Source organism: Macrosteles quadrilineatus, unplaced genomic scaffold (genome assembly GCF_028750875.1).
Source record: "Macrosteles quadrilineatus isolate MER2022 unplaced genomic scaffold, UCM_ALF_1.0 Scaffold_4__1_contigs__length_99947679, whole genome shotgun sequence".
Taxonomy (NCBI): Eukaryota; Metazoa; Arthropoda; class Insecta; order Hemiptera; family Cicadellidae; genus Macrosteles; species Macrosteles quadrilineatus.
In genome coordinates, this window is record NW_026542597.1 from 61506895 (window position 1) to 61765695 (window position 258801).

The following is a 258801-nucleotide window of genomic DNA, read 5'->3' on the forward strand; positions in this document are numbered from 1 at the left end:
ATCAAAACTATTAGCATTTGAAGTGCTGCATTTAACATGTTTCAAGAATCTTTCTCTTCCATAATTCAACCGTGTTTGAGGTGTTCGAGTTCCGTTCCTTTTTCCCTGCAATAAGAGTTGACATGAATTTATATATAGACGTAGTGAAATGGATAAAAATGTGATTTACAAAAACGAGCTCAATAGCGTCCTTTGAGTACTGTTGTATGAACATTAGGTTATCTATTGAAGCTATATCTCTATTGTTGTTGACATTTTGAATCAAGCGTGAATTTACTACTTAATCCTTAAAACTGAGACAATCTTTGACAAAAACTTCAATTCACTTTTATGTAACCAGCTCTAATGATGTTTGCGAAGCTCCGAGGATAAAAGAAATACGAGCTTTAGCCACAAATGCCACCGGCGGGAGTTGACTTCTTACCTTTTATATTATTGTTTATGGCTCGTAAACCTTTTACAGCTGCATTAGCTTTTATAACATTGAAGCAAGCTTAGTTTATTGTCTGAGAACCCCACAAACGCTGCCCCGAGAATTGTCCTTTTATGACGATGATTTCGAATATCACATAGCAAATGTTGATTCGGGGTCTTTATTCCACCAATTGTAATTCTCTTAGTCGGTTGATCTTGGTAGTCACTTGGGGGAAATCAGTTGCAAAAATTGGCTTGGAATTTTGGAATAGTTTTTATATTTTGTTTGTACGGATACAACCGTGTGCTGAGTACAATTTTAAACCTCTCTCTGCAGACGTAAAATATTATGCCTAGACCTCATCTTGCAGGTCCTTCCATTTTTTAAGCTATCGGTTTCCACCTTCGAAGACTGTTCGCCAAAGATTGAAACCCGGTAGTTACACCTAAGACTTGCGCAAATTTTTGGAAAACGTTTATTGACATAAATAGGCCAATAACATCCGTAGGCTGCATTCAGCTCCTCGGTTAGGCTTTATTAATCATGTTTTCCCCATATCTAAATTAACTTACAATGTATAAATTAGATATATCTGATGATATTTACTTCCCTAATCATCCAGTTACATGATTAGCTTAGAATCTCTTGACACCGATACGTCAGAGAATGTATTTCAACGAAAAGAAGAGTGGAGAGTCCAAATCAATTATATAAATGCTTTTACTTTCTTACTGAGTATAGACCTTATAATCAGCTGGTTCTATTGCCAAGATCAATGAACAAGGACAGCTGGGTCTATAAAAATCATTTTACATCTTCAGAATTGTTTAGGATCGCCAACCGTAGGCGTAGTAGGCTAGCACTATTTCAGCTTGATGGAACATTTAAAATAGAAAAGACTCTCCTACTTTTACTCTACATCCCTTTATCTACATTGCCATCCAGGATCCAGGATCTACTGTATTACTCCCTTCTCTTGTACATCTGTGGGTATATAAACAAGCCGACCAGTTCGCTATGTGGTCTGCTCTGCAGTATAAACGTCAGGCCCAGACAGCAGGGCGCCCCTTCAGCCTCTTTAGCGGGTTACAGATGAGTTCTGCCCGCGGCTCTCACGCCCAAAATGCCAGTTTTACTCCCTCAGAAACGCCCTCTTGTCCGATAATGCTCTCCAGGTGTAAATTTGGACTCCGTTTAGAACACTTGTACGGATAATTGGAGTGCGTAGGATTCCTGTTGGTTCTGCAAAGATTCGAATATGTTCTACAAATTTCCAGTCGGCAGTTTTTCGGGGCTTCTTCGAAATAAATGTTTTAATTTTACACCTAGGATTTAGTGGTCGGTGTTACAATATTGGTTTTGACAACAGCTAGGTTGTTAGGTCAAATATATTGCTATTTGTTTTACACTAGCTATGAATTTGTATGCTAGAAACGTGGTTGACGCCGAAGAATCGACGAACGTACTAGGTCCAGGTGTGGATGACTGTGGCGACTAGAAATCTTGATTGCAAACAAGTTGTAAAACTATTTACTTGCAACGATAGTGTAATAGAAATAACAGATGTAAAACAGAAACCAGCTATCACAAACGACCTGTATTAAAACTATTTACTGTTCAGTATTTAGATTCTGGATACCGTTACCCCAGTAACGTATAAGTATTTGGACTCTGGTTGAAGTAGGGCTGGACACTTCAAGACCGGGCGTTTGTTCGGTTTTATGATTCCTTGGATACTTATTCATACTTTGTATACTATGATAGATGTTCATTCATGCATCCATATAAATATATAGTTTAGACATTTTCACCCTTTTTCGAATTAAAATTGATCTAAAACCATAAATAATGTATATTTTAGTAGCATAAAATTACTCACTATCAAAAACATTTTGGATCACACTTTGTATCATTTTTTCAAACCCAAACCAAATCTGAGGGACAGATAATCACAACCAGGTCCAAGTCCCAGGTGTCTCGGGGTAATCATATGTTACTCTTCTGGCGGGAGAAAAGTGGAATCAATCCCATAATGCTCTGCAATCATTCTTCCCGCCGTTTTCATCTTGTAACTGCACGCACCTGTATTCCCGGAGGCGGGCAGAGTGCGTCTTTCGTCATATTCTGTTAGAGAACTCGTGCATACTCCAAATGGCATTTTATACTGAATATTTACCGGTTGTATGTTATTTATTTTTCTTGGTATTGAAAAAAACTATGACCTGTAGTAAAATCTAAAGAACTTTTATTAGTGGTTTGATGTATTGAATTGTATTTGGCAACATTCAACAATGAAAAACATTAAAAAAGAATAGGACAGTAGGCCTACATAAGATTGTAAGTAAGTTTGTTCCGCTCATCATTGTGTATAAGATCAATTAAAGTGTTAGAGTTGCATGAATATTAATATTGCATGCTTTCTCCTAAAGCCTGGGTGTCAAAATGAGCTCAAGCGACCAATATCTGCTTTCACGTCTCCAGTATTTTAACCCAAACCCGTTTATAATTAGCAATATCCACTTCAGGCTTGCAAAAGTAAAGCATGAAAAATGTAGAATCAACAACAGAAGTAGCTTACACAAGAGAAGAGAGATAGGCCTACAAAACCCCGCAGAGCCAAGACATGTGCATACAAATTAAAGAGCAGTTAAATAAAAATAAAAAAATAAACTTATAGTTATAGTATTGTTGTGTCTAAATTTACTAAGCTTTAAACTTTAAAAAAATATATAAGTGAACATTATAAAAGTATATAAACACAAAAACAAAACATTAAATTCTACATTTGATTAAACAACAGAAAACAATAAACCAATAGTTATTTTAATTGTCACTAAGTTAAACTAAATGTATATCAACTCTCCCCTCTTAATTTTTAGGCAAGATCTGGTCCATATTGGTGCATTGTCCATTTTAATTTTGTACATAACGTTGCTCACTGTATGGATTACTTCTCCTAATCTTCACTTTTCCTTGGATGCCTTGGATCACTTGATTCCGCCCATACAGTAGAGAATTTCCAGCAAAGACTTTGTCCTGTGGTTTCTCCGATCATTTGCTGTCTATGTCCTAAAATGTTGTGTTTCTTTGCGCTGTCCGGTTTGTGTAATAATAATCTTTGGGCTTGGTTCAGTTGCACCTGAGTCAGGGAACAGATCAGATCCTGAAACGCCTTCTCTTATGTTTTTTATCACCAATTGAAATGTCAACAAAAATCCACTTAACCAAGCCAATACCAACAGTGAACCATACACTAATAAAAAGATTTCTTTCATCGACGGATTACTCCTAACTCATTGACGAAACTACTTAATCAGTAATAAAATTCTTATAAATCCCACTAAGAGAATCATCAATGATTTGATGCAAATACTATACGAGCGCCACTTTCAATGAAAACTAAATCAATAGTTACCCTCATCTTACAATTTTCAAAATAAGCCATCTCTCTCATTTACTAATTGAAAACCCCCCAAAATCACCAAATAAGTCTCCCAAAACCGAGCTTTCACCAATTTCATAGCGGCTCGACCTGATTAACCTAGTAAGCACCCACTGTTATTACCTCAGAAATTTATTGGCCATAAATAAAACAGCAAACGTGACGAGTTGGTGGGCGTCTCCGCAACATACGTGGCAATCATACCGCAAGGTGGTCCAGGGACATCTTCACGAAACAGCATCAGCGGGAACACAGTAACGCGGTGATCTCCTTTGAGATAGTCGACCTTTGAGCGCGGCGCGAACTCGCGGTGACACAAAACTCCGTGTAAATCACCACACACTAATTACACTGGATCACCGCGCGCCTAAACCAACATGAGCCATAGCGCACTGAGCAACGGCTTGCATATAATTACCGGTGATTTGTAGTAGCAAGGTGAGCGCCGGGGGGTAGTGATGAATGCCTCGCAGTCCGCCTCACTGGAATTTTCATGCATAATAATTTTCATGGAGTCGAAAATGCTTAATTTATGTCGGCGGGGGACCGTTTAATAGTATGACTTGGACAGATAGGGCTTTTGTCGTGGACGTTTTTGGTATGCCACTTTGTCAACTGGCCAGGAGGTGGTACTCCTGTGTTCATGGTACTTGTGCGCAAGGCTGGGTAAAATAGAATATGTGTGTTCTTTCTTTGGAATAAGCTTTCGACAACTGTCAAATGTATACGTCAGACCGAAGATTATTAAGCTCAAACAATAGATTGCGCTCATTCTTCCCTATAGCAGAATCCCTTTAGATTCGTTCTTCCTTTCTGTTTCTCCTAACGTCTCGTGATCTCGAACGTTTTTATTACTATATTGTATACTCCAGTAAGAACTGCGTTTGTACTGTACTCCTATGTGTAAATAACACTTTAAAGAAATTTAATGTACAAACATTTCATTTTACTTATACATAAATAAAATGTTCTTACACTTTTCAGTCTAGTGAGTACTTTCTCTTGCCCATTTATTTACTGTATGTGGTCCTACACCGTATATTTCAACTATCTGTTTATTAAACGTTGCCATACTAATTCATTTAAATATTTCAAATGTGGGAACCCTCTCTCTGTCAAAGTTGGAATTCCGACGCATTTAGCAAGCGTTCGCTTAAACGCTCACCGTTTGCATAGTATTAATAAACATGGCATAACTTTTACACTATTTGAAAGTGGAAATCGTAAGCTTTCTTAATAAGTTACCACTTTGTATGTTTGTATGTATTTGGCAACGATTATTTTTACTATTTAGGTAGCATTGTATATGCGATGTTTTCAGCTCAGCTGTCAGAACGGCAATAATGTAGGTTAGTTGTATTTGGTGCCTGTGATAACGTAAGTTTTTTTGTACATAGTGTAAATATTTTTAGGGTTAGACCATAAAAATTGTGTGTTTTTGAAAATTATATTAATTTTATTTTCTACAGTTTGGCTATATTGAAAATTTTTCTTGGTGAAGTGGGTTGAAGTGACGATAAAAGAAACTTCAATAAATGGAAATTAAAACAACTTTGGATTTCGAAGCTGAAAATTCTTTCAGTACCAGGTTAGTGCCATTATTATTATATTTTATTTTTCTACTGAATTTTATGAACAAAATGAAATGCAATAGTTTATATTTATTCTTAAAGTCGAAAAACTTGTAAGTAAAATGAACCCTGCAAAATTGCTGAAATCGGTGTTACATTTAGGGGATTTTTTTGCGACAGAGAAAGGAAATGTATTATTTTGTGAAGCAAGAATACAATCGTTTCTCAAATTTGAAATATCAGACTCTACCGATTTCAACTTTACGCCCTATCGTGAATCTCATTTGCCTCCCATCAATTTGGCATTAGCTTTACCCGTTTTTTGTAAAGGAGTCAGGACCTGTAATAATTATAAAGCTTGCTTTAATGCTGCAAGAAACAGTCAAACCTACCAATGGTTTTATAAAAAAAGGTCAAGTTGAAAATACTGTCTAATGTGGTATAACCAACCAAAACCATTCTGCATTGTTATTTTTGTCGTTGTGCTTGTTTCATTAATTGCTTGAATACAGTTTTAACAGAATACTTGATATCGTATTTTTTGTTCTGCGTTCACGTATGTACCAAAAAATTTATGTAATCGCATACTTGCTACTCTTTAATTCAAGTAATAGTTCCTCTTATGCTCTTGAAGTTAGTCACTCTCAAATCTAAATCCTTTATTTATCCTATCCCAACTTGTTTTCAATGTCTGCTCTCTTTGAAAAGAATAAATTCTTACTGAACAAACTTTATAAGGCCTCCAGTTTCTGCGTCCAGCACCATTAGCCCGGTTCCCAATGTAACTCATATAAAACATCTCAAATCTTAACTCCGCTAGAGTAACCCGTTAAAACCGTAACACGATATATATTAATTACACGGTCTCTCACTAGGGTATCACGTTACGTTTATTATTTATTATTTAAACATTTCCACCGTGAGGACAGCCGTCCGTCATACCACGTAGTACGGAATACCAAGAGGCGGCGGGTCGCTCAAAGCCCGGGAAAAAAACCACCGGAAATGCGTAAATCTGGCGGTAACGAGACAATGGCACTATCTTGATCCGGCGACAGTCACGTGACAAAATGGCGGGTAATTGGACAATGTAATGCGGTTGAACATTTATTGTTCGGTTTCTCATCGTTGAGCCTAACGAGAGTGATTGAAACAGCGATGTTTCCTGGAAGGTGGCAGCTGAAGACTATTGAGGAGATACTGTGAAACATGTTGATACTGTTCCCACGGTGATGTGGTTTGAGAATTGTTGAATAGTAGTTTGTACGAAGCAGTCAAAGAGTGATCGATTTGTATTGAAATAAATTATTAAATAACTGATAAATACTGTAGTATATTTAATTACCAAGTACTAAGTGACATTTCGGTACGCGCTCAAGTTTCAACCGAACACACGAACATAAATTTCACACGTTTTACGTTGATTAGGTCTGATATAGTCAGATGACTTTATGGAGTCCTTTGTAGATTAGGGATGATGGTGGGGTCCTCAGGGAGAAGTGGGTACATGATGGTGGAGGTTCTTCATTGGAAGAACTCTGTGTAGGAAGGATTGTGGTGGTTCTAAAAGAGAAGATTGCAGTTCTTTGGTATGAAAATTCCACAGGAGAAGAAACTACATATAAGGTGATGGCGAAGGTTATAAAGGAGAATTCACAGGGATACAAGAATGATGATGGTCGACTGAATTTTGAAAATTTTGCAAACACTTATTAGTCTATAGGTTTTGTTTGTACTGTATTTGCAATTGTTCTCCTATCTAAATGAACGCCCTTGAATGCAATGGCTCAAAGTTCAACATTCGTTGAAGTTTATTAAGCTTGAAGTTACAAAAGAAATATTTGAACAACATTGTTCCTAAAATGTTTCTCCTAATTAGACTGTAATTGACGAAATAAATATAGTATAAAAAAGCATAGCATTTATTTAAATTTTATTTTTTAATATGGATACGGTATTTTAGATTATGTGAGCCAAGCATTTATTTCATAGTATGAACAGGGGTTTTTTAAATACTGTCAAAATATACAATTCTATCGGTAGGCCTACCGTAGAGCTAATGATAAATTAGTTAGGCTGATTGTACATTTATAATGCACATGTACCAGTATTTTATATTTAATATGTAGTGGTCTATTTCAATTATTTTTCGAAAAAAGGTCGGTTGGGACTGGTAAACAAATAAAAATTGTTCCAAAAGGTACGTGATTTTTTGGTATCTTAATGCTCGGCTGTCAGTGTGGGCAACATAAGCAGACCACACACCAACCAGGGTTGCCACACACCATTGTGTAGCCAATAATTACCTTGTCTAATAACAGGTCATAGTAATTATTTCAGTTTAATATGCGCATTGCACTGTGATATTGTCAGTTTAGTTTGATTTATTGATTAGTTGACTTGCGATTTGCTGTTGAAAGATTTGCAACCAGGGTTAAGCAAATCGATAACATTAAAACGTAATAGGGTTTTTTATTTCACGATTCTGAATCAACAACTCGACGGATTTTCATGATTTTTGTATTGAAAGAAAGATAATTTTGAGAACTAGGGAATGTCGAAGCCATAATTTTAGTCTAGGGTCCCAGTTATTTAGAAATTAAGTTTTAATTTTTGAAGTCTAGCAGCCGACGCTAAGATTCTAAACTAGCTTTTGTTATAATATAATTTGCTTAACATAGCTGTCAACATCCAGCGTTTGTAACACAAATTCAGCATTTGGATAAGACTAAAAGACATACTAAGGGTTGACTTATTTATACTATGTGTAATGCTAATCATTTATACGTTCAATCCTTCGATAAGAGGGTGACAGATTATTTAAATATACATAGTAAAATACTAGGATGTTCAAATTATTATTTTAAGTAATCTTTGTAATCTTTGGTTTGTTTAAGCGCAATATAATTTGTTTTAACTAACAGCTGGATGGATATAAAAATGCTCTTTGGAACTATGAGGTTATTTTATTTACTCAGATTTTGTCATTGATTATAGGAGATAAATAAGATTAGTAGACCACCGAGATAATAACACCATTGAAGTATACAAGTCGAGGCTCTGTACACGAGCCTTAAAAAATGATATGCAAATTATTTTACTGCTCAACTTTTTTAGGAAAGAGTAGAAAAATAACAATTTTTACATGTTTTAATTCATCTTGGTGGCTTTTTGTTTACAATCAATGTTTTTGAATGCTTAAACTTTGTTTGGATTAGGCTCGGGAATATTGATGTCATAAAGAAGGAGATCAAGAATCATCAGGAATACGATTTTAAATTACCACCACAACCTCAGACGGGTTTTATTCAAAGATATACAGATGAATGACATAGATTGAACACAACGTCATCATTGACCTAGGATACTGTAATTATTAGACTTGCCATCCTTTTATGAAATCTAAAAAGTTGTTTGGCGTGTGTTTAGTTGTGGTTACGTTTGGAGGCGCTGAATATTTTATGGTTTAAATAAATAAATATGGGGAATTACGATGTACATTGATTCAATGAGGGTGTTTTAATTATCAGGATATTAGAACTGACAACGGAATGGATAATAAACATAGACAATTAATTACGTCACTAGCTTTACTAGCGTGTCTACGTTTTAAATTCCTTCAACATGTGACCAGTTCTTTTTTTACAAATGAATATAATTTTATTTTTGACTCAGCTGTTTACGAAACAAACTATATGTTGTTGTTTTTACTTTTCTTTGTTTACACTTATTTATTTAGCAATTGATGCAGTGCAATTGATATAAAGGATATGTGTGGACGATTCGTTTAATGATGTCAGGACACCAACTTTGTAATTATGTGTACAGTGAATTTTATTGGATGTTTTCGTTTTATTTTAGGGAGTTTCTATTCAGACCTACTGGAAATTGTGTATAGTATGAGTAATTGTATTGTGGTGATATTGATTATGGAAGAGGCAGGTATGCGATGGAATTGGAAGGTGATATCGTTGACTAGGCCTATACACTTCTCAATTGATAAATACTCTTTCTACTGTAGGCTGCAATAAAATTTGTCTTTATACGTGTAAGCTAGCTGTTCTGAATTATACACAGTTTTAACTGACTATTCCCGTACGTAGGATGGGCTAACACCTCGTATGGTGAATAAGTTGGTTTAGTTTTGTAGGTTCAGTTGACAAATTTTCAATTTGGTGTAGTAAAATAAACAAAACGACTTTGAAATATATCCATCTATATTGTTTTAATAATAAATGGGGCTTCCTGTCTTGCTAGGACAAATAGGAAAGTTAAATAGTTTTCATAGTGATTTTACAAAAGGGTTACGCACTAGAAAATCTTAAAAGTTTCAATGTTATTCTTATGGACATTCTATTTCAATTCATGATTATCATAAACATCTTATTGAAATGTTTTATATGTATTTTCTTCATATACCAGGTGATTGACATTTAGTTTGTGTTTGCTTAGATTGTGTTTGTTTATTTCAATTGTGAGGTTAACCTGTGTTTTAAAACAACTAACTTCTCAAATGTTGTGTGCTTCTCCTATCACTTAATAACTAATAATTTGGTGTTCAAGATAGAAGATCATAAGTATTTGATAAGTACAATACCGTCCATTCCTAGCTAGGCCTAGGCATAGGATAATGACAATGCCACAATCATGCAACTATTGCAAAATGATGAGTAAGTTTACAGTACACAGTAAGTTTAGGTTGGTTTGGTGTAAAGGTTAGTATGCATTTTAGGGTTTAATAAGGCCTTTTACTCAACATTTTAGAAAAGCCAAATTTAAATATGTATCGGTGTATATTTAAATGCATAAAAATGTGATTGATGAAAACATTGTATACTGTAGACATGCAACTGTTTAGGGCCTTTAAAAACCACAATAAAAGATCGTGAAAGGTTTTATATTACTTAAACTGAGATACATAATACTTTAAGATAAAGCTATGGGAGAACTGACTCTACTATACTATTGAAAATCTGTTTTAAGCATGTAAACCTAACTGAAAAGAGATACAGCGGGAATAGTATCCTGGCAAAAAACAGATTTGGTGGTTTCAGAGTGAGTAGTCTGAAGCTCTTGGTGGAAGGGCAGTTAATGCTGTCAATGAATAAGTTTTCCTTAAATAGTTTTAACTTAGTTAATCACAGTAATCACACATGCTTAAATCAATTAAGTGATTATATGTATATTTAAACAGATTCAGGCCTAATAAGTTTTTTTATAATTAATCTGTTGCCCTGACAGAGTAAACATTTTCGTGAGCGAAACCACGACGAGTTTGCTAGTCTATGCATATGTTCAGCTTAAATTACGTAAAGTGTGCTACGCTGTTTTAAGGATTGGGTGATTGATTCGATGGAAACCTGTTTCTTGCAGATATTCAATAAACTCCCTCCTTTATTAGAGTCAATAATTACTCATCTATGTTCAACCAAAGTGAATCCAATCGACAAACTCCCTAATTGCAAACAAACATTATAACCACGTTCCGAAAATAAAAACTCCCCGAGGCCATAACAGACGTCGGCTTTGAATAAGGTGTCAACTTGACGGCACTAAAAATGTTTACGACTCAAACAAACTCCGGGAGCAAAACGAGTTACTAAAAAGTCATAATTTGGCCGAAATTACACGACGGTTTGATTTACCGTGGCTTAAAGTAATGCGGTGAGAGGGGGGAGAGGGGCCGCGCGACCGCAAAAAGCATTTTACGTGTTCTTCAGGGAGAAGAATGGAGACTAGTGAAGTGTGAAATGCTATTCTATGATTGAGGGTTGTGGACCGTGCCCGCGGCGTAGGGAAGCTGAGAACATGGTCCGGGTGACGATAATGATGTGATAGTGGGGTAGTGACGAGCTAGGAAGTAGTATTTCAGTTAAGGTTTGGAGAAAGGTTAGGGCCTTAGTTACACAACATCAAAGGATAGCACTTGTAAGGCTATAAAATACGATTTTCCAATACCGGCAGTGAAATAATACTGATTATGATCATTGGTTATGTTGGAATTTTGCTCATAAAATTCTATAAACTAATGGAGTGATAGGGGGGCATTTTTTTATATTAGCTTGCTTAGCTGATTACCTACACAACAACCGTGAGCAGTGGGAGGATTCATAATGTTGGTTAATAGAACTTTAGTCGAATACATTTGGATTATAAATTAAAGTAAAAAGTAATCACGATATTCTATTAAGTTGGAGTACTGCTCATTACATTGTAAAAGCTGTTTATAAATTCTGGATAGATGGGTGGAAAACTTTAAATTCACACCCTCCTTAAAATATGCTTCCAGACTATAAATAAAAAAATTTAACCAGAACTTCATCAAGGTTAAAGTTTTTCTCGAAAGTTAAGTTGTAAGTGTGTTTTAAGCTGTTAACCTGTAATTCAATCTGGAAATTTTAAATCCAAATTAGACATAATACAAATATTCTTATACTAATGTTTATTTTCAGTTTATGTCAAGCCTGAAACAAAACTATGCCACAAATTCTGAAGGTAGGATACAATTTAAATAATGGAAAGGTAAATTAAGTCATTCGATTTAACATTGAAGTTAATTTTGTCTCTAGCGCCTACTGTCAACCCCCAAACAATAAAATAGTTGTTTGTAAGTGATAAACTATTTAACCAGTTCGTCACTTTTATCTCCGTTAGTGTGTACCACTTTTAAGAAATTGTGATGATTTTATCCCATTCTGTATAGTCTGTATATCTTTATAAAATTGTGATGATAAACTTTTCAATGCAGTTCAAATAAGGATTTTATTTTGTCATCATCATTTTCCCCCAAAAAGGAAATTAGTTGGAGATCGTCTTGTAGTAAAATGTACATTAGCAACATAATGTAACAACGGAAGCTAAACATAAACAACAAAAACCCTCTACGACTTTCCTTTTTCCTTTTATTTCAACGTAATACTTCTATTTTCCTCGGTTTGTGACAGGAGGAGAGTTGAGGCTTGTCACTAGAAATAGAGAAGCCCATCTCAATAAAGACGCGGTCCGGCCACTTGAGATTGAGACTGTTCTAAGTAGTTTACACTTATTAGGAGAGTAGTTCTTTCTAGGAAGGCGACACCAAGGCAAAAACCCCGTCGTCGTCCGCTTAGCGTTCATTCACTGTGCTAAACTGCTCTGGATACTCTAGATACTAGTCTGTATTTGTCAATACGATCTCGATACTTTGGATACAAGTCTCTATTTGTCAATATGATCTGGATACTTTAGATACTAGTCTGTATTTGTCAATACGATCTGGATACTATAGATACAAGTTTCTATTTGTCGATACAACCTGGATACTTAAAGATACTAGTCTCTATTTGTCAATATGATCTGGATAATCTACATACTAGTCTCTATTTGTCAATATGATCTGAATACTTTACATACTAGTCTTTATTTGTACATATGATCTGGATACTCTACATAATAGTCTCTATTTGTAAATATGATCTGGATACTCTACATACTAGTCTCTATTTGTCAATATGATCTGAATACTTTACATACTAGTCTTTATTTGTCAATATGATCTGGATACTTTAGATACTAGTCTCTATTTGTCAATACGATCTGGATACTTTGGATACTAGTCTCTATTTGTCAATATGATCTGGATACTTTAGATACTAGTCTTTATTTGTCAATACGATCTGGATACTTTAGATACTAAGTTAGTTTCTATTTGTCGATACAACCTGGATATTTAAGATACTAGTCTCTATTTGTCAATATGATCTGCATACTTTAGATACTAGTTTCCATTTGTCAATACGATCTGTATACTTTAGATACTAGTCTTTATTTATCAATATGGACTGGACACCCTTGATACTAGTCTCTATTTGTCCATATGGTCTGGATACTCTAGATACTAGTCCCTATTCGTCAATATGGGCCGGATACTCTAGAAACTAGTCTTTTTTATCAATATCGTCTGGATACTCTAGATACCAGTCTCTATTTGTCAGTATACTTTGAAAGCTCTGGTACTGGTGTTTGATAAATATTCTCCTTACTTATATAATTGAGTATTTGGTGGAAAGAACCACTTTTAAATTGGAGAATACTTGAAATTAAGTCTAGAGATTTCCACTAAATATCATTGTTTTCCAGCCAAAGTGGTTCATTTTTATTTGCACCAAACAATTAATTGTTATTTAGTTTTAAAAATATGTTAAAACAATGATATTTAGTGGAAATTTCTAGACTTTATTTCAAGTATTCTCCTATTTAAAAGTGGTTCTTTCCACTAAAATTCATTGTTTTAATTTAACATATTTTTAAAATTAAATAACAATTAATTGTTTAGTGCAAATAAAAATTAACCCCTTTGGTTGGAAAAGCCTAAAAGAATGTCTCTTTGTTTATTTTTCTCTTCTTAGCAACCAAAATTCAGTAAAACTATTTAAAACATCTGTCAGCTGATATATCTGTCAGCTCACTACAAGTATGCTTATATTCAGTAACTAACTCAATGCTGTTGTTACTCTATGAAAAAAAACATTTTTCGTCACTACGGTTACCAGTCTTAATCTTTCAATTTCCTGGATAATATTAGGGGTTTTGAAATTAAAAAAAAAATTCTAGATTTTTTACCCTTAAAACACGAAAATGCTCAATTTTCATTGCAGCTATCTCGTAGAGCTTAAAAACAATAATAATTTTGTACATTGAATCGTTGATGTAACATTAATCGTCACGGAGTAAATTCCCAAAAACTATACAATTAAGATATCCATGTTATTCTTACGGACAAAAATAAAAATTTTGTAGTTTGCTTGTTTATAGATGTATATAAAATATGGAAAATTTATTTCAATCCTATGGACTACTTACTAATAACATTATTTTGCTAAACAAAAATTTTACCTTACCCCTTTCAGCAAACCGAGGTAGGCAAAACTCGTTAAATATATTATTTAACGGTTAATAAATAAATCATTTTTATACAAAACTTTTTCCCATATTACAAAAAATGAATTATATCTTATTTATGTAAATGCTGTAAATTTTAGTAGGCCTAAAGATCCAAATCAAATTGAAATTTGCTTAGCCTGCAGATTTGCTGCGGCGGGGGTATTTTGTATTGCATTCCCACAGTTGTCACAAATATTTATTACTATTTCTAAGCAACATTTTGTTTGTCATTAAGTACGGTCTCTTTTTTACAAGGTTCACTGGATTAACTGCGTCAGTTTGGAAAATTTAAAATACTGTATAACTTAAAATAAATAGTTCAAACAATATTGCAAGAAAATATGATAAGATAAAACGAAAGAAATGAAATGAAAAAACTGAACTAAAGTTAAAATTACATTCTAGATTGTGTACATTGGCACAAGTGAGTAGTGACAGATATATAAATATTCCTGTATCATTAAATACTTACACCTTTCATAATTATAATGGTAGTAAAGTGTTATAAAATAGGTAATTGCACTAATTAATTATTGTAGATTACTTTATTTTTTACAAAACTATCAAGATAATTTATTACAACCTATTACACGTTTGTGGTATTGTGATACGTCTATCAGTATACAATACACAAGCTCTGGTGTAGCTTAGCTATTAAATATTCACATTGATGTATTGTTATGGCTTCATCCGCTGCCGTTAGATCCTACCTTCTTGCTCATTTGTTTTTATTGTTACTTTAAATTATCATTAACAGTTTGTATGGAGATTTAAGAAGACAACTCTAGACTCTAGGTTAACCGGGCTTATTAAGCATATTAGTTTGTGCAATTGAAGTTGAAAATTATAGACCCCCACCTTTTCCAGTTTGAGCTTAATTTTAAGGAACTAAGATCCCTCCCCTTAAAGGAAATGTATAAAATTAGGAATACATCATATGACGTTCTGTGTATGTTGTTCTCACTTGTTCCATTTTAGTTCTCATAAAAAAAATTATAAATATATTGTATACATTTGTGCTTCTGTTTTAGCGAATTTCCCTATAGGGAAGTAGCTATTACCGTAGGTGGCACGGTAAGACCTAGACCCGGGACCGATTTACTTTTTCATTTTGATGTCCCCAGAGGCCAAAAACACCATTCGTTCAAATTTTTATATATGTATATATATATATAGACATATATATATATATATATATATATATATATATATATACGTCCGTGAACGCGATAACTTGAGTAATTTTTGTCCGATTTTGATGAAACTTGGTTTAAAGGTGTAAAGCGGAATAAACTTGAATGAGTTCGCGAACCAGCACGATCGGACCATGGGAACGGGGCTTTACGGGGGGTTTTATGGGGTAAAAATTGGTTTTTCTCACTTTTGACCCTCAAAACACAAAATTTCCCGATTTCTCTTTAGACCTTTTTAAAGAGCTTAAAAAAACAAATAATTTAGTATATAAAAGTATTTTTGTTCGATTATTAGTAACGGAGAAAATTAAAAAAATTGTAAATTTAAAATTCCCATGTTATTCTTATGGAGAATATTGTCAAATGTTGTAGTTTGCTTGTTTATGGATATATTTTGATCAAACTTGGCAAATTTATTTATTTTGTACTAAGCTATCAATATTTTACTCAAAAACACACTTTATTAGTTTCCTTGTAGCAGCAAACCTAGGTACTCGTTAAACCTAATGTTATTAAAATATATTTAACTGAAAATCAATTCAGACAAATGGAAATTTGCTTAGTCGGCAGGTTTGCTGCGGCGGGGGTATTTTGAAGTTGCTAAGGATTTTCTTATAGGTGTATTTTTGTTGTTGAAATGAAATTAAAAAAAAAAAATAACATCTTGTTTAGCCTACTTTTATATTTCAGTTTAGGCTACAATTTAAATATTTAAAATTCCTACGACTTTATTATTATCAAATTCCTCTCATTATATCATAACTGTCCAATACCAAAAGCCGGAGAGCCCTACAAAAGAACCAGCGTATACTACAAGTTATATATTAGTTCAAAGTTAAAAGACCTTGGTTGTAAGAAGAGATTTTAATATTGAAATATTTTTTCATAAACTGATACAGACTGGATTACACAATTACCATTGTTATGTGCATAAAACCATAAAAACTTAACCAACATTGGGAAGAAGTATCAAAACTTAAAAAACTATTTGAATTTAACTCACCCACTACTCAAGATATAAAATCTGACAGATCTATCTAGGTACCAATCAGATTTCTCTAAATAATTTGTTTCAAACATAAATATGTTAGAGTAACCAGAACCGGTTGAATTTAGATACGTTCGTCTTCTTCAAAATGCATTCTAACCAGCTTGCAATTATTATAAGTAAAATTACAATTCCTCATAAGTTATAAAATATACGATATTTTAATAATAAAACCTAACCTGTAATAAAACTTCTTCTCTTGTAAAACTGGTTCTTTCAAACAATAATTACCTATTGTTACAGTAATTTAAAACTGCTTAAATTTGCGGGATAACAGTTGATAATTTTTCACCTTTAAAAAAAAACTATGATTGTTCAATTCATTATGCTAGCAGTTATTTGAATTTTGAAAACCTTTTTATGAAGGTATTTCTTAAAACAGATTCTATTTCTTCAGATTCCATGAATTTAGTCCATGCTATTCACTGCTCCATCGTCACTTCACCTTTATTTGTACTGTACTGCCCATACCATATCATGCTCTAAACATGGTGATGGTGGTTTATTGTATGCGAAATTGCGTATGTCGTGGACATAATAAAATATAATAACAATTCCAGCTTTCGAAATAAAGTTAACATATCCTTCCGAAATAAATTTAATAAAGTTTTCCTAAAGTATTTTTCATTCGATCTTATTACGCCGAGAAATACATTTATGAGGCGGAGAAACTCGATAACACTTGCAAATCTCATATCACAACAAATCAGCATCCACAGTGTATCAAGTTAGTGATAAGAGGCAAAGACAATATATCACAAGCGATGAATAACGATTGTTGTGATGTGAGCAACAGGCGGTGGTGGGGGAAGTAGGCGTGTAGTAGGCGTGAGCGCGGGGGAGGGGAGGCAGTCTGCGCATGCGCCACCAAGCTCCTCCCCTCCACCTCCCACCGTAGCAGACGACAGTCTGCGCCCTGCCTCGTACAGCTGATCACCTACTGTCTGTCACGGCGACACGCGAGCGGACCACGTGATCTCATATTTCCGCATTCCACTTTATTTATACTATTTATTTTCAAATAGTCACCTCTCAAATATTTATATTTACCAAAGAATAAACGTTTTTCAACATTTTCGAGTAATCATGAAGAAGTGCGATAGGCCGGTAGTTAAAACACTTGTAATACCCGTTTTCTGAACTGTGTATAATGGTTGTGTAGTGCAGTGAAGTGCATGATAGGGATGGATCACTCCGCTGGGTTCACCGGGTCACCTTGGGCGGCTGTGCTGGGTCATCACCCGAGCGAGGCACACGGGTACCCGCCCGCCCATGCGCACCCGTCCGCACCCATGCCCATGGACCTCCATGTGCCTCAGGGCTTCCCTTACTACAGGTATTGCTCGACTCTATTACATAAAGACTCCTTTTTATGGGATCCAAGATTTGCAATCCATTGCAATGTATTCTGTAACGGAGACCGTATTGAAAAAAAAAAAAACTGTATCAAACATGTTTTCAACTACTAAATATAAACAATAAAGTAAACAACGGTCCGGCTCTTGGGAACTAATACTATCCCTCCACATCTCATGTTGAGGACTAATAATAAACCTGATTAATGAGTAAGGAAAGATTAAACAGGATAAAGCATATAATGTATAATCTTGAATAGGATATTGTGCAAACCTGTTTATATGTCACCGCAGTCCACAACTGAATAGTTCTGTTCAGGTTCTAGATTTGACATTCCCCTAGCTGGAGCTGGCTCAATTAACAAATACGTCAAAATTCTCTAGCTTTTAGCTTAATTTTCTTGAAATAACTTTTCCCTAGACCATCATTTAGAGCACTGCCATATTTAATACGTTGAAAGTTGTATTAATGAACCTCCTCCACAATATTAATGACTAATACACACAGTCTAAATTACAACAAGAATAATTTAATTATCTCTTTTAAATTTAATTTAATCCATATTGTAATTATCCTTATTAAGACTTAATATTATTATTTATTCCAACAGAGCATATATATTGTTTTTAATTAAATCTTTTCCAGGCTTGAATTAAACTTAAGCCGTTACGAAATGGGATTGCAGTACTGTATGTCTAAGAATACTGGGGAACATACACTGCACTTGAAATTTAAAAAGTAGTGATGCTTTCGTGTAATAATGTTTCTACTAAATAGTTATCCATAACACTCGGGTTTTACAAAACTGTTACAAACAAATTGGATTGATAATAAAATATCTAGTTTGGATTTACTATTATTAAATGAAATCATTTACTCAAACAAGTGGCTTAAAGCTTCTTTTTACTTATTATCTCAATCACTTAATTTATAGGGTTAACTTTGCATTTTTGACTGTACATTTTCGAAAAGACATAGGATTATACATAACCCTAATTATAACTTATAATTTAAATCCACCATAAGAGTTCACTAATTTGGCTTTAACGTATTAAGTGTTAACCTCCTTAGAAGATTTTTTTGTTATAATTTTGAAAGAATGTTTGAACTTTTGCAACCCCCGGATCCACCCTTAGTCCCTGGAGTACGGTTGAGGCTGACTTAGTTATGCACCATCGCCAGGGGCCGCTTCTTAAATCATGCTGAGAATAAATCACAAATATTGTTGTAAATGTACTATCAAAACAGTTGATTCTTTTTTTTAACCCATAGTATTTTCTGGTTTCCCTCTGTTTTTAAGACTGCATTTTTAGAACAAATGTTCGAAGAGAAAAGAAAAAAAATATTTCTCGGAATGTATATTTGCGACACAGTTTTTACCCTTGTTTCTTATATCTGTGATTGTGACGTATTTTAACCATTGTCTTTAAATATATACGTCAACGATAGATCTGTAAGGTCCAATTACTCATAGAGTGTTTTACTTATGGCATTATTTTTTTAATAGTAGGATTACGGGTATAAGCTACAGGGACATAAAAAGCTAGCAATGGCTTGCATAAATTACATTTTAATTTGGTATGGCTGAAAATGGGGTTAAAAGAGAGAAAATTGAATTTTACTCTGTTCCTATTTGAAAGCTCTTTTTATTCTGCGAACATTTTAACATGAGACATTATGTAGAAACAGAAATGCTTGGACGATTTACATGGATATCTTCGTATGCACGAGTCTTAATTTGATCCAACTAGTTTTCATCATTTGATCATATTAAAATTTCAACATTTTAGTTCTGCCTCGAAAATGGACCCTTACTATATATATTTTTGTTTACTTTGTTTTATGGTAGCCCAATTTATTCCACCTTACTCATTTGAACTACTCGAGAGGGTATTCGTATTAAATAACACATACAGAGTGTTACCAAATTGTCTGGACATATTTTGTGGACGTGTTCCTTTTTGTGCTAAGACAAACATAAAATGCCTTATAAGAATGGGTCTAAAATACCTAGATTTCTGTCTGTCGGTATGGTTGTGATTTTTTTTAAAATTATTCTATATCTTGGGCATTTTTCAAGATAGAAATAATTGGTATAAATGTGAAGGAAGGTAAAAAAAACCTAATATTTCGTTCCAATAACTCAAGCTGTTTGTATATGGCAGCCATTTAAATTCTTTATTGCCAAATTTCATGCAGACCTTAATATAAAAAAAAAATGTTTTATGATCAAAAAGAGATAGTTTAGATCCAGCAGGCAAATATTCGATTACATTCCAATATATTTGGGTTTAATAATTTTAATGTTGTAGAATTAACTTACATACCGTATGATTATAATGCCTTAACCATATACATAAGGTAATACTGTATATAAAAAAGAAGTATGCTTAATCTATGGTCCTTTCCACAATTATTTATTGTTGTCCCCATGCACTTTATTATCACTAACAAAACCACAAGAACTACAGGTTTTGGATGAAATAAATATTTTGATTCGTGAGTTCTGGAACTTATAGGAATCAATCGTAATGGACAATGTTAAAACGTAGTTAAGCTTTATGTCAATTTTTTAAACGTCGACAACTTGTTTAAGGGGGGACCAAAGTCCAAAGAATTTCCTGACCACAACATTTTAGCGTAATCAGTTCAGTATTTTTGCATACTATGATTAAAGAAAACTAAGGAATAAGTCGATAAAAGGAAGTTTACACCAGTTGAATAAGAAACAAGTATAAAACATGTAAATGATAACATTGAATTTGAATAGAATGAAAAACTTATACCTTTTTAAATCAAAACGCCCTATTTTATATGCGTGCTTCTGCTTCATGTTACTAATGTCTGCTAAATTGCTCTAAGATTTGTTAATGTTTTATGTAGATTAAATTTTTCACTTTTATAATACAGATTTAAAAATTTGTGCATTTTAATTTAGCTATTGTAATTAACAGAGGAAAAGTAATAGGCTAAACCAACAATTAAACCGTCGAATTCAATTAAAATGCTTTCAAATTTGGTTAAATAAAAAGATTAATTATTATTTACGAATTGTAATCGATAGAAAACAACGAATAGCCTCTACCTGATACCATTAACTCAGCCTGTCCAGCTTGTCTCCAGCAGATCCGAGGATGAGAAATATATAAATAACTATGTTGAATTTTTATAATGTTTATTATATTTTTAGCGATTTACATATGAAGCTGTATCTTTGACTATTGACGGAACTATATTTTAATCCCCACGTTAAAGTCAACGCCAGATTTGGAATAAAAATTGACTTTTTTTAAATTTAACCATCAACAGAGATTGCTTGTGAAAATAAAATTACTGATTTATGTCAAACACACCATATTTTAAACAACTCTAGCCATTTATATTGTGCGCTTCAGAATTTCTTTGATCACATAGCTATCTCAGTAACAAATTAAGCAGAATATAGAATTTTAGACACTAGTACATTCAGTGAGCACCGTATTCAATTGTGTTCTCTTTGAATAAAAAAAAGTTGGCTGTGGCTAGTCCATAGAGATTAAATATTAGCCATCGGTGCTACTTAACCGACTTGTACATATAAAACGCTTCCACTTTCAACCAGTGACTACCGCAAGCCATATACTCACCCACACGTGCATTTCACGGCGAATGCAAATTGAATCCAGCTAAGCTTCGCATAACCAGCAGTGTTGATGACACTTGTTTTGGCTCCATTAGTAACGGACATGTCCGTAAACGGCGTTAGACCGTACTGGACTGAATTAGCGTCAGTAATGTAATGAAGTAGGGAATGGATGCGCTGGGGTCGGCCGTGTTCCCACAGAGTCCAGTGTCGTCATAGTTGTTGTTGTCATCGTAATGGGAAGTACTGTAGACCATGGTGGAAGTAAATACTTCCACCATGCTGTAGACTACTCGTAGTGTTGTAATTGTCTGAGATTATTCGTGTGGTCAACGGGATATGTGACTTATTTTTGTTAGAGATTGAGTGATTTTAGTGGGGTTTTAATTTTAATTGGACTAATGAAATGCAAATATTCATAAATACTAGCAGAGTACCCATCCTTCGTACGGGGTTGGCGTATAAGTATAAAATTATTGTTCCAATTATATTCGTACTTTGCGTTTGCAATGGGAGAGGACACGGAAAGAAAATTTGGTTCTTGTAATTCATGGTATGCTATAGTATAGCACATCTACCATAGCTATAATGCTCTACCGCTGCACCTAAACAATAGTAAAGTTCTCAGACTATGATTGAGATTCTTAGACTAACTAAAATACTACCTTCTCTCTTGGGCGCCTAAATAATTCAATCAAGATCTTCCTAATTCATTTGCAGTATTTAAGATTATTTATATCCTTCAATATTGTTACCAACCTAAGTTTTTGCATGTCGAAAAAATTGGCTGATTACTTTCGCTTTCTTTTATGGGCGCTTAAGACTGTGATAATAGTAGTTCCTAATTTTGGCCCCATCCAACAGTAAGTTGGATGTTACTGTTCAGTAATGAGAGAATACAAACATAATCACCACAGAGTTACCAACTACGACAATAAAGAAAAAATCAGAATTACTGAAGTTTTGTAGAACACATACAGCACCTAAAAAAATCTATCCGTCATCAAAACTAAAAGGAGAACAATGAAGATGATCTAGATTGTACTAGAAACCAAAAAGGCATCAGCAATTCACCTAGCTAACACAAAAAATAATGAAAACGGCACTTAAAAATAAATAGACTGAAGCTTAAAAAAATGAAAGAAATATCACCTGTCGGGTAAAGAGAGAGCCCAGTCGTCAACCTTGGACGTTACGAAATGTATAAAGCGGATTGTAGGTATTGTTGTATATGATTTGTGATAATAGAGGCGGCAAACCTGTACCACGGCCACCTCAATAATTCATGGACAGCGGACATTGTGGCGTGGTCCGGGGGGTCGTCTTCTGGATCCATACCTAACGTGCCCATTCCTATACTAGTACCACTCTTATACTCTAAGTACTGCTAGATACACCACGGCCACCCTAATAATTCATGGACAGCGGATATAGTGGCGTGGTCCGGGGGGTCGTCTTCTGGATCCATACCTATCGTGCTCATACCTATATCAGTACCAGTCTTATACTCTGCGTACTGCTAGATACACCACGGCCACCCTAATAATTCATGGACATCGGACATAGTGGCGTGGTCCGGTGGGGTCGTCTTCTGGACCATACCCTTACACATACCCGTCTGTATTAGGCAACTAGCAGGCTCGGTCTGAGTATGGATTGTGTATTTGGGTCAACTGGTACACCAAGAACATTGTTGGAAACACCTAGGTTGCATAACGGAGCAGTTGTTCGCCCTTTAAATGGACGTCATAAAACAGGACTTGTATCACAGTATAAAGGTATACACTCTATACTTTTAATTCTGTAACCTGTCTTGCTTTATTCTGAACTCTGCGCTCTTTCCGTATTCTCTACTCCATACTGTCAACTCTTTATTCTGTGCTTGTAGCATCACTGGTTTACTTGATGATATCGAGAACAAATACAGAGTTTTGACAAAAGTGTATTCATCAGAAAGTTTTACCTTTTCACTGTAGATTTTCCTAATCCACGCAATAGTATCATCTGACTTCCTCAAAGAGCAGATATTAATAATTCCAAATGGAAAAAATAAATAAACAAATGGTGAAATTCAATCCCGAGTAAACATCCGTCTGAATGTAAAACATTAAAGTTTCGAATTTAACCAGTTTGATAAATTTAAATACAGCGTACCTACAAATTTCAAACTACGTGTAGAACATAGCGTTTGATAGGTTGCTACCAGAGTGGCGCTGCCCTCTGCAGGCTGTCTTATTAAACACGAGAAAATAATCGATTACCACCGAGCTAAACGTTCCCATGGCCGCGCGCCGGACAAAAACCAGATAATCAATTTTCATTATCGTCCAGCGTGGACGAATATTATAGAAACAGCGGAGTCACGGCTGGACTTGACTTTCGCCTCCGTTGATCTTCACGGTGTTGCTACTCCATGTTCTGTGTTTGGCTGTGTGATAACTTTAGTGGTATAGAAACAGCGGAGTCACGGCTGGACTTGACTTTCGCCTCCGTTGATCTTCACGGTGTTGCTACTCTATGTTCTGTGTTTGGTTGTGTGATAACTTTAGTGTTATAGAAACAGCGGAGTCACGGCTGGACTTGACTTTCGCCTCCGTTGATCTTCACGGTGTTGCTACTTCATGTTCTGTGTTTGGTTGTGTGATGACTTTAGTGTTATAGAAACAGCGAAGTCACGGCTGGACTTGACTTTCGCCTCCGTTGATATTCACGGTGTTGCTACTCCATGTTCTGTGTTTGGTTGTGTGATAACCTTAGTGTTATAGAAACAGCGGAGTCACGGCTGGACTTGACTTTCGCCTCAGTTGATCTTCACGGTTTTGCTACTCTATGTTCTGTGTTTGGTTGTGTGATAACTTTAGTGTTATAGAAACAGCGGAGTCACGGCTGGACTTGACTTTCACCTCCGTTGATCTTCACGCTGCTGCTACTCTATGTTCTGTGTTTGGTTGTGTGATTACTTTAATGCCATTGAAACAGCGGATGGGTGTTGCTTTTTGAGCAGAATAGTCCGATCATTATTGGAATCATAATGATTCTATTCCACCACCCTTGATAGACAATCACTGACATTGATAACTCTGAAGGTTTTCGAGGAGTCGCCTTGAGTTTCAGTAGAACCACATTCTTCTGCTCCTTTCTGTTCGTCACAGGGGAAAATATAGTCTGTACATTTTAGCTTGATGTAGCTAGACATGCTTGAATTATTAATGCAAGTTGTTTAGAGCTCAATCTGATAAAGGAAAATATTTTGCATTTGACCAACTAAAAAAGTAATGTTACTTCTAGTGTGCTTTGTTTAACCCTACCTACAAATCAAGAATTGTTTTTTTTTTATCACAATCAAGTACTGTATTTGGTTTTTGCTCGAACTGTACTTCTATTGTAGAAAATCACTACCTACTAAGTGGGAACTAACTGTAACACAACTGCAATAGATTGTGCTTTGATAAATAACGATAATTTAGCGTAACTAATAAAAAAAATTGAGGCTACAAATTAGTATTAATACCTTATATTACTACACAAATTTAGTGTTCTCTTTACATAGTTCCTAATATTGTTTCTAACATCCGCTTGAAAATATTAAACTGTATGAGGTTAAAGTGAAATTATATTTTCTAGAGTTACTACTACAGTACCCATAAAATTATCGAAAAATCAACCAACTTTATACCGTCCTGCTCCACCAATACTCCAGCAGCTCCCAATGGCCAGACAGCGCTGACCGCTGGTCAAGCGATGGCGGCGAGTCAGCTATTCAATTATCGTCCTCTCATCATCTGGTTAAAAATAAACGCTAACATATTCACCTACCGGTCCATGGAGTAGGAAAACGATGGCAAAAAGTGGCCATGGACCAATGGGCCGATGGAGCTCAGTTAATTGTCCCGGAGTTCGGTTCGGTCCAATTTTCTAATCCACTATTACACGCAGTAATAAGAGAGGCCAACAATGTTACTCTGTGCCGTTATTAAGAAAATAACACTGTGGATGTTCTGTGATGCGAGATTAGCTCGGACGTTGGACAGTGTTTGTACAGGTAATGTGGAAGCGACACGGTCGAGCAGCCAGCGACGGAATTGCCGGGAAAATGTTGGTACTTTTGGCGGTTATAGGGCTTTGTTGCTGGCGAGATTGTTATTTTGGTGAAACTTACCTGAATTAGCTTGGAACTTCAAATTTTTATGGGCTAGTTGATTGGATAAATGTTTATTCCTTAGTAATGATGCGCTTATAAGTTTGTTATAACCAACGCTGATATTCACTTCAAATTACGTTTTCGTGTCGGTGGTTTTTTGAACAGTAAAATTATTTTTAACGCCAGCAAATTAATTGATTTGACCTTTCAAGCCACCATCCACCAATCCCTTGTTATTTATCAAACAAAATCAGGAGTATAGCGTAATGGCTTCATTCCGGTCAATAAACTTAAACTAATATGTACAAAATAAACATAAACTTAAGAAAATAACGAAGTTTTGAATGACACATAAATAAATAAAGTACGTCATAATGCTAGAATAATTTCTGACACGAATTTGTCTTTCGCATATATTTGCAAATCCCTAAGCGGGTACTGGACAACATCTCCGACGCAGGTCTGAAGGGTATGACACGCCAGTATCCCTTCCAAAATTATAATTATTATTATGCTTAATTAATAAACAGACTCGATTCCACCCGAATCTGAAATCTTTTTTAAGCAGCCCTCTCTACTAGACTGAAAAGGGCGTTCACTTGGGGATTAATAATAACCATTTTCTGATGCTTACAAGAAAGATTGTTCATGACGAGCCCAGCCAGATTTTCATACTCAGCTAATCAAATTAATAGCTAAGGTAAAGATGTGTGTTGATAGCTTACAGGTTAGATTCTGGGACTTCTTAAAAGATGCTGGGTTGATCACCGAAATACTGAATTCACAAACACATAAGTTGGGATTGGACAACTTTTCAAAAGCTTATGATTTTTTCGTTGAAAACGCCTCTTGTGGACACTAAACCTAGATTCTTTAAGCTATTTTTCCTCCTACTCTGTTGGTAGTCTAGATTGTTCGGATGCTGCATAAACATCCACACACTTAATCTTCTATACGAAAAAAATTATAGTCTGTATGATGAAACCTGTCTGCTTACCCCCGTCAACATAGGGACTACCCAGTGGTTACACCCAGTCCTAGGTAGACGAAGGGTCAATAGACAAGTTTAATCGTACATACTATATGTGTTCGAACATATACAACACTCCAACAGCGAGGAACAATCATACACCTAGTGATGTAAAATACCCGGGTATTTAAAACTAGGGGTAAATACCCTGGGTATTTACCCGGGTAAGTACCCAAAATCCATAAATACCCGGGTATTTTGGGTATTTATGAAATCGACTGAAATTCATTTATATTTACCCCTTAATATGTTATTGTTATCATTAGATGATTAATTAGGATAGTCTATAACACTTTTTACAGTAACTTGAAGCTTTGCTAGTAGGCTTCCTTTTATTTAATGATTTAGCACCTTTTTTTTAATAATAGATAAAGTTTCTCAATAAGCATGGGGTTTGTGACTTAAATCGAGTAACATCAGTTATATTTAACTTACTAAAAAATAGTATATTAAAAAAGGCTGTGGCTATTTCAATTTTTATCATTTTATAAATTTATAACCAATTAAATAACATAAACAAAATTATTTTGATTTATAAATATCCAGGAATTGTTACAAGATTTATTGTGCTTTAGATTCAAATGTTTTGTATCACAAGTTTATGAAATTAGTTTTTTTTATATTTTGATACCATTGATAGGCCTACCAACAAAATGTCTAGAACAAAAATATTATTAAATCCTGATATCCTACAGATTGAATTTTAATTATTTTCTTAAGTTGACACATAGGCCACTACTAGGTTAGATTTTCCTTGTCTTTCTAAATAATAATTATTACTTTACAAATTATTTTTCTTCACTTTCAATAAAATAAATTCATCTATCTAGCATAGAAATTAAAATATCATAAGTAGTCAGGACCAGTGTAACCATGCGACCAGGGTATTTATGCCAATTATGCTTTATGCTCAGACCTGGGTATTTATGGCGATTGTACCCAGAAGTAAAATGCTAGTAGTGACCATATGAAATTTTGTTCAACACATTTTATCATCATTTTACTATCCTTACAGGGTAATAATTGCAAAAAAACATCTCAATCTTCTCTAACTTTAATAAAAATTATAAATACCCAGTTTTTGGGTATTTACCCAGGCCTGGGGTAAATACCCAGGTAAATACCCAATTTATATTTACCTACCCACTGGGTATTTACCCGGCCCACATCACTACATACACCTCATACTTTATCCATTCATCACCTTCCCGCACTACTCTGTGGTCTCCCCACTCTCCACTCCACTGACCACCTCAGTAGGAAGTGGCAACCATTGTCCCACAAAGTTATTTACACCACAACAACTGTAATACCGCTATCGCGCTATCTGATTGCTTTCCATTCGATTGCCTATCGCACCGATATCTAACGATCGATATATCTCCACTAATCGAATTAGAGTTTGAAAGTGACCGATATTTATACAGCTCTAATTCCCGATTTCGTACGTGCTCGCCCCTCCCCCTGACCCGACTGTTTGGTCGCAATCAAAGATTGTTACAATGTTACACTAGCTGATTGTTTCTGTAAAATATACAAGGTGTAACTCAATATGGATACTTTTTAAGACTGTAAGGAATTTTATTTTTTTCGCTGGAATAACTAGAATTACATAAGTAAAATCCTTATCTACTGTTTTAATTCCGACCATTTGTGTGCTGTCTGCCTCAGTTTATCGGATTAAGTTGAAAAGCTTTAGAAAACATTGTTTTTAATGGAGTAAGATCTTGTATTCAAAGAAATGTTTCCTCACTTGACTAAATTCGACTAAACAATAATCTGAGTTAATGTACGTTACTTTACTTGATAAAGCAATGCACACCTTTGAACGATTATAATATTAATTTTATTTAAAGTTCCACCCCAACACCACCTTGAGTACTTTCACAACACCGTTCTCACTTTTTTCACATTATTCACCCTCAAATTCTTAAGTAAGGAATAATAGACCGCAGCTAATAACATATTCATGTGCTACGACCCCATCCCCGCAATCTGGCTTTCTTTTGATTTTCTTGTTCATCCCCTTTGAAAAACACACATCCCACAGTCATCAAATTTGAATACGAATTGGATGTAAATAATAACGCATAACAGAAGGAGGATGCTGCGACGGTAACGATGAAATATTATGCATTGGAAGATAAGGAGCTTAGATGTGCCAGAGGCTGGGGTGGAAGAAACCACCCTATGAACTGGGCCAGTGCAATGTGATTTTGTAATAAATACTCATAGTACGCCTGTTGCAAAAACCAAACACAATATAAGTTTCGATTTTGTGGATGCTCACGATCATGTACATAAAATTAGACTTGTCTAAGGGGTTTCGCAAGGTTAGGAGGTAGAAATTGAAGTTGAGAAATGTCGTGGTACATATTCATTTGACTGGCTAGGTAGCTAAAGCTGAGCGGTTATAGTGCTTGGCTGATAACACGTTCGATATCGCAATAGTACCAAATTTTTCATTCATATAGACCAGTGACGCAAATATGCGACGGCCGGTTTCCACCCACAGACTGAATAATAAAAATATAGGCATATGGCACATCAAAATGAAGCTTAGAGTGTTGATTTGCCAAAAATTATTGATGTGGAAAATTTCTTAAAACTCAGTTTTTATTATTTGTTTTATACATTGTTAACATAATTCTACCCACTTTTTCATTATATAATTTCATTGTAATACTTTAAGTATAATAAATAATAGATTTCCACTTAATATCAACCACACCCTACATCTCTGTTTTCCTCTCCCGCCGACGCCGTGGTGAACTCAACCGTTTATTACTTCTACTACACATGTTTTACCGGCTGCAAATGAGATATCACTGGTGTAATGACTGTATCACTCTGATGATAGTTACACCTGATGACTGATGATAGCTCACACTCTGATGACGCCGGCCACATCCACTCAATCTCCACCGTCAGTCAGTTGTAACGCCAAGCCACACCGAGCCACACCGCCACACCGGGCATTCTGTTCCGTCTTGCCACTTAGTGGTTTTGTTTTTGCCGTCACCGAAACAGTCTGGCTTCCGAACTCTTTTATTTCTACCCTTTTTGCCCCTAAACACGGTGGAAGTCGTTTAAAGTTTTATATCTCTGAGTCGATAATGTTTTTCAGAAACTATTATCTTAATGTGTACCTGCGGTTTGTATTAAATCTGTCTAGATACACATTTCCCACCATAGAAGCGTAGACTATAGTGGGTGCAAAACGTCATAGCTTAAGTAATTGATAAATAACCAGCCAGAGCAAGCTCATAACTCTTCCAAAATCATCATTGGAATAATTTTCAAATTAACTTACATTACAAGACAATATTTATCCGAAAGGCCGTATAATTAGTAACACGTCCTCGACATCAAATTGTAATTGAGATAAAAAAAAACTCTAAACAGGTTTTGGTACGCAAGATTTTGATCAACAGGCGTCTAGAATATGTTAGCTGAAAACGCTCGAAGCAACATAGCGAAAAACAAAAGCACTTTCCTCTCGAGAAAAATGGGAAAAGCTGATCGGAAACGATATAAATGGAGGGGAGCATGCAAAGTGGCAGGATTGAGTTAGAGGGGCACTCAATAAGAACTCATTGTACAACCAAGCGCCCGTAAAAGAATTACGTCATTTTCCCGCGTCCCGGATAATTTGGCGGGAACACTTCCCCAGAAGATCGGAGGGAAATATGTCTCCTGTGTACATATGTGCTACCTGCTCTATATACATGGGATACGTCTAATAGCCTATAAAGGTGACGTATGGGAATACAGTGAAGCAAGCTGGTTAATGGTGCGAGTCAGTGCATCAATTTGTGTCTTGGAATTGTTTTGTGGAGGTGATTTCGCTCTAATATTTTCAAGACGATTTTATAATACAATGATGAAAGTTAAATGCAAAATCAAAGTTGTTTTGTTCGTATTGTATTTGCAATTTACAATTGTATCTGAAAACGTAAAAGTCATGAGAAAAGCTATTTAATAGTTAGGCATAATAATTATCTTAAGGGTGATTGTGAGAAGCATAGTTTCTTCCAAATTGCACATGCAGGATTTAGGCCTTCAATTCTGTAATATTTATTGATTTATAATTCATAGATAGATTTGATAATTTACCAAAGTTATAGTGATAGGGTACTTCACAAAATTAAACTCATAGCTTATTTCAGCCATTCCCAATTTCTTTCTGGCAAAAAAATTAAAATCGTTTCAGAAATAAAGTAATTGTTATTTAATGATTCAAAACCTGTCAAAATCTTCTTTAACCTGCAGTGCAGTGTAGATAATTCTTTGGATCAAACAAAAATATATACATACACAAAGTTCTTTCTAAACAAACCGACGTTTCGCGGAATACAAAAACACCCCTCTTCCTCATGTCCGACAATTTCATATTCAACATAACCTAACAATATAAAATTGAGTTTCAGACTTATTTACTCTACCACTATAATTTCTTACGCTGCGCTGAAGCCTATAAAATCCAGGATTTAATAGAGCACATTACCCAGTTCGATTATCAGGGCTGGGTGGTTACAGAGGGCGATTACACGTGATTGGTCCTTACTCGCTTACTCCCTCACTCCTCGCCTACTCGCCTACTCGCCGGACCCGTCATTATGATATGGGTCGGACAATCTACAGGCCTATTAGTGCGGTTGATTACAGAACAGAATAAAACAAATCGCGACCTTGGGTGACCAAAATATGCTATTGGGATTGAATTGAATTGCTACGTAGACATTTTATGGGACGAGATTGAGGGACTTGCGTTTTGGAAGCTTTGAGTCCGGTTGTGTCGGTCATTGTGGTACTAATGTGAAACGCCGCCGAGGATGTTGGTAAAGGTCTGCAGACTGTGCGTTTCTGTTGTGAGGTTATTTGATTAATTTGGTAATATTATTAAACTGTATTGAGTTTTTCGCATAAATGCATTTTGGTTCTTGACTTGGGAACGCAGTTAAAGTTTAGATCTAACTGTGGTCACAGGGTTGTATTTTATGATTTTAACCTCAAAATGTACAACGTGCCACACATAAGAGAAGGGATAGTTTTAATTTGTGTAAAATCAATGGCCTAAATTTGATTGATCAATGTGTATCCAGTAACAAAGTCGTTTCAAGAACAGCACATGGTGAAAAATATTGTTTTGTTGATTTATGAATGTTTAAAAATATGTCGTATAGGATCTAAGCTTGTTAGTTTTTTCAACATTCTTAGTTTAAATTTGTATGAAAACCTGTAGGTATATCTATATAAATAAAATTAGAGTTTTTGTCTGTACATTGCTTAGAATAATGAACTTTTTGGTTATTTTTACATTTCATAGGTCAGAGAAACCGAATCAAACCTTATCTCAATTTCTGTCTGTCTGTCTGTCTGTCTGTCTGTCTGTCTATCTGTCATTCTCTTGGTAACGCTAAAATACGCACTTTATTACAACTACTCCTCAATAACTATAGCACTGTCCCGCCTGAAACTTATTTTCCAAATACTATACATATATGAGATGGTTTTAGACGTATTTCATCGAATATGAGACAGTTAGATATTTAACAGTAAACCCTTGAAAATCAAGTTTTTGTCGATTTTTGACGTGGAATTTCTGGAAGCCCATGTTAACCTTATGAGAAATGAAATTATTGAATCTTAACAGCTGTTTCAATTAAACAAGTTGGTTCTGTTCTGTGATGTTCAATAGCATTAAAGTTACAAGGATTACCAACAGGGTGCAGCACTAGCACTATTATTTCTTTTACATTTATGACAACAGCTAATTTGCAACCTGGAGGCGAGTGAGCGTAGCGAACGAGCTAACCTGAAGGCAAGTGAGCGTAGCGAACGAGCTAACCTGAAGGAAAGTGAGCGCAGCGAACGAGCTCCAACATACAGGTGAGTGAGCGTAGCGAACGAACTTCAACCAGGACGTGATTGAGCCATGCAAACGAGATCAGATAGTAAAAATAAAAGTAAGCCTACCGTTATAGGATCGACCGGCAGACACAGAGGTAATTTAACCTTTTATTGATTGTCATACCGATCCGGAACAACAAAAAACAACATAAAATGAAGCTATGTATAATAGTTTGGCCAGCATATCTTAAAATATGCAAACCAACTGCTGTTCGTTATATAAGAAGGTTTCAACTGAATATTATAAGATCCCCGTGCGTAGAACGGGTACACAGCTAGTTATAATAATAATTTCAAAGAGATCCAAATACTACTTTAACCGTTTGTCAATACAGTACTATCTACGAATACTAGAGCTAAAATTGTTTGAAGTTATGAGTATGAAGTTGAATATGTTTCGAGTCGTGATCGGGGATCGGATTTAAAACGCCACAAAGCCAGTATTTAATTGGTCGGTGGCGACTGGCGGAGACTAGCAGTCTAGAAGGAATAATGACAGCCACGGCCACTTCGGGATTATCATTCTCGTGTAATGATACGGGCCGAACACAACAACTGGTGCGGGGAAATGATGGGTGCGACATGGGCGGCGACAGCAGCAACAACAACGACAACAACCAGCACAACAAAAGGCGCTCAACAATAACAATAACCACCAAACCTGCAAAACAGCGGACTTTAAATAAAACATCTGAAACTGTGAAGCAATGAAATTATGAGTTTGTCATGGGTGGCGGCGGCAAAAACAACAACTAAAACAACGACAACAACCAGCACAACAAAAGGTGCAAATGACAGCAACAATAATAATAACCCCCAGAACACAACAGACCTGTAAAACATCTGAAACTGAAACTGTGAAGGAATGAAATTATGAGTGCGACATGGGCAACAACGACACGAAATCAACAATAAGATAAAATGCTTGCAAGCACGATCACAATAACAAAATCTTTTCTTATCTTATCTTATGGTTATTTGGTGTATAAGCAATAACAAAATCAAAATAGGTGCTAGAAAAAGATTGGTACAAATTTGGTAACAGTGGCACAGCACCAATAATATAAAATGATACAAGAACTAACTGAAACAATAACGAGGGAAGGCATCGGCGGAGATGGCAACAAGAGCAGCAGAACCAACCGAACCGAAGCAATAAAGCAGCTGTAACTCTGTATAGGTGGAATTGTGAGTACCAAATGAGTGGGAAAACATCAAGAACAACAACTATTAAACTGAAACTATAGCAAAAATCCAACAGAGTTACTAAGGTGGTTTCAGGAGTACTATTGAACTGAAATTTTACCATTATCTACCAACATCAACAACACAAACACCAACAATTACAGTAATGAACAAAACAACAATTCCACTATTTAAAATAAAATGTTGTTTGAAAGGTCAAACGTTAGCAGGTGAAATTAAACAGTAAATATTGTCGGAAACAATACGTATAACTACAATCGGGGCTTTAATGATGCGCCCCTTTGGTTATTAGTATACTTCTTGACATGATATGAAACAGTTTGCTGCTTTCAACATTTGATTCGTAACTAACAGTTTTTGTACTTTCTCTGTTCCAGGTGAGCTTCACAAACATATACAAAGGTTTGATCCCATCAAGTCCAAAGTGAGTAAGGCTTTTAAATGAGTTTCTAAACATAAAAACATGTATATTTTAGTAAACGCTTTTAGAACATTCTCATTATTTTGATGCTGTTGGTACAATCTATGTTTTGGAGTGACATACAGCGCTATCGGTACACCCTGTGTCGCAGTGCTTTTGGTACACTGTGTCGCAGCGGCATATAGCGCTATCGGTAAACCCTGTGTCACAGCGGCATATAGCGCTATCGGTACACTCTGTCGCAGCGGCATATAGCGCTATCGGTAAACCCTGTGTCACAGCGGCATATAGCGCTATCGGTAAACCCTGTGTCACAGCGGCATATAGCGCTATCGGTACACTCTGTCGCAGCGGCATATAGCGCTATCGGTAAACCCTGTGTCACAGCGGCATATAGCGCTATCGGTACACTGTGTCGCTGCGGCATATAGCGCTATCGGTACACCCTGTGTCGCAGCGGCATAAAGCGCTATCGGTACACTCTGTGTCGCAGCCGCGTATAGCGCTATCGGTACACCCTGGGTCGCAGCGGCATATAGCGCTATCGGTACACACTGTGTCTTAGCGGCATATAGCGCTATCGGTACACCCTGTGTCGCAGCGGCATAAAGCGCTATCGGTACACTCTGTGTCGCAGCCGCGTATAGCGCTATCGGTACACCCTGGGTCGCAGCGGCATATAGCGCTATAGGTATACCCTGTGTCGCAGCGGCATATAGCGCTATCGGTACACCCTGTGTCGCAGCGGCGCTGGTAAAAAAATCACACTTGATCCGGTAAAAAGCCCGTTGGTCGGAGACAATGGTGTATTAATCAAAACGAGAGCTGAGGCGGACATCAAGATGCGGGAATGCTGACGGACAGTCTTTGTCCGGTCCTACCGGCTTGCTGCTGAAGACCTACTGTCACTGCACTGGCGCAGGTGGACTTTGAAAACCAACCTGATGCTTTCGCAATGTGGTACTGCGCTAGTTATATTGGAAAATCGCATTTGCAGTGTAAGATTAATGTGTTAAAGCCATAGTTTAATTTTTGGGATGGATTACCGTACAATATGTGACTGCATGTGTTGCAAGTTCATCACCTCTGCAGGTATTTGGTTTTGGTTTAGACAAAATCATGAGGAATACACATAATATCTGTTTGTAAGAGAAAATCGGTTGCATCCAAACTTAAACCTTGCACCTATGTTTAAATATCGATTGAGGGCGCAAACATTTACTTTATGAATACGTTGACGTATCTTATAAAGGAATCTAAGGGAATTGTGATCTAACAACTTTTTTTACTACTATGCGCATAAAATATAAACAATGAAAATGATTGTTTCCGTTTCTAAAGAGTTTTGAGATAGCGTTGGACAGTTTTCAAGGTTGAATTTATTTTTTCACAAGGGAACATTTACTCTCGCCAGTTTTACAAGAAAACTGAAAAAAGAATCTCCTTTGAAAGTAGTGTTCGTCGTGTAGCACATCGGTATTCCAGTCTTGTTCCTCCAAATCGCCACCCCCCCCTCCCCCCTACTATGTAACTCCCTCACTGGTCACATTAATCTCCGTCCGTGTATCTATCATCCCCCTACACAAGTAGTCTTATTTAAATCACACACTCGACGATTAGTGAACATTTCTAATGAAGGATCTGGTATAAAGTCGGTCAGATTTTATATTTACCAGCAGTGTTTCAATTTGAGTTTTAATAAGTAGGATATTTCCCATGAGGCTAGAGTTCTATTGCGGTGATGAGTTCTTGTACGCATGTAGTTATAATTATAGTTAATGATTTTTCACACTTCGACTTTAATTTATCATAAATCACGAAATAGCCAAATTGGCATTAATTAACTAACGCAATTAAAAATTTAATAACAACCCCTATCTTATTGTTAGGTTTAAACAAAAAATTAAATGCAATTACAAGTGGGGATGTAATGAAATATGTCATACAACACTCTACTCGGAACCGATTATGTAAGTAAAAGACAATCAAGTCAATATATAAAAAGATGTATACTAAATTGGGATGCAGCTCAGTGTACTTGGTTGTTAGATACAACCACTTTAACTAAGCTTCGATTCGGCCTGACGATGACCGGTACACATAGATTATACACATTGTCTTGTATATCATTTTAAGACTACCAACTCGTGCAATGCCAATCAAGCTATTTAACTTGAGAGCTGACCAGAACAACCAGTAGTGTTCCAAGTAAGCCTAGACCGAGTTAATTTGTCCCGGCCGAAGGTATTAAAATATCATTAAAATGTCAACGAGACGTGCACTAGACCGATTAGACTTGCATGACAGTTGACTCGATCCATTCCAAACGGGGAATAGACCGAGAAAAACCCGGCAAACCCCTTATATAGCCGGGATATACAATAGGTGACTATGTTCATCAGCTGTAATTAATGGCGGGTAATTAAAAGTGCATTGGCGGGAGAACGACCGGGCGGTACCGAGAACGATAAACATCGACTGGCTCACACACACACACACACACACACACACCAACACTGGGCTGTACTGGATAATTGCTAGCTTTATAATTAGGATTTTAGGCAGATTCGCCGATAGTGTCGGGAAATAATCGAATATTAGGGACAAATGACATGCATAAACATGAGTGCGGAATTGATTTTCGTGAGGAATTACGATCGGATATTAATGCACATAATTTATGATTATAAATTATATTACCTCCAGACCTCATTTTGTATTTTGCAGCTAATTAGTTGGCAATAACTGCACAACTTAAGAGGGATGACAATTTTTTATGTTGGTGGAAACGAAGTAAATTTGTTTTGTAAAACACCAATCTATAGATAAAACACGCTCGAAGCAAACAAGAAAAGAAGATGTTGAGTGTTCAAATAAACGCAGAATCGGTTTGATTCGGAAAATTGAATTTGAATAAATGAATATCGCACTGTAGTCAATGAAAAAGATGAGCCCCAAGAGCGTTCGGAGAATATTCACTAGCAAGTTTTCCAAAACGCATTGGTCTTATTTGTGCAACAATATGAATCCATTGCGAGAAGTGTGATTAAAATAAGTAAGTTTGTAAAACTAAATACATTGAAATAACGAAAACAATTCAGTTTTTAATTATTGGTCACAATTGGATAGTATTATTTTAAGTTTTTTCAGATAAGTTATATTTTTAGAACATCTTGTTTAGTAATTTTTAGTTGAAAAAATTAGTAATTTTATAGGGTTTTCAAGTAGTTTTTCTTGTAACTGTATGTAATTGTTTATATTGTTATCTAAACGGTCATGTCAAGTGTTTGGCTACCTCGAATGATATGCTAATCTAAGACACTTTTCTTGTGTTTTGACAATCGAGTGAGGTTTAGAGCGTATTGTTGACAATTGTGTTTGGCCAGACAACAGTTTTGGTCCCTAGGGTCACTGACCCTTGCTTGACAATCATTCAACAAGCCAGAGCATGGTCATGTCAATGGAGGAGGGTATCATAGATAAATTGTAAAATACGTTGAAAAACTAACGAGACCATTGCCGAGTAAAACATCACAAACAACCATTCCAGGGAAGTAATGCTATTTCATTGAGGAATGAAAATTGGAATTTCCAGAAGGAAAATACATTTTACTCAGCAAAGCTCGACCACCATTTATGGATTGAACGATTTACAAAAATATCAATTTTCATGAAAATTTATAGTATTTCAACCAAACAAAATTCAGCAATCTAACCATCGAATGCTGATGCACCACAGTAATCGCTTCAATCTCAAAGATTTACAAAAAGGTCTGTTTACAAATAATAATATTGTAACTGAAAAAAGCTCAATCACAGCTTTCGTTATCTACCAGTAAGCTCATTGGGTTGAAAGATACATAAAAAGGTCCATTTTAGGTAAAGAGACAAATTCAACTGATCAAAGCTCGGCTCCCTTCGCCTGTCGTCGCCACTGGTTGCCGAGCCTCACAATCAATTAGACCTATGCTAATGCTAATGCCTCTAAATGGTTCTTCATGTCAACCGCTCACCTCATGTCTAAATAATGCCTTTATTATGCGTCCAGACAAACCCCGCCGTTTATTAATTGGTGTAATCCTTCTAATTTTGATTTCATTTTGGTGTTATTGATGCTGGTTTTTGTTTGTGTAGTATAAGCTACTTTGTGGGTTTTCTAGTGGTTAGAACGCATGTATATCATGGAGGAACCGGGTTCAAATCCAGTAGAACACGTATGGCCTTTAGCTATGTGGTAAGTGAGCTGGATATTCGGGGTACATTTTAAGATACCCTATCTGTACAAAAGGAGAGGTATAAAAGAAGAACTTTCTTTGGATGGGAGAATCCACTCTGAAAAGATTTAGATGACTTTTTTGTAGATTTTGTATAAGTGAATCATCATTTAAATACAATTTTAGTAAGACTAAGCCTCATTTATTGTTTAATAGAGTATTTTCTCATCGAGTAACTATAGGTAAAATGGTGAAGAGAAAATAGCGTAGGCCTAAGGACCTCAATCACAACGAGATGAGGTTAACAAAATCAAGGTTTTCTGGAAATGTAGTCATGGTATGTTTGCACCTGAACTATGGTCAATTCCCACGATTTCGTTTAGTATGATTTGATCAAAATGCTTCTTTACCTTTTTGGTGATTTTAAGTAGGCCTACAAAAGATTAAAAGTTTTACTACAAAAACTTTCGACCACTGTTCTATAAAACATAATTTACACGACGTTTCGGTGTCGAGATTCTAACACCGTCTTCAAGGTAGGAAATAACATAGAACATACAATTTAGATATCTGAAAACAACAAAAGTTTACGGGGAATTCAAGAAATGGGAACGGGAAGTAAAAAAATTAATTGAATTAATTCAATTTCGTGTATATAATCTAAACGCACTCAGACCTAGGCTGACCCTGCTCCGAGGGTCACCAAAGTTAGTTTCAATTACACGAACGCGCCGCTAGGAGCGCTGGGGTGCCATTAACCGGCCAACTGTACCCATCCATCATCACATTCCAATATGTCCCCATAAATTTAGCCAGTAAATCACGCTGATGCTGCGAACTTGTCAAAACAATGGTTGTCAGCGTGTCACGTCGGGCTGTGGCAATATGCGCGGCAAGCTATGTCATTTTGGAGGGAATTTAATAAAACTGCAAGGTAAAGATTATACATTTTACTAAATTTTGATGTGTTGATATTTTGAGAATAGTATGGAGTTTAAATGTTTTCAGATTTATTATACAGTTTGCGTTTTTCTACGCCAATTTTACCTTTATGTTTTTAACGATCTGAATCTTGCTCTATTTAACGTTAACATAAAATATCAAAAAATAATAACATCATGACAAATGAGAGAACCCAATGAATGGCATCTGTGTCCAGAAAGTTGGTCCCACCCAGAATGAAATAAGCAATCATAAGGATTTGAAGGCGTATACTTAAACACACATACGTCTTATGGACATTATAAGACTCATGTTTTTTAATAATTGTGGTTTTTTATCACGGGAGTTGGTAGATTTACAATTTCTTATGCAGGATATTTACTGCTGATAAATCCTGAATAAGTTAACTAGGTGTTTCTAAAAACGAAATTTCCTATTTAATAACACGAACATCGCGTTTCCATAGTTTAATCTCCTATAATAGTTTAATTAAATATTTCCTCAATTAGCATTATTTTTATACTTCAAGAACGTTTACACACTTAATGTAGTCTATCCATGTACAAATAAACTGGTTAGTAAAACTGCATCACTGTATAATTATATTAGGACTTAAAAAAGCAATAGTATCAAGGTTTTTAAAATGGATTAAAAATATTTTCTACCATTCAAAAGTTAGGTCTTTATATGCACTTTGCGTATTGTTTAGTATAAGAGTTAGAATTAAACGTTAAAAAAATAATAGTTTTTAAAATTATAGAATGAAAGAAACATTTTGTATAACATAAGTTGCAGAACACGGAACGTCTTGCCAGAGAGGATAGGCAATATAGCAGCAGTATTCATTTTGCATACTTACCCCTGGCCACTTGTTAAACATAACTGGAACTATATTGTAATAAATAAGCAACCGTTGTACAATAACCGTTAGTATCGTTGTAAATTTAATAAAATTTAAATAATTAGGGTAAAAATAGCTGAATAGTTAATACATTTAAATAATAGGCCTACCGAAACTTTTTTAGTAAAATGAAAGTTATATTAAAATATAATTAGTGTTCTTAACCATTATTTATTGCATTCATAATTGGTTTAAATAATACATGATGTTACGGTTTTATGAAGTAAAATATTTATAGAAATATAATTTTTTATGATTAGTCTTTTCAGACTTGATGTTTTATAATGAACATACCATATTCTGTCGACTTTTGCACTCCGGAGATAGTCATAGTTCAATAACCTTTCATAGTGAAATTGCATTTAAAAATAACTCTGAATATACAAAATATATTAAAACAATTTACAGCTATGTAGACAGTTAATTTTTCTGTTATTTCGTTTGAAGCCCTTTACAGACCATCAAAGACCACTTTAATCTCTGGTAGTGTGATCGGAGCCATGAGTGTTTTATTCTGTCAAGGAATCAAAAACATAATATGAATAATTAATTGTAAGCCCAGTTGTAATTAATCTCAGTTCGGTAATAGCTTCCAACAGTCGAGAAACATAGTTGGTGGTAGCTATGTGATCGATGTATTGTTTGTGTATAAGAAAAACGCAGCCTAATTTCGAAAAACCAGTCCTTTGAAACTTTTGCCGTACGTTATCCCATAAAATTAAAACATATTATTTTGTACACTTTAAACAATAAAATATAATCTCAGTCAGGAATCCTTGTGTTCAAGATGTATCAACGTTTAAGTTTTAGCCATTTTTAGCGTTCAGTACGGATCTACGCAAAGCTTTACATAACGTATACAAAAAAGTCTCTTCAAACTAATTTTTGTATATAGAATGAAGTTTATGTGTTTATTGAGCCAGTATTGAGTTTTTTCTACATCATGTAAGCCTACTTTTCCAAAACAGTCATTACCACCTGAGTATTTGTGTCCTATGTTACCTTGACCTTAGACATAAACAGTTCGTTTTTAGACTTTAACCACCATAAAATAAAACCATAAATAGTAAAAATCCTTTTAAGGTGGTCAAAAATGTAAGATTTTTCATCGTTCAGTACAATATTGTCTAGACAAAGCACGCAGACACAACGCAACACTTAGACAAACAGACAGCAGTCTGAGTCAGACGGCAGAGGCTGCAACAGGTTCTGCTGATTAAGATTTCCAGATTAGCTGCTATCGCGGCATCGCGCAATTATATTCATACTTGCGCATGTGTAACACAACGCATGCGCCTTCGTCACTGTCAGCTTGTCGTCAATTAGGCTCCATCCCGACAACGTTTCCATTTTTGGCCCGGTGTTTTTTCTAGTTGGCTTTTCGGTTGGGTTCTTGCGTGGGACTTTTCTGAGACGAGGATAGGGCTTTGTCGATGTTCACTTGATAAAGTTGTGTCGTGTGAATCTTGGATATTTTAAATAAGAGGGTTGCCACGTTGTACGGTGCAAAACTGACCTGACATAACCTAACCTAACCTGACCTAATTTAACCTAACATCTAACCTAACCTGACCTAACCTAGCCTGACCTAACCTAACCTGACATAATCTGACCTAACCTAACCTAACCTGACCTAATCTAACCTAGCCTAACCTGACCTAAGCTATCCTGGCCTAACCTAACTTGCATGTGGCAACTTTTAACACTGACGGTCCTCTTCTTGAATTTTTTTGCTACTTTTCGAAGTTTTCCATCGGAAAGGTTACCACAGCCGCTTCGTGTAGACGCCGTGACGGGGTTGTTTGTGTGTGTGTGTGTTTGTTAGTATGTGTAAGTAGCTAGGCGGGGCCGTGTGTGAGTGAGTAATATGTACCGACAGTTAGCAAGCGCCGGCAAGGTTTCACACAAACACTCTTTGTTTTACAAACTCCAAACTTTAGGAGTGGCCCGACAACGCAGCGCCACCTAACCTCTTTCTTCTTGGTGATTGTTTTTGGTTAGCACACACAGGAATTAAGAATGTTAACGGTATCCTGGCTACAACAGTAAGAATTTGAGATACAGACATAGACCTCTTAACTGTGTGGATCGGCTGTAGGTACTCTTTATCAAATGTACAATACATGTGTGAGCCTTTCACAAAGTGTGCTCCATATGACAAGGCTATCAAGTATAAGTAGAATAAAATTAGTTGTGCAAAAGGTCCAATGTATTCCGAAAGATTGACGTTATCAAAGTATTCTTGTATGACAATAAAACTAATTAATAATAATAATTAATTAATTTGCATCATAGATAATTTATCAATCTCAGGGTGCGTATTTTAAAGTGAATATGAGTGAATGATCAATTTTGAATGGATAGTATGACCGCTTACAGACTCAGCTGGATCTTTAAGGCAGAATATTTTAACAACCCAATGTTCAAGGGCAGCTCGTTCCTTTTCTTATTAAACCGTCAAACCCCTGATTTTTCTCTGGATTTAACGCGTCGATAATAAGTTGGGACTACCTCAGCCTTTTAAAAACTTGAGGACTGACTCCAGTGCCTAGTGTATTTTCTGGAACACTCAATTATTTTCCTACTATTGCTTATCGCTTGTATCCAAGACTTCCTTCAACTTTAAAACTTCACGACTCAAAACAAAACATAACCTCATTGACCTATTGGCGGGAAGGTGGACAAAAAGCGCGCCAAGTCGTGGCGGCGGCGGCGACAATGGTCGTCACGATTTGACGAAGACACCGCCGCGGCACACACACACACAGCTGACGTATTTATTCTCTACGTAGCTAATTACTGATACACACTTTACTGGCGATTGTCCAGATAAACAATTGAGTCTGTTTCGCGGAACTCCGTATGCTAATATTAGGTTTGATGATGGGTGATTAATCCCATTGTGCGGGTCGCAACCGACAAAGCGCTATTAGGCCTCGCCCGTTGCCGTTGTCGGTTGATTCTATTCAAATCGCAATGGAGAGTTGAGTTCGTCAATCTGACTGTGATATCTACTTATTCCCCCCTCTTCACCCTCTTACAGGTGTCGGCACCTGCCAGTGATCATGGATGACAAGGCTGGAATATTAACAAGAAAATCGGCATACACAAATTCACACGGACTTTTTAGCCTTCTTTCTACGTCTTCGGTTTCCAATTTGTATTCAAGGATGTCTAAATCGTACAATAGTTACCTACCTTTTCATCTGTTCCTCCATATAATATATAATCAATTTACCAACAAAAAATACAACAGACTGTGTGAATTGATTGAATGGCTATGTACTATGATGACTGACTGCTCACAACGTTTTAAGACCTAGAACTTATTATCGTTTGGTTAAGGTTAAACATTTTTTTGTAGCATATAAAAAATACACTTACACACTTAAACCTTGTTATAACGAGCTACTTGTAGATTCCATGCTCATTTTGTAGGTCCTCTCATTCCTCAAGGGGGAAATAGGGTCACGCCTTGAAAACACTAACCCATTTGTCCAATCTATTAAGACTGTGACAGAAATTTGCGGGAACGAGACCTTTAAGGAGTCAAGTAAGTGAGATTCTTTAGTGACACTTTGATTGAGGTCTAGTTGTTCATGTTTTCGCCCTCTATTCTTTTATTACACGTTGCACTTTTGATTGGTTTCAAGCAATGTTTTTTCTAGAAACACATGATTAGGGGTCAAATAAGTTCTAAGAGATTTGAAAAAAACCTTTTTAACAAGCGAGACTTGTTATCGAGGTTTCAACTGTACTTTTTATAGTAAAATGATTTACAAAAAACATTTGGTCTTATTAATACAGTCCTAAACAAAACCTCTATTTAAATTATTGACTATGATTGAGAGTAAAATATAAACATGTCGTAGAAAATACATAATACAGACGTCACTTGTATTATCCTAATGGACCTGTTAGCACAACATGCACTTGCACTTACAATCGATCGCTTGGAATGAGAAACACTTTGAATGAGAATACGAACCCTCCAGATGTTTGGGTTGCTCCACCGTCGCGATTATATTTAAATATTCCCTTGATATCAAACTATTATGTTAACACGGGCCCAGCGGGAGGGACGCTCCGAGGCAAAAACCTGTTTTGAACACTTGGATTACGTTTTAACTCGTGTTTACTGGCTTTTGAGTATCCAAAACAACTGTTTGGCGTTGGAATCTTCTGTAGAGAATAGTTAAATATGGAAAAGCTCTTAGTTTATTTTGAGTAGTTTTTGGATGTGGTGTTTATAGGATTTATGATAAATAAATAAGTTATGTAGATCTTTGGACTGAGTCAGAGAAATACCCTGTATAATTGCCTATATCTAGTATGTATGGTAAATTTAAATACTGGAACCCCCAAAAAATGTTATCTAAATCAATTTGACTCACTATCATACATTGCTACTTCTAATAACAATTCATCTACAATATGTATATGCAATAAATTGATCATGTGACATTATTATACAATATTTTTACAGATATTTATACGATTCAGTAAAATAATCAAATCAGTCTTGGATGTATATCTGGGTTATTCCTCTTGTTATCCACATTTTGAGCAGAATTTGATGTTTTTTTTCTTACTGCGCATACAATAAACTAAGAAATAAGAGGACGAAAATGATAAATAAGGGGAAACATACATATAATCACAAAAAAATAGAAAAAGAAACTATCTAGTTTTCTTTTAGGAAGATACTTTTGTCCACCAGGCGAGTTGTTATAGTTCTAACTTTTAATTCTGAATTTCACTAGTTCGATTTGGAGCACGATCGATTTTGGAACCCTCACATAAAACCTGAAAAAACCCCATTCGCGTAGAAAATATGCTATAAAATAAAATCAAATGTATGTACAATAAAAGTTACTTATTCTGTTGTATTTCCATACTTATCAACAAACCAGATGGTCTCTGGTAGGCCTAGGACGTATAGCCGAGGCGGGTATACACGAAGGATCTACCGGGGCCTCTGCCTACAATGACGTCACTATACAAAACGATTGTAATTTATTTAATGCCGAGCGTTTTGAGAAGACACGGCGGTATTAGGAATAGCTTTTACCGGGCTGGGCGAGACTGTTAATGATAGGGTCCGTAGCCGCTCCTCTGCAGCCTAAACCGACCCAAAATAATTCATTATCAGCGTTATTAAAATCAAACTATTAGTTCTAACGAAGGTAAATACCTCGGGGCTTCAAGTCAGTAGAGCTGTTGGTTTGTCAGTTCATAGTTAAGGGTTTGTAAAAAAGTTGTTTAATGTTTAGGAATTTTTTGGTACTCTACCCATTTGATATACTAAGAAAAAATGATTGTACTTTCACTTTAACATAAGATTTTACCGTCAGATGTGATGTATGTAGGTTCAGTTCGTCAGGGTATGTAGGTTCAAGCGATTGGATTGTGATTCATTAAACAAATTTTGGTTTTATGTGAAACTTAAATCTGAGTTTGTGTAAATCCCATTTATAGGATCCAAATTAATTATTTTCCATACTTTTTCTCATACTAAACTCACAATCCTTTAATCGCCAATCTTGATGTCCTGCAATAGGAGCATTTAACCTTAAACGAATCTAGCTATGAAATAACTTTACAGTTCTACTCGTTACAAGACCTCACTTAATAAACATAATGTCACATTTAATAATACTATTTTAGATTGTTTAAGGTTTTTTGTTTTAAAGGTGTTGTGTTTTAAATATATTTCTCTTAGTCTACTGTTAGGAATAAATTGCTCATGAAATAAATGGTCCTTTATGTCTCTTCCCAAATTGTAAAATTACTTCACACCATCACGACATACAAAATGTATAGAACTTCTTATTAATCAAAAGCTAATCAACAGCATACAAATTGAACGTTGGTGCTTAACAATTCAGTAAAAAATACACCAACAAGTCTCGATCCCTACAACGCAAAGTCAGAAGCCAAAGCAAGCTACCTCCATCCACCTGTCCACGGCAAGAAGAGCAGACCGAGGACCGTGTATGGTAAAAAGCTGTGATTAATTTGCCCTAATGGACAAGAAGATTGCCACGCAAGAACGCCAGAATGCCGCCAGATATTCGAGCTGGATCAATGAATGTATCTGAAATTCAATTAGGATATCCAGTAGTAATTGACCAAGACTTCCAGGAAGTCAGGAGTGCCTTGACCAGAGTTGTCTCTTGGAAGTAGAGATTGTCTAGGTTTTGTGACCTGGAACTTGAGGAAACGTTTACTTGTAACACTTCGATACAACTGTGTAACTTTATAGTATCGATAATGTTACTGTAGGAATTGTCTTGATGTGAAACTTCCCCGAAAAATATTTGTTTTTCGATAAACCCGAAGGGTATGAACCTCAAGTAAAGGACTCTATTAAAACACAAAAAAATATAAAAAATACATCAGCTGTTAGATTTGTTATTTTTTTAAGTTTGTTTACTTTTCCTTGAAATAACCTTTTGATTCCGCCATAGATTTCTATATTGCATCAAGAGAAGTGGCAGTACGTTTTTCTTATAATGTGAGATTGTGTTAAAACATATGAAATATGTTTCAATTGTTTACTTATTAGTTCCGTATTATATATTTGAAAAACACACCAATTTATGTTGCAAACAAATAATGTGTACAAGTGACACAAGAACCATAGAGTTTCGACGGAGCCCAATGTGTTGAGCCAAAAAAAAACGTATCTGTAGAGAATTTTTCCTTGTGACATTGGCATTGATAAAATTAATGTACACCAAGAACAAGTGTTTAATAAACTAGCAGTTTGCATTGGACAAGGCGGTGAAGAATTACCATCTCTTCTCTGCGTTCTATTCCCATGGCGAGGCACGGTCAGAACAACTAGCTTGTTTAAAGTAAGTTAATGATGTAATAGTATTTACAACAAAGACTTCCACCTGGAATCTAAATTTTTGCTCACAGTTGTTTCATCCAAGATTCATAGCGATATGATAAAAATACATGGTACCTATATGAGAAGAATTTTCCAAAATACTGACACAATATATACGCATGAAGAGCAGAGAGAGTTCTTTAAGGCAGATAAAGTACTCATGAACTTAGAAACATAACCCATAGTTCCTTGTACATTATTGTCGTCCATTTTTCATTGCTATTATTATTGCCAGAGATAGTATGGGTGCTTAGCTTACCTTACCTCAACCTAAGGTAGGTCTAAAGCCATCGACGAGCTCTTGATATAATTATCGTTCTCTAACCATAAGATAATCCGTACTAAATACGAAATGCATTTCAGCTTCACTTCATAAGATTATTCCTTAAAATGTTCCTCTGTCACTTCTCTGCACTTACACTGAAACTCCTCACAAACCGTCTTCCCCTCTAATGCCTCTATCCCCTGTTTCCCTCAGGACCTCTATCCCGGTGACCAGAGCGTGGGCCTGGTTCTTATCACCTTATCAGCGCCACCCAGCGTCTACGCCGCGCGACAAAAACCCAAAACCGCTCGTGTATCGACACTACACGAGATTTCAATTAAAAGAACACGTCGCTTGTAATGAGCTGCACGATTTATATACGCTGTCTTCAGTCTTGGAGTTTATTTATGTTTGCATTTTGTTCAATCAACGCGGTTGTTATCCTGGATCGTTATCCTGCTGATAACAGGTCCTGCGTCCTGCGGATCCTGCGGGTTAATTGATAGAAGGTTACCGCAGCACGGAACATCACGTGGAGTTGAGTTTGTGTAAGTCAAGTTTTTGAAGGACATTTTTAGATAATTCCACTATTTGGGTTGTTAAAACATTTACCTAAAGGGGAGAAGCTGTTAACATAGTCTTATAGCAAGCTATAGGTCCGGAAGTATTTTTTGAATTATGATCCGTGTTGGTGAATTTAACTAAGTAGGGTAGCTGATACCCTAGTTGTTGTCTTCATGATAAGATATAAAACCTAGACCACTGTATATGTGTATATTATGGGTCCCAGATGAAAATTTATTCAGTTGTGAAAACCAACCTAAATTTAATGCGTCTGGGTACAAATTTATTCAACCAACGAGAAAAAACTCAAAATAATAATTTCAACTATACTGCTGAATACAAATCATAAATAAATTGTTCATTATTCGAATAAGATTACTGTCTTTGAGTTTTGCAAGATTTGTTACTTAAAATGATCCGAGAGGTCGTCCCGTGGTCGAAAACTCGACAAAAAATATGTATTGTTCAGGCTTATCCATTCTTACCTCACTCTGTAAATAAAACATGTAATTGGAATTTCTTTCTTTTTTTAATTTTCTGTTTACATTTTGTTGTTATCTCGTCACCAGCATGACAACCCATAAGGCCCATGTAAATTTGTTAAAAATTTTAAATTAATTTTTTGCGCTTATTTTTTAGCCTATTTTAATTTATAAAGGGATAAAGGGACAGTATGCGTATATTTTCCCCACGATGCACACGAGCTGAGAAAAAAGGTTTTAAAGAAACATGCTTGCCTATAATATATGGATATATGGATAATAATTGCAGCATAATTACGATAAACGCATCAATGTACTACTACTAAAAAAAGTTAAAAAAAAACTCTAATCAAAAACCCAAAACCATTTTTATAATTTTATTAATGAATTTGCAAACATATTACATAGTGGCATTTACTAGCGTTAGAAACAAAATTTGTCTAGAATTAGCGTTAGAAACAGAAATTCATTTAAAAGTCTGATATCATTTTATGAAATATTTATTAAGACACATTTGAAAATCGGTATGTAATTCTCTAAATCCACTGTTATAAATTTTATGATTATAAATTAACAAATTATTTTTTGTGCGTTTTTACTACTCTTCTGTGTTTCCAAACCGAAACATTGTTTTACAACTCATGAGGTGTTACCCACCCCGCTAGGGTTGGCTCATTCCCATGCACTACACTCGCGCCATTCCACGCACATGTGGTCGCTCCCCGACAACTTTTATTATTCGCAAATTTTATTTTCAATGCAGCATCATGTTCTGATTTATCCGCCACACTCTTTATGGGCTCCGCTCGCGAGCTGCATATTGGAAATGAGTTTAGTTGGAATGACTTACACCGCCATATGTGACATGCACTTCGCGCAACTTAAATTGATTTCCGCTCCGGACTTTTTTAATTTACGCCCTCGTGAGTTATCGGGTGAATTACTCTTGTTTGGAGATTTTTCGGGAAACATTTTCGAAGTAGACCAATGTGCTTCAATAATCGCGAGTCTGAGACATTAATCCCCACCAAAGTTGCATTGTTGCAATTGTTTGATAATGCTTACAACCATTAATTTTTAACACTAGGTAAATTCGTAGAGTTACATTTTCTGAAAATAATAACAGCATAACTTAAACTAACTGTAAACATCAACATATATAGGAATAGGACAAATTTATAATTTCAATTAGTCAATGAGTAGCTATTTCCAACACTGACAATAACTGGAAGTTGGTACAAATTTAATACAATTTATATTACAAGTTGCTCTAACTGTAAGGTAGATAATTATTCAATAGTGTTTATGTTTATGAAATATCTTTAAAAGGCAGAGAATCATGAAACCCAATCTGTTTAATGGGGGTTTCAGTTGAAACTGTCATCAGAGACTACAACAATGTAACCGTTCGAGCTATTTAAACACTTTTAACTCTTAAATCAAACAAACAAACATTTTCTTCATTTTCTATTTTAGATAGGTCGCTTGCATACACTAGCATTCTATCCGATACGTGAATATTTCCAAATACCATAAAACAGCAAATTAGTTCTTCAAAATACATTGCAAAAAGCAATCTACTTTACTAAAACCATCCATACAAAACCGACTCAATCAACTAAAATACACAATTAAAACTGAAAGACAAGTAGAGGGAGAAAAGTCGTATAATTAAGTCTTGGCTCGACGATGCCACAAATCACGACGGAGGTTGGAGGAATGAAAACACAATTAGTACAATGTGGGACGCCATAACTGGCAGCCGGCTCGTGTAGGGGTAATGTGTAACGAGTGGTTGACATCACCTCAACCCTACACAACCCTCTACCACTACAACACCACGACACCACGACACAGTAGGGGTGAGTAGGGGGGATGAGAATATGTGATGAAATATCTGTAGAATGTGTCTTTTCGCAAAAATCTAACAGTTTGAGTTGGTTTCTCACAAGTGTTTTTCTCTTGTCGTTGGACACAAGATAATGGGACACAAAAGTCTTTAAAGGAAAGCAAAAGAAGATGCTGTGAGCTTTACTTCAGTTTGAACCTTCAACGTTAGTCTTTAAACTTCTATCAACTTAAATGGTGAATAGCAATGTCTCGAAACATTACCTCGTCAAAGTTTAACGTTTAACGTCTATAATATTCTACATCATTACAACAAAGATAGATAAATGTAATGCTAGAACAAATGAGGAGAAAAATAGGGAAATAATTGTGAAGGTATTCAAAATGAACGTTGAAATACCAATAATTGTATAAATGATGATGGAATGAATCAAACTTCTATGTGAGTTATGAGTAGGCATCATGTAGCCTATGTTATTTCTTCTAGGCATGATTATGACACTTAACGAAACCAACAAGTTTACAAGATCAGGGATCTACAACTATGGCTTTCACATGACTGCCAATTACTTAGCACCATAGACGTCCCGTGCTAGAGATTATACAACCAAAGAAAATAGCTAAGCGCGATTCTCCAAGAAGTTCAAGCAGCTACACCACTCATAACCAACTGAGTACCAAAGCTTTTTATATTTCTGTCCAGCGCCATTTATGAAATCCAGGACCATTCGTCATTCCTAATTCGAACTGTGCACCAGCCTTGTCGACTTCCTTTCAGCGCGAATACAAGGAGGGCAAAAAGCCTGTTAGCGTCGTCCGGGGGTAGAATGTCCACTACAGTGTCCGAGCTATCGCATGAATCTAGCGATGACAGAACGTAATTGACAAGAAATATGCCGCTGGAATGCAGCCACAATGGCTAATCAGGGTAAACCGTCCGTCGGAAATCGGTGCACTTTTTGCCACGCCCTTCCAGTTACAAGGCTCAAATATTTTCGCTTTTAGACGCTCGTAGAGATTTATTACCTGTGACAAAAACATTAAGCGGTTGTCGATCGATCGAAAAACTAGTTACTATTGTATCGATTTCAAATGTTAATTACCCGGGCTTCTAGGTATCTCGAGCTCTAGTTCCGAGAAGTGGCGGACACTGGACATCTGGATCACTATATATATCCGCGTCCGGGCTGGATACAAGGAAACAATTTGGACTGCGCTGTACCGTTGTGTCTACGCATGCGCTGTACACCTTTCAGTCTTTGACGTTGTTAGGGAAATACAATGTTTTACCTTTAAAAACAGTAATTCCACGATGGAAGCCCTTAAATGTGTTTGAATTGAGTTTAGTCAACTCAGTACTGGAGGAATGCATTAGGTGTTGAACATGTTCAGTCTAGTAATCTCTAGCAGAATGTGTTCAGTGTCAAGTTCTTGACCGGGTTATGCATGCTATGCGATACGCTGACGCGTGCTGCTTTTCAATCTAGATACTAATGAATGACCGAACGCGACAAGAGTAACCACCGAACGATGTTTTCCATCGTCATGCCGTCAGAAGTCCAAAGTGTGGGAGCCTGTCAAAAGTTGGAAGGACTCCTCCCACCTCTCGCTCTTCTGACGGCCAAACTCCAGCATCATTAACATATTGGGCCTGATAACGACTGACGGGTCACGGGGTGAGAGTGCATGTAATGTCTTACTCACTAGATTCACCCTTCAAAGATTCATTTGGAAGATTATGTCAAATTCTAAACAGGGTACTTGGTTAAGGTTGCTGATAACAAAGTAGTCGATCAGTTAATCGAGAAAACAAGGATTTTCAATTTAGGGAGCGATTTGATTTGAGACTTCACAAAGCATATTGCGGTTCAGTTAGTTTACCTATGTCGTCAGTCTGTAAGTGACAAACCTCTTTCAGTCCCTACGCAACACGAGAGGGATGAAATTTATCTTCCCGATTTGTATGCGGTTGATATAAGGATGAAACTTCTAGAAAATGAGACACTCACTATTTTGCTTTGCGATCATTAGGTAACTATCCATTGCGTATTTGACACACATCCATCAAAACAGAATAGGCCTACGTATTTTAGCCTACGCACTGCACAGTAGACTTATGTCAACATCAAGCTACAAATTGGAGCGTAGTAGTAAGCACGAAGGCTAAGAGAAAAAGGAAGAAATTTACCACCGTAATATTTGCTATGGCCAAATTTAGCCGTGATTTGGCCAGCGAGGCTATAACCGGAGTAATAACCGTTGGCCTTGGACCACGAGCTCTGCCGCAGCCTGTGAATGACGTGTGTTTGTGTTGGTGCGTACGTGTGTCAGTGTGTAGGTGATCTGATACCACGGTTGTCATGTCCCCTGTCTTATATCTACTACTGTTCCCCCTCCTGCAGCTCTATTTGTAACTCCTGACAGGCAGATTCTGATGTTCTTATCCAAGGGCTCTACAAGCCTTTGTCCTGATGCCGACAACGGTGAAATTTTGGTTTTACAGGCCGCAAACGCTGTAAATTTGGCGGCTTCTTTGAGTGTGAAGTTTAATGAATCATTGAGGTGCCTCGTTATATCATAGTTATCTGCGGAGTAATTTAAATTTCAAGAATGAAACTTGATGATGAAATATAAAGATGAGTCGTTCCTTCCGAAATGCATTTTGATGAAATAATAACGTTGACACTTGGTTTTAAGAAAGGAGTGAAAACGTTGCTATGATAATGGTCTAAATAAGTATTTAACGAAGCTAAGCTCGGACCCAAGACCTCCATCGTCCAGCTTTCTTTGCATGGATAAGTCTTGCAAACAAATTTCACAAGCGTAACCAGAGTACCTAATGAATTTGTTCAACGCAAACTTGCAATCTGTACTCTCTAACACTGTTCCTCGCCCAACAGCGCATGTCGGCTCTAGCAAAGCATTGACTTCTCTATCAGATCAGATGCTCTATCATTACAGGGTCAGATCGCTTCCGTAGTTCCTTCCTCTGTGAAATTTTCTCTTGCTTCGTTGTTTGTAATGCCTACAATTCGCTGCAAGAAGCGTTACTGCGTAGATAAGAACTCATCGCGTGGTTGAGACTTGTGAGCATCACTTCGTCTTGCAGATGTTTCATGAAGATTTTAAGATGCTTTGTAAAAAGGTGTGATAAAGGTATTTTCTTTAGGGAGAGAAGGGAAAATGCTTTTCACAGACAGGTGGCCAGCTTCAATTGTAATGTTTCTTTTAAGCTGCATACCCTTTAATAGACCTACTATACTTTGTTTTATCATGGGCCTGGCATTATTTGTCACAATAAAACAGGTCAACGTGTGACTTAAGCAGGGTCTTTTTAGCTTCCGAATTTGGCTGCGCCTTTTGGCACAAGCCAAACACACTCAGGACTGTGTGTTCAAATGTATGTTTCAAATGTACTTAGTACAGGCGTTTTTAGCGGCCAAATTTGGCAAGGAAAACTCAGTGCCTATAAGACTCAACACAAGCTACACGGCTGCTGAAATAGGCAGCTAGGAAAGTCCACTTTTAGGGTACTATACCTGGCATTCAATTTATGTCAGATCGTGACAGAAACCACTGGTAAACCATACACGATATAGTTGATTTTAGTCTTCTTGCAATTTAAGTTCATTAAGTAAAGGTACATCATTGTAATGTAAAACCTCGCAGTCAAAAAGTATATTTCCCTCAGAGATCATCCTAAAAATTCCATTCGAATCTCTGATATAGACACTGTAGTTTTTCGTTAAAGCACCCTCACGATCACTCTACGATTTTAAGCGTTTAGAATCCCTATGTACCTTTACAAGTTCAAAAACATTTACCTTAGTGTACCCAGAAGACAATGTTATATTTTATAACTAAAACCATCAATCATGTAATCAGACACAGCTTATGTTAACGATTAGCATAAAGCTTATTTTTTGATCCTACGATCAAAACGAACTATTTCAGCAGACTTTTTATTTTAACCATAACTTCTGCAAAAGAATTACCTTACAAATTAATGACAACTTTCCTCTTTTAAAGCGTATTGTCTCTCCTTCGTTTGTGTGTAGGAAACCGGTTTATAAGTTTATACAAACGTATTTTAACATTTTCCTTTATCATACACTTGCCTCTTGTATCCTATCCTAAGCACTCTCACAATGCTGTATTGACCACATAAGCAATCGTGTTATGGTGTCTTATGGGAGTGTAGGCAGTGCAAGTCCAGCCCAGTTGACCTCTTCCCCATAAACCATCCACGGGTAGCGAGGATACTCTCTCTTGACCGGAGTTATTAATTTCGCCCATAAACTTGACCATGTCGCGGTCACGGATACCGAGACTCCCTTCTCTCCAAGACCCAACAAGACCGACCTATCGCCGACGTGTATGTGAGTCAGCTGTTTAAACTGTTAAACTGTAACCTGTCTACACCTTTCTCTCGTATTCAGCATCAATGTCTTGTTGGAATCGTTCCTGGTAATCCTACCAGTCATACTAAAAAAAATACGTACAAAACTAATGGAATTTATTTCCTGTTATGTTAGGAAAAGATTTCAAACTATATTAGCGTACTGAATATAATACATTGCACTTCATTTTGTAATGTCGAACTCTCTAACGTTCACCGCACAAGTTACATAATCTTTTTGTGGTCAGCAATATAAATCCTATAATTTATATTGTAGCTCGTAATAATTATCGTGTCCTCGACGTTGATAGTTCAATTATTCCCCATAGCAAAACTGTTACTATTCCCCACAAAGTAACCTTATAAGTATGCATGTCATAAACGAAGATCGTCAATATTGTGGTAATGTCACATTTCCTTTATTGAATACTCAGTATCCTAAACACAAAGTTTAAACTGCTCATACAAGATGGTGGCTAATCAACGGTCGGCAACGAAGATTGTCGGTAATCTAGCAATGTTTTACACCCTTGCAATAATGCACATTGACCTAAGTGAAACTGCTCTACCTACACTACACTAAGTCGGTGGCTAATCTGTATGTGGTCGGCAATGAAGATCGTAATGTGGCGATGCCTCACACCCTCACATTTATTGCACACTATCCCACCATAAAAAGTGTTCCGAGAGTGATTTGTGAGGTATTCGCAGCCGCTTTATTGAGGGGCTGGGCTTATTGCGTTACCACGACTTGGGGAGTAGCTCAACACTCTCCTGGCTCCGAGTAATTTGGAAACCGTTATCAGCTCATTTCGAAAGTGAAATTACATTTTTTACATCCATGCAGTAATAGGTCTCAATTATGACCCAGTTATACGTTATAGCATTAGAATTTTGGTACTAGGGGTAAACATACCCACTATATGGATGAGGTGTAGCCAATTCCTTTTGGTAAAAGAATGATTTGAGATATATGAAGAATGAATAAATGTATTACTATAGGATATACACAAATCGCTCTTCACCTTGGCAAGCTGTAAATTAAAACACGCTTTAATTTACAGCTTGCCTAGGTTCTGTACCCACATAAACACGGGTTTCTTTCCCTAGCAACCCTAATCTTCAAATATATTGATTTTCACACCGAAACTCCACATTCGTAGTTCAGGATGACGACCGAATTTCATTCATACATTAAAGGGCTTTCGCTATGAATCAAAATGCATACAAATTAATTAAACGACTGACTAGTAGTTGTACCCTGTTATTTTATCTTCATATGTTATTGAAATAACCTTTTCGGGTTTCGAACCTCAACGACTCGACAGAGAAAGTGTGAGCCTGGCCAGGCACCGCGCGCCGCTGCTTGTACATGTAAATTAGTCGCAATGGTCAGAACACAGACTGTTGGCGCTCGTTATGTTAACTTGGAAACAATAGTATTCATTACAGCCACACAGCGCACAGCAGTAGGTGAGTTGGTGAGTTACTGTGGTCCGGTCCGGCAGTTATCAGATAATAATGGTGGTGTAAGTGACACCATTGCACCACAGGGTGGTGTAGGAGGGGGCTGCATGGTGTTAGCGATGGATTGTTGGACATAAATTTTGATTTGGAGCAAAAGATATTGAGATGGAAAAATGGTTTTGGTACAAGACGAAACGCATATTGTTCTTGGAATCCTTAAAATTCTGTTTAAGAATTTTTTTAAATATCGATCTTATCTCTGTTTTTGGGAAACTTTTTATCTATTCCTGTGCCGGAGAACAGTTCACTTTATTTTTTATTTCATGAAATCTGCTGTAGACCTACACCTATCACCTGAATATAATAATAATAGAGAATGCTGCATGTTTTAACAACACATTGAAACTCCCCAACATACAGTAACATACTCATGACCACAACTAACACTTGAACGATGCACATAGTCGATTTATAACATGTTACATCAACAGCTGATCCTTCGAAGTGACAAACTACCGGGCCCTTGGCAGAGGTGCTGGAGTTCTTATCTTCCATCCCACACAAATGTCTATATCTCCCTTTATCTCAGTTTTATTCAGAGGCAGTCCCATAAGCGTGTCTACCTCACCCCGAATGTTTTATTCCTAGAGATAGAGAAGGATATAATTTCATTTTTATATTTACAGCTCAGCTGATAGCGAGGTATAAATTTGAGATATAACTTCCCTTTGGTTTCATCCGATTTTCGGTGTGGACGGAGAGTATTTATGTGCTTCAACAAGCGGTATTTTCAGTTTTTATAGTGCTTCCGCTAATAAAGATGTTGTCTACCTCAAGGGTTTTGAACGTGTCTCATTCGAACTGGTGACGATGGAGTCAACTTTCCAAGCTTTTTGAGTTCTTCTCTAAATGTCAGTGTAAATACACAGCTTATTACATTTTAGACTACTTGACCTAATCTGTAAGCTGAAAGGATAAAAAATATCTCTAAGAAAACTTTTAATAAAAGTGATTGTTTAAGTTGTTCAAACAATATTCAAAAATGTTCGTTGTTCATAAGATGAAAAACTGTACATTCCTCCCAAAATTTAAAACTTTAACCAGTATAGTTCTAATAATCAATACATTTACTGATTTCCTAATTTGACCAATCCATAGTCAGTTTACATATGTACGTTAGTTAAGGTTTTGGCAGAAGAATAGAAGACCAATGGAAAATAATCAGTTTCAAATAAGCCATGGGACAGTTTTCCCTCGTCCTATAAAATCTACCTATTCAATGATTTAAAAAATCATATTATTTCTACTTACAAAGTTAGTGTAGCCACGGTGTGTGCTGCATTTTGCTAGTTTAATTTTAAATTAATTATCCAAAAACCTTGTTATTAGTACAGATAATCTGTATTAATATTGTTATTCTCCAAACTAACTTAGTGGCTTTAAATGGTTGGTGTTAAATTAGGTGGTATAAACATATACACCCTATTGTGTTGAGATATTTAATTGATTTTTACAATAAAAGTTTGGTCTTCGAGACCAGAATTCCCCAAGCCACAAACTCTAAGAATTATTTCGTCACCTGTTGCGACCAACGCATAAAAACGACACATAACCGTAGAAGCGATACTGGCTAACTGATAAATGTCGTAAAAACATCAAAATTGTGACTTGTGGAGACCCGAAACCTCCCCTTCTGGACACCCCATCAGATAGGCTCACACTACCCCCATACACACAGTTTATGGGGTGTTGTGGTGCGGTGTTGTTTATGGGAAGTTGTAGGTCTGTCACTGTCCCGTTATCTAGATATATGAATTAATATTGCATGCCACTGATGAATCGTATAATTGACAATGATTCAAGAATTAGGTGTTGTAAGATCAGCACTAATGAATTTTTCACAGCGACCCAGAGTTTTCGGGCATGTTTTTCATAGTTTTATTTAAGATTTGTCAACAAAATAAGTATCTACAATAAGTGGGAAATACAGTTTTCTTAGTAATCCTAATTGTCATGTTCTCATAGTCTTCATAGTCATGTTCTCTAAAAAAATCGATTTATGTATAAAATCCAAATTTTTATTCTGTATAATCTAGGTATTCAAATTAACATAGTGTTTTCATATTAAAATCAATTGAATTTATATTTTCTATTTCACAAACATATAGATACTTTGAAACACTGGATACTAGCTTTGAATGGTCAACGTTTTTAAGTACCGTAGGTGAACTCACTACAATTCAGTTGCATTAACAAAACAATGAAAAATCTTTACTACATACAGAACCATTCAAGATTTCAGATTCAGTTTTAGGCAGTATTGAAAAATTACTGGTGAGTTGGGGGATTTGTAGCAGGTCTTTTAAGAAAGATGTCATTATAAAATTGAAAAGCTCGTGGTGAACTTCAATTGACGGAGTACGGCCTTCTCAATGAAACCCATAATATTTTGTTACAAAATGTAAATTTCGATTAATTTTTCATCGTGTATTATTCCTTTCATACAAACTAGATAATAATTATCAATAAATTAATCTGTTCATCCAACAGCAGTTCATCCTTAAAACTATTTTATCTTAAAAGTATTTCCATTTTTGTTTAACTTCGTTTTCTAAAATGTATTTCTATGAATATTTAAGGTCTTAATTTAAATATGTTTGCATATTTTTCCGACGTCAACGTCAATTTAAAGCTTTTCAGAATCGAGGTTAAATGTATTGAGATATTTTTTAAAGCCTGTATGACTTATAACTTTTATACTGGTTGGAAATAAAAACACACAGGACACATTTAACTACAGTATCAGGTGGTCAAAGAGGCAGTGCCGCCTGTGATAAGACCAGTGATAAGTTCAAGATCTTATCACAGCTACCGCGCCGCCCCCTGTGGCGACATAACGACACCCGCGCTTCTCACACTTCAGCTTATTTGATTTTTCACTCTTTCGACTTGTTCTGAGATCAGACAGATCTTTAAAGTGTTTTGTTCCTTGTACAAAAATGTTCACAAGAGAGGGTTTCAAAACCTATTTCTAAAAAAATGGATCACAAGAATTTTCTAAAAATATGGTAGGTATGTAAATACATGGGTTTTAAATTTGAGGTCACAGAAATTTATATTGCTGTACCAGCAAGAGGTGGATTAAGCATTTATGGTGTGTATTAACATCCCCTCACTATTGAAACATTTGATTAAAATCCATCAATCAAACAAAAAAATATTGTTTTCAACATTTCTCATAATAATTGCAGTGAAGGTATTACCTGTAGTAAATAAGTATTAGAATGGAGCGTTTACCCGCTAGATGTGACCTTTTGTTCAATAAAATCTCAAAGATGTACCCAGCTTTCAAAATGGTTATGTTTTAGCAATTGAGTCATCCAATTTTGTAATAAATTATGTACAGGTTTGTCACTCAGATTCTGTGATATCCGTTCTTAATATTTACCTTCTATTTAATTATTTTATCATACTAAAATACGTTTCGCAATTAACTCTCAGTTTCAAAATCCATTCTCCATCCACAGAGAGATCCCTAGCTACAAAGGTAAATTTAATTAGGGATTCTAATGTATGAGAATGAGATACTGCAGTTTTGTATACATTTCAGTTTACATTAACAAATTAATCTGAATAAACAACAAAGACTAGTGTGGTTTATTATTATTTTTGTTCCCCAACAGCTCTGGCAGGACCAAGGACGGGTCCTGCGAGGGCCGGCCCCAGGACCCCATTTCCCCAGGATCGACGCATAACGTATTGTTGCAATCCTTAATAACGGCGTGCGTTGTAATTAACTCGGCCGGAATAATTAATTCCGGCGCCATTATATGCAAAATGAAGTAAACACAATGGTCGCCTGATCGATTTTATTGGTTTATCGTCGACAATGTTGAGGGGCGGGGTGGGAACAGAACCCGGGACCTGGGTCGCCCCCGCCGCGCCGCGTTGTGCGGTCGGGAATGTGCATGAGTTTACCACCTTGATTTGGACAGTTTGATACATTCATCACTATTTGCTTTGTTAACCACTAGTGGAAATAAAATTAGCACGGTTATTACGGAGGAAACATCTACTGTATTTTTGCATCGCGTATAGCTTAAGAAGGATTTCAAATGCAACCTGAATTATCATGTAGTTTAAAACTAGTTGTGAATGGTGGGATTTGAACTCAGGGCCTCCAGGGCAGACGTGTGTTCTAAATAGAAGATTCACGCCCTTTGACGTGTGAATAACTACACCTTAGTAGTTACCATTATTTATTTCTTAGTTCTAACAGACACTGAATATTTAGGTTAACATTTTCCCGACGATAGTTTAGTTAAACTATTTCGGTACGTGGTACGAACGCTATTTTTCACCACACTATACCCTATTACCACTATTTACCACTATAATAATGCAAACTGATAGTCAACACAACTACAACATTAAGGTTATGAAGAAATAATTTGAGGAATCAGCAAAAATAAAAATAAATAGTTGCTAAGCAACGGTGACAATAACACAATTCTATTGCAATACTATAGATTTTGATTGTGTATTTACCTAACCCGCCATGTTAAACTTCCCTATCCCAAGCGTGATGTATACAACTTCCTTACTTCTCGAGTGATGTAAAGTTGAAAAAAACTCACTCGGTGATGTAATGAAACCCATTTAAATAACATTGAGTGGATAACTTAAAAAATATACCTCTATGGAGCCAACGACGTTCAACGCTCGCAAATCAGCTGTGTGTTTGAATTTTATTGTTATGCTTTGAAGAATTTTCCTAACCTAGCTTTTGTTTGTAAATGAACGTTACTGTTAGAAGATGAGTGAAATTGATAATGAAGCATATTGCTCGTAACCTCCTGAATATTGTCGGGTCAGGTAAAATCTTGTACGTTACACGTTACGCAAGAGCGTGTTTACATCACTTCGGTGAATTATGCAACTCGCCTTCGCTCGTTGCACAACATTCACCTGCGTGATGTAAAAACGCTCTTACTACACTTGTAATGTAAATAGCTATTACAATGCATTCATGTTTTAAGTAAGTGAGCGGACAGCTGATTTTACGGCCCCGGGATGTAAAAACCTGCTCGGTCCTCAAATTACGATGACAGCTGGCATGGCCAGCAAAACGTAACTTTCAGCCACCAATTACGTATGTAATACAGCCAAAAACATCATAGTGTGGTGAAAAATTAGTTTCCCTTTAGATGAATTGATTCGTCATATCATTATTTAAATTTGAAGAACAGTTTATTTTAAAGTTTGTTTCTTGTGCCTCGCATTTTGTATTGGTCATATAGAAAATTATAGTCTTATAGTGTGTAAGGGTAGATAGCTAGTGTAATATAAGGTGTCATTATGGCTATGGATAAATTAAATATTATTGTTATGGATTAATATTTGAGAAAATCTAAATGCACTATGCAGTGGTAAATGGGTCAGCTTTTGACTCAAACCACAGAAAACATACTACAAACTGAAAACATCTCAATCATTCGTTTAGCATTTGAGTTTAAGCTCATCTCAATGCAATTACCACAGATTGCATATAGTAGTGGCAGAGATTCGCAAACTCAGGTAGGCAAACTCAATTAACTATCAAAACTATCATAACCTAAATAATTGAAATGAATAATTGTAAATTTAAACGTGAATTCTGAAAATTGCTTGAGCGTAACGATAAAATATTCAATTTCCAAACACGTTCCAAACACAGGGAAATCACTGAAATGTCAACGGATCATTAGTGGTCACGTGTGTGAGGTGAACGCTGATTGGTTCTAATGTAATCACGTGATCAACAATTAAACAGCTGGAGGGGGAACAATCGTTGTAACCAACCGTAACAAATATATTCACATACGCGTCAATCGTACAAAACGACGTGGTCGCATTAAAATAATAGTGGAAAGAGTAATTTGTAATTGCATACTCCTTTTTGGTAAGTAAAGTTACAACCTGTAGTCTAAAATTTGTCTGAATTCGTGTTCCTGTTATTACTAAAACTATTAACTTTAAAACCTAGTATTGGCTAATTCAATTCTGATTCCAAAGCTGAATGTCGTTTGATTGTCCTAAGCATAAATGACAACACCCAAGGAAATTATATCCGCAAGCTACAATTTTTTAAGATAACTAATCATCTAATTAGATTGTGGAATGTAGATTAATAGAATAAATTATCCTATATGTAATTTAATTTATTTCTACGGCCCTAGCCAATTTGTAGACGAACTACAACAGCGGTTGTTGGACAAGCAATTACAAGCTATAAATATACGAAATACAAATGAATAAGGGCAGCAATTTTTTTTTATAAATACCAATAACAATGACTGCTTACAAACATAGCAATGAATTGAGAGACAAAGGTGTTAAAATGATAAAATGATAAATGATAAAAAATTGTAAACAATATAAAACTAGGTGTGGAAAATAAAAAGTCAAGAATTTTAATATTATTTAGACGATTGAATCATTTAGATATCGATATTAATATCACCATACTGACCGAACAAACGACACTATACGAAACATAATTAGTTAAAGTCACTTCCAAAAGTTTTACCAGATTAAGAAACGCTTTGATCATTATACCTATAATTTATCCACTGCATTATTTTAGTGTTTAAAAACGCATTTAAACAGTGAAGGTGTGCGCAGCACAGAGAAGACAGGACCAAGCAAGTGGCACTGATGAAGAGGATGCTATAATTCATCTAGAAAATCAAACCACTTTAAGAGATTGGCTCCCTTCCACACAGGCACCAGTGTTGTCCTATATACACAGGCTATAAATAGGTCACATGTAGTATGCACGGGCCATGATAGATGGGTCGTGTTTATTATGTATGAGCTATAAATAGGTCGTGGTTAGACTTTGAGTATAAACAGGCTACATCAAATGCATGGACTTGGCATTGGTAGCCTTATCTGCGATACACGGAATATGAATGAATAGGCAATATTACATATTAATGAAATAAAGTGAGGCTAGACCTACAATTAATCTGTTAAATATTGGTTTTACGAGTGTCTAATTTCTATGCACAAAATATATACAAAACACAATAAAAAAATGTCTGTAGTCTCCTTAGTTACAACATAACACTATAAATTAAATCCAAGTCGTCAGAAAAAATCTCTGTACTTCGTCAACATTAATATCATGTGCGATAGGTCTAAGAGGAAAAGGAGTAGTTACGCAGAAGATATCCTGGTTGCAGTTAGAGTAAGAAGTAAGAAGGGGGCTACGATATGTGATATCAGTAAGTTCCTCACGGAATTGGGGCGAAATGTAGCTCCTAAAACGATTGCTAAGAGTTTGAAATTAGCTGAGTACCGGGGATTGGTCAGGATGGGCAGGAAGAGGTATTATCCTCTGGGTGGCAAAAAGAGTCCTCAAATCGAGCATTCTTCTCGAAGAAGACGTCCAAGAAAGGAAGGAAAAGGCAAAGAGGGGAAACCAAAGTGTCCTTGCTCGAGTAAGGCGAGAATAGCTACAACTGATAGAAGAAGAAAGACCAAAACAAACAAGAATAAAAGTATGGCTGCAACACCTAAACGACGAAGAACCCGCAGACACACGAGACAAAGATGTGTTAAAGTAGACGAAGCTGAATTAGTGGAGGCTAGAAGACGCAAAAGATCTTCTGGAATAAGAGGATACAAAAGATCTCCTGGAAAAAGAGGACAAGGAAGATCTCCTGGAAGAAGAGGACGCAGACTCGTGAAGAATACTATGATAGACAAAGCGCGTACTAGAAGAGCACCTCTTGTAGAAAATATCTTGAACGTGCCAATTAAAGTTGAAAAAGACCAATCTTTAGTTCAGAGAGAGAAACTTTTGAACACTTTAGGGAAGTTTGACAATGCTATTTTGAAACGCTCCATCAAAGTTGAGAAAGCTCTTTCAGATTATCATAAAACAGTTGAAAGTCATGATCACATTGCAAACTTACGTCAAGTCACTGAAAACCAAGACGTGAATAGTGAATATGAATCAGCTATGGAATACCAGGTAGTTGACAACCATGAATCTGGTGGCCCAATGGTGAAACAAGAGAACTCTTCTGACGGGAGTGAATATTTCTTGGCGCAGGAAGACCCTGATCAGAATAATCAAATCTTTTGTTGCCATACTTAAAAACGTTTACAATATTGTAAGCTGAGAATGAGTTTTCAGAAATAAATTTACATTGTTACTACCCAATCTAGCTTTATATAATATAATATAAAAACTAATGAAGCGTATGTTTTACTATAACCCGATTTAGGTAAATATACGTAACAAATTTTGCTGTTATGGACTTACCTAAAACAAAACAATCAAAATGTTTAGTTATTACAAGCCATTTATAGTAAAATTTTAACCCTGCAGTTTTCGATTATGTTTGAAGTGAGGAGTGTTTAAGCAGGTTATCGAAATATATTAATTTCATCCTCTAGGTTTTATTTTGATGTCAAGTAAAAAAAAAACCTAATTCTTTACGATTATATTCCTCATTTAGGCTAGACGCACTATTTTGAACCCAAGCAAATTTTCAATAAGAACTTTGTGAAAACTATTCTTCTCTGCTAAGGAGTTATTTTCAAACCAGAAACATTGATTGGCAATTTGTCTGTTCTCAGGTATCGTGAGGAGGCCCTGTGCTGGTCGGACAGGTGAGTTGCAACAATTGCATTGTAAACTTGCATCTTGTCTGTAAGATTGCAGATTGCATTGGAGATCCAGAGATAGCATGCTAATAGAGTCAGTTGTGTAGCCACTAGCCACTAGCCACTGGCTTGGCGCGTGTAGGCTGAGCCTAATAGAATGATTACCGTCTGGTTCACTTCCCAGACGACAACTGATTAACGAATTAATCTTGACGATGACGTCATTGTGGTGTATCTCGCCGAGGTGTATTTGAAGAAGTTTGTCGAGTTTGTGCGGAGTGCATTTTACTGTTTTGAGGAAGGTAAAAAGGTTCGCGATATTAAGTAAACCACCAATTAATCGGTAGATAGAATATGGAATTTTAGATTTTGTTAACCTTTTACAGGCATTACTTATATTTATAACCATAACAGTTTGTATATCTAGGAGCTGTTTGGTAACTGTATTATTTTAAATCATTGTAGTGGTGTCTGTGTTGATTCAATGGAGTTAAAACTGCGTTGCTGAACATTGGTAACAATAATTAGCATCACTACACTAAACTAACTAAAAATGGTATATTTGATACACATTTTCAAACTTTGTTAACCTTTTTAAAGGAGTAAATCCACACAGCCAACTACCTAAAATATTAACAAATTTTGCTTATTAAAGTGAAAAGACGTCTACAGTGTTTCAATCAATGATAGTTTATCATTTCGCTAAAATCAGTTGTACCTTAAGAAAAGTAACAGAATCGGACTTAACTTCGTTAATATTTTACAGGGTTGACTTGGCTTACATCACTGCTAAACAGTAGGAACAATCCCAAAACCTATATTGTTAAACAAATGGCCACAATCAACTTCAAAATATGAACCAATATGAACAAAGAGTTAAATCGCACAAAAACACACCTTTCAAACTCAAGTAATGCAGCCGCAAAGGGCTGAATAAAAACCAAATACCAATTAAGTGAAACCTACAGCGCATCGCCAACAAAAATAGCGGAATGCACGATTGTAAGAAAACCTCCGCACTCGGCGTGGAAATAGCGAACGCAAGATGGATTTATTATTTGTAGTTGGTGGCGGGGGCTAATTTATGCGGAGGCCAGATAAGGCGGAGGCTCGGACAATGGATAGAAGACAAAAACCGGCGGCGCTGTCAGTCACCATCACCGACTCTAATGAGCTTGGTAATTGTGACGGTGCTTGGTACCGACTGTAGACTGTAGAGGGCTGTAGTGGGTCACCATCCCCTGCTAGCGGTGCTGTCAGTCACCATCACCGACTCTAATGAGCTTGGTAATTGTGACGGTGCTTGGTACCGACTGTAGACTGTAGAGGGCTGTAGTGGGTCACCATCCCCTGCTAGCGGTGCTGTCAGTCATTATCACCGACTCTAATGAGCTTGGTAGTTGTGACGGTGCTTGGTACCGACTGTAGACTGTAGAGGGCTGTAGCAGGTCACCATCCCCTGTAAACGACGCTGTAAGTCACCATCACCGACTCTAATGAGCTTGGTAATTGTGACGGTGCTTGGTACCGACTGTAGACTGTAGAGGGCTGTAGCAGGTCACCATCCCCTGCTAGCGGTGCTGTCAGTTACCATCACCGACTCTAATGAGCTTGGTAATTGTGACGGTGCTTGGTACCGACTGTAGCCTGTAGAGGGCTGTAGCAGGTCACCATCCCCTGCTAGCGACGCTGTAAGTCACCATCACCGACTCTAATGAGCATTGTAATTGTGACGGTGCTTGGTACCGACTGTAGACTGTAGAGGGATGTAGCGGATCACCATCCCCTGCTAGTGGTACTGTAAGTCACCATCACAGACTCTAATGAGCTTGGTAATTGTGACGGTGCTTGGTACCGACTGTAGACTGTAGAGGGCTGTAGCAGGTCACCATCCCCTGCTAGCGGTGCTGTCAGTTACCATCACCGACTCTAATGAGCTTGGTAATTGTGACGGTGCTTGGTACCGACTGTAGACTGTAGAGGGCTGTAGCAGGTCACCATCCCCTGCTAGCGACGCTGTAAGTCACCATCACCGACTCTAATGAGCATTGTAATTGTGACGGTGCTTGGTACCGACTGTAGACTGTAGAGGGATGTAGCGGATCACCATCCCCTGCTAGTGGTACTGTAAGTCACCATCACAGACTCTAATGAGCTTGGTAATTGTGACGGTGCTTGGTACCGACTGTAGACTGTAGAGGGCTGTAGCGGATCACCATCCCCTGCTAGCGACGCTGTAAGTCACCATCACAGACTCTAATGAGCATTGTAATTGTGACGGTGCTTGGTACCGACTGTAGACTGTAGAGGGCTGTAGCGGATCACCATCCCCTGCTAGTGGTACTGTAAGTCACCATCACAGACTCTAATGAGCTTGGTAATTGTGACGGTGCTTGGTACCGACTGTAGACTGTAGAGGGCTGTAGCAGGTCACCATCCCCTGCTAGCGGTGCTGTCAGTTACCATCACCGACTCTAATGAGCTTGGTAATTGTGACGGTGCTTGGTACCGACTGTAGACTGTAGAGGGCTGTAGCAGGTCACCATCCCCTGCTAGCGACGCTGTAAGTCACCATCACCGACTCTAATGAGCATTGTAATTGTGACGGTGCTTGGTACCGACTGTAGACTGTAGAGGGATGTAGCGGATCACCATCCCCTGCTAGTGGTACTGTAAGTCACCATCACAGACTCTAATGAGCTTGGTAATTGTGACGGTGCTTGGTACCGACTGTAGACTGTAGAGGGCTGTAGCGGATCACCATCCCCTGCTAGTGGTACTGTAAGTCACCATCACAGACTCTAATGAGCTTTGTAATTGTGACGGTGCTTGGTACCGACTGTAGACTGTACAGGGCTGTAGCAGGTCACCAACCCCTAACTAGTGGTGCTGTCAGACACCATCACCGACTTTAATGAGCTTGGTAATTGTGCGTGATTTTTGTACAGTCGACCCTTCATAATCGAATAATTGTTGTTTTTGTAGATTTTGTTGATTTTCCTTTACCACTTGACTTAAAACACTTGAATTTAAAATACGGCCGCTGTTTCACTTAAATCATTCTTTTTAATTTGTGTATGCAAATGTCAGGGGCATTTCTTGTGTTCCTTAAGGTAAGCGCCGTAGGAATTTAGCGTCAACGTTTTCATACGGTACTCGCCAATACAAGTACCATCAATAAATGGACTAGATAAACATGGCTGGATCCTACTCAAGATCTTATTAAATGACTTGGTGGTATTATGAGGTGAACATGCAGTCTATCAAATATCCAGGAAAGTCCTTGTAGATTTGCCACACACGCTTGATGGATTTCTGCAAGTCTAGTTGCGATGGCAGTTAAACTGAAGTATCCGTGGAACAAAAGGATGAGCAGATCTACCTTGGCACATTTGACCAGCCTGGAGGCCGTCGGGTCAGTCTACAGTCACTGTATAAGGAGACTTGTGGCCGAGTAATCTTAATTAGAGATCCGTAACAGGAGGCTCACATTCTACAGCTGCATTACTTGACGAGCATTACGCTTGCAGATATCGATTGTTGATCGCTTCCAGATACTGGGGATCTTTATTGCCTCTGCGTCGTTCTACATGCTGATGAGTGCTGAGGAAAAGGCGGTAATGACAGTAGTGTTCTTGCTCAGGAGTGTTCTTGAGTGTTGAAAAAATAATTGGTTGAAATATTCATCACTTCTACATCTACAGCTCAAGTCAGTTTGTAGAGTTTTTTCCAACAATATACTTTTGATCATATAGAAACATCATCTACGACACCAAAGTTCTACTAGTTGGAATGACGCTGTTCTTGGCAAATAAAAGGACTCAGTATTATTTTCTAAAGTGTTAGGCCCAGGAGAGAAACTTTATACAAATTAAATCAATGTTGTAGTTTTAGATCTCTATCCAAAAGCATTCCAAGTTAAAAACGTCCAACGTCTACCTAGGCCTTATGTACATTATTATGTAGGTGGTTCACCTTTTACTCTATTGCATTGTGAACTTTGTAAATCTTTGACCCGCACCTAAATCATTTTCAGCATACAATGAATTTAACCATTGGGAATATTGTTGAGTGTTTTCACAGCACGAAACACAAAAGTGTTAAATAGAACATGGAACTTGTTAGCATTGAATGAGAGAATGCAGTTTTTATAAAACTAAGCTCTGACCTTGTTTTTAGGCTCAACAAAAGGAAATCGTATTAGTTTATGCGATTAAGTTTCATAGGTCAAATTTAATAATTTAAATTTCCAAAAGTAAAAAAAATCTACTTTAACTTCGGTGATTCGCGATTCCCGATCAACCGGACAAAATCTCCGCCAGTTTCCCTCCAGATTACAAGCCTCCTCAGACTTGGACAGCTGTCCACTAAACCGCGAGAAATAACCAATTGGGATGTAATTTAGCACGTGGTGCCGGACAAAGGTGGTACGTGCCGCAGCAAGAGCGGCGTTCCGTCACGGATTCAACGGTTTCGGCGATGTGGATGTGACAGACAGAATGTTAATGCTCGGCACACGCTGCGACATCACATCACAGTCATTCTGGGCTCAGTGAAAAAACATCTCATTGATTGAGCGTCCACTTTCTAGACCTGATTCTGCGGAATTTTCGTTCTGCGACGGCACGATTCGGTTGATGTCTCGAGGGCCCCGACTGGGATTCGTGTACAGTAGTAGGGAAGTGCTGACGGTAAAATGTAAATCTGTTGGTAGACAACGCTTTTCTGAGACAAGTTTCTGATAGCCTGAACGCAATCATATGGAAATGGATTTTTGAAGTTTTGAGACTACTAATAATTCTAAAGCAAGTTTTTTGACAAGACACATCTCGACTCGAAAACACGTTTATACAAAAAAAAAATATCATATACAGAAATCAATATTACTCCTATGAACACTCATTCTGATATTCACTTACTATACAATCGTCACGAATTAAATCATTGTTAGGGAAGTGCAGTTTAGCTAAACGAATCCAGTACACACACTTTGTGAAGGTGCAAGTGTGAACAGAGCACAACTCAAACAACATCAACTATTAAAATTCATCTTAAAATCACAACCATCGCAAACAAACTCCACCAGAGTGTTTGATTAATGAGTTTTGCCTGGAAAGTGCGAAGATGACGCCTAAGGTGAGAAGTCAGACGATACAGGGGTGCATACTAATGTAACCAGCTGTTGCTTCTTAAAACGGATTAATAAAGGGGGTGTGTAAGCAATATGAAAAGATTGAGTTGAGATGAGACTTGTGTAGAGGGGATGATGATTAGCATCCTCTCCCCTGGGGTTGATCTGTTATGACTAGACAATCTTGTTTGACTTATTGCGCCGATTAACGATACATGGTGACGTATTTGCATGATTAAACTTGGATTGTAGAGGTTAAATACACAATATGTGTTTCATTTTCTTTGATAACCATTGCTGTAAAATTCCTTTTCATCACTTTGTATTTGAAAATAGCCCATTTCCATACGGCTGAAATTTTCGAAAATCGTCAATTTCCATACACCAAGAACAGATGGTGATCAGCTGACTTTTCCTGACATAAAGAACACTTTCGCTACACAAACAATACTTTTCCTACAGTCACCCGACAAAGTGGGCTTCCTTGCACACATGTAGTACAGAAAGCCTTACTTTGGCGCAGTTTTTACTTTGGCACACACTAGCATTCCAACCAAACAACACAAAACAGCGTGCTTTTATTATATAAGTAACACGTGTACCTTTGAAACTAAGTTGGCAACACTTTAGGATATTACGACTACGATCAGCTGGTGCAGCGTTTCCCATTTCGTTCAATGTTTGGATCTAACCTAACCTAAAATCAGCAATAGCTACTCTTTAGAATATTTTAATCAAGGGAATATTTTAATTAGGTTGAAGACATAAATCAAAATACCTAAACAAATTCTCCTGTTTACATAGATTAGCCACAACTCAGATTAAATAAGGGGTTTCAGGTTATACATTGACTTCATCAAGGCGTTATATTCACAGTGACGCCTCGGGCGAAACCGTCCAAACCCTACGAGAGCAATCACCAGTTTATGGCGGTGTTAAAAGCCAATCTGTCACTTGAAATTCACCACTTAGGTGGTATTATGGCAATTAGGGATGTTAATTACACACGTGGGCCTGAAAAACAACCGCGACTGAATAAATTTGTATACAAGATGTTGTCTGTTAATAAACTAAACGGAAGGTGTCTTCGTATTAGCATGTGGCCACGCTAGGGTGAGCTGACGGGCTACTTGTTTTGCTAAGCGATACAATAGTGAGAAATAATAAATTTTATTTCTGATTTGCTAAACTTATAACAACTGGTTAAGAAAATAAAAAAAAATCAGCACACATCCAATTTGACTGACTACTTTAAAATGGGCTAGAGAACTTATTTGTGTCAATAAGGTAGGCCTATTACTCGACATATTTGTTTTCATCAGAAGAATTTGTGAACTCAAACTACCAAAACATATGTAACTATTTTCTTGTCCTATTTTATATTACTTCATAAGACTCCAGGAGCGTTGGATCTTCACTGCCCCTCTTCATCTCTTTTGTTGGCTGCCTCTTTCATAGTTATCAGTTTAGGTTTATTGCACAAATTAACTATGTTATTTCCTCAAATTCATCTCAATCGAACACAATCAAGTGTTATTGCAACTCCACACACGTCCTGCTACAAGTCTGCATGCAACGCGAGTGTCGAATTGAGTCATAAATACGGTGAGCGTGTTGCATCGTGACTGTAACCGTAAACCGTTGCTGAGACTGTGGATGTTTACGGTGCTACCGTACGGTCAGCGAGATGGCGTGTACGGGGAGGTGTATTGCTACCAGAGCATGGGACGTTTAGCATAACAATTACAACTGTCCACACGCCAGCACCTTTGTCATTGCTCGAGAACATAATGTAGTGCGGAGCAGATGAACTACTCACTTATAGTTCAGGACAATGAGATTGTCACCGGGAACCTCATAAGGCTGGTTAGTGGTTAGTGCATAGAAGTTCTTAAATATCCTTCTAATCTTTCAACTGCGTCAGTTGGTTTCAACTGGACCAGTTTTCATAATCACTAGGTTACTATCACGTAAGATTCGTGTTAAATAGTTCCATCTACATGAGGTTGTTAAGGTGTACAGAGGTGTAGGCGGAGGTTGCTAGGCGCTAACTGCTAACTATGTGAGATTAACCGACCTATAGATTAGTAGTGTCAGAGACCACTGACCAAAGACCAGCACCTCACTGTTGTGTGATAGGTACAGAGGTGTAGGCGGAGGTTGCTAGGCGCTAAGTGCTAACTATGTGAGATTAACCTACCTATAGATTAGTAGTGTCAAAGACCACTGACCAAAGACCGGTACCTCACTGTTGTGTGATAGGTACAGAGGTGTAGGCGGAGGTTGCTAGGTGCTAAGTGCTAACTATGTGAGATTAACCGACCTATAGATTAGTAGTGTCAGAGACCACTGACCAAAGACCGGCACCTCGCTGTTGTGTGATAGGTACAGAGGTGTAGGCGGAGGTTGCTAGGCGCTAAGTGCTAACTATGTGAGATTAACCGACCTATAGATTAGTAGTGTCAGAGACCACTGACCAAAGACCAGTACCTCACTGTTGTGTGATAGGTACAGAGGTGTAGGCGGAGGTTGCTAGGTGCTAAGTGCTAACTATGTGAGATTAACCGACCTATAGATTAGTAGTGTCAGAGACCACTGACCAAAGACCGGCACCTCGCTGTTGTGTGATAGGTACAGAGGTGTAGGCGGAGGTTGCTAGGCGCTAAGTGCTAACTATGTGAGATTAACCGACCTATAGATTAGTAGTGTCAGAGACCACTGACCAAAGACCAGTACCTCACTGTTGTGTGATAGGTACAGAGGTGTAGGCGGAGGTTGCTAGGTGCTAAGTGCTAACTATGTGAGATTAACCGACCTATAGATTAGTAGTGTCAGAGACCACTGACCAAAGACCGGCACCTCGCTGTTGTGTGATAGGTACAGAGGTGTAGGCGGAGGTTGCTAGGTGCTAAGTGCTAACTATGTGAGATTAACCGACCTATAGATTAGTAGTGTCAGAGACCACTGACCAAAGACCGGCACCTCGCTGTTGTGTGATAGGTACAGAGGTGTAGGCGGAGGTTGCTAGGTGCTAAGTGCTAACTATGTGAGATTAACCGACCTATAGATTAGTAGTGTCAGAGACCACTGACCAAAGACCAGTACCTCACTGTTGTGTGATAGGTACAGAGGTGTAGGCGGAGGTTGCTAGGTGCTAAGTGCTAACTATGTGAGATTAACCGACCTATAGATTAGTAGTGTCAGAGACCACTGACCAAAGACCGGCACCTCGCTGTTGTGTGATAGGTACAGAGGTGTAGGCGGAGGTTGCTAGGCGCTAAGTGCTAACTATGTGAGATTAACCGACCTATAGATTAGTAGTGTCAGAGACCACTGACCAAAGACCGGTACCTCACTGTTGTGTGATAGGTACAGAGGTGTAGGCGGAGGTTGCTAGTTGCTAAGTGCTAACTATGTGAGATTAACCGACCTATAGATTAGTAGTGTCAGAGACCACTGACCAAAGACCGGCACCTCACTGTTGTGTGATAGGTACAGAGGTGTAGGCGGAGGTTGCTAGGTGCTAAGTGCTAACTATGTGAGATTAACCGACCTATAGATTAGTAGTGTCAGAGACCACTGACCAAAGACCAGTACCTCACTGTTGTGTGATAGGTACAGAGGTGTAGGCGGAGGTTGCTAGGTGCTAAGTGCTAACTATGTGAGATTAACCGACCTATAGATTAGTAGTGTCAGAGACCACTGACCAAAGACCGGCACCTCGCTGTTGTGTGATAGGTACAGAGGTGTAGGCGGAGGTTGCTAGGCGCTAAGTGCTAACTATGTGAGATTAACCGACCTATAGATTAGTAGTGTCAGAGACCACTGACCAAAGACCAGTACCTCACTGTTGTGTGATAGGTACAGAGGTGTAGGCGGAGGTTGCTAGGTGCTAAGTGCTAACTATGTGAGATTAACCGACCTATAGATTAGTAGTGTCAGAGACCACTGACCAAAGACCGGCACCTCGCTGTTGTGTGATAGGTACAGAGGTGTAGGCGGAGGTTGCTAGGTGCTAAGTGCTAACTATGTGAGATTAACCGACCTATAGATTAGTAGTGTCAGAGACCACTGACCAAAGACCAGTACCTCACTGTTGTGTGATAGGTACAGAGGTGTAGGCGGAGGTTGCTAGGTGCTAAGTGCTAACTATGTGAGATTAACCTACCTATAGATTAGTAGTGTCAAAGACCACTGACCAAAGACCGGCACCTCACTGTTGTGTGATAGGTACAGAGGTGTAGGCGGAGGTTGCTAGGTGCTAAGTGCTAACTATGTGAGATTAACCGACCTATAGATTAGTAGTGTCAGAGACCACTGACCAAAGACCGGCACCTCGCTGTTGTGTGATAGGTACAGAGGTGTAGGCGGAGGTTGCTAGGCGCTAAGTGCTAACTATGTGAGATTAACCGACCTATAGATTAGTAGTGTCAGAGACCACTGACCAAAGACCGGTACCTCACTGTTGTGTGATAGGTACAGAGGTGTAGGCGGAGGTTGCTAGTTGCTAAGTGCTAACTATGTGAGATTAACCGACCTATAGATTAGTAGTGTCAGAGACCACTGACCAAAGACCGGCACCTCACTGTTGTGTGATAGGTACAGAGGTGTAGGCGGAGGTTGCTAGGTGCTAAGTGCTAACTATGTGAGATTAACCGACCTATAGATTAGTAGTGTCAGAGACCACTGACCAAAGACCGGTACCTCACTGCAGGGATCCCGACCTCAGGCCGTGAACCCTGTTTTCGACACCGCCAACGTTTTAATAACTTGCTCGAATCGATCGAACGGCTTGATTATACCGGATTCGGATGTGTGATTTTACGATAATTTACGAATGGGTTTGTCCGATGGTAACGTATAGTGGGTGGAGGCGTAGATATTTCACACCCTATTTCTTAACGTTTGGATGAGATATATTATTTATATTTTGTTGATTCGATATAAGATCTTGTGTAATCGTTGGTGAAGAGGTGTTAGTTAAATCATGATTGTTGATTATTTATAATGAATAACATCTACCAGCATTATTTTAGTCGGTCAATCATTTATAAAACAAATTAAGGTATATATTTGGGTTACATGTATATAGATTCGGCCTAAATACTACAGTTAGGCTACTACAGCTTTGCAATTTGTTTAAGTAAAGTGGTATATGCGGAATCTTCTCTCCAAGCATATCTGAATTAAGAAACTTTCATTCTATAACTTTTCGTTTATATGAGTTCCTTTTAATTTATGTTGACATGAGATGTAATATATCATGACGAGAGACAGATGCAGCATTATGATAAATACAAACATTGCCCTACAAACAGTGCTAGTCAGATATATGCAAGTTTGGTTCTAGCACGATGTTGCTCTCTTGTATCTTATCTAGGACGGTCATTGACATTTGATTGGCTCTAATCCGTTCACTCTAGGCTAATACCATTACTAGCTCGGTCAACATATAGACTCGAGGTGTTGACAGTTGTCCAGTTCACCTGTCTTTATTTTGGTGTAGCTTTGCAAACTGTCTGCTTGTATTCGTGAGTAGCTTGAACATCGATCAATAGGAAAAAAATGTTTAATGATATGTATTTGTGAGGAAAAACGTGAATTTGTGTCTCCATTACTTTCTATTTGCATATTGTTGTACATTTGGTTTTTTTTGTAATTTTTAATCCGTAGCATTTCATTCTTTCTTTTGTTTTTTTCTTTCATTCTTTCTTTTCAGCTTTTCTTTCTTTTGTTCAAAAATTCTTACTTTGAGTATTGTTTCCATCTAACGGCTACATTGTGAAACAACCACTTGATGACTAAGTTACAACTTGGCTTGGAATGCATCACTCTTATACAGGGTTAGGCAAAAGTCTGGAACCCCCTAGGTAACTTTTTAATGCGTTGCAGTAGGAAAACCAAACTCAGCACATATTTTTTATAAAAACATAAAAAACATAAACAATTTAACATAAAAAATTGCATTTTTTCATCAAAGTTACAACATTGGCCCAGCCCCAAAGATTTTCAAACGTAAACAACTATCATATGACCCCTCATTTTAAAGGGTTTATCAAGATAAATAGAATAGCGCAAACCAGAGGACAATATCGCACCTCTAATCAAAATGGCAGCCATTTTAATTGAAGATGAGCAAGCAAGATACAGGCTGGACACCGCCAGTTAACTTTATAACCTGTGGCAGTGGGAAAACAAAACTCGGCACATGATTACAACATAAAAAAATCACTTTTTCATTCAAGTTAGAACTTGTACCTGGCCCCCAAAATGGGGTATTTTGGGGGCAGTCCCAAATTTTCAAAAGTAAACACCTATTATGTGACCCCACATTGTAAAGGGTTTCTCAAGACAAATTAAATTCTGCAAACTAGAGGTCAATATCGCACCCCTAATCAAAATGGCAGTTATTTTGAAATACGGTATCCCCTATTAACTTTTTTACAGGTAAGAGCAGGAAAACTAAACTCTGCATACCTTTATAAAAAAAGATAGTTCACCTTTTGGTCAGTATTAAAATGTTAAATTTTTAAAGTTAACTGGGGGTGTCCAGAATTTATCTTGCTTGCTCATCTTGAAAAATCAAAATGGCCGCTATTTTGATTAGGGGTGCGATATTGACCTCTAGTTTGCACCATTGAATTTCTCTTGATAAACCCTTTAAAATGAGGGGTCACATGATAGGTTTTTACATTTGAAATTTGGGGCTACCCCCAAAATGTCCCATTTTAGGGGCTGGACCAAAGTTGTAACTTTGAAAAAAAAATGCAATTTTTCCTACAGTTACCTAACAATGTACATGTTCTCTCACTGATTTGAGAAAGCAAAGTGGCCAATTCGCTCATCAGTGAGACAATGTTAACATTGTCTCACTCTAATTACTTTGTCTCACTCCAGATTTTCAACGTGAAGGCACGAAATAGTGAGCGCGTAACATGCAGGCAAGACGTATGCGCGCGAAATACGTTGGCAGCACTGGCTGTAAATCAGCTGGTCAGCTGTTGTACTGTTGTATTTGTCACTTCACATTAAATGTTATATTAAAAGTTCACTTCTGTGTAAAAATAGGTTATGTTTCTTCACCAATTTATTTGTTTTATGGAAACTGTAGGAAAAGTATAATGTGCAACTCGAGTTCAAAGTACAATCGCCTCACTCGAGAAACCATTCCTCACTCGCCTACGGCTCGTGAGTAAGGATTTCTCTCGAGTGAGTCAATTGCTCACTTTTCTCACTAGTTGCACAAATAACTATTTTATGTTATAAATATGTGCTGAGTTTGGTTTTTTTTGCAACGCATTAAAAAATTAACTGGGGGGTTCCAGACTTTTACCTAACCCTGTATGATCAAACCAGTCTACGGACCAAACTACGGAGAAAATCCAAGTGTGAGACTCAAGACTAATTTTCATACCTTGCAAACAGACAAAGATGATATAAGACTGGGTATCAGAGGGTCGCCGGAATGGTCGCCCCCGGAAACATCACCCCCCAGGCTAAACGTGACGTCACGAAACCAGACAACCAGCTGGTATAAAATCTATGTCCGCGACCGGAATCGTTCCCCCCCAAGGGCTTGACAAGTAATTTATCAAAATCTAGTTGATATGAACTAATTACGTTATTAATTTTAATTCAAACAAGTAGAAACGGAAAGGTCTTCCCCGGCAAGACATCCCCTATGTACACCCCGGAATCGTCCCCCCCTGAAACGCTACCCCTAGTAGGGCTGGGCTGCTCGGCAGCCTACCTGCTGCCCGTCCTCCTCAGTCCATTGTTCTGAGGGTCGGCCGCTTGTTCATTATTATTGTCGCTTGGACAACAGCTTTTCCACAGGAGAAAATTGCAGACGCTGTGGTGGAATATCAATCAGTAGATTTAGATGTGTATGAACTTCTAAGACAACTAAATAATGCGAGCAAAGATTGACTTTAAAAAATGATTCTTTTATACTTAATTCATAACCAACGATAATGCGTAAAGTATACATTTTTTCTGTTGCATTAAATGGTAGTTATACTTATCAACATCAGTAAACTTACCTTACACCCTATGGTAATTGTTAAGCAACACATTTGTTAAAATTAGAATAATTTCTAAATGTATTAGAAATGAATCGCATTGCTTTAGGTTTGGCCCCGATTTAATTAATAATTTGAAAATTAGAAACAGATTATTAAATAAGAATAAACATAATAATATCTTTTAGGGGATTAATCCCTTAAACTTATCGAAATAATAAATTGTTAGTAATTACAAATATGTAAATGATACTATTCTAAAGGTTATGCCAAAAAGTACCTTTATTCAGAAACAGCCTAGGCTAGTTTCATATCACTGGAATAGAGTCAAAATATAATGAAAGTATAATCAAAATATCAGAATCACTTTAAATCGAGAAGAGGACTTGCAATCAGTGTTGATATACCAATAAATTAGTTTTGTTATAAGATGTATATGTTTAGAAAACCTTTTTGCTACTGAAGTTAGCAACATTATGTTTCATAATTACTAAGGGGAAAATATACGTGAGTTCAATTTTTTTATATGTGATCAAAATTTGAAATGTTGAACTGTAAACTTGTATTACATCGCTTAAACGATAGTAACATTCGTATATACTCCAATTAATGTATCACAAAGTGCCAATTATAATTAAAAATACCCCCGACACAGCAAACCTGCAGACTAAGCGAATTTCCACTTGCCTGATTGGATTTACGCTCAAATGTCTCTGTAAAAATATCACATTTATTCCCTATTTAAATAACATTAGTTCAATATATGTATATCAATATCAATATCAATTGATATGGGGACGCCACCTAGGTGCGTATTTTAACCCAAATATGAGTGTAGAATGGTGTGAAATGATCTGTGTAGCTTTGTTATACTGACTAAGATCAGCTGTTTCATTAGCCAGGACCATTTATTTAAAGCCCAATGATCAGGAACAGCTGGGTCCAGTTTTGAACCATCAAAGTTTAACGAGTACTTAGGTTTGCTGCAACAGGGAGGGTAAAAAGGTGTTTTTTTGTAAAATGATAATAGTTTAGTATGAAATGAATGCATTTTCCAAATTTGATTAAAATATGTATATAAACAAGCAAACTACAACAGTTTACTTATTCTAAGTATAACATAGAAATTTTAAATTTACAGATTTTTGGAATTTTCTCTGTAACCATTAGGCGCATAATTAACGCTTCAATATACTAAATTATTTGTTTTTAAGCTCTACAAAATGGTTTATAAAGAAATTGCTAAATTTTAAGTTTTTAGTGTCAAAAATGGGAAAACCCAATTTTTACCCCATAAAACCCCCCGTAAACCCCCGTTCCCTTGGTTCGATCAAGCTGGTTCGCGAACTCGTTCGAATAAACGTAGGTTTACACGCTTATACCAAATTTCATCAAATTTATGAATTTGAACGGATGGTGTTTTTGGCATCTAGGGACCTCAAAACGAAAAAGTAAATCGGTCCCGGGTCCAGGTCTTACCATGAGTACTACGGTAACAGCTTATTCCCTATAGGGGAAATTCGCTAACACAAATTTAGGATTTTGTAACAAAGTTTGGAAGACAGGTACTTAAATTGAGAAATAAATACACACAATGAGTACTAAATCGTCTATTAGGCCTATACATTTTAATTATGGAAAGAAAATACAAAAATATAACTGAATAACAATTTAATATTCTACAAAGTGTCAAGAAATTTATACAGTACCGGTACAAACTTCATTTACAATATAATTTAAAACAATAAAATATATCAAAATCAAAATCAAGAGCACAAAAAGAAGAAAAAAGCATAAAGATAAATTGTTTGTGTTACGCACTTTAAATTTGTGTGTTTCGTTTCTTATTCTTATTTTTATTTCTTTTTATAAATACACATTTTGCTACTGTATAGTTCGGCCGCTTAGAAAACGACCTGTGCGCTAATGCTAAACCAATGCTGGAGGAGGTCGTTTTCTTAGCGGCCGAACTATAGTACCTTTACCTATTTGGTAGTGTTGGACACCTTCTTATACGGGAAAAGGTTGAAAAATATGTTGATAATATTTCAAATTATCAAATCAAATATTTAGTCATTTTAACTACGTAAAAAATAATGTAAGTAAATAATTAAATATATTTTCTTAAATTGTTTTTGGCAACAAATAAATCATTAAAAACCTGGTAAACATTAAAGACCAAGAGCACAACAAAAAAAGAAAGCAAAAAGAAAAATCATTTGTGTCCTAAATGAAAAATGGCTTTAATAAAAAAAAAAAACGTTTTACTAAATTGTAGAATATGCCTACGGTTATCTGTAAATATCAACCTATGCTCTTATTTAAGATTTCCTTCTGACTCCTTGCGAGATGTCCCCATTATATGACAGAAAACTGACAGTCTTTAAAACGTTGTTTTTAGGTGTGGTGTTTATGTACCAAATCTTATTGATTTATCTATTGCCGTTTTGAAAATATTAAGCCCATGCGGGACTTTATAAATACACCCTGTATATGTGACCGTGAGCGCGGTAACTCGGGAAACAACGCTGCGAGTTTGATGAGATATGTTACAAACGTGTAAACCTATAAGTTTATTAGAACGAGTTCGTGAACCAGCATAATCGGACTATGGGAACGGGTGTGTCTGAATTGCGACACCTCCAAAATGCTGGAGACTGAACATAAGTCGCCAAGATTGCGCACAAATATTCGGAATCGGGGAAAATGAATGAGCCACTGTTTTTTGTAATTTATGGAAGATTTAATACAATTGTTTTAAATGTAATGTTTTAAGACTTGACTTGGCATGTACAAAAACGCAAAGAGTGGAAAAGTAAACGGATAAGCAAGAATTCATATGGGTGGGTTTCATCGGTTTCCACTAGAGTGTGCAATTAATTGTGATATATTATATTTTTAAACGTGACAGAGTTTTTTTTCATTTCAGGATTCTGAATCAACCACTTTCGCGATTTCGTGATTTTTGTGTTGAAATAAATATAATTTTCTAAGGAAGGGAATGTCAATGCCATGATTTCATTTTTTTAAGTTTAATTTTTTTAGTCTAGCAGCCGACGCTAATAATTTAAAGTCGTTTCAGTGCTGTTTTAACTAACAGCTGGTTTCAAACTGTCATTGACGTTTTTTTAAGGACAGTGGAATTCCTACGGTTGAAGAGGAAATAAAATTTAGTGCAAAATATCTAAAGAAACTTGAAAATATCACCCTAATCACCTGGCTCTAAACCTCTTGGACAACAGCACCAGTATATACAGGCTAAAAAGGATTCATGTTTTGGATCTAAGCACACGTTTTGTTTGAACAATTTAATTTTCCCTTGTTTATTTACATATTTATGTTTTCATTGAAATATTTTTAAGTTAGCTCTGTCAATGGACAGAGATTAACTAACGTTTTATTAAAATTTGTTATTGTATTTGCTAAATGTTCTAAAAATGAACAGATTGTAAATAAAATTGTGATAAAAAAAAAAGAAAAAAAGTAGTTTACTTAAATATTGATCGTCGGTGTTTGCCCGCATACTGTTTCAATTTTAAATGTTGTTTTTTCCTACCGTAACGGATCTTCGTATTCAGGAAATCTGTAGATTTGAACTATACATCTCTAATACTTCTACCCTTGGGTAAAATCAAGATTTGTCTGAAATCAAATCTGTGTAAGTAGGCCTATAAGTTTATAGGCCTAGCTGATTTTATTGTTAGTGCAACTTCAGAGTATACTTTTTACAAATTACATTAACATTTTCAAAATCTGTTTAAAACTCAATGAGGCGTTCTGTTCACAAATTAACCCCTTCCAAATTAATTAAGTACATAGGCTAGATAATACTGATAATTATGAATTATGTTAATGTACGAATTATGGTAAAAAGATGAAACTGACTTTAGTGAATAACTATCTAAACTTTTCCTTGACTATGTTAAACAAACGTATTTGGCTCAGGTATTCTTGGGAGGGATACCTGAAGTGGGGAAGTCTAAGCTATTTTACAAAAAATACTTCCCGCTATAAATACAGTTGTACTCTACGAATTAATAGTCTGCAAATTACAGACGAATTCCATAAATCAATACTCTGAGAATAGTGGATACTATACTTAGGATTATGTTCTCTTGCAAACTTTTAAGTTATACGTATTAATATTCTGCGAACTACAGGTAGATTTAAATGTGTAACTTTCAAAACAATGGGCGACCGTTCATGGAATAACTGTACTACTTCAATGTCAATTTAGTTATTTAATATCAGCAGTGTGAAATCATGAAATAAAGTGAATGTGACACTGTTGCTTGCTTCTCTGTCAACGCAAACGTAAACAGTGTGAGCTTTTTCCTGTTTATTGCCGAAGAAACTAAACAATATTTACTTTCTATATTCTTTTTACGGGAAAGAGTCCTTCACCAATATCAAATCAGGAATAATCTCAATGCATTTATTTTACCATAAATCCAGACAATTATTTAAATGTATAAAAATTATATACAGCATTTATTGCTCAATGTTTACAATTTAAGAATTAGGAAATGTGAAAATATGTTTGTCAAGTGTGTACTGTATTATGATGTTGAGTGGTTGAAGCATGCTCATATTAATACGAGTTGATTCCTTACTCAATTGTCACTATTACTATAAACATTTTATTTCATTTCTACGTTTTTCAAATACATTTTATACGTTGACGGAAAAAAAACTATTAGTAATTTATACATCATTTTATGTATAAAATTAAGGGGAAATGTCTAGAGAAAGCACAATATCAAAGTGTTAATTTGTATTTATATTAATATCCACAACATTTGCGTAATAATACCAAATCCTTCCCATTCTTGCGAGTTCAGTCGAGCGGTGGTAATATGGGACAGTCTCTACCCTTGTGAACAATAGCTGGCTCGGGTCACGAGCCCAAGCCCTACAGCAGGTATACCGGGGGAGATCATGGCAGGGGGGGACCTTTCCGGGGTGTGCATTTTGAAAACGATCGGGGTTAACGTATCCGGTTAACATCAATTCTAATTAGAAAATCTAGTAATTGTATATGATAAGTGAATATCATCTAACCTAATTAACATCTAATTAATACGCAAACTCAAAAATAACTCGTCATATCGACGAGTGCATGTTGCAACTGAAATTGAGTGTCCGCGGCCGGAAACATCACCCCCCGGTCTCTGACGTCAATATGACGTAGGGGGGTAATGTTTCCGGGGGCGACCTTTCCGCGTCCCCGTATCAGACGTGTTGAGGGGAGGGGGGAATAATTAGAGGGGGACAGCAATAGTGGGAGACGGTCAGAGGGTCCCAGCCTCAAAATCTACCTAAAAATCCTTTGCCTGCTTTGGTGAGCGTTGCCACAGGGTCCCAGGCCGACCCCTCATTAATCCTGGGACCCTCGGACCGCAGTCGTCTGGAGAGGATTAGGTTTGGGTGTGACGAAGGTTGACAAGGGGTAGCCTATTTCTATCTTTCATGAACAACTTAGTAAATTTAGTCACTATTTATTTAACCAAGTAAAGTTAAATACTAGTATAGTTAGATTAAACACTCTTTCCCCCTTAATTTGGCCTTGCCGAATCCAATAAAATTATTTTCAATTCAGAAAAACGCACCAAAAAGGCCCAATTCGTAAGGGCGCTTTTTGAGCCCAATCACTCCAATAATTTTGGAGCTAATAAAAATTAATTGTCTTTAACAACATTTAAAGGTTTAGCCAAAACTTTTAAAAAAGGACTTTGAAGTAAAGTACCATATAATTAACTACTGAACGAAACAGCGCCAAATTTATTTTCAAGCATATTCTTTAGCTAGTGTCAATTTTTAATTTTAAAAATCTCAAATTTTAAGATTAAAAAGGTCGAACACTCAACATTCCAAAATACCAAAACAATATATAAATATAATGTTTTGAGCCTTTAAAATGTATTTGATGTATTGAAGTTATCTTTGAAATATTAATTACGGTATTTACTTAATTTACTAATATTAACTATATATATATAGGTGTATAATATTTCTACCCTATGTAAAAAAAACTAAGTTGTACATACAAATTAGGCTATAGCAATGATAACTTTGAACACTTAATTTAAATATAATTTACGATACGAACATTGAAAATAACTGAATTATTTCTCTTGAATGTATTCAAACAATACAAACTGTAGCCTTATTGTTAATTCAGGAAAATACTATCAATAGCTGGAACTGGAAATGATAATGGAAATACTTATTGTAGAATGTTGTTTGGTCCGTTTATAACAAAGTATTTGACCTATTGTTGAATTCAAGGAGATTCAGAAATAGGTTGGTACTTGGAAAGGTACAGGGGATATGAGTGAACAATGCAAAACAAGCTACGTTAATCCGTTCGAATTTCTTGGATTCCAGTAATTGGGTGACAAGACACTGGGCCTTCACATTTCTAGGCACGTGGTCGTGATTCATCTCAAATTATAGAAGTGTTCTACTCATACAGGGTGGCTGGTCATCAGTGTTACAAAATTTTTTTGGCGTAAGTACAAAGTAAATGCAGTGTAATGATGCATATAAAAGGTTCCAAGTCCAAAAATTAGCTTCCCAAAGAATTATTTTATGTTTTTCAAAAACAACTATGTTTTCAAACTTAATACAGCTATTTCTCAATTACCGGTAAATGGATTTGAGTAGACAATGTCATTTTCGTGTTCTACATTACATTTTGAATAAGAATAATAGAAAATGACGGAGGATCAGTTGTAAAAACCCCATTGTAAATAGATCCAAAGATAAAAATTACGATGTTTCATAAAAATTTAAAAAACATTGGTCTATTGTATTTGTTCACACCCTGTATACAAGAAATTGGCCGATTATGTTAAAAACTGCGCCATTTTATAAGCTTTCTTTTCTAACCATATGCTACACTATTGAGGTTTAGATATTCTGTTGTTTGTTTTAGTGGTTTGAATACCAGAAAACAGGGAACTTTTTTACTGTCCAAGCTGAAACAAAAATACAACTTTTGCTTAATACATGCCGACTTTCTATGTTTTAAATGTTAAGACACCCTGTTTTCTGGTATTCAAACCACTAAAACAAACAACAGAATATCTAAACCTCAATAGTGTAGCATATGGTTAGAAAGCTTATAAAATGGCGCGGTTTTTAACATAATCGGCCACTTTCTTGTATACAGGGTGTGAACAAATACAATAGACCAATGTTTTTTAAATTTGTATCAAACATCTTAATTTTTATCTTTGAATCTATTTACAATGGGGTTTTTACAACTGATCCTCCGTCATTTTCTATTATTCTTATTCAAAATTTAATGTAGAACACGAAAATGACATTGTCTACTCAAATCCATTTACCGGTAATTGAGAAATAGCTGTATTAAGTTTGAAAACATAGTTGTTTTTGAAAAATATCAAATAGTTCTTTGGGAAGCTAATTTTTGGACTTGGAACCTTTTATATGCATCATAACACTGCATTTACTTTGTACTTACGCCAAAAAAATTTTGTCACACTGATGACCAGCCACCCTGTTAGAACTAGACAATGATGTTGATTCCACTATGTTTAAAGAATTAAATAAATCTATCTATCTATTATATATATATATAATACGTGAAGCCGTTTTTTTAACGCTTCTCCTCCCTTATTTGTGGACAATTTCTAAGTTTGAGGTGTCAAAAGATTCGTCTTAGTTTGTAATTTTTGCGATAACGTTTTAGAATTTGTAAAAATTAATCTTAAGGGCACAAGGCGCACTCAAAGATTGCGTTCATTACAGAATTGGAATACCACACACGGAAATAGGGCCTATTGTCGCTACGTCCAAGATTATTTTTCTTATTCAGGAGACGGAGAGCCAAATAATATACACATTTATTTGCCTAGGAACTTGTTATACATAATGTTATTTAAATAAACTTAAATATATTTAAAATAGATGTTATTTAAATAGATTAAATTGAAAATCCAATAGGGCAAATGAGAAATCGTATCTGTAGAGCTAAACAATTTGTATATTGAAGTGTTGTTTTACAACTAAAAGTGACGGAGAAAGTTATAAAATAAAAAAAATCCCCGCCGTAGCAAACCTGCAGACTAAGCGAATTTCCGTTTGCCTGAATTGATTTTAAATTAAATCTACACATTAGACACACACACACAAAAATAACACATGTGTGTCAACACACATGTGGTGTTGTTAACATTAGGTTTAACGAGTACCTAGGTTTGCTACTACAGGGAGGCTAATAAATTGTGTTGTTCGATATAATATTATTAGCTTAGTATAAAAAAATATATTTGCCAAGTTTGATAAAAATATTTCCTTAAACAAGCAAAATACTCCATTTTACGATATATTTCATAAGAATAATATGGGAATTTTAAATTTGCAACTGTTTAAATTTTCTCTGTTACCAATAACCGTACATAAACACTATGGTATACTAAATTATTTGTTTTTTAAGCTGTTTAAAATGCTCTAGAGAAAAATTGGGCAATTTTGTGTTTTGAGTGTCAAAAATTAGAAAACCCAATTTTTACCCCATAAAACCCACCGTAAAACCCTGATCCCATGGTCCGACAAATAGTGTTTTTGGCCTCTAGGGACATCAAAATGAAAAGTATATCGGTCCCGGCTCCAGGCCTTACCGTGCCACCTACGGTAGGTAATAGCTACTTCCCTACAGGGAAATTCGCTAAAACACGACATGAATTAATTGTCTTTGATATTGTTATGGAGCTGTAGTTTACTTGTATCTCTATAATGATAATATTTGGTTAGTTTATTTATTTCATCCTATACCATAAACTTTCGATAAAAACACCTTTTACCTTCTCCGTAGCAGCAAACCTAAACACTCGTTAAATCTATTTAAGCTATTTTCTTCTACCCGTGCCGAGGCAGAAAACGAGTAACGGGAAAGAGAACTCAACTGTTTGAACACTATCCCATATTATAAGAAAAACGTACTGCCACTTCTCTTGATGCAATTTAAAAATCTATCGTAGAACCTTTTATTCCGACCTTTTATTCAAGTATGCGGTTCTTAGGTATGCGGCTTATGAGTTTCTAAAAAGTTCAGATCTTAGCGTTATTTATCCTATATATAAACGAATAAATATGTATTTTTAAGGTAATATTTTACTAATCATCCAAACAGACGATTTGTCATTGATTAAGGTAGGTCAGTAGCATTTAGTAGCATTCAGTAGTATTTAGGTAGGCTTGGTCCCAATTTTTTTTTCAATAATATTAAGCGAATTATATTGATATATAGGCCTATTTGTATTAACAGTAGCAAAGTTTGTTACATTTCGAAATTTTAATAGGGTTGGTTTTTATTTACGGTTTGAAAGTACTTGATTGCGTTTGGATCAGGCCATGAAATAGCGACATTTTTTCTTCCATGAAATAATATTATTGGTATTTGCTTTGTACAATTTATTTTTACTTTTAAATGATCTATTTTAAAAAGTTATGGTATTTTCACGATTATAACTAAACTGCAATAAGCACATTACTTTTTAGAGCCCTTTTAACCAGACAGTTCGAAATATACAAACAAAAATTAGTTGTATGTAAATCGAGGGATGAACCACCGTATTTCCGCGCTTGGCTGTCGTGCGCCCAGAGGAGTTTTCTTAGAAAGAGGTGGGGATGCTTAGCAGAATTTCCAAGAATTGAAGTAAGGGAAGTTGTCCTGTATGGTACAATATTTTCGGACTTCAGTCGTGGTTGGTGTTAGCTCGGCTAAACATGGAAGATCTACGGGTACTAGTTGGATTACGTGGCGTTGAGAATCTTTTTTTCCGCGGACATAAGTATTCGAAACGTCGAAGTCGTGGTTCAAATTTTATAGTTTGGAGGTGTTCTCACTACAAGAAATTCACGTGTGGTGGGATCCTACGAACTACAGTACCTCCGGTAAGTACATTCATAATTATTTATGTCATATAATAATTTCCTGTTTTTTACATATTATTATATTGGATCGTATTTAATAGTTTTTCTTTTAAAAGATAAATTACTTCCATGCAAAATCTTAAAAATATAACTGCTTTGATTTATTAATAGTAGCCATTGTCATAAGATAAAATAAACTCATGCATATTTATAAATGTAATAATGATACGTAAGGGAGGTGAATAATTAGGCTAATAAGTTTATCTATACCAATATATAAAAATGAGGGTGTGTGTGTGTCTGTCTGTTACTTAATAACGCAAGAACCACTGAACCGATTGAAATAAAATTTTGTATGATGGTAGCTTATATACCTGGTTAACATATAGGCCTATTCGTGTTATTATATTTTCCTTGGGCTACGCCCAATGGGCTTCCAAAGTTTCAATGTTTACATTTTGGAAGAATGTAAATAGTAAAAAGTATTAATTGATGTCAGCTATAAATACTATAATTTGACAGTTCAAACAGCAGAGGTTAAGACGTACAGGTTCTGCTCCCAAGATACTAAAGTTTTATGTTTATGATATTAGTTTGATAACAATATTTTTGAAAATATACTTATTTTTCATGGAAACAGAAGGATCATTACAATGTATAACGTTTTTGGAATAATTTTGATATGGTAGATGTTTACAAATTTGAACTGATAAAAAAATGTTTGGATCAGGATTTTAATAGATTTTAAAAACTAAGAGATATGTACTGGTACAGTTTTAAAAATTTTACTGACTCAATATTTACATTTTTATTTGTGTTTTAATTCAATTTACAAACTAAATTTCAACTATAGCTACTTTAATTCTGTCCAGAGGTAGCTACTAATTATATGTTCTTCTATCATCTACTTCACATTCACTTTTTAAATTTACAGAAATCTCCTTAGTAGGTGTATCTTTACAACACTGCTTTAATTTGACTATGAGAAAAACACAAAACTAAGCAGCACGCAATTCACTTTTGTATCTAAAATCAATTAAAATCTGTAACTTAACTATGTTTCTTTACTCGATGTTTTAAATAATGATGTAAAATAATGCAAATACATACATGAGCTATGGAACGAGTTAAAATAAATACTGTTATGTCTTACCTTTGACTATTATTGTCCGGTACAAATATTGAAATCAATTTTATACTAACTTCCCGACGAGCTAGAGACTTGAAACTTGAAACATAGCTCACAAATGGAAGACAATGCAATATTATATCATTTAATTTTCATATTTCCCTTGGGCTACGCCCCTTTGGCTTTAAAATTTTCCATGTTTACATTTTAAAAGAATGTAAACATATAAATTAATTTAAATCAGCTGTAAATACTTAAATTTGACAGTTAGAAGAGCAGAGATTAAGAGGTACACAGATTGTGCTCCCGAGATATTCCAAAAATATAAAACAATCATTTAAAAGTAAAGATAAAACATCTGATTATAGATAATAAGGTTTTTGGTTTTGGTTATGTATTAAGAGGCTATATAAAATAGATTTAACATATTTATACATTAAAGACTAAAAACTAGAAAATAATTTATAAATAAAAATACTTTTTAAAAATGCCACGTTTTTAAACGCACAGCAACTTGGTAAAATAAAGTTTTATCATGAAACACTTAGTAAATTACTATGAACTTCTGTAGTCTGAAGATTTAGTGAATTAGCAATGCGGCTTTCATATTCTTACTTCATTAACGCAATACCTTTTATTTTCCTGATCCAATAATTTGTTAAAGTTGTGTGAAAGAGAATTGTGTTCTTGTATTACTCATGGTATCAATTTTATGTGTTAGTTCATTTCACATTGCGTTTATTACTTAGTAGTATATTATAACTGTTCGAGTTTAACAGCCCTAGAATAGTATTCATTAACTACTGTACGATATACTACACAATATAAATGTAATATGCAATGATAATAAAATAACTCTACATTACATTAATTCTATTACCTGAAGGCAATACATACATATTTACATATTTTATTAAATATCAAAATAGTGGCACTATAATTTACCTAATATACTACCTGATTAAAAGAGAGAGATTATAAAAGGGTTTGATAATACTTGACACTTTCATCGTAACTACGCAACAAGGAAATATATTTGTATAAAATTTATTAAGTTTTTTATTAGTTAAATATTTTAACTGTTACTATGAAACTTAATTAGACTCTCGTTCAATACCTCAATGTTTAAGTATTATTCTTATTGTAAATTTTGAGTAGATTTAATTAATGTCCTTTATTTTTAACAATAAATGGCTTTTCCACATAATATAAGTTATTTCCATAATAACTACCATCATTAAAAACAAAATTAAATGATCTTATATGACCTTACCGCTTGAGTCTGGAACCTCAAATAGATATAATTTAATCACCATTTTCATGTATTTTGACAGATGATTTAATTTAACACTTATTACCGGATATCCTGTATATATAACATGCATTACTTGCATAGATTTGCCTATGTAGGTTAATGCCCCTGGATAACTTACACCGGAAGTCTTCGCAGAAACTCGTTAGCGAAATACCATTATGTTGTAGTTGGGGATAGCTGGACCATTTTCGGACAGTGGTAAAATAGGTCAAATACCTTCCACGTATTTAAGCAGCGACCCTTCACAAGTGTATAACGTTTCGTTGCTGCCAATGAACCAACTTAAAAATGGCTGCCAGTTAATCAGCAGTATTCTGCTAACCAATTATGGATCAGCTGTTTATTAATATTGATTGAATGATCTAGATGCAAATTACATTATTCCTCATGCGTAGACCTACGGTTATTCATGTTCTCCAATTAATAATATTTGTTACATCATAAAAAAAACAGCAATAATGTTTTAACACAAATAGTTGACACAAAACCGATAATATTTACTTTTTCGCCAATAACAATACAACAAACGGATACTGATAATACTGATAAACGGATTATCAGTATTGGGTGATTTCTAATTTGATTTTAGTAAATAAGGTGTCGTTTTATTTGGCCTTTAACGGTGCTTGTTACCGGTTTGTTAACTCTATTAATAATGTTTTTTAGCTGTAACCACTTTCATGGAATTTGATATTTTAAAATTTTAAACAGCAGTTATTTTTAAATTGACTAAGTTACAGCAACGATCAGTTTTATTAGCAATTGTTCTACCTATTACTTGTTCACGTTATTAGTACCGTAAATTTGAAGTTTATATCTTAAATAAATATTTAGTTACAAAATAATTTCAAACCCCGATACAGACGTATTGACGGAAAACTATTCCCCGGAAGCCCATTTTTATATGTGTAATGTGTTTGTCTTTAACCAACGAAGAATTTTATAACCATGCACTGTTCCAGAGAGTTCTGGAACACTCTATATATAAATATTTCAATAAAATGTCCTATTTCGTAACCTCAAGCGTCTGGAGTAAAAGTGATGAAATTCCGTAAATCTTATTGACCTCATTCTGAATGATAAATATGTATAAACACTCCTGTTAAAACAATGTAAACAATTGTTTTTTTTTTTACAACGATCACATAAGACCAATAGATTGAGCATCTTGGCCGCGACGTGAAGCAAGGATTTTTCACTATTTTACGACATGATGCGGCTTAGGTAAAATGTTAGTTCATATCAATAGTATGCATGATAATAGGTCTGTGCTTCATAAATATTTCCATCGCTATCACAACCATAATCAAAACAAGCTTTTAAAATTATTTCTAGCGTTTACGGTTTCTAAAAAGTTAGTTTGCATAATTAACAACAACTTTTTGGACGTAGCAAAAATTTTGAAATCCTACAAATTAATTCATAATGTATTTATCTATGTTCGATTAAAGTTTGATATAGTTCTGATGTTTAGTTTAGGCCTACATTGTATTGTCAAAGTCACAAGAAGGTTTATGAATCACTTAGCACAACGCTATTTTACATGCTGTCAATTTAATTTCTTAGAGATAAAAAATATTCTAAAAAATTAAACGATGAACATTGTCGTACAAAGATTTTACAGTATACGCACAATTTTAATGTTATAGCCATAGTAGTATTGTAACAAAAATTGAAATTCGAGTAGGTTGCTGGGCCGCGTTGCGGCGCGCCGACCGTGGCGGGTATCCACTTTTGGTATAACAAAAACTAAAGCAGCTAAAATGTCTAAAATATTACAAAAAAAATTAACTCTTAAGCTACAAAATTTCACGTTTTTTTACACTTATCTATACTTATTTAATACGCAAGCAGGATTTTTGTGACAATTACTCCTCCGAAACTACTGAACCGATTGACATGGTCTTGGTGTCATTGGAAAGAGTGTAACGTGAAGTTGTGCAGGAAACTTTCTTTTTAGGTAAATAATTAGAGAGTGAGGCCCTGGGGCCCTTTAAAGTTTCGTATTTCTCCATAAGATTAACATGGGAAACAAACATTGTTATGAAACTCCAGCTGTTGTCAGAAATGCTGTTCTGCTATTTAATTTAATTTGTTTACAAGGAGAATTGTTTCTTGGTGTCATGTGGTCAATGAATTATACTTTTGCATATATTTTAAATGCTATACACTATATAAAATGATAGTACTGTAATATATTAGGAGATCTTCATTAAATAACCAATAAGCACGATTGAGCCTTTGCCTATATGTTTCCTGGAAAGTGTGTTGTATTTGTAATATAAAATTATTATAGTATCTTAAAGTAAAACCAAATTATTCTTTTCTGCATTCTCGCCCCGTAGCGAAGCACGGGCAGAGCATCTAGTATGGTCTAAACATGTAAAAAGTAGTAGAGGACGAACAAAGTCATGTCACAATTCACAACTCATTTAAAAGTACAGTACCCACTTTATTTGAATATTTAAAAAAGGAAATATTAACTTTTGAGCTTTTAATTATAACTAATAGTGCCCAAGGCTTATTGACTTTACTCGTGCGAAGTTTCAACTATTTACCCTTAATCTAAGTAGGCTAAATGCCAAGTTACTTTGGAAGCAGAACATTATAAGTTTATAAAAAGTAATGATATAATAATATAAGTTTATTTATAAGTTTTTGCGCCGTTTCATCGACATCTATACTACTCGTACGAGGCAATCGCTGACCGCGCCTCAGCTGCTAGAATGTTAGTTATACAGGGTGATTTATATAAGTATGCTAGCTGTTTTATTTGAAAGTTATAAGAGATATCAAAACTTGTTAAATCGTAACTGCCTTGGATTTTTTTTAAATTTTCGGTCAAGTTACAAAAATTAATTTTAGTCCCCATGTTTCCAATGTAACTATCAACTTTATTTTTTCTTATGGAAGACTCTATACTTTATGATTTGTTTACAAAGTAAGTGCCATTTAAAAACGTGTCTGTAATTTTTTCTCTAAAGCTATTAATTTAGGAGTTACAGCGTTTAAACTAAGAAGAAAATGACATAAGGTGTACATTCTGCGCTATGTAGCTCATATACGAGAAAGTTTGGAGAGAAAATTCTAATAGTAAATAATTGTTAAATTGCATCTAAATTCTAATTATAAAATAAGAAAACTATATATTTTATGAGGTTTTTGGAATGAAGATGCAATTTTAAGACTTGTCCTAGGTACTATTTTCTCCCTAAACCTATTCATTTAGAAGCTACATGGCACAGAATGTAAACTGCATGTCATTTTTCTTGGTTTTAACACGCTGTAACTCCTGAATGAGTAGTTAAAAAAAAATCCAACAAAAAAAACGTTTTTAAATGACATTTACTTTCTAAAACAATAATTAAGTCTAAAAAAATCTAAATAATGCATAAAATATAGGTGTTTTATAAGCAAAATCAAACTTGGCTGCCATATTGGAAAAATGGCGGCTATAATGCTTTTTTTAACTTAACCAAAATTTTGAAATAAAAACCAAGACAGTTACAATTTAATATTTTTGATATATCTTATAACTTTAAAATAAAACTGCTGGCATTTACATCAATCACCCTGTATAGGCGTGCTTTAATTATTGGTCTTGTGTGATTGTTAGTTCTTTAACAATGAGAATATTTTTCATTTTAAGTGATTTATTTGATGTATTTTTTACAGTATTCAGATCCTTCAGTTTTGATGGAGCACTCCCACCCTCCCAATTCAACAGAGCTGGAAGTGGACGAGATGCGGTTGGACATGCGACAGCGAGTGGCTGATAGCAAAGCAGTACCTATTGATGTGGTTGCTTCGGCTCTTCACAAAGCTTCTGACGAAGCCAAGGCATCATCGGCGGGGAAAGTAAACGTGATGAAGAGAGATCTTCGGAGGATCAGACAGAAGAAGTTTCCGCCGGTCCCAAAAACAGTTGCTGAATTTGAAATTCCTGACGAGTGGAAGACCACTGGAGGAGCAACCCCGAAACCATTTTTGATCCACGACTCAGGTGCAGGCGAATCTTCTAGATTGGTGGTTTTTTCTACCGACGACCAATTACAGTTTTTAGCCAGTTCGGGTACTTGGTTCATGGACGGTACATTCAAGATGTCTTCGAAGCTGTTCGAACAGTTATATGTGGTTAGGGGAGAAAATAATAACAAAATAAGGACTTGTGTATACGCCCTCATGACTGGGAAGACTAAAAAAATGTACTCTGACCTACTACAGGTGATCCTAAGAAAAAGTCTAGACATAGGTCAACTTCCCCGACCTACGACCGTGATGATGGATTTTGAAGCAGGAGCAATGAAAGCTGTGTCAAGTATCCTTGGTCCTAATGTCAACATTAAGGGATGTTTTTTCCATTTGTGCCAGAGTACGTGGCGTCACATTCAAAAACATGGTCTCAGTGCGGCATATAAAGAAAGTGCGGAGTTGAAGCTGTACTGCGGAATGATCGACGCGCTTGCGTTTTTGCCACCTCAAGACGTCAAAAGAGGAATGGAGTTGCTGTGGGCCACATCACCTTTTGAACTTTTTGAGGTTCTTCATTACTTCGATGTAACATACGTCAGTGGTGTTGCTGGAGAATCGTATCAGCCCCCTTTGTTTCCTCCAGCAATTTGGAATGTGCACGAGACAACGATGAGCGACTCACATCGGACGAACAACGTATGTGAAGCGTGGAATCACAAGTTCAACGTCCTCGTGGGTCAAACAAATCCATCAATCTGGACCACACTGGAGGCCATCCAGAAAGATGAAGCTACTGAGAGGGTGTATCTTCTCGGCAACCAGACGGAGGAGAGGAAAAAGAAAACTCATCTCGTGCTCCACCAGGAGAAATTGAAACTCCTCTGCCAGGAATACATAGCTGGACATAGAACCATGGACAGTTTCCTTAAAAGTGTTGGCAACCTCATTAGGTACAAGTGAAGTTAAATGTGTATTCCCGGCAGTGTATTTTGATGACATTTTGTCTGTAGGCTATCATTTTTATTTATTGTATAAAATATGTAGGCTACTGTATATAAATTGTTATATAAACTAGCGACCAACACAAGGAAAGTGTGGTTTATCTATGATTTTAGCCTATAGTCAACAATTATTTAAAAATGTTTACGTTACAATTTTTTTTGTCTAGGGCGTTTTAACATCATTCATTTATTTAAATTGTTTTTAAATCAGCATTACTGTATTTGTTTATAAACTGTGTGTCAGAAGTTTTTGTTGTTGTTAATATAAGGTCTTTAAGGATGTATAGTTTTAGTTTTAATCTTTGAATTTATCGCCCTGGTTCTGTATATCGCTTTATTATTATAAAGCGATATACAGAGCTATAATGTTGTTTTGTTAGGATATTATTAGGATATTTTAAGGGAACAAAATTATTTTATTATTTTAATGTTTGATGTCTTTTTATGTGTTCGTGGTAATAATTATTAACTTAGTTTTGTAATTACATTTTGTAAATAGCTTTCCTAATATATTGTATGTTTAATAGTTTTGCCAATTAATTTAAACTTAGTGTAAACTCTCGTATAATCTAAATTCCGAAACATTCAAGCTTTTTAAGAATTGAAATTTTTTTATCTTTTTAAAAACCGTATATCAGAAGTGTTTTTCTATTTTCATGTAAATTCCTGTATAGTTGTATATTTTTAGTTTTACTGTTTGACGTCTTGTTACGTGTAATTTGTAATATTCATCTATCTTAAGTTATGTAATCATTATATGTTTTATAATAAATTATTCTTTTCCATGACTTTATTATCGTATATGACCTAAACGTTTCATACATAATAGGGTCTACCCGAACATTAGTACTTTAGATAGATAAATAAATATTTCATTAACAATAAGCAAGCTAAGCCCTCGGTCAATATTGAAGCATGAACAGTCCTAAACAGATCCGAGGTATAGTAACTACATATTTTTTTTAGTTTTTACGTAATTGAGTACATACTCACAACAGACCACTTTAGATTTTTGTATAATAGTATGGGTAGATATATAGTACGGTATGTCAGTTGTTACATTGGTCTTTATTTATAGTTGATTGCTTACTTTTTTTCTTTTTCATTTTTCCAGTCGTTAAATAGATTTTCATTGGCCAAATCTCAATGAAGCTATTTAATTATGATATTGCAACATGACTGATTGAAATAAATAAACCAAAGATATATTTCTTGAAACTAGTAGTAAATCGAGTTTTACCTCCATAGTAAATTGTAGACGTATAACTGTGTTTACAGTTGACTAAGACAGCCACATTATTCATTTTCGAGCGCAGGCAAATGAAGTAGTATATTTATATACAAGCATTATAACAAAAGATGTGTAGGACATTTGATGAATAAATATTACTTATTTTCTAAAATAATTGGTCTATTTGATTGTATCATATGTGCTATCCTACTGAATACCGGTAACTTATCGGTAAGCACTTTACGTCTCGGCGATAAAATATGTCTAAAAAAATGTTGTCTTATCCTGTTAGTAATCTTATGTGTACTCAATATTGTGGTTTGCCCCTGAGCTGGTAAGATAAATATTTAAGGCAATTTAACCACTATAAATAATGTTATATTAAGTTGTAATGCAACTGAAATGCCAAAATAATTTATTTCCAAGAGTAACCTCACATGTGGGGGTATTTCAGTGACCTGCGCGTTAATCCTATCTTGGCTTGCGTTGCCAGAGAGTCCCAGCGCTAATGAGGGGTAACCCTGGGACCCTGTGACCGCACTTGCTCAAATATTTTACGACCGACCCTAGTCTGGGTTGCCCTGGGACCCTCTGACCTACAACCGCAATAGTAGACCGAGCCAGGAGTCGTTATTAGACATTGGCTACGGAGAGACAACTGGGGCAGAGGAGCTCCGTGGTCATTTGTGACTTAAGTAGAGCCATCCTGAGGTCATTTACATACTTAACTGTCATGTAAAATATATACCCCGTGTATAACTATAGGGCACGTAGGGATTTATTAAAAAAATATTGTAGAGACAATGCATTGTTTAGTTGCTACATAATTTGTATTGGAGATACTTTTTTACTCTTTGCTTACAAAATTTATGAGCAAAGAAAACATGGATGAGTTCTTAATAATTGTTGTCTTGGGTTAATACGTTGGTTGGTTTGAGGGCATTGGAACGAGATAAATAATACAATTATTTATTATTGATTTCGCGTTTTTACTTGGTTATGCATTGAAACTTATAAATATGGAATAAAAATCACATAAACTTTACAGGATATAATTTCATAATAATCATGTTAGGCGTTTAAAAATTATTGATGTACATAATACTCAATTACATCATAATGGTTAATGGTAATTACATCATATCTCAATTTTTGAGAATGGTAATTGAAAGAGGGTTAAGCGTATTTGGGTTTAAGGTAAATTTCAGTAAAAAATTGATTGATCATTATTTGGTGTATTTTCACTTTATATAACGTTAAATGTATTTGTCGGGCAATTTAAAATATTCATTTAAACTATGATGAGTTCCAAAGTAGCATCACAAGTTCATTAGCTTACTGTAATGTTGTTATATAAATACCTAAAACGTGACACAGCTCCAGTTGACATCAAACTGTATACTATATGCCATCATATATGATTTAGACTTGAATTGCAGATAAGTCTGTATAGAGTTAAAAAAATCTGAATTCGTAAAAAATTAATAATAAATAAATAAATAATAATAATAATAATAAATAAATAATAATAAAATTAATAATAATAAATAAATAAATAAAAATTAAAAATAAATTTTAAAAACAGTAAGTAAAAAAAAAATCAAAACATATTTTAAATAATGCCTCGAGGGTAACAATTCCGATAAAGAGTATGTTTTCTCTATATTTATACATTTTTTACCTTATACTTCCAATCTAGTTTACAGCTACAAGGGACTGTACATTCCAATCTCACAATTCCACACTATCAATATATAAACGAGTTTAATTAACTCACTATTAGCACGAACAATTCCGACGAGTTTTTACCTAAACAACAGCACACGCACCTAGAGCGTTTTACAATTAGTATTAATAAACAAAGCTCCGACAACCGAGCAAGTGATCCCGTTTAATATTTATGAAAGGTAAAAACAGCTGAGGTAAACTGTTGGTTTGCTGGTGAAAGGGTAAGTGAATAATTGCTGGTAATTAAATAATAACCGAGCGTTAAACAGGTGTTTATAAGTCGGAACAGGTTCCCAGACCAATGTATCATTTACATACATAAATCTAGCCAGCTGTTCTGCGATCATTACGTTATATTAATTATCTCAGCTGATTTAATAAAGCGGTGAGGACGTTCTGCCAACTGTCAACGGCGAGATTTCCCGTCTGGGAATTTATTGGGGTATGTTTTAATTATAGAGGTACTATGACATTGATTATTAGTTGATTTATTGTGGGTTTAGGTAAATAGTTATCTAAATTACGTAAAAGTGTCATCAAATGATACTAACCTTAATATAATTGTCCAGTCAATTGATATAACTGCAGTTGACTGTTGTTTCAGATTGTTTTAGCCAAACTTTCATTTTACAATTTCAAAATGTCTATGGTCGATTTGTAGTTGCAGGTTGAGAAAAGTTTAGCTTTGTAATTTTGTAGTTTTGGCTGTACAAAACTGTTCGTTTACGCAGTTAAAGTAGCCTGCAATTACATTTCTGATTAAAAGGGAAAATGTTTTTATTTGGAGAACCAAGTACCACGTAAAGATACATTTTAGATACAGAAACCTAGGAGGATTGTGGACATAAAATTACCTCCTAAAAGGAACATTATAATTTAGCTATTTTTTTTTCAAGCGTCCAGAAAGAGGACGGATGGTTAAAATAAAAATTTTAGAGTTTGAGTTCGTCCATATTTGACAATACAAAGTATGGAGAAGTATGGGGTACACAATATGGGGAACAAAGGAATACTGTAAGTAGATTTTATGCGCGGCAAATTCAGACCAATAAGGTAATGCGGCAACGAGCAAACTGAAGAACCTAGCAAATGTGGGAAAAGAATAAAAAGCCTTGATTAAGATGATACGAAACCAAAAGAAATCTTTATAATCAACCAAGCCATAACCAGGTTACCATATACAATAATGTAAAAACCCCATTCATACAATTAAAACATTCCTCGGGGATTATGAAAAATAGCCATCGATGCCTTCGCTGCCTTCCAATCACGTGAATGCGAAGAGGACAAAACAGCTAAAACAAGAGCAAGCGTCAAGCGACCAGTGCATCGGACAAAAACACACACCATGTCCGGTGAATAAAACTTAATGTTATGACATACAAGTCTTCTGGCGTGGTTGGCGTGCCACAGTTTTTGCACTTCAAAGAATCCCTCGATATCTATTGTTGAAAATATCCGTTGCTTTTTCATCCGGACAATATTCGAACAAGGATCGTCCAGACGCATTCCTGCTCCGTACAAGGATGGTACCGTTGTCCGCTTGTCATTAATATATGACAAGATGGATCAGCTGGTTAGTGCCTTATGGTGACTGGCTTGTGAGAGGTGGAAAGAAAAGTCTGGTCTAGTTAGTAGAGTTTATGGTTTGGAGTGAGAGGGGCTTTTTTCTGATTCGGTTTGAAGTTGAAAATGAATATTTTTGCATTAAATGTTTTTTAAGAAATTTATTTTTATCTTAAAATGAACTCGAATAACTAATATCATCGTGGATGTTGCGTATTAAGTTTTTGTCAAGCATCGTCGGTTTTGTTCTAAATGGATATGCAGTTGCAATTTTATGAATCATTTAATTTCTTTTAACTTTTGTTAATTGTCTAGGTTGAGACTATTGATAAGGTTCTATAATACTCTTATGGCATAACTTCAATTGAATTCCAGTCGAGTGATTTTAAAATAATCAAAGCTATGTAACCTTTTAGGAGGAACAATTTGTTTTATATTCTTACTTTATAACTGACTTAGCTTCTACCATAAAGGTATACATGTATTATTTACCTTCAAAGTAATAATTTCAAAACTCAATAAGCTTATAGCTGAGGAAATGTAATTTTCAATCAAAATATCTTTAGAGCTAAGAACTGTTTAAAGAAAAATAATTTCCAACACTACAAGTACAAAACTTAATTGGGACATGTTTAGAGTAGTGTTTGTTTGGGTTTGGTGACGATTAAAATTGTGTATTCTAGTTTTTATAATTTATCATCCTCTAAATAAATTTAGCTACCAAATGTTGGCCTACTATGTTCTTATCGATTAAAATCAGATCCACATAGTTTATTACCACGAAAAAGTTAACATTGAGTAAATGAATGCCAAGCCACACCAGATGCTCCACAGATTTATTGTGGTTTAAAGATCAGAAGCTTGCTGAATTGAACGGAATAAAAACGCCGTAACCGCGGACATCCAAGATGGCAAGCTCGTTACACCTGTCTATTACCATCCGCACAATAGGACAAGGGTGTATCGTAATTTTTACGTAGTGCCATATTGTTTGCAGCTTGCAGCTACTTTGATGTTCAACAAGTTTCTAACGTATTTTACAGAAGGGGTATAAACATGTATTGTTATCCGCGGTGCGGCGAGCGAAGCGACTGGCGATAAATTGGTTGGATTACCATGGTAAAACCGCCGCGCCGCCGCCGGGACGTACTGCGGAGCGAGAGAGGGGGGAGGTTGTAGTACTTGTTGGAAAATAAATCTATTAGATAATCAAGCATCCCTGATTTTTTACCATCGGCGGATTTGACGGGCCTTTCAGTAATAGTGTTTGAAAACAATAATTTTTAAGAGTACATTTGTGACAAACGCAAGCAGTAACACTTAAATATGACATAAAAGAAAATACGGATTCAAAGAGGATTCTAAATTCACTGAAATTATTAGAGGAAGAGGTGATACTTATAGAGGAATTATTTTAAATGAGTGATTAAATTTTCACTATAGACATTATGATTGGATAACAAAGTTGGATGTAACAGATGTTTTATGATTCTTTCAATTTGTCAAATCGTCGTCAAAACAATTGAGTATATTATTAATGAAGTTCTCATGCATTAACGCGAAGTATAAATTTTTATTAGGAATATAAGCAAATAGAAACCTCAGTTACACCCAACAATCACATGGTTATGCATCAAGTTTCGTACTAGAGGTTTTAGTACTTGTGGCATTACGAAGAAAGTAAGTTTAAGATACTAGGTAGATCGATTTTACATACAGTATATAGAGATGTCCGAGCTGTTGAAATATTATTCAAAATCGTTTGTTGGTTTGTCTGCTTTTCTGCAAAGTCTACACGGTTAGGATCACGTCTAACACTTAACATTCAGATATAATATTCTCATTAGAAGATAATTTTCCTACCCCCCCCCCCCCCCTTGAACGTGGTCCTCGCAGTCCTCACTGAGGTAGATACTGTCAGCACCATGTGTTTTATTATTTTGATTTATGACGAGCTCATTAGCCTTTACATTAGGTCGTTAGAGCGTAGATAAGCGCCCGTGCCGGCGCGTGCGGGTGCGGAACGTCGTGAAAAACCGCCAACCTGTTGCGAAATCGCGCGCGTTACGGTAGAATTTATTATTGCTCCTTTTACTTTTTATTACTTGAGTGAGGATGCGTTGACGTCAGGTTGTAAAGAGGGTTATTTTAATTGGGTAAAAGTGGATTCTTTGCTATGAGTAGTGTTGTCTGGCTAATTTTCTATGAGACGCTGTTGGTTAATATATCAAATAGAGTTTTTCAAATACTGTTATTTTTTGCTAAACTTTAATATCAGATAAAAATATATGTTTTTCCAAATAGGATAATGTCAATGATTGTTAATTCGTGAATTTCATCGACCATATTAACAAAAAGTTGTCAAGAAGAGGTATATATACTCCAACTAAAACAGTTTGCAAGGAAAGATTTGGTAATCGTCGACTAGTGTTCGATATTTTAACATTTACATCCTCCTAAATTGAACAGAGCTATTAAAGCATCCACCATACTTGAGAAACTATTTACCTGAACTATTTAAAAATAATTCAGCAGACATTGTTTTTATTCGTGCGAGATTTAAGCTATAACTGACCTAAACTATAAAAATCATTCATCACCTGACGTTGAGTTCATCAGCCGATAAGAAAATCAGCCAAAAGGTGTTTAATGCACTTAGAAGTGTGAAATGTGCATTTATTTGGTTTCGTACCCCAATCGATTTCTCATTCTAAATAAACATCACGTCATCAAAATACTTACAACGCCAAACTGTACACATATCAAACATCCGTCGATCAACACTATTTATTCAACAAAAGTACCTACCTATTATTCTTGAAGCTATAATTGACGCGAACTATTGCAAATTCATCAACGCCAGTCGTAAAGCAGGCGATAAGCAAGGGTTGTAGGTTGTAGGTTAAGGGAAGTGTGATATTAAAAACGTGCCGGGAACGAGTCACGTGCTGCAGGATTGAGATTTCTCGCGTTGCGCTGCGCTGCCGTGGAGACGTTTAATTATAATAGACGTTGTTGATTTATACGCAGTTATAAGAGCACATAAACTGCACTTGCCGTCCACCCTCCCTTCCCCTAGTCACTACTCGTGTCGGTCGCTATGAGGCGATGCTGAATGGAAATGTGTGGAAAGGATTGAATGCGCCAATTTTTGAGTGGATAAGAATTTAATGAGTCTTTGAAAATATGTTGAATTGTGAACTTATCAATTTGACGACGCCACATTAGCTTAAACACGGATATGATCGCACTCATCCCTAACATATGTTGAGGTCACAAAAATCTAATTTATTGTAACGAAATGTCATATAGTTCAAAGGCTAAATTTAGTAAAGTAATATGTACGGTAAACAATCTCCTTCCTAATCGCATATCACCTAACAATTCTACGTTCTTCATCAAACAAGAGAGAACAAACTGGAATTAGGTGGAAGTGTTAACATTGTGTACAGAAAATATAGTATACAAGCTAGGAACACCACAAATAACCACAAAAAATAGTATCGATGCTATGAACCACACAAAAATATCATCCATGCCAGGAACCAAACTAAAAATCACAAAAAGTAGTATCCATGCTAGCAATCACTCAAAAATATCATCCATGCTAGGAACCACACAAAAACCCCACAAACAATAGTATCCACGCTAGGTACCACACAAAAAAAACACAACAAAATAGTATCCTCGCTAGGTACCACACAAAAAATCCACAAAAATAGTATGATAGGAACCACACAATAAACCACACAAGATAGTGACCACACAGTTTGACATTAACTTACAAGTAATATCAATTAATCACCATGTCATATTTCTTAGTTCGAAATTACGTCAAATGTGAAATAAATTAACATCCAAAACACACAGTTCCTAATGACGTCACAAGCGATATCAGTTAACAGCGACAAATCAATTTCTACATTACGTCACAAGCTATGTCGATTAACAGCCAAATTACACAGCGACACGACGTCACTGATATCAATTAATTACTCCGGTGGGAGCGACAGATTCTCCATTGTACCGTGACGTCACGGCTGTGTCAAAGTCGTTAGCCAGTTTAACGTCTCATTTGCGGCAGAGGTTCCCATGAAACGCCATGATATATGGGAGTGATCGACTGTGACGATGCCAGGTGTTCGGACGTGCGACGGTGGATCGTGTGAAGTGTCCGGTCGCGGACTTGAAACATAAGTTTAGTTAAAGATGGTAAAGTGTTAAAATTGTCTCAACTGCCATTATATCTGGTAGTATCACTATCCCCTTAAAGCGGCGTCTCCATAAAAAGCTATCAATATTTTACAAAATATTTTTAAATTAGGATGATAATGTACCACATTTTGGACTTAATACATAGGCGTATGATAGATATTGTATTAAATTATTATTATTTTTCTCCCTCAAAAACGTATTTCCTATGACCAATCAACTACCGAACATACGTGTTTTGATCTTGGGCAAAATTATGAAGATATTAATGTGTAAATTGGACAAACTACTTCTTAGTCCTAAAGTTTGCTTTCTTTTGGCCATTCACGCACGTATAGTTTCACAATTTTGAAACAATTTATTCGACTGTTACACTAAACTAAAGTGAGACTGTAAGTGGTCCAGGACCTAGGTCTTATTCCGATGACTATGTGTATTAGCTACTTCACTATAGAGAAATACACAAGTTACAGCCACTATAACACCTAGGGAAACACATAGCAAACTCTAACGATGCAATAACGATACCAAGACACATGTTTACCTAATTTCTACACCACTATGTTGACTCCCAGCAGCGACTGTCAGGGCGAGTCCTTTAACCGCTCGCCGCCGCGATGTATTGTCCTGCTGAGGAACAGGATCAAATATCGCTATCCTTCACCGGCGCGACACTCACATAAACATCCTTCTAGCGTCAAAACGAGCACTACGAATAAATTAGGTCGCGGCTCTAGCTTTTTGCGGCACCGTCCTCTTGTTAGGCCGCGGGAGCGTTAAACTTTTATTTTATTGCTCTCGGACGTCCACAGCTTCTTTTGTACCTAGTTTTGGGTGTCGGCAGGTGCAGGTTGCCGGAATTTGGAGGATTTGCATATGTAATTACCTGGTTAGCAGTTACAACAGGAATTAACGTGGTGAAATTTGAAACCGAGTTTATTGTGGGTTGCGTTACTCGTTGGGATGTATGAATGGGCCGGGGATTTGTTTACGAGTGGTAAGAGTTGACTTTTACTTTGGGTAAACTTAACTATTATATTAGTTTCATCCGAAGCTAGTGGTGTTGAAAGCTTTGGCATGATCTGTTAAGTAAGATAAATGTGAGTTTTAAATTTTGTAATCCTTGCGAAACATGTTATCACAGGTGCTTACTTAGTTCTCGAAAGACAGTGGTGTGACTGAATTAAAATAACGTTTAACAATGGACCATTGATGCTGATTCTGTTGTAAGATACGGCGACGTCGAAGATTAATATTGCAGCAATAACATTTATTTAAAAATTGATCGTTCATAGATTAAAATGTGTCATGGACTTTCACAAATCCTGATTTTATCCTGATTGTTATTCCTGGTATCGCTCATAATCTTTGCAGAGACTCTTTTGATTATCCATCCACAATTCCGAATTACAAACGATCCGTTTAGTAATTACTATTACATTGTGGAAATCAATACAACAAACTCTGTCATAATGGTAAGCTGTTTTATTGTGATAAACTCAAAATAGTAACTCTTTATTTTCTAGTAATATAATAATCTATTTAAAACATAAAGGCAAACATGGCCCATCTCTATAAATAACAACAGAAAACTATCAAAACCAAACAGTTAAAAGAATAATTAATAAAGAGTCATGTACATCCCTCAGCAATTGCAACAGTAAAATATACAATATAATCCAAAAACCCTCTTAAATTACCAAAAGATCACAACCTAATAATTCTGAAATTTTGATCTCGAGCTCAGTTTGCTCCAAATATTTAGCTAATCTAGAAAATCCCCAAACCACGAAACGTCCCGACAACAGAAGCTAGCGAGAAGGAATGTCTCCGAGGTATTGTAGACCGGAGTGGTGCATAGATATGAGAACTGGCACTGGGCTACTACCGTAATGATGTACATTCACACCTTGATTTAATAACTAAACTATTATTGTGTCATCTGTGAGACGCCAGCGTGTCCAACAGACAGACAGACACACACACGCACACATACAAACCTACACACTCACAGTCACACAAACTCACGTACACGTACACAGCACTCACGTACACCACGGGTCACGTACACGTGTTTACACTTTGTTTCTGGGCTTTGCCGCCAGTTACTGTTTGAGGTTGGTGTTTGCCGCTCGTTTGGAACATTTTGGAGGGGGTTTCCAATTGTTTTATTGAAATAACGGGATTTCGAGTTGAAATATTTTCGAATGGTTTCCGTGATGGTAAAATACAGTAGTAAAAAGTTAAAGTTTGTACGTTTTGTTTAGATTTTGAAATTAAATTTTGATTAATCTTAAGGAGAAGGAATACTAGGAAAGAATGTTGAGATACCTACATCCTGACAAATCTTTCTGTGATACAAGCATTACTAGGATTTGAAACAAATTATGGTTTAACAAGCTAAAAATATAATCATGACGTGTCTAAATCATATTTAGAATAGAGATAAACTTTTTAGATAAGAAAACTGTCTTTTCCCGGTAGGTACGGTTGGTTTTTAGCGAATTTCCCTATAGGGAAGTAGCTATTACCGTAGGTGGCACGGTAAGACCTAGACCCGGGACCGATTTACTTTTTCATTTTGATGTCCCCAGAGGCCAAAAACACCATTCGTTCAAATTTTTATATATATATATATAGACTTATATATATATACGTCCGTGAACGCGATAACTTGAGTAATTTTTGTCAGATTTTGATGAAATTTGGTTTAAAGGTTTAAAGCGGGATAAACTTGAATGAGTTCGCGAACCAGCACGATCGGACCATGGGAACGGGGCTTTACGGGGGGTTTTATGGGGTAAAAATTGGTTTTTCTCACTTTTGACCCTCAAAACACAAAATTTCCCGATTTCTCTTTAGACCTTTTTAAAGAGCTTAAAAAAACAAATAATTTAGTATATAAAAGTATTTTTGTTTGATTATTAGTAACGGAGAAAATTAAAAAAATTGTAAATTTAAAATTCCCATGTTATTCTTATGGAGAATATTGTCAAATGTTGTAGTTTGCTTGTTTATGGATATATTTTGATCAAACTTGGCAAATTTATTTATTTTGTACTAAGCTATCAATATTTTACTCAAAAACACACTTTATTACTTTCCTTGTAGCAGCAAACCTAGGTACTCGTTAAACCTAATGTTATTAAAATATATTTAACTGAAAATCAATTCAGACAAATGGAAATTCGCTTAGTCGGCAGGTTTGCTGCGGCGGGGGTATTTAACTTATTGAACGGCATCATCACATACATCAATAACCGCCCCTGATGGTTTGTTATTTAACTCCCTCACAATTTGTACCATAATTCATCATCGTTCTGTTGTGAAGTTAAGTATTGTACGAATAAAACCCCCATACATCATTAATCAAAGGAAAATGCTAAACACCGTTTTCCAATAGTATACCGCGCCACAATACTATCTGATAAGACCACCAGGTTAACAGTGATATATGTGCATTTATGGGAGACCTAGAGCAAGTCTAGCAGAAAGCCTCAAGATCTGTGATAAGCTTGTCCTTACTGAGCTGACAGATTGTAAATATGGCGATAATATCGACCATCTGATCGCAGCGACCACAGCGACACAGAATCACTTTATCGCGATGTCGTCGTATCGCTGGCAGTAGGCAGGCCCCCGCTGTGCTGATGTACTGTATGTCCAATGACCAATGAAACTTGCAACAGGTCGATTCGATCTACAAGCTTTCCGGAGTTCTATTTACAATGGTTTTTGTCCTCGAAGTAAATTAATTGGCTTCAGGATATTATCGGTTGGTAAAGATTGAATAATCGCTGGTGTAATTTGATTACATTTGCACTGGAGTGAATGTTTTTTATGTTTACATAGATTGCATAGCGGGTAATATGTTTTTTGTAGATTTGACATTGGATTTGTAATAAGAACTGCATAGCTGGTACACCTCCTTATTTGAAATCTAAGCGCTATCAGAGTAGATATTTCAAATAACTTAAATAATTCCACTATTACTTCCATGACTTCTTTTTTTTAATATATCCCATTTCACCACTAGCAAAAAAGTACCGTTGAAATAGAATAACAAGATTGTATTCGCTAATCAACTTAATCTTCTTAATGATATTTCTAAGAGAGAAATAAGTTTGAGGTAGCGAAATCCAAATACAAAACTTCCCCTATATTTTCCGCTGTGATCGGTCCTCTTAAATTTTATTTTAACTACGCAATATGCAATGAATGTATTTACAGCTTCAATAAACTCGTTTAGAGTTTACAAAATTAATATGAACGTCATAAAATTATGCTAAACTAACTACGTTTATAAAAGAATGGCGGGATTTTGAATGGTAATTGCTTGGATACTATTCAAGTTAACTAAATGTTTTATACGTCCTATATTAGTAATATTGACCACAGTTTGCTTATAATTTATTGATTTATCAGTTTATCACTGGAGTCAGTATTGCATTTCCCCTCTAAATGAACGCCGTTTACAAGAATTATACTTATGCTAATATTATATTCACCGTATGTAGTTTTATAATTGTGTCAGTAAATTAAGTTTGATTTTGACTAAACCAACATCCATGAGTTTGCACATAACTGTACATTGTAAGTGCACAATATCCTGAATGTTATGCATTGTGTCTAAACAAAGGATAAGAAGTTTCTTAGAAACAAGAATACATAATGCAAATTTGGTTAAATAAATAATTAAATTTCTTTTGAGATAAATCTTTAACAATAAATATTAAATTAAAAAAAAAATTAAACTCAAACTATCTCAGCTTGGTCAGCTCACTTTGTGAGACATCCACAAGTCTGTCGTCACATCCATAATTCACACAGACTGTTCTAGTTACTGTCACGTCCAAAGTCCAGCTGAGCTAACGTAATACTACTTAGCTAACTGTAAGCCACATTAGCCGTAATAGCCGCTACACGCTACACGCTGAGCATATGCAAGTAGTACGGCTGCGTAGTGCTGTGTGGAGACCTGCGCAGTGCTGTGTGAAGACCTGCGCAGTGCTGTGTGGAGACCTGCGCAGTGCTGTGTCGAGGCCTGCGTAGTAGTCCGTCTCCCGCGGCGGCGCGAATCTCACTCTGGGAACTGGGCTATCAGGAATGCCAGGGTTTGAAATGATTATTTAAAATTTACTGATTTAGTGCTGCATTATTTAGTGGTTAGTAATGAGGGATTGAACTTAGGGACGAAATCTTTCTGATCATATTTTTTTTTGCATACGTACACAATTACCACATCGTGACTGTACATCTACTAGCAACTATCATCAACTATCTAAAAGATCGCACAAAGAACTACTTTTAGTGGTACTCTACCATTATGAAATCAACTAAGTTAAAATTCATATTGTGATGTAGCCTTCTCTATTCAAGATATGGTGTTTAATGCAAAAAACGTTCTTGGTAATTATATACCGTGTTTAAGCTTATTTCAACATTGATGTACTAAAGAAAATTCTTTTACAGGGTAATTTGTGATATAGTGTATGCATGGTGTCTGAAGTCATTTTTTTTAATAATTCACACATTTATTCCAGTTATAAAATCTCGATAGATCCCCTCTATGATAAAATACATAACATACTTACTCCTTGTTCAATTAGTGTTATAACGGATACGACCATACGATGTATGGACTGCACTCTTTAAGGATGTTTACAAATAGTCTTAAAATATTTGCCAGTCAAACCATACAAAAGTATACAGTGTGAATAATTTACAAATAAGGTATCAGTGTGGTTAATGATTTCTTTTGAGTGAACGGTATGATAAAGTCTTACTCAATTTCCTTTAAACATAAAAAATTACTTTCAACACAAATTATTTGATCAATACCCTCTCTAACGCAACTTTAACTTCCACCACTTGAATCTTCGCGACAGTTGCGAAAATCCCGAAACCCTCGAAGCGTTCTCAGACACTCGAGCGACAAAAACCGCTACCTCCAACTTCCGCCTGCAGGTGGCGCAGATTGAGACCTCTCTAATCCCTTGTTCCACTCAATGTTTGTCGTTAATCGGCGACCCTGTAGCCAGGGTGACAAAGAGGTTCGCACCTCTACAATGTGTCAGGTCGAACGTAAACATCGCATTGTCGACACACATTAATCCACTCCGAGGCTGCTGTTTTGGCGGGAAGGGTGCCGAAAACCGAGGGTGATAATTATTTTCGAATAAAACGGTGCGTTGGTTTCGCAAAGGTGTGCGTGTCATCATGGTGATTGAGTGCTTCTAGGTCTTACTATACAGTTATGTGAACTTCAGTAATAGATTCTAGATTGTTTTAGTATTATTGTGTAAAGTAAAGTGTGTTATAAAGTATGTTAAGAGTTGATTGGATTTATGCTATCTGTACTTAATAGAAAAAGCTTCCAATGACACATATAGTTTATTTACATTACCTACACGCACATAATCACGATGGTTATTAGGTTTGTTGTAATACGATTTTTTCGTATTTACACGTTCATGAATACCTTGTGTTAATGGAATATTTTTATAGGTAATCGATTGAGAATAGACGTTACAATAATGATCAGAATAGGTAAAATGTTGATATAATTATTATATGCATTTCACACTTTTAGGTAAATACAATGGTGTAGTCTATAGTTTGTAAATATGATTTTATCGTGTTATTGGACTTTTAACCTTAAGATGATAGGACACTCCCACGACTTGCTAAACGAATAAAATTATGACGTGATCTCTTATTAGTATTTGTTTTTTCAATACAAAAGTATATTTTTAAACGTTTTTAATCTTAGAATTTTTCAAACAACTGGACAATTTATACTCACTCAGGTAAAGAAAAATCATTCGGATGTGAGTTTTCAATGCATCACAGTGTAGTTCTACCACCAGCAAAGGTATACGCGTAATTGTATATGATGTTTTATATTGGAGAAAATGAAGCAATTATTTCGACGGTAAACACCACCTTCTACCGTGGAACTGGCGATGCTGACAAGAGTACTATGCTAATTACGTTGTTATTGGCAACATGCATCATAAGCAGGAACACGTGAAAGGTCACGAGGTAAAAAAATTGCACAAATTCCTAGATTTGAATATGGGGATTTAATTTGAAATATTTTGTACAAGACTGTACACGATTTAACATTCTAAGATGTTTTGATGCATAGTTCTGTTTTTTTTTTTTTTTTTTTTTTTTTTAGTTTACTGGAATCGTATTTACAGAAAAGCTGACAAGAAGTACCTAAATAAGAATATATTATATTTTGCCGCATCTTTTTACCAAGAGGTAATATATAACTTGGCAATTTTTCATGTAGTACAATGACTTTAAACCAAACCGATTAAAGTAAATAAAATACTAAAACTACCTCTTATCAGGAATTAACTACCTAATTAATGATTAACTAAAAAATTAACTATCTAGAAGTGTTACTTGATATGAAGTATCGTCATCACTTCGGCGCATCAGCACGGCAGTGCCTTAAGCCCCTTCTATTTAACATGCAGATTGGCTTATGCTTCAACATTGCTGTCACCGACTACTAATTTAGATCTGCTTCCATCTCAGAAACCTCTGTTTGCTGAGCCTTCTGTTTGTTTGATCCCAATAACTGGTTTATCATTAGCAATTGATCCATTGAGAAGATGGTTTATCGTCGTATATTTTAAGATGAGCAAGAAATCTATCAAAAAGGGTATTTCCCGTAAAATAAAACGAGTTTTACGACGTTTCGGGTCTTCGGATATGGCATGCGTTAATTTATTATTTTATCTACCTGTTTTAATTTCATTTTGATTATTTAGATCAACGAGCAAAGGTTATTCTTATCAATCGTACACGACATACTTACTATGTTAGCACAAAATCACAGTACACATTTATTACATTCCTTAATGAAAAATAAATTATCCAGTAAAAATTTCGATCTCTACACTCAACCCTGGAACAAACCAACGGAGGAATTTAAAACAATTATTACTTTTAAGAATTACATTCGAAAATTCCTGTCTAAAACTAAACAATAACAAAGTTACTAAACGAAACCGTAGACACAATAGAGTTATTAAAACATAATGAATCTTTTCAACTACAAATTGAGGGTGTATTGAATAGCCCAAGATAGAGAAGGCTGTGGAGGGGGTACCGAGACGGGGAGGGAACTAACCCTTTGGTAGGCAGTGGTTCTTCGGTATGTGGCAGTGGTACAAGATAGTGGTGGCTGTGGTTATATAAAATAGTGGTAGTTGTGGTGCACAAGTGGTTTTTGAGTGACATATATGGAAGGGGTTTTGGAATTTGGAAAATTCAACTTGTTTCAATATAGGTAAATATTGATAAGAAGTAATCTTCATCTGCAGTTTAAAATAATAGTTTCTTATCCGTGATCTCTCTTTGAAATTGAAACTAATTGGACGATTTTAAATTTTATGTGACGATTATTGTTGTGTTATTGCGTTATTGACAGTTTCTTAATATTTTTTTATGAAATTTATATAATGGCACCTTGGTTAGTTTAATTTTAGATCTTAACTTTGCGTATACTAAATTAATTAACTTAATCGTCATTGTATGACATCGTAGTAATGCATTTTAACTTTTATATAAATGTAGTTTAGTTTGATTATAAATTGTCATTTATAATTAGTTTGTTTACATAAAAAGTGGCTAAGTAGTTTTTATTATTTTTTTAAGGCCTAAATATTAAAAGTTTTAACAATAAAATTAACCCTGTTGATAGTAAACTATCCAGTTATTCCGTAATTCTAATGGACATAATTATTTTTTTCTGTTTATGTTGTGTTTTTGGATTATAGTTATTTTGGACCTTCATATGATATTAAAATCTATTGCCTCTTAAATGTAGTATTCAGTAACTATATTCAATTAAATTATAAAAAAAAATTCAAATAGCTTCGATTGTACTTTCTAAATTATAAAAAGTAATACAAAAATGATCCTACATGTTTCATCATCAAATCGTTTTTAAAACAATACAACTTTTACAACTAATAACTAAAATAATCCATAATACGAAACAACAAAGTCAACTTCATAAAATTAAAACTACTTTACAAATCTAAATCCACTCAAACAATATCCAAAAAAAGAAACAATCGCAAAAGACGCGCGAAGATTCCCACCCCTGTAATAAATAGCTGGTGTAAAGCGAACAAACAATCCACTGAATTAGCAACAGATTGAAACTGAAACATTACATCGGTGGCAACTCGCAATAGGAAGTCAGCTGATAAACATGCATCTGCAAATAGTCACCATAAATTGCCTTCACCCCTGCAAAGTTAGATTGTCTTCTCCCTCGGTCTTCATTTGACTCTGGACACCCCCCCCCCCCACCCACCCACAATGTATCACTCTCTCTCTCTCTCTCTCTCCCTCGCTCTCTCTCTCTCTCTCTCTCTCCCGTCAGATATTCTATTGTACCTGGGACATGCTTTGATTTTGATTGATACCAGATCACAGCCCTTGAGTTCTTGACGACGTAACGAATCAGAAGCCGTTGGTCGTTTGAATGTGGGAATTCGTGGGTGGAGTGGATTTAGATGAGGTTATGTGGGAAATGTCAAGTAGGACAAGCTGTAGTTCGCTTGAGGTTTCAAATAAATTTATCCGTAATGATTTTCAGTGAAAATCCTCAAGAACACATGTGTGTCTATTGTTTACTAGAATCGTGGGCGATAATGTTGTAAATGTATATATCATTATGAGGTATTACATTCTGTAATACAGTAGAACCTCGATAACAAGACTCTCAAGGGGATTATTAAAAAAATCCTTGTTATCAGGGTTAACTTCTTTAGGTTTGCAATAACATGTGATTAGGTCTAAAATAAAATTCAAGGGGATTAGAAAATGACACTTGTTAAAAAGGGTGACTTGTTATCGTGGGTCTTGTTATCAAGGTTCCACTGTAAATAGAATAGTTGATTTACTATTTAATATTGATTACTCTCATGGCTATGATAAAAATAAATGAAAAACAATTAAACACATCATAACGAATTAGGATAAATTAAATGTTTGTTTTACCCAACACTGTAAAATATAGCAATGCCTCAAAGTTTTAGTGCTCATTTAATAATTAAAATTTCCGATTCTATGCTGCGAAAAGTAACTGAATAGTTCAGAACTGGACTGAACTTTGCTTGCCAATAATTGGGCTTCTAAAACATGTTCCTAGAAAAGGAAACAGCTGGTCAGTATAATATGAACATAGCTATAGATGTCATCTTACCTCATACTGCACTGCATTCACCATATTTTTTAAACAATGTTTAATATTTTAATTTAAATTATTCACTACAGTGCATCACCGTTTTATCAAGGTGATTAAATACAAATTATAGTTGCATGAGGGATTTATTTGGTACCAAACTTAGAAACGAATCAATCAAACCCATAGTAAATAAAACATCAAACCTCAATGAAAAGTATCCACAATCCAAATTTACCTACACACGATTACTGTCAACCTGTTTCCAACTAGGTACAATCTTAAGCAAATTGGATCCAAGCCCCAACAAATTAACCACAACTATTTATACCTAACTGCTAGTGTCTCGTAACGAATGTAGATGAAGGGAGGCAAGTATAGGGTGGGGAGTAGCTAGTGTGTTATTAGCCTCAGTCGGTTCACCCTTTCGCACCCCGGATAATAAGGGAGTGAGGGCCACACTGGTCATTATACATGACCTTGACCTCCAAGTCTCCCCTGGGGGCCACCTGTAGTTCCGGGGGCGGGAGATATTGAAAAAGGTGGGAAGAGGGAGCTGATCCCTTGGGCTGTTTGCCTAGTTAAGTGGTCATTGGACTTTGTGTTTTTGAATGATTTAGGGAACGAGTGACATCAACTAATGTCGGTAGAATAATATTCGGAGTATATGTGAATTGTTTGGAATACGAGTCTCTGTAGGTAGGTATTTTTTGGAGGACTAGTATGTGTTTTTTTCCAAGGACAAAAGTACATCGGATATAGAGTTGTAACTTGTTTTGATGCAATAGAAGTTTTTTTATGAGGGAATGAATGGATTTCAAGGAGTCTTGATGGTTGTTTGACCAAAATCTGCTTAAAAATAGCCTGTTATTTCTTTATAATAGTTTTAAATCCAATCCTTAGGTGTTGAGATTTCTGATAATAATGAACAATAGGAGAACGTAAGGATAAAATGCAGTAAACGGTCTTAAATGTGTCTGAAATGAGGAGAGCAAACCTGCAGACTAAGTGAGTTTCCTTTTCCCTATAAAAACATGTCAGATTTATCCCCTAAAAAAATATTAGTTTTAACGAGAACTTAGGTTTGCTGCTTCAGGGAAGGGAAAGAGGTGAAATTTTTGTACAGTATAACGTTAATGGTATACAATAGTATAAAATATAAATTTGACAAATTTCATCAAAATACATACATAGGCTAGCTAACTACGACAGTTAACTTTTAATCCAAAAAGAATGGCGTGGACATTTAAAATGTACAGATTTTTCATTCACACAGTAGAAGGCTATAACAACGCAATAGAACTAGTTTACGATATCCTTACAACGTGAACTAGTTTCTACAAATATCGACGAAGGCTTATTTACATAAAAGAAGATGATTGACAGGTGTCAAAAGACAAAGCTTCTTGACAATACTTTGCTGTCATGCATCTGGTCTGTGATGCGAACTTGCAGTTTCAACATGGGTGGTATTTTTGTGAGGTTTTTAGTTACATTAGTCAAATTTAAGGACCAGGGAATCAGGAAATAATACATTTGCAAACTGTTAGATACAATCATTGCACCATTTAGCTTTCAGCATCTCCAGATTGATTTTTGTCAGAATTAAGTACAAAAAATGGTAATATATCCTTAGCTATAATATCTCGTAGATTTATACATGGTTTAAATCCATGTAATTAGCTGCATCATGAAACAAATTTACTTCCCGAGCGTTTCATATGGGTTAGAACTACTCCCAACCTACCATAAAGTGGATGAACCGGGTAAACACTGATTTGACAGCTGTACTTGACCTTTTTTAGATTTTACATAATTGACACAATGCAGCCATATACTCTCGCACTTTAAATTATACATGGTTGGTAAGTGTTAATACATCATTATTTCATATCTAATGTTTATACAGTAAGGGTAGGCCAAGGCCGGAGAAGCGAAATTTCGCCACTCTCTAAATGTGATCTTCTGTTGCAGGAAACCCTCGGCGGACGACGTCGGGCACCCTAACTCCGTAAACGCTCGGTGAGTAATATTCATCCATCTACCAGAGGAAACTTCGCAAAAGTCCAAAATGAAACAGGGAAAAGTTGACAAATATGACTGATACGTTTCAAAACCAATTGAACTCTAAAATCGTTAAAATATAACATGGTAGGCGGCACTCCTCAAAAGCTACAACGTAATGTAGTTCACATTAATAAGGGAATCGTCACTATGAAAATAATGCTATAAACGCAAATATTTGTCCGCAGCTAATGTACCTACCCATTTCGAAGGATTAGACAATAATTTAAGCTACGGGCAACAGCATGTTTGTTAAGGTCTTTTTGCAGTTGTCATCCATGATTGCTCAAAAGAATTCTAGGACTGGAGATTTTTAAGTTCATAATTTGGAGAGCTATGATTGATATTGCAGACATAGAAGAGGCGAGTCGGTAACGCGACTACGAATCCAAGTCAGCAATGTCTGCTGTCGGGAGGTCTTTTAAAAAGAGGGCCGCCCCTTTTAAAATTACTGTGTGCAAGTTAGATTAGGGTAGGTTGGGTTGGGGTTATATGAGGTTGGGTGTGGTTAGGCTAGGCCAGGCTAGGTTAGGTTAGTTTAGCGTCGCCTCCATTCCCATAAAGGTAAATTGACAAAATTGAGACCATCTTCTTGAAAATCCCATTCTTGCAGACCACATGCTTCGGTTGATTCGTACCACGCCATACACACTCCCTAGGCCCAAGTACGAGATAACGCATTGGAAAGATCAAAATACAAAGAAGATAAAAACACAAGCCCCATTCTCAAATAAACTAACAACCATACCAAGTTGTAATCACCAGCCGACATTGTTATGTAGCCATAATGAGGGAAGGAGTGTATTCCGTGTGGCGGTGGTGGTAGACCTGGTGAAGTGTGATTGACAGTTGGTAGCATTGCAGACAAAGGGTCAGGTGCAAACTATTAGCATACGAGGACCGTTCCGACCATTCCGCTCCTGTGATGTGACCGCTCTTGTCGCTCTGTTTAGGAAATGCCGAGGTGAATCAAGGAGACAGCGTGTTCTTGTAGTTGCGACTCTACAAACTGGCCATTTACATGGAAAATTTAACTTTCAGGAGGAAAAAAGGTTTGTTAGGGGGCACTAAGAAGAAGCCGCTTCGTAATGGAGTTGACGTTGATAAGCTTAAACCATGCTACAAACGCAAATATTTGTATGAAACTTATTTAACTACCCATAGAAGAATAGAAGTCAATGTTTGAAGACCCTCTCAACCAGATGAAAGTCTACTAGTTTCAGTATAAAAATACATGTCCAGTGCTTAGTACCAACAACAGCGACAGTTGGATATGTAGAACCATTGACTACCCTTGTCTGTGGTAGAACATAGAAAACTCGGATTTCGTATCTGTCTTGTTAAAAAATTTCATGATGGGATAGCTCCAGATAACTGAATTTGAGCAAACATGATTTATGTTACCTTCCATCTTGTACCTCTTCCACTTTCAACTATCTCAAGAGCGCTGTCATGTATCCTCCGAAAATTATCGGTCTACAAGTTCCGAATGATCATAGAGGTACAGCTTTCACCTAAGTATAATATGTATGGTTTTTAAAATCATGCATCAGCATGACGAACTATTTTTTGCGTTTTCTGCTGGCGCAGGAATCTATTTATTTATTTACTGTGTTTACAAAATCGTCAATCTTAGAACTAAGTTCTCTTGATGAATAATTTATTGTTTTGATGTTCCTGTAATTGTGACTTACTACCAAGTTTTGACCTTTAAATCGGTACTAGAGAAGATGTCAATCTTGGTTGCTATAGTAAGGTAAAATCCTATTACAAGAGAACAGAATAGAACGGCTAAACTAAAAGTAGCCCGAAGACACAACCGGCTTCTACATCCACACATACGGCCCTTTCACACGTAACGAGGCAATGATGGAAATCACTTTGCGATCCGCAGTACATTCACCAGCCACAAATTTCAGTTTGAACTCGGACCGTATTTTAATACATGAAGTGATTAAACCGCCACAGCAACAAAGGCCGATTACAGATAGAGATAATCGGGCGAGTATCGGGGCGTGAGATCGCTTATTATTTAGTGTTTGCCCAAAACAAGTCCAAATGAAGGTTATTACCGACAAGCCGTTATTAAACACCTTCTATAACAAAGTGTTCGGACCGGCGAGCGACCGTATTTTACCTGGGCAAAATACACGGTTCTCGCCCTGTAAATAGTGATTTGCCGGCTGAGCAAGCCCACTCGCCCACTTTACAGTCCATTTTGACGAAATTATTCGAAAATATGACGCTACTCAATTACTTTCGGCGAGGTTCGTTAGGTGATTGTCTCCCACGGCTGTTTGGATTATTTACTCGTTTCTCTTAAGAGGTTAAACATGGGTGAAACTTTGATTTGGATGTTGATATTTGCTTCCTTATAAAACACACACACACATATTCTCACATAAGTTCTATGATCATTCAAAGGATGTATGCGTCAATGAGCTACTCTTACAGTACATCAAAATAAGCTGAGAGTTCTAGCCGTAGAAGTTAAAAGGCTCCAAACAGGACAATTTTGTTACCTAAGGTGAATTGAATATTTTATGACAATATCCAATAAGAGATGTAGCAAATCTGAAAATAGTTTTCTTAGTGTCCCTTACATGAACGTACAGGCCATATTTATAAAGGTGTGTCAATAATCATATCATCAAGTCTCTAAAAACTTTCGTTGGATACCACCACAGCGGTGTCAGTGTTACATTTTATCTATTATTTTTAAATACCATAATTTATGTGTCATAAAGTATGATATAGCTTACAGGTAGGCTTAAGTCGACCTTTTAGTTTAGTTTCTTATAAAGTTGGTGCATACAATAGAAATAAGTTTGAAATCTAACTGACGTCAGCACACTCCGTCGATGGCACAATTCAACTTCTAAACTAACACGGGAATTTACCTTTTAATCTTCGTAGTCAAAGGATTGAATGCATAACTGTCCATATTTTCACTAAACCTTGTCAACAACCTTACCAACGATAAAGTCGTCTAACAATCGGTCGTATCGGGAACGTGTCCGGCTTCTAAAAGCCCGCGGTGTGAGCGGCACGTCGATATCACGCGATCGACAGCAATTAGCAGATGTTTTGAGAAACTAATATTCTGATAACGGCGAGCTCAAAGCGAGCGATAGGATCCCTTAATTTTCCACAAATTGATGGAAAATGTGGCGAGAGGAGCAGGAGACTGGAAGGCAAGAGCCTCAGCTCGGCGCTGATGAGATATCGGTACCTCCTCCAAGGTCAGCCCCCCAATCAAAGTTTCGGTCGAAAACTAATTTAAGTAGATGAGAATAATGCATATTAAGATCGGAGGGAGGATCGGGACTAATAATAGGGGGGAGGTTTGCAGGTAATGAATTGAGCGTCGTAATCATCAGACGCGACCTCGGTTGTAATCGAATTAAAACTGTTTGTGGGAACCGAGGACTGAGGTTCGAGGTTTGGATTGTGTGGTGTGCGAATGTAAATGTATTGTTTGTTTGTGGATGATTGTGATGAATAATCGTATTAGACGATTAGTAAAACAATCGATTTAATACAACTAAAAACTATTTGTATTGTTGTATGAAAACAAAGTGGTAACATTGTTGCGAACAACAACAAAAATTAAAAATAATTTATATATTTTCTTTACTTAAAAATCACTACAATTTTCAAAGATTGCAGTTATATGATTTAGATACAAACGAATATTGTAAACATAAGTTAATCTTTGCAATTACAGAATACTCAAACACGTATGTTGATAAGGTGCGGTACACAAAATAAACATTTAGATTTATTTACCTCTTGTTTCTTTTTGTAGGTACATGTAGTACTTTATGCTAGGTAGCCAGGCGATAATAGCTATCCGTAATCGGAGTGAACTCAAAATACGTGATGCTGTTAACACTTTCAGACCGATATCATCAAAATCTGTATTATCTAAACTTTTTTTAATCACGCTCGTACCCAACGTCCTCACAACGTTTTTAACCATAAACTCATCGTTGTGTGTAAAAAGTCCGTATAAATCTGTCTGATATAGATAAGACCCACCTGAATTTTTCATCTCACAACTTACGGCTCGTGATATGTAGGCTAAGTAGCGGGATGTGACATTATACGTCACTCAGCCCGAGGCAGTGTCTCACGATCATTGTATCATTGTCCAGCCATCATTGTAGACTACTTAGCATCAACTGTACACCGGGCGGTGTGGCGGTTTGCTCGCGCCGCGTGAGGCATCGGTCACACGGCCTCCTAGAGGGGTAGCGGTTTATACAGTTACATGCATTAAATTAGTAGCCGTGACATTGATTCGCTTGGAAACCAACTAAAAATTCAATATAGTCAAATAATAGTATTACGATAGTGTAAAAAATTCTCTTTCCTTGATTCAAGTCATTTTAGCATTTCAGAAACTGTAAACAGAATTTCGAAAGTAAGTAGTGTGATAATTCGAGTTTTTCTTATATTTCAATTAAAAAAAAAAACTCATAGCCTAAGCTTAATGAACGAACTTGATGGTAACACGTAAATAGTTCTACCTTTTATTTTGTTTTACCTGATAATTAGACCAATTCGTATATACCAAGGAAAAATGTGGTTTGGATTCCACTATAAACTGTAGGTCCCTTAGTTGCCATTAGCTGTATGGGCTATTAATTAACAGCTGTGTCTAAGGAATATGTCGGGCTTAGTCACTAACAAGACTACAAGATCGCGCCACTCTTCCTACACTCATCTCCATTCATACTTGGCTTAAAATGCCTACTTTGTATGGTTCCCATTTCATCAAAAAGTATTAAAGTATCAAAGTATTATTATCTGTTACAAATTGTATCCACTTTTAGCTCATTCTGAACAATGACGTAATTGGAACCTTTGAGCTAAGTTACACTACATTACATTTATACAATTCTTGCAACTTATAATCATATTTTGTAGAAATATCTTTTCGTCCATTCATGTCAGCTGATGATTCGTTGCCGTTACGTTGGTAACATTGACCGATGACGTCACATGGACCACCGGCCGAGGCTATAGTCCATCTCAGAGATGAGGCGAGGCTAATGTCACAGCCCCGATCACAGTTTGTTTCTCCATAATGCGACATTAATGCTAACAAACAGCCTCCGCCACCGAGACATAATTAAACTTTCTCTCCAATCCCGCCGTAATGCGGATCTCATTTTTTCTGCACTAAGGAAATTAAATCGCCTCCGCCTCAAATCGATGTGATCTGTTTTTAATGAGGTAATTTTGCCTTGTGAGGTGTTTTCCAAGTCGGGGAATGAATTATGGCTTGAGAATTTCTCGCGTGCTGTGGAAAGGTACGGTGTATACCAGAGGGATTTTCTAGTATAGATTTTAGTGGAACGATATTTAATTCAAATAACTTCTTCTACTTATCGTGGGCACATGGAATCTTTGAATTCACTATATTTTTATTTTAAGAGTCACTTCCTGCTAGTGCTGGCAGCCTAGTTACTAAATCGTTACAAATGAACAAAATTCAAGTCTCGTACATAAGTCTTATTTTCCTCATTCCTTATAAACATTTCAACACCAACACCAATGGATAGGATTTCAATCTTGGTCTTAAAGAATCTTGCCAGGTGGATACTTAACTGAAAGAATATTTGTTTGATCACATAAACAATTCTATGTTGTTTTATATGTAATTTTCAAACTACAAACCTTGCCCAAATTTCAACCCTTGACACCAATGGACTTGTGACCAAACTCTGTCCTGATCGCTATATACTCATTATATCCCTAAACAAATTATGTTCTGATATCTGTTTTTGAAAATCTCTTCAAACAAATACATTTAATTACACATGGAAATGTCATGTCTTCTCAAAAACATAACCCCATTAAATTTCTCAACACCCAACACCAAACGCTGCCTTAGCATCCTGATCAGCAAATGTCCATGAAGAAACTCCATTCCATTACTCACCAACTCTTCACCAAAGTCTTTTACATAACCACGTCCAAATCTTAACACCAATCGACATGACCTCAAACTCTGTCATACAGCTCTTTTGCCAAAGAGAAGTCTATGCAAATACTCATTATATCCCTAACTCAATTTTGTTGTGTTGTTTATAATCTCTTCACACAAGAACCTTTCTTCCTCACTGCCTTTACAGATCTTTTCAAAGACAAAACCACTGAAAAATCTCAACAACTAACAACACTCGCTATTCAAAAATCTGTATGACAGTATCCGGATCGTCAACCTGGTCCCAGTCTCTGTTTTGATGCATTCACATAGTCAAATACTTATCTATCAACATCCAAAAAGCCTATTTTCGACATTCAAATCCTCGTTTCTCCTGAGTCCTCATAGCTGTTTCTACATACCCAATACATCAAACCCCAACTCCAGTGGACCGGATCCCAGAGTCTGACCTTGGTCCCCGTGGTACGTGAGACCACGAGGCCGTGACGTCACTTCTCATCAGCATTCTGCGCCCTGCGCCGCCCTGACCAACGCAACTCCGCTCCTAATTCAATTTAAACTAGTTTGGACAGCCTTCCTCTTCCACTCTCACTTCCGCGGCATCGGCATGCTGCCTGCGCCACGTCGTCGGTTAATTTGTGCTAATTCATTCAGAACGCAACCTCAGGGCCATAGTGGGCTACTGTCTTCATTTGGACATCGAGAGTTAGCCTTCCCGTTGTATTTATGTCTGCGTCTGGCTTTGGAGCGAAGGATGTAAGGGGTTGTCGTGGTTGGCGAGCGGTTCCAAGGTCGATGACGTTGTGTGACGTTTCTGTTTTTGGATTTTTATGGAGATTTAGATCTCTATTATCTATTGTGGTGTATAATTATAGATCGTTGCTAAACTACATGAACAATTATTGTAGTTACAATGAAAGGTTTAGGCAAAAGCTTCGACATGAAAATCTTCGGATTTCATAGTTGACATTTGTTTTAGGAAATTGACAAGACTATCGTAATCGTATGATATTGCTTTCTTATCCGTAAATGCTGAAATTCGGTCGAGAGTATAGCTTATAACTCCGGATATGGCCTCCAAAACGTTTGTTCGGTTCCTTCTCGTGTCGCAAATTCTATAAAAATCCACATAAAAGGAGAACCTTTTGCATATTCAAGCATAGTGACTGCCAAGAAGTTTCTTGCAATATTACACACATGTGGTCAAGGATACTCCATAATACAGTAAACTAACTTTCCATGGTTTAAATTAAATATCCAAATCAACCATTTAAAATTTGTCCAATTTGAACATGCTCGGCTGCCAAGTAGTGTCTACACAATTGCATTATAGTGTCTACCGAACAAAGCTACAGTTTATCATGCAATTTTCACACATTTCCAGTGTCTCCCAGCAGTCCTAGTATCAGTGTCCGAGCAAAAACAGTTTTACTGCTACCAAGCATTATCCTTGCACCAACAACATTGCCAATCATATTCTTTGCCTAAGTACCAGGCAAAGAATTCTTTGTGCTTAGACACCAGGCAGTATCCAAGCACCACTAGTGCTACCAAGGATTGTTCAAGCACTGCCTGTACTACTAAGCTTACAAACCATATTCCTAGCACTACTTGATAGTGTTGTTACATATTCAATGCTACCAGTGACAAGCAGTATCCAAGCACCGCTAGTGACCACACAGTAATTGCTCCAGCCCGGACTACGAGATGCAAACTGTTCCACGCCTCTTCGAAATTTATTACAATAAATTACTAATGCGCGAAGAAGTTTCATCCGAGTTTATTAAAGCCTCAATATTGTGATATAATAATTATAATTACTTCACGGATACTCGGTTATAAATATTCGGGGCGAAATAGGCCTAAGTAACCAGTCCCGCCCCCTGACGTCAGCCTTCGAATTTTAATTACGCGTCGTGTAGTGGGCCGTGCTGTGGCCGGGCTGTGCTTGTATCGCTGCTATCTCGCAGGGTGCTTGTTTTATAGCTCTTGAAAACTCCAATCAACGTAATGGAGGATTGTTTTTGTTTAGTTTTTCCTTACGGACTTGTGTTTGAGTTGTGACTTTTGCATTTGTAACAATCAGGACATGTTTGGTAGTCATATTCAAACGTTCCAGTCCAGCTGATAAAATTGTTTGAAAAGTTTCGTTAATGGCTTACGGGTATTGAGGTGAATGCGGGTATCTAAATACTTTAATGGTTGGATTATACAGTTTTTTGTCAAAAGTTCTCTGTGCCAGTAGATGCAAATCTAATCCTGGATGGGGCAAAGCGGCAATCTGGTCGTTAGGTAAATAAATAAGGGTTTGCTTTTTACTGTATGCAAATAAACAAATATCCAATTAAAAGCCATTCTCAACGGCGTTTCCGTTCTGTTAGAAAAAATATATCTCTCAACTTTCGGAAATCGATTTTTACTCTAAGACATTTGTCCTAATAGTTTGTTCAAAAAAATCAGACGAACCAAAACTGAAATGAGTGGAAAAAATTGCAAGATAATGGAAAATCGTTCTCACATTTTCCTGAAAAGTATCAGCCTAATTACAGATAACTGCCTTCTACCTCTCTCCACACGTAAACCTGAATTAAACTTAATGCTTGTCACAGTGAACAGGTCCCAATTCTAACCGATTCATATTACAATCGGAAGTTATTTAGATTCTTCAACCAAAGCCAATTTTATACATCTCATTAAACCAAACGAGTTCCAAATCGGTTGGAATTATTTTAAAAGCGTTGCCTTCCTGGAGGTCCAGGCCATAAAGCAGTTATTTTGGCGAATTTGGTCACGAATTCTGCTGAAATGTCATCTATTGAGTATCATTGATTATTTTAATAACACATTAAAAATGTGTATATAAAGTTTTTTATCTTTCTTATTAGCATGCCAACTTTTGGTAAGGTAAAATCCAATGTCATAAAAAAAATGTATACATTCAATTAATTACAATATAATTTAGGTGGAGACTCAAAACATAGATTCTTTAGGGAAAATTGTGTTTGTTTTTTTTTAATAACTTTATTTCTTTAATTTTACTTTCAGTTTTGTTATAAAACACATAACTTCTTTATTATATACTTGTATTTCATTTCATTTTTTTGTTCTGAAATCAAGTTAAAATTTACTCAAGAAATGAACAAGAATTACAAAACGAGAAATTTGTGGATAAGTCGGTGCCTGAAAAAAACTCTCATCAGCTGTAAAGACTGGTTTTATAATTCTTCATTATGACTCCCATGTTCATTACACATTTACTAACATTTGAGCACCAACATATTTTTTATAAGTACAGAACTCAAATAAAATCAAATACTCCGGTGCTAACCCAATCCTAAGTATAGTTTAATTGTAGGATAAATATTCATTCAGTGGACTTTTACTACCGTACGCTGTATTTCAAAAACACATTAGGTCAACATATTTTACAACAACAACAAATTTCAGTATTTCAATTATCAATTATCAATCATTAAGATGGGGACGCCACTTAGGTGCGTATTTTAACCCAAATATGAGTGAAGGATGAGTGTAGAATGGTGTGGGATGGTCAGTGTAGCTTTGTTACTGACTAAGATCAGCTGTTTCATTAGCCAGGATCATTTATTTAAAGCCAAATGATCAGGAACAGCTGGGTCCAGTTTCGAACTATCAAAAAGCTACTGACTTTTCTCAGGATCGAGCCGGCGACCTTTTTTAGTAGGCGAGCACTATAGAGTGGTTACGGAAAATCCCACTTTACGGAAAACCAATTCAATGTAACATTCCACTTTATAGTAGTAACGCAAATAACCGCATCACGTCCATTTGTTTTTCTCTCAATTCCCTAAAAACTGAACATAAAACAAATTTAAACCCCAATCCAGTGGTATTTAACTCCCCTGGTCATCGTCAGGCGGGTCACGCCACACACGCATTGTTATGTGTCTCCCCTGATGTAGGGAGCGACCACCAACCACCTGTAACGCGGGATTCAATTACTCTGGTCAATCTGACCACTAAACCCCGGCTTAACTCTAATTACGCTATTCATGACCGTTGGCCGAGGCTTAACCCGCGGCTGGCTAGCCGGCTTTGCGACGCGCGACCCCAAAATTGTGTTTTGTGTTCCCTGATTGACTTTGCGTGTTTCGGGGATCATCATAATTCGAGCTCGGGGGTTATGACTCAATCTTGTGATGAAGGATTGGGGTGTGAAATGGATTGGGCGCAATTGTTGTTTTGGGATTATTGTGCGGAGGCAATAGAGGGGTGACAAAAATATAGTTTCAAAAATATTAATAATCAACACGATTTAAATTGGTAATAATACTAAGAGCGAAACATATTTTTTCCATTGTATGTGTTTTTGCCATAAATTATGTATTGGTGCTTTTATTTTAAGTAGACTAAACTTCTTCAGAGCTTTTACTATTTTGTTTTAAGTATATTAATCGGTTATTGATTAAATTTCATCTTCATACAATTTTGAAGCAAGATTATCCCAAGTGACCTCTAAAGTAAGCAATATATATACGGTACTTTAATTAAATATTATATCAAACAAACGTAAGTTTATCGGATTTAGAGTGATATTTCTTTGCCTAAACACAAGACTCACAAAATAGTGATACAAATGAAGTCTGGTCCTTTTTCGTTGTGTTTTAAGCTATTAAAGAAAATCACATCAACAAGAATATACTGTATTAAAATATATTTCTCAAAGTGTACTTTGACTCATTTGGGAATATTTCAGATACTTTACTGGATTAAGTGCATAACACAGGCCTGCAAGAATTGTTAAAATAACCATTCAATTCATTAGCTACTAGCTATTTAGCTAGTTATCTAAATAACGTGTTTAAATGTTTTAGAGTGCCTGATTTCTAACAAGGGTTTTGCAGAACATATTCGCCAACTTAATGTGCACTATGCAAAGGTGTTTTTTTTTTATCAGACGAACCAAATAGTCAACACATAACCTTACTATAGAAAATATCTTAAGCCTAAACAACGCAATACAAACGAAAGAAGAAAATTGAAACAGTTTTTTTGCGCAAATTATGAGGAAGGGAATCACCTTCTGAAAAAATAAACTAATGTTAAACATTCTTTAATGGCACTCATATTACATTAGAAATCAATATTTATCATCATAATTAACCTATAAAAATAACCGAATCACCTTCTGAAAAAATAAACTAATGTTAAACCTTCTTTAATGGCACTCATTACATCAGAAATCTATGTTTATCATCATAATTAACCTATAAAATCACCGTATCCACAATTAACTATATCACAACAAAAGTTACAACAATTTAGCCGTAAACGAGGGGGTACAAATTAATCTCACCATTTACAGCCTCATCCAACGATATTGTTTACAAAATGACATGCAAACAGGGCCATCACGGTATCAAGCGGTAAAGGGCAGTAGGGTGAAGCACAAGCTGTGGAGCGGTTTAGAGCTTAATTAACCCATCTGTATACAGTAGGGGTGGGGCATTACTTGACCGTCAAATGTTAATGTTAGTGCTCCTCCCCACTGTAGCACATAGTAGTGGGGCAATGAGACTAGATGGGGTTATAGTGGTGTTACAAGAAATATTTTGTGAAGGGTAAAATTATGTTGGAAATTTTTATAGCGAGATAAATGTAAGGCTGCAAGTTCAGTGGTGTGATTTTTCCTTCTTCTAGTTGTGTTACAAGAAAGATTTTCTGAAGGGGTAAAAGGTATTGAAACAAATTGTTTTAGTGAGAAAATTGAGTTTCATATGAACAAGTTCCGTACTTGGTGCTATTTTTTCCTTCAGTAAAATTTACAATAGTTCATTTTTATTTTTATATCTTACCTTCACAATAAATGACGCTAGGTTTTTACCCGGAATTGTTTTATCACTTTCTTCAAAGCTAGGATTACAAAGTTGAGCAGTTACCATATAGCATTATCAAAAGCAAATCATGATTGGCAGGCTTCAATCTTGGGACATCAGATACTGAATACTTGAGTTTGTAAGTCTATGGGAAAGTAGATTTTATTTACAAATGAATCCAAAACGGAATTCCAAAAATGGATTTTGTGGCATGCCTGAAATGAGATCATCCGTTAGAACAAATAATCTAGGATACAGGAGTGTTCAATTCATTATCTAAATAAACTACGTCTATTTAGGCTCAGGATAGTTTTTCTGTAACTGTAAAAAGTAAAATTTCATCACAAATAGGTTAAAGTACTGGCTTATTTACTACTCCCACTAAAAGCCACTCGTAAAAGAGAAAAATAAGTACCGAACAAGGTAATGCAATAAAAAAAGGTGGATAGACCTATAAATTTTCTAACCATTTTTTTATATTTCTTCCACTTTTTGGATTCCACGACTGTCACTGACTTCCATATGGTGCGCTTCGTCACGCCCGGCATTAACCTCAGCGAATCACCAGCCTGTAATTAGATTAGCGGAAAGCCCAGATTCGATCAGAGATAAGGTTGTAATCAATGTTGATAGCGGCGGCAGACACGGCGGTGTCTGCATGTAGCCGCGCTGTCTGAGGCGAGCCGTTCTCACAGACCAAAATTATAGAGGGTTTCATGTAAAAATGCATTTTTTGTTTAAGTTGTTATGCAGAAGTGTTGTTACCATAATAATGGCTGTATGAAATGAAAAGATCTTCTAATAAATGTAGTTTATGGGTGTTTAATTGAATATTACATTAAACACTACTTTAAACCACTGAAACACTAAACTATTCCGTAATAAAGAAATAGAACAATTACTACGATATCAGGGCTTAGGGTGGTGTTTTTGTATCGGGTTGAATACTAAAGAGAAGAAATAGGGTGGTATTAATTCGTTGAATTTAGTGCCTATCTCGTTGTGTTGTAAGATATCAAAGAAACGAGTAAATTTCATAATCAAGGGTACAACTAAGAAAAAATAGTTTTTCATAATTAATGGTCTACTTGTATGCAAATAAGACTAAGGTTGAAGTGCTTAGAAATTTCCATCAAACAATTTACTTTTGTAAATTTGCTATTTTTATACAATAGAAGTCATATTTTCTGTTGAACTTGTTCTGAATAAATTTTATAAATCCATTGGTAAGTGAAAAAAAATCAGTAATACATAAAGCAACCCTAAAGTTCTTCCAAACCAACTATTTCAATCCTTACGTAGTTCAACTCAAAAATTTCACTTAATATTTACACCAAAAATAAAATAATTCCCCGCGCCACCCTGGGGGGGTTTGTATGGATTCAGAGCAGGTACGTGGCGGATTAAGGGATGCTAATGCAATGCAAGCTCCGGTATTGGAAATTGTTTGTTCGCAGCGTGGAATGGAAACACAGACGCGGCAAGACTGCACAAACTTGCCTTGTCACTAATTACATTAATCAAGGTAATTCGTTTGCCAAATATTCCTACAGGGTGTCTTTGATCCGGGGTGGGTAATTGTATCAGGTTATTATTGGTTCAGGAGGGTTGATATTGTTTTAACACTCATCTACGCATTATAATACGCACCCTGATTTATTAAGTTTCCTTGTATCTGTATTTGTTGGATTTCGCTTTCCATTTATTAACAGTTTTGAAGATAATTTTGTGGGATCATTAACTAAAACACTTTTTGGTTGCCACCTCACCAACCAATGTATAAATTAAACCATATATTCTATTATATTTGAAGGTTAACATTATTCAAGTGGATATATTAGAAAGTTTTGAAAATGTTATGTTTAATTCATAATTACTTAATAACAATTAATGTAGATTTGGAGGTGGATTAAGTGGATGGTGTTGTAAAATGACAAATCACTTTAGCGAGGTTAATTTCACCCTCGAAGTTTGTACTAAAATTTGATTGCTACCTAATATTGCCAGCATAAATATTTGGTACATCAAATGTTAGTGTTTTGCACCAACCCATTATTTTTTGCACATGTACTCCAAGCAAAGAGCGCCTTTTAAAGATTATTTTTTTAAGATTAAACTTTAGTATGTAATAGGAGTAAGGAAGTTATTTTGCGGTCGGCAAGTAATAATGTCACTAATGTACAATCATGTGCATGGTATATCGTTGATGTATATCGTAAACTGTTGTTTTAAATAAACTTCAGTATAAACAAATGTAATCGAACAAAAAGTTTATCAAACTGTTTTTAGAACAACTATCTACACAATGTTTCCCACTACATGTATTATAATAAAGACGTATATAAACATCGGATGTTTTTTCACGCGAATAACGAACAAAGGAAATATGCTCAATAAGAAGTATGCTAAATATTACGCTAAATATTACATACATCTTTAGACTCTTTAAAAATCTCTTTCAAAACCCACCCCAGTCTCCACACAACCTCACTGCCGCAACAATGAACCCATGAACCAATAACACTAGAGCTCTATTACGTCACTGATCACATGATCAGGTGTTAGATAGCGGAAGTGGCGACGTATAGCGGATATATCCGGAAACAATCGTTCTGTAGATTGGTGATAAGAGGTATCAGTTGGGGAGATCCTCCCTTCCCAGCCGACTTCATCTGACTGTGTAGTTATGTGGAGAATGTGGCGTTCACACTTGGGGTTATTGAGAAAGAAATCTGGTGTGTGGTGGGGATCGGATTTGAATGTGGGGAATATTTAAATGGTGGGTACTAAATATTTTATTATGTCTGTGTCTGGTATGGCTATTTTTCAAAGCAGTGTAGTTGCGTACTAAATTGAGAATTTTATGTAATTGTATTCCTGTTCATTGATATACAAAATTATTCAACATGATTGTAAATTTATTGACATAATTTTTTAAGTATACAGTACTTTGAGGAACTTACCAAACACAAAATAATACTGTATGCTAATACTTGATAATTCGTCTTGCTACAGTACTCGTTGTAGCAGTCCATATACGGTACAATTTTTGAGCGATAAAGATTCGATACGGTGACACAAATAGTTACTGAAAAAAAAAATTAGTATGAATCCTTAGCGTTTAAATACCTTAACCTAAATATTTGCCGCGCGTAAAATTCAGAGCGTAGAATTTACAGAACTTAAATAACACCTCAACGTACAGTAAAATACAGGGCTTCCAAATAAGAATCCCGGCATTTTGAACAGCCGTTGCTTGCAGACCTATTGTAAAATTAAACTGTTTATACGTCAAATTGGAGGGAAATTAACAACATTTCAAACGTAATTTGATAAAGTTTGGACAAATTTCTTGATATTTGGATTGTAATCAATCTGATATGAGCATAAAACTGGTAAAGTCCGTAAGCTTAGGGCAATCAGTGGATTTAGTCTGATAAATTAACTGAATTTTGTAGGCACAAAGTCTCAACCTGTTTTACTTTCTTCCATATCCCTTCATTCACTTTTCATTGACACCTCTTACACAAGCTATGCAACTGATGCAAGTGGGTCTAACAAGCTCTCAGCACGAACGTCGTTGCAGTTGCATTAATCAAGTTGTAAAAATATAAACTGCAGAGTTATCAGGTGCTGGTCGTTAGTGCAGGTACCACATTAGTGTTACCGTGCCTGGGTTAGTGGCTTGGTGCAATAAAACTAAACGTTCACTTGAGTGAAGGTTGAGTTATGGCAGTGTTGTGTGTGTGCACTGCTTGGTGGAACTGTTGTCTTTGCATACTGCAAGTGCGTCAAGACTGGAGTTGTGTTTGATACTTGGTTGGAATTTAAATTTGAAAGTTTTCATGTAGAAAAGTTTCTTTCCTATTACATGGTAGATTTTACAGTGCGTGTTATCCATGTGGTCATAATCTCAGAGGAAAAGTAATGGTTCAAAAAAAAAGGAAAAGTATGTTTCTACGTATCCCATCCAACACTTAGATTATGACAAATATTTTTACACTTAACAATTCCTCAAGAACAGGTTGCGACCGATAGATTCTTTGTATACAAATAGGACCAGTAGAATCCCATCAAAATTTCTTATCTATATTGTTAAGCATTATGATTTCTTTGCCAATGACCAAGGTTAGACGGCCTCTGGTTAACCTTACCTCGCATATGCTCCCAAAGATAGTTGCGCACCATATTTGCACTGAGCATCTTGGTTGCTCGTATGCTGAGTTACTTGGTTGCGTGCTCGCAACTCATTATCTTCTCCCATAGCGCACGACCACCTTGTCACCTTATCAGCTCATTGTAGCTAATGCATGCACACCTCCCCTCCTCACCCCCATGGCATTAATGAATTACCTACCTGTCTGTGTTTATTGCGTACAACACTTAACACCCGTGTAGATAGTGATAACCTCGCGGACCCACACAGGGCGGCGTGGACGGTGACAGATGATCCAGGGAGGCTATCACAGGATGTGGCAAATGTCATAGGATCAAAGTAGGAGTGAAAACTGTAAGGTGAATCAGCCCCCAAGTCAACACAATTCCAATACAACACATCATACCTCCGTTACACCACTAGTAGTTGCAGTAACCTACACCTAGCCTTTATTGTCCAACAGACCCCAAGTCAACACAATTCCACTACAACACATCATACCTCCGTTACACCACCAGTTGTTGCAGTAGACCTACACCTAGCCTGTATTGTCCACTAGACCCCAAGTCAACACAATTCCACTGCAACACATCATACCTCCGTTACAACACCAGTAGTTGCAGTAGACCTACACCTAGCCTGTATTGTTCACTAGACCCCAAGTCAACACAATTTCACTACAACATCATACCTCCGATACACCACCGGTTGTTACAGTAGACCTACACCTGTCCTGTATTGTCCACTAGACCCCAAGTCATCACAATTCCACTACAACACATCATGTCTCCGATACACCACCAGTAGTTGCAGTAGACCTACACCTAGCCTTTATTGTCCACTAGCCCCCAAGTCAGCACAATTCCACTAAAACATCATACCTTCGTTACACCACCAGTTGTTGCAGTAGACCTACACCTAGCCAGTATCGTCCACCAGGTCCCAAGTCAACACAATTCCACTACAACACATCATACCTCCGTTACAACACCAGTAGTTGCAGTAGACCTACACCTAGCCTGTATTGTCCACCAGCCCCCAAGTCAACACAATTCCACTAAAACATCATACCTCCGTTACACCACCAGTTGTTGCAGTAGACCTACACCTAGCCTGTATTGTCCACCAGACCCCAAGTCAACACAATTCCACTGCAACACATCACATCATACCTCCGTTACACCACCAGTTGTTGCAGTAGACTTACACCTAGCCTGTATTGTCCACCAGACCCAAAGTCAACACAATTCCACTACAACACATCATACCTCCGTTACACCACCAGTTGCTGTAGACCTACACCTAGCCTGTATTGTCCACTAGCCCCCAAGTCAACACAATTCCACTAAAACATCATACCTTCGTTACACCACCAGTTGTTGCAGTAGACCTACACCTAGCCTTTATTGTCCACCAGACCCCAAGTCAACACAATTCCACTGCAACACATTATACCTCCGTTACACCACCAGTTGTTGCAGTAGACCTACACCTAGCCCGTATTGTCCACCAGACCCCAAGTCAACATAATTTCACTGCAACACATCATACCTCCGTTACACCACCAGTTGTTGCAGTAGACCTACACCTAGCCCGTATTGTCCACCAGACCCCAAGTCAACATAATTTCACTGCAACACATCATCTCCGTTACACCACCAGTTGTTGCAGTAGACCTACGCCTAGCCCGTATTGTCCACCACATATTAGTATATGAATGTGTGACTTATGCCCTGTCCCCAGTCAATGCCCGTACCGAATCCTCCACAACGGCTACCGTCATCTACATAATTGCTGCCAACTCGCCCTAAACCTCTTCCATCTCTTCTTTTCTCTTCTAATTGTCTATTCTTTGATGTCGTCTCTACTTTGAAGTAACCGTCCTCTCTCTCTTTCTCTTCGGTAATATTAAGTTTTATTTAGTTTGGTTGATTGGGTTTTGTCCCGGCTGTGTTTCTTTTCGTTTTTCTCTGAGTGAAATCGTCTTTGTGTTATTCGAGATGATTTCAGGAGTTGTATAGATATTAACATGGAACTACGAGTAATTTATACAAGTATTGTACAATGGATTCCTAGTAGAGCTGGAATATCAATAAATCTGTTGTAAATAAAATGAGAATGTATTCGAATTTGCTATATAAGTTTCACAAGAAGACACAACACAACTTTTGATAAGCCCTTTATAGTTAAATATTTTAGGTAATATGATAAAGTGCATTGCGTTTTGTCGTATATAAAATATTTTTACAATACAATGATTTGTATTACCCTACGAATTGTAAATATTGATTGAATTTTCTGTTTCAGGTAAGAATCTTACTTTAGAATTGCAGTTTGGTAAGTCATAAGAACATTTTTTGTCATGATTGAATGAATGAATTAAATCAGTTTATGGTAGTAAAATTAGTTTATAAACCTAGACAGAAAATTCTAAAAAGGTTCTTTGTATTTTTATGACACATGCATTAGATATAATCCCTTATATATCTAACGGAAACTCGTAGAAACAATGAAAAATTACACATTTTATCCTGACTAAAGCTTGATTTCACTTTACTGACAGCAAATAAATTGCACGTAGTTATGATAATTTGGCACCTCTTTCAAAAATCATACAATTAACAAATGCATTGATATTACAGTATTTCCCTTTGGACTTTTCTGGTTGGTAGGTTCGTCGATTTTGTGAAAGACCTTCTCACTTACATAATGAATGGAATTGCACATTTATTGTTGCTTTCTGTGCCCAGAAATGTTAGCCAAGACCTAAAAGAACTATCTACAATCCATCTATGTACTCTCAGCTATAACAATTAATCTATAAACTGTTTGTTTGAAAACGACGTTTTCACAGAATCTTCAAGCCACTTCTGGTGGTCCAACACACATTACACAATTGCAGCCTATTCTAGCGAAGCACAGATACATCTCTAGAGGGGGGGGGGGGGTGAGGGGGGTGTACAGCCCCTCTGGGACACTCGGAGAGCCAAATTAAGACAGATCGAGCAGCCAGCCAACAGATGAATGCAAAGGTGCAATAAAAATACAAGATTCAGCAGCCAGAGAGTTACTGCAGCCATACTGCTGATTTGCTGCGGTATTATGGCTCTGTTCTGCCTCACTCTCTCTTTCACTGCAGTTCATTATAAATATACAATCGTTATGGTTTGCGGTTTTCCCGAAACATGTACAGGGGCTTGATAATACTGATTCGGCGATTAAATTAATTTTTAGCTCGTTAATGTGAATTGTGTTTAAAAGATAAATAGCTAAAATATTTTGCGATCGATAGGAACAGTTTCATTGGAAATCAAAAGCTATGATTGTGACACTGAACAAGGATTTTTGGATGTATTCAAGGATGAATACAGGGGAGTGTGATCAAACTACGTGCAATATAATTGTAAATACGATAAATAAAATTAAATCCAATGAATTTCTGGCTAAAAATTGTTATTACATCTGTCCTATTCTACGGATTAATTTTTTATCGATTTACTAAAATCAATTTGGGACTTCTTGTTGAAATACCAAAACATAAAATTAAAAATTATTCTTGACAATAAAATAAAATAGTTAAAATCTTTCAATGATCCTTGTACACACCTAGCACAGCTGAACAGTCCAATAATTTTAATCCCAATTTCCACTATAATAACCATAAACCTAGCCAGCCGGTCATACAGGGGAGTTTTCGATACAAAAAACGTAATGGCAATCGTGAAGGAATGAAAACTCAGTTTAATTGGTCCAAGGTGAATTACGAGGTGGGGACTTAACATTGTTCTTTTAATTGCGGAACTGCAGTTTATCCTGTTAATTAAAACGACTTAGCGTTTTTTGCATTATTCAAGAGGGAAAGAAAAGAATCGCCGAGGAGGGTGCGAGCGCTTTGTACCACCGTTAACGCGCGATATTGGCGGGAATTCTTTTGGAGGGAAGAAAATCCTCGTAAAAAACGCAGAGAAAAGGTCAGACATTAGGAGGAATTCGTTAAGGCGTTTGTTCTCTGTTGTTTTAACCTTTTTCCTTTAAGGATTATTTTGGGTTAAATAAACGTTAACTGTTCGTGGTATAGACTTTGTATTAAGTTTAGGTTTAAATTAAAATAAAGGTTTTGTTTCACTTCAACGTGTTATAAAATGTTATTTATAACAAGAATTTTATTTATAACTTAAAATTTTTATTAGTATGCAAATTCATACTCGACGAAAAACTCATGATAATAAAACTTATGCAAAACGTATTCTTAAAAGTTAAGGACATCACCTGTAAAACTTTTTAGATTAAAGATGACAATATGTCAAGGAATCAATTGTTTTAAAAATATATAAATATTTATTGTTCAAAATAGTTTTGTAACTAGATACCATTCTCCCTAGGATGTTTTCGTAAGTGTTATTTTATTGATTAAATAATTTAATTGGGAAAGAATACAAAAACATATTCATATTATCAATATTATGTCATATTATCCACACTATATTTTGACTAATGGTCTATTCTGTAAATTATTTGCAATTTAATTATTCATTCATCGGTTTGTTATTCATGCTCTTCGAACCATAGTTATATAACAAAAATCCTTGTTTTTGAAGGAATGTATTTCAGGCAATCAAACTGTGAAAAAAACTGAACAATATACCCATTAACTTTGAAACTACCCTGATAAACTAATTAACTACAACAATCCCTAGTTAATAGCTTCATCAATAAATGACCGAGTATATCGTCTATTACTCATAGATTAGCTGCACTATACAGTGTGTAATTTGAGTTGAGCTTTTTATATAATTATAGTTCACCGTACGATCTTCGGACGCGATTGTACTGGAAAATTAATAAATTAACAATTAACGGAAACGATTGAAGTCTGTAACCTCTGAACCTTATTGTTCTCTATATTGTGAAGAATTGTTGGATAAATTATTGAGAGAGGCCATCATACCTTGTTCTTGAACGTTGACATTTTGTGTGGTCTAAAAATGATTGATGGTTTATTGTTGCATAACCTTAATTCCCACTAAAACATACAATTTTCCTAACGAATATTCAGGAACCTTAATTTACATTAATTAATCGGTTACAACATTTGAGTTTCATGTTATACGAATTTTTAATTTAGTGTACTCTGTTGCCTTGAGGCACTTTTAGTCATATTTTAAGTTTACTGATGATGAAGTTTACTTATACTTACATGTTAGTGCAAGACGAATCATATTAAAATAGGTTCCAAAATATTTCGAATTTGCTTAGTACTCATTAAATAGTTTTTGAATATTTTTGCATGTTCTACTAGTCTAGGATATTATTTTCTTTTTTCAGTTTCGTGAGTTATATTTTAATAACTTTTTAAATTTGTTATTGTAAATTGGTTATAATAAAATATTTTTTGTTGTACCATTTCCGCCCTTTCATTTGCTAAAATATGACATCTGGCAAAAGGCATCGAAATACGAATCATGAGACATTTCAAAAGTTTTAAAAAAAAACCCCTCCCACTTTAAAGACATAAAAAACTAAACAAATCTCAACCCTTTTCACAGCTGTAAAACTTCGTTAATCCCTGCACTTTTACACTTTCAACCCTTGAGTTAAACCCGTGCAATAAATTAGTACAGAATTAAAAATACCCGAAGGGAAAATTGCGCGAAAACCATCGCCATCAACAATCATAATAAAACTGTACAAACAGCTGTCGTTAATTAAAAAGCAAGGGTGGCGTCTGGAGTTTTTACACTTTAATTTTTCCTCCCCTTTTCTTTATTTGCAGCAGTTTTGTCGTCCGTAACAAGTCTCGCCTAATAGCGTGTTAAATGTTGTAGAAACATCTGCATACTTGCAAAGGGGACAAGTTCCTGATAATAGGGCCAAGAGTTAAATTTTATGTCTCGAGCCGGGTTCGTTTGAATTAAGCGGAGCTTTTTCGGATCTTCTTCGACAAGCGCGCGCCCTTTTATTAGCTACATTTGCTTAACTGGCTCCTTTTCGATTCCGACTTAAGAGCGCGCCGCTGGTGACAGTGCTTTTAGTTTTTGTTCCTTAGAAACAAACTTCAAAACGTCTAAGTTAAAATGTATTTGGATGATAATCACTTTAAAATGCTTACTATACACAGTAATTTTACATTTAAATACTGGCGTGGATTGATGTAAAATTACCAAAAATATAATTTTGTAATTATTGATTATTAAATTTTGTTTACTTTATAAACAGCAAGTATTGTCGTTATTTTATATAAAATTATAAATTAGAATTAAGTTAAACTAAAAATAAATAAATTTGATGTATCTCATTATTTGTAAAACTTTACTGTTTATACAGAAATCTTCAGTGAATATGATTTTTGACAGTAATTAATTTTATGTCCTTAAAATATTTTTTCAATGTATCATAAGAAACGTTTTGTCATTAACAGTTGTGTTTCCAATAACTGGAAATGAAGAAAGACGTTGCTGGAATAGTTATTTGTGTAACTAGTGGTGAAAGTGGCACTTTGCTGCACACGAGAGCAATGTTTACGCACGAGCCGCAGGCGAGTGCGGAATGATCTCGAGTGCAGCAAAGGCCTTTTTCACTCGTGTTACACATTATATTTTTCCTACAGTCACTATAAATCATATAAACAATTAGTCTTTCGAACACTATACAACACGTTTTTAGATTCAGCTGGCAACACAAATGGTGCCCTTAGAGAAAGTAGTACCCGCGGTCCGTATCACTCCGCTATTTTTCCTCGGCAAGAAATGTGCTCCGCGTTTTGAGAATATAGTTCCGTATGTTTTTGTAATTTAAAGTGGTTTCCGCGCCTAAAAAATGCTTTAAATGTATTTTTTTGTTTATTAAGATCGTAGGAATGTTTTAAAAACGTTTAAAAGAAAAGTCCAGGAAGTTCAGAAATACCGAAACTATAAACACGAAATGACAGGTTAAATCGTAGTTATAATAGTCAATCAGCTGCTCATAGTATTATTATCTTTAAGTGTTGCCAACCTATTTCCGAGCGTACACGGATTACGTGCATAATAGAACCACGCTGTTTTGTGTTGTTTCGTTGGAATCCTGATGTGCGGCAAAGTATAAACCGTACGGCAAAGTATAAACCGTACGGCAAAGTATAAACCGTACGGCAAAGTATAAACCGTACGGCAAAGTATAAATATGCAGCAATTAGCAGCTTTCTGTACTATAAACAGTACAAGGAAGCCAACTTTGTCGGGTGACTGTAGGAAAAAGTTTTTTTTCTATTACAATCACTGTACAAAGGATAATTAAAAAAACAAACCTCACTACAAAACAGCAACATAAACGTAATGCAATTTTAATTAATGTACCCCAATCACATTGTGTCTAGTAAATCCAAACTTCTTTGACGCCTTTCATCAAAATCTGTTGAGTGTTTTGTGAGGTCGCCATGAAAAATACTACCGCATTAAAATAATCAAGTTGGTTTTTAATTATGAACCCTTTGGCACCCACTACTGACTATAAACAGTAAACACAGCTCTTGAAAAGAAAGGAAATTACCTTTTGGGGTTCATTTCCTGCAAATTTTAATACGGTTCTTCCACCCCTGATCCAATAAGGACTCCCTCTTGTCGGGTCTGTTTAAACCGTCGCTCATTTGTTTCCATATCTGTGACTTCGACTACGACTCCCTCATTTGTCCACGGGATCGAATTCGAGGCTTCGACTTTGAAAAATGTCTTTTCAGTTCCCCTTCATTGTTTCTGTTTTGTTTTTGTGATTCTGTCTCAGTGTTCTCTTTAAGCATCGCTAGTTTTGCTGCTAATCTTAGCTCAAAACCAATTGCATTTTTTAAATATCCACACATCTTTATTTTAAACCGTCGTTTGTACACTTTCAACCTATGTTTACCATTTCCAAATAACTTAATAATGATATTAATTCAAATGAATCAGTATTAGGGACTCTATCTTTACTCTTAACTAAATTATCATAACACTATGGAACTCATCATGTTGATTACTAAAACTAATTAATTTAAAGATGAACTTAATAAGAATTTAATCCAGAAGATATCCACCCTAGTTTGAAAAAATTCCAATTTTGATTAGTATTACTTTCAACAAACCAATATAAACATTGAATTGAATCCCACAAACCTGTAAATGAATATATAAGAGAGGATGACAAAATCTAAATTAAGGACTAATAGACCATTTTTGGATGAATAATTAAACTACAAAAACTTTGCTCTAAAATTTACAACAAAAATTAGGTTACATACCATTCATAGTTTAAAATATCAAGAGTTGCTGCTGTGTTTTTGTATTTGAACCTTATTACAAGTAATGATTCTATTAATACGGTAAATAAATATTAGGATACACTGGAATACGTTTCAGCCAAAACAGCACCTGAATCACCCCTCTCATCCACGGCCACCCTCCTCTAAATATCATCTCCGTTGTTCATTGATGACGTCATTAGCAGCCCTGTCTTACAAGGTCTCCAGATATGACACTGCAGGAGCTAATTGGAGACTTAGGTTGACACTTTATGTAAATGAGTGGCAGTTATTTTAATGCAAGGTTATCCACGTGGAATGGACCGATTTATGAAGATATTTTGTGTGTATTGTCGAAGTTATCAAGATACTTTTGTGTATTATTCTAGTTATGAAGTTATCCACTAGATATGGGCCGTGTTAACAATGTGTCTACTAGGCGTGGATCGAGTTGTCTACTAGGTATGATCAATTTGTCAAGGTTTGGACATATGTATGGACATGGGTCAAACGATTAAAATATATATACTAGGAATGAGTCTACTTATTGAATTGTCAACTTAGGAATTAACCGTTCCATCATGTTTTTTAATAGATAAGGGTCGAATTGTAAATTATTTATGACTATGGATTGAGTTATCTACTTGGTATGGGCTGAGTCCAAGGTATGATACCGTCGGAAAAATGGAACGTTCTGAAACCAACATGGTTCCGCTTTCTAAACTCTCCAAAACTCAAAAACACCAACGTTCAAAATCGACATAACTTTACTTATCCAGGTTACTCCCCATCCCTTTCCTCTCCAAACATTGTTGAAGACTGAACTCCATCGGAAGTTTCATCTCGCGAAGGAAGACTTAAGGGCGAGGCATCTCATAACATTGCATTAAGTCAATGACACAAGAAGATGGGCCATTAATGTTCAACATATGCCCTCCCCCCACCCCGTGGTCGCGTGCTGTGAGAGGGGATACAACCCCCCCCTTGTGTATGTGGAGGGAAGGGGGGGGGGTGATCATGCAAAATAGAGGTCACTTGACCGCATTGCCCCCAATAGCCATTGTTTGTATTGCTTCCATTCACAATATGGTTCAATATCCAGATGTTTCTTGATGTTATGTTGGTATTACGGATTCCATTGTTATTGTTGTTGCGTGTTGTATTAAAATTCGTATTTCCTTTTTAATAGTTTCTTTTATACAAAAACGTAGCCAAAAGCAACTGCTTGCTTGCAAGCTTTTTTTGATTGTTGTGGTAAACGAGAATTCTATGTACCGCGTGGTAGATGGTTGGAATTATTTGAGTAAAATATTTAATCCATTATAACTTTCTCTTTCAACAACGCATTTTTAATTCAACATCACAAACTCTAAACCTATGATCAACTAGCTATAAACTCAACCTAGCTCAACCTATAAATTATGGTCAACCTATGCTGATGATGAGGGAATTATCCAATGAAAATAGGCATTAGTCAATCTTAGTGCAGGTATTAATATTAACTTTTTTAAATAGAAACATTTTACCTATAATTTAAAATTGCGCTACTGCGTTATTCACTTATTAATTTGATTCATTATTTAAAGATTTTCGTTGAATTTTTCTTTTTGAAATCATACTTAGTTCAACCTGATTTTGTCTAGTTTGAAAAAGAGTTATCAGCAATAAAATATTCTTTAAAATTTAATTATTGAAATCTATGTACAGATATGTCATTTCTTAATACGTACTCAGAATTGTCTCAAACATACGTTAAAGTTAGTAAAATAAACTAATCCAATTAAAAATATTTCTTTGAAGTATTTAAATAACCCCTACTGCCAAAATCCACTCATTTTGAAATCAAAATAATGAATGTTAAAAATTATTATTAAACAAGTATTATTTAATGGTATTCTACCAATAGATGCAGTCATACATAGTGCAAGTTTCCGTGTAGAACAAATGTACAACACGAATCTAAAGAAATAGTAAAAACATATATTGAACCAAAACATTCACAAACCCAATATCCCGCAAGTGTGAGGAAGAGGTAAATAAAAAGACAATTCCAAGTCTAGGACGATATTGAGCCCTGACCGTCATTTAATAAAGCATGTAAACGACGTTGAGCCGCAATGCGAGTTCCAACGGTTAGACACAGACATCAACTCCTATAAATAATTCAACTTTCCTAAACAGGTCGGCCAACTTCAATAATTCCGAAAGAAACGGCAACGTTTCCCCGAATGGTATTGGCTTTGAGCGCCGTCCCACGCCGCAGCGATAATACTGCATGGCCAGTGCTCCACTTGCTGTTGACCAGAGGGTACTTTACTTGGGTCTGTTGTGTTTTGAATGTTAGATTTTTAATTTGAGTATTGACATTATTGGGGTATAAATAAATTGTTTGAAGATTAAACTAGGCAGGTTTAAATAGTTTTGCAAATCAGTAACTTACATTTATTGGAACTCTGTTAATGATTGTTTAAATAAAATCAAATTGAATGACATTTTTCAACATGTCTCTTTAATTGTTTTTGATTATTTGCCAGTACTTGATAATAAAAATAATAAAACAAATGCTTTAAAATTTCTAACACAGATAACTAATTGGATGAACAAACATAGCTAATCATGTGTCATGTGAATATGGTTAGCTTTGTTATGTCTTACTTGCCTTAAGAGGTCATCTCAGCACCAAGTTAGTGTGTTTTTCAATAATACTAAGGGGAAAAGGGATAATGTAGATTTATTTCTCTATGATAAAATATTGAATTTAGATACTGAATTCAACGTACTTGGACTTGTAGCAGTATATGTTGTCCATTCCTACTAGAAGAAAAATTTCGTTAAGCTATTTTTGTTTAGTTGTTCCCCCCATGGAAGTTTATGTTGAATAAAAATACGCTTTATTTTACAGAAATGGTCTTTAAGTTTAGCAAAAATTTTTAAGAATTAAACTGGAATTTTACAACAACTTAATTACCATCGTAATTAGGCAACTCCTCCTCCTCTTAACAACGCAGATATTAGAATGGAATGTATGATTCTAATTATTGCATCCATGATAAAAAATTTGGTAAATCATATTTTGGTTTCATAGTTTTCGACAAAATGGGCTTAACCCAGGAAGACTTGGCTTGAATATAATCTTCGTTTTTACTAAGTACCAATTCATTTTTACTTACGAACTCCGTGTTAGACAACATCCTATTGTTGTATACAGCGTTGGTTTAAAACATTTTAAAATACGGTATGTGCAACTAGTTCAAGAATATTTCCTTTCAAAGGTTTGTTATCACATGTGTTCACACCGTTTACTCTGTTCTACATACGTTTCATACGTCTCATTTATTTAGTGATTTAATTTCCCGGGTGTCTATTAGTCTAGAAGGGATCATCCTCATCCTCACTATGGACCAATTACTCTACTACTGATGATGTTAATTAGCCTCTCGCCGGGTCCTGCAGGAGGCTAGCCTCACTCCAGGTCTCATTACAGGACCCCCCACGGTCCAGGCTTATCATCCACCAATTACAACTCTTCTACGAACCGTCGCATACCGATGTCGTCCCTTGAGAGTATTGTTTATAATCCTGTAAGGTTGTATAGGTCAATAAAATAGGTTGTAATAATAATGAAGCCTATCACAGGGGTTCTTAAGACAATTTGGTTTTATGAAAGATTAGTAACAATTTGTTAGCTGTTAACAATGTGAAAAAAATGCCAATGGTTTGAGGAGGAAAATTAATTGATATAGACTTTGTATATCGTTTAGTTACTTATTACGATTCTCGCATTAATTTGATCCTTTACATTTTATCAATGGTTCCTAGTAAAAAAGCGTGCTGTCTGAAAAAATCTGTACAAATAACGGTCAAACCCCGGTTGGTGAACCTGTTTATAATTATTGTGCACATTGTAAGGCTTACACATTTTGGGAGATAAAATAATTAGAAAAAATCAGAATATAGTTTTTGTCCTAGTAATTCTGACAAAATATGTACTGTATAAAGCAATATTTTCTACGTGTTAAGCTTTCTGACAAATTAATTAAGAAAATAAATTCATTGTATAGAACATTATCGACATTTTTCAATCATGACCTATTATTTGTTTGAAACAGAAAAACCGTAAGTACGCCTCACAAATATACACAGCGTCCAGCTCTTTAAACACTTCCCTTTAAAATTTAAAAAGCTGCAGACCGTTGACCCACAAAAATGCTTGAGACTCCGGAATAATTTAATAATTTCACCTTCCGACTCCCCAGAGAGGCATGATTCAGTAATGCCTGACATGACTTAGTCATGCTCGGCCGCTAGCTTTACGATGTCCGGCGCCCTAATGCCTGCACTAAACCGCGCATGAATCTTTGATCGGTCATAATCCAAGGGTGGATGTTTAAGTCTCATTCCTAATGTATTGGTGGGTCCGGGTCACGTGACTGACCTGTTGGGGATGGGGGGGGGGGTTAGTGGGGGCCGGACAACATTAAACACATTGACAGTAATTGTTGTTACTTTTTGGAGTAAAAAAATTATATTTTCTGGTAAACATAAGGGGATTTTTTAAATTCGGGAAGTACTATACGTTAAACAGCGTTTTTTTGAAATATAGGCTACTTTGAAGTGTATTACTAGGTGTACCACCCTTATTCAGCCTTAGTACGAAGAAATTACTATAGATAACTGTTGTAAAAACAAATTAGTCCTCAGTCAAAGTCACTTTCTTTTCTGGCTGGGTTTGTTAAATATCAAAATTATCTTATGAGGAGCAACAAATTTATCACATTTTTTTATACACCGGCTTCGAGATATTAGGCCTATTAGTTGTTAAGCTATATATTTTATCTCCTATGTCTTTCTTCTAAATAATAAACCACTAATTAACGTAAGTTTTCTCATTAATGGATAGGCCTACATTACTAAAAAAGTTAGCATTGATCTCAATATATCAATGTACACTTTGAAATTTATTGAAAACAAATTCTAAGTTTTCCTCGCATTGACAAACCTAAGTAAACTAAGCCTCTTTTGTTTTATAACGTGATTTTTTTCCTCATGGACAGTTTTGAATCCAAATTTAGTAAACTCGCATAGTGTCCTAGTTTGCTGCTGAGGGTGCTTCTTTTCACATGAATATCAATCTACCATTGCCTTGTGACTATTGTGAAGGATATACGGATTTGGTTGGGATTTTAGTTAACTATTTCTTTCACTTCAGTAAATACAAGCGTACTAAAACATCACTGATCTCACTATCAGGTGATGAAATCCTCTTAAATTACCCACCTGAGATAAGAACCACAATTACCGTCGATGGTGGCATTTTAATGTCCACTTTGTAATTAAAAATCGTCTAATTTGGTTTGATTGGGCCATAAACAGCGTTTCATGCCTCACTGGCTTGTCATTGGGTAATGGGGCATTTATGTTGTGATTTAAACTTTGAATGCTGACGCCACTGTACTGTGGGTTCCACATTCAGGTGGATTCCTATACAACTATTGTAATGTAACTGCACATTTACTCTAATGTAGTTTATAATTTAAGCAAACATCTTTCTGCGGAGCAATATATGTATGAAAATATTACATGTTATCGTCAAGCACAATAATTTAGGAACTTGTACTGCCTCAGGCTGATTTGAAAGGCATAATACTGTTCTGCATATGGTTCTAATCGAAAATTCAATGAAATCTGAACCACTTCCAGGGAAATATTATAACTTACTGATAACATGGTTACTAACTGAGATAGGAATTTTAAAATTCATCCTGACTGCCCTGTGACAAATGGAATCTTTATGTCAAAAGTAACTTATTCTTAAATCCAGCTTTTTGTTGTATGTATGTAAGATCAAGAGTGGTTGAGAACTTAAACAAACCATGGATCATGGAAACACGATGTAGCTAAAGATTTAAAAGATTTGAACCCAGGTCATCAGAGAAGAAGGCTTGCCTAACCACTACACCATGCCTTGACATTTAAAAATCTTTTGGACTGTATCCAACCAATGTGAGGGTAAATGGAGGCCAACAGTAAAATAGTTTGCGTAACCAACAATCCTACAGTCTAGTATTTATCACCCTAAATCAACCAAGCTAACTGTCTATTATAACTACAGTTAGCACCATGCCCAGGTCAGTGATGTCTACTCAGGACCTCCCCGAGTTTTATAACTCCCTTTTACTCACGTCGTAAACAAACAGCTCCGGCGTTATAAACTGCTTTGTGCTCAAAAGGTGGCGGTTTTGTTTTATGTGATGGCGGCAATTAAAAGCACACTGTAAACTGGTTGCGCTTAGCTGGTAAACCCCTGTTAAATACTTCTAATTACGTTTCCGTGTTCCTGGAGCCGTAAAGCGTGTGGTTCGTATCACCTCTTGCCGCCGTCGAACCGCGCTAGGGGCTACAGTCTCGGTGGTTGTCATTTTAGTTTTATCAATTTTGCAGTGTAAATATTTAAATATTCTCATGTAGTGAATAAGAGTTTACGAAAGAACTGGAGGTGGTAGAAACAATTATCATTCGGACTGCACGTCATGATTCATTGTTTGAAAAGGCATTGTCCATCTTTTACTTGCGAAAAGATTGAGCATTCCCAAAAAATATTCGTTTGGATGGTTGGATGGTTTGGTTTGGAAGTATTTGTAGGGCCTACAATACTTTTGGAACAACATATCGGTGTGAGTTCCGTTTGACTTTTGAAAGGTTTCAGATCTGATGGCCCAGCAGTTATCGCTCATATCGAAATCCAAACTATGCTAGTTTGGCGGTGCTGTAGTCGTTTTTGGAACCAGACATTATTTTTTATGGGAATATTTGAACAAATAGTGCATTATAAATACAGATTGACTTACCGTAGTGATAAAGCTTAGGCTTGGACCGTTCTCACATAAAACACCATAAAAACGTCCCTGGCGTTGAAGTAAGAGAAAAGAAAAAACCCAATCAAATGGAACATTACAAATGAGCCACAATTAGTTAATGAATGTCCAAATGGTTCATAATCATCAAAACTGGTAGGCCTAAACATTGAACGTAGAATGCGTCTATTAAAGTAGATTTTAAATCTAAATTACTTAAACTACAAAAGCCTACGGTGTGGTACATTTTGGATCAACCATTTAATGATACCTGTAATTTAAACTCAAATAAAAAAAATAATTCTAATGCAAAAATTACAAACTGAATCCCCTTTATATATCTAATCAACCTCTAATTCTTGCATCCTCACACGCCCACAAGACTTTACCACAATCAACGTCTAAATATCCCAGAATCTCGTGTGTTTTCACTCAACCATGCCAGAACGCCCGTATCTCACCTATCGTGAGAAACTCGGCTATAATTTACCTGGGAGAATGTAGAGTTGATTTTTTGGCAAGTTAATTTATTCCTCAGCGGGGGAATTACATATTGTGATGTGACGAGCTTCCAGGCAGTTAGCTGAGGCTCGTTATAACTACGGAGCGACTAATAGAAAGAGTGAGGTGAGGCAGGGTCAAGGGGGCACAGGGGGGCACAGGGGGCACAGAGGTTGCGACTGACATCTGGGGGAACCGGGGGAACTGGGGAACTGACATGGCGTGATCCACGAGTTTGTGTTTAATAGTTCCGTGGATGTCTTAATACACGAACCTGGAGAAATGATTGTTTATTACTGTACTGTATCGATGTTGTTATTATTATCATCCATACTTTTGAGACAACAACGTCGTCCGAGTACATGTATTAGGCTGAATATGGATGTATAATGGAGTGAGACGAGTGTTGTAGCTATTTTGCTGACTTAGATCTATAGCTGGGTAATCAATTATTGTGTGATGATGTTCAAACAAACGGGGATAGAGAGGAGTGGATATATGGGATAAGGATGAAATGAAGTGGGCGAATTCAATCAATGTGGTTTGTGGTTATATTTGGTGTGTGAATAAATTCAATCAACGCTTTGTATCGACTTCGCATTGTTTTTGCTTCATCTTATATTTTTGTCTTATATGTTTGTTGTTATATACTTGTTAAAGTACCTTTAGAGGTACAAAATTTACTAAACAAAAGTTAAATATACATATTTTTAATTTATGAAATAAAGTAGAACAACAAAAAAATTACACGTAAACTGTACTTGTTGTGCATTTTTCAACCCAAGTCAAGTCATTGAGCATTTAATTATGCTTTTCAATCATTTAATTTAATATCTATAACTTTAACTACCATTTTTTAAAGAACTCAAATAATGGATCGTTTTTGACTACCATACAAATGCAGCAATAGATCGACCGAAAACTATTCATAATAAATACATTTTATCTAGGGTTCCCACCGTATAATTTTCTTTAGCAAAACATCAACTTGTAATAATTAACTTTTTAATTAGAAATTTAATTTGATAATTAACTATACTATTAAAATTATGGGAAACTCAATTTTAATGTAAAATAATTAATTTATGCAAATCCAGAGGCCTGTGCGGGCGTTGACGTTGTAGGTGAGGGGGCGGGGGTTTGTACCGAAGGGGGGAGGTTGTACCTCATTGGTAGTCAACTCACGCAGGTGCCCCCCCCCTCCCCCTGTGGGCGCCGGCGCCCCGACGTCGAGATATTGACAGTGGGCGTACAGTGATCACCCCCCCTTGAAATACCTGCACCACCCCCTGAGTGTAATGAGGGCTAGATGAGTAATGAGGGGGTTTAATTGGCGTATATTACTGTCCTATTTGTAATTATTTAATTCGTTTTTTTTAATCAAAGTGTGAAAATATTCAGTCCTATTTTTTTATATAAAATAGGTAAGGTACCTCCTCTGCCTTCAGTCTTATGGGTAATTAATTACTAGTTTCGGGTCAAATAGTACATCATCACATCTAAAAAAAAAATATCTTCTTCGTTATCACACATTTTGACACAACACTTGCTAGGTGACACTTACATTTTGAAATATATAGACACATGTCTTCTTTTTTATGACGACTCTGTAAAGAATATTACATTTTTTCATCCAAAACATGTATTTCTAATAGTAAAAGATATGGTTTCTAATAACTCTGATAAAGGTATTATATTTTATTTTTAGTAATTACATTTCATTTAGTAGCAATGATCAGTGATATTTTCAAACTATATTTCAAAACGGAACTGTAGGCCGTTTTAAAACTGTTACGATGATATACTTAGGTCAATAATTTGTCAAAACGTTATTGGTATTACTTAAAACTATTGCTTGATTTTTTACAAACTGAAGTCAACATACGTTTTGTTAGCTATACAAAAATAAAAAGTTAACGGAACCGAATAAAACTAAACTGGCCAGAGCGAAAACTTTAGTAGGACGCATTTCTTCACATTACATCCCCTTTCAACAATAATAAATATTTTCGTGGCTTTAAAAGCTGTAAAGAATTATTTACCATAAATTGAACAGTTGTAGAGTCACAATACACCTTAAGAACAACATTAATTTTACATTGACTTAGGTTAAAAAGGATAAAGCAATTAAAATTAATTGAAAAAGTATATTTTCAGATAGGTGTTACAGAGTTCTTACTTACCGAACACATCATACTGTACCAAACCGTATCTTCAAAATCGAATCAACCCTCGCCCTTGTCCCAGGTCGCCGCCTATTGATCGGTTCTTATCTGATGTCTTATCGGCCCTGCTAACCCAGTAACCGGGGGTTAATCTCGTAATGTCCCTCCCCTCCCCTCCACCCAGTGTCCCTTGGCTCCTGTCCTGGCTCTAATAAGTTTTTAAGGCTCTTGTCATTACACTTACGTACGTAACCTTGTTTACGCTTTACGCCCTCTTCTCGTTTTACGAGCTCCGTGCGCAATCCGGACATCCCTGTCTGGCCCGAGAGACACTTCCGGGGTTTATTGTTACTTCCGGTTTAAAAGTTCCTCCCGCGGTCCCTTTTTACAGTTGCAAACAGTGTTAAAGTTGCTGATTACTATTTTATGTGCGGAGGTTTTATTGCGTAGGTAATGAGTTTCTTTTCCCGGCGGAGAGGGTTTCAGATAATTGAGGAGTTGGAGTGTTAACTCTGATGATGGATTTGTTTACAATGTCATTTTGACTTGGAACTACTTTTTTGCTCCACTGATCAGTACCACGATATTTTAGATACAAATAGATAAACTATGTGAAACCATTGAAAGAAAAAAGTTACTTTACTCTTGTAAACATTATTTACCTCTTCTTTTTTAAAAATTTATTAAATAATTGAATCAGACGACCACTGTTACTTACTGAACAGTTAATAAAGTTATTAAAAGTCGTTAGAGTAATGTTATTATTACTATTATTATTACTATTAATAACCCTAGGAATAAGGAGGATCTTGGCTTAAAAACGAACCTTGTGTTCTTAACCAATGGTTATCCAACAAAATTGGGCAAATTGGTTAGCTTGAAAGTAAAAACGATTTTTTAAACGTTTTCTTTCAAAGCTTGATCAAGTTTATAAAAATGTACTACGTGTTTTATAATTCATCTATGCTGGCCAACGTATACATTAAATTAAACAAAATAACAATCTTTTCCGTAACGTGTTGTTTAATGGATTCTGTGACACATGAAACACCACTGCACATTTACTGGATTTTTTTAAAGGTTGAGTGCTGTTTGAGTGCCCCCCCTCTGTACCTACTAAGGTCGTTCTTTCACTTGATCCCATCCAATTTTGATTACCATTTGTTTATTTATTTATTTTTTCTGTTAAATTTTAGCTTCAATGATAACAATAATTGCAATGCCATCAATCAAGGGAGAAATATTTTTCTTCCTCATCTTCTTATTCTTCAATACTGAAACACGTTACTGCGAAATGAATGAAATTCAATTTATTTATAAGATGGAAGTACCTATTTTAGCAATTTACATATATGTATTAGAAACTTATGGCAAAGCAATCAACAATACTAGTGGAGTCTCCGGGTCTACTGTACCGGAAGTACAATGTTACTTGTAGTTGTCGCTCCCTCCGCTAGGCGCGTGACTGCAGCGCCACAACCAGGATCATCCCTTTGATCCTGTTTTATATCCTTAAGGACATCGCGTCTCCCCCGCTTGTCCACTGGCACACTTATCGATTTATTATATCACTAATCCTTCTGAATAATTCAGCACCAGATTCCTTCCAGTTTATGGTTATTTTTGTTTTGTTTTCCAGTAGAGTATTTTATTTGCTGGCGAGTATCAGGAAGTTATCGGGATTTTGGTTCAATTTTGCTTGTTTTTTATGTTTTTCCTTTAATCGCTACCTATACATTTATTTCAATTAGTTTTTGGTTCTTCAAAATACAGCAATAATCAAATAAAAAAAAACAAGGAATTAATTTTATGGTCCGATTATTGATTTTGGTTTGAATATTAACCATGTTAGAAAAATATTTTATACGGGTGAACGATAATACCGACTTACTATTTTAGCCTACTCAAGAGAATACATTGTGTTGCTATTCCGAAAATAACAAAACCCTACTGGAAACATTAAAGATCAAACTATACAATTTAAATATAGAACGCGAATGACCCGAATGTATCATAATTAATGCTTGGTCATAATGTTAAATTTGCAATAGTAATGCGTTATGTCTTTAAGTACTGACCAATGTTTGTAGTTTGAAAATTATTTATGTAAACAACACTTGTATTTAAAATACAGGGAACTGGAAAACACAAGCTCATTTCTCAAGAGTGTCTCATACTCGACACTAATCACTTCTGCAAACGCCTTTGTAAAAATAAACCCACGAAACTTACTAAGCAAATCAATATCAATTTAGAAAACTGAACTAGAAAAACCTAACGAATCAGCAATACTCCCTAATTAATTTAATCCATAGCAATAACCTCTTAACACTGATTCACATTGACAGTACCTTACCTTCTGCCTGACCCAATCCACTTCTACAAAACTAAAAAAAAACTATTATTAATACTCCCAAAATAAAATAAATCCTCACCAACCTTTCTAACACTCACAATGAACTGACACAACTCAATGCAACTTACTTCCAAAACATCCAAAAACAGACCATCAAACATTCACAACCTACTAATCAATTCCACAACACAAATCTAACAGTGCATCAGAAAAACTCTCGAAATAAATTAATTCCGCAACAAAAAAACACTCTGTAATGACACCCTAATGGAATTACAGCTCTAATTCAGCCGTAGATTGGCCCGGCCAGTATTGTCCAGTAAGTAGAAGGCGGTGGACGGTTGCGCCTCAGTAATATTCAGATGGGATGATAGAGCGCGCAATGACACCGACGCATTGTTTGGGCCAAATTGTAGGTTCCTGCGCAGTCTCACACCTAGAGGAATGTCGGCTGTAATAGCAGCCCCGGCGTTGCCTCCGAGTCGGAAAACTTTCGACCCGTGTCACTGCTGTGACCGTTTTGGAAATTGAAACCGAATTGACATTGTGTTGTGCTCAAGTAGTGTGTAGTGTGATAGCTGGGATAGGGATTGTTTCTAAAGAGTACTAGGATAAAAAATAGTTCAAATATACTAGAATCGTAAAAATAGTTTAAATTTGTTATTTTAATTACAAAAGCCACTGCACCACAACCAACTTACTACTGTAGGTTCAACAAAAGTCATAATATATTCAGACAACAATATGCAACAACAATAAGTTTTGAATACATAAGCTCTTGGATATCTATTTTATAATTTAATTAGTATTAGTTATTTTTGTTACTCAAAAACTTAGCAAGCGTGGGTAACTTGCATAATATTTAAAAGGTATAAGGAATATTGGGAATATATGCTTATTGCTTATCGTATGTCACTGTGATGAGTATTCTAATTTATATTGTATTAGGGATACAAGTCTGCTACCCCAAACACTATAAAGTAAACCGTATGTACGATGCCAAACTCAAAGGAACTCGATATTTTGTTACGCAAGGGTTCCGTTGTGTTAACTGTTATTAGTTATGTTTTTGAGTGGTACCAAATAGTCAATGGGGGTAGTTAATTGATTATAATGTACTAGAAGGATCTTTCATGCTTCATTTTATTAGCTTGTAATCCCTTATATTCTCAATATTTTGTAAAATTGAAAAATAACTAACAACTTACTAATACGAGATGTGATATACACTTTATAATTCTGAAATACCTAATTTATATACTCAATGTAATGCAATTAAGGTAAGTCGCTCAAATTCAACTCAAATCTACAAAACAAATTAAATGCCTGGTAAATTAAATGACTGGTAAAAAGTATTAATAAGGCATACGTTGTTTGTACATATAGCAAGCAAAAAGTTCCCGGAAGAAATTCTGTAGACATTTGGCACGATCGCCAGCGGGAAATTCACCTTGCAGTAGTTAGAACGACTCTTGGGGAGGGTATATCGGTGATGGGGGTATAACAGACGAGCCGTAGTGCAACATTGGTAAGCGCTTTTCGTGTACCTAAAAATTAGTATGCAAAGTTTTATGTAGTACATCTCATTAAATATTTTGTTACTGCGATAACATAATTTACCAAATACACAAATTGTCATTAGGTGTGCTACTAGTGTCTCGAACTTCAATGCGAGGGTAACGGGTTTTAAAACCTAATGTATCCTCGACAATTTTACGGGTATGAACACCCTAACTCAAATGTGTTTGCTATCCACGCATAAAAGTTCACCAGCGTATCTTTAAAAAAAAAAAAAAAAAAAAAAGATAATGCGCTATATTCTGAATGTAAACATTTGTGTGGCAATCGTTAGCAATAACATTAACCAAACAGTAGCCGCACCTGATCCAGTGGCAGTAAAGCTGGACTGCGGTAGCCCAAAGTCGTAACTGCCACAGTTATTACGTCTGTATCCGATATTTCTTTACCGCTTTATGACCCGTTTCTAAAACAATTGCGCGGAAATCTGTTGCGCGTTGATTTACGAGGGTCGGGGGCAGTAAAAGCGCGGGACCGCGGCATAACCAGCTGGCTTTATGAGACTGCTGGACCATAGAGTATGACACCTGACCGGCGCCATAGAGTAAGGTGCGTGTTTGGGATTCTTCCCTTGGGGTTTAATTTTTTAACGGCGGAATCTCGTTATTAATTAAGGCTTTCTTTATGAGTGTTTGTGTGGTTATTTGTTTGTTATGTTGGAGAAGGATGTTAGATAAAGAAATACTTACAAATATTTTTACGTATATTTATAGAATGTATAAACTTTAAATATTATAATTTATGTATTTTTTTGGAGATGTAGGTTTAACTTTAAGCAGTGATAAAGTACTGAATGTTTAAATTTTACAAAATAAATAATTAATTTGATAATTGTTAGGCCTTTTTTCTGATTTTCGTCGTAATTAAAGTTATATATGCAATGAACAATAAGTATCATAAGCTACGGTACGATTTGATATAAATTATATTGTCAAGTCAGCAGGGGCAAGACGCAAAACACATACTGTCCTCATATTGACTAGTTGGTTAAATGAAGGCGCTCGGACAACTGTGGTCTGTGGAGGAAGCAGTTGTGCCTCACACATTAAAAAGAAGTTCGAACTAAATGGATAATAATAGTGAAAAGAAGAAGTAAATGCCTCTTCATCAGACTTGAAATTCTAAAATGCACAAAAGTATTTAACCTTACACCATTAAGAAATTTTTATAAGGGAATTTAAGGGGTACACTAATTTCTAACACTATTCAAAAACATTTGTAATTTTATTTTGAATTAAGTTTCTTCTTTCACCAAACAAGCTTGATTTAATTTGAATCATAGTTTCAGTCTTATATTATTGAAATACTATTGCAAATATTATTAATTTAACCCTATGCATTGTAAAGCTTACAAAGTAAACTTGAAGCGATGATAAAAGGTAACACAAATATATATGGACATACTACCAGTCTTTGTTATTTGTTATACAATTTAATAATAAATTCAGCTCCATCGAGGTAGACTTCCAGCTCTTGTTTACTTTTATCTTACACTATTTTAGGAATACCTATTTAAAGGGAAACATGAAAATAATTAAGAAAATGGAATCATTTATATTTTGAAAATGTGATAAGCTAATAAGTTGAGGATTTTAAAACTTAGAACCTAAAATACATAAAAAACATAAATTTCAAAAATATGTTTTATAAGAACTATGATTATGCACCCAGGCATTTGGCACTGGGTTACCAATTAAATATTCTGTCTGACGACATTTTGACTTTAGATAGTAACAAGACCAGGGTTTAGACTGTTCCCTTACAAAAATCTCTTAAGCAAAATTCTAATGCAGTAAATACATTTTATAAACATACTTTAATTGATCAAAAGTAGTGTTTAACCAATTCAACGACCAATCCACTCTAGTGCCCACGTCAGTAGGGGGTGACTCTAGGGGTGGTTAGGGAGGGGTAGTGGTATCTCCCGCACATGATTGAGTATCTACAGGCATCTAGCATATTGCTCGCCCCCCTTTAAGCTGTTAATTTATTGTCCTCGCCTCTCATATACTCACCCCTCCCCTGAGCTTCACTTCTTTAAAACATTTCTTATATTGACGGCTCAAGCTTTCTGATTTAATAATCCGACAATAAACCCGTATTGGAATGTCGGCTGGAATATTTGCGGTTATTTGGTTGGATAGCACTCCGTTGTCGGTTTAAAATTTGTTTCAGATATTTTTTATTTAAATACAAATCTTAATATGAGTATGGACCTACATGGATGTAGTTTATTGGAGTTAAAAAAAGCCTGGATTCAAAGGATGTATAATAGAAAAAATAATATAAAAAACTCCATGTTATGAACGCTTATTAGTATAACTGACTTATAAATTCTTTGCTGTTTACAAAAGCACCATAATTACTAATTCAATTTAAAGTTTTCGCAAAAGAGAGGGATAATAACCCATAAACTTTTGGAATTTGATAAATCATGATTGTACTCATCACACTATGCTCAAAAACCTGACTATTACCACTGTTGTATAACATCTTAATTTTAAAAACAGTTTTGTTTGACAAACGTTGGTCACCGGTAGTTTTGTTGCACCACATTTTTTAAGGGTCTTAGTTCAATTTTAGTTTCTAATACATGTTTTTTATTTTTGTGTATTTATTTGTCTTTGGTGTACCAGATTTATTCACTTTACATAACAAACAGATTCAACACGATTGAATGTTGATTAAATTAAAGCCAGCGTTGATAATACAATATTAAATAATGAATTAATTCAGTAAGAATAAACTGAACTGATTTTCATCTCAATAACTCCACCGGTAAACCAATGATTCGCAAATTCAGATAACATCCAATAACAAACTAGGGATCCAAACCGATCAGAAACAAAACCTATTCCATCCCAGCTGTTATCTGTAAGGGTCAGAATGTTTAGGTTTACAAATGGACTCTGTCCCATCCCCACAACCCTTGTCTACGAGCCCTCACGACAGAATTTTTCATTCATATCTCTAAATGACTCAAGATTTTCCGTGCATTTCCATATAAATGATAGGATATTGGGCTGTTAGTCGTTGAGCATGATTTATGTTAGGGCGGTATTGGAGGGAGACGTAGGGGACATTCCACAAGCTCTCATTAGACGAGGTGGTCAGTTTTGGCGGGAGTTGTGGGTGTATTGAGGTGATCTACAAGGCATTGTTTGTAAGACATGTAACCTTAAAGTCCAATTTAAGTTTTGAAAACTTTAAGGTTTCTATAAAACCATTTTCTCTTCGTTCTCAATTCTTATTGTTACAGAATTCTATTAGTCTAAGCATGCAAATTTGTAAAAGCCGAATTTAAGTTGCACATTTCGAGGAGTTTACCAAAAGCTAACTATTTAGTTTAATATGCATAATCACGAGCATAATGTATGTTTAGTTAACTTTAAATTGTTTTTGGCGTGTCCAACTATTATTTGATTTGCAACATACACCTCCAAAAAGTACTGTGTATGTGTATGAAATACGTTGTTGAGTATACATATTATAACTCCATTGGACCTAAAATCGGAATGAATATCATATTCTAAACAACAGAATTGATATAGTATGATCTGACTTCATATTGACAAGAAACTACGTAAACTAATTATTTACTTCGTGCAATCAGTTAATTTTTAAGTTTTTAACCCAAAGATTACTCTTAGCTTAGAAAACTAGACACACATAATAAGACGTAATAGGCACTTAATTGGTTCTAGTAGGTTTTCGACCAGTGACTAACTGCAGCGGCGGCGGCACGTAGCCAAACAAAGCCTATGTTGACTATGGTAATGAGCCAGGTCACTGGCTGATGCTGAGTCGCAATTAAAGTTGTTTTATTTGAAGAGGAGCCTGACAGGTGACACGTGACGGGCTGACAGAGCTTTTAACGGCTACGTCACTCCTTACTCTGCCTACTTAGACTTTAGCTACGTCACTGGCTCCATCCCCAGGTCCTCATACGTCACTTTTGCTCCATCTCCTCCTCATCTTTTGTCACTTTGACTACATTTCCTGCTCCTCTCACGTCATATTGGTCCCATCAAATGCTGCTCCCAGGTTCCTTTTGGCTCCATCTCATGCTCCTCTTCGTCACTTTGACTATATTTCCTGCTCCTGTTACGTCATTTTGGTTCCATCTCATGCTGCTCCCAGGTTCCTTTTGGCTCCATCTCCTGCTCCTCTTCGTCACTTTGACTACATTTCCTGCTCCTCTCACGTCATATTGGTCCCATCAAATGCTGCTCCCAGGTTCCTTTTGGCTCCATCTCATGCTCCTCTTCGTCACTTTGACTATATTTCCTGCTCCTGTTACGTCATTTTGGTCCCATCTCGTGCTGCTCCCAGGTTCCTTTTGGCTCCATCTCCTGCTCCTCTTCGTCACTTTGACTACATTTACTGCTCCTCTCACGTCATTTTGGTTCCATCTTATGCTGCTCCCTGGTTCCTTTTGGCTCCTTCTCCTGCTCCTCTTCGTCACTTTGACTACATTTACTGCTCCTCTCACGTCATTTTGGTGCCATCTTATGCTGCTCCCAGGTTCCTTTTGGCTCCATCTCCTGCTCCTCTTCGTCACTTTGACTACATTTCCTGCTCCTCTCACGTCATATTGGTCCCATCAAATGCTGCTCCCAGGTTCCTTTTGGCTCCATCTCATGCTCCTCTTCGTCACTTTGACTATATTTCCTGCTCCTGTTACGTCATTTTGGTTCCATCTCATGCTGCTCCCAGGTTCCTTTTGGCTCCATCTCCTGCTCCTCTTCGTCACTTTGACTACATTTCCTGCTCCTCTCACGTCATATTGGTCCCATCAAATGCTGCTCCCAGGTTCCTTTTGGCTCCATCTCATGCTCCTCTTCGTCACTTTGACTATATTTCCTGCTCCTGTTACGTCATTTTGGTCCCATCTCGTGCTGCTCCCAGGTTCCTTTTGGCTCCATCTCCTGCTCCTCTTCGTCACTTTGACTACATTTACTGCTCCTCTCACGTCATTTTGGTTCCATCTTATGCTGCTCCCTGGTTCCTTTTGGCTCCTTCTCCTGCTCCTCTTCGTCACTTTGACTACATTTACTGCTCCTCTCACGTCATTTTGGTGCCATCTTATGCTGCTCCCAGGTTCCTTTTGGCTCCATCTCCTGCTCCTCTTCGTCACTTTGACTACATTTCCTGCTCCTGTTACGTCATTTTGGTGCCATCTCATGCTGCTCCCAGGTTCCTTTGGGCTCCATCTCCTGCTCCTCTTCATCACTTTGACTACATTTCCTGCTCCTGTTACGTCATTTTGGTGCCATCTCATGCTGCTCCCAGGTTCCTTTTGGCTCCATCTCATGCTCCTCTTCGTCACTTTGACTATATTTCCTGCTCCTGTTACGTCATTTTGGTGCCATCTCATGCTGCTCCCAGGTTCCTTTGGGCTCCATCTCCTGCTCCTCTTCATCACTTTGACTACATTTCCTGCTCCTGTTACGTCATTTTGGTGCCATCTCATGCTGCTCCCAGGTTCCTTTGGGCTCCATCTCTTGCTCATCTTTCGTCACTTTGACTACATTTCCTGCTCCTCTTACGTTATTTCGGTTCCATCTCATGCTGCTCCCAGGTTAATTTTGGCTCCACCTCCTGCTCAGCTTTCGTCACTTTGACTACATTTCCTGCCCCTTCTTATGTCACTCTGGTTCCGTCCCCTGCTCCAGCTATCACATTAATCATCAAAGTTTTCAAAATGAGAGAGAACATACTTTTTTCAACTTTAGCACACTCTGCTCATTCAACCATGTTCTAACACGAATAAAATATTGGATAGGTCGAATTAGATAGGGTGTCTATTTCAGTATCAAATCAATGGCTGTAATGATCCTGAAACAACACAATTATTCTCAAGATTCTAGACTTAAATAAAATATAATTGTTCTATTGCTTGTACACCTAAAACACTAGATGAATAATTTGTTACCTATAACCATTCTAAAACTCATTGTAAAATCAAAAAAATGTTTATTGTTTGTAATCGTCTCGACACGACGACAGCGCCAGTAGTGCAGTAGGCGCATCCTGGCGGATCCTGATGTAACTGTCGTCCTCGTGGCTGCTAGCGCTGCTACGGCAAATCATGGAACTTCTAGTGACCTGTGAAAAATGAGAACTGATTTCCGTAATAATATTTTCACATTTTAACCTTTTTAGCTTACTATTAGGGAAGCAGTTATAAGTATTCATGATAAGAATTATGTCCGAAGCATGTTTTGGTAAGGGTTCCTAAAATTACGAAAATAATAAAAAAAAAACTGGGTAAAATTATTAGAGTATGAAAGGAAAAGAAAGGGTGAATATGTATTATAGAAAATTATATTTAGAGTTTTACATTAACATTTTCAACATAATGAATTATCACCGCTCAATTTAGAAGAAGGGATACGAGTTTAATACAATATAGTTTTTAACCCATTTTGTCTTCTAAATATTTAAAGTGCTAAACACAATCCGTTGCGTCCTATGTTATTCTTATCTAGAGAAAAATATGTACATACTACATATCATAGTGCCCTTCTATAGTGGCCTACTGTAGTAGTTATTAGGGAAATTTATATTGATGAAACCTTGTTTATTTCATGCTAAGCTTATGAAATTCAACACAAGCCTTTTTATGTCCCTCCTAATATCAATATAAAAATGCTCTTTGACCACAATGTTACTGATATTATACCTAAGTCCAAGTAGTTACAGCTTTAAAATGGTTATTACTCTAATATCGAATCCATACTTGTATTTTATTTTATTAACTGTGTATGCAAAACTACGTAAAATAGGAGGATACGTATTTTATATAATATAAAATTTAAATAAACAAACTTTAGAAATTAAATAGCTGGGGATTAGTATGGTAATTAATATACCATAGTAATTGTTGTTGTTGTGTAATAGTCCACTTTCATTGTTAAGTCCTTCCCAATTTTATTTAAAAGCTAAATATATCCTCATATTATACATACCCATTTACTGTATTATAAATAAGTTAAATTTGATATTTTTGTAATATTACAACACTAATTTTATGGATCGTAAACAAATTAAGGCACTGGCCTGAATGTGTCTTCCAATAGCCGTTTGTTTACAGTTCCATTCAAAAAAGTAATAAAACACTTTATTTTCGGGTCAGTGACATAATTTATTTTGTTTGTGTTTATGATCCATGCCGTTTTCGTTTCTAACATCCCAACATCCGTGCGTGTACCTAATACCAGCACAACGACGGTGACGAAAACAAGAAACAAAATAACAATAAAACAGAAAATGAAACTCCAAGCACAGTCCTAAACAGACCAATCGGCTGACAATGTTTACATAACAGATGAAGTGCTAATATACTCACTCTCGCAGTCCGACCTAACATTTGCTCATCCATCACCCCCCCCCCCCCCCCAAAACTGTCACCGACCGAGAGTAAATAATTGGTCGACTCGAGCTAATAGCTGCGATTAGAGATATTAAAAACTCCCCCTTCGTGCTACAGGTGGGGGGGGGGGGTATGTCGACGTCGGGTATCATCACCTTTGGTTGAATATTCGTGTTGTTGGTGTTGGTATTGAAAAGTTGTATCGGTTTATAGTTTTTAATGCAATATAACTTGGTGTGTTTTTTGCCAATGTGGAATGTAAAAGAAAGCTAGGTCTAGTTGGTAGTGGAACCAATGGATCTTAGAATACCTCGCGAAACACTCAAATAAATATCAACATCTTATCAGCATTTTAATTCCCCTACAATGCTAAGACAGGAAATATAATTTTAATGAATTTTTGCTATGTAATAACCATTGAATAATCATTGAACTTTTGCTTTATTATTGTTATAGGTTAACTTTGTTTGCTTAGGCAGTTCTTTGTTGTCAACAATAGTTCACCGACGGGGTGTGATATGTCAACAAATGACAAATTCACTGTCGTTGATACCTAAATTATTTGAGTTTTCGTTCGAAATATTGTACAAATTTGATTTACGAATTTTAGAAATCAGAAACCGTGTGAGTCTTACAATATATTTTCTACATATACCTTAATCTACTAAAACATGTTAACTTATCTTACAGTAAATAAACGGAACGTCTACAATACAAAACATTCTTCATCCCCATCCAATTGACTTCACAATCAGCGATCGCAAGTACTTTATCTTGATATCCGAACACGGCCCTTCACGTGGTACCAAAAAAATGAATCCCATCAACTTGTAAGCGTGCTCATCTCCTTTATAAATGACAGGCTCCAACGGTTTGTCGAAGGCTTTGGGGCAGATTTGGAGCTTAATGTGACATATCTCATTCATAGAGCGGTCAACTGCCCTTGTAAAACGGGACGAGATCGACGGGGGCGATGAAAAATGATGGTTGCGAAATTGGGCTGCTATGATAAATGATGACCCGGGGGCGTGTGGAGCGACAGGGGTACAGGGGGGTGACAGGGGGGCAGGGGGGAGTCACACCTCCTTGGATTAACTCATATTGTTGTCACTGTGTCAGACCGGGGGCCAGAGGGTAAAGTTATTGATCGGTAAATATTCTCACAAAGCTAAGAATTTCGTTTAGGAATTACATTATTTGAGTTAAACTAAAAGGGTTTTAAATCTACGTTGTATGTGTACCACGATTTTTTTAATGTTTGAAAATTGTCTGTGATTGTTGTTTTTTCTACAGGTCCATTTGACAACCACGATTACTAGCTGATATAGACAAAGTATTGTGTTAAAATACAGTAAGATATTCCTGAATCATCCGTTTTATATTTATATTTTATATAATACATTTTAATGCTACAGTTTGGGTATCGGATATATTCAACGAATTTTAAATTAACAGTGAATTATTCCGCTAAACGAACCTAAATAATCATTAATAAAAAAACATAATATTAAATTTGACAACCCTGCGGATTTCGTTATACCATGATGATTCGTAGAAAACCTTTCAAATTAATCTGATAAAGCAACAAAAAGGTCTTTCAGACAGTCTATAAAGTGGGGCACCGTAGCGGAAGGCAACGTTGATGGACCAGCGGAAAGTATTCAATCTCTAGTTGACCGTGTGTGAGGGGTGATCGTGTATTCCGAGGTGATAGATAGGGTGATGACTCCCAACTGTAGGGTGATGACTCCCAACTGTAGGGTGATCAGGTGATGGTACTGTCACAATACTGACTGTGCTCTACTAGAGGTACACGGAGATGACTGGTGGAAGGTATTCAATCTCTAGTTGACCGTGTGTGAGGGGTGATCGTGTATTCTGAGGTGATAGCTAGGGTGACTCCCTACTGTAGGGTGATCAGGTGATGGTACTGTCACAATACTGACTGTCCTATAGTAGAGGTACACAGAGATGACTGGTGGAAGGTATTCAATCTCTAGTTGACCGTGTGTGAGGGGTGATCGTGTTTTCTGAGGTGATAGCTAGGGTGACTCCCTGCTGTCGGGTGATCAGGTGATGGTACTGTCACAATACTGACTGTCCTATAGTAGAGGTACACAGAGATGACTGGTGGAAGGTATTCAATCTCTAGTTGACCGTGTGTGAGGGGTGATCGTGTTTTCTGAGGTGATAGCTAGGGTGACTCCCTGCTGTCGGGTGATCAGGTGATGGCACTGTCACAATACTGACTGTCCTCTACTAGAGGTACACGGAGATGACTGGTGGAAAGTATTCAATCTCTAGTTGACCGTGTGTGAGGGGTGATCGTGTTTTCTGAGGTGATAGATAGGGTGATGACTCCCAACTGTAGGGTGATGACTCCCAACTGTAGGGTGATCAGGTGATGGTACTGTCACAATACTGACTGTGCTCTACTAGAGGTACACGGAGATGACTGGTGGAAGGTATTCAATCTCTAGTTGACCGTGTGTGAGGGGTGATCGTGTATTCTGAGGTGATAGCTAGGGTGACTCCCTACTGTCGGGTGATCAGATGATGGTACTGTCACAATACTGCCTGACCTCTACTAGAGGTACACAGAGACGACTGGTGGAAAGTATTCAATCTCTAGTTGACCATGTGTGAGGGGTGATCGTGTATTCTGAGGTGATAGATAGGGTGATGACTCCCAACTGTAGGGTGATCAGGTGATGGTACTGTCACAATACTGACTGTCCTCTACTAGAGGTACACGGAGATGACTGGTGGAAGGTATTCAATCTCTAGTTGACCGTGTGTGAGGGGTGATCGTGTATTCTGAGGTGATAGATAGGGTGACTCCCTACTGTAGGGTGATCAGGTGATGGTACTGTCACAATACTGACTGTGCTCTACTAGAGGTACACGGAGATGACTGGTGGAAGGTATTCAATCTCTAGTTGACCGTGTGTGAGGGGTGATCGTGTATTCTGAGGTGATAGATAGGGTGATGACTCCCAACTGTAGGGTGATCAGGTGAGGGGTGTGGGACCGTGTGTGAGGGGTGATTTAGATTTTTTTTGTTGTAACGTGTTTTGTGTTTAGCGTTGCGTGTAACGTGTCCTACAATCAGCTTTCATGAAAAAATTAAGTGAAATTTTCAATCCTCTCTACTTCTACTCGAGTTCAAAACCTCGAATTCAATTTTCAAAGCATGTCTAATCGTCAAGATATAATTCAACATCAAGTCACTCCCACTTTATTGAAAGTGTGTAAATTGCCATAAATTAAATGCGAAATTGAGTCGTTTAAGCCGCGTTATATTTAATTACCCCAGATAAAGGTTTCCTCGAAGATCTCGAGTTGGGAAAGTTAGACCCATAATTAGACCAAATCCTGGGATCTGCGTCACTGAGCCGACTTTCAAACTTAATACTTGGACTTTGTTTGTCTTCTAAATTCTAATTGTGCCTCCTTGAATCTCAATTGAGTTCGGAGAGAGAGAACTTCGCACGTTTATATAGAGTCTCCATTTATGTTAGAGAAGTGTAAATCTCCAATCTCCTTTGGTAGGGTTTTAACTTTTGAAGTATTTGCTTTAATTACATTACTAAACAATCAATTTTACGTTGACTCAAAAATGTTCTTTAGTTTTATGCTATTGAGAATGATCTGCTCCATAAATGACAAATTTGATAGTTTAGTTTTGATTATAGCCTGAAGTTACGGCCAAGAATTTGTATGTAAACTCTCTTTATAAATGTCTTCACCTTTGAGAAACATGTTTAATAAATCACGTACTATTTAGTAAACTAAATGAAATATCTCTTGAATTCTATTTTAATTCCTAATATTTATTTTAAAATTCACTAAATAATTTAGTCCCATTTAAACTTAAAATTATTCTCTTTTAAACCAAAACAAACACATAAATTGTTTCCAGGTACATTTCGATTATACAGTAACTACATTCGATTATGAATGGAGGTCCCTCGATAAGGAATGACAAATGACCTTGCCTGGAGCACTCCAGCTACTTATCATCGGTGATAAGAATCAAGCCAACATGTTCCAGCATGCGGTGGCGGTCTTGCTCCCGTGTACTTGCATATATCATTGATAAGATAGTGATAAGAAGATACATGATCAAGTATGTAGTGTTTGCATATCGAAGTTGTTCAGTTCTAATTGTCTGGGAATTTGTATTTGATAATGCACAATTGTTTGAGGTTTTGAAGTTAACAAACTTTTAAACTGCTGAATGATTTGACCGTTCTTACGACCAATTGTCACAAAAATATCAACTACTCATCGTTCTCAAATTAACCATTAATAGCTAGCCACACACAGTTTTCAATCATTTTTCATGCACAGTTGATATTACCAAGCTACGGTATAAGTATTATCTCGATAATGGACCATTTGTTGAGTAAGGTAGTGTCGACTATTCGAAATGTCGAACTATAGGGAGTGTATTGGGTTGCATTTACACACAGGGAGAGAATTTCAAAGAAAAGATAAAGCACACAAATTAAATTAATATAGTATAAGGCCTGACACTTTACGAAAATAAACAACATCAACTTACATCTCTACTGTACATTCTTTGGCTTCTTACTGTATAAATTAGTTTGTAATATTCAACTTCTTTTCACTTAAAATGTTAGGAAGAATTAAATCAATGGGGTGGTTAAGTTTAAATTTTTATAGTGCAAGAAAACAATAAGAAGGCTTTAGTTTTATGATCTCGGAGAAACCAGACATCGGGACATGTTATGTCATCACGGCCGATGTCGAACTATTGAGTTACTTCGCACTTGAGATATAAATATTCATCAATTTATTGCAAAAATAAAAATAAATGTTTAAGAACAGTAAAATTAAACACAATAATTGGGTTCGCAATTCATCGCCCAAATAAAGACTGTAGCTTTCTAGACTTTATTCGAAATGTTAGCTGGAAAGCTTTTTCACAATGAAAAGTGATGAATGACACATTTTTGACTAATCCTAACCCAACCCTTGACTGATAAATATTTTCAAACCGGGTAAACATGTAGAAGACATACTCATTATGTTTTTACGACTACAAGACCGACTTGTAGGGGACTGCGAGTGTCAAACTTGTGTTGGAGGTTCTTCATTTCCCTATGCAAATGTTAGTAATCACCCGCAGTGATAGACTGTCTGGGGTGTAAACCACTCCTGCAAGGTGATAAACTCAGATTAAGATTTGGAAACAAGAAGGGAGATGTTCACTCTGTATTGTTTTACGTTTTGTGTATTTATTCGTGGAAAATCGACTGTTTCTACGTCTTTTTGATTTTCCCCAAAATGGTCCACATGACAAAAATTCTCCCTCTGTAAACAAAATTTTATATTTTTACTGATTGAAGTAATGGAATAAAAGTAATTTTATAATTTCACTGTGCCTACAGATGTTATTTATAACAAAAGTTAAAGGAATACCAGTTAAAATACAAAATCAAAGTTAAATTACAAAACTAAACTAAAATGTTGCAACGTTCTGTTTTATAAAGTTAACAACATCAAACTCACCGATCCTTTGTAATAAGGTGAAAATCTATTAAAATAATTGTATGAAAATAGTAAAATTCAGCTATGGTAAGAGAATATGATTAATTGACCACCTTTAATGATAATGAAATTTTACCGTTTATTAAGCCTTGGTTAAAGGTTTTAGGAACTGAAATACAGAAAGCAAACTTTTGTCCAAAAAGTTGTTTGGCAAAACTGTTAATACTTGAACCGTGGAATAAACAACCCACTAATCATTACATACATTTATGACTCAAATGGTTATCAACACTCTATTTAATTCAAACAACCAATATGATCTACATTTTCTTTTTCTTCCCTAGTACAAAGCTAATCTGAGATTCGCCAACCCCTACATTTTCCTTCACCCTCTAATTTGTTCGAGCCACATTACCCTAATACCCCAGTACAACTGTGACTGTCACAGTGGCGATGTCGGCCAGTAGAGCCAGTGGGGCAAATACCCAAGGGACACCAGCCCCTAGAGCTGACGTGAGGAGCCACCGTTTCGTCCCTCCTTACCGATTTTCTGCTGTTATTGCATGGACTTTAAGGTTTATGTAGTCATAGTTGTTAAAACAAATTACAGGTACTGTACGTACGTTGTTTAGTAATTATAATGTCAAAATCATCCTTGTCCTAAAAAAAAACCTCGGGAAAGGTGAGGTTAAAAGTAGTAGTTGGATTTTTCAAGAATATTATGATTTCGAGAAATATTGTTTTATATCTTGAATTTTATGAGAATTGGTTGAATTTTTCTAAAACGTTTGTGTTTTAACAAAATTACTAATCCATGGTTAAAAACATAAAATAATAACTTTAAAACACAACCAACCATAAATAGTTCTGCTGAATCGACAAAATTGAGATAAAACCTCTCCAATCCAACCCACTACCATTGTTTTCAGTCCAATACTTATTCGACATCATATAGTTTAATAGTAAACCAGAAATTTTAGTAGTGTATGCTTTTGAAAAGCTGTACATATATTTAACGTAGGGGGCCCCTGGATTAGTATATATAATGACAATATGATAGTATAATTTACCTCGTCATGTAATCCAAATTTGTAAAATCAGCATGTAGGTCAATCAACTGGTCTATAAATTTGGGTTACATGACGTGCTAGACTATAATCATCATATTTGTGCTTTGCATACGATCTCGTCGGGACTATACATTTCTTTACTGCATGATGAACGTCTTTGAGTCAAGAAAATGTTTATAATCCAACAAATTATTTATTTTTCTTATAAAGATTTTTCCGAACCTATTACACTCAGTAAGAACTAAATCTTGAAGGAGTGAAATTTCCAAATTCAAAAATCTTTAAAACCAAATCCCTTATCACCTTAAAGCCCTCCACGACCCGCCCTATCTCGGCTGTTATTTTTTCCTTTGACGAGCCGCCAACTCTTTTTATTATTCAGCGTAATATTAGTATGCAGCGAGTGGCTGTAGCTATGGCGGTTCGGCAAAGTTTCCTCGAAATCTGATTTGTATACATTAAACTAACGTCTGCCTCTGTTTGTGAACTCTCCAACTTTGTCTGATATTCTGCTTCTGTCTACCTTTGAATCATTCAACTGAGGAAGTGTTGTATATTGGAGAATAAAGAATATGTTTCCTCCAGTCTGTAGAGAATCTAGAATCATCTACACTATTTTGCCATTACAACAATACTTAAATTTTGCTTGTTGTGCTTTCGCATAATTTAAAATAATCTTATAATTTACTTGAGCCTACGTATTTTTTCAAAATAATTCAGGGCGATTGAAAAGACTTTCATAGCTTTTCCATGAGATTGTGTTAATTTCTTTACATAATATATTTTTCCAAATTAAAATATTTTCCAACATAATTTGTATCACGGAGATGCCCATAGTACTGTACCTAGTTAAAATTTAGTAAATTAAACATTCTAGGTTAAACACCTATTCAAAACCGTGAGCCTTGTAGAAATTTTAAAAGGAGACAATTTTACGATTTATATTAACATAAACCTGTTGTTTATCATTTGAATCAGGAGTACCTTAATTTTCATTATCAGTATCTCGCCTATCTGACATTTACAGGTAAGTATAAATTTTTTTCTGATGGTTTAAATCCACTTCAAGTTAGTTATTAATTCAATCCCGATCCTAGATAAACATGTTTATGTATCTCTAACACCTTTTATAGCCAATAATCTTTGTAAATTTGGTCAGAAATAACTCCCTTGCGAACTTAAACCAAGAAAGATTTTACACAACAAAAGTCTTGAAACTTGAAAAACAACTCAGCTATGTTTGAATTGAAGAATCAAATTTTCTTTTGCGTAATTAGTTTCTACTACCTGCTTTTTTATATTACTCACAACTTTCTCTAAAAAATACATTAGTGATTAAATCAACAGTTTCAACTGTAGAGTGACAACACCTACTCTATATTCACCCCTGGACATTCGGACACTCCGTAACTCACTTTGGTCACTCATTGTTGTCCTCTTCCAATCAGACGATCACTGCTTGTCATTGGGCTTTGTAGTCACTAACTTAGTTTTCCTAACCCCCCTCCCCACCTTACCCAACCCCCCAGACTCGCTAACACTCTCTCACACCGATAGCCTCTACGGCAATCGTTAAAAAAAGATTGGATCGTTAGGGTTTGTTAGCTTTTCTGGGGTTTTACAGGTCCACAGATGGGACTGGTAGGATGGGTAATTATTTCAAATGTGTTAAAAGTAATTCTAGCTTTTTCTTTTTTGATAAAGCTTATTAACAAGCTAATTAACCTTATATGTAGTAACTGATGAAATACTGAAAGGTAAGTCGGAAAAGGGATTGAAACCCCCTAAATAAAATACCTTTTCGATAAAAAAAAAACCTTTATTATGTTTTCTTGAGCCCTCCGAGAAATTGGGGTTTGGATTTGCCTTTTATATGTACAGATATTTTCTAATCACACAATAAATAAGTATTTATATCCATTTGAAATACTGTCGTTAGAGATCTATGAAATACAAAATTTAGAGAATTGGCAAGTTTATGTAATGTATTACTTGTCAAAGGTATTAATGGTATTACATTGCGAGATTTATTTAGTTTTAAATCATAGCTGGTCGTTATGTTTTTAAATTTACAAAATGAACATTGTTTAAGTTGTAAAAGAGTCTACCATCTTGTCTTGTTATTAAATAAAAAAAACATATCTAATTTCAGTATATACGGGCAAAGACAATATATAAGCACATATACTGTTGGTATGTTGAAGATTTGTATTTCTCAAAGATTCAATAAGATTTGATCAAATTTTATGGATGACATGGGAACTTAGTGGCCTGTGAGAACTAAATATTTCTAAAATATTTAAAAACATTACTTAGTGTCTTTGAACAGCCAGTGTATGTAGCCTACAGTACTAATATGGTCCTGGTGAGGAAAAATCATAGATCAGACAAATTATTAACAACAAAAATCACAAAAATAATTTTTATTTACAATTTAATACTAACTTCGCCCGCAGCTTTTCCCCATTTCTCCAACCTCAGACAGCTGTAGACCTCAGTATTAATGTTGTGCTATATCGCGGACGCGGCAACATATTTCAATCCGGCGTGAAATAAATATGAAACGAGGGTGAATCTCTGGGGTGGAATAAAACGCTAAAAAGTCTGACAACAAGAATCAGAAGCCTCCTTATCTGCGGCTCTTAAATCATCTCGGGGCGGTAAAAATTGCAGCCCTTTCTGGTCTGCATCGTTAATTCATTTTTATTATCATCCAAGGCGTTGTTGAGTCATTATTTATAAAGTAACCCCCCTTGTACCCCCCTACAGGGGCTAATCGTCACCCCATCCACCCCGGTAGAGGAAAAAGTGTTTTGACTGTAATTAAAGAAGTTTTAAAAGAATATTTTACAATGTCTTGTGAAAAGAAAATTTTTTTCATTAGAAACGAGTATGGCATTCGTGGCATTATCAAAGTGTTAAGCTGATACGGTTTACCATAAGCTTACAGTAGGTGCAGAACGATTTGAATCTAATTGTATACATGCTACAAACATACAGTAGATTTTCAGATATTATCTTATTCATCAATTAAAATTATTTTATTTAATACCAGCAACATAGCCTGTTGTGGTTAAATACAACGGTCTCTAGAAAAATAACAGTTATGAAATCCATGTACCACTTTACTTACTAAGAGGCGGTTCACGAGTACGGGGTTTCGTGGCCCGCGGTTATCGTTGATCTCGACCAATTTTAACCGACGGTCAAAAAATGGGTTCACGACATAGAGCGTTAGCCGAGATCAAGCTTAGCCGAGACCAACGCTGGCCGTCGATCAAGAGCGGGGATTAACTGGGAATTTTCGTTGGGAGGTTGGCAACAGCCACCTGCCGGGCCGCTGCTCGCGGTCGACAAGCCCCAAAACAAGAGGATGACATTGCATCATAATGATGGGTTCATAAATTATTATAATTAACAGAGTATTTACTGATATCGTATAAAAGGTTGTGGACTTGCACTTGAATTCATTTTATACTAAAGTTGAAGGTTACTCAATTTATCATTGAATTATGAATAATACACTTTTACTGAATACATTGAATCGGGAAAATGCAATTATGTTTTAAAAAAGTTTATACAAATCTTGGTAATGTTTGCAATAAAATTCGATTACCAATCATGTTCAAAAATAAGACATACTTTATCAGGTTTGCAGTTGTATCCAAACGTTCAAATTATTTAATAAAATGACTGCTCTTTTCAAAGATTTATGAATATCTTTTATGTATCAGTAATTTGTATAAAAAATAAATTTGGAGCAACAACTGGCTATTATAGGAGCAGAGATGCCTTCATACGTATACAGTAATAAACGTAAATATAAAATGGCAAACCTACAATAACATTTTATGACACCAAGATCTTTTTAATCGGTTCACAATTGGGGCTACAAACAGCAGGCCTAAGAACTAAGCCCCTACATGAGCGCGTGCCAGACGGGCAGAGCGCAGCCCTAGCATGAGAAAACAGGTTATAATTTCAAAAAATATTTTGTTATAATACAACGTTTTGTATATTTAACTATAGAATTTATTTTTTACCTCAGCAAATTGAAGCAATTTATTGTAAATCCCGATATGACAAATATTAAGACATTATCAGATGAAAAGGTCTTTCTTTAACAAATCTTAAATCATAAACATAATAATATAAACATATAATTTAAAACATACGAAATAAAATTTGGATACTTAAATAAAATGACATATTTTTTATATGAATTTTATGGCGGAACAAAAGTTGAACTAATTTTATACAATAAAAAATCTTAGACAAACCTAACAGTGTTTGATGGAACCATTTTTATTTTGATATTATTCAGCTGAAATAAAAGGATTCAAAATTGCTAAAATAAATATAAATAATTTACAAAATAAGATTCGATTGCAATTTAAATCTATATGAATATGTTAAGCTATTAGTTATATTTTTACTTAGTAATAATTAATCAAAATGCCTCAACTGTTACTTTTTACGATGTTTTGCATGTTTTCGGCTATCAGTAGTAAAAAAATTAAAAAAATAAATATCATGTTGAGGGTAATGAAATTGTTCGGAATTTAATGGCGAATCCGAATATAACATTCTTTTTGCTAACAAAAAAACAATAAACGAGCAAATGAGATAATCCCGACATGATGTCACCTTAACCCTGCCCCCTAGCAGGGTTAAGTTGAAGACCAAAACCATTGTTATTTACGCTCGAGATTATCCAGTTTGCGCTAGACCATGACTCGTGAACCCGACATTTGGCCCGGGGTTTTCTCTAATTGAACCCGTGAAGCCGACTTTTTGCGCTCGGGTTTATCCCTGTCATAAAATGGTACAGATTAAGCCCATAACTTTAGAAACACAAACATAACATAAGGAACACACTTTAACCATAAATGCAAATTGTGAACAACAACATGCAAGCAACGAAAAATTAATTAAATAACAATACAACAATACAATATCAGCTGTTAAATTATCAAGACATGTTTCATATGATTAGATGATGCATACTGGCAAAACATTTAACATAAGGAATTAATAATATATTTTATAAATAATTAAGTCACTAGTGTTGCTAAAAATACGGAATCCAGTTTTGTTGGTTTTTACTCATATTAAATACAATGTGAGTGGTTTATAGCCATAAAGTATTTTTTTCATGGACGTATTCAATTTATTATCACCGTTTTAGCTATTTACCCAAAAATTACACTTATAGTCTATTAAGAATATTATAAATTAAATATATACAGTAACCGTATTTATTACTGTGGTTCTACTTTCATCTATAATATTAAAACGAAACAGCGTTTTTTTATTTCACGATTCTGAATCAACCACTGGACGGATTTTCATGATTTTTGTGTTGAAAGAAAGATAATTTTAAGAACTAGGGAATGTTGAAGCCATAATTTTAGTTTAGGGTCCCAGTTTTTTAGAAATTAAGTTTTAATTTTTAAAAAGTCTAGCAGCCGACGCTAAGATTGTAGACTAGATTTTGGCATAAAATAATTTGCTTAACATAACAGCCGTAAACATTCAGCTTTTGCGTCACAAATTAAGCATTTGGATAAAAATGTAAAGACATACTTAGGGTTGACTTATTTATATTATGTGTAATGCTAATTCAACCTGGAGGCGAGTTAGCGCAGCGAACGAGTTCCAACCTAAAGGTGAGTGAGCGTAGCGAACAAACTTCAACCAGGACGTGATTGAGCCATGCGAACGAGATAATCTTGAAAATTAAGAAGTTAAACGGGGCAAAGCCCGCGGGTAACAGCTAGTTTTGTTTTAAAATAAAAGCCCATCCCATTATTGGAGTAGTCGTATACTAACTGAAACATACCAAAAGATTATTAACTAATATATCATAACTAATTCTGCATTATAATTTTGTAATTTTTGTAATCCTAATTATATGTCCTTACGTTAAACTTTTCACTTTAACTAAGATAATTTATTTTATTTTAACCATAATTATTACTGACTGTTACACATTAACCTTTAAAACCCCCTAATTATTTAAAATACCACCCCCTTCTATCTAGCATGTAAGTAGTGGCAGCCCGCAGATACAGCCTTATCAGTGTTATCAGGGCCATAGCGCACGTGTGTGCCGCTCTCGTATAAAGTTTATGAATTAAGGGCCCATTAAGATGTGCAGATTATGTATAAATAATACAGCCGTCTATTGTTTCTTGGAGGGTGGCGCGGTGTATAGGTCCCGCTAGGCCGCATATCGCTCCACTGATAAGGGCTAATTGAAACCAAAGTGGCCCCCATTAACTCAACCAGCAGGTAAACGTTGGTAATTTGTTACCCTTGGGCTACCCCCCCCCCCTGAACAACCCCCTTAGACCCTGAGTTACATCCCTTGGTAATTCATTTCGGTCAATTGCTGTTTGCTGTGCCAAGTTGTGTCAAATGTACTCAAATAATTCATTTTCAGGGTGGTTTTAGTGTGATCTCGTAGCTCGAAGGTCACTGGTTCGATTTTAAACGAGATAAATTCTGGATTCAGATGTAATTTGTCACTGTGCTAATAATTAATTATGCTATCTAAGGTTGGATAGTATTAAAACTAGGGTTAGGACTGTTCCTTAGCAAAAAGTAAAATTGCAATTGGTGTGAAAAAAATTGAAATAAAATGAGCTCCTAACATCCCCAAATGAGGACTATGCAGATTTAAGCTACAGTAATTACTTAATCCTAACCCAACATAAAATGGTTTAAGAATTAAAATGGGGCAAGAGTTCGCATGGCGAAAAACACCCAAAAGAAATATTAGAATTAAAATTAATTAACTCATAACCCTACTAAATAAAAACAATGGGGATTCAAGCTAATGACTTAATATTATCCAACATAGAATTGTTAAAGTTAACGATTTATCACAGTTAAGATCGTTTCCTTACGAAAAGTGTAAGACATGCAAATGGAGCATATAAGCAAAAAGTTAATAAAAATTTAAAAATAAATACCTATAACGGTACTGAAAATGCTACTTTAACGTATGTAACGTTATAATTTTTTGCGTGTAATGGTTAATTCAAACACTTGTGGAGACATAAATGAACAGTGAAAGACAAAAACTTAAAGCAATTTTATTAGTATAAACATAAATCATTCAACCCCAATCGTGTAGCAGACCTTATACAACACTCAAATACGAGACAATTGACAATTTCATGGTGTCTGAAAAGTTGATTTTGAAATATTTCCCAACCCCTGAGGGACCCAGTTAAATTTTGCGGTCCCTTAAACGAATGTGCATTTCGAATAAGGGTGAGGGCGGAGGTGTTTACCCTTCTAGTTAGCTTTGATTGGTCCATGTGTGAGTGTGGGGATCAGCTGATCAGCTAGACAATTGGAAATATATTTTTTCCTGGCATAAAATAATAAAATTTGTGTACTTATGTAACTTATATAACTTTTTTGACCTTGTTCTCTGGACAAATGTAAGTCTTATTTGTAGCATCCAGATCACTCAAACTTTCAAGGCACCCTACAACCGTTTACTGTAAAAACGCTATCACTAGGACTGTGTGCCTGCATTTGTACGACTAGGCAATATAAGCTCAGCACCCATATTGCGTTAGAGGATACGCGGGCGCTTCTCATGTTCCACGAGACTACCCTACTGAAATATCTATATTGCCAAACCGTCGTTTGAAAAGGGATTTTATAAGTTGAATCACACTGAAATGATTGAGTTCCACAATGTTACGTGTTTCCAACAATTCTAAACGATCTAAATATGAATATAAAAAAGACATTATAATTTGTAACTGTATAAACAATTTAAAACATGAACTTCATCGCAAAGTGTATTTTACAGATCTTTTGCATATGTCTCAATAGCACATAACCTGTATCTAGAAACCATTGTGTTTAATTACAGCCTAACACATACTGTTTACAGTATATTATGTAAATTTTCAACGTATTTAGACTCCAAAAGAACATTATTTTAGTGTCTATATCACCGTAATTTAAAATTAAAGAAATAGTCGAAACCCCTAAACCTTTTTAGATATACTGGAAATTTAACATATTTTTTCTCTCGCACTAAAGTCCGAGATGTTAAATTCATCAATGGACTGGAAATCAAGGATGTGCAATTTTCTGTCTGTAACCCTAGACTCGGGAGGCCTATTATTGGTCACCAGCCTAGCAGACAGACAGATGCCTAATCAGCCGTCAGAGCCACTTGATTAGACCCTATTTACTCCGGCTGGGGTCTCTCCCCTCCATCAACATATTTATGTTTCATTTTATCAAAATCCAAGCCTCTCGTTGCAGTGCAAACACGCGGAAAATCTAATATCACCAGAAATCTTCACCGACTGTGACGGGAATGAGAATGCGGTAGTAGTGCCTTTGATTGTGGCACCGGTAGTTTTCATGTTTGGAAAGAGCTTGTTGTATGGATTAATATCGTGTTTATACAATAACGTGATAAATGTGCAGTGAACGAGATGTTGGGTGGTTGAAAGTCCTTTTAGAACCTTAGGATTTTAAAGTCTTATAACAAAGAAGAATTTGTTTGGAACTCTAGTGTGAAAAGTGTTTGGCTCGTTAATATTTGTTTCGGTGTTATTAGACGAAAATAGTGATTTGGTACTGTGGAAGCGTAAATATTATAGTAGGCTACCTATCAAATGATTAATTTAGGATTTTTACAAGTCCGAAATAATGTCTGGACCGTACAGTAGTATCAAAAGAATTTGATTTTGGACATTTAATTTATTTGCAACAACTGTACGAGTCTATACTTTACTTAGAGACTTCTTGGTAGTTGGTACAATTTGTTTGTTAAGAGATCGGTTATACAACTCTTCATGATGCAGGTTCAGTTTGGTTATTATTACAGAAGCACATTCAACTTCAACGTAGGTTAGGCTTGGTTTCCTAATTTAAAGTTGTTTTTTTATTGTACAACTGGCTACGACGTTACTTTGAAGGCATGACCTGAGAAAAAATATGTTTTTCATAATAATTATTTGGGCATATAATTTTAAAGACTGCATTGTTATTGTTAAATTTTTTATTTGACGGGCAGTTTCTTTTTTACTAGATTTTTTTTACAAAAAGCCCTACTATAGTACTGTCAACTTGAAATTTCAATTCCTTTGACGTGCGTTGGCAGCACTGGTTGCATCCATCAGCTGACCGTGTCTCGCGTCGCGTACGTTGGTTACACTGACAGTGGCCGTCAGCTGATTTCACGCAGGAGAGATTCCGATCATCCGTCTTTTCCCGGCATTCCCTTCGTGATGGACTATGTATGGTCATTGCGACGGAAACTGGAGGGAAATAGCGTTGAACCTAAGTAGGAATTTAAAGTAATCTTACCGACAGGAAATACAATTAATATTCATAAAATGAGTGATAGTTTTGTGATAATGTGTTCAATAATAAAAACAGTAAACAACACATTAAGTTCAGGTTTAAGAAGGCTATGGAAATCCACATAGTCATTACATAACTTACATGGAGCGCACAATATCCCAAAGATTTTTATCACAGTTAATTATCGAGAATGCCAGGATCATTGACTTTATTGGATACTGAAGTAAAAATTTCCATTATATAGACTAGTAGCATGTTGTTTATTGCAATAGAACAATGTTGTGCTAGCCAGTTTCTCTAGAATGTCTACCTTAGTTTTTTTGCTATACGATGGACTGTTTGATCTGCCATTGAAGATGTTCTCATTTATAATAATTTTTCCTTTCAATTCGGCTTGGTAAAAAGATTGAGTTTTTGACCGAAATCAGCAATTGATGTCAGCGCACTCTGTTGGGGGCAGATCTAAACTACATACATCCGTTTTTATTCTGAAACCCACAACTATGTTAACACAAGAATAGGACGTCTACTATCTCATTAGTCACTACTACTTATAGCAATTAATATATCCATCGTTGAAAGAATCCTCTCCAGAACAAGACAGCTGGAAACCTAAAATCACATTCATTTAACATATAATTTGAAGCATAAACGAATCAGATACAAACTTTTAACCCAATTACAACCCACAGCGTGTAAACAAGGGGAAACTTGCTAACATCACAACAATCACAGTTAACTCGCTTAGTAGAAACTGAGACTCGAGGTCCCGGTAATTAGTACAGGGGGGTGACCCTGGCTAATTAGACAAATGAGCTCGTCATCGATATGAGGGGAGAAGAAAAAATGTCTTTCTCAGGGACAGTTCCGTCAGAATCGTTCTCGGGTGTAACTTGACAATCTGGTCTTGAAGTGAGGGGAGATGATTCTCGCGCTCACTGGTCCGAGCAGAATTTAATAGTTTTTAGAATTCTCAGAGTTCAGAATTCATTGGTGAAATATCCAATTGTTGTGTTTAAGGTATTTCACGATATAGGAATGGTTTCGTTTGCAAAATTAAATTTGATCGGTTTGGAATTTTATAGCTTACTTCACATGGTCCCTTCTAATTTAAGCTGTTGTTGGTGATATTGTTATGTAACCTATTGACATCATGGTCAAACCTAAACCAAAGAACACAAGGTTTTTTGTTTGACGGTCTCCAGAAATAAAAACTATAATTTTTCAAACTAATGAATGTCCTTATGCAGCGTTGGTTGAGTGAAGTATTGACTAACCATGAGAATAGAGACAGTGTTCTTTTAGGTTCGCCTAAAATACTATTACAAACCATACAGGAAAAAAAATGATTACCAACAGAAATTGTATAGTGATTTCTGTACGATTTCTGTTGGTAATTAATTTTATTAGGTCTAAACATATCAGTATTACGACAGAAGCCAGCAGAAGCAACAATTTTATGCAAATCTGTACTTCTTCAAACCATTTGGTTTTTTGTAAGCTTTACAAAATCAAACAACAACAATGAATACCAAAGGCTCGCATTTTAAAGATTTATTGCAGTGTTATTCGTTGTTCTAAATCACAAAGTAATTCCTGATAGGTCCTAAACAACATATTGTTTTTTACTACCTACCTGAACTACCCCTAAACCACCTCAGTGACGTCACGCTTATCCTCAGACGAACCACTCAAGGTCCGATCCAAAGCCCAGATCCGCAGTAAGCCTCGATACATAATGCAACAACCGTGTCGTTTTTAAATTTTGAAAAATGATAGCGTCCCCTGACAAATGGGGCACGGCTGTAATGTCGTCATTTTATTTCTCCCCTGGATCATCACATTTTGACACCCCTCCCCCTCCTTTACAACTTTACATCTGTATTTTACCAGTGGATCTGTTATCGCGATTTAAACAACTTATGTTTTGCTGAATCGTATTTTTTTATATCCCACTTTTGTTCTTGAATCAAAATCGTATTCAGGAAACGATGAGTAGCTTACGGTAAGTCTAACAAAATTAAACTCTACAGATTTGTTTATTACGCATAACAAATACATTAACTTAATAATAATTTAATTGAAACCATGATGAAGAAGGGGTAAGCTAATTTTTGTAATTGTGATCAACTACAAAAATGCTGTCGAATCGTCGGTCTGATATAAAGGTAAAGAAAGTATTTGTGATTTCAATTTGTCGTAATTGAAGAATACAAAATCAATCGACATTTTTTATTGCTTTGGGTAGGTCTACTGTAACTATGCTAATGATGACTTATGGCTTCTGGTGACTTATGACTAGTCATCCTGCTTACTAATCCTACAGAATCGTGGAAATTTTAGGTAGTAGGTATTTCTTGTGATTTCCTATCTTCAAACATTTAAATAACTTCTGGATGTTGAACAACACCCAGCCCATTTACGGTTTTTGTTGGGATTCTTCTGTTTCCACTGATTGCTAAGAGAGATTAAGCACAATTTTATTCGTTATTTGTAATTTCCAATCTAATGATAGGACCATGGCACCTACGCAGGAGGTAGTGTCATCTCCAAACCAAAGAAAGGACCGTGGCACCTACGTAGGAGGTAGTGTCATCTCCAAACCAAAGATAGGACCGTGGCACCTACATAGGAGGTAGCAGAATCTCCAAACCAAAGATAGGACCGTGGAATCTACATAGGAGGTAGTGTCATCTCCAAACCACAGGACCGTGCCACCTACATAGGAGGTAGTAGCATCTCCAAACCAAAGATAGGACCGTGGCACCTACATAGGAGGTAGTGTCATCTCCAAATCAAAGATAGGACCGTAGCACCTACATAGGAGGTAGTAGCATCTCCAAACCAAAGATAGGACCGTGGCACCTACATAGGAGGTAGTAGCATCTCCAAACCAAAGATAGGGCCGTGGCACCTACATAGGAGGTAGTGTCATCTCCAAACCACAGGACCGTGGCACCTACATAGGAGGTAGTGTCATCTCCAAACCAAAGATAGGACCGTGGTACCTACATAGGAGGTAGTAGCATCTCCAAACCAAAGATAGGACCGTGGCACCTACATAGGAGGTAGTGTCATCTCCAAACCAAAGATAGGACCTAGGCACCTACATAGGAGGTAATGTCCTCTCCAAACCACAGGACCGTGGCACCTACATAGGAGGTAGTAGCATCTCCAAACCAAAGATAGGACCGTGGCATCGATTTGTCACACCGCGTGTCTCGCACACGCTCGCCACAAAACAACTGAGAAATGAGAAAATGAGAAAACTCGCCACCGGTTGACGTCCTGTAATAGCTTCAATTTCTCGCGGCGTGCGAGGAAAATGCACACAAAATATAGCTTTTTGTCTGCAGGTCTTTGTGAGACATGTGCGGTACAATGTACAATAGAGTGGGCAGCATGTCGGACCTGCTAGGAAAAAAAAATTCTAATTTTATCACATTGTTTGTAGTATTATTGGGTTATTTAAATAATTAGATGAACGTTCAAGGGCAAAGTTTATGGAGCGTTTGATGTTAGAATCAGCTACGAACAAAAATTCCATGTAGTTGAATCCAAAAACTCGTGAAAATTCCACATAGTAGATATTTTATTGAACTAAAGTATGATAAATCGGTGTAAAATTTCTGTCGCGCTTAAAACACTTACGACAGTGACGTAGCCAGGGGGGGTCCTGGGGGTCCGGACCCCCCCCCTTCTGGTCCTAAATATAATATTCTTTAGTTAAATTATACGTATAACTATATAATAATACTGGATTGACGTTGGGGTTGATTATTTTCAATGCCAGGAGAGCTAAAAAATACCGTTTTAGGGCCTATATTTTCTAAATTTTCCAGGACCCCCCCCCTTCTACCTGGGCCCGGTCAGTCGACCCCCCCCCCCCCCCTATTTTGAAATCCTGGCTACGTCACTGCTTACGAGTGTCTAAAAGGCTATATTTTCTACTAATAGTCTCCGGTGCTCACGTATTGTTATCTAAGAAATCGTGATTCTAACATTGACAAGAATCGTTTGGAAATCACTCGGATCGAAATCAATAAATTACCTCTTTTATGCATTCCATCCGGCGAATCCAATTAAAAAACCATATCCATCAACCTACAACACGGAAATTTCAACATCCTTTTATGCTAAATAGTAACAAACTTTTCCCTCCAAAATTAAAAATTTATGATAAAAATTTATTTACATTATTTACAAAATAACAAAAATCCTGCTACAATAGCTTGTTTCCGCAATTCATCCCCTGAACCGTTGACCATTAATCCAGCCCTAGTCACTGGAGAGTTGAGGACGTATTTTAAAGCAGTCACAACCCCTTTGTCGACCGATGGAATTAAGATATGCCAATGAGCGACGTTGAAGTCCTGTCTTACAATTAGTCTCAACCCCCCCCCCCCCTCCACCACTTGCACCCTTCAGTGCGATGTGGTGATTGTGATCAGGTGGAATTGTTAAGGGTTACACTTGTGTGTAGAATATACTGTACATTGGCGTTCGGAGTTTAAGAGGTTACAAATGGGAATAGTATAATTATTTAATAGGAAAGAATTAGTTGAAAATAATAAAATAATAGACAAAACAACACAGATATTAAATTTAAACAATTGTAGGTGAGGTAGTATTTTTCACGAGATACTGTAAGGATGTTACGTTTTTATTTAATTAATTGTTGTTCACTACCAACAATGTGTTTGGTACTGAAACAAACACGTATTTTCTTTTAATTTGTCTTGCCACGAAGATGACGTCATATCAATTAGTACAGTTTTAGAAACGACATCTCCATTTTACCTCGTTAAAAGTTCGTGTGCATTCAATATTTAGGTGATTTTTAACACATTGTATACACAAACCCTTCGTTATCTAGTCTAGGGAGTTAAGGATACAGAGTTTTTATTCTGTATAGGTGTGTGACTTAGATATGATGCAAACAACCTCTTATCAAAATGATTATGTTGAGTTAAAGTATACAAATTTAAAATGTTGAAGCCACGGAATCTTAGAAATAATTTAATGGGAAAAAAATTGCTGACTTATGTTATGTATTGTTGAAATTTAAGCAAGTGCAAATTTCCATACACCATTGAATTATGGTGTATAATCCTGATAATAGAAATTTCACTTACCTGGTTTTTATGGTATCAACTTTTACTATATCAAATTGTAACCATTTTACAATACTTTAGTGCCACCTAAATGTGGAGTGGAGTAGTAATATTACTGTTGGTGTCCTGTTTAGGATGGTGAACACGCATGGCCTGTCCCTAGTACATGAAGAACTTCAGCACGGCAGGTCAGAATACTTACAGTTCCTTATCATTAACCCACTAACGTAGCTGTAAGAAGATATTATAGCATTCTATTGTACCATAAGAGTAAATTATAATGCCTAAACATTGAGGACTAGATTTTGAAATATTTCCTTTTGTCAAAAGCTGTTTTATTTAATTATTAATAAAGGACTACGTTTTCATTAAATTCACGTTGATACAAGTTAATAATTTTATATCAAGTTGCCCCTCTCGTAGGCCTATATTTCTTCAAGGACAATATCATTAATTTTTAGTTGTTGTGTTGATATTGTTTTTTAATGCAGCTGTGTAAAAAAATAAGGCGTTAAATTTGTGCACCTTTTCTATAGCAGTCGCGTTATTTTTTATTCCCACGATAACTAAATTAATAATACTGTAATAGTATTCTGCTCAATCAAAACTATCAAACCTACTACATAATTGGTTGGACTAATAGAAACATTAGATTTTATTGGCATTGGCTTTAAATAGTGCAAATATACGTTTCGTCATATTTTAAAGAGTGATGCCCATTCTAATTATTGTGTTTAATGTTGTTTACATAAAATTTCACTGATATCGACTCAATGGCTGTCTTATTTTTATTAATAGACTAATATTTAACTTGTCCATTGCACTGTCTTGAAATGCATTTAAAAAATTACGTTTAGGCCTACCTATTTTATACACGACGGAAAACAATGTTTCACAAAAAGATTTTATAAATTGCATTTAATCACGTATAAAATTAAATGAACGAATGAATTATGTACATGATTTGTTGTAATAAATATATAATTCATTTAAAAAACTGTGTGAAATGGTATTTATGCAATATGGACGCAATATGGAAATTTGACATAGTATATCGAAGTCATCCACATCCATCTTGTATTGTCTTGAAGTATTACAATTTTATTAACCATAAATGTATGTTATTTTTGTAAATGGTATTGCTGTTGAAAATAAAAATAAAATAAATCAGAGCTTAAAAGGAGATAGTTGAGGAATACCACACATGATTTTTATCGAATATTACTAAAAAGTATACATCATGATGAAGAGGACCTTTTCTACCAAAAATTGTAGAGAATGTAGAGACACTACTGGTATTTATTATACTTACGTTTTATTAACTCCCCCTCTAATATCAAAACAATTTTAAGCAAATAAAAACTATTAGAGCTCCAACATCTACTTTAACATTTAATAAAACCCAGCCCTGAGAAACCCCCGCAGATAAAGCAAACATTGTGATAAGGCTGCGCGTAATTCAGGTAGCCAATAAAAATATCGGTAAGGTGGCGTGGGGCGCGTTCACAGGTGAAGACATAATGAGGGGCCGGCCGAGCACGTGCCGCTAGCCAATCAGCGTTAAGTAGGCGGAGTCACGGAGTCGCCCGATCGCTCACGGACCTTCCCGATCTGTCACGACCTAGTCACATTGTCGTTTGTTCATTATTGTCTTTCGGTTTTCCTCCAGAGCCTACTTAGGGCGACTTTTTCTCTGAGATATTCAAGTTGTCAAGTTTTTCCAAGTGTTTTCGCGTGTGTGATGTTGCCGTACCATCAGGGTGTTATGGACTACGCCGTTACTTCCTCTTTTCAGCGACTTCCAGGGCCGCACTTGCAGACTTCCGCCTTCAGCCACTCTTGGTTCGTACCGGCGGATCTCTGTGTACCCTTCAAACAGAATCAGACGCTCCTCGAGCCAGGGCATGTCATTTTGTCTATATACTTCACCGTAGGTTATAGTCCGTTCCTGTTTGGTTGGCCAAATTGTAATCTAACAACATACCTTTAAAATAACCATGAAAACCACTTAAAGCACTTCAAATATCACTAACTATTATAAATTAACATATACTGTATATTATTGGAGACCTCACAACTAACCTATACAGCTAATTGTTACCAACCAAACGGGAACGTACAGTAGTGCACTTTGTTGTATGAGCTATTGTGTGTCTTGTAAATACTCACGACTCGTAAAAAATACGAAGACTGTTCTCTCTCTTGTAAATACATCAGTTTTACCAGTAGCATTTGTTTCACTCAGTTTACGAAGTCTTTTAACTCCTGAATGAATTGTTGAACTACACTTTCATACGAACAGAAAGCTGGAACTTGTAAACAAAAGGATATAAATACACCATGCAAGTTTGTACAGAACACATGTGGCATGTTAGTCTTGTGGTTAGTCTTACAGTTTGGTACAGTACAATAGTCTACTTGCTTGCATCTGGCGTTACAGTCGAGGAAGCGGATCTGTCTATAAGTTAACAATTAGTATATTGGTTGACCAATCATACTGACGTCACAGTCTTTTATACAAGTTTGTTGCATGTGAAAAAACAATTTGAGGGTGTGTTTAACTATATCAAGTTGTCGGTTAAAACAACTGGAAGATATTCCAGTTTGATAATGTTGTCCTGATTAACATGTGTGATAAGTATTAACGTTCGGCAAGGTTGAAATATTAGGAGATTTCTCTTTTTGGCTGAGGTAGTAGGAGGGAATACAAGTTGTGTAAAATATAATGTTAAGTGAAAATCAAGTGCGATTCCTAAATAAATACAAATATATTTTAATCTCTCAATTAGGCTACAGACCAAAAGAATCTTATACCTCACATTTTGAATACAGTAGTAGATGATCAAATTTCTAAGTTATAATATGATTTTAAATATTTATACGGTATCTCAAAATATACAACAAAATCCACAATTTCAGTTCTGGATTTCGCACTTAAAGTGCACACTGTTAAACCCTTCACGGCGAAGTAGTCATCATAAGCGCACTCAAAGATACATGGCACACACATAAAAAAAAGGTTTCCGATTTCGTAGAAGTGTACTTCAGTACCCCAACGTCCAAAGATTCAAGAGCGTTTATTTATTTCCCTTAGGACATCGACCGAAAAATTTTAGCATACCAAGAACATAATTTTTCTATCAGAGTACGTGCTGGTCAAGTGGTTGAGCACGGGGCTTCTGTCCAAGAGGTCCAGGGTTCAAATCCCGCCAATCACCAATCATTATGCGATATACCGCAACCCTGTGACGCCAAATTGAAGACAAGTAATCTGTTACAGTTGTAGGATGCTAAGGAAGGAGGAATTTGTTCTATCAGCCAAAACCATGAGCGTTTTCAACATTTATACCAAAATATAATCTGGAATGTTATATCGATGGCGAGATTTGGCTAACAGCACGTGTATCACGTGCGTCACAATGCTGTAGTGTTCTCGTTGTTTGTATACAGTATGGCATGGGTCAGCCGAATGCACATCTGTCTTGCTGTAAACTATGACCAAATATGTCGTCATACAAGCAAAGCTAGCATATCCACTCCCAAACACATAGAACAAATAGATTACTAGAGAACCCGTGCGGCTCAATGAGCCGCATAGTATGAAACGTAACGCCGAGGAAAACGTTATGCTTAAATTCGAGTAATTATAGTTACATTTTAGAGTAGTTTAAACACTTGTTTGAAACTAATTTTAAATAGGTATCTGTATTTGCGTCGTCAAGTCTCTTCTTTTCAAGTCAAGTTTCTTTTTGAGCAGCGTATATTGTTTGCCTCTCCTGAATCATTAAAATAAACTTGACCGTAACTACTCGATCGGTGACAACATAAACACTAATTCCTTCACTTATGTTTGGTCTAATATTGCCACTAAAACTTTCAATAGCAAATGAGTTTTTGAAACTTCTTATTTTTGACTTGAAATGTCTGGATTGTGTTGGTGAATTAAGTCAAAAAACTTTGTATAAGTTTGTCCGAGGAACTGGAAACATAACCTAGAAGTAAACAATCCATTTGCGTTTTTCTCAATTGAAGTAGAGTGAGTAATACAAAAGTCAACAGTAAAAACATAAGGTCCGCCAAGATTTGGTATGATATACTACTTGAACTTATGATAGTCAAGGCATTATTATAGTTTCTAATAAATGTTTTGAAATATCTCGATCTCACCAGGTGAAAGTGTATCTGGATGGGTATCTGTTAGACCAGGCCTCTCTTTTTCTACTCATAAGATATCTTATTATTAATTGTCTCATCCTCCCGTTTACAATAATTCTTCTTTGAACTTGAGGCATTTTCTGTTCTTCCAACAAAACTGATTAACTGTTTAACTTGGTCTTAACCTACTGAATATTACAAACATTAATGTTTACTCCCAAAAAGCTAATGAGTTTCTTTTTATAACCAGCTGTTTTTTGTTTTTAAATTTGTTCTATGTATTTCTTATGGGAAAACCCCGACCTTTGAGAGGGTCTCACGCCCTTAAGAGTAGGAATTTTAAAAGTCTAAAACCTTATTGCAAAACTACATATTGAGACGAATCTTTTGACACCTTAAACGTTGAAATTTGTCCACAAATAAGGAAGGAGTTGCGTTAACAAAAAACGGCTTCACGTATTACTTATGTATATAGAAACGTGGCTTTATGTATATAGAATAGATGTAATTAATTTTGTGTTAGAACGCATAACTACGTTTTCCTTGTAATTTAAACACTCACTATCTCAATCGTAATTTACAATGCGAAACGAATGTTTGCGTAGTAAAAGCTCCAATTTTGTGTAGACTCATTTATACATATAGGTATATATGCATAACCATAACCATATAGGTATAGACATATGACATATAGGCATTGCCGTATGCAAATTAAATCAAATCAGAATCTTTATTGCCAATGATCAATGTACATGGACATCAATAGACATCAAATCAATCACATGGACTCAATGGACATTGAGATAGGCATTATCAAATTATATTAGGGCTAAATATTTACATAGGTCAATCATATAAAGTCACAGAGTAAATAAATAAAAGGTAAGAGAAATATGAATACGTGAAAATAGGAATGGTTGCTTCAAGGAGAGGTTCCGGCAGCATATTATAGAACTTGATACAGTTAATTTTAAAAGAGTTCCCTGCAAGTGCAAGCCGGTGCTGGGGAATGTCCAGTGCTCCTTTGCCTCTTGTATTGTGTGGGTGAATGCCCTGTTTAGTGTAAAATTTATATAGATTACATTTTTTTACATTTATATTTATTATATTACATTATACTATTATTTACATATAAAGTCCCGCGCTCTAACCACGAGACCAGCTCGCTCCCCAAACAATATTATTAAATGCAATACCCGTATATCATAATGATCATAATTTACCAATGAAAAAATCTGTTCTTATTTCTGACAGCACTAGAAATATGTCAAATTTTGCACATATGGCACTTTTCCTTAGCTGGGCAGAATAATGGGTGAATTATTTTTCCATTACACATTTTTAGTCACTTTTCATCATATTCACATTCATTTTAGTCATCTATCGTCCCTTCCCCCCCTTTCACAAGTTTCGGGTAGTGCTCTAAAGGCTATTTAAGCGAGGCATTAACATGCATTTTACTAGCTTAATACTGATTAAGTTTTTGAATGTTAATACCTTCATGTATGTAAAACAATATCAATAACCACGTTAAATAACACACTCTTTGTATTAGGCCTAGACACTATTTCATTTACTCTTGGTAAACCCCGAGTTTTGTTTAAATCAAAATCCGGTATTAACACTTTTTTGTTTGGAGTTGTTTAAACAACAATTGCTTATACAGCAATTCTTCACCTTGGTGCAAACGTAATTTAGTTAATGGAAAGCAGAATTTATAAAAATTCAAGTTTTGAACTAATCAAAATCCCGATACAAGAATCACCTTACTAAAAATTAATCTTTTGTCTTTAACCTTTTGAAAATACTATCTGAATACTAACCGGTAAAATGTAAAAAATTAAGTAGTATAAATTTTATCTATGTAATAAATAAATGTTTGTTTTGACAAATGTAGAAAATGTTAAACTACCGCTATAAGAGAGGATGTTATCAAAGCTATTAAGCCCTGCAATATAGGACCTGCAAGACTACAATACAATTCAAGGACAAGAATATTTATTCAACGACAGTGTGTCCGTGTAAATACAAATGGTACATTATTATTTACGTCACTTGGCAACATTGTCACCATACTAGCAGCACGTACACGTACTAACAGAGCTTTAGTTCTCGGTCTTAACAGTTTGCTAAGTACCTGAAGCTGACGATTCAGAAATTCAACTCCGAAATACCTCCTGAACAAACTTACAGTATTGTTTTCTAGCTGTATGACGGAAATCGCGTGAATAATTTGTCACATTAATCTTCATAGCAGATTCCATTATGGTGGGTTTTAGGCGTTAACCGCGTTGTCAGTTGTGGATAACTGCCAGACATTTTGCCCTTACTATGAAGTGGCATCTTCAGTTGCTCTAGTTAGCGAGAATATATAACTGACTATATTTATATCTATAACTGCCGACGCGGTTGACTCTGTGGTCGTTGGGTTTACGCTAAAGACCACCACCATGTTCCGATACCGTGAAAGCCCACCCATGAATCTTCATACCACTTCGACTCAAAGTTATGACGCGCACCATCGCCACAGCAGCATCACATCACAGTGCCACTTGCATCACAATGGATCAGATCACTCATCAGGCACAATCTATGCGCCGTGAACTGATCAGTAATGGATCTCTTTAGAAGCTGCTGAGTAGGCGCTCCCGTGACATTCAAATTTCCCGCCGTCCGCCCCGCGACAAAAACCGATTGAATTTTTACCTAGCGCTCGACCGAGGAACAATCGGTTAGCATTCCGATCGAAATCACTTGCGATTTCAAAAACACTTTCATCTTGTACAAGTGAAAATGAAATGCCTGGTTCTTTTCAACCGTTGACTAGAAATGGAGAGGTGTGTAGATTGCAAGTTCAGTCAAAACAAAAATGTTCAACTTTTAGTTAACTGACTAATTATAAAAAAAAAACTTTTTGAATATAGGTCCTTCTACACAGCCCTTCTAGCTTGATGTATATTGTGCAATTCAGTGGTAATCATCTCTTTCAAGTTTTAACCTCGGGATGCAGACTTTATTGTTCCACTTCCACGGTTTGGATTTACACATATTTTAGCATTTTGAAATAATATGATAATGGGCATGTGTATGGGCTGGTAAGCGAACCTTGTAATTTAGTTAATAATGTAAATGTTTTGTGATACTACTGTACGTTAATAGAACAAATAAAGAATTTTCATTCACCATTTATTCATCAATACCCCCAATATTTTATTAAAGTTTACAACCCTTGATATTGAAAACCTTCTACCAACAATAAAAAATTTGTTAATGCCAAATTCCAGCTTTAAATAATCGTGTCTTAAAACTTAATAGTACATTAGGTTTAACACATTTGTAAGGTGGGTTAATAAAAACAAATTTAATAGCTATATTTCACATTTATAACTATTATTAATTCATTTCAGTTGGTATACAGTACTTGTAAATAATGAGATCCTTAAGATAAGTTTTTTATACTGCAACATGATCTTAATGTGACTACAAAAAAAGTAGGGAGGCTTCCGTGGTCAAAAGTAGACCGACGAATTTTTGTTTTCGTAAGATTAGTGCCCAAAATTAGTGGAACTACTGGCGGGCATCACCGATGCGCACAGTTCAACTACAAATCAGTTGAAAATGTAACTTGTCCTGAAGATAGATAGTTGCAACGGATCCGAAACGTCGCTTCGGCTAATATTTTCTCCAGGGTATTTAGGGGCATCCCCCGAAAGTTTGAATTGCATAATGTTTAGTATCAACTTTTGAATGACATAATGTTTATTATCACGGTTTGAATTGCATAATGTATAGTATCAAAGTTACACCACAGAAAATGTTTACATTAATTTGCACATTGATGGATTCAAAAGAAAAATAACAATACAATAAATTGATATGGAATATTTTTTTTTAATTAGCTTTAATTTATCACAGCTACTACATTAAACCATATTTTTCTGGGTTACTCGTAAATATGCTTATTATTTTACAATTCAAGAAATGTAACAGCTAAACTATAGTAACACCTTTGTATGGTAACAAGTAACTTATAATACAGTATTTTAAATAGTTAATTCCAATCTGGTGTAGGTTTTTTTTCCAAATTTACTGAAGAGAATAATTTAACCAAAATCCACAGCCATGAGCCATAACACGTTATTGCTCTTGTACTAATTTCTGTCGCAATGCTGTAGGTTAAGTTATCGTTGATTAAAAGACAACAGAGATGTAATGGGACATTAGGGGAGGGTCCCGTGGGAGGAAGGAGTGAAGAGGACAGAGATAGTCTCTAGGCACAAATTCCCGTGAGAGTAAGAGAGACAAAGATAGTTTCTAGACTCGGACAACATCGCACATGTTTCTCTTGATGTTAAGTAAATGTATTTATTTAAGTCTGTTTAAACCTCATTTGTAAAAGAACATCTTGAAACTGGACTTAGCCGATAGCCGTCGTTCATCAATGGGCTTAACAAAAATAATCCTTCAGTCTTTTAGCCATAATATACACATCCTGTTGTTGGTGTGGAAAAAATATCCACTCAATCAGTGTCCAGTGAAGCATTTACAGTACAACTATTTGATTTTAGATGAATAATTATGGTAAGATTTACAACCAAGATTCGTCTCGATAAAAAATATTGAGTTTCGTGGTTCATAGATTACTGTGATGGTTCTAAAAACTGTAGCCATTCTATAGCCCTCATTTGAAAGTTCATAAATTAATCTTTTTACATCTATTTTGATGGTTTGTTACTGTAAGAAGATTTAATTTTTATATTTAGTTACCCTTAGACCATCAAATCTAATATCTAATGAAATACAAGTATGAAAAAAATTGATTGATTGTAAGCCAATAGTTTTTTTTTTATCATAGTTAAACTAGAATAGTTAATTGGACTTGGTATATGATTTAAAAAAAGTTGATATTTTACACATTTAATATATTATCAGAAACTAACATATTTTTTCATCAAACAATATTTCGATTATTAATTTTTTTTAGATCTACAGATATCTATAGTCAACGTAATCCTCTCGTAGATGACGTCACCATGTCCACGTACCCTCACAGACGTGTCGGCGCGTATTTCCGGTAAACACAATCGCGATTAACTTCCGGTTCGTGATCCGATGTGCCGTTATCTCTGGGGAGGTGCAATGGCTTTTAGGGTCCCCAATAATGCCGTTGACCTTTTGCGTCGTTTTATTGTTTTGTAAGAAGCCAATTGGAAATATAATTGTTAATTTAATTGATCAAAAATAACTTCGATTTCCAATTTGCTATTATCAGATTATTATATTTCCAAAAGTCAGTCGCCACTGAGATTAGATAAACTAAAAAAAAAAACTACGTATTAATATATACGTTGTACTATAATTCACATATTCATATATAAATCGTTATTTTCGTGTTTGTCACCAAGTAACTACAAAAATTAATTATACCTATGTTACAACTAGAAGAGTACCCGTCCTTCGTACGGGGTTGGCACATAAGTTGCTTATTGCAGTTATACTGAAGCTTTGCGTTTGCAATGGGGGAGGACAAAGCTTGATAAAATTTGCTTCTTTAAATTGACGGTATACTATGGTATTACACATCTACCATATTCATAATGTTCTACCTCTTGACCTAAACAATAAAGAAAAATAATGTATTAAAAATTAAAAAAATCACATTCTATCCATGACATTAAAAACATAAACATAACTGTAAACAATCCTACTTTGGCAGTTCTCATTGCGTATCACAGTTGTTTGTTGCTGCTTAGTTCAAATTAGCTGTTTACATAAATGCAAAAAAATATAGTGCTGCACCCTGTTGATAAATCTTATAACTTTTTAATGTGTTGTATATCATAGAACCAACTTTTTTTGCTGAAACAGCTGACTATAGTTATTTGTGTAACTAGTGGTGAAAGTGGCACTTTGCTGCACACGAGAGCAATGTTTACGCACGAGCCGCAGGCGAGTGCGGAATGATCTCGAGTGCAGCAAAGGCCTTTTTCACTCGTGTTACACATTATATATTTCCTAGAGTCACTATAAAGCATATAAATAATTAGTCTTTCAAACACCATACAACACTTTTTTAGGTTCAGCTGGCAACACAAATGGTGCCCTAGAGAAAGTAGTACCCGCAGTCCGTATCACTCCGCTATTTTTCTTTGGCAAGCAATGTGCTCCGCGTTTTGAGAATATAGTTCCGTATGTTTTAGTAATTTGAAGTGGTTTCCGCGCCTAAAAAAATGCTTTAAAGGTATTTTCTTGTTTATTAAGATCGTAGGAATGTTTTAAAAACGTTTAAAAGAAAAGTCCAGAAAGTTCAGAAATACCGAAACTATAAACACGAAATGTCAGGTTAAATCGTAGTTATAATAGTCAATCAGCAGCTCATAGAATTATTATCTTTAAGTGTTGCCAACCTATTTCCAAGCGTACACGGATTACGTGCATAATAAAACCACGCTGTTTTGTGTTGTTTGGTTGGAATCCTGATGTGCGGCAAAGTATAAACCGTACGGCAAAGTATAAATATGCAGCAATTAGCAGCTTTCTGTACTATAAACAGTACAGGGAAGCCAACTTTGTCGGGGGACTGTAGGAAAAATTCTTTAATTCCCTTTAAATATGAATACTCATAAGGTTAACATGGGGAACTACAGAGCCACTGGGGCGGAGCCCGAAGGGATTTTTGAGATAAGAATATGCCTATATGGTAATTGGGAATGTGAGCTATCATCATGCCAAATTTCAGCCCAATCAATCCAGTGGTTTATGCGTGATTGACCTTCAAACACACAAACAAACAAACAAACACACAAACTTTCACATTTATAATATTAGTAAGATTCTACACTATTTCAAATCAGAACAAATTTAATTTAATCGCTAAAATGTATTACTTGATTTCAATAATTGCTGTTTATACACATCTAGCGAAGTATACTTTCGTGGCTATATTTAGCTAGTGCAAGGTGGCAACACTGATGTGGGTCGGTATCAGCAGGGTGGCCACGTCCCGCCGTGCCGCGTCCCGGACGTGCTTCTGGCGGGTAAACAAGGCCGCACCTGATAAGGGCTACTGATATCACCTGTCCGACCATAATGGCGGCGTGCTGGTATGTTTTTAACTACCGAAGTACATTCATTGCAGTCACTTTCTATACGTTCAGTGTTCAACATTAGATTATATGTATACAATGTCGCCGACACACATGACGTCTATGGTTTTGTAGAAGTTTTAGGTGAACATGTTCACTTGGCCAGTGTTCAAATTTATAAAAAATAATTTTTAACTAATCTTTAATTGGAAAACATATAGTTCACCCTTTCAGAACAAATTAGATCCTAGCAGTGTTTGTACCGCAAGTTCTAAGTGGAAACCATGGATTTAAATTCTAGCTTCTGTTGTGTTTCTGCGACTATTTTTATCAACTCTTTGATAAAGATAAGTCACAATATCTGATTTCCGAAAAGGTCCACCGTACGGTTACCTCCCGCTATCTCCGCGTCCCGCCATCTCCGTGTACCGCTATCTCCGAATTTCAGAGTGACCCCTATAATCCTCGGTTACTTCTTGCGTTAAGACTTTCCGTTCAAACCTATCCTAACCTAACTTAACTTAACTTAACCTAACCTAACCTAACCTAACCTAACCTAACCTGACCTAACCTAACCTAACCCACGGGTTAAATTTTCATCAAATCTTCCATCCACGGAGCTTCGCAGCCGTGGATGCAATGACAGCTAACAACGCAGGCAGTGACTGGATTAAAAGGGTCACTCTAGAATTCGGAGATAGCGGGACAGATTTGGGTTCGGAGATAGCGGAACGCGGAGATAGTGGGAGCACACGCACCGTACACAGCACCAATTAGACGAAGCTTAGTCGATTTGACTAAACACAATAAATCGTCCAATATTGGTGGTTTAGTGTAAATACTGTTTACAACTATATTGTAATGAGATTGCCGTAATTTAAATCCACTCAACTTTCCAACCTTTCCCGATAAACCGCAACACACTGAAGTACGTCACTCGTGAAAAGTTCCTTCAACAATGTTGACCCAAAACAAGTGTGAATCGGAAAGAAGTAAGGAAGCCGCAAAAAGGTGACACGGGATCATCGCCTTTCCATTTGTTTGGGCGATCTCAAAGTAAATGGAAAATTGTCAGAGAGTCCTGAAGTGGTGATGGGGGGAGATCTCTGGGGACTGCTGGACTCCAATTGAAACTGTCCGCTTCTGGCTTCGTCAGCTACTACCCCCCTACCCCCTCTTCCACACTACCTTGCTGCGACAATCTACTCATACCTACATACCTGTACCATCGTCAGCGACTACCCCCACACTACCTCCTCTACCTCACTACCTTGCTGTGACAATCTACTCATACCTTCGTACCTGTACCATCGTCAGCTACTACCCCCACACCACCCCCTCTACCTCACTACCTTGCTGTGACAATCTACTCATACCTACATACCTGTACCTTCGTCAGCTACTACCCCCTCTACCCCCTCTACCTCACTACCTTGCTGTGACAATCTACTCATACCTACGTACCTGTACCTTCGTCAGCTACTACCCCCACACCACCCCCTCTACCTCACTACCTTGCTGCGACAATCTACTTATACCTACATACCTGTAACTTCCTCATATCTTCATACCTAACAGTACCATCGTCAGCTACTACCCCCTCACTACCCCCTCTACCTCACTACCTTCCTGCGACAATCTACTCATACCTACTTACCTGTACCTTCGTCAGCTACTACCCCCACACTACCCCCTCTACCTCACTACTTTGCTGCAACAATCTACTCATACCTACATATCTGTACCTTCCTCAGGCATGACTGAGAACTTTGTAGATTCTTATGGAGTAGCTTTAAATATAATTCTTGCTCGGTACTAGAAACTTCTTGGTAATATTTATAGTTCATAATTTTTGCACAGAATTTAGCCTTACAGCGTTTGATGAATTCCTGCAATGTTACATTCTGATTTTAAAATAGCCTTTTGCTGATTTGTAGTGCCCAAAATTCTACATTCAATACTTAAAGAGCGTACTTTCACCTTTTACGCTTTTGAGGATCAGACGTCGAGCGAACTTAGAAGTATTTAGATATCAGGCATACGTTTCAAGGCAATCAATAATAACAATTATTTTAAATTTAATTTTGAATATTATTTTGCTGTTTTATACTTTTATCCATAGTCGCTTTAACATTTGATATTATACATTAAGATAATAATGCATGTGCTTTAAAACACTGTGTCTAAAAAGTTTAAGTGACATGTGTTAATTTTGTAAACAAATTCAAATTAATAAAATTAAAAATTAAACGAATTGAAGAAATGCCTGTTCTATTCACATCCCTCTAAAGTGTGTGCGAACTTGTGTTTACCTGTGTGTCTACTACCATGGACTATGTACCATAACTTATGGTATATGCTGTATGCTATTACTTATGGTTGTGCTTGTCAATAAAATAAAATCCCTACGTGTTTAATTTCTTTCAACTACTCAGTATGAGTTTCAGCTTCACAGTCAAGTGAGAAATCATCAATAAACAAACTAACCGGCTACATAAGGTTATTTGCTTAATCGTTTTACAAAAATGTATAGCTGTATATAATTTGATATCTGCATTTTTGAAGAGATCGGTTTCAAAACTGACAGAACGTTCACATAACCTATGTAGATCAAGTGACAAGACGCGTGTGACGTCTGCAGTAAGATCACTTCCCTATCTCCCTCTTGCGCCGCGACGCCGACGTCTTTACGTCACAAGATCAAAGAGTTCCGACACCTTGTAATGGGTCACTTCCGCCTTGGGAACTTGTCACTTCCGGTAGGACGTCTCCTGGGTCAATTACCATATTCAGAGTTGCACTTCTTTTGCAAAAGGAAAGGGAAATGGAGTTGATTTAGGCGTTATAATTTTGGTTGCTTCATAAAACCTTATTTGGAGTATGTACAATGATAATTTTCCCTGCAAAATTAAGATACATAAAATTAAGATGAATAAGATGAATAAAACTAATAAATAACCCAAAGTTTTTAATAGGTTCACTACCGGCCGTCACACTCCTTTGCATTAATAGACTCCAGACATCTAGTAGTGACTGATTTAAGATAATTGATTTTTTGATCAATCGCTTCTATATAAACTATCACTATGTTTAGGCCTAGTATAAAAAAAAAAACTCAAGCAATAGGTAAATTTACGTTTTTAATTTTGCAATTAAAATTACCCTAATTCATTTACAAAAAAAACAACTTACAGTATTTGTAAATAATATTAAAACATATAATAATTAATGTGCAAAAAACCTGTTGTAGTATTTTATGTAACTTTTAGACTACACAAACACATGCAACTAATTAAAAGATAAATCAAAAAGGTATATTATGGGTTTGATCAAATACTAATATTAATAACATTGTATGTAATAGTGATTGTGGTATCAATAATTGAATTTGTATTTTGCAATCTTGGATTGTGCGCTACAAAAGGCATTATTTAAAAATGAAATATAAAACATTGACTTTTTATCTTGAGGTTTTTGCAATCTACATAGGTAAAACTAAATAGTTCAAAACTATATGAAACAATATTATTAATACACTTAACCCCATTATATTAGAACCGAAAGTTTCGGAACGAAACTGTGTGGTCATTGGCATGGTATGTTAATTAATTGGACTTGTCGAAAATCAACTAAAACAGATATTGTCATTTTTGGGGCCAATTACGTCAATATGTGTTTATGATCCGTACAGTTTCGGTTCTAATGTCCACGACTTTACCCGCAATATTTTCCCAAACGCGGGCGGTCAGCAGGGGTGGGCATTAGGCGCCCTCGCTCGTGTGAAAACAGAATTAGCACCCCCGTCCCCCGGGCCCCGCCACCGTCTGTTATTAGGTTACATTCTCCTCGAGAACTGCTCAAAAGAAGAAAAAACGTATAGGCTTTTTGTCGGCCCGCGCCGTATCGAATGACCACAATTGTGGCCGAGAGATCTTTGAGCATTTCGTTATCCGGGGCGTCTCACACCCTCCGGTTGTTTAATATTGATATCACTCACTCCTCATCGCGGCAAACACTTTTACTTTTCCGTTCGGTATTCTTTAGATGTTGAATTTCCAAGATATGAATGCGTAAGTTTTTAAAAGTTTGACGATTTGAAAGAGCAAATGTTACTTGGCTACCAACCTTTTAACTGTTTTGTTCAATTGGTGTGATAACATGTTTTTACAATGAGTTGAATGACCTGTAGGGAGTTTTTATCAAAAGAAAAAGAATGTCTACATGAAGCTAAGTAAAGAACTAAATAACAAGTTTTCATCGCATGATTTAATTTTTTGGGGGACGATTAGTGGAAGAGTTTTCCTAATACAGGGAATGTCCTCACAGAGCGGCCAACATTTGAGGGTTTTTAATATATTCCATACAGGCTACATTTTAAATTTGTCTCCAGACTTAGTATAACCACAGAATAACGAGTAGGCCTAGACACTTTTTTCTGTGCTACAACTCAAAATATATTACTTAATAATCCAAATCATGAAATTGTCATTTTTTACCTTATTTATTGTGTTAAATATACTTTGCACGTATTTCTCCGCATATTAAGGAAACGATCCTAACCCTGGTCTTATTAGTCACCTAAACCTTGTTAGATAGCCCCATTATTTAATATCTTAAAGACAAACAGCATCTGGATCCAGAGGCGATTTCGCTTTGAATTAAACCAGCAATCTTTAAATTTGATATGAAGGTGCGCACCATACCCACTCGACTATTCTTTGTCTTCTTTGTTTAAAGCGTTCTTTTCGACAAAACAAAATACTATACAAATCCTGCAAATACACAATACTGTAAACAAATTATCTTGTCTTTAATTTTACTTTAATTATTATTTTTTTACAATTATTTTTATTTAGCATTGTATTGTTTAAACATATTTTTTAACAATAACTAATATTCCATTGCGATATCCACCGAACGTCCCCAAGTGTACAGTCCACCTAAGAAGCAGTGTTTGTTGTTTGCTCAGGACAGAGCCCGCGGCGTGGGTCACGTGGTCAGTAACGTCCTAATCAAGACTTCCGTTCCAATCAACTTCCGGCCACTTCTACCTTTTAATCAACGCTCTCCGATATCTACCAAAGGTTCTCCCTTTCCCTGCCTTTCTCCGCTTTATTTCTTGATTCTCTATTTTTCCAGACTATTTTTTTTTTTCTTCGTACAACCAACCACACGTCCAAAGAAAGTGTGAAAATCATGTTAACTATATTTATCAAGCTTTGATCGGGCATAAACAAGACTAAGTCTACAAAATATTTAATTTAATGGGACATATTTAGGTTAGTTTCAGTTAATTTGGCCCATAACCACAATATTTGTCAAGAAGATTATAATGTTCATAAAGACAAGATAAACTTATTTATTTTCGTATGATTGGTTTATTTACTCTTAACTTAATAATATAACACCATGTTTACTCCTTTAATCTATGATAACATTTACAAGAATGTCCTTTAGTTGTTGTAAAATGTATTGACAAAATTATCGAAGATTCACAATCATATCAATTATGGAATTAGTATTAGTATTTCAATAGTATTATAATTAATATGACGTATCAATGTTTATACAGATGCTCTACAAATAATTCTTACAATTTATTTTCATTTTAGCCAATTAACCTACCTTATGACGTTTCCCTTATGTATGATTTTTATATGGTAAAAATGTATATTTTTATAACCACAAACGCAGATTAACAGAACTTTAAAACAGATAATCTGCTAATTTTATATAATGTTCTTATTTTGTCATCATGGTTAAATTAACCACTTACACAATTTCACCTCTATCCAAATAAATTGTTCATTGTTTCCTTGATTGATCTGGCACAATCTCCATTGATGTATAGGGAGAGTTATTATACATCGATGTATATCTCACGAATATAAGTAACAGAGATGGTATGGATCATAAACAAATTAAGTCACTGGCCTGAAAGTAAACATGATTTTATTAGTGTTTAAATTGTACTGTATGTTGCAGCCATTAGTATAGGCATTTGGACTAGTGACGTCATTTATGCTTATAAGCTGTAGGCTACCGTTTCTGTTCTAATCTTCGTGAAATATCTTACTGCTCACTCTATGACGGCGTGTTTTCCGGCCAGGTTGACGGACTAGCTGGCCACTGGTCAGTTTGACCTGAGTGTATAGTCATGTCCCCGTCCCCCCGGGGCTACTTGCAGTTTTACACCGGGCCTTTGACAGCTCAGCACACCCCCCCCCTCCCCCCCACGTACAGTCCACCCTCTGGGTTTTATTTACCTTTTACGTACGCCTTACATAATGACGCCCTTTAAACATTAAAGGGACCCAGATCGATTCCTATCGTGGTTTGAAAAATCGAGTTAAAAGTGTTGAATTCAAACATAATTTGGTCATGATGTTTCCTAAAGTGTCATTTGATAGGAGTTTCAATCTTTTCAGTTTTTAGTTTTATTTTATATAAAAAAATACGTGACTTTTTTATATGATGCTATGTATATGTTTGTTAACTACAAGTAGTCTTACTACATATTGAAGTTGTATACTATAGTAAACACGCCACCCATGTTGACCCACTTTGGATAGTGTTTGAGTTAAAGGGAATACAGTATATGTAAACGAGCCCTCATAGGGTGTGTCACTATTTAAGTTTCGTTTTTATTTAAGTTTTCATACCATAGCCTAAAAATTGAAAAGACATCTTTTTTAAAGAAGCATAATATGCTGTTAGTTAGATATACCAAACGAAAAACAGTGTAAAACTTAAACAGGGGATGGAATTTAGACCTCATGGTGGTGAATCTAAAAATCTGGGCTCTTAAAAGGCTGTTTACGTAAAATGACTTTATTACAAGAAAATTTATATATTCATTGCTAGTTTTGAAAAATATAGTCAGTAAGTAATTACGTGTACATCATACAAAAATGTGACAAACTTTGTAACTACTGATGCAAACTAACTACGATTAACAAAACTAATATAAAAACTGTGAATGCAGCAAGCTCTTGCGTTTACCATAATAGTTTACATGTGCCTAGTACCAGCACTTGAGCCGGTAGCCATGCTGTCATTCTACAGTAGCAGTAGTTAGTATTCTCTTGTAGCACCTCCATGATACTTGTGTATGTGTGTGTCGGATGTTTGTGTGTGTGTTGGCACGGTTACCTCTTACGTCATACATCCTCTAGACTTTCGGTCATCAATCCATGCTAATCGTCTGGTCATCCTGTTTGTCAAACACATGACGTGGCTCGTTATATCCTCCCGCGAAATAAAACGAGTAATATAATAATAAAATACACTATACACTAAGAGAAAACGTAAGTTAAATGCTTAAGCTCAAAACTTTTTGTGGAAGAAAAAACTCCTAATGGCTCAGTTGAAAGTATCAATGAGCAATCTAATACACTACAAAGTTAAATTGTCATTAATAAATCTATTATATAATTTAAATTTTAAAATGCCATGTAACATTGTGTTTACCTTATAGATCAAAGAAATAAAGTTGGCCATGCATTGTGTTAATTTACAAATTACGGTTGTAAAGCCTTAGATAGATATACTACCTCAGTCTATGGTAAAGCTGCACATGTTGAAGCACTCTTGTGTGAATATGATTATTATTATTTAGGAATGCAAAACGTAATGATGGAATAAAACTTTCCTAAGTATATTTTAAAAGTATTACATATTTACTTGTAAAGTGATAAAAACGCCATTACTTTACGACACAATTTTAATCACTCAAATCCAACGTATTTTCTCCGCATGAATTTGACAAAATCTCCCAAAACGTGCAATTTCCACTGGTAAATCACAATAAACAATAAACAAGCGCGGGTTAATCGATTCCTGGGGTTAACGCAGCCAAACCCACACTTACCTCTCAATACATACAAAGTAGCGCTATCAGGGGGCGGACCCATAAACAGCTGATTCCATCATATGTTTCTGTTCCGTCGGCCGTTCCGCCGGACCTTTAATTTCTCCAGTGGACATTGCCGCCCTAATCATAGGTTCCACCCCCGTTATTCCCGCCACTTTTCACTTTTATACGTCTCTGGGGACTTTGCCAATCTCGCGCTGCCTTAGAGGGGTTTGGAGTGATTTCAATACAACGTAAACGGGATTTAGCCATGATTTGTAGTTTTGGACAGTGTTTTTTTGTTGCCGGCTTTTCTTATGTTTTCGAAATTGTGTTTTTACAGGTTGCTGTCAAATTGATGTGTTTTATACATTATTGTTGGCTTTCGTCACTAATTTAATTGATCATATTAATAAGCATTATTAAATTCACCTTAGAATACATTATTATTCAGCTAAGGATAATCATTATTTAGACGATGAAATTATATTTTGCCTTTTAATGTCAGTATCTCAGTTTCCCATTTGAAGGATTATTTTACTTTCTTATGATATTAATATACTATCATTATGTGTATTTATGGATCAACTAATCATTTTTATAATAGTTTTTAACAGACTTTAGATAATATGCATTTGTGTTTTTCACTATTTAAAAATCGTTCTATTGTCAAATTTACCCATTAATGGTTATATTTTTACTTATTCAAGTTCTCTAAACGTGAAGTCTGTTGTTGAAAAGTCCGAGTGTAGCAGCAACGAGGACAAGAGTGCCTTATTACAATTACAGTACCAGTGTGATATTTTGATAAATATATTCAATTTGAACAAGACAAAAATGTATATGCTATCAAGCTAGAGGTATTTATCAGCATATATATTTACAATATCCTGACGCACCCTGTTGAGTTGGATGAAAACCTTAAGTGCATGTACATAATTGTACAATAGACTGTGTTTAAAATCTATATGCCTACTTGTATAATATGGGATATTTAATGGAAAGCTCACGTTATCGTATATTTGAAAGCTAGTGTGACATCTTGATGTAATATCCAACCATAACACTCCACTAAGCCTGACTTCAGCCTCTGGTCTATTAGCTTTTATTTCTTCCCCTCATATTTTCGCGTATAACTGCTTGATGGTGATTACACTTTCATCGTTAATCAAACAGCTGTTTATCAAGCCAAGTTATCTAGATATAAAGTAAGCCGCGTTCTGGTAGTTTTTCGTATTCTACCATGGGTGCCATTAGGTCATCTAAAATATAATTACTTATCAACTGCACCGTCGGTAGATATGTAAAATGTCAGCACAAATCAACAACTCATTACTAATCGAATAATTGAACATTTCATGGCGCTCGTGTACAGTATTCTTTGCACCAATAACCTCAATCAATCACTCGCTTAACTATAATTAGTTACACATGATTCTTTGTTCCTTGTTATCTGAAATAATGCCCACCATCTTTGCCTGTTACTACTCTTCCTTCTTAAATATTCCTCGAAAAATTCACCTCCTTCATCATTCCACCAACTTAAACATGTATCTCCTAGTATTATTCTTAACAACTCTTTAAGCCTTATTTTAAATCTCCTAAATTACAATATTAAGGACAAATTATTTTCCATTTTACTTTTTAATAGTCTCTTATCCTGAATAAAAATCATACTCTATTGTACTCTATGTCCGTAATAGTTCTTTCCTATTCCTGCTTCTTAGAACTACACTGCCTACCAGACATCCCATTTGTTATTCAAATAGCCCTATACTTCATTTTTCTATGACACCTCAACTCATGATTCCAACAATGCTCACCTCTTCGCCTTTTATTTCCTCCTTCCTATTCCAAATACCTATTCTTCTTACTTTGACTTCCACTTCAGACTCTAACGTCCAGTTCTCATTGCAGTATCTTGGAGTTGAGGAAGGAGAAGAGTAGAGACGCGGCTCGCTCTAGAAGAGGCAAGGAGAACTTTGAGTTCTACGAGCTGGCCAAGATGCTTCCCCTCCCCGCCGCCATCACCTCCCAGCTGGACAAGGCATCCATCATCAGGCTGACCATCAGCTACCTCAAACTGAGGGACTTCTCGGGGCACGGGGACCCGCCCTGGAGTAGGGACCACCCCTCCAGCAAGTCAGTCAAAGGTAAGATGCTTTTCAAGATTAGCAAGTGTTTGATTTCTAGTATAAGGTACCAAAACTAGCTATCGGGAGCTGTGTACTCTTCTTTACGTCGTTCATGATTCCTTTTAAGTTCTAAAACCATAGACAGCTAAAAACAACAGAGAGCAGTATGACAGGAAGCACGATTAGCTTCTCCTTACACTTGAGGGAATTCAAGGTGTTCTTTATTTTTAACAAGTTCCTACTTTAAAATAAGTTGTTTAGAGCTGAGCTGGAGGCCCTAGAACCAAACATTTTTCATTTCTCAGTTTGAGAATTTGTAAGATAATGTATAGATAAAGAATGCGAATTTAATTATTGCTTTTACAGGTACTGTAGTTAAATGAGTTTAGTATAAGCTAATTAAGTACAGAATAAATTATCGTTTTTGCTGCTATTGTCAAGACTCAAATGTCCAGAGTGGCTGGGCCAGAAAGAAAACAAATAACTGTTTTCTTGTTGAAGTAGTAACTGTCCAAAGGAGGGTTATTATGAAATGTGATAGCTGTATTCCATAATCTTGATGTTATAGAGTTTGCAATCTACAGAAAAACTAAGAACAATATAAAGACTCAAAGCAATGTTGTTGGGTGGGGATGTTGTTTTAAATTTGCAAAGAAGGAATACATTACATTAGTACGAAGTCAAAACTCGTATTTTTCTCATCATCTAAATTGGTACAAATTTGCGTAAATTTGATAGTAGGCCTACGAATAAGAAAAATCACATCCGTCTTCACGGTTTACTAAAGGACCTTTAGCAATCTGCTTATAATATTCACTATATAATGTAATCTCAAAGCGACTGAGAAGAAACATGGTAGTCGCGCCTTCAAAGTTCTGTAGGCAATCTAGGTACTGTACTCATATTGCCAACCCTCCCATACGCGGGCGCTTACCGACATTTTGCAGTGTAGGAATGTAAAATTCGCAAACGTTCTAGAAATTAATATTTTAGAAAATCAAACCAATGATTTGGATAATTTAATATTTTATATTATATTTAAGTCTTAAGATTGACCTTGACAAAGATTTAAGGTCTTCACAGCTAAAATACAATTCAGATTTTCTCTAATTAAAATAAACCCTCCAAAAATGTGTAACAACACAAGTTCTTATTTGCTTCAATATTTGAGTAAGGATTTTGTATTTTAAACGAGTTTTCAATGGATTTGAACATTATTGTACCGTCATACCATGTTGGCAGCGTTTAATATTTTCTCCAAGACACAACATTAGCCCGCCAATCGTCTGAGCGTAGCGTCTGTATCGTCTGAATGTGACAACCTTTAATTTGCTCCATGATGGATCCCTCCCTTGACTTGTGTCCTCGCAAATTGTCCCATATTGTATTACAGTTCCCCGAGGTTATGTCTTTATCGTCTCCGGTTATTGTTCACTTTGCCCCCCCCCCTCCACCAGCCCCCCTAAATAACGTCGCTGCCTCCCTCACACTTAGCGGGGGTTATGTCACGTATCTTGGCGTGTGGGTGTCATAGCTTAAGGTGTATTTTTGAAAATGTAAATATAAATTTTTGTCGATATGCCAATGTAAATATGGTTGGTTTGTATATTGGTCGGGCTAGTTACGAGCCCGAACTTATGACATTATCGTCCTTTTTTGCGTTTTAGCCTCAAAAATTTAACTGTAACAATCAGAGGTTAATAGGGAAATTGTGGGTTTCAGGTTATTGTTTGATTTTGATTACTAATGCTAAGCTCACTTTGGAATAATAATAGAGTTTGTTATCATCTATTAGGTGTTCAATTTATTTTTTACTGTCAACTACATTTTTTAGTTATTAACATCTATCTTAGTAATAGCAAAAAAGCTTATATTGCTATGCAGTCAACTTCATTACTGTATGCGTTCACACACCTTCCAGAGTCCAAATCTTTGATGTCCAAGATCAATATAAAATTAATATAGAAAAATACTCAACCCGTGTTCAGCTAGTACAAAAAACGATTAGCTGCATGGATAAAGACGGATATATTTTTTTGTACACATATATAAATAATAATGAAACTTATTTTCAAAAACTGTTTAAAGTTAAGTAAAATTATTTTTGTGTCAAATCTGCTCACACAAAGTATTGACAGCGATGTAATTATACACCGATGATTACTAAGCTGGAAAGACTGACAGTTTCATTTTTTTACAATTTCTGAATTTAGCTAACTTTTATTCAAGCCTATGATCTGCCCTTCCTCCTCTGAGGACGGAATCAGATTTCAGATTTGCGAAACTAAATAAACATGTTTTTACTGATGACGATTGAAAATGTCTGCAACACTTTATACAGTGTGTAAATTAAGTATGGAAACAAATCTGTATTTTTAAAACCGAAATAGATAGAAATATTCTATTTGTGGCAATAATAGTTAACAAAGATTCCGCAATTTTTCACATGAAAAATATTTTTTTACCCCCCTAACAGGGTAGGTGGTAGGGGGTGACTTATTTTTTTCAAATAGCAACCCCTATTGAGTGACCCCTCATTTTGAAGGGTTTGTCAAAAGAAACTCAATGACGCAAATCCGAGGTGAATATCTCACTCCTAGCTAACATGGCGGATATTCCAAAATGGGCTTTTTTTTTACAAAAATTAAATTTTTCATTACCCACCATTTAGGCTAGGGGTGAAATATCTACCTCGGGTTTGCGTCATTCTTTTTCTTTTAACAAACCCTTCAAAATGAGGGGTCACTCAATAGGGGTTGTTGTTGAAAAAAATAAGTCACTCCCACCCCCTACCCTGTTAAAGGGGTTGAAAAAATATTGTTGATTAAAAAAATTGCGGAACCTATGTCAACAATCAATTCCACAAACAGAATATTTCTATCTATTTCGGTTTTAAAAATACAGATTTCTTTCCATTATTTGTGAAATTGGTGCTTTTCACGTACAATAAATCAAATTTTGGAATATCCGCCATTTGGGCTAGGAGTGAAATATTCACCTCGGATTTGCGTCATTGTGTTTCTTTTGACAAACTCTTCAAAATGAGGGGTCACTCAATAGGGGTTGCTATTTGAAAAAATAAGTCACCCCCTACCACCTACCCTGTTAGGGGGGTAAAAAAATATTTTTCATGTGAAAAATTGCGGAATCTTTGTTAACTATTATTGCCACAAATAGAATATTTCTATCTATTTCGGTTTTAAAAATACAGATTTGTTTCCATACTTAATTTACACACTGTATAACAGATGCGTTCACACACCTTCCAGAGTCCAAATGTTTGGTGTCCAAGATCAATATAAAATTAATATCGAAAAATACAACTATTGGCAAACTATTACTTCAAAGCTTCAAACAAATAACTATGTAACTGATCAATAACTGAAGATTACGTAAATCCTTTTATATGTTTTACATCACCCGGAGCAATAGTTTCTGTAATATTTTGTTTAAATTCTTGCAATAATCCTCAATTGCAATCTTTTCCAAACAAGAGTACAAATACGACACCGTTAATTCCATCCTTTACGTTCCAGCCATGGGAACATATGCGATACTCCTCAAAAACTGTCACCAAACTACAAATACAATATTTTTCTCTAGTTTTAATCACACCCACATGGACACATTACCCACGAGCCACGGCTGGGCCGAGGGAGACACAGAAGCAGCGTTTCAGTTTACAATGAACACACTAATTGTATCAAGTGTGGGGATATTTTGTGGGTCGTCGCATTTGCATGGAGGGTTTACACAGGGTAATTCACTTGCTCGCCCTACATCGGTAATCAGTGCAACCCCTCTTTAGGCTTGTTACAATTTTCAGACGCTGATTTGATTTTGTTGTAGAATCAATTTGAACGCGTAATCAAACTATTCCGGGCCGTCGGATTCGCCCGAGGACTCGTTTGATTTGCAAAGTGAACTTTTGTTTGTGTTGGATTACCCTTTGTGTTTGTATAGACAATGCTGGTGGATTTGTGGCAACTTTATGCTCATATGCATTCAAATTTTTAAATATCTCAATGATAGAAATTCTCTAAACATACCTTCGTAAATAAGAAAATTGTCATTTGCGTATTTAAGTATCTAAATCAGTTCAGATCAATTTGATTTTGAAGAATGTAAGAAAGAACCATAGTAATGTATTATATATAAAAGAAATGCTCAATTGCTGTATAGATGTCTGAAATAAATTTTATTGCAACACATTGGAAAACACATTAGAAATTGTTGCCAGAATTTTATGAAAAAAAATAAATAAGTATTTTTTAATCCTTCTATCCACCATTTCGTGACTAAACGTGATTCAAATGCTACAACCATTCAATAACTTCATTTAATGGGGTGGTGAAAATTGTTACTGTTATGTCTAAATATCGATACGAAGATTCATCAAATTATTTCCACAATTAACTATGGTAGAAATCAGTCAGTAACTTAGACCACATAAATACAGCAGTATAGTGTCATGAAGCACCATTGGATGTTTGAAGTCAGATAAATTAAGGTATTTTGATGTTAATTGTTTCCCTCTCTTTCCTGAATACATGTATACTGTAATCGGTAACTAGCATTTAAATCGTTTCCCAAGTGTACTTCAAAAGAAGTATTCATCTACAATTGCTATAACTGTTATTGCTATTTTTAAATAAACGTTGTAATGTAAATTTTAACCTTTAACGTAGGAGGTAAACTAACGATTTGATTGTGAAATATTACTTTTTTAAACTTCAAACGAACATTTATTGACATCTGTCTCCAATTAACACATTTACTCTATCACACTGACCACAATGTCACAGTAGTGGTCACACACTGACCACACACTCAGGCCTTGTGCCAGATCCTACCGAGTGACAGGACTCTGGACACAGGACACAATGGCAGCCAGAGGCAATCATTTGCCTATTTCACAGGTCGGATGATGGTTTCGGTCCAGCGGTCGCGTCAATCAAGACCAAACGTGCGGAACCTGGACTACTAGCTCGTGCTCTTAGGTCTGCTCTGGTGTGGGGATGTTAGAGGATAGGGATTAGGGCAGAGGACATAACTGTAGGCAATTATTATTTAGGCAAGGACCTGGGCTACTAGCTCGTGCTCTTAGGTCTGCTCTGGTGTAGTGATGCTAGAGAATAGGGATTAGGGAAGAGGACATAACTGTAGGCAATTATTATTTAGGCAAGGACCTGGGCTACTAGATCGTGCTCTTAGGTCTGATCTGGAGTTGAGATGTTAGAGGATAGGGATTAGGGAAGATGCCATAACTGTAGGCAATTATTATTTAGGCAAGGACCTGGGCTACTAGCTCGTGCTCTTAGGTCTGCTCTGGTGTAGGGATGTTAGGGGATAGGGATTAGAGAAGAGGACATAACTGTAGGCAATTATTATTTAGGCAAGGACCTGGGCTACTACCTCGTGCTCTTAGGTCTGCTCTGGTGTAGGGATGTTAGGGGATAGGGATTAGAGAAGAGGACATAACTGTAGGCAATTATTATTTAGGCAAGGACCTGGGCTACTAGCTCGTGCTTATGTCTGCTCTGGTGTAGGGATGTTAGAGGATAGGGATTAGGGAAGAGGACACAACTGTAGGCAATTATTATTTAGGCAAGGACCTGGGCTACTAGCTCGTGCTCTTAGGTCTGCTCTGGTGTTGGGATGTTTTGAGCTACTAGCTCGTGCTCTTAGGTCTGCTTTGGTGTAGGGATGTTAGAGGATAGGGATTAGGGAAGAGGACACAACTGTAGGCAATTATTATTTAGGCAAGGACCTGGGCTACTAGCTCGTGCTCTTAGGTCTGCTCTTGTGTTGGGATGTTAGAGAATATGGGTTAGGGAAAGAGGGAAGAGGATTTAAGCATAGGGAAGAACCTGAGCTACTAGCTCGTGCTCTTAAGGTCTCATCTGGTCTAGGGATGTAAGAGAATATGGATTAGGGAAGAACCTGGGCTAGAAGCTAGAACTGGCTTACATATTTTCCCTGGGTTTGAGCAGGAAGGGGGTGGTAGAGTACAAGAATTAGGGAGAGAAATGTAACTGTAGAGGTCGGTCATAACCTAAGGAAATACAGTCTTTGAACGTCATGGATCAGGGATGAAACATGGGAAGATGGCATTATCGTAACTTGGCCTAGGTTACAAGCTCGGTTATGTATACTCAATAGTATATTGTACTTAGTCAATGCTTGAAGTCTCCTTTGGTGTGAGCAGGAATTTTTGAAAAGAGAGATGCATTAGAGGAGAGCACGTCACGAAGGATAGCTGATTATACACACTAACTTAATAGAAACTCACCCATCCCTTTTCATAGGTCTGCACAATAGCTTACCTAGAACATGTTTGTGTTTATTCTTGCACTGAGTGTGTATTGTAATATGTTTGACACATGAAATATAATACAATATTTTCAGAAAAGTGCGAATAGTTACGAACAAAAACTTAATGAGATGAAAAATGTCTTCGTGTTGAATCTTGATATGATGCAAGAATTACTTCACATGTTCAGAATTAAAACTGGGGTCGTTTAAAAATTTTTATTACCAACCTAGTAAAATATCATTTTAGCTTGGTTACAAAAAAAGATTATTTTTGCTCCGTTGTTTATCTTACGTCAAGTTCCAAAAAAGTATTTCGAACTTAACAAATAATAGTCAAACTTCCACATCGTGAAACCCTTCACACGATTTAGTATGAGCCTTTCCTTGCCTACAAAAAAACCATACGAAACAAAATATTTGTTTTGAATCCATAATTATAATATTTAAAACACCACTGACTCCACAGCGCGAGCCGCTAGTCGCCTGGCGCTGCTGACATGATAGCCCCCGGCGGCGTTTAATGCACTTCATTTTGCCCCACTTTAAAACCAATTAGAGCCACTAACTAGCGGAATTGTGGGCCGTAACAAGCGCTAACTCTGTTACCCTCCCCCAGCACACCCCTCACCCCTCACCCACACGACTGTTCAAAGCTACCCGGCGAGGGGGTGTTTATGTAAAGAGATTTGATTTAAATTCGAAATATTGCGGGGAGTGGGTTAGCTATGTTTGAAAAGCGTTACGATATTTTGTGGATCCAATATGTAAGGAAACATAGTAGAACGGTCGTGATGCGAATGAGTATGTACTTCGTTCTTAAGGAAGAATAATGCAAGAAATCGCAAAGGGACAAATAAATTATTTTTCAAACAAATTTTCAAACCATAGTTGCGATTAGAGTCTATGTGTAAACACGCAAAACTAAGTTGGAAGAAGGGTTGTAGATTTAAGGAATAAGAAAAAATATATTCATCTTGTCTCTAAAATACCTTGGCTTACTGTTCTTAAAACGGAGATAAAACATGTTTTTAATGTGTACTATTGTGTGGTTTATAGGGTGGAAAATATAATTATGTCTAAAGTTAATGGTATCCATGCAGAAGTAGTACTTATTTGATTATTGTCCATAGTGCGCACATCATCCTAACCCCATTCTTCACTCACACAACTTAAATAGTCAGTTTAGTATACTTACTCAAGTGTGTGTCGCTGTCAAAATTTGACGATTTATTTTTACTTAAATTGTTATCATGCTAAGTCGTTGGCTAAGTCATGCAGAAAATTTCTCAGTGCTAACAAACGGTTAGCAGTTTAGCATTAAAAGAGCATCAAAGACATTTCCCCACAACAGTCAATATTCCTTCCACGTAAAGAAATTCCGACATTTTCACACTCAAAAGAAATAAACGAACCTGACGTTCAGGAGCGGTCAGCGATCAAAGATAGCCAAGTTAGGGTGAGAAGGCGAGGGGGGAGGGGGGAAATGCCCCCTTATTAACCAAGACTCACGACGGTAAGCCAGTTAGTAACAAGTCAGGGCTGGGGGAACTGACGTAAATAGTTATGAAATTAGCGGTGGCCAAAGCGAAATGTTCAACGCCTAAGGTGTATTGGTCAGCCGACTTGCTACTGAGTCATCCTCTCTTCCTGTTGAGTCATTCTTTGTTACAATGGATTGGTGACACCCAGTGTATTGAATTAGCATATTTGTATTTGTAGTTTCAAGCTAATACAATGAACCGTGTGTTGATAAAATTGTATTATTTAATGTTTATGTTTCTCGCTGAGGTTCTCATATTACATTCTTCTCTGGGGAGCGAACTGGTCTACACTTCTACCCCTGAGGTCCCGGGTTCAAATCCCACCAAATCACCAATGGAGTTTATCCAGGTGATTATGCCGCAACCCCAAGTTCTAGCCTGAACTAACGTGAAAAACACGGGCTTGTGCCTAGCGTCCTAGGACAAAGAAGTAGGCTACATTCTTCTCTGTGGTTTTGTTAGAAAAATATATCCTTGTCGATGTTACATCGATTTCATGTTATGGCTACGTAGGTAGGCTATTATATTGTGACTGATGATTCGCCTTTTCGTACCCGATGTGTTTTTTTACCTAGTTCCGCAAACATTTGAAACTTGAATGTTATAATTCGATAGATATTTTACTACTTATAAATATATGTTTTGCGTGAATTAAAGTAAGTTTCCACCATTAAATTATATGGTCAAAATTTGTATTAAGGAATTGGCCGAGTTATTGAACTGGCGAAAATACGAACAGACGTTTGGATGCGTTTCAGTAATCCATCTTCGGGAAAATTAAAATTAAAATGTTTCAACATATCCTATACATTGGCCAGTATTTCCCCCCCCAATTGAACGCTGCGAGTTTCCCGATGTCCAAAATACGAAAATTTTCTATACATGTTTTCAATTTCACACAGATAAAATCAATTACAATTTAACTTATTTACACACAGGTATTTTACATACGCTAAAACACCAATACCAACCTCTTTTTAAATCAAATAATCTTCCCAACAAAAACTCAGGCAGCACGCTCAAAAAGCCAACTACCGTACAGCCTATTTCCTAGATAATGGACCCGGGGAAGAAGAGCCGTTGAAGATTTTCTTCCATTATGACTGAAATGTGAGTCGAATCTCGGTGGACGCACGTGGTCCGTCACAATAGCCCGGGGTGTGCTGGCACGCCCGCGTCACGGCGCGCCACCGTCACGGTAGCCAGCGAGATTGGTACTACACACACTGCCACGTTCTGTATTGTATCAGTGTCATTGCCATTGTCACCTGTTAGTTAGGTGCACCAGGGCCACCTTGATATCTCATTTTCGACTTTGAAACGCTCGACGGTTCAATCGTAATCAGATTATAGTGTGGTGAAATGGTCGTATTGTCAGGTGTAATTAATCAAGTGTCAGGTTGAGATGGGAAATCAATAGTTTATGTTTTACAGTGTGCTTGGATGTCACTTTTAAAATTACTGTGGGTATTTTTCATAGTGGTTATTTCAATACATTAAGGGGATCAGAAATTCATCGTATACTCGAATGTGAGTTCCACGTGAGACAGTAAATGGAACTGGACCAAATTTTGACAGAAGTCTGAATATAAGTGGAAAATGTTTAGCGATCTGTGTACAAACTTGCGTGGTAGTAAAAATAGTGAAAACGTGGGCAAAAATACAAATAAGTATAACAAATTTTTTTTATATTTTTTCAAAAAATGTTTAGGTTTTAGAAAGCCGTAATCAAATTCTAAATTGTACTAATTCAAATACATAATTTGCCAAATAGATAGTATTCAACTGTCACTTGATTCATCATTGAGGTTTTTTCATCGCATTTTAGGGAGCTATAATTCGACACCGTATACACATTGGAGACAGTATCTAGAACATAACAAGTACGCAAACCCAACAGCTTAAAATATCACGTGAATACAAAATGACATAGTCGAGTGTTGCATGAACATAGATGCTAATGTAAAAATTATAACAAAATTTATCACGAAAATGTTCTATTAGACTTTCGATCACTATCATGAAGTTCAGCCGAAAAATCTTACGAATCTTTCCAATTCACAAAACTGCGTAAACCAGTTCATCAATCCCGGGGACTAGTCAACAACTTGGACCTACGCAGCATTTGATTAGGAGATCGCTCGCGGGCAAACATTCTTGATTACTTACGGACAAACAAACCCCCCCCCCCCTCCCCACCGACACTGACACTTCCACGGCTTATTGCGGATTATGATTCATCGGGCTTCGGCCAGTCGATCATGTGGCCTAACGCCTTTATTAGACCGGACTTAGGCTGGCCTAGCAGCGGGAAATGGGAAGAATGTTAGAGGGTGCGATATTTGGAAAAGGTTATTAGTAACGTAATTGATGAGGAACAGTCATTTGTGCGTCCCGATCGTCCCGGCGACAGTTGTAAGACAACTTGACTTGTGTTTGTGTTTAGATCGGTTTGGATAATGTTCAACATTAACACTTACTGAGAAATAACCCCTAATACAGCATGATAAACGGGAACTTATAATAACAAACTCGTGCACAATACCATAATGCTAATAGAACTCACAGCTGGAATTACATTACTACAACCATATACTAACCGTTTGCTCTATGCTACAACCTTCACACGGCCTCTTAAATATTGACAATGAACTAAAATGCACATTACGCTGCAGACTTAATTTCGTCAAAGTAAACCAAATTATTGAAAATATATGTCAAGTTTGTGTTAGATTAGATTCACACAACATCTACACATCAGAATGCGTATTTAAGGGATACATTTAATGAAGGACGAGTTTTTAATGATAAGATTGTTACTTGGCAATGTCAGCTGTCTCTTTAGCTAAGACCACTTATTTAAAATTGTCATGAACAGCTGGGTCCACTTCGAAGGCCTTTGCCTTTAAATGTTATTCATAATGAATAGTTAATAATGATTATGAAACTTCTTTTTGATGTGAATATATTAAACTATTTACACTCATAATAATCTACAAACATAAATATAATTGCTGTTAACTGATATACGATTTAAATAAACAAATATTATTATTTATATAGTTTTAAATCTTAGAAAAGTCTTGCCACAAATTGTTAAATCCAAATCGAACCCATACAATATTAGTGGAATCATTTTAGTGTTGAACCCCAACAAAATTGCAACACGAGAATTTTTTTTTTTAAATGATAGCTAAGAGTGCCCTTAATAAGCCCTCAAAAATCGCCATGAATCGTACCTTGGCAACATGCCCTAAAATTCAAAATGGCCGCCAAGATGGCTGCCAAATTATATATTTTGGCATATATCTCGAGAACGGTTAGTTTGATCAAAAATGTTAATTTAGCAAATATGTAGCTCTTTTCATGCCGATCAGTTTTTATATATGCATTTTGTCTGTCAGACGTATGGTATGGCCACAATTTGAAGAGCCGTACTTCATTATAATCTGCCTTTTTCAAAAAAATTCAGAAATTTCATTTTTTGTTAGAAAATACAAATTGTACCTCAAAATAATTTTAAAGTTGTTTGCCATGTGGTTTCCTACTTATTTTTAGTTTTTACACAGTCGCTTTCTTTCCTTTAGTCCTACAGAGTCGCTGACAGCTTCTTATTTTACTTATCTATTGGTGTAATATTACAACAAATTACAACTTGCTATTCAGAAGTGACAAACGACTTTCAGATCATGTTTATACCATTAAAAAAATTAGATCCTCACTTCGAGAAGATTTAGCTAAATCTCTATTAGCTCTGCACGCCTATACAGGGTGCGACACTACTTCGAGGATTTTTCACATCGGAAAACTATCTGTATTCAACAGAACATTAGAAGACGAGTATTTTCAGGGTCTGATGTCATCTTTCAGCTCACAAAATCTGAGTCCAGATCAAGTTGAAGAAATCGGTCTGAAACTAATGGTTAGTCTGTTCAATGGGAATAAGAACGAATCAATGAACACATGTAGATACAAAAGTATTTTGTCAAAATTAAAAAAAGCTAAAAGCTTTGAAAAGCCTCAGCAACTTCCTTCAACAGAGTCAGCAGTAAAGTTTCACAGTCTGCGTGCCTATTTACAAATTCAAATATGGAAAAGGGCAGAAGATAGCATGATAACTACAGACTGGGGATGGACTTTGCAGGACAACATGTAAGTGCCCCAAACGATGGATTTGCCAGCAGCACCAGAGACATTGTTAAAAATGATTAGATGCAATTGCAAGACTGCTTGTAATTCAATGAGATGTGTGTGTAAAAAAAATGGATTTAACTGCACTATTTCCTGTCGTCATTGTTTAGAAAACAATAGTGAAAACAGTCACCAGTTTTCATTGGACAAAGAAAAGACGATGAGATTAGTATTTTTGAAAATGTTGACTAAACTTTTAAATCATTTGGCAAAATTATGTTAACACTATGGTAAAACTACGTTTATATGTTCATGTTATACATATTGTATGTAGGGATCTTTTTTTTGTAGTATTGAATAAAATTGTATGATTTAAATAACATATATTTTTTTATTACATATCCATGTCCTGGCTCCTTACTTATCCCTTAAAATGGGAGATTATTTAAATCATAAAAAAAATGTTCATAATCATAAAATCCCAAGTAAAACTGAAAATAAGTAGGAAACCACATAGCAAACAACTTTTAAATTATTTTGACGTACAATTTGTATTTTCTAACATTAAGTCATAAAAAAATGAAAATTTGGAGATTTTAATGAAGTACGGCTCTTCAAATTGCGGCCATACCATACGTCTGACAGACAAAATGCATATATACAAACTGATTGGCATTAAAAGAGCTACATATTTGCTAAAATAACGTTTTTGATAAAACTAACCGTTCTCGAGATATATGCCAAAATATATATTTTGGCATCCCTCTTGGCGGCCATTTTGAATTTTTGGGCTTGTTGCCAAGGTACGATTGATGGCGATTTTTGAGGGGTTATTAAAGACACTCATAGCTATCATTACCAAAAAAATTGCTTGTGTTGCAATTTTGTTGGGGTTAGGTCAAATTTTCTCATAAAATGATTCCACTATATTCCCACGACAAGTGTAAGGCGGGGAGATTTTTCTCGTGTCGCTGTTCCGATTTAAAAGACAAAAGCAATAATAATTCACGTAAGGCAATAAAGTACCGGGGATGTTATTGGGGGGGATAGGGGGCGGGGGGGGGGGGGCAACACATGTTACCGTTATTTACGGGTTGTCTGCGGGACGGACGATTATTGGGGCAAGTTGGGGGACATACATCACATTTGGGAAATGTGTAAACTGACGTTCGCATTAATTTAACATTTTAACAATGTTTCCGGCCACGAGTGTGATGACAAATGCTAGTGATCATGTATAAAAAGAATAATTTTATGCTTTCTTAAACACAGTAAGGAAATCGAAATTACTCTGAAGCAATACGCTTTGATAACTTACCAAGTGTATATTTTTCCACTAAAATTCCATCTCTATTTTCAGCTGAATTGAACAAATTTAGTCTCGTTAGAGAGAAAATTAATAGGCAAGCATATTTCTTTAAAAACTTTTTCAGCTCGTGTGCATCGCAGGGAAAATCTACGCATACTGTTAGAAAGATATTTCCCAGTACATGTGCAGAATCCCTCCATGAATTAAAATAGTCTCAAAAATGCAAAATAAATATATTTAATTTAAAATAAAATAAATTAACATGGGATTTATGGGTTGCCAATAATATTGAAATAAATACCCTATCTGAGTAAACCAATTTTAGACAGCTAAAATAAAAACCTAACACTTATTAAACAATGGTCAATGTTGACCGTCTGTTTGGTTGGCAACATAAATACTTTCTCCTTAACCAAAAACAATTCCAACTGTACAGTAATATAAAAGAACAAAAAAAATAATTTATACACTTTTAACTTCATTTACAAAACTTTTTTTTTAATAAGGAAAAAACAATTAAATAAAGTAACGTCTAACTTTTATACAGCTTTACGCTCATGGAAAACATCAGTCATACATGTGCCCCTCATTGATAACATAAAAGATTATATAGTTTTGATCAATTGCTCATTTAATTTGGTTTGGGTAAAAATTTAGTGAAATTTAATAAATCTTTTAAAGCATCAAACTTTGTCGGTGGGTTGATCATAACATAGTTATTTTCTATACTAAAACTGGCTACAAAGATTATTCTTTGGCGGTTTTATAGTTCAATTTTATTTAGAAAATATTTAACGTTATTTTCATTTAGATTTTATTGTCTAATGAATTCTCACTCAAAATGTCAAGAATTGGTTAATAGTTGTTATGGAAATATTGAAAATAATCAACCTCACAGCTCGTGGAGACTCAAAAGCCCAACTGTACAGACATCAATACTCAACTGAAGTAAAGATCGAAGGACTGATCAAAATTCAGGAAACGTTTAAGCGGCTCTCATATACACCATCGATTTTTCGCCCGGCTACAGTACATCAACTTCTGCAGTGCCTGCTCGTTTGGATCAGCTGATTATTTCAGTTGATATCAGCTGATTTGTATTTTTGTTTCAGGAGGCTTGCGGTCTAGAACGCCGGCGGGGATAGCAATGGAAATGTTTGAACAGCACCAAGGCACGCATATACTGCAGGTAAACAATTAAAAAATATTGTCTGAAAACACCTACAGAAAGTAAATAATACGTCTAATAACACTTGAAACATATATTTACACGTTACACTGTTAATTCATAAGACAATATGAAGTGTTGTTGACAAAGACATTTTACAATGTAATTTAATTTAAAAACATCAGAGCTAAAAAGGAGATTTGTTAAGTTGCAATGATGACTTTCAGTTTTACTTCTCCATGGCAGTTGATAAATGTAGTCACATACTTTACTCCGTAATAATGGTCTGCTTTAAATATTTATTTTACTATAAAAATAATTGTGTGGGCATAGACTCTTTATTTTAGCCCATTGTGCAATTCCCCCCAGTTTGGCTGTTTCATTACGGGACACCCTGTATACTTCTAGTCAAGGGTATGGGTTGTTCGTTTTTGTCCTTATCCGTAGTAGATTAACGTCTCATCGTGAACTTGAAGCATAGGTAATCGTTTGTGTTTAATGTATGTAGTACAAATAAAATACGTTTACTCACATATTTCAAATATCTATTATTTAAAACTATAGGCACAGAAAACGTACTACTATAACCCGTTTTCTGTGCTATAGGTCATCCAGTGGTCGAAAACTCGACCAAAAATAGTCGTGCAAACTACTCTATTTTCACGTCACGCTGTAAAAACATGTGATTGGAATTTCTTCCATTTACTTTGATTTTCTGTTTATGTTTCGTTGTTACTTTGTCATTAGTAAACTTATGGTAACCCATAAGGCCCATGTTATTTTTTAAATTTTAATAAGTTTTTGTGCTTATTTTGAGGCTATTTTAATATATAGATTTCAAACTATTAGATACTGATTGATATATGTAGGTGATAATTAATAAGATCAACCTTCACCGTTTATTTCTACGTGTAAACTTATTATGTTAATGACGATTACTCACACGAATGATGTCGATTCCCCTCAACGTTCAAATGAAAGTAAAGGTGGAAGATTTAAGTATTTTAAAAAGACGAGAACGCCCCAATCCCAACTGACAGTCCATAAACACTACGAGAGGGTCCGAAAAGAATGTCTTTGGGGTAATTTGCTGGGGTTAGCGCCGCAGTTTTCTCAATTTGTGCGTCAGCTCCGGTAAAAAATGACTCCGCAGTTCTATCGCCAAGGTAGATTTTACTTTTTAGAAAGTTTAAACAGTGAATAAATCGTTATTAATTGCAATAGTTACAAATTTGTATCTTACGGACGTTTTAATATAATAAATTGAGAAATAGTGCATTTGTTGATTCACCATACTTTAACGGACCCTGTGCATAAAAAATAGTGCGAAAGGGGGTGGTGATGATTTTTAAGGTGCTCATAAAAGAAGTATAAAATAATATTAATTTTATTTTTAAATTAGAGAGTGCCATAAGTCATCTTTTCTTTTATCAACCATGGACACATTACTGAATACAAATTAATGGAATGTGTATTTTTTCTTATAAATTTATATCAATAATGTAATAAATATTGTGCCATTTATTTTCGCCTACTGAACATAGAAACTGGAAATTTTGTAATTGTTTATTTGTAATGTTTTATACTAATAGAGGTCGTCCAGTGGTCGAAAACTCGATCAAAAATATGTAATGTACAGATTTCTCTATATTCACCCCACGATGTAAATAAAACATGTGATTTGAATTTGTTTAATTTGTTTTGATTTTCTATTTATCTTTCATTGTTATTTCGTCACCAGCAACCCATAAGGCCCATGTTAATTTTTAAATTCATTGTGCTTGTTTTTTATTCTATTTTAATTTTTTTAAGGAATTCTGTACATGTGGAGGAAAATATCTTTCCAACAGTATGCGTAGATTTTCCCTGCGATGCACACGAGCTGAGGAAAAAGGTTTTCAAGAAACGTGCTTGCCTATTAATACATAGGATAGTTCGTTTTCTATTCGTCTTTTGTTTTCAGCAACAGCTGGCACTGCTTGCAGTATGTTTTCAGTGGCTCCTGGATCGGTCCATAATAACATAATAAGGGCTATATTTGCTTCTCATATGTTAACTAACAGCTGTTTGGATGTTTCAGTCGCTGGATGGGTTCGCGTTCGCCCTAGCTGCAGATGGAAGGTTCCTCTACATCTCTGAGACTGTGTCTATTTACCTTGGCTTATCTCAGGTAAGAAACAACAAATACAAAATATAGTTTAATGTATTACAATTTAATATAAACATTTTTTAATGCTTCTAAAAGAAAATCACATGCTTTAAAAAAAAATTTGTTATCCGACACATTAGTCACACAGCTGAGGAAGGTTCCAAAGTTTTATGACTGAAATGGCTGCTAAAAACTTAACGACCTATCAGATAAAACAGAAGAGTAGGGTGTCAAAGAAAAAAAGATATGAAGACTGGGCTGGGTTCAGTGCTGGGCAATGGGTGCAAGGGAGGAACTATGCATCTACGGGAAATAGTGGATTTCGAAAGATAATGGGTTAGTAGGTAATGCCATTGCAGGCCTACGAAATAAAAGTGTACAATGGATCCATTGTACAGTCGACTGATATGGACCAGACACACTGACCAGATCCTCCCTAAACATTAAGAGGAGAGAATTGATATAACTTATACTTAATTTAATGACAAACTAATCCTCGGACACTATCTTTTAGTTTTAATTGGCTGATTGAAATATTATTATTTTGTTTCTGTTGTTCGTTATGACATGTTGTAAGATTTCTTAGTTTCGCTGTGTGTTTGTACTTCTTACACTGTTCTTACACTGTCAAATATTTGCTTGAAGTTTAATGAGTTCAGATATAACATACCGCAAATCCCCCTTATACCTTACACCTGAGTATCCTACCTCCAAATTAAGTTTCACCTCATGAAAACGATCACAACAGGAACGAGCGACGGTAGCGAGTTGGAAATTTGTCAAAGAGAAAATGAAGTGATATAAAGTCACCGTGGTTGTATAAATGAATGGCGGATGAGACGATGTGCCTGATACATGCAGAGTGGAGATGGATGGTGGGATAAACTTGTGTATGCGACGCTGAGCCTCTGATACCATCATCCTTGTCACGCGTGCTCGCTAGCTCTGTGAGGGCTTCCTTCCCAAGTGTCACCCTTTCCTTAGACCAAACTAACCTTTACTTTGTAGCAATGAGTGTTTTGGGAGTTACACAAGGAGGTGTTTTTGGTCCGATTTTCTTTGTGATACGATTTTGTTTTGTTGTTTTATTGTGTGATGGTTTATGGGGTACTTACGTATTATACGGAGGCCACTTATTTTACAGCGCGCTGCGGCGGTTAGGTTAGGTTGGGTTATCATAAGTTTTTATGACTCATCTCGTATAGTTCGATTCATAACGAAACTAGGAAAGTTCTACAAACATATTTATGATAACCCAACTTAACCCAACCGTCGCAGCGCGCTGTAAAATAAGTGGCCTCCGTATAATACGTAAGTACCGTTTATGGCGTTTTTTGTATTTTCTGTGGAAGGTTTAGTCAGCTTTACAGTTATTTACTTTTTGCAGATTTTTTTCAGTTTGCCACATTCCTTTGGTCTACAGTTTTTCAGTTAGTATAATAATTGTACACTGCGAATAAAATTGCTAATGAATAAACTAGAAACAACAATGGGATCGATGTGTCGTATTTAGACATAAGGAATACAACATCAATAATTTAAATTTTTGTAGTCACTTTTAATAAATAAACGATTTTCCTTAGTAGAGGACAACATGTTCAAATTATAGTTGACCTATTATTTATCAATTTATATTACTTTTACGGCCGATTTTGTTTAGCTTATTATAAGTTTGGGTCAATTCAATGAATACATGTTTATGGTATCTTCTATTCCACATGACAAAAAAAACGTCATTCCTTCTTTCAGAAAATCCCCCTTTACTGAACAAACCACTTCCATTGACGGGGCGAGAAAGTGAGAAGTAGTGTATAAAACAATACAGGTTCAATGTAAGTTTAAATATTGATAGGTTGGCAGCAATGGGCACGGTTGGCGTGGTGGCGCGAACGACGGCCATGTTTGCGAGGGAATGCACCTCACGTCCGAACCGCTCCGTGCCCGGAGTGGTAATGCCACTACAATCAATAGTGAGCTTCCAACATGGCGGCTCTTGCCCGGGTATCCTCCCGTACCCGCGATTTTATTAGTCCGACAAATATGTTGCGCCCTTTATGATGCAGTAAAGAACTTTTATAAAATCCCCTTTAGGGTTGAGACTTAAAGAAAATTTGGTTTTGAAGAAAAATTTAAAAAAATAGATCAATCATACAAATTTAGGCTGATTAAGCGCTAGCACAACAATCCAACAATGTTCCGCTTAAGATACAGTATGTATGTATAAGTGAACAACAACATTTAGGACACAGAATAAGGTTTGAGGTACAACATCCAATTGTCGCATAAGAAATAGAGATATGATTGAATTGTGCTGCATCGACAACGTGAAAAGATCTCCATCACCTGAAAGCCTGGAAGTTGGTTTAAATTTATTGCATATGTCATAAGTTGGCAAAATTTGACTATTTTTACAACATTTGATGACGTTTTTGAGATTTTAAACCTCTCTGGTTTTTAAGTATTTTAAACATCTCTCAGTTTTGATATTGCGATTTAGCTCATATTAAACTCCATCCTCATAAACGTCTTAATAGATCCTTATTGCATACTTAAACGATTATTGTATAGTAGCTCATTGCTTGAATTCACTGTGAATCTTAAAATGCGGAGAAATTATGTCATTTCAGTTAACTATTCTGTCCATAAATTACATTTTTCGCATCCAGATAACATTGGAAATATCGTCGCTTAACCGAGCTCCTTTTGATTGGAGGCACTGTAAATGGGAAATATCATCATTCACGGCTTTACTAGAGTTGTATAATATTACTTATTATACATACTTATATTTTACGCATTGGATTATGATTCACTATAGGCAATACACACCACACTCACTGTGCCTTATAATTAACCAAACATGTTTAGCTATATAACTCGAAGCTCCAACTGTTATTGACGCAACGTTGCCCCATGTTATATATGTTGTGAGGTCAGGTATCATGAGTCAGCCTGTAAACATTGGTAGGCTTGCTGACACACGAATACAACTGTATAATATGTTTATTATTGCAGGTTGAGATGACGGGCAGCAGCGTGTTCGACTACGTGCATCATCAAGACCACAGCGAGATGGCCGAGCAGCTAGGCCTAGGGTTGGCCCAGGGACAAGGCCTAGCGTCTCCTAGTAGCGCGGCCAGCGAGGAGGGCACCAACAACACGGCCAGCACGGCGAACCCTGACGGTAGGCCTAGACATTGATCAGCTGCAAACCATTGGTGGTTCAATCTTTAAATCATGTGTCTAACGCGATTCAATTGGACATAAATTAATTGTCGAGGTCTTCGATAACCGACGCTTTGAAGTGGTGTTAATACTGATAAACGTATTGGATAAATTCCAGCTATCCTTTTAGTGGAGCAATGCCTGGAGGGTTGACTTCTAGGGGATAACAATGCAACACAACACGATTGAGTTAAATGCAGATTAAGGATTAAGGTAGAAAGGTTTTCATGTTGTTGTTGTTTTTTTTTTTTTTTTTTTTTTTTGTCTGGCTAGGTTTAAACGTTGATGCATGAGAAATAGGTAAATTGACAGTAGCAGCAAACTACGTCTGAGGGTCAATTTGTTCAATTTTACTCTACCTTTGACCACGGATAGAAGTTTAGAACTAGATATTGCATTCCAATTTCCTATGATGAGGTTAGCCAGTTTTCGAATAAAACGTAATTGAGTTGAGTCTCTGAAAGACTGTGCTGTCAGATTGCAGATTTCTGATGTGTAATTTAATAACATTTTATATAGTATGCATGCTCGACTCACAGTTGGTACGACTGCGTGACGTCACCGTGTCAGTATCAGTGAAGGTCGCGACCAATCATCCGTGGTTCCTGACACCTGAGGCGAGCATCATCTTCACGCTTTGTTTAGTTTCTTTTCTCTTTCTTTATGGGCTTTTAAAATGATTTTGTATCGATAATGTAGCCAAACAGGGGTTTAAGACTTGCCTTGGTTGTGTTCATTTTGGGTTAATTCAAAATCAAATTAGAACTGGTATAGAGTTGACTATACTCAGCGTCTGTTCAGGGTTAAAACAGTTAATTCTGCCTCAACTCTGGAGAGTCTGTCATCCTCTAGGAAATTTCATTTAGATCCAACAATAAACTATGGTTAAGGTTAAGATCAATAAATTACCAAATCAGATTATATTGGCTATTTAACTATTTAAACAACTGAAAAAAATACCTAAACAATAATTAAATTGGTCCTTATCCAATTAAACTTTTAAAATTCTAGTGATATTATAGAGTAATGATTTTTAATATAACATATTTCCAACATGGGCTTAAGTTTAACAAAATAGAAGTCTCGGTCGAAAAAAAAGTGAGGGTTGAAAATCCTAGCCATCGTCCGTGTGATGAACTAAGTAAACAAATTGTTGTACATTATTTATCTTACTAAATGGGTTCCTAAAATGGTTTAAATTTATTTTAAGGCCCTACTCTGTTATAAATAGGTAAATAGTTGTTTCACAGAGCTAAAAACAATTTACATACTATGGTTGAACTAGGTTGAGTTTTAGTTCCATTGAAATTGGGACCGATTATGGTCAAATTAATATATTTTTTATTTGTGGGGCAACAAAATAAATGTTTTTCCTACGTGATTAATAAAAAATTAAGTTCCAAATTAATAATTTTATCAATGTCAAGCCAAAAGTACAACTATCAACCACGCAATAAATACATTTAAGTGAACACGTAGAACAACTCAAAAATGTTGAATTCGTTTTGCCACATCATTTATTCACTTTGCCCTTCTCTACTTGAAAAAATAATTTGTAGGAACACAAATTACAACATTTAATTCTCTGCTGCCCTTATCAAGTCGGTATTCCCATTAGTTATAAGAACAAACCCATCTGGTGTAAATTATAAAGTCAGTTTAAAACGACTCCTGGCTTGATAGCAATTGTGTTATCTGCAGTCCTTATGATTTACGAAAGGGTCATTAAATCTTACCCCTCTAGGGCGCTATTCTACTGTAAGGGCTGCAAGTGTTTACGTTAGTTGGGCTTAATTGTGTGAAACGTTTAAAGTTTTTTTTTTCTTTCCACCTTTTAACACATCGTCCATTCATATATTATTGGTTTTGTGTCATAAATATATCTATAATAATTTTAATTATGCTAAATATTTATTTTGCCATTGTACAGAGTATAGAACTAATTTGTATGTAAAATGTGTCCAGCATTTGAACATTTTGTTTTAATCGGTGAACTTATTTTCACAAGCATTGAATGGTAATACAGTATTTAGCTATAACTGATTCCCAGAATCGTACATGGATAGCTGTGTGGATATCGTGCTCATCAGTTCGCCTCTGTGTGGATATCGTGCTCACCAGTTCGCCTGGTAGCCAAAAAGTAGCCAGTTTGATTATGAGAAGTCAAAACCTTTTTATGATTTGACAAGACCCAACTGTCGGTAGGCGGTCATTGATGTTTTTATTGGTCCTGGCAAGCATCTGATCAGTCAGTAATAAGTTTGTCATCTCGTTCATTAAACACTCATCTTTCCCTGAAATGCTACAAGGTGTGTTGGCATTGTGAAAAAATTAAAATCCATCTATAAAGTAGGTTACAACATTATAAATTTATAAACACGTTTATCAAAATAAATGAATTGTTGTATATAAAACGGCTGTATAAAAATATCATGATTTTATTTTCAATTTAAGCATAATTTTAAAAAAATCCTCACCAAAACCCAAGAAAAGATAAATAAAACAATATATACCTGCAAATACTCTTCAAATTCTCCATTGTCCTTGTTTATTCCTTTCAGATAACTCATGCAAGTATGGGCAACCATTTATAATTTTCAATAAAGAAGGCGGTGTCATGATTTTGTAATGGTAGACAAACAGTTTCAAACTAGGTAGTTTACAGAGACATATCTTGTACCTGTTACACATAGATATTTATAATTAATCTTCTGTTTAATGTTCCAGTATCCTCTCTAATGGCACTAAACGCTACGTCAACATACAAAGGATTAGAGAGAGCGTTCTGTGTTAGGATGAAGTCTACATTGACCAAACGAGGATGTCACTTCAAGTCATCAGGATATAGGGTTAGTATCTTATAAACTCCTTAAAATTTTACTTATAGTTATTGCAGATTTTTTTCTGTAATCATAGGCTATGTAAATATTCGGTCTTATTGATTTTTTTCTACATCTTAGAATTAATAAATTGTAGAAAGTATTTGTTCATACACAATCATTATCATCATTCGTAATAAATTTAGCAGCTCCATTTGCAGGTTTGCAGAAGTTTTGCCAAGTTTCTAACGTTGTTCTGTCACACAAAGCTGACAATAATGTGATGTTAAATCTGACATTGTTTAAATATTCATTTGTAAAATTGATAATTTAGAATTGTATGTACAAATTTTATTGAAGTGCATGTGTATTTTTGCTTGCCTGTGTTTGGGGGTTTTCCACAGCAATTTTTACGTCTAGAGGGATGTCCAGCTGAAAACAGACGCCTATGTCACCAGGTCACATAAAACCATAGAAATTATTTAGCTGATATTATCAGGACCGTTTTTTAAAAAAAGAGGTTTTAAGTTTGTTGGTGGAGAGGGGTGCAATCATTTCTTGGGCCCAAAGCGCATCACATGCAAACCACTGGTCTGGGTATTATATATGAACTTTCTGAGTGTCTAAAATTAGTACATTTTTTTACCTGATCCCTTTGTAATCCCACCTGTGCTAGTTTCTCTATGCTGTTTAATGAATGGTAAAATAAATATGCTGAGGCTAATCATTAATTCATATGCCTGTAATTTATGAGCTGTTTAACATAAAAAATAATAATCAATGTAAATTAGCGAAGCCCACATTAAATTTTAGAAACAAAAACTAACTATGAGCCCTTAACACTTGAATTACATTCAAATATGTTGTATATCAACACCTATTCAAACTACGAGATTTTACCATTTCAAAGTTTGATAATATACGTAACAAGTTCACTACTCAGTCAAAACTGCCTCAAGTAACTAATAATAGAGTGGCTAATCCACTAAATTAACAAATGATTAGATCTTTACTGCACACTTTATTACCAAGACAATGAGCGTAAAGGGGATAGAAGTTTGTGGTGAACAATAACGAAACTGTGAAACTGCCTTCTTAAGACGTGTTGACGAGTGGAAATAGCCTCGCTCTTGCAGAGGGAAAGAAAATAGGGTTTAGAAGTAATCTAGAAAGGGTTGGGGAAGCTATAAGGGTCCTTATATGGGCTTAATTGGCTTAGTGGCTACACCGCTATGACTATGAACTGATGAGTTGATGAGGGACTTACAGGGTGTCTCATAAGATCTAACTTACCAATTTACTAAGATTCGGCTCGCTCTAAAATATGGTAGTTTAAATCTTTAACCGTCTAATTTTACTTTTGTAAAATAAAATTACTCTATTTAGAATTCATGAACCTGGTCTAAAATATTTTTATGATTTAAGTTATGCATTTAAAAAAATAATTTTTCTCTTGGTAAATATGGATAAAACTAGCAGAGTCCTTAGTACGGGGTTGGCGTATAAGTATAAAATGTCTATTGCAGTTATACTCGTGCTTTGCATATTCAATGGAAGAGGACACGTTTTAAGAAAATTTGGTTTACTGTATATTTATAGTATAGCACATCTACCATAGAAATAATGTTCTACCACTTTACTTAAACAATAGAAAAAGTAACGCTTTCACAGCTTTTTGGTGCTGCTTGGTTCAAATTAGCTATTGTCGCGAATAGAAAAAGAATTAATAGTGCTGCACCCTGTTGGTAAACCTTACTACCTTTTAATGCTATTAAATATCATAGAACCAACTTGTGTAGTTGAAACAGCTGGCAATATTCTTTAATTCCTTTTAAATATGAATACTCATAGGGTTAACATGGGATACTCCAGAGCCACTGGGGTGGAGCCCAACAAGATTTTTGAGATAAGAATATGTATGTATGTTAATCGGGAATGTGAACTATCATCATACCAAATTTTAACCCAATCCGACCAATAGTTAATGCTTGATTGAACCTCAAACAAACTAACACACAAACTTTCACACACATTACTTAGCAGAAAATAGAAGAATCGTACATTAGTACCGTATTATTTGAAAGTACTATATTGCACCATATATTATAGGGTACCAAAACACTATGCTTGAGAGAAATTGTATGGATGTCTGTGACAATTCAATGCATCATATGGGTCAAAATAAATATTTTAATTCCTGGCAGTATGAGTATCCAATGATATAACATATGTTCAGTCAGATCCTCTTAATCACATAATCATGACAGTATGAATCCTCGGTGAATATTGTTAGTTGGATAGGAATGGAAAGTTATTGAAAGCTTCCGATGATTTGAAACTTGGCCCAACTTTACTGCCATTGATCATTGGGATTATAATAATATCCTGGCTAAGACCTAAGCTAATCTCAACCAGTAACAAAACTACCAAAAGTCATCTCACTCCATTGTTTACTTACCTTGCATTCATATTAAGCTTAGAACACGCACAGGCCTTTAGTTTGCATAATGTTCATTGTGTGGGCCCGAGAGATGATTGTGTCCCTCTCCACCTACCTTGGGGGAATTTCTCTCTTCCTTACGCCAACCAAAAGCCTAAACCCTCCTGCACTCTTAAGCCTGGGCCCATCATTGAAGCGGCCCTGAATATACACCCGATTATGTGTAAATAATAAAGTAACCTATTGGTTATTGAACAATCAATAGGTTAGATGGTTGATTGAGATAATCAGACTAACTATTTCGCTCTGCGTAGGTGGTACTACTGCTGTGCAGACTGAGGCCGCAGTACACATTCTCACATAGCCGCAAAAGTGCGCCTCCGCTCATGGGGATGGTGTCCCTCGCCATCGCTCTCCCACCACCGAGCGTCCACGAGATAAGACTGGAGTCTGACATGTTTGTTACTAGAATCAACTTTGACTTCCGGATAGCCCACTGCGAACCCAGGTAATGTATTAAAAGCTTTTGGATGTGTACTGTTCAGGAATTAATTATTAGTGGGCCTTCATAAATGGTGATTTTTATCTTATTTATTCATTCCAACAGTAGAGTCATTCGTAATATCCTTGCTATCAACATTGCAGTTGGTAACAATCTTAACGTTATTTTTCTCTGACAGAGTGGCCGACCTGCTAGACTACACAGCTGAGGAGATCACGGGGATGAACCTCTACACCCTGTGTCATGGGGAGGATGCCAACAAACTGAGGAAGAGCCATATAGACTGTGAGTTATCAATGCCGAATAATCTCTATGGAGAATCTTGATTAAATAAAATTAATAAATAATGGAAATAATGGAGTGTTGTAATTAAAAATCTCATAATTTAAATTTACGAGGTAATTAGAAACCACTTTTGGTTAAAGCATAATTATAACTATAATTTAAAAGCATTTTACCAACTCTGTCGAATCACAGTCCAAAAACAATTAAATAAAATTTGATTTTTGTATTAAAGATTTACCTAAGCCCCTAAACATAAGATTTACTAACCGACTCCTCACATACTTATTTAAAACTGATTTTCCCCCAACTATCAAGTTCATGTTGTTTTCAATTTAGAGATAATAATAACCCAAGTTGGGCTCAAATGTAGGACAATATTATCATGTTCTGTTTGTATACTGAACACTTATCTTATCCATACCTTATGTACCACTTTTCACCATTCTCAGCTGTTGTAAACTGAATCCTATAATGTTCATTGTAGTACACCACCAAGATTATTTTCAATTTAGATAACAAGTTGTTGTATCTGTTCCAGTGATCAATAAAGGCCAAGTTCTAACTCACTATTACCGAGTGATGAACAAGAATGGAGGTTACACCTGGATGCAGACTTGTGCAACCGTCGTCTGCAACTCGAAAAACGCAGAGGAACAAAACATCATCTGTGTCAACTATGTTGTTAGGTGAGCAGTTTATGGTTTATTTTTTTTTTTTATTTGATGAATTTTAGCTTGTGGTAATACGCAGAAGGTTTGCAGAATCTAGTTTCTGCACAAAATTGTTGCCATCCTCATTCTATAAAAGGAAATACACTTGCTCATCATTAGAATAGAATCTTTTTTTAGTTCAGTGTATTTATCTTACACTTCAACCTGAAGATAGCAACACTATTGTGTTGAAACCAGTTGCAGATTGCTACCTGTGGATTTCCATAGGAATAAGTATTTCACCCCTATTTAATAGCCATCAACATAATCCGGAGTCATCTATAGTAGAGATCAAGAGATCGTGTCTATTTTAGTGGCGAGAGGAATTAGTATGTGCTAAAGAATTTGTTATTACATAACTAGCATCTAGGGGTGAGACTCCTGTTGTCGTTGGAAGCCTTTTCCTTCATCTTTCCAACACACCATTCCAATTGACTCGATCTATACCTTCAAGTATATTGTCTGGTCTTATGTTTCTTTCAAATGACTTTTGATCATACCTCTGTTTTCACATTTAAAGATTTTATCTGATGTTGCAGTGGGAAGGAGTACAAGAACATGATCATGGACTGTTGTCAGCTAGAAGAGAACATTGCTCAGCGAGGAGTCAAGAGAGAGGAGGCGGGAGGGAACGATCCAGAGAACGGCTCTCCAGATGCTGACAAAGGAGGTGAGGGAATACTCAGATAACTTAACTCTCAACTAAATATAAGTAGGCTACTCAACCTAACTGTACACATCTCATCATTGTTTTATCTTTTTTTTTTTGTTCAGCAAACCTATGATCTCACAGATCAATCTGAGGATAGCAACACTATAACAAAATATTTTTTGTGAACATCATTGAAATAGGAGAAGTTATTATTACTAAGCCATTGCTGCTGCCAACTACTATACTACATACATTTTACAACTCTAAAAAGGGAACAACATCAAGGCAAAATTATATTGTGAAACTTGTGGACAGCATCTTCAAGAATTTAAATCGTCTAATTTTTGAAAGCTGTTAGTCATGTCAAATCTCAATTGTTGGACATTTAAGTGGCTTCTCTTGATATTATTTTCATCACTTGTTTAGTTTAAACAGTACCCAAAGGTTACTAAAACAGTTAGAGTTCTCCTCGTATTATTCATGAGATTACCTAAAGATACATTTAGAATGTGTGTATCTTGTCAATGAATATAATGACTAAACATTAAAAACTATTTCTTGTTTTCAACAAGGTTTTCAGATTAAGAAATTTTGCCAAAAAATTAAATTGATATTCCTACAAAAATGATGATATTTATGTTACTTCAGAGGTGGAAACAAGGTATGTTCAGTTTCAAAGAGCTTTGTATTTGCAGATGGCCGCAACAGTGGAGCGTCCCGCAACCATGACCACCACCTCAGTCCGCCGGATCTGGAGGACTCATCAGAAGGATCCGGAGATCCTCAGAGAGGTAGAGGACACCTGGAGCATGCGTCTCAGCTACAGGCTCCAGACCGCACCCAGGTATGTGACTGTGGATTGGATAAGATGTATATAATGCTGATGCCGACTAAGGATAATTGAATGAATGATGTGACAGCATTGTTACCGACTAAAAGCAGCTGGTTCTTGAGTCAGGGCCATTTTATAGACTTAATTATCAAGGATAGCTGTATCAGATTTTCCCAGGATTGAAGAAGCCATCTTCTGATTTAAAAACTAGCCCTGTAAGATGTTGTATTGTTCAGTATTTAGAGACCAAGTGAAATTACAGACAGCTATATTCAAGAGTAGATATTATGACTTCTTTATTTTAACTTGAATGATATTCTTTTAAAGGTGTATTGAAGCACAGAATAAAGCCCGTTTTTTAATTGTTGTTCAGTATTATAACAACATATAATCCATCACCCAGAGATTACAAAATAAACTCTGCAACTCCAGAGATTAATGTGTGTTCGGATTGACAATGTGATTTATTGCTATAGTAAATGTTTGTATACATACTGTATTACCATTTCTCCCCCTCCCCCAAACAACCCTAGTTCCTCAACTGAAAATCAAAGCTGAACCAGTTTATTAAAATGGAAATATTTGATATGGAAATTTTAAAAATGAATAAAATAAATATGTTGAAATTAAAACACTTATTGGAAATTTGTAACAATATATTAGTTTGTAGGTACCTATCAGAGTTTATGAGGATTTATGAAAACAAAATTTTATTTGCATTTTCAGGTTTTGACTGCTAGACCACCAAAAAAAACAGAAGAAATTCAGCAGAGGGGCCAGAAGAGAAAATTGTCTGGAACACAAAGAGAAGACGAGAGCAGCTGTTGCAGCTCCGAGGATGAGGAAAGGCTGAGGAAGCGTTACCCGGTGCTGAGTCCAGCATCATCTTCATGTCACTCAGTCCCCGTGGGAAGTCCCAAGCCAACCATGGAGGAGAGCGACACAGGTGGAACCTCTGTCAAAGACTTGGAACACGCCATGTCCAAACATCTACCTGTGGCGCTAGACAAAACACCAACAGACTTCAGCACCGACACTCTTCTGAAGCAGCAGCAGAAGAGTACGATCCAGTGGATAGGAGCATTGCCTCAGCACGCTCAACCCGGGGCTCCTCTACCTGCGTCAGCACTGCTAAGACAGCTGTACGCAAACAGAGAGAGTGTGATACGCGCCAACGTCCACGCAGGCAGGACAGGGACGGCGGGCAGTTACTATACCGGAGACATGGGACCCCTCCCGACACCTCCTGGTAGCGAGGGGTCCTACGGAGATCAGTTTGTCCTCTCGCACAACCAGAAATCCGGAGACACTTTTGGAGGACTCGTCTCGTCCTACTCGGCCCCCGGCAGTTACACAGTGGACTACCACTCCGCCATGACACCTCCGTCGTCTGTATCTCCACGAGACAAGCACCAACAAGTGCACAACACGTTTGACAACCCTTCCTACACTGATGTTCTGCGGCACCAGTACAACCTACCCCTCGGTGCCGACAGTCCGGCGCAACCCCTACCCCTCAAGCCCCAGCCCTACCCCGTACACCCCACTGCCATCGACTACGCTACCTCAGGCCTCGATCAGTCGCAGTTCTATCACTCCGCGGGCTTCCATCTCTACCACCCTAACAAAACTGCCAACGCTTCTCCCGCTGTTTATCCAGAGACGCTAAAAAATAGTGCTAATTGGTACTCGACGCCGTCATAGTACGATTTGTTGTTTAAGCGGTTCTTTTGTTAAAAGTGTATACTATTGTGAGCGAATGTAGAAAGATTTGTAAATTATTAGTCTTAATGTATATAGAAGTGGATCGAAAAAGCGATACGGAAATACAGGAAACTTTATTCTACCGTGATTGAATATTAGAAAGTAATTAATTTTACTCAAGTAGTTCTGAGAACAGAACATAGAAGGATGATACTAATGACTTGTCATCTAGCTTTAAAAACAAAAGAGAACATTATTTTTAGTTGCGCATTTAACTTATTCTATGCTCATATAGCTTTAAGGAAGTATTTATTTTGTTTTGAATCAACCAAGGGTTGCATACCGAAATAGACTTAGATTTAACTGGCATAAGAAGTTTTTAGAAAAATTCATTGCGTTTAAAAGAAACAAGAATTAACCAGAAGACTAGTGATTTCACTCCTGGTCGGAAGATTGTGATATTCTCTTCTGTTTTTAAAAATTATTGTATAATGTAATGATACCAACAGTATTATGTACAGATGTGTAAAATTGTCCACCTATAAAACCACGAGCTTTATCTATTCGATCAATATTTTATGGTGCTTTCATGTGTTTTATGCTGCAGTTTTTTAATATTTTTTAAATAATTCGTTATAAAGTCTTGTATTAATGTAGTAATGTATTTACATTGTAAAATTTATTGTTTTGTCGAATATTCATGTTGATAGGGCTGAATGAAACATACCATAACTAAATTGTGTGAGGGCCATTGTCAATTTTAGGACCTTTGCACACTACACTGACTGAATTAAAAAATTAACTGCCTGTTTAAGGAGAATCTTTTATTCATCAAACAATGTGTCCCTGATCATACATTTTTTTAATGTTCTATGTAGTTTTATGTCATTGTCAGTTGATTGTTTAGGGCAATGTATTAAGCTTATTTATTTTGAAACTTATAATTTATTTTCTATAAAATGTAACTAGCATTAGCCTACATTGAAAGCGAAATACTTGTGAATAATTTAACAGGGCCCCAAATGAGTTTAAATTTTGACACCATTGAGGCTATAATATCCTTTGAGATCGAACTCTGTGACTTATTTTGGATACACATTTACTTCAATTTATAGAATTTTTAAGTTTTTGTACGAATTATTTTGACTCACAACTTCAACACTTTTCAAAATTTTCTGATACAGTGTAGTAGGAGATTATTTTTTACAACCAAATGTTGTACCTCGCAGAACAATAAATAATTTTAAAAATCTAACCAAATTTTTGACAAATTATTACAACAAAATGTTTTTAAGGAATATAGGTGTCATAAGGCAAAGTAAAAAAATAGGTGTGTTGGAATGGAAAAAATCAAGGTTCATTTAAAAACAACTGTGCAAACGTCCGTAATTGCAAACCTGAGGTATAACTGCAGCTCTCTATGTAGTTGAGGCATGTAGTAAAATACATTCCGATATGATTTCATGTGTTCTGTAAATAAATTAAAATATGTAAAAAGTTTTGTTTACGTATAAGTTAAACTTGTGATCATTATTCATTTTGTGACAGTACTTCACAAAACTAAATGGCGAAGCCAAAGTTTTATTATTTTGTTAGGTTCTTTGTTAAATCAACATGTTTAAACTTTTAAATATTTAAATTTAGGTTAGTTATTTATGCATGTATATTACACCGATGTATATGCATAAACAACAAAATCATTGTTGTACTTCTAAAGCATCTTTTGTTCAGTTTGATTTAGAGCTGTTTGTTATTATTAGTTTCTAGAAGAATCATCGGTTAGCTCAAAACTTGTGCAATAGGTAGTTCCCTCAATGTTTTCATATTGTGTTTGTAGGTTATTTGTTCATATCATTATAATAATTGTTAATTGAACCTAAATAAATGTTTTTTTGACCTTAATAAACTACCCTCCAGTTACTTGAGCAATGTTCTTGTTTCATTGATACGCTTTACCTATTTTTGCAGATGACCTTCTGTTCTATTTCTAATCCAAGAATATTAAACACACATCTTGTTTCAACAAACTCTATTTCAAAACTAAACCAATGTTTACAAAAATCATCTATCAACAAAAGATATTTAAACACAAATAAAGAACAGTCTTAATACAACATCCAGCCTCAAGATGTCTACATCTTCATGAAGCTCGGTACCGCCTCGGTATCTTGATGGACCTTCCGTAACGGGTAACTGTGCCAGCGTATGGACGATCACGTGAGTTAGACGGACAATTAAGGACCGTAGATGAACAGTTTTAAAGAATACAATCTTCTCCGTAGTATGGTGCAGGAACTAAGAACTTCCGGTTTCGTCAAATGGTTCTCTTGTCAGTTTCCACAAGGTAGGAACGTGGTTCGTTCAATTTCCTGACTACTTTACCATATCTACATAGATCTGTGATCCATACCATGCTTCCAGCTTCTAATTCACTTAAACCACTCGCTCCATGTCGTTTATCAAATTGCATCTTATACTTCGACCATCAGTCCGATTCGGTTTACCGACTTGAACAGACGTTTTATTTACCAAAAAAACATTAGTATCTGCGAGTTCACGTTTTTGGCGTTCTAGCTCCTCATGTTGGCGCAAGGTATTAACTGCTTTCTCCAGAGTCAATTGAGAGTCCAGCTGGAGTCTATCACTTAGAGCCTCATCTTTCATACCAATAATGAGGACGAGAAGCATCATCTCATCGTTTAGTTCACCCCATGCACACGTTTTCACAATGCCATGCAAATCTGTTATGAATTTTTCAGATGGATCACTCTTTTGCTTGTGTCTCAAAAAATATGTTCTCTCATAAATTATATTCTGTCTTGGCACAAAGTATTCATCAAAGGCCCGAAGAGCCTCGTCATAAGTATTAGGTTTTGGTGAAAACGAATAAAAAATATCTTCACTTCTACTACCCATTGTAAACAAAAGTACATCGATTTGCCGAGCGTCAGAAGTGCTATCCAAACCGCAACCCCGTCTGTACCTTTGAAAGCGATTCCTCCAGGAATGCCACTCATTCGGAGTAAAAGTGAACGTTTCCGGAGTTGGTAACGTGATATTGATCATCGGAATAGTAGTACACATAACTGCACTATTTTCTCGGTTTGCCTGTCATAATGCAAAACCTAGGCTAGTGAGTGACTCACCTTCAGTCTTTCTAGAATCCCTTTCTGAAACGTAGTTGAGTTCACTTTGGGCGTCGTCCTCACCGTTGTCCTCATACCTTTGCCTCCGAGTATTTTGTTTTTTTCTGCCCTTACTTGACATTATGAGTGGTTTTTGACTATCAGTTCGATAAAAATCCACTAAGCTGCCACCATGTTCTATTTCTAATCCAAGAATATTAAACATACATCTTGTTTCAACAAACTCTATTTCAAAACTAAACCAATGTTTACAAAAATACGTTTACAAAAATCATCTATCAACAAAAGATGTTTAAACACAAATAAATCACATGACTAAAAGAACAGTCTTAATACAACACCTTCATTTTAATTTTTTTTTGTCCAGATAGTAGCAACTGATAGGTTAAAGGAATCACAAACATACATTATCAATTGTTAATTCAACTTACACCTCCTAGTGATATAGTTGTAAAAAATAAATCACAAATTCCTCACTTTTAATACAAGACCTTGGTCCATGTTAGAAGAATCTGACATAATAAATCTCCTACAACAAAAACCAGAGCCAGAGACTATCAGATTCTTAAAATAAATTGAACAACTGAAACAAAACATATCTGACAACCATGACAGTATAAAATGCAATTATTGAGTCTTAGTGGTCTTAAATTAAAAACCAGTTTATAGCACTCACTGTCAACTCAACCTTGTTTAGATACAAAACATGAGATAATAAATATTAATTGATTTTATATTCTATATTTTATATTCTAGATTCAAATTTATAAATAGAATTTTGTAATTCTATGAATTTGAAGAGGTTTGAAAATCCTCCACTGTGGAATGGTTCCATGGAGAAGAAGCACTCCCATCAGCAGACAAGGGATGCTGAATTTATATCTTAATCCAAACTCCACCAACTTTAATTTGTGGCACACTTTGATGCGCACATTGATGATTTGGTCATATGAATTATGATCCTAACCAAATCGTTAACTTAACGATAACTGGACACATTATTTTAAACAGAGGAAACAATTTACCGCAATCCACAGGCCCTAAGAGCCAGCTTTGATGATTGTTTGGTTAATTAAAACATTTATAACACAGAAATATCTTAATCGTTCAACATATGGAATATTTAATATATATAAGTCAACTGGACACAACGTGAACTAACATTTGAATAAGTAACCAATAATAAATGACGGAATAAATGACATAGGGAATTTGACTACATGATCTGAAATTACATGTTAGTTAATTATTACTATTCTACGACACAATACCTCAAGAGGGGACCTCCCCACATATCCCACGAACTTAGCCCATCATGTTGGTTGATCCGTCGAACCAAGACTCTAGACAGACCGTTCCTTGACTAGCCTCACTCACCTGCTGGTGCGCGTGCGCGAGCAGTCCTGGGGCCCTATTTTTTTAAATAGTTGACTGTTGAGTCAATCGTCAATACTCAACTCAACCAACAACAGGATTTGGTATTTTTGAAATCCAACAGTTGAGAAATGAGTTGGGAATCACCAGTTGATTGACTCGTTTTGGAAATGAAGGCATACGATAGCACAAAATTTAGATGACTTCATTTTGAACTAATCACAATGCAGTGTTCTTGTGATCTTCAATCTAACCTCTTACTCTAAAATCTCTGGTTCCTTTTATGAGCTAATCTCAATCTACCATATTTTGAGACACTGAGGTAAACTGTCAACTCCGTCCGTAAGAGATTGAGGTTATGTCTTAGTGATTGCAAAAGTTCCTTGTATAAGTATTCAAAATAAAATTTACTATAGGCTAAATGCTTGTTTTAGGCTGTAGCTCATTATAGGTATACCCGAAATAAATTATTTGCTTTCTTCGTCTATATTTCCGAACACATCACCTTATTTTAGTTACCTTCATCTTTTTGTTTCATATTATTTTTAATTGTGTGTTTTTTTTAGGTTAAAGCTTAAATGGCTATTTGCCACTGCACTGAAAGCAAATCGTAACTTAAATTAATTTGATCCCTTTATTAGGTGAATTATAGTATTGAAACAAACTATGATATTGTTTCTCTTTACCACAATCTTTAATAAATTAAATCATAGGTCTAATAAAAAGTATCTTATAATAAGATCAATTAGTGTGCCTAGTCTATTTCAAACATACCAACAAGGATAAAACCCTTGATTAAATAGTCTAGTATTGGCACAGTAAATATAATAAAAATGCAATTATTCTACAGAAAACAATCGCATAAAGTATTGGGTGCTAAGACAGTGACAACAAATACATAACCTCTAAATCGCAATTAGTAAATTAAAGCAATAACGATATGGTGTCGTCTCAAAAAGAGCAATTTTTTGCCGAAAGAGAAAGAAGAAAGTGCAGTCAACCGTCCACTCAACAGCTCGATAGGAGGTGAATAGTTTTGGTTGGATAAGTCAACCGTCAATCGTTTCAAAAATACGAAACGATTGGAAATAGAATGACTCGACACTCAACTCAACAGTCAACCATTTCAAAAATAGGGACATTGGACCTGACATTACCAACTATATAGGGCGGATATTTTGTATGGGGGGTAAAATTTGCTAGAATTCATAATTTTCAACTTCTTACATAAAAACTGAAAAATGTGCTCGGAACGCTCAAGAAATATTTGTTGGACAACTTTAGATTCAGATTCAGCGCCCAAAAAAAAAAAAAAATCGTCGGACGCTATATTTCCCCTTGTTGGATACGGATTGACTGTACTATTGGGGTATTATCTATTTAAGAAAAGGTGTCTGGCTGTATTAGGTTCAAAGGTAAAGAAAGACAGATGTAAGTATAAATTCATTCCATAATTTAATACGCTTGAAATTGGGGTTTTAATAATACTTGTACGTAACACATAAGTCTATGAATAACTTATAGATTCCTCGTAAAATTGCATCCATTTGAATGGATTCTGTTAATACATTGTAAATTTGAAGATTACATGTAGCTCCCTATAAACATTTTGTGATGAATTTAAAAAAAAATTATTTATAACAATAATTGTTATTGCTAGCATAAAAAAATTGTTTCATAGTTAGTCTATACACATTCAACCAAATAACTTATCAACCAATCAAATCATTCTTTATTCAATAAAACCCAGAGTACATGTGTTGAATAGAGTCAAGTTAAGATTTAACATTAGAAAATAAACATTTAGAAGAGGGCTGACAATAAAAACAATAATGTATTTCTAAGCACCGTGAAGATAAAAAAAGGAAATAAATAAAAAAAGTTTCTCTAGTTATGCTATGGAATTCAAATTTAATATTATGTGCTAATTTTTGTGCTTAAAAAAGTCTTCTATTAAATAATAAGGAAATTGAATTAAATTATTTTTTAGTGTACCTTTGAATTTATTTACATTTTCTTTTTTAAAGGAGCTGGTAGGTTTTGTAAAAATGTTAACCCTGAATAGAAAGTTTTCTTTCTAATTATTCCTTCTTAGGCCGTGGAAGGACAATTTTTAATCTAGTTTTATAGACACCAGTACTGTTTGGAGTGGATAACAATTGAATTTGTTTGGCATAGACAGATGTTTCACAAATATACAGATTATATCCTGTTAAGATTTGTAATTCTGTAAAATATTTAATAGCTGAATCTCTTTTTCACAGTTTCATAATAGCCTTCAAGCCTTCTTTTGTTTAATTAGAATGGGATCCAAATTGCTCTTTGTTGTTGCTCCATAAATATATATTTAATAAGATATGTGACTATGCAGTAATCAAAAATATATTATTCTCAGAGTATCTATGCTGCAGACCTGAGACATCTGCCTCAAAGAAAATATTCCAAAAGTCAATTTTTTAACAACATGTTTAACATGACTATTCCAAGTAAGATTTTTATCAATTATTAATACAAGAAATTTAGTTTGTTACTTGCTCTATTTTGTCCTTTTTATAAAAATGGCTGCTTCAAATTTTGATTTATTTGAATTTATAAAGAGATTTTTTTGTTTAAAGATTCATGAATTACAGGAAGGTTTTTTAACGAGGATGTTTTGATTTCAGAATTAGAATTTCCAGTAAGTAGGATGTTAGAGTCATCAGCATACAGACACATAGATCCACCATCCCAAGAATAGTCCCATACTAGCCTCTGATATAATAAAGAAATAGTAGACGCCCAGGATCGATCCCTGGGGCACTCCATATCGCAGTGTCTGGTGCTGAGATTGAACTTTTTCAATGTAATTTATATGATTATGTTCCTTGTTCCTATGATGTCATCCACTTCAACAAACTGTTACCTATTTTGAATATAGGATTCAAACCATTTGAGTTCTTTACCACAGACTCCGAAAAGTTTATTAACTTATTGTGTGACACACTGTCAAAGGCTCTATACTGAGATCTAAAAATATTCCTATGACCTTTTTCCCTTTATCAATTTCATTTATAATAGCCTCTATAAATTCTATACCTGCTGTTACTGTGGATTTGTCTTTTCTTTAACAGATTTTTCTTGTCTAGTAATTGATTAATTTCCAGATATGTAACAAGCTGGTTATAAACTATGCGCTCATATATTTTGGAAAAAGCTGGCAAAATTGAGATAGGGCGATAGCATGATGGATCTTTGTGATTACCTTTTTTGAAGATGGGAATAACCTTAGCCAATTTTAATTTGGATGGTAATATGCCTGACATTAGGAAGGAATTTATTAGGTGTGTCAAAGGGGTTTCTATGAAAGGCAGTGATTTTTTAATTAACGCGATTTGTAGTCAATTACAAAAAGCTCAACGACTTGATTAATTTAGAGTCTACGCCAATGCCAACCGTCGAATCAGCATTTCAATATTTAGGTCAAGCGAAGTGGTATACATTGTTGGATTTGAACAGCGCATACATGCAAATACCGTTGACAGAACAAAGCAAAAAATACACAGCATTCGTCGTCCCGTTTGGGGAATTTTAATTCAACGTGGTACCATTTGGATTAGCCACAGGATCACAGGTTTTGACAAGGTTAATAGATAAAATATTTGGAAACATAAAGTACAAATACATTTTCAATTTTTTCGACGACTTGGTAATTTATTCAAATGGGTCATTTTCAGACCATCTCAATCAAATAAAGGAAGTAATAACTAGATTACAAAACGCAGGTCTCACGATCATCCCAGAAAAAATGACTGTAGCATCTAATCACATCGAATTCCAAGGCCACATTTTTCGCAACGGCACAGTTACATTCGACACACAAAAAATTCAACAAATTCTTAACTTCCCAACCCCTGTTACCTATTTTGAATATAGGATTCAAACCATTTGAGTTCTTTACCACAGACTCCGAAAAGTTTATTAACTTAATGTGTGACACACTGTCAAAGGCTCTACTGAGATCTAAGAATATTCCTATGACCTTTTCCCCTTTATCAATTGCATTTATGATAGCCTCTATAAATTCTATACCTGCTGTTACTGTGGATTTTTCTTTTTGAAAACAGATTTTTTTCTCTAGTAATTGATTATTTTCCAGATATGTAACGAGCTGGTTATAAACTATGCGCTGACATATTTTGGAAAAAGCTGGCAAAATTTAGATAGGGCTATAGCATGATGGATCTTTGTGGTAACCTTTTTTGAAGATGGGAATAACCTTAGCCAATTTTAATTTGGATGGTAATATGCCTGTCATTAGGGAAGAATTTATTACGTGTGTGAACGGTATTTCTATGAAAGGCATTGACTTTTTAATTAGAGTAATTGGTATTTCATCATGACCATAGGAATGTTTGTTTTCAAATGAAAGCACAACTCTTCTAAGCTGCTCTTCAGTTATTGTTTCAAATTTAAAACAAGTTGTTGTGCCTGTAAGATTTGTTTGAGTGAGAATTTTATGATCAGGTGTTGAATCAATATTAGGCAATATAAGCTCTTCCACAGCGGTTGTGAAAAAAATCATTGAACACATAACTCACCGCAATTATTATCAATTATTTAAGATGGGTGTATTTTAACCCAAATGTGAGTGAAGGATGAGTGTAGGATGAGTGGCGCGATCTTGTAGTCTTGTTAGGTGACTAAGGCCGACATATTCCTTGGACACTGCTGATAATTAATATAGCAAAACAGCTAATGACAACTAAGGGACCTTCAGTTTATAGTGGAATCCGAACCACATTCTTGTCTTGGTTTTAACGAATTGGTCTAATTATCAGGATAATACTGCGGATAGTCATAGTACTCACTAGTGCGGACATTAATCCACACCAGGAAGTATTGCATCCACAGTGCATCTCTATAAATATCCACCATTGGATGTGTTATAAGGTTATCATTTTGGACTAAACTTATGTTGGAGGGAGTATGTTTTTTATATTTTAGATTTATCACACTTTTAATTATATTCCATGTAGTTTTTGTTCTGTTTCTAGATTTTTTAAATTAATTTTTATAGAATATTTGTTTTGCACTGTTTTTTTATTTCCTTAACTCTTTTTTCTTTACTTTTTGTTTAATACTTTTTTATGTTTCGATAAAACTATAAAAGCGAAATCTTTTTTTCTAGTATATGTTACTAGTTCATGGATATCACGTTTTCTCCTCATTATTTCATTTGAATTCCATTTACATTTATTACTTTTTTCAACACTCATCATTTTGGGGAAATTAACGTTAAATATTTAATTAAAAGTAGACATTGAATTTTTTATCTACTGTTGATTGATAAACGTCATACCAGTGTTCTTTACCTAAGTCCCTAAGGAACATCAATAAATTATTTTCAGAGTACTTTCGGCATCTCTTTTTCATTATTTTTTTGTTCATACTATTTACGTTTTGTACTTCAAGTAATTGTGCATCATGATCAGACACATGAGTAACAACACCTGAGACATATAGTCATAATTAAAATATAGGTACTTCCTTAGTAGATTTGTCATCCTTATGGAACAGCTGAAGCCAATTTTATTGTTAGTTCTGTACGTCCAACTGTAGAGGTTGTGTTTTGTTTACAATTTGTTTCTTGTTATTTCAGTCATTTAAAACCTCATTTAACCAAATAAAACTATATGATCATAAACAATAACTGGTCTCCTATAAAATAGTAAAGCACAAATCATGAAAATAACCCTAAAATAATATAAACAAAATGTCCTCTACCCCAGCGATCAGTGTGGACGTACATGAACTAGACACAAAAAACAAGCTTCAAAATTTACAATGGGATGAGAAGTCTATAGTTTTGTGTCACAAATAAATAAATAAATAAATGAAAATGTCTTTATTTCCGAGCGTCTCTCAGTACAAATATAACTGTTTTACAGAGTTAATACAAATACTACAAATATTAGTAATGAATTTATTAATTCCAGTAGCAGATACATCAGTAATTCTAGTTGGAAAGTCAACCTTATAAAACATATTATACATAGTTAGGATATTAAAAAATTGATGATAAACATTATCATGTTTTAAAACATTTATATTAATATCATCTGCTGTAATATTTTTGAATTTTTGTGTTAATAAATCTAGAGTAATTTCCAATTTGGTTAAGAAAGGTGCAATATATAGTAAGAAGTTCTATATACCCCCAACAACACAAAAAACATGCTTTTTAGCGAATTTCCCTATAGGGAAGTAGCTATTACCGTAGGTCTCATGGTAAGACCTAGGCCCGGGACCGATTTACTTTTTAATTTTGATGTCCCCAGAGGCCAAAAATACCATTCGTTCAAATTTTTATATATGTATATAAATATATGTCCGTCCGGACGACAACTTGAGTAATTTTGGTCCGATTTTGATAAAATTTGGTTTGAAGGTGTAAGGTGGGATAAACTTGAATGAGTTCGCGAACCAGCATGATCGGACCATGGGAACGGGGTTTAACGGGGGATTTTATGGGGTAAAAATGGCTTTTTCTCATTTTTTACCCTTAAAACACAAAATTTATCAATTTTACTCCAGACCTTAAAAAACAAATAATTTAGTATATCAAAGTGTTTTTGTATGGTGATTGGTTACGGGGAAATTAAAAAAATTTTAATTTAAAATTCCCATGTTATTCTTATGGAGAATATTGTAAAATGTTGTAGTTGGCTTGTTTATGGATATATTTTGATAAAACTTGGCGGGTTTATTTATTTTATTCTAAGCTATTGATATTTTAATAAAAAACACACTTTATTAGTTTCCCTGTTGCAGCTAACCTAGGTACTCGTTAAACATAAATGTTAATTTAATAGATTAATTGAAAATCAATCCAGGCAAATGGAAATTCGCTTAGTCGGCAGGTTTGCTTCAGCGGGGGGTATTTAGTATTATTTCAGTCATACAGCATTCAAACTCTTTCTAAAAAATAATGTTTTGAATACCATTGATAAGTACATTTTTGAAATGTATATTGTTGCTGGTAAGAATTAAAACACCACCACCAGTGGTTAATAGATCTAGTCCAATAAGACGCTATTTTGTAATTTTCAGGTTTGAAATGAAATAAATCTGTCCCTTTCATATTAATCTCTGTTAAAACCACAATGTCTGGCTTAATTTCATCCAAGTTTACCTGCAAAATGCCTTTACTGCTTGATAAGTCAAAAGTTTGAGTGCTGTTTACAGAATGTTTTAATTTGTTGCTAGATTGTGGCATTGACTATAGATACAGTACTATGACATAATTCATTAGTAGGATCACATGTTAAAGGTATGGAATTCAACACGGGAGTGAACAATTCAGAATCTAAAGATACTAATCGATTTCGTTTTTGCCTTTTCATGTACCAAAATCTGGCAAAACGCTGACTTTGAGCATTAGTTATGTGAAATCAAAAACAATTTTTTTTCTTTAGTTTTTATCTTTTTCTAAGAATAAAAATATAATCTGGTTGCTGTCAAGAATTATAACACTCTTAATTAAAATTAATGCATGGGAATCTTATTTTATAGAAAAAACAGACCAAAATTATTTAGTATTAAAATTATTTATGCATGGGGATCTTATTTTATAGAAAAAAAACAGACCAAAATTATTTGTTAAATAATGTATACGGCCCTATTAACTTGGAACTAATTAAAATAATCACATCAAGAACAACACTGTAATATATCCAAATTTCAAATGATTATTTTTCATATATTTTCCAATATTCTCTTCATTATCTGTTTTAACTTTACTTTAAATTAATTTATTATTGTAAATATTTAATTTTTGTATCAGTTAAACACAGCCTGATGATGGAAACATAGTTTCTGAAAACGCTTGTGGATAAAAACAATTTATTATATATTGGCCTTTTTGAACATTTAAATTTAGTAATACATTTCATTATTCATTTCCAATATCTCCAATATAAGTTATTCTTCTAAGAACCCAATAAACAGGGTTCAGTATAAAAAAATTAAAAAAAGTATTACTATTTTGAACGCACAGCCTTAAAGAATACCAATAACCAAAAAGTGGCAGAAACAATTGTAGTGGCCGTGAAATACTGTGAATTTTTCATTTCCTAATAAGAGAATTAACAAGAATAAACAAAAAATCAAATAAAATGAATAAACGAATAATAAATTTATGTATGAAACATCATATTGCAGCTATTTGTGATGGATCTTCCAGATGTTCTTTACACATTACTAGTGTGAATTAATGTGTATGTCTCTTCATATTGCCACTAAATCGAAAGGATTTTCCACAAATAGTACACTTATAAGGGTTTTCTTTGGTGTGAACCGATGTATGTTGCTTCATACTTGTTTTGCTTTCAAAGCATTTCCCACATGTAGTAGCCTACACTTATGAGGTCGCTCTCCCATGTGAACCAATGTATGAACCTTCATTTCATTCTTGGTTTTGAAGGATTTTCCATGTATAGTGCACTTTGCTCTTGCGTGTGAACCAATATATGAATCTTCATATGGCTGTTGTACCTATTAGAAACATTTTCCACATATATTAGGTTACACTACACTTATGAGGTCTAGCCTTTACTGCTTCCTTCAAAACTTCCTACGTCGTGGACCTGTTTCCCTCCCTTTGGATAGTATTTTAGCATTTTTAATACAATTATCTAACTGTCACACATGATTTCCACACTCCACACTGCTCGCCTTTACTACTTCCTTCACCACTTTCTAAATCTTTGACTTTGGTTAAGTTTGCCATTTATGAGATGGATCCATAAATGTAATTCACCGATGGATAATCACGTAGGTGACCGAAATGGATTCACTTATGAGGTCGCTCTCCAGTGTGAACAAATAATTTATGAATATTCATACTTCTGCTGGTTTGGAATGATTTTCCACATATAGTGCACTTATGAGGTCGCTCTCCCGTGTGAACCAATGTATGACTCTTCATGTGGCTGCTGGTTTTGAAGGATTTTCCACATGTAATGCACTTATGAGGTCGCTCTCCGGTGTGATCCAATGTATGAATCTTCAAACAGCTACTGGTTTGGAAGGATTTTCCACATGTAATGCACTTATGAGGTCGCTCTCCCGTGTGAACCAATGTATGAACCTTAATTTCATTCTTGGTTTTAAAGGGTTTTCCACATATAGAGCACTTATAAGGTCGCTCTCCTGTGTGAACTAATGTATGTTTCTTCATACTGCTGATGGTTTGGAAGGATTTTCCACATATAGTGCACTTATGAGGACGCTCTCCCGTGTGAACTAATGTATGATTCTTCATGTGGCTGCTGGTTTGGAAAGATTTTCCACATATAATGCACTTATGAGGTCGCTCTCCTGTGTGAACCAATGTATGAATCTTCACACAGTTGCTGGTTTGGAAGGATTTTCCACATATAGTGCATTTATAAGGTCGCTCTCCTGTGTGAACTAATGTACGTTTCTTCATACAGCTGCTCGTTTTGGAGGATTTTCCACATATAGTGCACTTATAAGGTCGCTCTCCTGTGTGAACCAATGTATGTTCCTTCATACAGCTGCTGGTTTGGAAGGAGTTTCCACATATAGTGCACCTATGAGGTTGCCCTCCCGTGTGATCCAATTTATGAATCTTCAAACAGCTGCTGGTTTGGAAGTATTTTCCACATATACTGCACTTATGATGACGCTCTCCTGTGTGAACTAATGCATGAGTCTTCATGTGGCTGCTGGTTGGGAAAAATTTTCCACATATAATGCACTTATGAGGACGCTCTCTCATGTGAACTCAGGAGCGAGGTTTTTGTATTAAGTATGAACCTTCATCTGGCTGCTGGTTTTGTAGGATTTTCCACATGTAGTGCACTTATAACGTCGCTCTTCTGTGTGAACCAATGTATGTTTCTTCATACTGCTGCTGGTTTGGAAGTATTTTCCACATATAGTGCACTTATGAGGACGCTCTCCCGTGTGAACTAATAATGTATGAGTCTTCATCTGGCTGCTGGTTTTGTAGGATTTTCCACATGTAGTGCACTTATAACGTCGCTCTCCAGTGTGAACTAATGTATGTTTCTTCATACTGCTGCTGGTTTTGAAGGATTTTCCACATGTAGTGCACTTATAAGGACACTTCCCAGAATGTGTCAACAAATGACACTTCACTTGATGTAGCTGATTAAATGTTTTATCACAAGTCAAACATCTAAAGGGACGCTCGCCCGTGTGTAAGTACATATGACACTTCATTGTTGATATAGTTGAAAACATTTTTCTACATATTGGACACTTAATAAGAGGCATTTTAGTGATATTAAACATTTTTTTGTTTTCTTATTTCTGATTTCTAACAGAGGAGCTAATAACTTTGGTATTAGTCGGTTGGCTTTGTATTTCTATTTAAATATTTGTCTTTTTTGTGGGATTTGTTAAATGTTGAACAGTTATTAAATATGTATCAATAAAATTTTATCAACTCTTGCTCAAATATTATGTGTATTTCAAACATCATATCAAACAACATAGCATACTAGAGGCAATTTGCGTTTTTGTCTTGACTTTGATGTTCCATCAAGTTAAATTAGCCTACTTAAGAAAACTTTGCTTCTATATTTCATGTAGTTATCAAATAATATTGCATCAGCCATACAAAAGTTATGTATAATTTGAATTTTAAGTTTTACATAGTGAACTTACTTTCATTGTGTAGTACTTATAGTATAGTAAAAACTTTATCGTTTTAGCTGTCGTTTAATGTATTTAAATAGCAGATTATGTCAATAATCTTTCTTGCGACATGAATGTAAGTTCCTTTTCCTCTTCAAATCGTCTGCCTATTCTGAAAAAGACCATTTTTATTAAATATATACATAGATTGTTAACATTTAGGTAGGCTAGTTTTTTAAATTTAATTTCAAAATCATTTTTCAAGTAATTTTGAAGTTAATTGAATAGCTCTCTAGATATGTGCTAACATTTGTTTGTAGCACTGTCTGACTCCAGTCAATACAATAAATAGGGCCAGGCAGTGTTACAAATGACCCAACCGTCCCAACGGTGGGGTCGTTCTGTAATCCAACTACTACTAGGTCAAGAGTTGTGTATATTTATAGGCATGCACTGTGGATGCGATACTCCCTGGTGTGGATTAAAGTCCGGACTAGTAAGTACTCCAACTATCCGCAGTACATTCCTGATAATTAGTCCAATTCGTTAATTAGGTTCAAGGTAAAAATGTGGTTCGGATTCCATAATAAACTGTAGGTTCCTTAGTTGCCATTGGCTTTATGGGCTTTAAATTAACAGCTTTGTCTAATCAATATGTCGGCATTAGTCACTAACAAGACTACAAGATGTGTTACTCATCCTACACTCATCTCCATTCATACTACTTGGCTTAAATAATTGTAGCTTACCGTACCTAAATATGTATGGTCGCCATTTCAAATTTAAGTAGCCTATTAAAGGTATCGGGAGTACCACACAATTGAGTAGCAAGGGACAGTGTGTTAAAATATAAACAATATTTTCTTGCTCCAAACATAAGGAGACGTCCATATTTAAATAGACTCTTGGGTCATAATTATTCCCAAATTTTGGGTGGACTTTCAATAGTATTTTGATTTTTGTCAAGACGGATGTCTCGTTCTAATTTTGGGATCACAAAAATGTTTCTTGTTTCGACAAATCATAAGAATGCAACGTGGGGATGCTCACGATCATGATGTCCATATGATTAAAAGATATGGTCATTGTGTATACGATCACGATGTCACATTGTTGGACCTGGTTACCTTAGTTCTGTAATAACAAATAAATATAGAAATGGGCCTATGGGTGGAAAAAGTGGACAGCTCACAACATCTAATTGAGATCAAGTCTCTTGTTTATAAATAAATTAGGATTGCTTTTATAGTAGTGAAAGCCAATTGAACGGAGCGATCACGTTTCATGGGTTTTAATAAAGCAATAAATAAATAAAATGATTATAGATATAAAACAAAAAAACAACTATTTCATCAATTAATTTAACTTATCAGTTTTGCTCAGAACTATTAACATCTATAACAAGTTTCATTAGTAAATATGTGGAAATTACATACATATCCTTTCTATCAGTATTTTTTCTCTATTTGCTTGCTATAAATTCTAGTGAAAACACAGTTCTGGTTGAACCTGGCATTGAACCTAAACCAATTGACATTTTCTCAATCTTGGCCAGATTTTGTAGTTCAGGAAGAAATAATCCTGCATGGATCCATACAATTAGCCGGTGTAACAACTTTTTGAAGACTTGCCTGCTTTGGGAGAATTGAACACACATTGATCACTATTATACCTTATGAGGTTTGTTTTCTTAAATTGTGTACATTTAACCATTGATAGTCAAAGATTTAACATAACCAAGAAAATTATTGTTTTTTAAACCAAGTGTAATAAATTCAACTATCTCAAAACATTGCCAGAGAAGTAGGTAGTTGTTTGTGCGTTTCGGGTGTTTATTGCTGGCAGTTTTGAGAATGATTTCTGAAATGTTCCTTAATATGGTACTCTTATGCGAATTAGGTATTTCCTTGTTAAACGAAAACGCAAAAATACTTTATCCTTCTTGGGCAATAATATACCCCAAGTTGTTGCCAACACAATAACAATCAATACAACAAGTGTACATAAAGTCAATATACTATAAGTCCTAACTCCTCTTAAGTGAAGACATTTGTCATTTCATTTCATTTCAAGTGTGTTGCCAACACGACGATATCACCAAAAATATTTCAAAGTAAATAAAATATCTATGTATATGTTGCTAGCATAAAATAACTGTTTCATAAAAACCAACTATCAATCAATCAAATCATTCTTTATTCAATAAAACACAGAGTACATGTTTTGAATAGAGTCAAGTTAAGATTTAACATTAGGAAATAAACATTTATTAGAGGGCTGACGATAAAAACAATAATGTATTTCTAAGCACCGTGAAGAAAAAAAAAGTAAATAAAAAAGTTCCCTTATTTATGTTATGGAATTCAAATGTAATATTATGTGCTAATTTTTTTGCTTAAAAAAGTCTTCTATCAAATAATAAGGAAATTGAATTAAAATATTTTTTTGCGTGCATTTGAATTTATTTATACTAGTGGTCGTCCAGTGGTCGAAAACTCGATCAAAATATGTATTGTACAGGGTTCTCTATTTTCACCCCACGCTGTAAATAAAGACATGTGATTTTATTTTCTTCAATTTTTGTTGATTTTCTGTTTACATTTTGTTGTTATTTCGTCACTAGCATGGCAACCCATAAATGCTCATGTTAGTTTTTTATTTATTTCAAATTCATTTTTTCTGCTTATTTTTGAGCCTATTTTAATTTATAAAGGGATTCTGCACATCTACAGGAAAATATCTTACACAGTATGCGTAGATATTCCCTGCGGTGCACAGGAGCTGAGAAAAAAGGTTTTAAAGAAACATGCTTGCCTATTAATATATAGATTTTCTTTTTTAAAGGAGCCGGTAAGTGTTGTAAAAATGTTAACCTTGAATAGTAAGTTTTCTTTTTAAATTATTCCATCTTAGGCCGTGGTAGGACAATTTTAAATCTAGTTTTATAGACACCAGTACTGTTTGGAGTGGATGACAATTGAATTTGTTTGGCACAGACAGATGTTTCACAAATATGAGGATATATGATATATGTATATATGTATGATATATGGATATATGTGAGGATCATATTCTGTTAAGATTTGTAATTCTGTAAAATATCTCTGTAAAATAGCTGAATCTCCTTTTCAAAGTTTCATCATCACACGAATAGCCTTCTTTTGTTTAATTAGAATGGGATCAAAATTACTCCTTTTGTTGTTGCTCCATAAATAGATATTTAATAAGATATGTGACTATGCAGTAATGAAAAATATATTATTCTCAGAGTATCTATGCTGCAGATCTGAGACATCTGCATAAAAGCACATTTACCAGAAGTCAATTTTTACTTTCTCCCCCTATACCATAGTATATGGAGAAAGTATTGTTTTCGTCAAAATTTTCGAGTTTGAGTTTTGAGTGGATATATTCGTTTTGGGTCCCCCTGGACCCAAAAAAGTGGTTTTCGAAGTGATGTCTGTGTGTGTGTGTGTGTGTGTGTGTGTGTGTGCGTGTGTGTGTGTGTGTGTGTGTGTGTCTGCGTGTATGGATGTGTACAGAGCTAGAGACTACACCTGTGGTCCGATTTCGATGAAATTTGGTATGTAGGTTCTAATCCATGATATCTCCAGGCGTTTTTTTTTCATTTTTTTGAAATTTTGATTTTTAATGGGGATTTTCCCATAAAAACCCATAAAAAACCGGAAAAAAAGGATTTTCTCAAAAATGGCCTGAACGATTTTGATAAAAATTTAGTATGTTGTAGCCCTTTAAATTCTGAACAAAATGGTAAAAATCCCATTTCTGTAAAAATTATGGTTCAAAAGTTATGGTAAATTATGTTATTTTCCCATAAAAACCCCATAAAATAACGAAAAATAGGATTTTAGACAAAAATCCGGTTTTGTTTAACATAGTATGTAATGGTCCTTACAACGTTCATAGTTTTTTTCAATTGGTTAGAAATTTTGATGTTTAATGGGGATTTTCCCATAAAACCCCATAAAATAACGGAAAAATAGGATTTTCCCAAAAACGGCCCGAACGATTTTGATAAAAATGTAGTATGTCATTGTCCTTTATATTCTGAACAAAATGGTACAAGTCCCATTTCTGTAAAAATTACCGGTCAAAAGCTATTGTAGATTATGTTATGTTCCCATAAAATAACGGGAAAATCGGATTTTCACAAAAATGGCCCGAACAATTTAGATAACAATTTTGTATGTTATAATCCTTTAGATTCTGAACAAAATTGTACAAATCCCATATGCGTATATTTACTCTCACCACTTACACATGATAAAGGTTGTTGACAAACATATGGGAGAAAGTATGTGTCAGAATGCTGATACCGTTTATTTTACAACATGTTTAACACGACTATTCCAGGTAAGATTTGTATCAATTATTAATCCAAGAAGTTTAGTTTGTTCTATTTGCTCTATTTTGTCCTTTTTTATAAAAATGTCTGCTTCAAATTTTGTTCTCAATTGTTTTCTGAAAAAAACATATAAAGTTTGATTTATTTAAATTTATAAAGAGATTTTTTTTGTTTAAAGATTCATGAATTACAGGAACATATTTTAAAGAGGATGTTTCGATTTCAGAATTAACACTTCCAGTAAGTAGGATGTTAGAGTCATCAGCATACAAACACATAGATCCGCCACTCCCAAGAATAGTCCCAGGCAAGCCTCTAATATAACAATGAAATAGTAGAGGGCCCAGGATCAATCCCTGGGGCACTCCATATCACAGTGTCCGGTGCTGGGATTGAACTTTTTCAATGTAATTTATATTATTATGTTCCTATGATGTCACCCACTTCAACAAATTGGTACCTATTTTGAATATAGGATTAAAACCATTTGAGTTCTTTACCACAGACTCCAAAACGTTTATTAACTTATTGTGTGACACACTGTCAAAGGCTCTATACTGAGATCTAAAAATATTCCTATGACCTTTTTCCCTTTATCAATTTCATTTATAATAGCCTCTATAAATTCTATACCTGCTGTTACTGTGGATTTGTCTTTTCTTAAACAGATTTTTCTTGTCTAGTAATTGATTAATTTCCAGATATGTAACAAGCTGGTTATAAACTATGCGCTCATATATTTTGGAAAAAGCTGGCAAAATTGAGATAGGGCGATAGCATGATGGATCTTTGTGATTACCTTTTTTGAAGATGGGAATAACCTTAGCCAATTTTAATTTGGATGGTAATATGCCTGACATTAGGAAGGAATTTATTAGGTGTGTCAAAGGGGTTTCTATGAAAGGCAGTGATTTTTTAATTAACGCGATTTGTAGTCAATTACAAAAAGCTCAACGACTTGATTAATTTAGAGTCTACGCCAATGCCAACCGTCGAATCAGCATTTCAATATTTAGGTCAAGCGAAGTGGTATACATTGTTGGATTTGAACAGCGCATACATGCAAATACCGTTGACAGAACAAAGCAAAAAATACACAGCATTCGTCGTCCCGTTTGGGGAATTTTAATTCAACGTGGTACCATTTGGATTAGCCACAGGATCACAGGTTTTGACAAGGTTAATAGATAAAATATTTGGAAACATAAAGTACAAATACATTTTCAATTTTTTCGACGACTTGGTAATTTATTCAAATGGGTCATTTTCAGACCATCTCAATCAAATAAAGGAAGTAATAACTAGATTACAAAACGCAGGTCTCACGATCATCCCAGAAAAAATGACTGTAGCATCTAATCACATCGAATTCCAAGGCCACATTTTTCGCAACGGCACAGTTACATTCGACACACAAAAAATTCAACAAATTCTTAACTTCCCAACCCCCAAAAATGTCAAACAGATTTCTAGGCTAATCGGGATGATTGCGTATTACGCGAGGTTCATACCGAATTTCTCACACATTTCGGCACCATTAAACAAACTCAAACGCAAAGATACACCATTTGAATGGGGCTCTGAACAGGAAGAAAGTATTAAAAAAGCTCTAACGTCACAACCAGTTTTGAGACTCCCAGATTTCAATAAAAAATTCATCCTACAAACAGATGGTTCAGGCACAGGACTAGGAGCGCAATTAGCACAGGAACACGAAGGTAGCCAGTACGAAGGTAGGTACTGGCTTATTACCAGTAGCCTACGCGTCGAGACCACTAAGCAAACACGAAGTAAACAAATCCACAGTCGAATTAGAATGCCTAGCAGTCGTGTTCGGATTGACAAAATTCCAACAATACCTCGAACACAGGGAGTTTACACTTCAAACAGATTGTTCAGCATTAACTTGGCTTCTAAATCATCCACGACAAGTAGGTAAAATTGCGCGATGGATAACATTCATTAACTCTTTCCAATTTCATTCAGAGCACATAAAAGGCAGTGATAATCCAGTCACCGACTGTCTATCTAGGTTATACGAGGACGCCGACACACAACCAACAGTAGTAACACTAAACGAAGACACTAATACACGTTCAGTAAACATTTTGATGAGAATCCCAGCTTTCAAAAACATCGACGAACATCAAAGAGACGACCCCGCGTTGATCAAAATTATTAGGGACCCACATCGAAACCAGGCATATACAGTAAAGGACGGAGTGTTAATGCATTTAGCACCCGGCCAAAAGACACCACGAATAGTACTCCCCACGAAACTAATTGACATGATTTTTACATATTGCCATTTAGCACCTACATCAGCACACCTAGGAATCAAGAAAACTATACATAAAATAAATCAATTTTTTTGGTCACCAAATTTAAACAAAGTAATAGCCGACAAAGTCAAAACATGTCTCTCTTGCCAAAGATCCAAACAAGCTCCGAACACCAGGGTAGGCGAATTATCATCCGATCTAGCAACAAAACCATTCCAAAAAGTGTACATTGACTACGTAGGCAAACTTCCTAGGACAAAGTCAGGCAACTCGTACCTACTATCTGTGGTGGACGCATTTTCAAAATTTGTAATTCTTTTACCAGCTAGAAACGCGACAGCTGCCACCACAACTACACTTCTCACAATACACATATTCTCACAAAACGGTTTCCCGCAATACTTAGTATCAGACAACGCACCATCTTTCAAATCAAAACAAATGAAGGAAATGCGTTTAAACTTCAGAATCAAACACATATTTACGTCACCGTACAACCCAAGCGCAAACAACGTAAAGAGAGTCAATAAAAATCTTAAAGTTGCTATGAGGATATATCACAATTCTGACAACCAAACATGGGATCAAAACATTCATTGGTTTCAAATAGCATTTAACTCCGCTCAACATGAAAGCACCGGTTCGACACCTGCAAGCTTATTTTTGGGCAGAGAAATTAACCATCCACTACAATTAGCCTGGGATTTAAATAGATTAATTGGGGAAGAACCTCAACCAACCACAGACAATCGCTGGCAACATGCACTTGATAACCTTACGGAAGGCAAGAGAAAAGCGCACACAATATTATAACAGCGGTCGTCAACCCAATCCTTACAAAGTAGGCGATTGGGTAATGTATAAAATGCACCCACAGTCCAAAGCAATAGACAACGTCAATTACAAACTCCAATACGCCTGGTCAAAACCGTGCGTGATCGACAGTTTCTCATCACCAGTGTCAGTAAAGCTAGTAAACCCCTCAACAGGTAAGATTGTGACAAAAGCCCACATTTCACAATTGAAACGATTTTTTCAGCCAATTTATTAAATAAACGTCGTCAGAGTGCACAATAGAACCTTAGCCTAGTTTAATTAGTTATAAGTAAACATCTAGCAAGAAATCTCGAGTAACTTGACTTGACTGACTAAAACAATACTGTACACAATACAACTCCGACACCGGCTGATAGGGTGTTGGGAGTTGAGTCTACCGTCTACGGGAAGCCGTACTTTCACTGAGGGTGCGGCTACAGCTCTCGACACACTGCTTGGCCGGAAAGCCGAAAGCGACAACACATGGCAAGTTGGCAGCGAAACACGTCATAGTGTTTATATTTAATGTATGCATTTCAAGACCCAGTAATCAACAACCTTTTCAATCCCCTTAAAACCTACAATCTGAGCAAACGACTATTTTTTTAAGTATTTTTTATTTTTAATTTGCTCAAATTGGCTATGACGGGAATCGTTCGCCATAACACATTCTTATGACAGATTGCAACTGTCATATGGATAGTGCAGCCGACAGCTTACTTATGACAACAAACACTCACTAACAGTACTGGACTGAAAAATGACAGCACAGGAACGATACAGACAACCGACTACAGAACAAGCTAGACTTAAACTATGGCAATTAGGCTAAGTAGAACTAAGTAGAATTAAGTAAAATTAAGTATTTCTGTGTTAATATAAGCAATTGAATCGCAAAGGTAAATACAAGATTGCATAAAAAGTATTAAGTAAGTAAAGTCATCCACGTATATTAAAATAAGATATATGGTATTTAGGCGTAATACAATCGTTATCAAAGTAGATAACAGCGCACACTACAATCCATATGTTTGTAAACTAGGTGTACAATGCAGTTGTCTGCTTGCAATATTGAGCGGAGCCAGCATATTCAATATCAATGACTTTTTTGCATTTTAAATAGAATGCCTATTTGCAGAGGTATCCAAAGTCAATCATAAGTCAGGATTAAGTGAATGAATCGTCTACTTGCAGGAACCGTATTCTATGTTTCATCTGGTTCTCATAAATTAAATGTCTACTTGCAGTATCCAATGCCAATGATATATTTGGTTCGCATAAATGGAATGCCTATTTACAGATTCTAAAGTCAATAGTACGTATGGTTCACGTAGACGGATTGTTTACTTGTAGTATCCAAACCCAATGGTACTTGTAAATGAATAGTCTACTTGCAGTATCCTCAATAAATCAATGGTCCATTTATTTTGTTCACATAAATAAAATGCCTAATTGCAGTATCCGAAGTCAATGGTAGTTTTAGGCCTACTTCTGCTTCACTTATATGGGATGTCTATGTGCAGTACCGGTATTCAAAGTCAATGATACGTCGGGTTCAAGTCAACGAATTGTGTTATATTTGGTTCACATTAGTGGAATTCCTATTTGTAGACTGCAAATAGGAATTGAACATGTTCCAATCAGATAGATATTCAAAGTCTACATTAATTGCACGTCTTGCTCACATAAAATGCTGTAAGTTATTTACAGATTCCAAACGCAATATGGTGCATCAGCCTAATTCCGGCAACCCTTATTATTGGTTTAAGTCCTGTGGTCCGAATATTACCATTTCAGATTTATACCTTCCCATATGGTTGGTTACATGACTGTGCCAAATTTCCTGCAGATCGCTTAAGCCTGTCAGGTGGAGCCTGACCTGTATTTGTAAAACAAAGGCAGTGAGTGTAGTATAAGAGCTTCGTTTCACTCCGCTCAATAATTTCGATACTGCAAATGAATCATGGTAGGCCTAAGCAATACCTGTATTATTAAAAGGCAATAACGATTATTATTATATTATTATTACCCATTGTATGTAGAATTTGCCTTTCTTTATTTTTTTTCAATGTCTTCTTTCTTCATTATTAAAAAAAGAATCATTCATTTGTACAGAAGACTTATTTGCATTGAACATTCATAAAACTCACCAATTCAATTACCTCAATAACTGTTTACCAGTATTATTGTTGTGAGGGATTGGGGTTAGCCTAACTTAGTATAGGCCTATAACTTAGGTCTAGTTTTATTTTAGCAGTTAAAAGTAAGAAATTGTCGTCAACCACTTTCAAAATTTCCCTATTGTGCAATAAAATTTATCAATACAACTATTTTATTGTCTAAGTTACACCATTTAGTCTTAAACCTTACCTGTAAACCACGTGGTTGTGATTTCATTTCGTAAAACGATTTTGTATTTTTAGCTACAAGAACATTTTTTTACAAAGTTTCTTGCAAATCAAGGGCGGTGTGATTTTTGTTGGTATAATTATGTTGTAGTGTTTTTTTAATGACCTCGTTTTATCTTCTCCTTCTCCAAGCAACATAAACTTAGGCCTAATTAGTTAAATATTCATTGTTGTTAAAAAGAACAGAACCATTTTACAATTAAATATAAACGGCATGGAGTTTAATCACTCA

General features: G+C 35.7%; 1 protein-coding gene across 2 annotated transcripts; it reads left to right on the forward strand.

Moving 5' to 3' along the window:
• Nucleotides 1-17522: 17522 nt before the first annotated feature.
• On the forward strand, nucleotides 17523-234657 carry LOC128991741 (protein trachealess-like). 2 transcript variants are annotated; one of them, XM_054414894.1, is made up of 15 exons: nucleotides 17523-17927; nucleotides 64892-64924; nucleotides 116318-116365; nucleotides 182638-182691; nucleotides 203513-203748; nucleotides 218139-218215; nucleotides 220275-220364; nucleotides 223359-223527; nucleotides 226296-226417; nucleotides 229142-229335; nucleotides 229508-229614; nucleotides 230153-230300; nucleotides 230864-230994; nucleotides 231672-231820; nucleotides 232535-234657. In XM_054414894.1, exons 1-15 carry the CDS (start codon nucleotides 17767-17769, stop codon nucleotides 233510-233512), a joined length of 2697 nt encoding a protein of 898 aa, XP_054270869.1. In that variant the 5' UTR covers nucleotides 17523-17766; the 3' UTR covers nucleotides 233513-234657. The 2 variants fall into 2 exon arrangements, with proteins under 2 accessions (XP_054270869.1, XP_054270870.1); XM_054414895.1 differs by lacking the exons at nucleotides 17523-17927; nucleotides 64892-64924; nucleotides 116318-116365; nucleotides 182638-182691 and adding an exon at nucleotides 184043-184345.
• Nucleotides 234658-258801: the final 24144 nt, after the last annotated feature.

What these genes read in the sequence shown, in the direction of transcription:
- LOC128991741 (XM_054414894.1), top strand. Translation starts at nt 17,767, where the DNA reads ATGATAGGGATGGATCACTCCGCTGGGTTCACCGGGTCACCTTGGGCG. An exon ending in GAAGAACTTCAGCACGGCAG is followed by an intron (nt 182,692 to 203,512) that starts GTCAGAATACTT and finishes TTCTCATTGCAG; the next exon opens with TATCTTGGAGTTGAGGAAGG. An exon ending in TGTGTCAACTATGTTGTTAG is followed by an intron (nt 230,301 to 230,863) that starts GTGAGCAGTTTA and finishes CTGATGTTGCAG; the next exon opens with TGGGAAGGAGTACAAGAACA.